General features: G+C 39.1%; 3 protein-coding genes and 4 long non-coding RNA genes across 9 annotated transcripts; 4 read left to right on the plus strand and 3 right to left on the minus strand.

Moving 5' to 3' along the window:
- Nucleotides 1–11,019: 11,019 nt before the first annotated feature.
- LOC5570802 (glutamate [NMDA] receptor subunit 1) lies at nucleotides 11,020–95,487 on the plus strand. 2 transcript variants are annotated; one of them, XM_021849822.1, is made up of 16 exons: nucleotides 11,020–11,257; nucleotides 11,337–11,404; nucleotides 11,595–11,779; nucleotides 11,843–11,965; nucleotides 18,235–18,328; nucleotides 30,234–30,361; nucleotides 49,311–49,513; nucleotides 49,577–49,742; nucleotides 69,591–69,699; nucleotides 69,759–69,814; nucleotides 74,118–74,454; nucleotides 74,513–74,835; nucleotides 75,009–75,255; nucleotides 80,207–80,480; nucleotides 80,534–80,960; nucleotides 95,135–95,487. In XM_021849822.1, exons 3-16 carry the CDS (start codon nucleotides 11,633–11,635, stop codon nucleotides 95,390–95,392), a joined length of 2,892 nt encoding a protein of 963 aa, XP_021705514.1. In that variant the 5' UTR covers nucleotides 11,020–11,257; nucleotides 11,337–11,404; nucleotides 11,595–11,632; the 3' UTR covers nucleotides 95,393–95,487. The 2 variants fall into 2 exon arrangements, with proteins under 2 accessions (XP_021705514.1, XP_021705513.1); XM_021849821.1 differs by lacking the exon at nucleotides 11,337–11,404 and having other exon boundaries at nucleotides 11,021–11,257.
- LOC110677903 lies at nucleotides 86,479–87,423 on the minus strand. The gene is made up of 2 exons (XR_002501274.1): nucleotides 87,123–87,423; nucleotides 86,479–87,062 (listed from the first exon to the last, which is right to left on the minus strand). It is a non-coding gene; the product is annotated as an uncharacterized LOC110677903 (long non-coding RNA).
- Nucleotides 95,488–104,164: 8,677 nt separating the features above from the next.
- On the minus strand, nucleotides 104,165–165,871 carry LOC5570801 (protein RCC2 homolog). Of its 2 annotated transcripts, none has more exons than XM_001653256.2 (7): nucleotides 165,707–165,871; nucleotides 140,064–140,395; nucleotides 139,910–139,985; nucleotides 126,091–126,593; nucleotides 125,935–126,029; nucleotides 104,679–104,943; nucleotides 104,165–104,499 (listed from the first exon to the last, which is right to left on the minus strand). In XM_001653256.2, exons 2-7 carry the CDS (start codon nucleotides 140,385–140,387, stop codon nucleotides 104,326–104,328), a joined length of 1,437 nt encoding a protein of 478 aa, XP_001653306.1. In that variant the 5' UTR covers nucleotides 140,388–140,395; nucleotides 165,707–165,871; the 3' UTR covers nucleotides 104,165–104,325. The 2 variants fall into 2 exon arrangements, with proteins under 2 accessions (XP_001653306.1, XP_021705515.1); XM_021849823.1 differs by lacking the exon at nucleotides 165,707–165,871 and adding an exon at nucleotides 142,147–142,226 and having other exon boundaries at nucleotides 104,176–104,499.
- A 3,894-nt stretch (nucleotides 165,872–169,765) lies between these two features.
- LOC5578744 lies at nucleotides 169,766–187,819 on the plus strand. Its single transcript, XR_002501275.1, has 2 exons — nucleotides 169,766–170,255; nucleotides 187,614–187,819. It is a non-coding gene; the product is annotated as an uncharacterized LOC5578744 (long non-coding RNA).
- An 11,224-nt stretch (nucleotides 187,820–199,043) lies between these two features.
- Nucleotides 199,044–199,399, minus strand: LOC110677904. Its single transcript, XR_002501276.1, has 2 exons — nucleotides 199,267–199,399; nucleotides 199,044–199,210 (listed from the first exon to the last, which is right to left on the minus strand). It is a non-coding gene; the product is annotated as an uncharacterized LOC110677904 (long non-coding RNA).
- A 197-nt stretch (nucleotides 199,400–199,596) lies between these two features.
- Nucleotides 199,597–244,387, plus strand: LOC5570800 (kinase suppressor of Ras 2). The gene is made up of 2 exons (XM_021849824.1): nucleotides 199,597–200,142; nucleotides 241,529–244,387. The coding sequence occupies exons 1-2, from the start codon at nucleotides 199,848–199,850 to the stop codon at nucleotides 244,051–244,053; spliced, it is 2,820 nt and encodes a 939-aa protein (XP_021705516.1). The 5' UTR covers nucleotides 199,597–199,847; the 3' UTR covers nucleotides 244,054–244,387.
- A 41,537-nt stretch (nucleotides 244,388–285,924) lies between these two features.
- LOC110677905 lies at nucleotides 285,925–286,295 on the plus strand. The gene is made up of 3 exons (XR_002501277.1): nucleotides 285,925–285,969; nucleotides 286,036–286,190; nucleotides 286,262–286,295. It is a non-coding gene; the product is annotated as an uncharacterized LOC110677905 (long non-coding RNA).
- The last annotated feature ends 2,063 nt before the right edge of the window (nucleotides 286,296–288,358 follow it).

Genomic DNA, 288,358 nt, shown 5'->3' on the forward strand with positions numbered 1-288,358 from the left:
CCTTGACTCGATGTGGCTAAATGCTTGGTAACACTAACCGCACGGCCACGAAGCCCACAAACACAGACAGATTACTTTGAATTATTCTGTATGTTGGAAAATTAAAGTTTTTTAATTTTACGATCAAACCTTTATGCCAAACACTGTCGAATGCTTTTTCTATGTCTAGAAGAGCAAGACCAGTAGAATAGCCTTCAGATTGGTTGGAACGGATCAATTTTGTTACACGTAAAAGTTGATGAGTGGTCGAATGTCCATGGCGGAATCCAAACTGTTCATTGGCAAAAATTGAATTTTCGTTGACGTGGGCCATCATTCTGTTCAAAATAACCTTTTAAAAGAGTTTATTGATGGAGGAAAGCAAACTGATTGGACGATAGCTAGAAGCTTCTGCAGGATTTTTGTCTGGTTTTAAAATTGGTACAACCTTAGCATTTTTCCATTTGTCAGGAAAATATGCTAATTGAAAACATTTGTTAAATATATCAACTAAGAATTATAAGCTACTTTCTGGAAGTTTCTTGATAAGAATGAAGAAAATTCCATCATCGCCAGAAGCTCTCATATTTTTTATTTAATAAAAATAGTTCTCAATTCTTCCAAATCAGTCTCCCAGGCATTTTCGAAAACGTTCTCTTGATTGAGAATATTCTCGAAGTCCTGAGTAACTTGATTTTCAATTGGACTGGTAAGTCCTAAATTAAAGTTGTGCGCGCTTTAAAACTGCTTAGTAAGTTTTTGAGCTTTTTCGCAATTAGTTAGTAATAATTGGTTTTCCTCTTTCAATGCCGGTATTAGCTTCTGAGGTTTTTTCAAAATTTTAGATAATTTCCAAAAGGGCTTAGAGCCGGGGTCCAATTGAGAAATTTTATTTTCAAAATTTTTGTTTCTCAATTGTGCAAAACGTTTCTTAATTTCTTTCTGCAAATCCTGCCATATAACTTTCATAACAGGATCACGAGTGCGTTGAAGTTGCCTTCTCCTCGCGTTTTTGAGACGGATCAAGAGTTTAAGATCATCGTCTATAATCACGGATTCAAATTTTGGAATTGCAATGCTGGCTTCAACAATGGAATTTGTTAAAGTATCAAGACCATTGTCAATATCAAGTTTTGTTTGTAAAGAAATGTTAATATCAAGATTAGAGTTATATGTTTCATATATATATTCCAGTCGGCTCAAAAATAATTGAAAGTGGAGCTGATAGGATAGAGATCGCTTCATGAGATATTTGAAATGTAACAGGGACATGATCAGAATCAAAATCAGCATGAGTGACCAGTTGGCTACAAAGGTGACTAGAGTCGGTTAAGGCCAAATCAATCGTAGATGGGTTTCTAGAAGAGGAAAAACATGTATAGGGCTATCAGGGTATTGAATTGATAAATTTCCTGAAGAGCACTCCTCAAATAAAATCCTGCCGTTGGAAATACTTTGAGATTTATTCCATGACCGATGTTTGGCATCAAAGACACCAATGACAAAAAAATGACTTATTGCGAGTCAATTTTCGCAAGTCAGTTTGGAGCAAATTTACTTGCTGTCCAGAGCATTGAAAAGGCAAATAGGTAGCTATGAAAGTATATTTACCAAGCTGTGTTTCAACTGAATCTCCTAAAGTTTCAAAAACGTTAGTTTCAAATGACGAAACAGTTGATTGCAACTCCCCCACATGCCCCATCAAGTCGATCATTACGATAAACAAAAAAGTTAGTATCTTTTTTAAGTTTGGATTCAGGTTTTAAATACGTTTCAGTAATAACTGCTATATGCACGTTATTAGCTGTAAGAAAATTAAACAGCTCGTCCTCTTTACCATTCAAAGAACGAGCATTCCAATTTAAAATATTTAAATTATTAGTTATTGGATCCATTAGAAAAACGTAATCCAATAACAATTTGATTAGTAAATTTTATACCGACTTGGATTGCTTCAGTGATAGTGGTGGCTTTGAATATTGCATCAATCATTAGTTTCAATTGTTCAGTAAGAAAATAAAAATCAGAGGCAGACATATCATTTGAAGTGGGTACATTATCTGATGATTTTCAGTTAGAATTTTCGGTAGACAGGGAGGCGGAGTAGAAGTTACCTGTGGTTATGTGCTTTTCCATTTGATTTGAAACAATTATAACGGGTACTCGTATTATGAAAAGGGGAGGAGTTCAAATTACCTGCTACGATATCGGCAAAGGATTTTCCTTGGGTAGATACATTCGAAATTCAAAGATTCGAACGGCTACCTGACGGATTAAAATTAGTTTGTAAATGAGCATGATTATAATCTTCCTTATGGGTATGATTCCTAATCAAGCGATCGTTAACTAAAAAATGAGCATTGTTAGAAACTCAACCAGGGATATTCCGGAAACGACCGTTATCGTAACGGACATTATCATTCATCTGCCTGGCACGAGTCTCGACGACTCGCCTACACGAAGGGCTTGCCCAAAAATTGACATATGATTGCCCCCGCAATTCACGCATATGAATTTATCGGTATCTTCCTTCACTGGATAGACGTCCTTAGCGTGAGAAGAACCTCCGCAAATCATGCATTTAGCATCCATGCGGCAATTTTTTGTACCATAACCCCACGTTTGGCACCGACGGCACTGGGTGGGCTTCTGGAAATTTCCTCCAGGTTTCTGGAAATGTTCCCTGTCACACGGACATCGAACATAAGTCTAGCTTTTTCTAAAGTTTTAATATTATTCAGATATTTTTGTTAACGTGAACTAAATAATATTCTTGAGAAAGCTCTTTCCAAATGATGCCATATTGGGTTCTCTTTATCATAATGATTATTTGGACTGGGGATAATCCAAGTAAATCATTTATTCCATTTTCGATCTCTTCAGGTGACTTATAGTCACTTGAGAGACCTTTCAAGACGACTTTGAACAAATCTTCAGTTTTGTCGTCATAAGAAAAAAAATGTGCTTCTTCTCTTCAAGATGTTTGAGAAGAAGCTCGCGATCTTTAAGAGTTTCCGGCAAACCGCGACAGTCTCCTTTCTTTGCGATTTGGAAGGAGTTCAAGATCTCCTGCCTAAATCCCCCAAATTCGGAACAACTGTCCACGATAGGTGGCACTCTTTGCTTCCTCACTTGAATCAAAGAGTCTGGGCTATAGACTGCTTCGGTTTGGTGTTCGGAAAATTTGTCTAGAGCATCGAACTGATTGCTCATTCTGATGCAATTATCAACATTATCAATTCCACCCTTGGAAGAAAGTTCGCATTCCGGGGAAACGTCCTTTCTTCCATTCTTGCCACGTTTAGTGACAGTTTTAAATCCCCCTTTTTTGGAAGGAAGTTGTGAATTCAGAGATTCACCCTTTCTTTTGTTTGTAGTTGCAACCATAATTAGTGAATTAACCGAAAGAAAGACGAGACCTCCTAAGAGGTTATTTCCCAAGACGGTGTTCAAGAAGGATTAACACCGCTAGCTTTCACCACCGGTCCAACGAAAAATCGAAGGCACGGGTCCAAACAAGGATCGTAAAGGGATCAATAGTAGAAAAATAGTACTGTTTTAATAGCACTGAAAAGTACCGTTTTCAATTTTAGCACTGAAAAGTACAATTTGTGTAGCACTGAAGAGTACTGTTTTATTGCTTTAGGTAGTTTTTAAAAAACTTCCAAGAGAGTGATTCCAAGCAACAGCACCAAAATTTTGTAAATTTTTTAATTCATTTTTTTTTCTATTGAGCTGAAACTTTGCACAGTTTTCCAGTTCCATCTAAATCGTCATTTTCCGATATCAAATCTTCAAGTTGAGTCACGACTAACTTTTCAAAAGGGTGTATGTGAAAATGGTTCAAAAATATTCAAAAAGCTGCACAGCAAAAACGGTTCAAACAGTTAGACAACTAAAGAAATAAAGTTAGACAACTAAATAAAGATTCCAAAAAAAATACACACAGTAAAATTTTTTTTTTTTTTTTTGCATTAAAAAACATAATTTTTGACACAAAAACTCAAATATCTCAAAACCCTATCGGAATACCAACGTAATTTTTTGAGGGAAAACGGTCCATTATATTAGCTATCTACCATAAAAATTTGGTAAACCAATAAACAAAACAGTTATGACATTTCAAATATTTCACAAATTTGACACTTAGTGAAAATTTTTTTTTTTTTATTGTTAATTTTTTTTAGGACCGCAGTTTGTTGCTGAATTTTTTGTTAAGGGTACCACATGAGGTTAACAGATTGTTTTCATGATATTTTATTTAATTATTCATAACTATTATAGCATCTATTAGAAAGTTTTTATGGTAGATAGCTAATATAATGGACCGTTTTCCCTCAAAAAATTACGTTGGTATTCCGATAGGGTTTTGAGATATTTGAGTTTTTGTGACATAAATGATGTTTTTTAATGCAAAAAAAATTTTTTTTTACTGTGTGTATTTATTTTGGAATCTTTATTTAGTTGTCTAACTTTGTTTCTTTAGTTGTCTAACAATCGAACGAACCGTTTTTGCTGTGCAGCTTTTTGAATATTTTTGAACCATTTTCACATACAACCTTTTGAATAGTTAGTCGTGACTCAACTTGAAGATTTGATATCGGAAAATGACGATTTAGATGGAACTGAAAAACTGTGCAAAGTTTCAGATATTTTTGAAATGGTCGATCAGAATCGACTTGCATGCCTCCGTGGAATCTCTCAAGAGCAGAAAGAATTCGTGTACGCACAGCACGAAGGTACGATGCGCACTGTCTGTCAAAGCAGAATTGCAGTCTTTTTTTCAAAGCCTTGACTAAACACTGCCGACTCAACTATCTTATGACTAATATTCAGCGTGCTGACTCATTTGTGTATGATAGCTGTGATTCCAATTATGGAACTTCGTATCACCTGGTATGTATGCGCATTTCTTTCAGCACTGGACGCAGAAGTTTTTACAAGTGCGGAAACGCTAATAAAAGTGCGCAATTGCATCAAATCGGGTAGGTGTCTTCGGGGGTTTATTCTTCGTAAATCAAAAAATAACCATCCCGCAGTTTTATTCACACTTTCGCATTTATGAGGCCGCACTTCGCAGTTCAGTAGTGAAAGGAACCCGACTAAGGGTACATAACAAAATTATATCAGCACACGTTATTAAGTTAAAAAGTTTTTTCGAACATAGGTTGTTATAATTTTGATGCAGGATGTTGTTAAAATAACTAAAATTATAACAAAAAGTGTATGAATACTAACATAAACATAACAAAATGTGTTTTAATTATATCAAAAACATATCAAACCAAGTTATAATGTTTGATACAAAGTATCAAAATTATTATACTGTTCGATATACGGTAATATTGTACATTACTGAAAAGCATAAGTATCTATTTAATTTTGTTATAAAGTTATTAAAAATGAACAAAAATGTATCTTGAAGGGAAATAAAACACACTATGTTATATTTTTGATTTAATATGTTCTGTGGATGACGGAGCCTAAAAAAATTATATCATAATATGATACTTAATTGATACTTGATGGGCTACAATCCGCTACGTTGAATCTACGCCGAATGGATAATGCTTCTCCACTGGGCTCGGTCCTGAGCCAATCGCTTCCAGTCGCCCTGAACGTTAAGTGCCCTTAAGTCCTCTTCAACTGCAAAAAGCCAACGTGTGCGCGGCCTACCACGAAGCCGACGGCCTCGTCCGGGTTCTCTACTGAATATTATTTTTGCTTGTCGTTCTTCCAGCATTCGTACCACGTGACCAGCCCAACGCAGCCTGCCGTGTTTTATGAGCTTGATAATATCCACTTCTTTATATACTTGGTACAACTCATGATTCATGCGACGCCGCCAGATGCCATTTTCTTGTTTACCGCCGAGTATTGTTCGCAGCACTTTACGTTCAAAAACTCCAAACGCTTTCCGGTCGACCTCTTTTAACGTCCAGGATTCATGGCCGTATAGGGCAACCGGAAGGATAAGAGTCTTATATAGCGCGAATTTTGTTTTTGTCTGCAGGCTACGGGACTTAAGCTGGTTACGGAGCCCGTAAAAAGCCCTGTTCGCAGCTGCAAGACGCCTTTTCACCTCGCGGGTAACATCATTATCGCAAGTCACTAAAGTACCAAGATACACAAATTCTTCTACTACTTCAAATTTTTCACCACCTAGCACCACTTCACTACCAACGTCACGATTGGAACCACGCTGTCTACCAGCGATCATGTACTTAGTTTTGCTGGTGTTGACGGTAAGTCCAATCCTCGCTGTCTCCCTTTGAAAAGGCACGAATGCCTCTTCTACGGCTCGACGATCAATTCCGATTATATCGATATCGTCCGCAAAACCCAGGAGCATATGCGACCGGGTGACGATGGTACCGCTTCTTTGCACGCCCGCTCTCCTTATAGCTCCTTCGAGAGCAATGTTGAACAAAAGATTCGAAAGCGCATCTCCTTGCTTCAATCCATCTAAGGTTACGAAGGAGGTTGAAGTCTAATCCGCAACCCGCACACTTGATTTCGATCCATCCAACGTTGCACGAATCAGTCTAATCAGTTTCGCCGGAAAACCGTGTTCTACCATTATCTGCCATAACTCATTTCTCTTTACTGAATCGTACGCCGCCTTGAAATCAATGAACAGATGATGTGTCTGCAAGTTGTATTCCCGGAACTTATCAAGGATTTGTCGCAAGGTAAACATTTGATCCGTCGTTGATCGGCCCTCACGAAAACCAGCTTGGTATTCGCCGACGAAGGACTCCTCCAGCGGTCTCAATCTGTTGAACAGAACACGTGACATTATTTTGTACGCCGAATTGAGGAGTGTTATTCCTCGGTAATTGGCGCACTCCAATCTGTGGCCCTTCTTATACAGTGGGCAGATGAGGCCCTCCAGCCAGCTAGCAGGCAATTCTTCTTCCTCCCATATCCTTAACAGAGTACGGTGCAGCATTTCGTACAGCTGCTCACTACCGTACTTGAAAAGTTCGGCCGGGAGCTCGTCTTTTCCAGCAGCCTTACAGTTCTTCAACTCCTTAATCGCTCTTCTAACCTCATCTAGCGTCGGGGGCTCCACAGCTTGTCCATCGTTGCTGATGATTAGTCTGTTCTCAGACGCGCTCGTGTCCTCTCCATTCAACAATTGCTCGAAGTGTTCTTTCCACCTGGCAGCCACCAAGATTTTGTCTGTCAGCAAGTTACCTTCGCGGTCATTGCACATGACGGGAGACGGCGCAGTTTTTCTCCGTACGCCATTGACAGTTTCGTAAAATCTCCGCATATCGTTTTGTTCGATGCTGTTTTGCGCCTCAGTAATGATGTCTTCTTCATACTGCCTTTTCTTTCTGCGGTGAATTCGTTTCTCGGCTGCTCTAGCTTCCTTGTACCGCTCTCTATTCTGCCGGGTACCAGACACTAACATCCGACTTCTGGCAACATTCTTCTCATCCGTCACATTCTGGCACTCCTCATCAAACCAACCGTTTCTGGGTCGTCTCTGAGCAGTACCTATCACCTCTCGCGCTGCTGTGCTCATCGCACCGTGGATAGACTCCCACAGATTGTTGAGGTTTTCGCCTACGTTGTATCCCCTTATCCACTCATCAAGCTTCCGGCGGTACTCGTCTGCTACACCTTCTGTTGATAAGCGCTGGATATTGAAACGCAACGGTCGCTGTGTTCTTGTGTTCGCCACGGTAGACAACCGTGCACGAATTTTACTAACAACGAGATAGTGATCAGAGTCGATGTTTGAGCCTCTAAAGGTCCTCACATCGATGACATCCGAGAAATGCCGACCGTCCACCAAAACGTGGTCTATTTGGTTGCAGAGCTCGCCATTTGGGTGCATCCAGGTGTGCTTTCGGATGTCTTTGCGTGCAAAGTAGGTGCTGCTGATGGCCATCCCTCTAGCTGCAGCAAAAGTTATTAGCCTTAGGCCGTTGTCATTGGTGGCGGAGTGAAGGCTCTCCGTACCAATTATAGGGCGAAAAAAATCCTCTCTTCCGACCTGAGCGTTGGCATCCCCGATAACAACTTTTACGTCATGTTTTGGGCACTCTCCGTAGGTCTTGTCGAGACAATCATAAAACGCATCCTTCGTGTCGTCGGGTTTATCGTTTGTCGGCGCATAGATGTTGATCAGACTGTAGTTGAAGAATTTGCCCCGTATCCTCAATACGCAGATTCGTTCATTAATCGGTTTCCACCGCATAACACGCTTCATCTGCTTCCCGATCACTATGAATCTCTGCCTTATCGCTGCCACTATGGTAGATGTTGTATTTGAAAGCTGTGTTGGCGACGGGATCCACCGCCCTGAATTCACGTTCTCCAGTTCTAGGCCATCTTACTTCCTGAATAGCAGCCACGCTCACTCCAACCTTCTGCAATTCACGAGCCAAAAGGCTCACTCGTCCGGGTTCATTTAACGTCCTGACATTCCAGGTACCGAGTTTCCAATCATAGTCCTTATTTCGTTGCCAGGTCGATTGCCGAAAATATCGTTCGTTATTTCTCCTTTCTCCATTTTTCGTGGTAGGTAAGAAATTCGATATGCTACCTTACCAGGGTCGCGATACCTACATCACGATGGTGGGGCTGCCACCTTAGGTGTAGCTGACGTGATACAGCATTTCATACTCAGCCGCTGGATGCCAGAACAGACGCTGTTTGAGCCGCACCTCCTTGGTGGACAGACGCTCGAGACGCACCTCCTCACTCTAGCTGATGTCAGAAGGACAACAGTGCCCAGGCTGCACTACCAGCTAAGTACGCAACCCTTAGCTGGCGGTCTTTGTCATCATTTGACCCGTGGAAGCGTGAGGTAGGGACTTGTGAGGACCAGAGCTATGTTGGACGCTCCTTCCTAGTTGTCGGCTCACCATTACACAGCCATGATGATATATATGATATGCATATCATATTCTGATAAAATTGTATTACATTTTTGTTACAAGCCTCTAGTCGGGAAAACACAATAACTATCCAATTGCAATTGCGATTCTGCTAGCTTAGTAAACACTCATTAAGTGAAACTGATTTTAGAAACCTGGATTTTCAGCATATTATGTTTTTATCTAACCCACTGTGGTAATGAGCTATGGGCTTTATTTACGCTCATGCGTTTTGCAGTGCCCTTTTAAGGACGCTATTTGAACCCATTGTGGTATGGAGCTACATGCTCTCATTTTACTTATGCGGTATTCCCTATTCAAGGGACCCTCTCCCCTATAGTCCATTTTACGAGACGTTTTTGAACAGCTGATCGCTTATTTTATGAATGAAATTTTGACAGTAGGCGGTGTCGTAGCGTGTGAAAGTAACAGCAATATCATCAGTGTTGCCGTTTCGTAAAATGGACTATTTCCTCCAATATTTCCCTTCCTTCTCTTCTCCCATCGGGTGGATGAAATAGGCTCAAATATGGCGATTACACAAATCTCCCTAATGGCGGAGAACGCGCCTCTGGAGCCGGGCTTCTGATACCTGATACCTGATAGCTCGTCTCGGGGACTCCTCCATCGATCTGGTGGCACGACTAGTCCTGAACCATGGGGCTGTTTTTGTCAATTTAGTAGAAGTTGTTTTCATTTGCAGCCATGCGAAAAAACACCTAAGTTCTTTTCACTCAACCGGCAAATCAAATAACTCCCAGTACTATACAACTTACTCAAATTTGAGGTAACGCACTAAGGATCGGTTTTGGGTTGTTTTACTCTTCGCTCTCTGACAATAATAAAATAAAATAAAATGAGCGAATAAAATAGGGAGAGAGCTCAAAATAAGTTAAAAAAATACGCAAATATGGGTTTCCCGTTTTCTTCGTGTAGGCCTTATAATGTGACAGGGGCGTCTATGCATTTGTTTACATCGGTGGAGGACCGGTGCAAACACGGGATTGTCATCTCCATAGAAGAACTGTCCAAATGCTTCAAAATCAGCTGATTTGAAATGTCTCGTGAATAGGCCTAGGGGTCATTCAAAAATGACGTCCATCATTTGGGGAAGGGGGCTTACGATAGTGGTACAGTGCATGTATTAGATATTGGAAAAAGCGTGACAGAGAGGAGAAAAACGATGGACGTCAAATATGAATCTTCCCCTATTCTGACAAATGGATGAAGTGCAGCATATCCAGGGGGGTGGCATGAGCCAATATTTACCAACCCAACATCAATTCAACATGGCGTCCAGTGTTCTTGTTTTGATTATTTTGGGAGGGACAAAATATATGTTTTATGGATAGGAGACATCAATGATACCTCGCTGATGCGTAAAACATGAAACAAAATGATGAACTAATGAATAGCGTCGTCAAATACGACGATTCAATGCAATATGTTTAATTGCCAGAATCTAGCACTAGCAGCGTATGAGCCGTGTATTCGAAAATCAGGAGCAATGTTAGGGCAAACCGGCCAGAAAGTGGGTACCAAAACGCGAAGTACCAAAACTATGTGAGGAAGAGCCTAAATGTATGCAGGATGACAGCCGTGTCGGTCCCCTGAGCATATCGCAATAAATAGAAGTAGAATCTGTATTGCGCATTGCACAAGCAACAAAAATAGTTCAGTATCCCCCTTTAAACTCGAAAACAATATGAAACAAATTAAATTTAAGTCAATTTGAGAATTCAAGAAATTGTTGCAATAAAAATTAACTACTATAAATTTCCAGAAAGCATAACATTATGTTTTGTAAACTGCTGCAAGAATAGTGGTGAATAAAAAAGGGAAACGTGTTAGTTCTACTGCATCGGAATATTAACAATACAGTCAACTTCCGTTCGTTGTATTAAAACTGTAGCCCACCTTTTGAAAGACTTGCATTCATTGGGCTAAGTTATCTATAGCAATAGAAAATGTATTGTTTTCAAAATGTGCACTCGATTTACCATCATTGACAAATTGAGCTTTAAGTCAAAGAATGGCGTTTGCCTTCGTTTTATGTGGGCTATAGCCAACCTAACGGGAGCCCAATTAAAACAAAGTGCACCTAAATATAGTGCAATGAACGAAATTCGATTGTACCTACCTAATTCTCGTTGTGCGCATGTCCAATATTTCCCATGTTTCATAATTATTCAGGATTTACAGTTTCGTTACTGATTACAAAGTGCCAAATAAAATCATTTTAAAAGTGTGTTAAAATGTACAAAACGTTTCAATTACAACAGAATTGTTTAGTTATGACGTATTATAATAGTTTGAGAATGGTTTTCTGAAAAGTTTAAGATTATAAGCATCTTATTTGTCATTATGAAAAACAAATGAAAAAGGTGTGGCATGCGTAGTTTTCAATTAGAGCACATACAGTAGAAAATTAAATATGAAAACTTATTATTGGAATTTTTACAGTATAAAACACTCCATTTTACAAAAAATAACAGTTTTATTATTCATTGAGGTCAATTGCTTAAAAATAGGTAAAATATAGGCATCATAATGCTCTGGTATAGCAAAAAAAACTGCTTTATCACACAGAACAGAATGACTTATTTTCGCTATAATTTGATGATTTGGATGTAATAACATGGTTTGAGTTGCATTTTCTGCACATTGTTTAGATACTCGGAATAATACCAGTGTGCCTCAATTTTCATACATAATTTTCAGGCTTGTCATATATATATATATATATATGAAATCTAGAAATGGAGCGCAAAGTGTTATCTTTGCTCTGCCTCTTTTTTATTAACGTCTCTGCACAACGGCCAGGGGGAGATTATCCATCGTTTTTCAACATTGGAGGAGTATTAAGCAACAATGACAGCGAAACCCATTTCTCGTTGGTTATTGCCGTAAGTAACAGAAGTATACATTCCGCCAAACGAGTAATTACAGACGTCTTATTGTACCGACAGCATCTGAACTTCGATCAAACATATGTACCAAGAGGCGTCACATATTACGATAAAACGATTAGAATCGATAAGAACCCAATAAAAACTGCTTTGGACGTATGCAAACATTTAATTTCACGAAGGGTAAGTTGTTTGCAATTATTTTTCGATCGAATAGAAATATATTCATAGATTATAGTAATGGTGACCCGTTTGTCAAGGTGATAAATCCCTGAAAGTTAGTCTGAGTTTTTATTTTGTCTTAAAATGATTTTTATTTTATAGGATTACTGAAGGATTAATGCGAATGAATGATGTTTTGACCAGCGGGTGAATACAATGAATAATGTTTAATTTAAAATTTGCAGACCCTAACAATTTTTTTTGCTCGATTGGAATCATTGGGAGTACCTGAGATTTCAAAATGACAGAGATGTTACGGCTATTTAAGAATAAGAACAGCATTTTTATCATCTTGTGTTTAAACTGTCGATTGTCGGCTGTTCGGCCTCAATGGAAGTTGATCCTCAATATCAGCTTCTGTACTCGAATAGCCTAGATAGCCGTGTAGTGTCGGTAGCCGATTGCAACAAAGCTAGAAATAACACTACGGATTGCCTGTTCCGGTGGTATAAGACCATCATACAGGTGGCCCCTAATTCATGGTGTCATGCGGCTAAAAGCAAACCGTGCCGAGGAATGAATGGTTAGGGGGGTCAAAAGAAACCTAACCGTGAACGGTGCCTGTGGAGTACCGGGGCACCCTCCACAGTATTATGCCCTTACTGTGCTACCCGGAGCAATGGCGCAGTTGACCTTGTACTTCTCCGAAATAATCGGCTACTCATATTTAGCCTCAAATCAGAGGTTTGATACGAGTGGGAGCATGTTAATGTAATATGAATCAAATAAAAATTATCCAGGTGAACCTTCATCATGCAAAGGGCGCATCAGCAGTGCTCAGCAGAAGGTTCAGCAAGGAAAATATCAATGTGGGACTAATTCAAGAGCCCTGGGTAAATAATGGTAGGGTACTTGGTTACTCTTCGAGGAATTGTAGAGTTTTGTACGACGAAACTCAGTCCAAACCACGAACAGCTATTCTTGTAAATAGGGACACAAAATTTGTCCTAATTACAGAATTTATCCGTAGGGACATTGTTGCGATCAAAGTATAGGTGCCAACTCTCCGTGGGCAAACGGAGGTATTTATTGCTTCTGCCTAATTTCCTGGAGATGTTGGAGATGTGCCTCCATGCTCTGTCGTTCATTTTGTCAACTACTGTAAGAAAATTAATGCCCAATTTATAATAGGGTGCGATGCAAATGCCCATCATACAATTTGGAACAGATATTAATAAAAGAGGAGAAGATCTTTTAAACTACATGTCGTCTAACAACATAGACATATGTAATAGAGGCGATTCTCCTACTTTTGTAAACTCTATCCGACAAGAGGTTCTTGATCTCACGATCTGTAGCGACTTGCTATCGGAGAAGATTGTGAACTGGCATGTTTCTGATGAAGAATCATTGTCAGATCATAAACAAATCCGGTTCGATTTTAAAGCTGGATCAGAAATAACAGAAATCTATAGAAACCCAAAGAAAACCAATTGGGATCTCTATCGTTTTCATTTAACGAATAAGAATTAGTATAACGGTGAGCAGTTCACGACTGTTTCACAACTGGAAAATGCCTCTAATGGGATCATTGACCAAATGGTCTCATCTTATCATGCTAGCTGTCCTATTCAACAAAGGTCATCTAACAGGGATGTGCCTTGGTGGGATGGCAAGCTGGCAGGATTGAGGAAGAAATGCAGGCGGTTGTTCAATAGAGCAAAGATCACTTTAGATTGGGTTGAATACAAAAAAGCCCTAACAGAATACAACAAAGAACTAAGGCACGCCAAACGAAAAGATTGGAGACGGGTATGTGAAAGCATCAACAACGCTCCTGCAGCTGCAAGGCTGCACAAAGTCCTTTCAAAAGACCATTCAAATGGTCTAGGTAGCCTTAAAAAAGAAGACGGCAGTTATTCTGTTGACTCTTCTGAAACACTGGAAGTAATGATGAGTACTCATTTCCCTGAATCGATCCCATATTCGGATGAAGAACAGGTCTCAGATGAGGCAAGACATGTATGGTCGATAAATGCCTATCAGAAAGCTAGTGGAATCTTCACGCCTTCGAGGGTCGAATGGGCATTGAGTTCTTTTCAGCCTTTCAAATCTTCCGGGAAAGATGATATTTTCTCAGGCCTACTGCAACAAGGAAAAGATACGCTTTGTCCGCTCTTAACCGAAATATTCAAAGCAAGTGTTACGCTTTCATATATTCCAAAAGCGTGGCAAAAGGTTCGAGTTGTTTTCATTCCAAAAGCTGGAAGAAAGGATAAAACAACTCCCAAAGCCTTTAGACCTATAAGCCTTTCCTCTGTTCTTTTAAAGACAATGGAAAAAATAATGATGACTTCATCAAGTCAACAAGTTTAATAGAAACGCCTCTTTGTAAACACCAATTTGCGTATCAATCAGGTAAATCTACCATCACGGCGCTGCAGTCGCTGGCAAATAAAATCGAGAAATCTCGATTACTTTTTCAAATCGACGTAAGTAACTTTCATACGCTTTTGAGAAAGTCAATTAAGAAGAATCACACCTTTCTTCTAAAACTGTTTTAAAATGAATCCCTTTTTAACATTTTTTTACCGTGTATATCGCTTAAATTTTGCATGCAATCAGCTCGCGTTAAAACACTAGGTAGTTCCTATCATTTCCCACAAAAATTGTATGATAAAATGATAAGCCGTTTCAATCAGTTACTTTCGACGATTTTGTACCAGTGTAAAATCGACTCAAGTACCTAGTGTTTTGTTTTGATTCGTGGTTAAGTCACTTTGTCTCCCATACAACGGAGCGGCGAAAGTAGCGGTTAGGTTGCAAAAGTGGAGAATCTTACTTTCGCCATTTTGTAAATCCGGAAATTAAACGATCTAAGAGTGAACAATCGAGTTGGTTTAGAGCGGAACGTGTAGAATTTGGTCTGCGAAACACGTAGGATTGATAAAGTAAGTTTGTTAACTTTTCTGATTTGAGTCTGTTTGAATAAGTCCTCGATAAATCTCTTGAAGCCAAAGAAATAGCCGTGGTTGCTTTTCTCGATATTGAAGGAGCATTCGATAATGCATCCTATAGCTCTATGAGTTCAGCCATGGAAGCAAGGGGCTTGGATAAAAGTGTTATCGAATGGGTTATGACTATGCTCAAGGATTGCACAATTTCTGCTGATCTAGGAGGTGCGCAAATATCTACAAGATCTACGAAGGGATGTCCTCAAGGAGGAGTGTTATCGCCCTTACTGTGGTCTTTTGTAGTAGACGAACTCCTTAGAAATTTAACAGATCAAGGTTTTGAGGTAATTGGATATGCCGATGATGTGGCCATCTTGGTCAAGCATGGGAAACATTCACTCGAATATTGGGTTTCTTTCGCTCACTTCCACAAGCGGTCAAGAGCGAGATTGCCGTTTCTCCAACCAAGCGGAGTTTTTCAATTTCCAATGCGCTATCATCTTGTTCGCCGAGCGACAAGTTAGACAAAAACAGGATCAAACAATGACAAAGACAGCCAGCTAAGGATTGCGTACCTAGCTGACAGTGCAGCCTGGGCACTGTTGTTCTTCTGACATCAGCTAGATTAAGCAGTATGTCTCGAGCGTCTGTTCACCGGGAGGTGCGGCTCAAACAGCGTATGTTCTAGTATCCAGCGGCTGAGCAAGAAATGCTGAATCGCGCACAGCTAAATCAAAGGTGGTAGATCCAGCAGTGCGATCGTCCGAGTGTTAGTTGGGACCTTAAACAGAGCTTTCACGATGGCGCTCCGGCGAGACAGGAGGGTTGGCGTAGGCCTAATAAGCCACCCGTAAAAAACCTTATTGCGAATAACATAGGAGATAATACGACCCGGAACAATCGGCAAAGACCCACGCGATGAAATAAAGGTTACGATTGGAAACTTGGAACATGGAACTGCAAGTCACTTGGTTTCGCAGGTTGCGACAGGTTAATCCATGACGAACTACATCCCCGTTACTTCGATATCCCCTTTGCACGAACTTTGTTGGACTGGGCAGAAGGTGTGGAAAAGCGGGCATCGAGCAGTACTCTCCCAAATTTTATGCTGCAGTATATCACCAATTGCTAGAGAATTCGTTGGGCAATATCAGGCAGGATTTATGGGCGAACGAGCAACAACGGACCAGATATTCGCCATCCTCCAGGTGTTGCAGAAATGCCGCGAATACAATTTACCCACACATTATTTATTCGTCGATTTTGAATCGGCCTATGATATAATCGATTGAGAACAGCTATGGCAGATTATGCACGAATACGGTTTCCCGGATAAACTTGTAAGATTGATCAAGGCGTCGATGGAGCGAGTGATGTGTGTAGTCCGAGTATCAGGAACGCTCTCGAGTCCCTTAGAATCTCGCAGAGGGTTACGGCAAGGCGATGGCCTTTCGTGTTTAATATTCAACATGGTGTTAGAGGGTGTGATAAGAAGAACGGGGATAGACACGAGTGGCACGATCTTCAGGAAGTCCGTTCAGCTACTTGGTTTCGCCGACAACATTGATATTGTTGCACGCAACTTTGAGACGATGGCGAATACGTACATCCGACTAAGGGAGGCTAATCGGACTGAACATCAATGTGTCGAAGACGAAAAACATGGCAGCGAGGGGCTCAAGAGACACGGCACGCCCCATCTCGAGTTCACATTGATGGTGATGAAATCGAGGTTGTCGAAGAATTCGTGTACACTTAAAAATAAAAATAGTCGCGGAATTACTAAAGTTTATGCATTAATGACTATTTTCTATCTGCCTCTCTTTCTCTGCTGTGAATCTCTACACTAAACGTCATTTCGCCTGGGTTGAAGCTTAGCGATGCTTCAACCCAGGCGAATTGACTAGTAGGAATAAAATTCCCTGCAGAATGAAAGAGAGGCAGATAGAAAATAGTCATAGATTACTAAACTTTAGTAATTCTGTGACTACCCGTGTTTCTGAGTGTACTTGGGCTCACAGGTGACCGCCGACAAAAATACCAGCAAAGAAAGCAGAATGAACCATGAATAGCACCAGCTGCTGGGCGAACCAACCACCTTCCCCCTCGCAAAAATTGGGAGGTTGCGGTGGGCCGGGCATGTCACCAGAATGTCGGATAACAACCCAGTGAAAATGATTCTTGAAAACAATCCAATAAGTGCTACTCAACTATCAACATCACTAAGACTTTCATTCTCTATACCCGCTTTCATTTACTTTGTTTTAGTAGAATTCATCGTCAATCTTTTTATTGATTTCTCGGATCCGTTCGAGTCAGTAAAGAAAAAATAGCTGTGACAAGTAATATCCTGGACTTGAAAAGAAGATGGTAATATTTTAACATGGACTGGGAGAGGTGATTAAGCTAATAAATCAATCAAATGTATGAATTGTAGACGAGTTGCCAAATGTGTTTTTTTTAAATAACATGGAATGAAAAGAAGATGTATTTCCGAATTTACTGTTCAATATTGCGTTTTGTCACATACACTAAGGTTTTTTTTTACACGGTCCCCCGTGCCGTGCAAAAAAAATCCGTGCAAAAAAAAAAGTGCTAATTCTGGAATTTGTGTTAAAATAAACCGTGGTAATTCTAGAATCCGTGGAAAAAGTACCGTGTTAATTCTGAAATCCGTGTGAATAGGAAAAAAAGCCGTGTTAATTCCGAAATCCGTGTAAATAAGTAAAAAAACCGTGTTATTTCCGAATTTTGCGCAAAAAAAGTACCGTGTTAATTCCGTAAAAAAAGCCGTGTAAAAATAAAGAGTGCAAAAAAAACGTGTAAAAAAAGACTTTAGTGTATATTCTTTGATTTTGCAGACGATGACTTTATTGGAATCGATCGCAGTGCAGTAGAGCAGGGTTTTACAATTTTAGAAAGGGGCAACTAGGATAAGCTTTAAATGCAATTTAGTCTACCTAAACGTATCTGGTTGCACGCAAAGAAAGAAGCAGGTTCAGTTGTGTTGGTGCTGAAGCAGTGCTTGATGGGTACCCGACAAGAGGCTTGTAACAAAAAATGTAATACAATTTTATCAGCATATGATATGCATATCATATTATGATATATTTGAAACTGTTATAACCAAAAATGGGTAAATATTTTATTCTGCAAAATTATAGCCAATATGTTGAAAATTCACTGTGTGGTATTTATTTCTTTTCAACTGCTATTGTTTTTATTGAAATTTTGATTATACCACTAAGGTCGAACTTTTATCTCACCTTACCCTATGTTCAACTTGAATTTAATTGAGAGGATAAGAAAGCAATACGAATTTGGTTTTCATTTCAGGTATACGCTGTTGTAGTATCACATGAACCAACCGGGGATCTTTCGCCTGCTGCCGTTAGTTATACTAATGGGTTTTATCAAATACCAATCATTGGTAAGTATCGTGACTGCCCTTATTCTGCGCAGCTCCTGAATCTGCACACTATCACAAAAATCTAGTAAGATCCTTAAATTTTCATACGAAATTTGTTTTTCTAATTTTTCTTTCGATCAGCCTACTGAAATTTGTGAGATTATTCTAGAAAATTTGAAAAATGTACCAAGTTGTTTTGTCACATTGCTAATTCCAACCGTATAACAGTAACATTGAGATTATTATGAAACTACATGAAACTCGTAATGTAATGGCAATGAAATTTCTCGCAAAATTAAGTTATGTTTATTATTTTAATAATAAATAATATATTACTGAATATGGAAAACGTCGGAAATTATTGTCTGTTAGCAAAAAATGATAAGGAAATACCCCATCGACTTAGTCATTTTAAGCAAAATGAAAATGATAATAAATCTTCGACCTGTTTAGTGGAATACCTATAAGTAGATGAAAAGCCGAATTTAGTACTATACCATTTGATTCCACTAGGGTTTGTATCATTTGACAGATACTCGTATTTCTACCACAACTGTTTATCGCATATGTCTTCAGTGTCGTGTACAAGTCGAGTCTAGTACACGACACAGAAGACGGCCATACAGTTGAGGTCGAAATACGATTATCTGTTAAAGGATACGAACAGTAGTGGAATTAAATGGTATAGTACTAAATTCGGTTTTTCATCTACTTTCAAAAAAAAAACAAGTTGGAGGGATTGCGTGCAAGATACGACCGCAGTGTTGACTTCTCCGGAATCCGGAATCAAAAATTCCACAATTCTTATTCTTCTTCTTCTTTCTGGCGTTACGTCTCCACTGGGACGGAGCCTGCTTCTCAGCTTAGTGTTCTTATGAGCACTTCCACAGTTATTAACTGAGAGCTTACTATGCCAATGACCATTTTTGCATGTGTATATCGTGTGGCAGGTACGAAGATACTCTATTCCCTGGGAAGTCGAGAAAATGTCCAACCCGAAAAGATCCTCGACCGGTGGGATTCGAACCCACGACCCTCAGCTTGGTCATGCTGAATAGCTGCGCGTTTACCGCTACGGCTATCTGGGCCCTTGATTTCTAAAATTTGTTTTTATTATTATGATAAAATTTCATACAAAATTCGTTTGTATAATTCGATGACAGGTTTAAAAATATGTGGATGATAATACATGAATCCTACTAGGGATTATATAACAGAATCGCTCCAAAGTGATCAACTTCACCCGATTTTAAGGTACCATCAGTAAACTTTTTGAGAAGGTCATTTTGAACAGAATGATGGTCAGCGAAAATTCAATTTATGCCAATTAACAGTTCGGATTCCGCCATGGACATTCGACCACTCATCAACTTTTACATGTAACAAATTTGATCCATTCCAACAAATCTGAAGGCTATTCTACTGGTCTTGCTCTTCTATACATAGAAAAAGCATTCGACAGTGTTTGGTATGAAGGTTTGATCGTAAAATTTATAAACTTTAATTTTCCAACATACATTGTTAGAATAATTCAAAGTAATCTGTCAAATTGTACACTTCAGGTTAATTTTCAGAACTCCAAGTCTGAAAGACTTCCTGTAAGAACTGGTGTTCCTCAAGGCAGCATTTTGGGACCAATATTATACAATATTTTCACATCTGGCTTACCTGAGTTACCTCAGGGATGTCAAAAATCTCTGTTTGCGGATGACACAGGCCTCTCCGCTCCGCCAAAGAACGAAGCCTGCGTGTCATTTGTAGTAGACTGCAAAAAAGTTTGGATAATGTTTCTTCATACTTGCAAAAATGGAAGATTTCTCCGAATGCTTCCAAAACTCAACTAATAATATTCCCACATAAACCAAAAGCTCTTTATTTGAAACCTTCAAGTAGACATGTTGAAGTAGATGAAGTTAAGTATCTAGGGCTCATGCTAAATAAGAATTTAACTTTCACAAATCACATTGAGGGCATTCAAGCCAAATGTAACAAATATGTAAAATGTTTCTATCCACTTTATAATAGAAAATCAAAGCTTTGTCATAAAAACAAGCTTTCGATATTCAAACAAACTTTCAGGCCAGCCATGTTGTATGCTGTACCAATATGGACTAGTTGTTGTAATACCAGGAAGAAAGCTCTGCAGAGAAATAAAAATAAAATTTTGAAAATGATTCTGAAGCTTCCTCCTTGGTATAGTACCAATGAGTTACATAGAATATCCAATGTTGAAACATTGGAACAAATGCCAAATAAAATAATCAATAATTTCAGGCAACAACCGTTACAATCTTCTATTGCCACGATTAATGCGTTGTATATTTAGGTTAAGTTAGGTTAAATAAATTGAATGCGTTTTTTTTTCTCTTATAAGCAGGTGAAATCAACTCACCTGTAAAAAATCTGAACTGCTCATCAAAATAAACGTAGTATCTTGTTAAGGTGAAGATGAATCGAAGCCAAGCCTTAATTTTTCAAGAGCACAGATCTGGAGAACCAAACATCCATCACTAGCTGCTGGTGACCAATCGATTAGGTTTTCAGCTCAAACGAATGTTTGGTTCTCCAGCTCCGTGCTCTTGAAAATTTGAACTTTGGCTTCGATTCATCTTCACCTTACTTCTTCTTCTTTCTGGCGTTACGGCCCAACTGGGACAGAGCCTGCTTCTCAGCTTAGTGTTCTTATGAGCACTTCCACAGTTATTAACTGAGAGCTTACTATGCCAATGACCATTTTTGCATGCGTATATCGTGTGGCAGGTACGAAGATACTCTATGCCCTGGGAAGTCGAGAAAATTTCCAACCCGAAAAGATCCTCGACCGATGAGATTCGGACCCACGACCCTCAGCTTGGTCTTGCTGAATAGCTGCGCGTTTACCGCTACGGCTATCTGGGCCCATCTTCACTTTAACAAAATGTTAATAAAATCTTAAATTTGTTGTACCAAATTAGGATGCAAGTGTTTTCTTATACACAGAACACCTAGATATAAGAAATGAATGTAATGTTTGGAATGATACTAATAAATAAATTAAAAAAAAAAAATGCAAATCTTATATCTTTTTAAAAGCTTATTTCACACAAATCTTCATTATGTCATCATGTATTGAAGCACTTAGAAAAATGGAATATTATGCAGTCCTAATATGAATACAACAAGGTTTACAAAGCAAAGCAAATAAAATCTTGCACAAAATTACATTTTTGAAGTGTGTGAAGATTCTATGATTTGTATGGAACAAAATTTATATCAAACAAAATAGGATGAAAAGCTTGTTCTATCGGAAAATATGTTTACTTCTTACAGCACGTAAAACGGATTACAACATGATAAACTATTGCTCTAAGAAAGCTCAATTATTAGAATAAAGTTGGTTTTAGAAAGTCACTTTTGTATAATCAACTTTTGAAGCTCTGTCATATACAGCGGTAATTATCATGTTTTGCTTACGTTACTTCATAAATATGGAAAGAAACTTTTCCAATCAAAAATAAATTATTCGTTCCAAACTTATTACCATTAACGTGTAGATAGAAAAAATAAAAAAAACAAGGTCCTTAAAAATAGACTTTTTTCGATTTTTGTATTTGCTCTCAAATGCTTTTTAATGTATTTTTCAATATATTTTTACACTATGTCACGAGAGTTGTGGCACAGAATATATTAGCATAAACAGAAACCATTTTTTCTTAAAATTCAACACATTTTATAACATATCAATTTTTTCAAAGGTGTCCAAGATTTTCATCGTCATCTGTTAGTAATTTGAAAAATTATCTTACAAAATACCACCTTATTGAAGCAAGATCACCGCATCATATTTTTTAAATACATTGTAAATTATTTCTGATCAAAAAATTGTTTGTGGGTTCAACCCAATATTTTTGAGACTGTTTTGATTGTTTGCGACTACTTTTACCCAAGTGAATCATGGAAGTGCACAAGTGGTTCTATACTCTAATATTTGGATGTTTAGTGAAATCCTTGAACAAACCATTTTCTTTGACAAAAATAAACTTAAATAGATAAAATACCGAATTTAGTACTGTACCATGTAATTCCACTACACGAAGAAATCAGATTACCCAAAAAATAAGTTCTTCATACTCAAAATTGGGTAAACTGCATTTAGTTTTTACCCACGGTATGGTTGTTTTGCCTCTCTCGCAACAGCAATGTTGTCAAAAACAGAGAGAGATGCACCGACCCATCGTCGAAGTTCAATGGAATAAGCCAAATTTGGGTTCTTTCAAGTTTACCTAACGTTACACACTTAAATTATTTTACGGATTCCTGTGAAATCTCAACAGCTGAACGGTTCGGTAATATAAATTAACGGAGTACGGTAAATTTTCACAGTATTCCGTAAAAATTCACCGGAATCCATAAAATTCCGACGAAATTACGGTGTTTTATTTCACCGAACTGTTCAGCTGTTGAGATTACGGTGAAATTCACCGTAAGAGCTTAGTCTGTAAGTTGTTTTTACCCACTACGAAGACTTCGAAAGCTAACGCTGGGTAGATTTTTTTTTGCACTGAGTTGTTTGTTTTGCTGTTGTCAAACAGAGTTTCCTACTGATATGTCAGTTAACCCAAATCTGGGTTATCCCACGGAAGAGCCGAATTGCGTCAAAAGACGTCAAAGTTGGGTTGATTTGTGGCTCCGTGTAGAGTTTGTATCCTTTGACAGGTACGCGTATTTAGACCTCAACTGTAAGGCCGTCTTCAGTGTCGTGTACTAGACTCGACTTCCAGTCTAGTACCAGAGATGCATTTTGAACGCTCATGTTCTGTGAGCGTTCGTAAATGATCCTTTGATTGCTCTCGTGTTCATGTTCAGTTTTTTGAACAAACACGCGACTACTAGATTGCTCATGGTGTCGTGATCTTCAAAATGTTTGACGAAATATGCTCTTCGACCTTAGAGTTCCACCATAAATTCCTTGAAGATTTTAGTGCTCCGCAGATGCTTTGTGGGTCACGACAGCGCCCCGACAAACGAATAATGTACGCTAGTATGGGCAACTAACAACTAGAATAATACTCCTGGATCATGCATGTGGAATGAAGATTATCGCGGAACACGCACAAAAACTGATTTCATTCCTTTTGAAGAAACGTTTTGAAAATCGGATGACAGCCATTCGATCAGATCCGAGATACAGTTTTTTAAACTTTATTCAATAGTCAGTTCCCTCCAATAGACATCAATCCATAACGTTGATTTGTTGATTATTTCTATTGCTAAATGATTTTCGAATAAAATTCATTGAAAATTTTAATGGCCGGTGGAAAATGCAATGTTTAAACTTATATAGGACATTTTTATTGATTAAATTATTAAAATTGTGCGATTTTACGTCATGTGCTGACCAGCAATTTATAGAGCCAATAAAAATCCAGAATGTGGGGCTGTGAATGGCACACTCAGGCATAGAAACACCGTGTCGAACCGCGTCCCTGTTTTACCACTATATTCGTCTAGTTCCGGGCGCTCTTTAATAAAAAAAAGTATGATCCTGAAGCGTTTTAGTATTCGCTCCCAAAACGACAATTCGTCCGCTGGGGTGTGCTGCTGTCGATGATGATGGTTTACGAAAGCAATGTCAAACTCATTCATGGTTTCAAAACATTCGGAACAAAATGTTTATTTTCACCGCTTAAGTGAAGTAATGTATGAAATTGAATGAGATCCGATGGTAGAGAATTAATTTATCTACCCAATGGTATTTTTAGAGGCAGCGGAGAATGTCCTGAAACGTGTTTTATTCAGACGTATAGGCCTCCAAGCGCAAAACGCAACATACTATTAGCCATCTATACTTTGGTAGCGCAGCTATTTAGTGGATGATAGATTTGATATTTTACGCATTCATCACATGTCTCTGTAGGGGAAAATATTTTATTTTCCTGATAAAATACTGTTGACAGTGAAACAGCTGGGTGGAAAAGGTAGAAATATCCATTTTCTATATTCTACATTCGTTTGTTTTTCATATTATTCTACTACTTCCATATAAATTGAGATCCGGCTGGTAAAAGCACTAGTTTGAGGTTGGAAAAACCAGGCTATGTGAGGTTAGTTTCATTAGCACCATTAGCCTGAGCGATTTTTGCGCTCAAATAGAACACGTTTCGGAATATTTTTCGCTATCTTCAAAAATACTGTCGTGTGTAGAAATGAAATCTCTACCTGTGGATCTCAATAAATTCCATACATTACATTTCGAGTGGTTTGAAATCGCGAATGGGTTTGACATTGCTTTCGGAAACCATCATCATGACGACAGCAGCACATCCCAGCGGTCGAATTGAGGTTTTGGGAGCGAATAGCTTTAAATACAACGAATTTTGACTTGCCAGTCATATTCCAAAGATAAATCCCAATGTTTTTCAGAGCTCGCAGAGTACCACAATAAAGCAATGAAATAACGGTTGCCACGAGATGAACAGTGCACTGTGATCAAACAACACAAATTGTTTGAACTTGAGCTCGTGCGCACAAGCTTTGAACAGAACATGAACAGAACACTTTCAAATGCATCTCTGTCTAGGACACGACACTAAAGACGGCCTTACAGTTGAGGTCGAAATACGCGTATCTGTCAAAGGATACAAACTCTAGTGGAATTGAATGGTATAGTACTAAATTCGGTTTTTCATCTAGTTGTAGGTATTCCACTAAACAGCTCGAAGATTTATTATCAAGAATAAACTTATTTAAAACAAATAATTGGATGGCAACCATAGATTTTATGTTCAAGAATTGAAAATTCAATCTTTTAGAATTTTCCGTAGAAGCTTGAAAATTTTTCAACCACGTTGAATAAGTTGTGCTTTGGATGTTGATAGAAATCTATTTTTCTTGCTGCACAAAGAATAAGAGCCCCAAAGACATAAACAAATTGACGTAACGTTGTCAGTGCGCATCGTACCTTCGTGCTGTGCGTACACGAATTCTCTCTGCTCTTGGAAGTTTTCTTAAAAACTACCTAAAGCAATAAAACAGTACTTTTCAGTGCTACAAAACAGTACTTTTCAGTGCTAAAATTTAAAACGGTACTTTTCAGTGCTACTAAAACAGTACTTTTCAGTACTACTTTTTCTACTATTGATCCCTTTACGATCCTTGTTTGGACCCGTGCCTTCGATTTTTCGTTGGACCCGTTGGCGAAAGCTAGCGGTGGTAATCCTTCTTGGACACCGTCTTGGGAAAAAACCTTTCAAAGGTCACGTCTTCTTTCGTTTATTAATTAAACATGGTATCAACAACAAACAAAAGGAAGGGTGAATCTCTGAATTCACTACTTCCTTCCAAAAAAGTGGGATTTAAAACTGTCACTACACGTGGCAAGAATGGAAGAAAGGACGCTTCCCCGGAATGCAAACTTTCTTCCAAGGGTGAAATTAATAATTGTATCGAAATGAGCAATCAGTTCGATGCTCTAGACAAATTTTCCGAACACCAAATCGAAGCAGCCTCTAGCCCAGGCTCTTTGATTCAAGTGAGGAAGCAAAGAGTGCCGCCTATCGTGGTCAGTTGTTCCGAATTTGGGGGATTTAGGCAGGAGATCTTGAACTCCATTAGGGGAATCAAGGTTTCCTTCCAAATCGCAAAGAAAGGAGACTGTCGCGTTTTGCCGGAAACTCTTAAAGATCGTGAGCTTCTTCTCAAACATCTTGAAGAGAAGAAGCACAAATTTTTCACTTATGACGACAAAACTGAACGTTTGTTCAAAGTTGTCTTGAAAGTGACTATAAATCACCTGAAGAGATCAAAAATGGAATAAATGATTTACTTGGATTTTCCCCAGTCCAAGTAATCATTATGAAATCTGGCATTGTTCGGAAAGGGCTTTCTCAAGAATTTTATTTAGTTCACTTTAACAAAAAAGAACTAAATAATATTAAAGCTTTAGAAAAAGCAAAACTTTTGTTTGATGTCCGTGTGACATGGGAACATTTCCAGAAACCTGGAGGAAATTACCAGAACCCCACTCAGTGCCGTCGGTGCCAAAAGTGGGGTCATGGTACAAAAAATTGTCGCATGGATGCTAAATGCATGATTTGCGGAGGTTCTTCTCACGCCAAAGACGTCTGTCCAGTGAAGGAAGATACCACCAAATTCATATGTTGTAATTGTGGGGCTAACCATAAGTCCAATTTTTGGAATTGTCCTTCACGCAAAAAGGTCATTGAGGCTCGTGCCAGGCAGATGAAAGATAATATCCGTTACGATAACGGTCGTTTCCGGAATTTGCCTGGTAGAGTATCGAACAATGCTCATTTTTCAGTTAACGATCGCTTGATCATGAATCATACCCATCAGGAAGATCATAATCATGCTCATTCACAAACTAATTTTAATCCGTCGGGTAGCCGTTCGAATCTTTCTATTTCGAATGTATCTACCCACGGTAAATCCTTTGCCGATATCGTAGCAGGAAATTCGAACTCCTCCCCTGTTCGATCCATGGGTACCAATTCTACTTGTTTCAAATCAAATGGAAAAAACCCTACCGCCACAGGTAACTCCGCTTCTTCGTCTACCGGAAATTCCAATGGGAAATCACATGACATGTCTGCCTCTGATTTTAATTTTCTAACTGAACAATTGAATCTAATGATTGATGCAATGTTCAAAGCCACCACTATGACTGAAGCAGTCCAAGTAGGTGTAAAATTTACAAATCAAATTGTTATTGGATTACGTTTTTCTAATGGATCCAAATAATAATTTAAATATTTTAAATTGGAATGCTCGTTCTCTGAATGGTAAAGAGGACGAGCTGTTTAATTTTCTTACGGTTAATAACGTGCATATAGCAGTTATTACCGAAACGTATTTAAAACCTGGATCTAAACTCAAAAGAGATCCTAACTTTTTTGTTTATCGTAATGATCGACTTGATGGGGCATGTGGGGGAGTTGCAATCATCATTCATAGGCGTATAAAACATCAACTGTTTTCATCATTTGAACCTAAAGTTTTTGAAACTTTAGGTATTTCTGTTGAAACACAGTTTGGTAAATATACTTTCATAGCTGCCTATTTGCCTTTTCAATGCTCTGGGCAGCAAGTTAATTTGCTCTAAACTGACTTGCGAAAATTGACTCGCAATAAGTCAAAATTTTTTGTCATTGGTGACTTTAATGCCAAACATCGGTCATGGAATAATTCTCAAAGTAATTCCAACGGCAAAATCTTATTTGATGAGTGCTCTTCAGGATATTTCTCAATTCAATACCCTGATAGCCCCACATGTTTTTCCTCTTCTAGAAATCCATCTACGATTGATTTGGTCTTAACCGACTCTAGTCATCTTTGTAGCCAACTGATTACTCATGCTGATTTTGATTCTGATCATGTCCCTGTTACATTTCAAATATCCCAAGAAGCGATTCTCAATCCTATCAGCTCCACTTTCAATTATTTACGAGCCGACTGGAATATATATAAAACGTATGTTGACTCCAATCTTGATGTTAACATTTCTTTAGAAACTAAACTTGATATTGACAATGCTCTTGAAACTTTAACAAATTCCATTGTTGAAGCCCGGAGCATTGCAATTCCAAAATGTGAAGTAAAATTTGAATCCGTGATTATAGACGATGATCTTAAACTCTTGATCCGTCTTAAAAACGTGAGGAGAAGGCAATTTCAACGCACTCGCGATCCTGCTATGAAAATTATATGGCAGGATTTGCAGAAAGAAATCAAGAAACGTTTTGCTCAATTAAGAAACAAAAATTTTGAAAATAAAATTTCTCAATTAGACCCTGGCTCTAAGCCCTTTTGGAAATTATCGAAAATCTTGAAAAAACCTCAGAAGCCAATACCGGCATTGAAAGAGGAAAACAAATTATTACTAACTAATTTCGAAAAAGCTCAAAAACTTGCTATGCAGTTTGAAAGTGCGCACAATTTTAATTTAGGACTTACTAGTCCAATTGAAAATGAAGTTACTCAGGAGTTCGAAAATATTCTCAATCAAGAGAACGTTTTCGAAAATGCCTGGGAGACTGATTTGGAAGAAGTGAGAACTATTATTAAAAAATTCAAAAACATGAAAGCTCCTGGTGATGATGGAATTTTCTACATCCTCATCAAGAAACTTCCAGAAAGTAGCTTATCATTTTTAGTTGATATATTCAACAAATGTTTTCAATTAGCATATTTTCCTGACAAATGGAAAAATGCTAAGGTTGTTCCAATTTTAAAACCAGACAAAAATCCTGCAGAAGCTTCTAGCTATCGTCCAATCAGTTTGCTTTCCTCCATCAGTAAACTTTTTGAAAAGGTTATTTTGAACAGAATGATGGCCCACATCAACGAAAATTCAATTTTTGCCAATGAACAGTTCGGATTCCGCCATGGACATTCGACCACTCATCAACTTTTACGTGTAACAAATTTGATCCGTTCCAACAAATCTGAAGGCTATTCTACTGGTCTTGCTCTTCTAGACATAGAAAAAGCATTCGACAGTGTTTGGCATGAAGGTTTGATTGTAAAATTGAAAAACTTTAATTTTCCAACATACATTGTTAGAATAATTCAAAGTTATCTGTCAAATCGTACACTTCAGGTTAATTATCAGAACTCCAGATCTGAAAGACTTCCTGTAAGAGCTGGTGTTCCTCAAGGCAGCATTTTGGGACCAATATTATACAATATTTTCACATCTGACTTACCTAAGCTACCTCAGGGATGTCAAAAATCTTTGTTTGCGGATGACACAGGCCTCTCCGCCAAAGGACGAAGCCTGCGTGTCATCTGTAGTCGATTGCAAAAAAGTTTGGATATTTTTTCTTCATACTTGCAAAAATGGAAGATTTCTCCTAATGCTTCCAAAACTCAACTAATAATATTCCCACATAAACCAAAAGCTCTTTATTTGAAACCTTTAAGTAGACATGTTGTCACGATGAGAGGGGTTCCAATAAATTGGTCAGATGAAGTTAAGTATCTAGGGCTCATGCTAGATAAGAATTTAACTTTCAAAAATCACATTGAGGGCATTCAAGCCAAATGTAATAAATATGTAAAATGTCTCTATCCCCTTATTAATAGAAAATCAAAACTTTGTCTTAAGAACAAGCTGTTGATATTCAAACAAATTTTCAGGCCAGCCATGTTGTATGCTGTACCAATATGGACTAGCTGTTGTAATACCAGGAAGAAAGCTCTGCAGAGAATTCAAAATAAAATTTTGAAAATGATTCTGAGGCTTCCTCCCTGGTATAGTACCAATGAGTTACATAGAATATCCAATGTTGAAACATTGGAACAAATGTCAAATACAATCATTAACAATTTCAGGCAAAAATCGTTACAATCTTCTATTGCCACGATTAATGCGTTATATGTTTAGGTTAAGTTAGGTTAAGTATATTAAAAACCTTTTTTATTCTCTTATAAGCAGGTGAAATCAACTCACCTGTAAAAAAAACTGAACTGCTACGGCAAATGAAATGTAATATGTTGTTAACAAAATGTTAATTACATCTTAAATTTGTTTTACCAAATTAGGATGATAGTGTTGTCAAATAACACAGAACACCTAGATATAAGAAATGAATGTAATGTTTGGAATGATACTAATAAAGAAATTAAAAAAAAAAAAGGACTACACTCCTTGTCAAGTCGTCGCACTTTTCTGCAAAGGCTATTTATTTTTGACATTGTCAGCAATCACATTGACTGTAGCTTTAGAAGATTTATAAGGACTAATTTTAGCAGCTTTCAAAAATCACTATTTCTATGAAAACTGATTATACATTTCTGGGAACTTAATGATCAAAGCAGTAGGGGGGGGTACGTAACGTTGAGATGCAATCACTCATCGAGAAAATTTGCACATATTTCTGATCCAGGTGTAAAAGGTAGTAATTCATTCATTTGTTATATTTTACAGGAATTTCATCTCGGGATGCAGCATTTTCGGATAAAAACATACACGTTTCATTTTTGCGAACAGTGCCGCCTTTCTACCATCAAGCTGATGTGTGGCTTGAAATGTTAAGCCATTTCGGATATACGAAGGTTTGTACAAATGCAAATACATCTTTATTAATATTTTACAATTCTTTTCAAAATCGTGAATCTTGACGCTAAATGTACATCTCAGAAGTGTCTACCTGTATTAAGATAGCTTAAGTAGTTTTATTTATTCTACCTACCTGAGTTCGGTGCCTTTTACTTGTTAGTACCCAAAGAATTTCTGTGCTATCCAGCTTTTTACGCTAGCATGCCATAAAATTTGAATCACCCTCTTCTGACATTTCTTGTCGACACTATAATTTGTTTATGGCATGATCAAAGTAAGCTTCGTGATATTGAAAATTTGTTAAACGTCAGAGGTTTTCACTGTTGGTTTTTTAAAATTGAAAATCAACATTTCATTATTTACAATTATATTATATCTGTAATTTGAGGTTAATGAAAAGCGTTTAACAACAGCAACTTGGAGAATAAGATTCTAATTAACATGAAGCTTATAACATGACTATACGAACCGGGATAAAAACATGATGCTGAAATGGTTTCTTCAGCGAGTCCTTCAACTGGGAAACAGATTTTTCATCATTACTGAACGTTATGTTGTCTTTCTAATGAGCCCAGAGGACATTATCAATTTTATAAGGTGTCTAGTGATTTTCCACCTGAATATAGACGACGAACAAGACCCTTAGGACGCAGCGTATCCATGGCTGGTTTACATGTGATAGCTTCCATTTTACCGCGGTATTCTGCCAATATTCAAATTAAGCAGTGCTGTGTAGAATCCGCACCTTTCCCTCTCTCTCTTTTTTTGCATTAATCTTATAATTAACCTTTTTCATTTCCATTGACTTCCTCTTCTAAATGATACAGTAAACGTTTGAATAAGCCTTCAATAATATTTCGATCAATCATAATTTCTTTAATTAAAACTCATCGTAACAAAACCAGCCATGTACGGCATAAGGAGTTCGTACAACTCGACGTTTATCCATTATCGAACATTTCAGTTTTTATCCCTTTTATCTTAAAGTCCATGAAAAGATTACGAACGGCTTCCTGGAAATAAAGACGAGCGGACCTATTGATGGACCAGAATTGAACATCAAGTAGTGTCGATATTCCGAAAATATCGAACAAAACAACGTCTTTGTTGGCATATTCTTTCATTGTACAGTTTCGTGATTGCTCTCTTTGTATTCCTTAAAAATAAACGTAGAGAAAGTTAATGTTTTTAAATTCAGAAATTGATTCTCCTGTACTTACGAAGAAACGTACAAACAAATGTAAATATTGAAAATTCTTGACAGCTCAATCAACAATCTTAAAACAGCCTACTAAGATCAAGCTATAAAATTTGAAGGCAAGAAATGTCAAATTCAATTCACCCCTCGTAAATTTATGACTAGCGTAAAAAGCTGGATATATAATGATTATGAAGTTCGCTTTAAATTGTACGGGAGTATCACTTTTTCGATTTGTTTTTAAGTAATTGCGTAAACATGTAGCATAACATAACTATATTGAAATTACATTATTTGTTCCGTCGTCTACACCATAAACTGGTAGAAAATTCACGTGAACTACAATTAACTTCAAACTAATTCTAAACGCAAAATTGATTGAATAAATTTATATGTAAAAAAATTGAACTGAGCAAATTGTGCTAAAATATCGGACTAAGAATAAAATAAAAAAAACACATTGCTTACGCGGGTCACATTCGAGTTTTTTATTGTTTTTAATGTTTAAGAACTATTTTATAAATTGATTTTAAATTCGAAAACAAACGACCACATAATATCCTAAAATACACGTAGTGTGTTCAATTTTCCACAAGTAAAGATATCTATGTGAATTCTGCCCAAAACGAACTCTCATGGTGTAAACCGGACATCAACGAGTGATTTTAATTATTTGCGCGCTATCCAGACGCGTAAAAAATCGGGGAGATATCACGAGTGCTCAGAATACGTTGCGCTAGTATTTAGAATATAAATTAGATGATTTTTTTTTTTGAAAAAAAAAAAACATTTTCCTGGAATCCGGTACCTGTGTCATTAGATACTTTGGGATAAAAAAACGATCAACTGTTGAAACGTACACTTCGTAGTAGCTACGACGTGATCAATCAGGGATGTGTTGTTGTACAGAAATCCCTTAAGGTTTAAACAAGTAAAAGGTACCAAACTTATGAGGTAGAATAGAGAACACTGCTTAAGACAGGTAGACGCAACAATGATAACACATTTGTGAATACGAAAACAGCACATACCCGTAGCAAATGTTATTTCTGCTGATTGATTCCAAAACAGTACCTTAAGGCAATAATCACAACGTTTGGAGTAGTGCGGTTCAAAATTCAAAAAAGTTTGTAAATCCAATCTCTCATATCTTCCTTACCATCCGTATCATTAAAATTATGTTCTATGAAATTTTTAGCTTTTTCGGTGGCCATTTGAAGGTGCCCAAAGACAATGTAGGTTGATACGGAAATTACTATGGAGAAATATTGAAAAATTTTCACAACACGTTGGTACAAACTTATCATCTCATAGTGAAAACTCGTTCTTCAAACCATAATAAAGAAAGTTGCTCATGAAAGCATTTCAATCCGACGGATTGGAGAAGAGGTGTTCATAAATTTGTTTGCTATTACTTTTGGTTGAATAAAATTGGTGGCCATCTTTGATTTTGACGCCATCTTGATTTTAAGTAGTAGATGAGTTTTTCACCTTATTAGCACTCAATATGTTAAATTAGGGGCCCAGATAGCCGTAGCGGTAAACGCGCAGCTATTCAGCAAGACCAAGCTGAGGGTCGTGGGTTCGAATCCCACCGGTCGAGGATCTTTTCGGGTTGGAAATTTTCTCGACTTCCCAGGGCATAAAGTATCATCGTACCTGCCACACGATATACGCATGCAAAAATGGTCATTGGCATAGTAAGCTCTCAGTTAATAACTGTGGAAGTGCTCATAAGAACACTAAGCTGAGAAGCAGGCTCTGTCCCAGTGGGGACGTAACGCCAGAAAGAAGAAGAAGATGTTAAATTTCCAGGCTACCAGTAAAATCAGGTTACGTATACTCGTCATCTTATTCTTCTTTTTCCTGGCTTTACGTCACTACTGGGACCCAGCCTGCTTCTCAGCTTAATCTATATAAATAAAAATGGAGTGGTGTTTGTATGTCACGAAATGGCTTGAGAACGAGATATCGGATTCTAAAAATTCTTCCATAGTTATGTTCCTGAAGTGTTCCGACGTGTTTGTGTATATAAAAAGAACAGGATATTGAACAAGAAAGTTGAAAAAACAGGAGTGAACGGAGCTTCCGTTTTGTGCACGATGTTTCATGACGTGTTTCAACAGCCTACTTGATGGCAAGACAAAGTTTGCCGGGACCACTAGTCTATATTAATAAAAATGGAATGGTGTTTGTATGTCACGAAATGGCTTACGAACGGGTCCACGGATTTAAATGATTTTTTCTCAGTTTTGTTCATCAAGGGTTCCGACGTGTTTGTATGTATAAAAATCCCATGATATTCACCGGGAAAGTTGAAAAAACGAGCGCAAACGAAGCTGTCATTTTATATGGGACGATCAAAAGCGTTTTTCAACAGCCTACTTGATGGCAAGACGAAGTTTGCCGGGACCACTAGTTAGTCTATATAAATAAAAATGAAATGGTGTTTGTATGTCACGAAATGGCTTACGAGCGGGTCTATTGATCTTAATGATTATTTCTCCGTTTTGTTCGTCAAGGGTTCCGACGTGTTTGTGTGTATAAAAATCCCAATATATTCACCGGGAAAGTCGGAAAAAAGAGAATGGAAGGAACTGTCATTTTGAATGGGACGATCCATAGCGTTTATCAACAGCCTACTTGATGGCAACTTGCCATTGGCAAGACGAAGTTTGCCGGGACCACTAGTTAGTTATAAAAACAGGTTATTGAATAGGAATTTTCTTTTATTATGCTTCTTTGATAACAGAATGATTCTTCGACATATCTTTGAATTCAAGAACACAGGGCGGACTCCATTATCCGGAATATCGTTTTCTTTTCCACTCCGGATAATTGAATCCTCCGGATAATCGAATCACTAAAAGAAAAAATCAAATATGCGATTGAAGAACTTTCATATTACCTTTATTCGTTATTTTATTTACATGATGTAGTGGCGTAGCCAGAAATTATTTCAAGGAACATTAGGGGTCTTGAGAAGAAAAACATTTTTGACCGGCATACACAAAAAAAACTTTCTGACCAGTCCTTGATTTTCTGAGCCATAAATATCGTTTTAACTGTCGCCCAACATACACAGGGCAAAAATAGCAAAATTAAACAGCTGAGAAGCAGGCATTGTCTAAATTTGGACGTAATGCCAATACGTCAGGACTATCATTTTAAGATAGAAAAATCTGACTACCATCTTGAAATTCGACGCCATCTTGGTTTTAAACAGTTGAATGATTATTTACCATCTTGGCGCTCATCATGTTGAATTATTAGGCCTCCGTTGAAAAAAAAACAATTAGATTCTTTCATTCTTATCTTATCTCAGCTGTTTAAATGATTGTTCATTTCAATAAACAGTTAGACCAAATAAATGAAAGTACGAATGCTATTCATAAACTCTATGAAATGCCGAAGATTTATTTATATACCTAATATGCATTATAACAAAAATGCTATGTCATAACTTGTTTTTATAACGAATTAAGCTGAGAAGCAGCCTCTGTTTAAGTAAGGACTTAACACTAGGAAAAGAAGAACAATAAGAGTAAGCGTTATGGTAGCCTTAAAATTCAAAAAGTGCTAACAAGGTTAAAAACTCTTTCTACTACTTAAAGATACAAAATGGCGTCAAAATCCCAGATGGCCGCCAGATTTTTTCACTTTAATTGATATTTGTATTCTTCACTTGACTTAAAGAAAACACCAACGATTGAAAACTTGTTTCTTTGTTGTAGAACCAATGATGTTTATATTGATTGCACTCGTCATATATTTAAAAATCGTAAAACATGATTTACAAAATGTTCATTTCATAGGGTAAATACCATTGCTCGAGGGGCCCAGATAGCCGTAGCGGTAAACGCGCAGCTATTCAGCAAGACCAAGCTGAGGGTCGTGCGTTTGAATCCCACTGGTCGAGGATCTTTTCGGGTTGGAAATTTTCTCGACTTTCCTTGGCATAGTGTATCATCGTACCTGCCACACGATATATACGTATGCAAAAATGGTCAATCGGCATAGAAAGCTCTCAGTTAATAACAGTGGAAGTGCTCATAAGAACACTAAGCTGATGAGCAGGCTCTGTCCCAGTTGGGATGTAACGCCAGAAAGAAGAAGAAGAAATACCATTGCTCACCTACTTTTTACAGCCTGTCCTACTCAGTTTTTCCAGGTTTCTGAATTCAAAACGAGCGGTGCGCAAATGGTGAAAAAGGGGTTTTCTGACGAAATTTAAGATGGCGGTTAAATTCAAAATGACCGCCAAATTATTTTTAGCTGCAAATGAAAGCTAAATCAAAGACGAAATAAAAACCTCCATGTCCCTTGCAGTTGCCCAAAATTTTATGGCTTAGTAATAGAGTAAAATCTTGAATGTCGTGAAAAGTACACTGCGATCTGTCAAACTTGGGTTCCTTTTGCAGTACCAAGGGACCAAATGCAGTACTAGAAGTGGAACCCAATCTGAACTGGAGTGGAACGAACCTGGCTAATTTCTTGCTCTATACGATGCCACTAAGTTTGCCATGTGTTTCAAGGCAAACGTGAGACATATCACGCGAAAGAATACCTAATATTTATCAAAATATGGACTTTTTCGTAAACTGTTTAGCTAGCATACGATGGGCCCGCCAATTTGAGAGAACCAAATGGACCATCCTTTAGTTTTAGCATTTACTACTAATTCTAACGATGTGTGCCGATGGTGGCCTGATTTCAGCGAGAATTGCTCATAGTAATTTTCATATAAACCTACAATTTATTTGGGCCACCGAAATAGCTGAAAACTTTACAGAGCACTATTTTTATAACATAGATGGTAAGAAAAATATGGGAGTATGGGTTTTCAAACATTTTGAACTGCCCTAGTGTGGATGCATTGAATGAGTTTGTCACATATTTTATAATGCCAAAAATGACCATGTTTTACACATTTTTGAAATAATCTTTCACAAAACATTTTTAGAATGTCAGTGAGCGAAATGAAAAGCGCGCGTGAAACATGGGTATACCCTTATACTATATACTGCTTCGCGTTGAAAAATGATTCTCAAGAGTGCACATAATGCACACGGCGAAGGGAATAGATGTGAACTATAACGAAGCGAGTCGCGACAATAGAGATAGAAAACTACAGAGGACGAATGTCGCTGCTGTTCCCTTTGTTCTCGCTCAGAAACATGTCGGGTACATAAGTGTCAAGCTGCATACTTTTTCGCGTTGACATTTATAGCCCCGCCTATCTCCGCCAGCAAAAGATGTTCCTGCAGCAACGCCAGCGACATTCTTCCTCTATAGTTTATTACCTCTATTGTCGCGACGCAGTAAAGTAGGTCAAAAGTCGAACTTCGCACGTTGGTTAGGGCCCATTCAGGTGATTTGGACATGACCTCGAAAAAATCTACCCCCTCGTAACGCTTTTTGTATAAATATTTTACAAATTTTGTATGAGCCGTAACATCAAGACGACACCCACCCACCCCCTTAAGCGTCATGAAATTTGTGAATGAGCCCAAGGGCAAAAAGCCACTCGAATGGAGCAAACAGGGCTGAAGATCGTGGGTAAAATAATCGCCATCTATGGACTATCGAAATACATGAAAATTCGTCACAAGAAATCGGGTTGAAATTCATAAATTTGCCTTATAGAACCATGATTTGAAAACAAAAATATTTTCGGGGCAACCTGAAATCGAACCAAGAATCTATCCCAAGTAACCATGAAGCTATATATGAATACTTTAATTTTGCTTTTTAGAGCACTATACAATTTTATTATAAAGTGACAAAACTCTATAGAGCCTTATAAAGCAGAGTTAAAGTCGAAAAGGGCCCCACTATAATCAAATTAAAGCAATACGAGCTGGCATGACTGTTGCCATTTCTAATGCAATATTAGTGTATATGCTTCATAACAGCATTTAAGAATGTACATTTAGGGTGTACATTATATATGCTTTAGTTCTTGGTTATTTAGGGCATGCGTGCAAAAATAAACAAAAACAATTTCTCCATACATCAATTCTGTTTTTCGCATCTGGTTTCGTTTTTTTTTGCGTTGAAGCGGGGTTTGAACCTGGATTGCTGAAGTTGTTGGTGATCCGTGAATTGCAGACGTCTTCATCCTCTGTACCGTAGAAGCTTCCAATATTTCAAGATATAAGAGCATAATAAAAAGGAAGCATTATGAGGCGATATCGAAATTATCGCATTGGGTATTTTATTCTCATCTTTTCCAGCTTCTGCGGGACACACAAAAGAATCCAGAATGAAAATATATAACTTGCGGAAGTTTCATCTAGGAAAGCTTTGCGAGAAACAGAATAGAATTCGAAAGGCTAAGTGTTCGTTGAACATTGATAAGTTTTGGGGGATATTTTGTGCGCTCCGGTATAAGCAAAAATATCCATTTAAAAAAAATCTATCTTCAGCAGTGGCTGAAGAAACAGTTCTTACATGAAACAATGCATTCGAGTAAATAAAAGAATATGTTATACATCCTGTTATTCTACAGTTTTTAGGTTTGTAGAGCATCGAATTTCAAACAAACTATCCAATATTTGTTTCGTTTCGTTTAATTATCGCTGCTCGTAAACAAGACCTAGGCTTAGCTTAAGGTGTTGCTTCTATAGTGCTATAAATGCTTGCCCTTTAGTGTGCCATGAAACATTTATCGAGGCAATGCAATCAGGCAAGGTTAAAGCAATTATAAAATATGCAGTAATTTGAAGCTTTCATAATGTCATTGTAATGCGTCATGCCTTAACAGTTGTTACTTAAGGGCTAATTTGCATTAGCAATGTTGATTCTCTATTGAATTAGTGCAATGATTTAATGCTTGTGGTTACTTGGGATAGTAATCGAAAAGCGTACACCACGCGCCTATCGACGCCTTAGTTAAGAGTGATGCTTAAACGATACATAAAGCGTTCGTATTGCAATAATCGTTCCATCCTTCATAAGGCAAAATGTATGAATTTCGATAGTCCAATTCACTGCGTGTATAATAGCTCTAGCAGGTCGTCGTCTCGTCATCGACGAAAGAATCCATGACTAGCTTCAATCCAAAAAAGTCAACGAACAACATTTTCCACCAACAACGAAAGCCATCGCAGAATCGCTGTTATTATGGGTCCGGTAGAAATCAAGACCAACACTTTTTTTATTCATTTTTCGGGCCGCGAGCGTCGCAACTAGTATGTGAATAGTAAAAATCCTAAGAATGCAGCGCCACACTAAAAAACTGATTTTATAATGCGGCGAGTAGAGGCGCGTCTTGAATCACACTGGAGCGATCCAGTTTGATGGCGGAGCGACAATATTGGCAATTGAACTTGCTCATCTCATGGTTCTGAAATAGCTCTGTTGATAATTATGTGCAAGCATGGGAAACATTCACTCGAATATTGCATTTCTCTCGCTCACATCCACAAGCGGTCAAGAGCAAGATTGCCGTTTCTCCGACCAAGCTGAGTGTTTCAATTTCCAATGCGCTTTCTTCTTGTTCGCCGAGCGACAAGTTAGACAAAAACGGCTAAATAATGATTCACTACCGACTCCTTGTGCCGAAGGCATCCGATTGCTGTAGCGAATGATTCTTTACATTCCGATTCCGCACGAGTGGCATTCGTATTTGAGAGCTGAAGAGTGTTCACTGACTGGTAATACACAAGGCGAAATATTTCAGTGAACGCAAAATCTGTACATTTCGCAGGAAGCTTTCAGTGATTGAATGGCGAACGCGTTCTTTCGTGTCTCCAATTTAAGAGAGGATAGGTGCTCTCTCCGCTCCGTATATCTTTTCATTTACGTTTATCTCAATCGTTTACGATTCGTCGAGATTGCGCTCACCCTAGTAGCGTTCGGCAGTCATTGAACATTCGGTGGCAGCAGTACTTTGCAGATCAGTGCGCATCGTACCTTCGTGCTGTGCGTACACGAATTCTCTCTGCTCTTGGAAGTTTTCTTAAAAACTACCTAAAGCAATAAAACAGTACTTTTCAGTGCTACAAAAACAGTACTTTTCAGTGCTAAAATTAAAAACGGTACTTTTCAGTGCTACTAAAACAGTACTTTTCAGTACTATTTTTCTACTATTGATCCCTTTACGATCCTTGTTTGGACCCGTGCCTTCGATTTTTCGTTGGACCCGTTGGCGAAAGCTAGCGGTGGTAATCCTTCTTGGACACCGTCTAGGGAAAAAACCTCTCGAAGGTCACGTCTTCTTTCGTTTATTAATTAAACATGGTATCAACAACAAACAAAAGGAAGGGTGAATCTCTGAATTCACTACTTCCTTCCAAAAAAGTGGGTTTTAAAACTGTCACTACACGTGGCAAGAATGGAAGAAAGGACGCTTCCCCGGAATGCGAACTTTCTTCCAAGGGTGAAATGAATAATTGTATCGAAATGAGCAATCAGTTCGATGCTCTAGACAAATTTTCCGAACACCAAATCGAAGCAGCCTCTAGCTCAGGCTCTTTGATTCAAGTGAGGAAGCAAAGAGTGCCGCCTATCGTGGTCAGTTGTTCCGAATTTGGGGGATTTAGGCAGGAGATCTTGAACTCCATTAGGGGAATCAAGGTTTCCTTCCAAATCGCAAAGAAAGGAGACTGTCGCGTTTTGCCGGAAACTCTTAAAGATCGTGAGCTTCTTCTCAAACATCTTGAAGAGAAGAAGCACAAATTTTTTACTTATGACGACAAAACTGAACGTTTGTTCAAAGTTGTCTTGAAAGGTCTCTCAAGTGACTATAAATCACCTGAAGAGATCAAAAATGGAATAAATGATTTACTTGGATTTTCCCCAGTCCAAGTAATCATTATGAAAAAGAGAACCCAATCTGGCATTGTTCGGAAAGGGCTTTCTCAAGAATTTTATTTAGTTCACTTTAACAAAAAAGAACTAAATAATATAAAAGCTTTAGAAAAAGCAAAACTTTTGTTTGATGTCCGTGTGACATGGGAACATTTCCAGAAACCTGGAGGAAATTACCAGAACCCCACTCAGTGCCGTCGGTGCCAAAAGTGGGGTCATGGTACACAAAATTGTCGCATGGATGCTAAATGCATGATTTGCGGAGGTTCTTCTCACGCCAAAGACGTCTGTCCAGTGAAGGAAGATACCACCAAATTCATATGTTGTAATTGCGGGGCTAACCATAAGTCCAATTTTTGGAATTGTCCTTCACGCAAAAAGGTCATTGAGGCTCGTGCCAGGCAGATGAAAGATAATATCCGTTACGATAACGGTCGTTTCCGGAATTTGCCTGGTAGAGTATCGAACAATGCTCATTTTTCAGTTAACGATCGCTTGATCATGAATCATACCCATCAGGAAGATCATAATCATTCACAAACTAATTTTAATCCGTCGGGTAGCCGTTTGAATCTTTCTATTTCGAATGTATCTACCCACGGTAAATCCTTTGCCGATATCGTAGCAGGAAATTCGAACTCCTCCCCTGTTCGGTCCATGGGTACCCATTCTACTTGTTTCAAATCAAATGAAAAAAACCGTACCGCCACAGGTAACTCCGCTTCTTCGTCTACCGGAAATTCTAATGGGAAATCACATGACATGTCTGCCTCTGATTTTAATTTTCTAACTGAACAATTGAATCTAATGATTGATGCAATGTTCAAAGCCACCACTATGACTGAAGCAGTCCAAGTAGGTGTAAAATTTACAAATCAAATTGTTATTGGATTACGTTTTTCTAATGGATCCAAATAATAATTTAAATATTTTAAATTGGAATGCTCGTTCTCTGAATGGTAAAGAGGACGAGCTGTTTAATTTTCTTACGGTTAATAACGTGCATATAGCAGTTATTACCGAAACGTATTTAAAACCTGGATCTAAACTCAAAAGAGATCCTAACTTTTTTGTTTATCGTAATGATCGACTTGATGGGGCATGTGGGGGAGTTGCAATCATCATTCATAGGCGTATAAAACATCAACTGTTTTCATCATTTGAAACTAAAGTTTTTGAAACTTTAGGTGTTTCTGTTGAAACACAGTTTGGTAAATATACTTTCATAGCTGCCTATTTGCCTTTTCAATGCTCTGGGCAGCAAGTTAATTTGCTCCAAACTGACTTGCGTAAATTGACTCGCAATAAGTCAAAATTTTTTGTCATTGGTGACTTTAATGCCAAACATCGGTCATGGAATAATTCTCAAAGTAATTCCAACGGCAGAATTTTATTTGATGAGTGCTCTTCAGGATATTTCTCAATTCAATACCCTGATAGCCCTACATGTTTTTCCTCTTCTAGAAATCCATCTACGATTGACTTGGTCTTAACCGACTCTAGTCATCTTTGTAGCCAATTAGTTACTCATGCTGATTTTGATTCTGATCATGTCCCTGTTACATTTCAAATATCCCAAGAAGCGATTCTCAATCCTATCAGCTCCTCTTTCAATTATTTACGAGCCGACTGGAATATATATAAAACGTATGTTGACTCTAATCTTGATGTTAACATTTCTTTAGAAACTAAACTTGATATTGACAATGCTCTTGAAACTTTAACAAATTCCATTGTTGAAGCCCGGAGCATTGCAATTCCAAAATGTGAAGTAAAATTTGAATCCATGATTATAGACGATGATCTTAAACTCTTGATCCGTCTTAAAAACGTGAGGAGAAGGCAATTTCAACGCACTCGCGATCCTGCTATGAAAATTATATGGCAGGATTTGCAGAAAGAAATCAAGAAACGTTTTGCTCAATTAAGAAACAAAAATTTTGAAAATAAAATTTCTCAATTGGACCCTGGCTCTAAGCCCTTTTGGAAATTATCGAAAATCTTGAAAAAACCTCAGAAGCCAATACCGGCATTGAAAGAGGAAAACAAATTATTACTAACTAATTGCGAAAAAGCTCAAAAACTTGCTATGCAGTTTGAAAGTGCGCACAATTTTAATTTAGGACTTACTAGTCCAATTGAAAATGAAGTTACTCAGGAGTTCGAAAATATTCTCAATCAAGAGAACGTTTTCGAAAATGCCTGGGAGACTGATTTGGAAGAAGTGAGAACTATTATTAAAAAAATCAAAAACATGAAAGCTCCTGGCGATGATGGAATTTTCTACATCCTCATCAAGAAACTTCCAGAAAGTAGCTTATCATTTTTAGTTGATATATTTAACAAATGTTTTCAATTAGCATATTTTCCTGACAAATGGAAAAATGCTAAGGTTGTTCCAATTTTAAAACCAGACAAAAATCCTGCAGAAGCTTCTAGCTATCGTCCAATCAGTTTGCTTTCCTCCATCAGTAAACTTTTTGAAAAGGTTATTTTGAACAGAATGATGGCCCACATCAACGAAAATTCAATTTTTGCCAATGAACAGTTCGGATTCCGCCATGGACATTCGACCACTCATCAACTTTTACGTGTAACAAATTTGATCCGTTCCAACAAATCTGAAGGCTATTCTACTGGTCTTGCTCTTCTAGACATAGAAAAAGCATTCGACAGTGTTTGGCATGAAGGTTTGATTGTAAAATTAAAAAACTTTAATTTTCCAACATACATTGTTAGAATAATTCAAAGTTATCTGTTAAATCGTACACTTCAGGTTAATTATCAGAACTCCAGATCTGAAAGACTTCCTGTAAGAGCTGGTGTTCCTCAAGGCAGCATTTTGGGACCAATATTATACAATATTTTCACATCTGACTTACCTGAGCTACCTCAGGGATGTCAAAAATCTTTGTTTGCGGATGACACAGGCCTCTCCGCCAAAGGACGAAGCCTGCGTGTCATCTGTAGTCGATTGCAAAAAAGTTTGGATATTTTTTCTTCATACTTGCAAAAATGGAAGATTTCTCCTAATGCTTCCAAAACTCAACTAATAATATTCCCACATAAACCAAAAGCTCTTTATTTGAAACCTTCAAGTAGACATGTTGTCACGATGAGAGGGGTTCCAATAAATTGGTCAGATGAAGTTAAGTATCTAGGGCTCATGCTAGATAAGAATTTAACTTTCAAAAATCACATTGAGGGCATTCAAGCCAAATGTAATAAATATGTAAAATGTCTCTATCCCCTTATTAATAGAAAATCAAAACTTTGTCTTAAGAACAAGCTGTTGATATTCAAACAAATTTTCAGGCCAGCCATGTTGTATGCTGTACCAATATGGACTAGCTGTTGTAATACCAGGAAGAAAGCTCTGCAGAGAATTCAAAATAAAATTTTGAAAATGATTCTGAGGCTTCCTCCCTGGTATAGTACCAATGAGTTACATAGAATATCCAATGTTGAAACATTGGAACAAATGTCAAATACAATCATTAATAATTTCAGGCAAAAATCGTTACAATCTTCTATTGCCACGATTAATGCGTTATATGTTTAGGTTAAGTTAGGTTAAGTATATTAAAAACATTTTTTTTCTCTTATAAGCAGGTGACATCAACTCACCTGTAAAAAAAAAACTGAACTGCTACGGCAAATGAAATGTAATATGTTGTTAACAAAATGTTAATTACATCTTAAATTTGTTTTACCAAATTAGGATGATAGTGTTGTCAAATAACACAGAACACCTAGATATAAGAAATGAATGTAATGTTTGGAATAATACTAATAAAATAAAATAAAAAAAAAAAAGTACTTTGCAGATATTTTATCGGTAGCGTTCGGGTGAGTGAGTGAATTTTCCCATGCTTGATTATGTGACGAATCACGCAAAGCCTATGTGTCGAATCACTGCAGCAAATAGTCATCCAACGCTGGTTTAGTGACGAGGACGATTTTTTTTCTCAGTTTCGTCGCTGAGTTTTTTCCATTTCACACGAAGATTGTCTACCTTGGAAGCAAATATTGTAAATTTGTGGAGTGTGGGTTCGATTCCCGCTATATTCCGTTAGGGACGATTTTTGACTATGTTACTGCCCAAGTAACCACAAGCATTAAATCATTGCACTAATTCAATAGAGAATCAACATTGCTAATGCAAATTAGCCCTTAAGTAACAACTGTTAAGGCATGACGCATTACAATGGCATTATGAAAGCTTCAAATTACTGCATATTTTATAATTGCTTTAACCTTGCCTGATTGCATTGCCTTGACAAATGTTTCATGGCACACTAAAGGGCAAGCATTTATAGCACTATAGAAGCAACACCTTAAGCTAAGCCTAGGTCTTGTTTACGAGCAGCGATAATTAAACGAAATGAAACAAATATTGGATAGTTTGTTTGAAATTCGATGCTCTACAAACCTAAAAACTGTAGAATAACAGGATGTATAACATATTCTTTTATTTACTCGAATGCATTGTTTCATATAAGAACTGTTTCTTCAGCCACTGCTGAAGATAGATTTTTTTTAAATGGATATTTTTGCTTATACCGGAGCGCACAGAATATCCCCCAAAACTTATTAATGTTCAACGAACACTTAGCCTTTCGAATTCTATTCTGTTTCTCGCAAAGCTTTCCTAGATGAAACTTCCGCAAGTTATATATTTTCATTCTGGATTCTTTTGTGTGTCCCGCAGAAGCTGGAAAAGATGAGAATAAAATACCCAATGCGATAATTTCGATGTCGCCTCATAATGCTTCCTTTTTATTATGCTCTTATATCTTGAAATATTGGAAGCTTCTACGGTACAGAGGATGAAGACGTCTGCAATTCACGGATCACCAACAACTTCAGCAATCCAGGTTCAAACCCCGCTTCAACGCAAAAAAAAACGAAACCAGATGCGAAAAACAGAATTGATGTATGGAGAAATTGTTTTTGTTTATTTTTGCACGCATGCCCTAAATAACCAAGAACTAAAGCATATATAATGTACACCCTAAATGTACATTCTTAAATGCTGTTATGAAGCATATACACTAATATTGCATTAGAAATGGCAATAGTCATGCCAGCTCATATTGCTTTAATTTGATTATAGTGGGGCCCTTTTCGACTTTAACTCTGCTTTATAAGGCTCTATAGAGTTTTGTCACTTTATAATAAAATTGTATGGTGCTCAGGCGTTGCAGAATTCGCTCTCATTTGAGAATGAAGCACGATCAAAGCAAGCAAAGAAAAACATCCCATCTGTTGCGGTCCACGATCGTCATTGTATCGCAAGGTGTAACAAGTTTGATAAATGGAAGCAGCGAGCGAGAGCCCCAACGAGAGAGCGATGATAAAATCCATTTTTCTCGCTTGTTTACCGTTGGGGATAGGTGTTTTTCTTTACTGGCACGATAAACAATCCACGAACTTCCAATAACAACAGTGTCCCCCAGGCTTGGAGCATGTTTAGAGGGGTTTTATCATGCACTACTATCCCCCCAATCTGATCAAACTTGTAGCAGTATACGATAAACAGTCTCTCATAATGTGCAGCATGTTATGATAGTTACAGAGAGCGATACGTGAGAGATTCTCTCAATTTTCTCAGGATTCAATCCCTGATGGTGCTCCATAAAGCAAAATTAAAGTATTCATATATAGCTTCATGGTTACTTGGGTGGGCATTGCAAGGTAATCCATTGTCTAGTGTGGTGCTACTTTTAAAGGGCAAATCGTCCACTGGAAGCAATAAGGCGTTGTTGGTGTCTTTTTTTAAATTAGGTCATTGATTGGGGGCCTTCCTTAGCCGAGTGGTTAGAGTCAGCGGCTACAAAGCAAAGCCATGCTGAAGATGTCTGGGTTCGATCCCCGGCCGGTCCAGGATCTTTTCGTAATGGATATTTCCTTGACTTCCCTGGGTATCATCGTACCTGCCACACGATATACGAATGCAGAAAATGGCAATTTTGGCAAAGAAAGCTCTCAGTTAATAACTGTGGAAGTGCTCATAAGAGCACTAAGCTGAGGAGCAGGTTTTGTCCCAGTGAGGACGTAATGTCAAAAAGAAGAAGAGGAAGTCATTGATTAGAAAATGCAATTCGCTGAAATTGGATTTTTTCCGGAATCTGCGAGATACCCTACTTCGGAAGTTTCACTAGAGCGAACCGAATGCAGCACTTCCAAAACTACAGGGGATAGGCAATTTTGGTAAAGCAAGCTCTCGTTTAATAACTGTGGAAGTGCTCATAAGAGCACTAAGCTGAGAAGCAGATTTTTTGTCCCAGTGAGGACGTAATGTCAAAAAGAAGAAGAGGAAGTCATTGATTAGAAAATGTAATTCGCCGAAATTGGATTTTTTTCCGGAATCTGCGAGATACCCTACTTCGGAAGTCGCACTAGAGCGAACCGAATGCAGCACTTCCGAAACTACAGGGGATAGGCAATATTATTGATCCGGAAGCATTTGACGGTAAATTTGGTCTAGTTTCAGTAACTTGCTTGGCCATGCATATTTTTCCACCGGACAACGAAGACGTTCCGGATTTTCCGAGGTAATGTCAAAATCACATTTTTTTTCTGCCGCTTATATTTTTGTGCGGTGTGCAATTGTATAGATTAATGTAAAGACGACCGGGATATGTGCTTTGATCACTATTGGATGCCATGATAGTGTTCGGTGAAGTGGCAAGAAATATAATTCAATCTACACCCTCATTACCTACACCCAATTAGCCAACGCAAGCTCCAATATACCAAACCCCAAATCCCAGCCGAGCACGTGATTTTTTATCCGAAATTTCACTCATAATATAGGGAGCTGGATCCTATTCTTCGCACTTTTGATTCACTTCGGCAATGGGGTTTTTTGAAAGCTACTAAGCTCATATCTGGCCACAATATGCGACGTATTGAAGTGCATTTGGCATGGGGTTTTTTCTCGGTCGAATTGTTTGAAACTTTGCAATAAGAAGCGCTTCAGTACAACGCATATTGTGGCGTGAAATTAGCTCTGTAACTTTCAAAAAAAACCACTGCCGAAGTGAATCAAAAGTGCCAAGAATAAGATCAGGATCCCTAGATGTTTTTTATTTATTTTTCTATGAAATTAGAACCAATTGCCGGAACTTGAATGCCGGTGGACGCATCAAAATTCGTTGGAAATCTTTCGATATATGTCCATTTCCGTAAAACATCCGAAAATATGGTAAGTCACGTTTTAATTTCCAATCATCATTTCCATTCATTATTCGAAGGAATGTCCAAGTGGGCACCAAACATATTCAGAACCATTATTTGATTTCCAATCATTCCGGATAGTAATTGGAAATTTAAACGTGGCTGGCCATGTTTTTCGGAACCAGTTTTACGAAAAAGGCCATGTTACGGAAGATTTCTGACGAATTTTAATGCATCCGCCGTCATTCATTTCTAAACTAGTTCTAATTTCATATATCAATTAATCTATACAACTTCACACAGCGCAAAAATAGAAACGACAAAAACAAGTGATTTTGACATGACAGTGATCAATATGCAAGGTCAAGCAAATTACTGAAAATAGACTAAATTTGTCGTCGAATGCTTTCAGTTGAATACCATTTGATCAATTTTGGAAAATGTTAGATGCATTTGAATTTTGGCAACATTTTGCCTATCCCCTGTAAAAGATCCAACTTTGGTGAGAAACTGTTTTTATTTTTTTCCGCGCCGACAATAACAGTCATAATAATGTAGCTAGCATATGACAAAGAGAACCAATTACGTACAGAGAATACGCAAAATTATTGAGATAGGCAAAATTGTATCCACTTTCATCGTGCACCTAGAACCTACTATAAAATGGCATGGCAGCCGATGGTTCTGAAAATGCTTCCGGGAGTATCACTTTATTCATATAATTACTATATCACATATTGATATAGTACCGAAAATGTGCACACGGGGCACTGGTATCTCGAACGTATCATAGAGTGGTCATGGCAGCCGGTGGTTATAGAAGTCTGTTCGGAAACATCAGCTTAAAAAATCTTGGAATCTGATACCCATATTTATATGGTTTCGCATATGTTCTTAATTTGCCTTTTCCCCATGGGTCCCTAGAACCTGATATAGAGTAAACAGTGCATCTAATGATTGTGAATAATTTCCCGGAAGTATCATTTAGACTTTTGATGCCCACTTGTATATAGTTCCGGATGATAATACAGTAAGATAATGCGTTCGCCTTATTCTAGTTCAATTTATTCTAGTTTCTTGGAAAATTATTAACATCTACCATGATGCTATCATATTTCGCACACGCTCCTGATATGGGTAATAATATTATTGATACATATTGGACTATTTAATTGCATGTTATGTAACCAGGGCTGAAGTAGAATTATTCAAAATACTAACCAATAAAAACAACTTTCACAAAACATGTTGAAAATGTCAGTGAGCGAAATTAGAAGCGCGCGCGAAATCTGGGTACTTTACGGTATACAACTTCACACCACACAAAAATACAAGCGACAGTAAAAAAATGTGATTTGGACATGACCTCGGGAAATCTGGAACATCTCTGGTGTCCAGTGGCCAATATACACTGTCAAGCAAATTGTTGGAACTAGATCAAATTTTCCGTCGAGTGTTTTCGGATGCATTAGGTTTATCGTTTTTTAAAGTTATAAACATTTGAATTTAGGTAGAATTTTGCCTATCTCAATAATTTTGCCTATCCTTTGTAGACCAAATCCCATATAAGCTACGGATCCTCATCTACATGTTCATTATCCTACATAGGAAGCACTGAAACCGTCCTATGTGGAAACCACGTAAATTAACTACTACATCAAGGCCTAGTTTAGTATTGTACAAACAAGTTTTTTTCAGGTTGTTTTTGTAACTACAGAAATGTATTTTTTTTATTTAAATACAATTTTCAGGTGATCGTTATTCATAGCTCCGACACAGATGGAAGGGCAATACTTGGACGATTTCAGACCACATCACAAACTAACTATGATGACATAGACGTTCGTGCTACTGTCGAGAGCATAATAGAATTCGAACCCAAGCTTGAAACGTTTACAGAAAATTTGATGGAGATGAAAACAGCGCAATCAAGAGTGTATTTGCTGTATGCCAGGTATATACCAGCTAGAAAATTTAGAAACCTCATCATTTTTAACTTGGCTACATTTACTTTTAGTACTGAGGATTCATATGTTATCTTTCGTGATGCAGCGCAGAACAATATGACGGAAACCGGACATATTTGGATTGTCACAGAACAGGCACTTCAAGCAAATAATACACCGATTGGTGTACTTGGACTAAAACTAAACAACTCAAATAGTGAAAATGAACATATAAAGGTATGTATGTTATGAAAACGTCCCAAATAACCACAAGCATTAAATCATTGCACTAATTCAATAGAGAATCAACATTGCTAATGCAAATTAGCCCTTAAGTAACAACTGTTAAGGCATGACGCATTACAATGGCATTATGAAAGCTTCAAATTACTGCATATTTTATAATTGCTTTAACCTTGCCTGATTGCATTGCCTCGATAAATGTTTCATGGCACACTAAATGGCAAGCATTTATAGCACTATAGAAGCAACACCTTAAGCTAAGCCTAGGTCTTGTTTACGAGCAGCGATAATTAAACGAAACGAAACAAATATTGGATAGTTTGTTTGAAATTCGATGCTCTACAAACCTAAAAACTGTAGAATAACAGGATGTATAACATATTCTTTTATTTACTCGAATGCATTGTTTCATGTAAGAACTGTTTCTTCAGCCACTGCTGAAGATAGATTTTTTTTAAATGGATATTTTTGCTTATACCGGAGCGCACAGAATATCCCCCAAAACTTATTAATGTTCAACGAACACTTAGCCTTTCGAATTCTATTCTGTTTCTCGCAAAGCTTTCCTAGATGAAACTTCCGCAAGTTATATATTTTCATTCTGGATTCTTTTGTGTGTCCCGCAAAAGCTGGAAAAGATGAGAATAAAATACCCAATGCGATAATTTCGATATCGCCTCATAATGCTTCCTTTTTATTATGCTCTTATATCTTGAAATATTGGAAGCTTCTACGGTACAGAGGATGAAAACGTCTGCAATTCACGGATCACCAACAACTTTAGCAATCCAGGTTCAAACCCCGCTTCAACGCAAAAAAAACGAAACCAGATGCGAAAAACAGAATTGATGTATGGAGAAATTGTTTTTGTTTATTTTTGCACGCATGCCCTAAATAACCAAGAACTAAAGCATATATAATGTACACCCTAAATGTACATTCTTAAATGCTGTTATGAAGCATATACACTAATATTGCATTAGAAATGGCAACAGTCATGCCAGCTCGTATTGCTTTAATTTGATTATAGTGGGGCCCTTTTCGACTTTAACTCTGCTTTATAAGGCTCTATAGAGTTTTGTCACTTTATAATAAAATTGTATAGTGCTCTATAAAGCAAAATTAAAGTATTCATATATAGCTTCATGAATACTTGGGGTTATTAATCGTATCTGATTCATCATTGAACCGTATCCGCCCACCAAATGATTTGAACAAACTTTTTTGCAATCGACTACAGATAAAACGCAGGCTTCGTCCTTTTGGCGGAGAGGCCTATGTCCAAACAAGGATTTTTGACATCCCTGAGATAACTCAGGTAAATCAGATGTGTAGATATTGTATAATATTGGTCCCAAAATGTTGCCTTGGGGAACACCAGCTCTTACAGAAAGTCTTTCAGATCTTGAGTTCAGATAATTAACCTGAAGTGTACGATTTGACAGATAACTTTGAATTATTCTAACAATGTATGTTGGAAAATTAAAGTTTTTTAATTTTACAATCAAACCTTCATGCCACACACTGTCGAATGCTTTTTCTATGTCTAGAAGAGCAAGACCATTAGAATAGCCTTCAGATTTGTTGGAACGGATCAAATTTGTTACACGTAAAAGTTGATGAGTTGTCGAATGCCCATGGCGGAATCCGAACTGTTCATTGGCAAAAATTGAATTTTCGTTGATGTGGGCCATCATTCTGTTCAAAATAACCTTTTCAAAAAGTTTACTGATGGAGGAAAGCAAATTGATTGGACGATAGCTAGAAGCTTCTGCAGGATTTTTGTCTGGTTTTAAAATTGGTACAACCTTAGCATTTATCCATTTGTCAGGAAAATATGCTAATTGGAAACATTTGTTAAATATATCAACTAAAAATGATAAGCTACTTTCTGGAAGTTTCTTGATGAGGATGTAGAAAATTCCAGGAGCTTTTATATTTTTGAATTTTTTTATAATAGTTCTCACTTCTTCCAAATCAGTCTCACAGGCATTTTCGAAAACGTTCTCTTGATTGAGAATATTTTCGAAGTCCTGAGTAACTTGATTTTCAATTGGACTAGTAAATCCTAAATTAAAATTGTGCACGCTTCCAAACTGCATAGCAAGTTTTTGAGCTTTTTCGCAATTAGTTAGTAACAATTTGTTTTCCTCTTTCAATGCTGGTATTAGCTTCTGAGGATTTTTCAAGATTTTAGTTAATTTCCAAAAGGGCTTAGAGCCGGGGTCCAATTGAGAAATTTTATTTTCAAAATTTTTGTTTCATATCAATTAAAATTAATTATCTGACCGCTCGGCTGTGCGGATCTCGTTAAAAGAATGAACATTTGTTGAATACAACTCCTTCACTGTACGAATAAGTGTCCTATGGCATATTAAATCCACAAGATCACATAAGAGCAATTCTCGCTGAAACCAGGCCGCCATCGGCACCCATCGTTAGAATTCCAGTTTTATGTCACTGATCGCTAGTTTTCGATAAAACTTAAGCGTGGTCCTTTCTGTTTTTTTCAAATTGGTGGACCCCTCGTACGCCAGCTAGCTAAACAGTTTGCGAAAAAGCCCATTTTTCGATGAATATAGGGTATTTCTTCACGTGATATGTCTCCTATTTCGCTTGGAACACATAACAAACTTAGTGGCATCGTATAGAGAAAGGATATAGCTTTCATTTAAAGTTAAAAAAAATCTTGAATTTTGTTACAAAAATCGTTTTTTCACCATTAGCGCACCCCTCGTTTTGAATTCTGAGATCACCATCAGAAAGCTGAGGAAAAATTGCGTAAGATAGGCTACAGAAACTAGGTGAGCAATGGTATTTACCCTATGAAATGACCGATTTTCTAAATCATGTTCTACGATTTTGACGTATATGGCGAGTGCAATCAATGAAAACATTATGTTTTGAACAACAAAGAAACAAGTTTTCAATCGTTGGTGTTTTATTCGAGTCTAGTGAAGAATAAGAGTACACTAAAGTCTTTTTTTACACGGTTTTTTTTTGCACGCTCTATTTTTACACGGCTTTTTTTACACGCCTTTCGGAATTAACACGGTACTTTTTTTGCGCAAAATTCGGAAATAACACGGTTTTTTTTACTTATTTACACGGATTTCGGAATTAACACGGCTTTTTTTCCTATTCACACGGATTTCAGAATTAACACGGTACTTTTTCCACGGATTCTAGAATTACCACGGTTTATTTTAACACAAATTCCAGAATTAGCACGGTTTTTTGGATTTTTTGCACGGCACGGGGGACCGTGTAAAAAAAAACCTTAGTGTATTATTTTGAGTGAAAAAATCTGGCGGCCATCTTGGTTTTAAGTAGTAGAATGAATATTCACGTTGTTAACACTCATAATGTTGAATTTTAATGCTACCGTTACACTTACTCTTCTTCTTGTTCTTCTTTTTCCTGACATTACGTCCCTACTGGAACACAGCCAGCCCCTCAGTTTACCTAGCTTCAAAAACAAATTATCAAGTAGGATTTTTAACGCTTATTTGCTATCTGAATGATTATTCTGCATATCTTCGATTTGAAGAACAGCAATAATTCTTTCATTTATTTGGTCTAAAACCTATGATAGAAATGAACAATCAGTTGAACAGCTGAGATTAGATAAGAAATAAAGAATCTGGTGTTTTTTTTACCAGAGGCCTTTGACGAATTCCATCCAGAATGAGTCGAAAATAATAAAAATCGTGCTCGATAGTCTTCGATTTGGATTAAATTTTGCACATGTTTTTGGTATGGTAGAATAAGTGTTTTCCATAGAAAAATTGATCATTTTAACTCAAGTGTAACTTTTGAAAATGGCCTATGAATTTTGGCATGCAACTTATATGAAAAATTGTAACTCCGAAACTGTTGATTTTAGAGAAAAATGTTCTATTAAGAAGTTGTAGTGAACCGTTTGGACTATGAGAAAAAAAAAATATACACTGAAAAAATATTTTGTTTATTTTCATAAAAAATCAAAAATAAAACTTGATTTTTAAATTACAGAAAAACCCCATTTTTAATATTTTTTAAATTTTCACCATATAATCTTGATAGTAAACAGATGTTTGGGACAAAGTTTCATGATGGAGAAATTTTTAATAAAAAAGTTTTTCTAAGAACAACTTTTGGTCGATTTTCAAAATTTTGATTTTTTGCCAAAATAAATATGTTTTGATGATACAATAAGCATCTTGAAACGATTCTAAGCCAAAATGATTATATGAATAATTTCTCTAGAAGTAGCCATTTTCGAATTATATCGAGTTTAATGCAAAAAATATTATTTAAATATTAAAATAGGCCATTTTCGTTGATAATTCGTGATTCTCCATCAAGTAAAATAAGTAAACGGAAAGAAATATGGTCTTTACTGTCGAAAACGTATTATTATTAATGAAGAAACGCGAATATCTTATGAAAATGGCCTATTTTAATATTTAAACAATATTTTTTGCATTAAACTCGATATATTTCGAAAATGGCTACTTCTAGAGAAATTATTCATATAATCATTTTGGCTTAGAATCATTTCAAGATGCTTATTGCACAGACAAACAGACGTAACACTTAGGACACATCTTAATCGAAATCATAGTCACGAAGACATGTACGCCCAATGCTATAATCGGTGTGTTTGGCCGACGGGCCAACAGATGGCGGTAGTGTGTAAACGTCAAACACGAACAAAAACGATACGAGCGCTGCGGGTGGCGGATCGGCCACCTACCATATTTTTGAATCGACCGTTAAAAAGGTGGTCGATGGACAACGATGAGAGTGTGACGTCTGTTTGTCTGTGCTTATTGTATCATCAGAACGTATTTATTTTGACAAAAAATCAAAATTTTAAAAATCGACCAAAAGTTGTTCTTAGAAAAACTTTTTTATTAAAAATTTCTCCATCATGAAACTTTGTTTCAAACCTCTTTTTACTATCAAGATTCTATGATGAAAATTTAAAAAATAATCAAAATGGGGTTTTTGTGTAATTTAAAATTCAAGTTTTATTTTTGAATTTTTTAAGAAAATAAATAAAATATTTTTTCAGTGTTTTTTTTTTCTTTTAGTCCAAACGTTTCACTACAACTTCTTCATTGAACATTTTTCTCTAAAATCAACAGTTTCGGAGTTAGAATTTTTCAAATAAGTTGCATGCCAAAATTCATAGGCCATTTTCAAAAGTTACACTTGAGTCAAAATGATCATTTTTTCTATGGAAAACGCTTATTCTACCATACCAAAAACATGTGCAAAATTTAATCCAAATCGAAGATGGTCGAGTTCTGTGACTGACCGATTTGACATGGAATCAGTCCAAATAAAATTATAAAAAAATAAAAAAAATTATAAGTATAATTTAATTAATTGAGATGGTAAAAATCATTCAACTGCTAAAAACTAAGATGGCGTCTAAATCCAAGATGGCCACCATATTTCCCAACCTCATGATGATACACCTGCGTTTCGGCATTACGTCCACATTAGAACAAAGCCTGATTGAAAATTCAAAATGGCCGCCAAAATTTTTTTAACTTTAAATGAAAGCTATATCCTTTCTCTATACGATGCCACTAAGTTTGTTATGTGTTCGAAGCGAAATAGGAGACATATCACGTGAAGAAATACCCTATATTTATGAAAAAATGGGCTTTTTCGCAAACTGTTTAGCTAGCTGGCGTACGAGGGGTCCACCAATTTGAGAAAACAGAAAGGACCACGCTTAAGTTTTATCGAAAACTAGCGATCAGTGACATAAAATTGGAATTTTAACGATGGGTGCCGATGGCGGCCTGGTTTCAGCGAGAATTGCTCATAAGATAGTTTCACCCATTACAATATGTAACCTTATAATATAAGATATATCATATCTTTATTATATCAACTTTCATTTAAAATTAGGCTACCATCGAGAAAAAAACCTACCTTTTATCATGATTACATTTGAAAATAATAAAAAAAATGTTCGGGATTCCTCGGTGGATTTTTTTGGGGAACACAACGAAAGCTTAAAACCTATATTTTCGAATGGTGAATCCATCATCGACAGGATACGGATTCAAGATTTCGCCTCTCTGAAATTTGATCCCACGCTGCTTATCTGGAGGCTTTGCTTGCGAGTGACTCCTTTTCCGGAGGAAGAAAATTAGGAACCGCTCCGTTGCTTCTGCGCTTCATGTTGCTGTCGTTGTAGATGAACCATTTTTGTGAGGTTTTTTTTTCATAAGATAGTCACAGAACTACTAAAGTTTAAGCATTAATGACTATTTTCTATCTGTCTCTCTTTCATACTGCTGTGACTTTTTACACTAACTATCATCTCGATTGGAATGAAACTTAGCGATGTTTCAACCCAGGCGAATTGACAAATAGGATTAAAAATCAATACGGAACGAAAGAGAGGCTGAATATACCATGAGATATGAACGTGGGCTGCAGTTACGCATCGCCTCCCTCAGTAAAGAATATGATCAATATCGACACAGATTCTTAAACTACTTGTGGAAAAATAGTGCTAAAATATCGAAAAACAAAAACAGCGAATTCAATATATTTCGATACCAACCCCCCAAATGAGAGTTGGAAAAACACGTTTTTGGCTGTAACTTTTTTGTGTTTCGATATTTTTTAACCCAATTTTGACACGGATATCTATCTAGTTTGGGGGCTTGATCAGAATTTTAAAATTGGCCACCTGGTTTTTGAGTTATTCCGGAATCAAAATGGGTGTTTCAAAATAATAAAAAGTGGATTTGCAATGTGAAATCAGCTAAATCTTCACAATTATTAGCAAAATTAGGAGACGGAAGTCTAGAAATCCATCATAGTAACTATATGGCACGGATCACAATTTCTGGATTTTTGAGCGCGAAAAAATATCATGCGACATTCATTTTTTTTTTTCAAATGATTACATTCTTTGACTGAGCTGCACAGCACAGAATCTATTTGGTCACTTTGGAACCGGTATCCGGGTTTCCGAGGAACCGGTTTTAGGATCAAATATTGAACATCAGTAAACATTGTCATGCGGCCCATTAAACTTCGTGATTTTGAAAGTTATTACTTTCTATGAGTGAGCTACAACCCATGGGACCTATTTGGACGCTTTGCAATCGATATCCGGGAAGCGGTTCCGTGGTAAACCTTCGAAGGTGACTAAGCACAATCATGCGACACATCAAACTTCAAGATTTTTTAAATGATTGCATTCTATAGCTGAGCAGCACAGTACAGAGCCCATTGCGCCACTTTGGAACCGGTATCCGGGTTTCCGAGAAACCAGTTCCGGGATCAATTATTGAAAATTAGTATACTACGTCATGCGACATATCAAACTACATATTTTTAAAAGATATTATAATCCATCTAGCACTAAACCAAATCTCGAAGACTTATTCAAACAGACTCAAGTCAGAAAAGTTAACAAACTTACTTTATCAATCCTACGTGTTTTGCCGACGAAATTCTACACGTTCCGCTCTAAACCAACTCGATTTTTCACTTTTAGAATGTTTAATTTCCGAATTTATAAAACGACGAAAGTAAGATTCTCCACTTTCGCAACCTAACCGCTAATTTCGTCGCTCCGTTGTATGGAGAGACAAAGTGACTTAACCACGAATCAAAACAAAACACTACTTGAGTCGACTTTACACTGGCACAAAAACATCGTAAGTAACTGATTGAAACGGCTTATCATTTTATCAAACAATTAATGTGGGAAATGATAGGAACTACCTAGTGTTTTAACGCGAGCTGATTGCATGCAAAATTTAAGCGATGTACACGGTAAAAGAATGTTAAAAATGGGATTAATTTTAAAACAGTTTTTAAAGAATGGTTGTGATTCTTCTTAATTAACTTTCTCAAAACCGTATGAAAGTTACTTACGTCGAATTGAAAAAGTAATCGAGAAATAACTATTCTTGGCACTTTTGATTCACTTCGGCAGTGGGGTTTTTTGAAAACTACAGAGCTCATATTTGGCTACAGTATGCGTCGTACTGAAGCGCTTCTTATTGCAAAGTTTCAAACAAATCGGTCGAGAAAAACCCCCCATGCCAAAATGAATCATGGAAGTGCCCAAGGGCCTATTCACAAATTTCATAACGGTGAAGGGGGTGGGTGGGTGTCTTCATGATGTTACAGCTCATACAAAATTTGTAGTATCCATACAAAATGCGTTACGAAGGGGTGGGTGGGTGTCAAATATGGTCATTTTCGGCATTATGAAATTTTTGAATAAACCCCAAGTGGTTCTGCACCCTGCATACACTAAAAAAAATCCACACCTCAAGGTCGTGCGTTTTAGTTTTACTTACAGATTAGCGCAATAAGAAAACCACATGACTCGAGTGTGGTAGCCATATGAATTTCGTCATTGACTTCACGGCATTCCCGGTATCAACATTAGACTGTCGTGTGAATCAAAACATAAATGTCTAAAGTTTAAACGATGAAAACTGACTGCTTTACTTATTGAATACTTTTGTGTTCTTAATTTACTTTAATAAAAGCTGTTTGTTTAAAATAATAATTGTACATGACTAGGATAATTCTTTAGTTACTCGGATAAATAAGATAGTTCCTTTCAGGTTCAGGTTTCTGAGTAGATTGTCAGTCTGGTTTATTTAATCCTGTTTCGAGCCTAAGCCTTTCGGCTGTGTCCAACACATATAAAACTATTGTCATTTTGTGAAGGCGCAAAGTGATTCGATTATGTAGGTAGAATATTCTACATATACTACAGTTCTTTCCCCTAACGAAAAGTTTGTTCATATATAATTTTCAGAAATGACCTTTGCCATCTATGTTCAAAACTTTTGTTGCTCAACGTGTAACTTATATGATTGCAGTTTAATACTAAAATGGTTATTTTATACAATTCCGGTTGAGAATTCTCTCTGCTATTTTTTGCATCAAGCATAAGTTTCTTCTGTCCATTTAGAGCACTATTACACTGAAAAACTGCACTAGCCAGTCGGCATCTCCAGTCGATAATGCTGTCGACTTGACCTTGCGTTCTAACCATTACCGTATTCGACCTTCGCCGCGGCAAACTGCTCTGATCGTCCATATTTGTTGGCTAAAATATCTCTACGTCTGAAATTTCCCAATGAACCTGAAAGATGGATTGATAGTTATAGATATTATTATTATTAGATATTATAAACTTGTCTTGCATGTAGATACTCAAGCATTCTGATAAGCATTTTGTTACTCCAAATTATATTGGTAACGAATCTCTCATACAATCTCATATATAGTCTACCCCCAAAACATGATATTTCATAAGTAGGATCTTTACCCATTTCATCAGCCTTTGCCGTCACAAAACTTCCAGTAAATTCACATTCGTATTGTAGTTGTTCTAAAATAATCACCTTGAATCCTGTGTGGGTTATTTTAAAAAATGTCTTAATTATTAGAGCACCAAACTGTCGTTGAAATGCAATAATGAAGGCTGCGTTTCCAAAACAACCAATACTCACAACAATAAAATTATCGACATAATTTAATGACCAATTAGTCGATATAGTTTTATGCACATAAGCCTTTGCTTTACTCCAATCATCTATGTAATTAAAACAAAACATAGTTTCTTTTGTAGAACAGTACACTAAACATATTACCAAAACGGTAGCCAAAACGTGATTGTCTAAATCAGCTTCATTCACAGCATTTGCCAGCTTCATTGAATTCAATTTTATGCCTTTGCTCATTTCATAAATTCTTCCAACTTCCAACACAATGTCTAGTAACACAATGTCTAGTAACATTCATTGCATATATTGGCAAATAATAAGTGTTCGCAACAGCGAAAGATCGTAAGCGACGCATACCGATGTTTCCGTGCTTCGCCCAGAATACAATCGGAGGATGCCAACCCGAACGCAAGAGAACGCCGTGATGAGTGGAAGAAAGTACAGTCGACCGTTTTCGTGCCGTAAACCTCGTGGCCAATCAAAGGCAAGGATGCTCCGACCAATCAGAACATTTGCAACATTCAATCCAGACTATAAAAGTAGATGTAAGAAAAGCTGTAGGCTCATAAGTTTTTTGTAATTCAACCAGTGCACAAGTAAAAAGTGAAGTTTGTAAACCAGTGTTTTTATTCAGAAGAAGAAAGTTTCTTCCCGTTCAAGTGCCAATCCAGTTCCAGTGACGCATCGAGGCTTGAGTGTCCGATTAATTGCAGTGTTTGCTCTCATCACCCAGTGTCGCAGCTCGCTACCAAAACTTATATTCACTAGCTCTTTTCAGAGCTAACTCAAGAGTTGTTTAGGCGACGCTCTCCACTGGGTGAATCGTAATTTGTTCTTTGCATCGGCACCAAGCGTTGCGTTCCATCGTTGCATGTTGGCAGTGAGCCAACGGAGTTTCATCGTCATCGTTGTGTGTGTGTGCGCTGGCAGTGGGCCAGCACGAACGTTGTCGGCCATTCAGCGTCGGCAATCCTCTTTCGCGTGTGTGTGCGCGTGGTAGTAGTGTATTACCACAGTCGCATCGTCGTCGACCTTCCAGCGTCGTTTTCCAACAGCGGCAAGAGCCGCCATTGAGTGTGTGTGAGTGTGTTTGGCAGTGAGCCAACACGTCTTCGTCAACGTTATCGTCGGCAGTGAGCCGACTGCATCGAAGCCTCTCGAGTGTGCTCGGGTTTCCAGTAGTTGGCAGTGGGCCGACTGACTGCTAGCTCGGCTACCTTGAATTCGTCGTGATACATGTTGGCAGTGTGCCATCATATTGTGGTCCATCGGATCCGGATAAGTGAGTGAAAAAGTAATACAGTCCACTGAAGAACGAACTACTAGTGTGAGAAGTGAACTTTTCTCTGAAGATCGGAAGTGATAGTAAGTGAACTGATAGTGAAACTAACAATCTGATGATCGAAAAACTGAAACTAAAGCCGATCTAAATAACTGTGATGATTGAAGGAAACGTTACGAACAAAAAGTGAAAAGTGAAAACGAAAAGAAAACTCGAAACAAATCAAGTGATTGAATTGCCACTACTCGTGGCGATAATTCCAAATGTCATTGAGACATACACCGCTGAAGAGCAACCAGCAGCCGATCATGGAGGACGAGAAGAGCGTGATACATCAGCGTGGGCAGGTAAAGGGTAAGGTCACCGCAATTTCCAATTCGCTGGAGAGAGCGGAGGATGACCCTTCTCAGGTGAGTCTCCCGTTACTAAAAGTTTTTTCGAAGAAGTTGGAAACTCACTATGCTGAATATATCGCTTTGCACAAAGAAGTGCTGCGGCTTGTTCCTCCGAACAAAGTTGATGAACAAGACGAAAAATTAAATGAGTTTGATCATCTTCATACTGAAGCTCTTGTCCGCTTGGAAAATTTGATGGAATCTTTGCAAAAGGATCATCGTGTTTCTAACGTTGCGTCACAACATGATAACTCTTCCAGAATTATCATCCAACAAGCACCACTTAAAGCTCCCATCCCAACATTCGATGGGAAATACGAAAACTGGCCACGTTTTAAGGCGATGTTTGAAGACATCGTCGGGAAAGGTTCTGATCCCGATTCCATCAAATTACATCATTTGGAAAAGTCTTTAATTGGTGCTGCAGCCGGAATCATTGATTCCAAGACATTGGCCGATAATAACTACAAACATGCTTGGACAATTTTGACTGAAAGATACGAGAACCCTCGCATCATCATTGATACACATATTTCTGAGCTTTTGAGTATGAAGAAGATGAACAGGGAATCCTACCGGGAACTAAGGGAGTTGGTTGATACGTGTTCTCGGAACATTGAGGGTCTCAAATTCATGGAACAACCAGTGGAAGACACTGCTGGGTTGATAATCAACAAAATTTTGGTGTCTTGTCTAGACCCTACTACGCGTAAACAGTGGGAACGCACTATTAACCATGGGGATTTGCCTAAGCTGGATGCAACTCTGTCGTTCTTGAAGGATCAATGCCGCATTTTGGAGCGGTGTGAAGTGGATAATCCATCTACTGCTGCTAAGTCCCAACCAAGGAAATCCGTTTCGTCGAATGTTAAACCCACTAGCGTCAAGGTTCACACTGCAACATCTGATGCTAGCAACGAGTCGTGCAGTTTTTGTGGCAAATCCCATTTTTGTTATCAATGTCCTGAGTTCCGGAAATTGTCTGTGGCCGCACGTGTCAGCAAGGTAAAAGAATCTCGTTCTTGTTTTAATTGTCTCCGTCGCGGACACAATTCCGTAGATTGTTTGTCCAAAAACCGTTGTTCAAAATGTGGCAAACGACATCATTCCTTGCTACATGAAGATGGGAAGAAGTCCGATGAAAGTGTAAGCTTTACTCCTGCTTCTGCTCAGAAGCCAACCGATGTTGGTCAGAAGCCAGTTATTGATTCTCCTCAGTCTTCGAGTACTGATTCTGTTCAGTCTACTACTGTTTCCTCCTCGTGTTCTCAGAACGTCGAACTCCCAAACGTGTTATTGTTGACTGCTATGGTTCATCTGCTCGACAAATCTGGTCATCCCGTGCCATGCCGAGCCTTCCTAGATTGTGGAGCTCAAACAAACCTACTTTCCAGCTCTATGTTTGAGAAATTAGGTTTTGACGGATTTCCTGTAAATGTCGATATTGTTGGCGTCAGTTCTACTCGCAGTAAGTCTTATTGTCTGGTCAACGTGAAACTTCGCTCTCTGTGCAGTGACTATGGAACGACTCTCAAGTGCTTGGTCACCACCAAAATTACGAATCCCTTACCGTCCAAATCCATCAACATTGCTCAATGGAATATTCCCTCCAATGTCAAGCTGGCTGACCCTAACTTTCATGTCCCTGCTACTGTAGATTTACTGATCGGGATGGGTCATTTCTTCGAGTTGTTGAAAATTGGACACATCGTGCTTGCTGAAGGTCTTCCCGAATTACGAGAGACAGAGTTAGGATGAGTGATTGCCGGAGAAATCCGTGATGAATTGCCAACAGTTGTGAATGTTCAGCAGGTAAATTGTGTAGCTGTCGAGTCGCTCAATGAGACAGTTAAGCGTTTTTGGGAAATTGAAGAGATTGAATGCAATCCTGCGCCCACCGGCGAAGAGGATGAGTGTGAAGAGTTGTTCCGTAACACTTGTCGGCGCGACTCGAGTGGTAGATACATTGTGAAACTACCAACCCGTGAAAACATCAACCAACTGTCTGATAATCGAACCTTGGCCCTTCGTCGTTTTTTCTTTCTGGAAAGACGGTTGCTCAAGGATCCCGTGCTCCACAAGCTGTACTCTAATTTCATTGAAGAGTACAAATCACTTGGTCACTGTAAAGATGTTGTTGAAGCAAACGATCCCCCTGAAATGCTTAAATACTACATGCCACATCACGCCGTCCTAAGGCCGTCGAGCACAAGCACTAAATTAAGAGTAGTGTTTGATGCGTCGGCAAAGCCTCCATCAGGTGTATCGCTCAATGAGGTGTTGAAAATAGGTCCAGTGGTTCAGAGTGATTTGCTATCGATACTCTTGAGCTTCCGTAAACATCCCTTCGTTTTCACAGCCGATATTCAAAAGATATATCGGCAAATACTTGTCGATAAGGAGCAAACTGCTCTGCAAAGAATATTCTGGCGCTCCAATCCCACTGAGTCTATTAAGGTTCTCGAGTTGTTAACAGTTACTTACGGTACATCAGCTGCCCCTTATCTAGCAACCAGATCGTTGGTTCAGCTATGCATCGATGAAGGAGCCGATTTTCCTCTTGCAGCACGCATAATACAGGAAGACTGTTATGTGGATGATGTACTGTCTGGTGCAAGGACCATTCAAGAAGCAGTTGAATGTCGTCAACAGCTTCAAGCTCTATTAGCAAAGGGTGGTTTCCCCGTTCATAAATGGTGTGCCAACGATGAAGCAATTCTACAGGATGTCCCTGAGTCAGAGCATGAAAAACTAGTACTCCTTGATGATCTGTCCGCAAATGAAGTGATGAAGACTCTCGGATTAACATGGAACCCGAGAAGCGACGAGTTTTTATGTTGTCAGTCCATCTCTTCTGAAGATACAGTCGTAACAAAACGTCAGCTGTTTTCCGAAGTCGCAAAAATGTTTGATCCGTTAGGTCTACTCGCACCTATTACCGTTCTTGCTAAGCGTCTGATGCAACAAACGTGGGCTTTCAAAATTGGTTGGGATGAGTCTCTGACTGAGGATCTCTTAGCTGATTGGTTGCACCTTCGAAATTCCCTCGAAACCGTCCGTGACATCAAAATTCCAAGACCGATCATTGGCTTGGGCTACGAGTCTGTTGAGCTACATGGCTTCGCGGACGCTTCTGGCATAGCTTGCCTATATGTTCGCAGCATTCTTCCAAACGGTTGTTGTGTCGTTAGACTGTTGTGTAGCAAATCTAAAATCACCCGACTCCAAGAGTTAACAATTCCTCGAAAAGAATTATGCGCAGCCGTACTGCTGTCTAGGTTGGTAAAAAAGGTCAATTCGACTTTGCAAAGCCAGTTCTCCGCCATATGCCTTTGGTCGGACAGTCAGATTGTCCTCTCGTGGTTGCAAAAAGCACCAGCTAAATTGCAGCCTTTCGTTCGAAACCGTGTCGCCGAAATATCAAACGATACTGGTTCTTATAAATGGTGTTACGTTCGGTCCAAAGACAATCCGGCAGATATCGTCTCCCGTGGCCAACTGCCAGGTGGTTTGAAGAACAACTCGTTGTGGTGGGAAGGATCACCATTGCTCCAATCAAGGGCTTACGAATCACCTGTTCTTGAAGAGATTCCTGATGCTTTGATGCTTGAAATGAAACCCACGTCTATCACGGCGATGCCGGTGGTGAATAATGATGATCTTCCACTTTTCAAGAAATTCGGTTCTCTTCGTAAACTGCAGAGAGTTCTCGCCTATGTGCAGCGGTTTATCAAAAATTGCCGTATCAAGAATCCAGAACATCGTGTCAAAGGTGATTGTCTTTCTATTCCCGAGCTTCGATCTGCACTCCATACAATTGTGTTGGTGATACAGCGAGAATCTTTGTCGGATGAAATCGAAAGAGTCGAAAATGGGGAACCGTCTAAAAGGTTAAAAACACTTGGACCGTTTTTGCTCGATGGAGCTTTGCGAGTGGGTGGTCGTATCCAAAGATCTAAGTTATCGTTCGATGCCAAACATCAATATATCTTGCCAAGACATCCACTCACTGATTTGATTGTACGAGATTACCATCTGGAGCACTTGCACATTGGGCCATCTGGCCTTCTGTCTGCCCTTCGTCAACGGTTTTGGCTATTGGGTTCTCGTTCCGCTGTGAGGAAAATTACAAGGGGGTGTGTAGAGTGCTTTCGGGTAAAACCACGAAGTGCAACGCAGTACATGGGCAACTTGCCGCATACCCGCGTAACGCCTTCCGCTCCATTTAAGGTAACGGGCGTTGACTACGCGGGCCCTTTCCTAATAAAACAGGCTGGCCGAAAGTCAGTTGCGCTTAAGGCATATCTATGTGTGTTCGTTTGCCTGGTGACCAAATGTCTTCATTTGGAGCTTGTCTCAGATATGTCTACGGCTGCCTTTATCGCAGCTTTGCAGAGATTTGTTAGTCGTCGAGGGCTAGTCCGTGAACTTCATTCCGACAATGGCAGCAATTTTCGTGGGGCCAAAGCTGAGCTTCATGAGTTGTATTCTATGTTTTGTGAGAATGCCGCGTAAATCAAATCGCATCTTTTTGTCATACAAAGGAAATTGACTGGCATTTCATACCTCCTGACGCCCCTGAATTTGGTGGTATTTGGGAGGCTTCAGTTAAAAGCACAAAATATCACTTGAAGCGCATTCTCAAAGGAACGCCGCTAACCTTTGAAGAACTATACACCTTGTTAACACAGGTAGAGGCGATTCTGAATTCGCGTCCGCTATTTTCGCATTCGGATGACCCTTCCGATGGTGAGGTTATCACTCCCGCTCATTTTCTTATTGGCCGTCCAATGACGGCCGTTCCTGAGCCCTCTTACGAGGGTTTGAATGAGAATAGTCTGTCTAAATGGCAACACTTACAACAAATGCGGGAACATTTTTGGAGGTCATGGGTACATGATTATCTGGTTAGTCTTCAGCCGAGAGGAAAGAATTTTGTTCGCTCTCCAAACCTTCGTCCTGGAATTGTAGTTCTTCTGGAGGATAAGACTCTTCCACCCCAACAATGGAAATTGGGAAAAAATACTCATGTCTATCCCGGGGAAGACGATCTTGTGAGAGTGGTTGATGTTAAAGTGGGGAATTCTGTATACAGACGACCGATAACTAAGCTTTCAATTCTTCCAATTGAAGATAACAATCCAAATGGGGGGACTCTGGGTGCTGGTAACGATCGCCCGGGGGATGATGTTCGCAACAGCGAAAGATCGTAAGCGACGCACACCGATGTTTCCGTGCTTCGTCCAGAACACAATCGGAGGATGCCAACCCGAACGCAAGAGAACGCCGTGATGAGTGGGAGAAAGTACAGTCGACCGTTTTCGTGCCGTAAACCTCGTGGCCAATCAGTGGCAAGGATGCTCCGACCAATCAGAACATTTGCAACATTCAATCCAGACTATAAAAGTAGATGTAAGAAAAGCTGTAGGCTCATAAGTTTTTGGTAATTCAACCAGTGCACAAGTAAAAAGTGAAGTTTGTAAACCAGTGTTTTTATTCAGAAGAAGAATGTTTCTTCCCGTTCAAATGCCAATCCAGTTCCAGTGACGCATCGAGGCTTGAGTGTCCGATTAATTGCAGTGTTTGCTCCCATCACCCAGTGTCGCAGCTCGCTACCAAAACTAATATTCACTAGCTCTTTTCAGAGCTAACTCAAGAGTTGTTTAGGCGACGCTCTCCACTGGGTGAATCGTAATTTGTTCTTTGCATCGGCACCAAGCGTTGCGTTCCATCGTTGCATGTTGGCAGTGAGCCAACGGAGTTTCATCGTCATCGTTGTGTGTGTGTGTGTGTGCGCTGGCAGTGGGCCAGCACGAACGTTGTCGGCCATTCAGCGTCGGCAATCCTCTTTCGCGTGTGTGTGCGCGTGGTAGTAGTGTATTACCACAGTCGCATCGTCGTCGACCTTCCAGCGTCGTTTTCCAACAGCGGCAAGAGCCGCCATTGAGTGTGTGTGTGAGTGTGTTTGGCAGTGAGCCAACACGTCTTCGTCAACGTTATCGTCGGCAGTGAGCCGACTGCATCGAAGCCTCTCGAGTGTGCTCGGGTTTCCAGTAGTTGGCAGTGGGCCGACTGACTGCTAGCTCGGCTACCTTGAATTCGTCGTGATACATGTTGGCAGTATGCCATCAATAAGAAAAGTTCAATAAAAGCACGTCGAAATTTTCTTCGTCCAAGATTTCCAGCTATTCGACTGGGCATATATTTTTAACTAGAATTATAAACGAATACGGTTTGTCACTATCCACTTATCCGCGAACGGGAATGGCGGCTTGTGGGTGCTGCTTGATGGTGGGTGGGATTCAAAATTTGTTGAACGTTTGTTTAAGGTCGTCAAAGCAAGTGCACCTACCGGAGACAGCAGTCACAGTCTTGCCACCCAGAGGAGAAAAAGAAGCATCTACCGGAGAAAATGGCAGTAAATTTGGCAATGAGGAAATGCATGCTATAAAACGTTTGACTTTTACTGTGCGCCCTGTTTTCAAGTTGCCCGTGAGAGAGAGCGAGACAGCACCAAAACACGGCGCACAGTTAAAGTCATGAGAACAAAAGAATTTATGGCACGTACAGAGGCTCATTGTCTTAAAACATAATTTTGGAAAAAAGTGTAAATCTAAATGTGTACATATAATTTAAAAGGTATCCCGAACGCAGTGTCGTTCCACAGATTCCCATCCTACCCCAATTCTAAGCGACGCCGATGGTACAAACAAGCCAGGATTACCCAAGAACATGAATGAACTTCTCGAGCTATCCCGATGCTACGATCCTGGATTTCTGAAGAACAGGATGATAAGGTAGTGTAGGTTCCGGATATGCTATAAGAAGAGTGTTTTGTTTTACGAGTGGAGCTTGGTGAGGAAGTTGTTTTGAAAGCTTGAATTCTTACGAAATTGATGTTGCCATGGCTGGGCGAATTCCTGATTATAAAAATAAACTTTCTTCGGACAGCGTGCTCACTCTAGCAGATGGTATTACAACAACTTTTCTACGATGGAATTCAAATTGATCAAGTTAAACTTTTATCAAAACGTACCGCTCTTTCACATTGATATTTTGCAAACGTTAAACCCAGCGTCGACAAAATTTTCACTGGTGGGTGCCCTTGCTTTGACGACCTTCAACAAACGTCAAATTTTGAATCCCACCCACCATCAAGCAGCACCCACAAGCCGCCATTCCCGTTCGCGGATAAGTGGATGTATTACATTTGTTCTATTGTAAATTGTCACTTGCCAAGGATTCACAAATGTATCAAAACCAATTGTAATAAAATTACACTGGCTTAATGTATATTTCCACACAGCTTTCGTCATGCTCTCCGTATATGATAATATTGTTGTACTAATTTTGTAAATTTTACAAATGTCTACAAAGATGCATGCAAATCTTCTGGTTTTGTACCGTAATTGTTTTAAAGCGTGGTATTCTTCTTTATAAGTTGTTTGCAACTGGTTACAGTTGTAGAGTGTATTGAATGAGCTCGTTCAAACACATTTTTATGTCGCGAAACTATAGCAATCTTTCTTTAGACCAGCATTTCAATGAGAACAATACCAATCACCACTAAAAACTTCTGTCTCTCTACCGAGATATCATAGTCAAAATGATACTACATGCAGCATTATGGCGATTGCAAATTAAAACATGTTTGTTCTTCACAATCCACTTATTCACGACTCTGGAAAAAAAACACTGGAATATTTTACAATTTCTGCTACAATTACACCGAATGTTTTCACGCGAAACCGTATTTTATACTCGTCGCCACTTTTGTGTTCTTAATTTACTTTAATAAAAGCTGTTTGTTTGAAATAATAATTGTACATGACTAGGATAATTCTTTAGTTACTCGGATAAATAAGGTTCAGGTTTCTGAGTAGACTGTCAGTCTGGTTTATTTAATCCTGTTTCGAGCCTAAGCCTTTCGGCTGTGTTCAACACATATAAAACTATTGTCATTTTGTGAAGGCGCAAAGTGATTCGATTAAGTAGATACAATATTCTACATATACTACAAATAGTAGAACCCTAAGCTAATCATGATCCGAAGTATGAGTTGTCAGGCACCTCTGGGAAAATTTGAGGTAGATTCAGCCGGATGAATGATGGGTACTTTTATTCCACAATATTAGGTTGCTACTGTTTAAGATGTTGATTTACATTTTTGTAAAAGCAGTAAAAGCAGCAAAAGCGATTAAAGACGAAATATAGTCAGCTAAGATTTGTAGCTGCAAAATGTTTGCGTTATGGCTGTATTAACGCTAATTGTTCTATTTTTGACAGGTTTTGATTTGCTGTTCTGTAAAACAAGACAACGGTGGTGTTATCTATGCTTTTCTTAGCGGTCATTTTGATTGTTGATCGCATTTGCCCAAAAGGACTCGCTGCGTTTCTCAGAGGAAAGGAACAACCGTGGATTTGCTCCCTTTTAACTTCATTCTTATGGGTGCTTCATCGAACGTTTTTCTTTATGGAACTGCTGTATAACCATTGCGATTATTAAAACAAAACAATAGATCCGCTGAAATCATAAAAAATACAATAACTTACAATCCCTGACACTAGAACAAACAAGGCCCCCTCCAGAAAAAAAATCCTTATTTTAGTAAATGAAATATAAACTGTTCTGTATTGTTTTTATATTAATTAAAGATATATTTTTCAGGACGCAATATATGTCTTAGCATCAGCGATTAAGGAAATGATAACCCATAACGAGACCATTACTGAAGCACCTAAAGATTGTGATGATACAGGTGCCGTTTGGGAATCCGGTAATATAGTATATTACACTGCTTAAGTTTATTTTTAACCATTATATTAACTTTTTTAGGGAAAAAGATGTTCAACTACTTAAAAACAAGACACATAAAAGGAGAAACGGGACATGTAAGACATTTTTCCCTAAAAACGGATTGTATATTTCTATTTATTGTTTTTATTTTATTCGAACGTGTTGTCTTCAAAGTTTCTTAAACCAAATTGATCTTCCATACATAGTCCACAAAAAAAGTACAACACATGGGGCAGTCCATTAATTACGTAAAACCATTTTCAGGATTTTTTATGGGAGGGGGGGGGGGTGCTTAAAGAATAATAAAATAAATTGCATGGCGCGTATGAAATAACCTCCTCCTCCCCTTACGTAATTAATCGACAGACCATCACCGATTTGAACCTAAATGTTAATTCACTTGCAGTGGGCTTCGTGGCCTTGCGGTTAGCGGCGTCAGTCGTCTAGGCGTGTTGTGCCACGAAGTGTGGGTTCGATACCCACTCCAGTCGGTGGAAACTTTTCTTCAAAACGAAAAATTCATCACTGGGCTACTGGGTGTTTCGTGTTGTCCGTTGACTAATGTTAGTGATCGTTCAGTCTGTGCAGCCTGTGTGCTGAAGACGGTGTAAATTGTCTTTAACATGCATAACCCAATTTTTATGCCTACCGGACCACACCCGTGATTGCAAATTTGTCAAAAAACAACATAACTTTGCTTCCATATTATATGTATACACGGAGAACAAAATATAGCGTTCGTAATATTTTTTCCGGTCAAGTGAACTATATTTTAAGATTAATTTAGAGATAACTATAAATATAGTTGATTAGACAGTATATTGTTAAAACAACTATACTGTATAGTTATTAACAACTATATTTTTTATTTAATTTACATACGTCAAACGTTAAAATTCAACTATAATTTAGTTGACTCAAAGTAATTTTAATTAGGTTTATAATATTTTGCAATGTTTACTCAGCATTTTGTTCTGCTTTAGCAACATATCTAAAAAGATTCGCTGCTACTTTATCGATCTAAAAAAAACATTGCAAATATCAAAATAAAGTGCACGTCGGTAAACTTGATACGTGGTATCCTGCGTGAGAAGTGGTTTTCTTATCACCTACCCTGTTCCTTGCAAGTTAAAAGTAAGTAGATTTGTGAGCACGACTTGAAGTATAAGGATGTGAATGTTTTCGGATAGTGGCAACTATCCAAATTATAATTGATATAGGTACAAGTGGATAGCTGAATCAATGAAGTGTGTGTATTTGATTTGACGTTAATTTAGTGTTGGCGTAAGTTAGTTTTACTGCGAAACTACTATTTGTGAGTAGGTAATAGTAGTTTACGGAACAAGTTGCAGAATAATGATTTTTATAGCACGAGTCGTAAATGCCGAGTAGGATAATTACGACGAGTGCTGTTAAAATTGAGTTCTGCAACGAGTCATTCAAATCGGTGTTGCCGTTTCTTGCGGTGATTGTATTAGGCTCCCCCAGAGTCTATGAATTTCAAAGAAGCCTCTTCGCGCAACTATCCATTCATAGACTCTGGGCTCCCCCAAATCTACGCGACTTTTTACGGCGACAGCGACAAATAATCGTCGCGATTTCGTTGTTGTGTCGCTGCAAGCACTCTTCGATGGAACCATCTTGACTGAAACGACGCGAATCGGAGCAAAATCGCGTCGCTGTGGCTAAGACGCGCTCGTCAAACAGTGTATGCAGCGAAACATCAGCGTAGTCGCTACGATTGTTTGTCGCTGTCGCCGTAAAAAGCCGCTTAGATCTGGGGGAGCCTTAAGGCTAAGTAGCCCGTCATTCGTTTTGGCAACAATGATGACTTTTCAGCTTGCAATTTCAAAGTGATAAAACTCAGTCTTGATAGTTTATATTGACTTGAAAAAAGGATCACTGTACGCGCTTACATGCATAAAGTAAGCTGATACTTTTTCAGCTGTGTCAGTGCAAAACCAACTGATTTTTTTTCTGATTCGAAATCGTGAAATGAATTTGAATGAAAAAAAAAATCAATGACGTCCTACTTCGCCTTAACTCTGAGCACTTTCACAAAAATCCATCAAAATATGGGCTCCCCCAGATCTAAGCGACTTTTTACGGCGACAGCGACAAACAATGGTAGCCCTCCCCTTGGTTATTCGACCTTGCCGCGATGGGAGGGCATAATCCATTAGCCCATATGATGGAAACCAAAGGCGTAACCTGTAGTGGTGGTATCACATTTTGGCAGCTTTTTGCTTAAAGCTGCGTCATAATTCATATGGCATAGACGCAATAATATCTCGAATGTGATCCAACGGACATTCTGCGTCATTGATAGAATTGATGCCCATTTCAAATAATTAATCTATTCGAAGTGGACATTAATACTATTGGTGACGTTCAGTTTGCCTTTTGCCAGAATGATCCGTAGCCACTCTTACTATTAGCTAGCTAGATACATCGTTATCATATACGACGTAGGGAATACATAGGAAGACTCTTAGGAAAATGACTAGTAGATTCACTGAGTAGAAATAAGTGGCGACAATCTTATTTTAATATGGTTTTTACATTGCCATAATAAGAAATACCTCTTTTGTAACAGCGGTACAAATAATCTAATTCCAGCTTCATTTTCGCAAAATTTACAAGTAGAAAGTAGGCGTTGTGAAGCATTGCATTTGCCACCGAAAAGTGAATCATGTAGGGGACTGTAATAGAAGCCTAAGGTAACTTTACTCTTCAATATTCACTATAAAATGACTATGGAAAGTAAGACGCTGAGATCGATCATTAGGGTACACTTGCTAGTTTCGAAAAATTGTTGAACAGACAAGGAAAGCGACTTTTTTCTTTAAGGATATATGAACGTAATGACCAATAAACACTTTTAACAACAAAAAATAAAATTAACTAGAACTACTACTAAACAGCCTAATTTGTTAAAACTTGACAGCCTAATTTTGTTAAAACTTGACGACAATTGACATTTAAGACTCTAATCTTACGTAAAAGACAGGAGTAATCAGAATAGCACTTGAATGACAAATTATTCAAAACCATTTCGACTAGACAGTATTAGTAATGACACACAACTACTACACTACTACACAACTATTTCAAACAAATTCTGATGGAGCTGCTGATTTTCACAATGCTTCCTTTTCTCAGAAGCAAGGGAATATGGGTACTTTTCAAAAACTACCACGTCACAATACTAATAAAAAAACAGTGTTCATGTGGGCGCCATTGCCTAGTCCGTCTGAGTATTGGTCCTGGTAGAGGGGAAACTTGGCAAAAGCCAGACCGAGGGTTCAGCCTTGACAAGTTAAGCTGTCAGGCAGCTCCAACTGAATACCATACAAAAAAAAAAAAAAAAAAAAAAAAAAAAAAAAAAAAAAAAAAAAAAAAAAAAAAACAGGGCAGCGACAAACAATCGTAGCGATTTCGCTGATGTACACCACAACTTAAATCGTACCAATATTTTTTTTAATTTCGTCACGATAACAATACCCCTCTCGCCCCAAAACGTGTTTGTTTATTTTGCTCGATAGGTAGACGATTTGACGGTTCAATAGGTAGACTTGGTTTCAGTCTTCGCGCAACTCTCCATTCATAGACTCTGAATAAATACTAAACAAACGATAGACGGACCTGGTGTAGTGGTTAGAACACTCGCCTCTCACGCCGAGGACCTGGGATCGAATCACTTATGTCACTTATGACGTAAAAAGTTATAGTGACGACTTCCTTCGGAAGGGAAGTAAAGCCGTTGGTCCCGAGATGAACTAGCCCAGGGCTAAAAATCTCGTTAATAAAGTCAAACCAACCAACCAACAAAAAATCACGACAAAGTTATTATCGATGTTTTTATAACGAAACCAGGGGCCCAGATAGCCTTAGCGGTTAACGCGCAGCTATTCTGCAAGACTGAGGGTCGTGGGTTTGAATCCCGTCGGTCGAGGATCTTTTCGTAAGGAAATTTTCTCGACTTTCCAGGGCATAGAGAATCTTCATACCTGCCACACGATATAAATGCAAAAATAGTTAATTGGCAAATAAAGCTCTCAGTTAATTTGAACTCATAAGAACACTAAACTGAGAAGCAGGCTCTGTCCCAGTTTGGACGTAATGCCAGAAAGAAGAAAAGGAAGAAGATTTACTATAACATGGACCTTCTCTAACCTAGTGGTAATGTTCACGAATACAAAGCAAATATATGCTGAAGGTGTTTGGGTTCGATTCCCTGTCGGTCCAGCGATTTTTCGTAATGGTAATTTTCTTGACTTTCCTGGGCCATCGCGCCTGTTACATGATATATGAATGCGAATGCTGAGAAGCATTCTCTGAAGAAGAAGAGTGTGAAATAAAACTAAGTAGAATTATTTTAATATATTTGTATTCTAGGTGGCATTCGATAGCAATGGAGATAGAATATATGCTGCATATGAAGTTATTAACGTTCAGCAACCAATGTTATCGTCTACGCGGAAGAATGTTAAGGTTGGAAGTTTCTTCTATGATGAAGAGAAAGGCCGAATGAGGCTGAAAATAAATGATACTATGCTGGTTTGGCCTGGAAACACCGAAAAAAAGCCGGAAGGAATAATGATTCCTACTCATTTGAAAGTTCTTACCATTGAAGAGAAACCATTTGTGTATGTACGAAAATTACTAGATGACGAAATTGATTGTGAAGATGATGAAATAGCATGTCCCCATTTTAATTCTACTGATGGAAACGGTAAATAATTTGGAAATATAAAAGTTACAAATAACTGTATATATATAAAATTTTACAGAAAAAGACTATTGCTGCAAGGGATACTGCATAGATTTGTTGAAAGCATTAGCGCAAAGGATAAACTTTACTTACGATTTAGCCCTATCGCCTGATGGGCAATTTGGTCACTATCAACTTAAAAATCATACTACGGGCATCGGCACAAGTGTCAAAAAGGAATGGAACGGGCTTATTGGTGAGCTCGTCGCCGAGAGAGCAGATCTTATAGTTGCTCCGTTGACTATCAATCCGGAAAGAGCGGAGTTTATTGAATTTTCAAAACCATTCAAATACCAGGGCATTACTATATTGGAAAAGAAGCCGTCAAGATCAAGCACACTGGTAAGTCGAAGGAAAATTTTTCATATCAGGTAAGGATACATCATTTAGGCTGTATTGTAAAAGATTTAAATATTTTACGTTATAATTAAAAAATGCAAATTTGACGACACTTAACATCATTGGCATAAATAAGTAGCGAACACGAAACTAATTAACGTTTGTCTATTTTTCAGGTATCATTTTTGCAACCATTCAGTAATACTCTGTGGATATTAGTAATGGTGTCGGTACACGTCGTAGCACTGGTTCTCTACCTTTTGGATAGATTTTCACCTTTTGGACGATTCAAACTGACTACCAATGATGGAACGGAAGAAGATGCGCTAAATCTGAGTTCTGCGATTTGGTTTGCTTGGGGAGTCTTGCTGAATAGCGGAATTGGCGAAGGAACTCCACGAAGCTTTTCAGCGCGAGTACTAGGTAAATTTATGGTGAATTCTCACTGAACTTTACTAAAGGACCTATAAACCGTAAAGTGCTCCAATCCAGCACATTTTATACAAAATTATTTATAAAATACACATTGATATTGCAGCAACATTTTATGCCATTATTTGATGCTACTAAGATTTCGAATAAGTTTGAATCACAAATAAAAGCAAATAAGACATTTTTTTCGCAGCATAAAAAAGTAATCAGCGGAAGGCCTTCGAAGTAGACGCCATTTTTTAATTTGCATAAGGCTATCGCACCCTTCTCTTTCCAGAAACAAGATCAAATGGGATTTTTTGTTTGTTGTTTTCATACGGAAACGGTTTCCGTATGAAAACAATCCATAAGCGTGCGTGTGCTGGAAAGAGAAAGGCGATTAAACGTCACATTGCCTTATAGCGTATGGGGCTCTGCACAAAAATATACCTCTCTTTTTCACTCTTTCATGAAATTTGTAAACAACAAGGCCAGTAAAAGTCAAAATCCCATACAAAATCAAAACAGTGCAGAGGCCTATTGCGCGGATTTAGGTGACGTCTTTTTCCACAATGACCAAATTCCGCACACTATTTTTCGCAGAACAACAAACAACCTCAACAACATTTATCGCGTAACTTTTCAAAACATCCTAAAAATATGACCAATGTTCAAATCTGCATCGCTTTGAATCAATAGACCATTTCCGTGAAAAATTTTTATTGGCTTATATGCTTTCTGTCAATTTACTGAACAAACTTTCCTAAGGAACCGATATGTTTTGGAGCCTTTAACTATTAGAAAACAATGAAAAACTTGCGGCACGTAAGTTCACCCCTCGGTCCCCTACAATTTGTTTCACCTCGAAAAAATGCAGACCCCTTTTTCCCCTATGGTTTTGCCACCACGTTGTGGTCAATTTAATGTCGAATTCGTTTTTGTTCAGTTCCAACCTAGGTTCGCACTAGTTCCAACCTAACTGCTGTCAAAACGTTTTTTTATTCGCACAGGTTGGACCTAGTTTCGCACTAGTTCCAACCCCAAATCCAATAGGTTCGCACTGTGATGAATCACGGTTTCATGACTGGGTTCACCAATACAACTGCAATCGAACTGTTATAATTGTACAAACAGTTTTCGCTTGCGGTTACTAAACAGGTTTCGCTGCTTCTGCGATTAGAAATCTGAATCAGATTCTGACTCGGATTTCGAAGATTTTTTTTATCAGTTATTTTGGAAAATAACGAGAATTAAACAACCGCCTGTGGGCAACGTTTTGAACGACATAAGAGAAAACTACATACACGGATGAAGAGGTAGTACCTATATGCATTTATTTATTAATCAGGGCTTCCCAACGTACGGCCGCGAGCCATATTTTGCCCATTTTATGTGGCCCGCGAAGAGTTTGAAGATTCTTCATATCAGCCCGTTGAGAATTATATGAAATTGGAGTTAGCACATATAAAGGCTAAACATTTAATTTGTGAATTATTCAAATCAACATTAAATTTCAGATTTTTTTCTTTGCAGATAAGTTTTAAGCACTTATTTTTAGACTACGAATAATGGCGAAAATTGTACTACACATAGATCTAACGTGAGAACATCGCGTTCATGATGTGAAAAGTTTTTATTCAATATTAACAATCTTACAAAGAGCAATTTATTCCCTTTTCTTCTCTATTTAGTAGACAAAACTTAATGCCGCTTGAGGCTGAACAAAAGTTTTTGCGAAATAGTGTAATTTTTATAAACAATCTAATTGAATCATGGCCAAATATTCTCGTAGATAACTTTGCAGGATTATGTCAACAATTTGGCAGAATCTTCACAAAAGCTTGTTCACAAATCTTAAATAAAGATGGAAACTTGGGCAAGATTTTGATGTTCGAAAGAATTTTTCAGACTCCTCGTCAGGTTTAACAATGAACTCGAGAAGTTATTTTCTAACCTCCTGGGCATAGTTTAAATATAATCCTAGGTAGGATTCTCACATAATCTTAGACTTAGACAGAACCAGACAGATACTGACGGAATCTCTCTAATAAAATTATGAGCAAAATTCTTTAATGATCCTGGAAAACATTATCGAAGATTTCAAGATAGGATTTCAAAATGATGAGATTTTGAAAGATTTGTAGGAACATTATTTATAGGATTTGTAGGAATTCTTGGAAAATTTTGAGCACATGATTCGATCGAAAGTTTGATTTGATATTATATTATTTAATTATATTATTTAGTGATGGAACTATGATGATATTTGCATTATAATTACGAAATCTAACTAGATGCTGAACGTTTTCCATATCCATGTGCAATATATGAGATACATGGAAGTTCGATGTTAACACCTTACGACTTTACGATGGAGATATTTTTCATAAAAATTGGGCTAGTTTAAAATAAAAAATCCTGGGCAAGGTTTTTAAATTATGTTGGAAGGCATTCTTACGACAGCCAGCAGGATGCTTATCAGCATTTTTTGCGATTTCTAGAAAAAAAATGCACCATTTACTAACTTTTGTTAGATTTTACGCAAATGTCTGTGCATCAAAATATTTTAAAGTGACCAGACGTCCCGGATTGTGCGGAACAGTCCCGGATTTGAGCAATCTGTCCCGCATCGCCAAGCGTCCCGGAAAACGTCCCGGATTGTAGAGGTAACCAGAAATAGAACTTATGTTTGAAATATGAGTAATGAAATGTTATTAAGGCTAAGTGGCCCGTAATTCATTTTGACAGTTATGCTGATTTTGAAGATTGCAATTTCAAAGTAATAAAGATGGCTAATATTGATTCAGAAAAGTATCACTACTTGCGCTTACATGCAAGAAGTATGCTGATACTTTTTAAGCAATGTCAAGGCAAATCAAGTGATTTTCTTCAATTTGCAATCGTGCGACAAATTAGCCATAATCATCGATATACAGAACAAATTTCAATGACGGCCTACTTCGCCTTTATGGAAATTCAAAATTACTGGCTGGTTTTCTCCATGGACCAACAGAAATGTAATCAAAATCTTAACAGAATCCATATAGGAAATTAATTTACGTTGAAATCTTTTCAAAATATTTGTAAAAATGTCAATTCAGATGGAGCTCACTGTAGGAAATTTCTTGACCATTTCTTGGGCAGAAATTTTTACTTTTCTTGAGCGGTACAGCATACCTAGCTTAATATAATTCTGATAGAAATAAGAATTTCCATTGTATTCACTGGTAAAAACTATGACAATATTTCAGCTCAAGTCTTATGAAAATACTTCCAGGATACGCAACAGGATTTATTATATTTTAAGCCCTTGGTTTAGTTAAGAAACTTCAAATGGCACTGTTAAGGAATTCATGATTTGTTCAGAATTTTATTCAGAATCTTCCAAAAATTTGTATTGGTTCTCTTCTCGGTATTTTTTTTAATTGCAAAGATTTTGTCCAAAATCAAGAATCAATTTGTGGATTTTGTTCAGCGAACCAACTCACTAAATTTAACTCAGAATCCTTCATGATCAAGATTCTTTCTTGGATTTTATTTAGTCCATAATATTATAAGGATTCAGTTCAAATTACTAAAAAATGTTGCTTCAGTATCTCAAAAATCAGTTTGAAAAGCATACAACATTCTGATTGGAATTCTGGTTTAAAAATATCACGTTATTAGGATCTAAATTTAAAAAAATATTTTGTTATTTTTATCTGTGCAACATTAAAAACTCTTTCACAACAGGTTATGGAAATCCTACTAGAATATTTAAAATTTTCTAAAGTTTACAAATTATGTCCCGCATTGAAGCCAAACATATCTGGTCACTTTAAAATATTTGGACCGCCGCACAAAATTGTTTCTGTGATTTGGCCGAGGTTCAAAAGGGTGGGATAAGCCTGATTTATATAAATTGAGTACAAAATCATTTTAATTCAGTTTCGACGAAAGTTCCGCCTGAAATAACCAACAGCTGAAATTATTGTTGAAAGATTTGTTTGACGACAAGGATTGACTGCTCGCAATACAACCCCGCGTGATGGCACGCACACCAACATACCGTTTGACAGATGAACCTGAAAACGTTTTTTTATTCTGGAGTCAGGTTAGCACTAACCCAGGTTCAAAAACGAAAACGACATAAATTGTGCGAAATCGAGCAAAAACGTGAAAAAAAGAACGAAGCAGCCTGTCACGCACTCGGCTTTCTGCGATCTCCTTATTTGAACTTAACCGTACATCCACCCTATATTCTGCACAGTTAAACTATTGGTACGGAATTCGAACATTTAAGAATTTTTGCGATCATTTCTCCTGACTATGTTGGGTTTTCAACGAAATTGTTCAAAATTCTCTCACGTCCTTCGCATTTCAACTTCGATAACTTTTGCAAATAAATATATGAATCTTCGTGGATTTTTTACTATTGCATAAACAATTCTTCTGGATCAAAAAGCTATGGCAACTAGAGGCACCACAGTAATTGAAAACAAGCGGCCAAATACTAAGTGAAACCAGTGAAACAGGGCCGATTTCTTCACCTTCGCTTAAGGAGATTATAGAACGAAGCCACACCTCAAATTTTCAAGAGCACAAGACATGAGAACCAAACAGCGCTCCACGTTGAAAATTTATCCCATTGGTCACCACCAGCACGCAAGTAATTTGATTGATTTTCAACGCGAACTGTTGTCAGATTCTCCAGTCTTGTGCACTTGAAAATTCGAAGTTTGGCTTCGTTTTATAATCACCTTAAGCCGTGAACCACGTTTACCCATATGGTTAAACTAGGTTTAATACCTATGCGGTGGTGAAGAAACCGTTTAAAAGACGCATATATCCAACGAACTAGGGGAGCAAAACTGCGCTTGTTCCTTTCCTTTGGGTAACGCCGCGTGTCCTTCTGAGCAAAATTTGCGCATTTAATGTGCTAATATTATTACATAATTACTAATTCCCTTATTAACCTTTTCAGGTATGGTATGGGCTGGATTTGCTATGATAATTGTGGCATCTTATACTGCTAATCTGGCTGCTTTTCTTGTGTTGGAGCGACCGAAAACAAAATTATCTGGCATAAATGATGCACGCCTTCGTAATACGATGGAAAATTTAACTTGTGCGACCGTTAAGGGATCTGCTGTGGACATGTATTTTCGAAGACAAGTTGAACTATCTAACATGTACCGTACAATGGAAGCAAACAATTATGACACCGCTGAACAAGCAATTCAAGACGTTAAAGACGGGTATTAGATTATGGTGGACATTAAAACCAAAAAACTAACAATATATATTTCAGGAAGCTTATGGCGTTTATTTGGGATTCATCTCGTTTAGAATACGAAGCTGCCAAAGATTGTGAACTGGTAACTGCTGGCGAGTTGTTTGGACGAAGTGGTTATGGTATTGGTTTACAAAAGGGTTCGCCATGGACGGATGCTGTTACGTTAGCAATATTGGATTTTCATGAAAGCGGATTTATGGAATCACTTGATAAAGAATGGATTTTCCACGGAAATATTCAACAGTGTGAGCAATTCGAAAAAACACCAAACACATTGGGTTTGAAAAATATGGCGGGTGTATTTATTCTGGTCGGCGCAGGCATTGTTGGTGGTATAGGGTTGATTATAATCGAAGTTATTTATAAAAAGCATCAAATAAAGAAACAAAAGAAACTGGAAATAGCTCGCCATGCAGCCGACAAGTGGAGAGGAACTATTGAGGTATGTATATGTATTCCAAAACAGTATCGTAAACATACGATTTAGGGATCATTAAAAAAGGACGTCCATCATTTGGGGGAGGGGGGTGGTAGCGATGTGGGGTATTTCGAGGTGTGGTCGAATCATCAAATTAGTATTTGTGATAACTTCAGTTTTTAAGAGGTAATTGTGCAATGCCAACTTCAGCGAGCCGAAAGTTCACGAAGTTTGCCGAAGATGACGTCATGTTGGCAAACTGCGAACAAATTTTTTGGCAGGCTTGTCGTCACCATCAGCTGATCGTTTTGTTTACATCTTTTTCGTGGTAGTGGGGTGGTAGTTGATTTTTACTACAGTGTGACAGTGCGTGACAAGCAAAAAAAAATTGTGCGGTGAAAACTACCATTTTAGAGGGTTGAATTAAGCACTCGCCCCGGCAATTTTCAGCAGACCAGAAATGCGCTTGATTTTACCATGTCTGTAGTCGAAATAAGATTGATGAAAATGATTTCTGTCAAATGTACCAAGTATTGTTGTGGGATGTACTACAAACATAGTAATTTGTTCTGAAAATCCATGATAGTTTTACACGCAAAAAAATTGTGCGGTAAGAACTACTATTTTAGGGGGTTAACTTAAGCGCTCGCACCGGCAATTTTCAGCAGACCAGAAACGCGCTTGATTTTACCATGTTTGTAGTCGAAATCAGATTGTTGTAAATTATTTCTGTCGAATGTACCAGTTATATGGTGGGATGTACCGTAAACATAGTAAATTGGTCTAAAATTCCATGGTAGTTTCAAGAATGGGCGTAGTCAGCTACAATAGTAATTATTACCACAGAATTTTTTCCCGTGTAAGAATGGGCGTAGTCAGCAAAAATAGTAACTTTTACCACAGATTTTTTTCCCGTGTATTAGAAAAAGCGGGACGGAGTGGGAGAGGAGGTCTAGAAATTCGGAAAAACGACGGACGTCATATTTGAAACATCCCTTATTTATTTGTTCCTACACGCAAACAAATTTTGTTGTATAATCTACCGAATCCATGATAGATTTAAGAACTGCACCAACGATTTTCAACCGACTACAAAAATCTGTTAAGTTTACTATAATATGGTGAAAATCACTGAGCAGTGCAGTAAATGTGACTATGTCCATAGTAACTTCGACTACACAGCATTGTATTTCGATCCGTGACACCCACCGTACAACACAGTGTGGTCAAAAGTATAATGCCAAACTTGTCAAATCTAGAATATTTCTAGTCATAAATACTACAACTGTGGTTAAATAAACAGAATATATTTTCTTGTGTAGTGATGTTGACTATGTTTCGGTAGAGTTAACAGATTAATGTAGTCGGTTGAAAATCGTTGGTGCAGTTCTTAATTTTACCATGGATTCAGTAGTTTCTACAATAAAATTCATTTCAGTGTAGATATGCAGATAGGCATTGCCCATTGCACGGTGACGTCATCAAAAAATCACTCTTTTTCTCTCCTTTGGGAAATCTGAAAACAACGGTGCCAGTATCTGTCAAAGTTGACAGGTACTGACACCATTGTTTTCAAGTTTTATTGAAGAGCGAAGGTGAGAGAATTTCGCCGTGAAATACCTAATAAAGTGGCTGTTCAAAAGCCATGTAAGGTTAGTTTTAGGCTATCTCAGACTTCAAACTGTACTGTACGTTGCCCGAAAAATTTTGCGCTGATTAATAAAACGCTCCAAATCTTTGCAGTTACTTCAAATCTTTCTGGTATTTTCTTTGGGCGGTATGAATAAAATGTAGTAAAGTTGAGTTTACTACCTTCTCGGTAGTAAATGCTACATATGGAACACGAGTGGAACATGTTTGTGTCATTTTACGTCACTACACCTTTCATACATACTACAGTCGCCTCTCCACATCTCGATATCGAAGGGACCATCGAGATAGGGAGAGATCGAGACATAGAACAATTTTTTAACGAATACTAGATTGAAAATCACTCCGTTAGGGCGTATTCACAAATTTCATAACGCTGAAGGGGGTGGGTGGGTGTTCTTACGATGTTACGGCTCATACAAAATTTGTAGAATAATCATACAAAAGGCGTTACGAAGGGGTGGGTGAATGTCAAAAATGGTCATTTTCAGCGTTATGAAATAAATGAATGAGCCCTTACCAGGAAAATCGAAAACAAACAGATGTCATTTCGTCTTCGCAAATTGTTTTGAATCTCTAAAATCTAGTCTAGTAGCCTTTGATAATGGGCATATCGACATACGGAGAGAAAATTGGAAACGAAAATCCAGGGAGGGTATACGCAACGAGGTTCGCCTACCGTACATGTTTTGTGGGTGTATTCGTTTGGCTCACAACGCTGCTAGGCATCCCGCTGTTTGAGTGTTGAAATGCATCAGCATTTGCTGTCTGACATGGCCCGCGTTCGACCTGTGCTGTTTGGGTCGCCCCGTGTGAGAGATGATGCTGTTTGGGACGGCCCGCCCGAGAGATGATTGTTAGGCGAGCTTTGTTTGTAGTTGACAGCCGTACACCCACCCTGCGAAAATCACATCGAGATAGGGAGATATCGAGATAAGGAGGAATCGAGATATGGAGAGAGAAAATGTATGCAGAATGAAGGGACCGAGAAAATCATCGACATAGGGAGAGATATCGAGATGTAGAACATCGAGATGTGTAGAGTCGACTGTACAAACAACGTGTTGGTATGAATAAAAGTAGCATTTACTACAAAGTTCCTGGTAGTTACTTTCAGAGGTTGGTACTCATGCTTTTTTGATTGTTGAATTGAATGAAATAACTAAAATTTTAGTAAAAATCATGGGAAAATAATGTCAGCTTTGATATTTCAAAAGATATTTTGAAATTTCTGTAATGTTGGCGTAGTAGGTGTAGCGGCTGAGAAAAAATGAAAATAAGGGGGGTATTCGATTCGTTTGTTATTGATTGTTTTTGCTTTATGTTTTTTCGGCAAGAAATGAATCGTCCTCATAATATTGTTGTCATACGTTCCAATGCAATTATAGTGATTTTATCGAAAGTAAAATGCCAAAAAATTTTCAGCATAAGATGCAAATAATTAAGCATTCATAAAAAAAAATACAGTAAATTGGATTATTATATCCTGATCACAGGTTTGATTTAGTTGTTCTGATTAATGTGTTCGTTTGAAGATTGCGAGAAATGTTACACAAAAGCAATAGTAGTTAAATATAAGTATATTGGGGATTCGATCAATGTGAAATAAAGTATTTTTTTGCAAATAAACAACGAATATTCTGCCGTACAGCGTTTTAATTGTTCAAGATTGAGTTATAATTGAAATAAAAGGATTAGTTTTCAGGTGTTCAAATTATGGAACATTGTTAAGATGGAAAATGATGACCTAAGAAAATGTTCTACATGTAGTGAATATGGCTATTTTTGTTACATTATTTAAAATCATGATGCAGTATTTTCTCGATTATATCACGGATTCAAAAATTTTTGGCGTGGTATAGCGAAGCGTGTTTTAATAAAAATATATCTTAGTGCCCTATAATTATAATTAAAATTTGAGCTTTATGATGCAGAAATAGAGCGAATGAAATAAAACGCACGCAAGGGATCGATCAAACAGATATATGTTAATTGTTTAGTGTAATTTTTCAATGTAAAATGTATGAATTTCATACAATTTTTGTGGCGTGATAAAATCAACAGAAAAGCGTTCTAAGATCATAGAGATATTATGAACCGATATTAAAACGAATAGTGATAAAATCGAGAAACTACTGTACAATGGAAGCTTGATGTATAAACTGACAACATGGATGGAAGATTAAAGATTTCACTCCGCTACCTATAACCGCAAATTGCAATTAAGGATCAAAATTAGGCTTAAACAATGACAACAAATACTTTTGTCTATAAATCGTTTTAACTAAGCAAAAACGATAAATTTTTAAAATATTTAACTGGGAATCAAATTTACTATCGCAAATTTTGTTAATGTCATGGTTTGTGAATTGAGAAAATATAATAAAAATTTACTTTCTAGCTAATACATCACATCAGTGGTTGGCACTTTTATCATGACTATTATAAAGTTGGCTTTTTTTTGCATCATTTGCTTTGTTTTCATCATATCTTGATATTGAGTTGAAACTTAAAGATATTTCACCTTATATTCTATTATTTAAAAAGGGCGTACAGTCAGTCAGTGTGGACAGTCTGTTTATTTCATTTGAAATAAATACATAATGGAAAGGTGGATCAGGTGGATTTAATTCCATATGATAGAAAGATAAATTCCATGGCAGTGTTAATGACTATACAAAAATCAATAAATTGGTGCATGACTTGTATAGATTTACTTGAAATTGCTATTAACGTATGCACAATACGTGGATGATGAATAACAATAGTTTAAATATAATGGAAACTATATGAACGCTAAATTGAAATCATGAAATGAGTAACGAATAACGCAAACACATTTTATTAGAAAAGTAATAAAGAAAGATATTAGCTATAGCTTCTTTGGGTTCGTGTCGTGGATATGAAGGAAAGTAAATTCGGTCCATTTCTGAAAAGAAATGAAGGAATATTACAAATAACTTACATGATAACTAATTAGTAGAGAGTAAAGGGAATACTTTAAGTAATTCCGGTCTGCTACTCCAAAAGAAACATAAAGGACAGTCATCCTGGTCTGTTTCTGAAAAAAGAACGTAGGGAGATTGTGGAAATTCGGGCCATGTCTAAAAAGATATGAAGGAATAACACAAATCATCCGGTCCGCTCTTGGTCAAACAGTAGAGAGTAAAGGGAACACCTGATTCCGGTCTGCTTCTCCATAAGAAACGTAGAGGATAAAATTCCTGGTCCGTTTCTGTAAAAAGAACGTAGGGAGTTTGTGGAGATTCGGCCCATTGGAAAAAATGAAGGAATAACACAAATTATCCGGTCCGCTCTTGGTTGATTAGTAGAGAGTAAAGGGAACAACTAATTCCGGTCTACTTCTCCATAAGGAACGAAGAGGGTAGAAACCCTGGTCCGTTTCTGTAAATAGAACGTAGGGAATTTGTGAAAATTCGGCCCATTTAAAAAAAAATAATTAAGGAATAACTCAAATCGTCCAGTCCGCTCTTGTTTGATTAGTAGAGATTAAAGGGAAACATTCCGGTCTACATCTCATATAACGAAGGAAATGGAAAAAAATTGGTCCATTTCAGATTTTTTTGAGAAATCTGGAAATCATTTATTGTTTGCGATATTCTCGAAAAAAAATGTGTTAGAAAACAACAAAGGTGACTTGAGAAACTCGTAACTAGTAATCGAGGCTGGTCTAATCCTTAAACTGAAAGATGAAAAAAGGGGCCACATCAAGTGTGGTGCTACTGGTGGTCGATATAATTGATCTTTTTAAAAAAGTTAGTGTACTCAGTGTATAAGCTTCCAGCTCAGCAACGGTTAAAAAAAGTGAAATGTTAGGATCATGCAATAATTTAAACCATATGTGTTATGATACATTAAATTACGCGAATAGTCCCAAGAAAATAATACATTTGTTTATTCTGTAGTTTGTTCTATAATGAAGTTTCTCATTAAATATGCAATATAACATTACGGTTGTTAAGAAAATTTTCCAGTTTGCGGTAGCTTTTCGTTGAACCGTAAAACGGAAAGTTTTCCCTAAAATTGCAATATATAATAAGAATATGTTAACATATTTGATATGTTAGATGCAACTTTAGTTACAATTTCAGAAAAAAAATTAAAGCAAAATGTCCACTAACATTGGAAAGGCGTTTTGAAGAATGAAATAATCATGAAGAATGAAACTGAAGAAAACGCGGATGCACGAGATTTCCACTGAAAAGCATAAGTATCAACACATTTTTTTTATGTAAATTATAAAAAAAAGGAAAAATACGGTAAAGTATATAGCTTTGAATGAATTATTATTAATAAGTTATTTACTAATACATATTTTCCATAAAATTTAGGCAAGCGCAACCGTCAACTTCGAAGTTTGTGACGTACAGGAATATGAAGATTGAACCAAAGAACATGGCAGGATACTTATAAGTTATACTGAAGCTCGATGCACAGCAAGAACGCTACATTGTTCTGGAATTGAAGAAACATATCAATTTATTTAAAACACATTACATAACAGCAAAGTCTTACCAAAATATTTCATGTTAGGATAAATATGTTTACATATTTTAGTAATTATCATGTTGTTTCATACCATTCGGGTTTAATTAGGTCAGCTAATTAATAATTAAATTTTATTAAAGACAAGGAGAGATGTAGTAGGCTAAGAAATATGGGTCACTAAGATGGATATAATAAACGTCACTGTTATTCTGTATACCACTAAATGGAGATGTGTTTTGGGCTCTCTACAGTAGGCAATCGGACGTCGCCTCCCTCTATTGAGTTGTTAGGGTTCCCTAGCAACAACCAGTTACCTGTTGGTGAAAATTAATAAACTGGTTTATTCCATCATCAAACTCCGTTCAGTCAACACCTTATAAATCTAAGCTTTTTGTTTCTGTTGAACTGTGCCTATTATTTGGAGTTTCCCTGCTATTCCCTTCAAGAGGTTATGGGCACAACCGCTAAGGACGTTACGTGCAACATCCCGTTGCTGCGTGGGAGTGGAGCAGACTTTCAAAACTGGAGCTACCGTGTTCGCCTGTTTCTCGAAGCAAAAGGCGTTGCGGATGTGTTGACCAGGACGGCACCGACAGGAGAAGCAGAAAAGGCGAAGTTTGAAGAAACGGACCGGATCTCCAAGGCATTGCTGGTGAGTTGTCTGTCGGACGAATGCCTTGAAATTGTTCGAGAGAAGACGACCACGAAAGAGATGTGGACTAGTCTAGAATCGGCTTATGCGAAGAAGTCCGTGGCTAGTCAAACGATCGTCAGGAAGCAGTTGGTCCGTTTGCGGATGAAGGAAGGAGTCTATATGCGGACGCATTCATTGGAATTCGACGGACTCGTGAGGAAGTTGAGGACGGCTGGAGCAACCTTGGTTGAAAGTGATCTGGATCGCAGCTCTTTTTGACGCTTCCAGATTCTTTCGATCCGCTTGTTACGGCCCTGGAGAATGTTGCTGAGCAAGATTTGAATCTGGATCTTGTCAAGCAGCGACTGTTGGCTGAAGAAAGGAAGCGATCGGATCTGCAAGGTGATTCACTTGAAGACAAGTCGGCAGCTTTCACGAGCGATTCGAAGAAGTTACAGAAATTCCTGGGTAAATGCCACAAATGTGGACGCCGTGGCCACATGAAGAAGAATTGTCGCCAGCGGGAAGCAAATTCAGCGAAGAAGGATGCTGTTAGTTTCAAGGCCGATGCATACCTTGCGGAGAAAAGGCCTGGACGAGTCATGTTCAAGCTTGATTCCGGGTGCAGTGACCACCTGGTTGGCGAGAAGAACGTTTTTGCCGTGCTGGAGAAGATGACCAATAGTGTGGAGATAAAGGTCGCTAAGGAAGGAGAAGCTATGCTTACTGAACAGAAAGGCGAAATTATCGCGACAAGCAACAAAGGGGTAAACTTCAACTTGATGAAAGTACTGTATGTCCCGGAGCTACGTGAAAATCTGATGTCCGTCAGAAAATTGGTCGGTGCTGGGATCGACGTTTTCTTCTCTGGAGCGTAGCTGTCTTGGAGAAGAACGGCAAGTTGTTTGCAACTGGACATTTTCGAGGCAACCTGTTCGAGCTCGAGCTATTGCTAGAAGAAGTGAAAGTTGGCAACCTTTGGCATCGTCGACTCGGGCATATCGGCCAACGCGGATTGGACACAATGGCCCGGAAAGGAATGCTGAAAGGTATGGATGAAAAGGCAAGTCAAATTGATTTTTGTGATGCATGTGTACAAGCAAAGCAATGCCGAGAACAGTTTAAAGGAACGCGTGTGAAGACCAGCTGGCCTTTGGAGCGGATACATTCTGATGTATGTGGGCCGATCGATCCGCCTACATGGGATGGTTCACGATACATAGTGAGCTTCATCGATGAACATACCCAATTTACGTGCTGAAGCGCAAATCTGGTGTGTTTGAGAAGTTTCAAGACTACGAAGCGAAAGTAACGGCGATGATGGGAAAATCCATTTCAAGAATTACGAGTGATCAAGGCAGGGAATACAGTTCGACGAATCAGTTGCAGTACTACAGAACGAAAGGAATCCAACTAGAGACAACGGTTGCGTACACTCCTCAGCAGAATGGTGTAGCGGAGAGGTTCAACCGGACCTTGGTAGAGAAAATTCGTTCCGTGCTCATTCAATCTAAAGTTCCGAAGCGTTTATGGTCCGAAGCTACCCTTGCGTGCGTTTACTTGATGAATCTAAGTCCAACAAGCGCAATTCCCTCTGGTGTTACCCCTGCAGAACTGTGGTTCGGTATCAGGCCGGATTTGGAGAAACTTCGAGTTTTCGGCTGAAAGAGTTTCGTTTGGATTCCGAAACAGCAAAGACATAAGTTAAATGCTAAAAGTAAAGAAATGATCATGGTTGGGTACGCACCCAACGGTTACCGCATGTGGGACCCGGTGGCACGACATGTAACAATTGCTCGAGACGTCAAGTTTGATGAGTCGTGTTTTCCGTACGCTGTAATGAGTCAAGAAGATGATGTTCCGTTGGTCGTCCACTTCCCGCACGAGCAAGAGGGGGAAAATAACCAGTTGGCCACCATAGATGAAATCGATCAAGCAAATGAAGAAGAGGATGTAAATGATGAAGACTCGATTGAAGCACCGGAAAACGCGCTCCCTTCGCCCACAGAAAAACGCGAAATTCCGAGAGAATTGTCGTCGAGGTCTAGCGGACGGGAGCGCAGGCTCCCCGGTAAGTTTTTTGACAATTTTACCGGTTATAGAGCTATTTCTGGGGAATCGATTTCCGCAGATATACCAGTGTCGTTTGATAAGCTGACATAGCATGCTGATCGAGCCATGTGGATGGCTGCTGTGCGAGACGAACTACGTTCCATGGAAGAGAACAATGTCTGGCGTTTGTCAAGCTCCTTGTGGGCAGTGACGCCCCTGAAATCGAAATGGGTGTTTCGGTTGAAAGATGATGCGACTGGCAACGCGTTCAAACATAAGGCGAGACTGGTGGTGAAAGGATTCCTGCAGAAGGCTGGAGTCGATTACGAGGAGACATTCGCTCCTGTAGCAAGTCTTGCCACTATCAGAACGGTTCTCGCTGCGGGTGTCCAACAAGGATTCCACTTCCATCAAATGGACGTCAAGACGGCGTTCTTGCACGGCGACCTGAAGGAAGAATTATATATGGCGATTCCTGATAGCGTAACAGCACCTCCCAATACAGTGTGCCGTTTGCTCAAGTCACTGTATGGACTCAAGCAATCCCCAAGGCGCTGGAACGAAAAATTCAACGATCGGTTGCTGAGCTTGGGCTTCCGACGATCGCTACATGACTACTTGAAGTCTAGGGATGTGAATGTTTTCGGATAGTGGTAATTATCCAAATTATAATGCATATAGGTATTAGTGGATAGCTGAAGCAATGAAGTGTGTGTGTGTATTTAATTTAACGTTAATTTAGTGTTATCGTAAATTGATTTTACTTCGAAACAACTAATAGGGTCCTAAAGTCCTGTTCCAATTTTAGTGCCAAACGCTCAAGTTTACCCAAGTAACCACAAGCATTAAATCATTGCACTAATTCAATAGAGAATCAACATTGCTAATGCAAATTAGCCCTTAAGTAACAACTGTTAAGGCATGACGCATTACAATGGCATTATGAAAGCTTCAAATTACTGCATATTTTATAATTGCTTTAACCTTGCCTGATTGCATTGCCTCGACAAATGTTTCATGGCACACTAAAGGGCAAGCATTTATAGCACTATAGAAGCAACACCTTAAGCTAAGCCTAGGTCTTGTTTACGAGCAGCGATAATTAAACGAAACGAAACAAATATTGGATAGTTTGTTTGAAATTCGATGCTCTGCAAACCTAAAAACTGTAGAATAACAGGATGTATAACATATTCTTTTATTTACTCGAATGCATTGTTTCATGTAAGAACTGTTTCTTCAGCCACTGCTGAAGATAGATTTTTTTTAAATGGATATTTTTGCTTATACCGGAGCGCACAGAATATCCCCCAAAACTTATTAATGTTCAACGAACACTTAGCCTTTCGAATTCTATTCTGTTTCTCGCAAAGCTTTCCTAGATGAAACTTCCGCAAGTTATATATTTTCATTCTGGATTCTTTTGTGTGTCCCGCAGAAGCTGGAAAAGATGAGAATACAATACCCAATGCGATAATTTCGATATCGCCTCATAATGCTTCCTTTTTATTATGCTCTTATATCTTGAAATATTGGAAGCTTCTACGGTACAGAGGACGAAGACGTCTGCAATTCACGGATCACCAACAACTTCAGCAATCCAAGTTCAAACCCCGCTTCAACGCAAAAAAAAAACGAAACCAGATGCGAAAAACAGAATTGATGTATGGAGAAATTGTTTTTGTTTATTTTTGCACGCATGCCCAAAATAACCAAGAACTAAAGCATATATAATGTACACCCTAAATGTACATTCTTAAGTGCTGTTATGAAGCATATACACTAATATTGCATTAGAAATGGCAACAGTCATGCCAGCTCGTATTGCTTTAATTTGATTATAGTGGGGCCCTTTTCGACTTTAACTCTGCTTTATAAGGCTCTATAGATTTTTGTCACTTTATAATAAAATTGTATAGTGCTCTATAAAGCAAAATTAAAGTATTCATATATAGCTTCATGGTTACTTGGGTAGGCCAATACACATGTTTACTCAATTTTCTAATGTTTTCCGTCCAAAAAACATTTTTTATGGTTTTTTAGATGTTGTCCCACCTTTTGGCTTAAATTCAAATTTTGGGTGTATTTTGTTTTCCGTGTCCCTTCCGAAATTTCAGATAGGAACCAGAGTGGATCTAGATAAGAGTGGCGTCAATGTCAAAATTGGAACAGCGGCGAACTGTCATTTCCATACAAATCCGCGTTCCAATTGAGCAGGAGACCTGTCAAAACTGGAACATGACGTCACTCTTATTTACAGGCACTCTAATAGGAACAACCCCAGTGTTCAAACTAAAACCCCTGTGTTGTTTTTGTCGACGTCAAACATGATCAAAAGAGTCAAACATGATCAAAAGAGTCAAGGTTCATTTATGAACCCAATTTTTAAATTAAAGTTTAAACATGATATAGCCGTTATTTGAGCGGAAAAAATTGCTTAAGTAATTGCAGTAACATGCTCTTTCGTGTTATTAAATAAAACAAGATTTCATTCAAAATGTTAGGACCCAAATTGGGTGCGTAAGTAAAAGTAATTAACGAGATAGTAATCTCAACATATAGAAATTCTTCTGCGTGTATACATTACGCATTAGAGCGAATTGCCTTTCTTCCCTCCGATAAATATTTCATTTTTATGGATGGCGTTAGCTCCATAGAGGCTATTCGTTCAATGAGGCCGGTAAAGCGCTCCCCGTATTTCCTTAGCGAAATACGATCTACTCTGAGTACTCTAGCGAATCAATCATATACTTTCACCTTGGTGTGAGTCCCTTCACATTGCTCGATTCCAGGCAAAGAGAAAGCGAACTCGCTCGCCATTTATGACAGACAAATCGCCTTCAACGATTTTTTACAATTGCTAGTCAGCACATTCTGACTAGCAAATCGGAAATGGGATGCAGGAGACATGGGCAGGTGGTTACATTATATATCGAAGAAACCATGGTTTATGGGTTTGGACGTAAGTCGAGATTTTATTATTTTATTTATTGTGTGGTACTGTCCCGAATACGGTATTGCCAGATCCGATTTATGTGCATAGGAACCACAAAAGGAAGACGCTCACAAGAATATTGTTTAATCCCTTCGTTCATAGACATGTTTGTCTTCCCCATTGGTCGATTGTCCACCTCGTCCCTGCTCGAAAAATCGTTTTGTTATATCGTTACAGTTGATCATCATGTTCATCATTTGATGCTAGCAGTTTCATCCACCTCAACAGAGTGCTGCCGAATAATTCATCAGTGAAAGATACCTTTAAGCCTACCCCCTCCATTTTTTGTATGTAATCCTTAACTTCGACCAAATCGCGAGCACTTCGGTTCCCCAAACTAACATGGATTGCTGATGAAAATGATATCATTGTAAACAAATACAAAACGAAACCGGCTCCGTAATGCCTAATGGCGCATGAGCCTTAAATAACCAGCTGATTTTGTTTTGTACACAAGACCAGCTAGTGAGTCGAGAACAAAGAGAAAATGGAAAACACTGAGCTGGTCGGATAAAACTGTCATGAACATCAGGATAGTTACATGGGCGGCGGTGATCGAAAAGGGGCGGCGAAACCGAAGGCGAAATTTGAGAAAGACAAAATAGGCCATGGGAAGTGGTTACCCTGGAGTAAATTTATAGCAGAGAAAAAGTAGATTTTTGTATGAAAATTTACAGGAAAATGCATGACAGATTCATTTACTTCTTCTGGCCTATTCAGATCACGATTTTGTCACTTTTTAAAATCTAAGTGGTGAAAAAATCGCAAAAGACTGTTCAAAAGAAAACAATGGTTAAAATATAGAGGTCTGTCATTTGTTATAATAAAATCCGACATTTTCACATTTTATATTGATTAACCTATATTTTCTAGTTTTTTACCCCCTCTAAAACCCAAATTTTTGTTTTCGATCTAAATATAACTTTTCGTTATTCAAAATCGTTCTAAACACGTTATGGGCAATTTTTTTTTAATCGCAAATTAATGAGTTTCGGTTTTCTAATTTTTATTTTTGAACATCCCTATGCTTTTTTATTTTTTCTTCAAACCTCTCCTGCTTACCGAATTTTGACAATAATTAAAAAAATGAGTTTTGCTCTTTTTCTTTGGTAGGTTGATTATAGAAAAATGTTTCAAAAGAACAACCACTTTTAACAGTCATGAATCACTTTCCATATCAATTTTTTAAAACATTTTTTAAAAACACAAAAATGTTTCAAAAGTCATGAAACACTTTCTATATATGCGTGTTATGATCCAATAAAAATGTTCTGATTTCCGAGCTACGAAAAAATACACAAAATTTCAGAGCGGGGTTGGGGATATTAGAGGGTTAACATCTGAGATTATCTGAGATAATTTCACAATCAAATCGGTAAAAAATCGACTTCAAAAACGACATTTTTTTTTAAATTATTCTTTTTTTCGTGAACTTTATAAATTATGCAGATCTGGTGAATTGATCTAAGAATCATGCAAAAATCCAAAGATGTCATAATAATTTCAGCACTTTTATCGAAAAGTCGATTCGGTGCCCAAATTGCCCCACTTTCTCCTACACAAACTTTTCAACAGAAGCAGACATATCCATGAATTTATATTGAGCGGCTAATCACTGCTATTGCTACTCCAGTATCGCCAGATCAACTGCACTTACACAAGGAACCAACCAGATGACTGCTTGGGGCTAACAGACACCCTGCTGGTGCTGGTGATCTTTGACCGCGAGTGACGTGAGACGACTAATGTTAATCAAATGGGAGCGAGTCGACAATTGTCACCTCATTCGACTCGTGTCACCTCACACGCCGCGCAGAATAGGCACGCTTCTGTATTTTAGGCAACAATGGCGCCTGCCACGTCAGAATGCAGACCAATAAGAAAGGGGGAAGAGTTTATGTTGCACTTATTCTGGCCCACTGAAGACCATGGAGTCCAACTGCATCTACGGCAGTTCATGCGGTTCGATTTCGGTTGGGGAATGGTATGGCAAAAAGGTTTGCTTTTGGTTAGCAGACTGCCTAGTGCCTATGTATCAGGCGTAAGGAAAGGCGTGATATAGTTATGGAAGAATAGAAGCGTAGGAAAACGGTTTATTGCCCGTCTCTGGTTCTAGTGTTTGCTATGAACGAATAGTTTGAGTGTGATAGATCAAGAGTGGAAGATAGAAGCATGTAAAAAATACAACTAAAAAGTACGAGGAAATGGACGGGCCTGGGATTGAACCCATGATCTTCTGCTTATGAAGCAGAAACGGTAGTCATTAGAAACCTACCCCGTCTTATATCCATGAACTTGTAGTGGAGTGTTACTAATATGATTTTTTGTTTCCATTTCTATGCATTTGTATATTTACAGAAACGAAAAACCTTGAGAGCATCTCTAGCAATGCAACGACAGTACAATGTAGGATTAAATTCGGTTTCCAAATCCATCAGTCAGGCAGTAGACAAAAATCGAAATCCAAAACTCAATCCCTTATCGAGAGCTCCAGAAAGAGCATGGCCTGGAGATCACGAAATTGCGCGCAATCGTAGAAATAATGATCAAACATACAAACCACCTCCTAGATACATGCCCACATATGCTACAGATGTATCACATTTAGTGGTATAAATAAAATAATTAACGAATACTATATTACTAAACATATTAATGTATTTTACCTCCTTAAATATATAAATGTTAATACTGTGTTTAGATTCACATAATCCAAATATATTATCGGTAATTTTTAATCATATCACCTTACCCCAAGTATAACAGCCAACTACAATCACTGACAAACAGACCTTGTGAGGTGTAAAATCCATGACGAAGATGATTCCGAGCCATGGGAACTTAGCGATGACAGCGCCACCACGATGTTGCTACTTGTGTTGCCATTTAAAATGACCGTTAATTTTTTCACACAGTTTTACAACCGGACTTCAACGTCTGTTATCTGTGGATAAAACAATTCTGTATATTGAAAACACTAGACCTTGTGAGCGGTTATCGGATCACTAGGTATTTTTTATGTATGAGCGGTTAAATGCAAAAAATTAAACAAAATTTTAAAGAAATGTCGATTTTAGTATATTTAGTATTTTTATTGCAGTAGTAGCTATGGTTTGATGAGTGAAGAACTAGCCATATGTGTTAAAATTCACGTAAATAAAGAAAAAAAAGCTATGGTTTGACCATACAAAATATCAGGATAAATAACGGAATTCGAAATAATGCATTTTTTTTTAGTAAGTCGGTCACGAAATCTGTTTACCGTGAGCGGAAATAGGAACACAGTGCACTGACAAATGAAATTAAATATTTATTTATTAAAATTTTTCAAATTCTTTTTATTCTGCCGCCAATTAGGGGTGATCGGGGCAATATGGGCCGCCTAAGGAAAACGTCATAAAATGCATAGCAAAACAGCAAAATCTATCGTTTAAATGCAAGTGACTTGTACTACAACATGTATTCTTCCATGTTACGTCGATAATTAATGTTAACATTGACTAGAATTTTTTATTAGGAACGTTTTTGAAAACCTTGTTTATATGCGTGTTCACCAACGATATGGGGCATTATGAGCCACCCAACGGGGTAGTATGAGCCACCGCATTCAATTGTATGATTTTCATTTAAAACAATATAGATAACAGCTGATCCTAAACTGTACTATATTAGAAAGTAAATTTTATTAAATTTGCTTGAAATTATTTAATCTAGCGCCTATTTTTTGATAGATATGTACATAGCACACAGTAGACAGACCATGTAATTCTAGTATTCAATTGTGACACTTGGTTCAACTTATTTTCTAACGAAATGTTCCATTTGTAATGGTGCACCAAGATGACCATGCAGTAAAAGAATATCTAGTAAACTTTGGCAATGCATTTTTATGTTCAAAACACCGTTATTATGGCTCAAATCTTGGGGGCTCATTTTGCCCCACCCCTTCACTTTTCAAATAATATTCAGTGTTATAAAAAAAATATTCAATAGAAAATCTAATTTCGCGCACGAATTATTCAGAATTATCAGAAGTTACAATGGATTGGTAAAATTTACCAGAATAATAGATAGAATTGTCTTAAAGCCTTAATTAAAAACTGCCAAAGTTATAAGCTTTTCATGACAAAGGAAAAATTTGTACATTTTTGTGAATAATTCGAGTGTTGAAACGAATATTTTTACGGTTTTTATTCTGGTGGCTATTTGAAGCATCCTCTAGCAGATCATAATGACACTAGACATTAAAACACTGTTTTTGAGGTCAAATTCGGGGTGGCTCATATTGCCCCGTATGTTCATATTGCCCCCATTGCCCCTGCCTATATTTGAAGCTACATTGTGACATAAAGTAATATTGATCGGCGCAATAGTTATTTTATATTAAACGATTGAACACATAACATCCCTTAAATGTGCGGAATCTGGTGCATTGATAGACTTTTGATGGACTACTTTATAGGCATATTATTTTGAGTTTTATATTTTTTTTATAAAATCGGAGCTTCACGCATAGGGTCTACTGTGGTAATTATTTTCGTAGAAGCGAATTAGCATTTAGCATAGTATCGATCACAGCAAACAGTTTCATACGTTTGTCCGTCATACACACTGTAATTATCCATGTTGGCATTCCTGAGTGAAGCGCTACTGTCATTCGCACATTTGACGCATTCATGGTGGCTCATTTGCGAACCGACACTTGCGTGAATAAGTTCAGAGTGCATCGCGTGGAGGGTGATTTCTTTTACTCGGATAAGCTAAGTTCAACAGACCTAACACTCTACTTATTTTCCATCCACACCCTCTACCAGAAGCTTCATTTTTTTTACTGCAAACAAAAAATTGAAATCGTTATAACTTTTTTTTTGTTTCTCAATATTTTTGCACCAGTTTTTCACAAGTTCTCAAAAAACTCTTCTAGTTTAAGGATCCGTGGCGATAATCATCATTGGTGATCTACTTATTTTCCATCCACACCCTTCTAAACCCCTCTACCAGAAGCTTCATTTTTTTACCGCAAAAAAATATTGAAATCATTAAAACTTTTTTGTTTCTCAATATTTTTGCACCATTTTTTCACAAGTTCTCAAAAAACATCGTCGATTTCGAATATCAAGTCGCAGATTTTTAAACCTTAAAAAAAAAATATTTGAAATCGTTATTGGTGGCCATTTGTGATTATGCCCCCCGTAAATGCTACCCTGGTTCTATATTAGGTAGGAATGTCTACGTACTTTTTTAATCTTTCTCCAATATATTTTCACCGCTATAAAAAAGTACAAAGCTATTTTTAAGGTGAAACAGTTTGGAATCAACTTCTAAGATTGCACTAAAACTTCAAAGGCACAAATCTCGCGAAGAAAGTATCTCACAGCAGTGCACTTTTTATTTTGGCTTTGTGCACTAGCAGAAAGCTTAAAATAAGAAGATCAGTAACGTTTGCCAACTGTTTATCCAGTTTTGTGCCTTTGAAAACGTGAGTAGGGGGAGAAGTCGGCCATTGTGCCGGACATCTTTGGATTCCGAGATGTTTCACTTTAAGTAAGAATTTATTTTCCCTCCTTATCCATAGATTCTAGGTTGATGTGTGTCGCCATCCCTATATGCCATTCACATGATGCGCGAGTACACCCCTGTTCGTCGTTGGGTCGTCGATGAACGACGAAGAGAGAGAAAAAGTAAACAACAAAAGTGACAGTTAATTTTCTATAGTCTGTAACAGTTCCCAAATAAAACACGTTGTAAAAAGTACGTTTCCGAGTTCGGTATTATTTTCGCGAGATTTCCCTGCGGTTTTTCGTTGTTTGTGCCTCCTGTCCGCCAACAGGTTATAGGCCCAGGTCGCGCCCGTCGCGGAAGGTGAAAATCGAACGAAAATCGCGTGTTTGAAAAAGTGCTCCGGTCGAAGCACAGTGCTTTCCGTGGGTGGACGAATAGTGAGGTTATGATGGCTGATCAGCAACGATTCTCACTCACGAAGTTGAACAACCACAACTACCAGTCGTGGAAGTTCAAAATGGAAATGATGCTTATACGCGATGAGCTGTGGCATGTCATTTCCGATGATGCTCCGACTCCCGTGACGTGGACGAAGGCTCGTGCAACCATCGGTCTCTGCATCGATGACAACCAGACGAGTTTGGTTCGGAACTGTGCCAACGCGAAGGCTGCTTGGACGGCGCTCAAGGAATACCACGATAAGGGATCAGAAGTTTACCTCCTGAAAAAGCTCACCCGGCTGGAGCTGCCGGAGCACGGTGATATGGAGCAACACCTACAACAGCTCACCGATTTGTTGCAGCGAATTGCAGATACCGGAGAGCCAATACCGGACAAATGGCAGGTGGCGATGTTGTTGTGCTCATTGCCTGATTCGTTTGATCCCCTTGCAACAGCGCTGGAGCAACGACCTCGTGATGAACTCACTTTGGATTTAATTAAATCAAAGCTGCTTGCTGAGGCAGAAAAGCGACGAGAGAGAGCAGGTACTGGTTCATCTTCAGGTGAGAAGGCGCTACGCACGGATTTCCGACGAAGGGGAGGTGGCTCTGGAAATGGTACTAGTGGTGAACAAAAAGAACCTAAAAAGAAAAGTGAAGTGAAAGCAAAACAAGCAAGCGTAACAGAGGGCCCACTGGCCTGGATGGTCGGCCACGGAGAGCCGGCGAGTTGGTTCGTGGATAGCGATGCATCACGGCACATGACCGGCGACGAGAAGTTCTTTACGACGCTGGAAGAATCCACAGTAATGAGTGTTTTGCTGGCTGATGGAGAGAAGGCGGAAGTTGCTGGAATCGGCCGAGGAAAGCTTGTCGTACTGAACGGCGCAGGTAAACCAGTCGACATCGTGCTAGGTGAGGTTCTGTTCGTCCCCCGGCTCACTAGCGGATTGATTTCGGTGAGTACGCTTACGACCAAAAGTTTCCATGTTGTTTTCAACGACAATCGCTGCTAGATCCGGAATCGTTCCGGTGAAGTTTCGGCGACAACGATTCGTTACGGTAGTTTGTATAGGTTGTGCACGCCCGACCAAGCTATGGTATCCGTTCAACCTACTCATTCGCCCAACTGCCAACATACTTGGCATCGGCGATTGGGTCACCGTGACCTGGAAATAGTTAAATCGATTCACGTAAACGGTCACGCAGAGGGGATGAAGCTAGTTGACTGCGGTGTGAAGACTGTTTGCCGTTGTTGCCTCGAAGGGAAAATGTCTCGAACACCGTTTCCCAAAAAGGTTGACCGTGGATCGCAAGAGAAGCTGGACATTGTTCATTCGGATTTGAGTGGTCCGATGACTGCTACACCTAGTGGAAATTTGTACTTTCTGACTATGGTCGACGATTTCACTCGGATGACATTTACGTACCTTTTGCGAAATAAGTCCGAGGCAGCAGAAAAGATACGAGATTTTGTGAGTTTCTGCAAGACACAGTTTGGCAAAACACCTCGTATTCTTCAGTCGGACGGTGGCGGAGAATATATTGGCAAGGAATTGCAACAGTTTCTTCGGAGTGAAGGTATCCTAAGCCAATTTACAGCGCCATACTCTCCCCAACAAAATGGGCTGGCGGAGAGGAAAAATCGATACCTTAAAAAGATGGCGCTGTGCATGTTGCTGGAAGCAGGTTTTGAGCAAAAGTACTGGGGTGAAGCGGTACTGACGGCAACCCATATACAGAACCGTGTCCCGTCCAGATCGATCGGTGTTAGTCCGTACGAGAAGTGGTTCGGCAGGAAGCCTTCATATGAGCACTTCAAAATATTTGGATGTGAGGCGTGGGTGCAAATTCCTGCAAAACGGCGTAAGAAGATGGAGGTGAAAGCCCGTAAGCTAGTGTTTGTGGGTTATTCAAGCCAACAGAAAGCGTTCCGTTTTCTCGACACTAGTACCGATCGAATCACAGTCAGTCGAGACGTGAAGTTTGTAGAAAATCTGCAGTTTGGAGCGAATAACGGCGATGTGAAGCGTGAGCCGAATTCGGCTGAAGATATGGTGGGATTGCTTCCTCCGGTGGAACCGAAGGCAAGAGTGATTGGACAAGAACATTCGGAGCATAACGGAGAAGAACCAGTGCGTGAAGAAGAACAAATGTTTGAAGAAGTTGAGCGAGAAGAAGAACAAGTGCGACGAGAATTACCCCGTAGGGAAACGCGAGGTATCCTACCGGCCAGATTAAATGATTATGAAGTTGGATTGATTGCGATGGACCAAGAAGAGCCAATGACCTACCATGAGGCTGTGAAGTGCTCCCGAAAGGCAGAGTGGATACTAGCGATGGAAGAAGAATACAGTTCCTTGATGTCGAATAATACATGGAAGCTTGTGGATCCGCCAGGTAACCGTAATATCGTTGGATGCAAGTGGGTTTTCCGTACCAAGTTGGACTCAGACGGAAACGTGGAACGGTTCAAGGCTAGACTCGTAGCACAGGGTTTTACCCAGCGTGCCGGCTCTGATTATGAAGAGACCTTTGCACCGGTCGCTATGCAGTCTACACTGCGATCACTTCTAGCTGTAGCTGGGCACAACGGTATGATGGTAAAACATTTAGATGTTAAGACCGCATATTTATACGGTACGCTCAACGAAGAGATTTACATGCGGCAACCGGTGGGCTTTGTTGAGAAGGGACGAGAACAGCAAGTCTGCAAGCTACAAAAGAGCATTTACGGCCTAAAACAGGCGGCCAGGGTTTGGCACCAAACCATAACTGATATCTTGTCGGATCTTGGTTTCACTCAATGCAAATCTGATACTTGTCTATACAAGAAGCAGATCGGAGAGGGCAAATGGATCTACCTTCTCATTTACGTAGATGACATCTTAGTAGTTTGTGAGCAAGAAGAAGCCATCGATAACGTGGAAGCGGCACTACAGAAGCGTCTGAAGATCACGAAATTGGGCAGCATCCGTTGTTTCCTAGGCATTCGAGTCCGTCGTGATGTTTCTGGTGTCTACTGCCTTAGCCAGGACGCTTTCATCATGAAGATTGCTAAGCGGTTCGGATTGGACGGGTCAAAAGGATCGAAATACCCCGTTGATCCAGGTTACTTCAAGCTCGCAGTAGACAGTAAGAAACTGAGTGACAATGCGGAGTACCATAGTCTAATTGGTTCTCTGCTCTACCTAGCAACGAACAGTCGTCCTGACATAGCAGCGTGTGTCGGAATACTAAGTCGAAAGGTCAGCAACCCGTCGGAGGTCGACTGGGCAGAGGCGAAGAGAATTGTGCGCTACCTGGTTTATACCAAAGACTACGTGTTGAAACTGGGGGATGCGACACAGGAGTTTGAACTGACTGGATATTGCGACGCCGATTGGGCAGGGGATACAACGGACCGAAAATCTTGCAGTGGTTACTTGTTCCGCATAGGAGGAGCTACCATAAGCTGGACCAGCAGAAAGCAGTGCTGTGTGACCACATCAACTATGGAGGTGGAATACGTGGCCCTTTCAGAAGCTATGCAGGAGGTTGTGTGGTTGCGCGGTTTACTGGAGGAGCTAGGTGTGAAGCAGGACAAGCCGACAGTGATATTTGAAGATAACAAAAACTGTCTTGATTTTGTAGTTTTGGACCAGCTCAAGCGGAGATCTAAGCATATTGCTACTAGGTATCATTATACCAGAGAGCTGTGTGCAGCTGGCGTCATCAAGCTACAGTATTGCACATCGGAGGAGATGATAGCGGATGCCTTGACCAAACCGCTCGGATCGGTCAAGCCGAAGAGGTTCGCAACCGCGATGGGATTAGGAGAAGTCCAGGGCTGATTCGCGAGGAGGAGTGTTGGCATCCCTATATGCCATTCACATGATGCGCGAGTACACCCCTGTTAGTCTTTGGGTCGTCGATGAACGACGAAGAGAGAGAAAAAGTAAACAACAAAAGTGACAGTTAATTTTCTATAGTCTGTAACAGTTCCCAAATAAAACACGTTGTAAAAAGTACGTTTCCGAGTTCGGTATTATTTTCGCGAGATTTCCCTGCGGTTTTTCGTTGTTTGTGCCTCCTGTCCGCCAACAATGTGGTCTTATTTTCAATGGTTTCCAGCCATTTGACCGAATGTCGTCTGGCCGAACGCCATTTGATCGATTGTCATCTGGATGGAAGGGTGGTTTGGCCGAATGCCGTTTAGAAGAATTGCGAACCTAAAATTAATCAGACAGCTATAACGCTGATATGTAGGATTCATAGGGGCCCAGATAGCCGTAGCGGTAAACGCGCAGCTATTCAGCAAGACCATGCTGAGGGTCGTGGGTTCGAATCCCACCGGTCCAGGATCTTTTCGGGTTGGAAATTTTTTCGACTTCCCAGGGCATATAGTATGTTCGTACCTGCCACACGATATACGCATGCAAAAATGGTCATTGGCACAGTAAACTCTCAGTTAATAACTGTGGAAGTGCTCATAAGAACACTAAGCTGAGAAGCAGGCTCTGTCCCAGTAGGGACGTAATGCCAGAAAGAAGAAGAAGAAGATGTAGGATTCATAAGTGGCTGACTAACACTTAATAATGTTACCGGTCGTTATACTTATCAGTATATAGAGCACCAAGAGAAAGATAAATACGACTTGCTAATTTAGGAAGAAGCTTTGTATTCCGCACATCACGTTAAGACTCTTGGCTGATGAGGGATTTGTTTTTGGGTTACCGACGATATGTTAAAGTTGATTTTTATAATTTCATAAGTAATTTCTCCTTCTTTTAAATATAGGCTATTCTTTCGAGTTTTGCTAGTGTGATTACTATTTACAAATATTCGCTTTAAGAAATATACTGCTTTAACGAATATTTTTATTACACTTGCTTACAAATTCATAAAAGATTTTTTTTTTGTTTGATCATAGGCTTCCAACTTTGATAATTCTTCCAACTTCTATCTCTAAAGTGAATACTGCCGTAATATTTAATAACATTTTAATTAGAGATTTTGCTTTCTTTAAAAAAAACAGCTAGTTTTTCAATTATGCATTATTAGCACTGGTTATTTTTAAAGGTCATCCGTCAACGTAATCATCGTCATCATTGAAAGCTTAACAGCAGTTTTTCTATTCAAAACTAAAATTTATTCGACGAAAACAAGTTTACTTTGTTTCGGTTAGTGAACACATTTTCATGAAAATTTTAAACCAAAAAACTGCTCCTAAAAATTCATAAATTGATGACGGATTCTGCCCCCTTAAACTTTTTGATTGAATTGTAACTACTAACATTTCATTCGTGATCATTCGCGTTGGCATGAAAACATTTTATCACATGAGGTTAATTCTTTTTTTCCAAATTATGCAAAACGACCATTATGCCAAACAACTGCTATGTCAAATTTCTACTGAAACGACTGTATGCCAAACGAGATAGACCCTAATAAAACACATTACGGGTTTTCGGTATCTTGATTTTTATTGGAAGTTGTTATAAGCTAGCGTACAATGATGTTTGAAATATTCGTATATATGGTTGATTCTTAGATTTACACTATCATTTAAAAAAATATAGTAAAATTATGAAAAATGAATGAATGGATGAAACGAAATAGAACTTATTAATCTATGATGAACTCTGGGAATGTATCATATTTTTGTTTTGTAAACTCGTGTTCTACATTCACAAGCAACAGAGTGTGCGAGTATCCCATTGACACCTGCGGTATTTTCATACCCTCACAGCGCGATACGGTTTTTGGAGTAGACGAAGATTTTATCAAATCGCCTAGGCCCTGAAAAAAAATCGAATGGATGTGAATATTCATGAATTTCGAAAAACAAAATAATACAAGTTGTATTTCAATCTAGACCAATAAGATTTTTCAAGTATTTAAAACTCCAATATTGAATCTAAATGAATTGTGCATTTAGTAAGACCATGTGATGGTAGATTACAAGAAATTTTACTTACCAATTCACCATAAGTTGGGGAGGCTCCCCACGATATAAGCGAATCATCGGCTGATATTACAATCGAAGTGTTTGCCACACCAATGCTAGTTATATTCCAGCCCGCTAAATCTTGCACCGGTTTGGGATACATATTGGCTTCTCCAGTTTTCTTGTTCTGCCCGAACAAATATAAAGCGCCAATATCGGTAATCGCAAGGCTGAACGATGATCCGCAAAACACACGCAAAACTTTTCTGTTTTGAATGTCGAAAAACTTGATAAGCCTGAAATTGAAAAAACAAATTGATTTTTTTTACGTTTTGTTATGTTACACAATGTGTTCTAACACGTGATTTCGCTCGTTGGGGTTATTTGTTGAACTATTCTGAACTTTGGCAAAAAGAAAACAATTAGATTGTTTTTTTTTTCTATAATTTGAATCCCAATAGATGGGGTCGAAGAGCCCGTCCTCAATTCACGAAATGTTAACAACAGGGAGGAGGCAGCCCCAAGCTCCCTGTCCAAATCGCTTCATTCGGGTGCCCTGGTAGTTCCAGCCAAACCCAAAATACATACAATAATAGAAATATGATCACGTTGTTTGAAACTTTAACACAAATTTTGTGATATACGTTTTTCATCGCTGAAGCTATACAGAAATGACAGCAAGTAGATTCTATCTACACCATTTCTCGGCCGCGTTTGATAAAATCAATTGTCAGATAGTAGCGGTTGTAAAATTCAATCGTCTCGGTTTCTCTGGATATTTTCTTAGTTGGCTTAATTCCTACTTGAACGACGGGCGACCATTCACCCCTCTACCGGCCCGGTAGTTTCATATTTTACCGCAATAACAATACAGGTCGGACTCGATTATCCGGAGTATCGATTTTTTTTCACTCCGGATAATCGAATCCTGCGGATAATCGAATAACTAAGAAAAAAATTCAAATCTTCGATAAAAGAACTTAAATATTATCTTTTTGTTGTTGTTTTATTTATATGATGCGGTGGCGTAGCCAGAAATTAATTCTAGGAACAGTAGGGGTCTTTACAAGAAAAAAATTTTTTTTTGATAAGCATACACAAAAAAAACACTTTTTCAAACCCCCCTTAGTACGTTCAAAACTGCAAAACCATTCATATTGTATATTGCAATACCAAATTATTTCAGATTTATGCATAAAAATTGAAAAACAAGAATATCGAAAAACAAATTCCGGATAAGTCTGAAATTCCGGATAATCGAATCCCGGATAATCGAGTCCCCGGATAATCGAGTCTCCGGATAATCGAGTCCGATCTGTATTCAAACCTCAAAAACTTTATTGTTTCTCGATATTTTTGCACCATTATTTCACAAGTTCTCAAAAACCTCTTTTAGTTTTAGAATCTGTGTTAATATTCATTGGTCAACTGGATCCTGAGATATTCCGAAATTCTTTGGGGGACCGACGCGTAGCTATAACCCACGTAAATATTTCAGGCTACAGAATTTTTATCGTATCAGGATGTTCACTCTTCGGAACAATACATTTATGAGAGTATGTTGTGAAAAAATGAAGCAATTCGGTGCTTCCATATTAGAGTAACGAGCATTCATGTGTCTGGACCACACTGGCTAAATAAAGATCTTAAAAACTTCAAAAAACATAGTAGGGGGACACGGGGCAGTATGGACACCCTAAGGAATTTTCCTATTTTGACTGTAAATACATGAATATTATACTGTTTTTCATGTGCAGTATGCTTTTTAGAGTTCTTAAGCATTTGTTAAACATTGTTGCAAAATTTTGAAAAAAATATTTCATTTCCAAAAGAAGGTTTAAAAAAAGCTTATATTTGGTAGTCATCATCAAGCTAGCGGGGCAAAGTTGACACCCCCATGGGGCAGTATGGACACCTTAACGTTTATAGGAAAATTGTCCCGCGATCATTCCCAGAACCTCGGAAAATGAAATACACATTCAAGAAACCATAATGATAGTTCACTGTGCCACTGGATACATGATTAAAACCAATATAATAACTTTATCTAGTTTAATGAACAAGAAATATTAAAGATATATTTTGGCGAAGTTATCAACGAAAAAGAGAATCGATGACGAGAAAGCGCTCATATCAATTGAGCTTTTATGAAGGAACAGTAAATTGTTGTTCCTCTATGAAGCTTAATAAAAAATGACATAAATCTATAACAGCATCTTTCAAGCAATCCATCTACCCAAGAATACTTAACCAAGCCGTAATCAAGAATAAGAATCTCCAAAAATCCACCAAACATAAAAAAAATAATAAAACGACCAAGACGTTTAGCAATAAATTACCTAGATCTCCCAAGAAAATATACCGAAAATCTTTTTAGATTAGCTTGCCACCAACCGCTTAGAACCTGCTAAGAAATAAAAAAATCCGCCAAGATTCTTATATAAAACCTACTTGAAGTTTGATTAGTTATCCACTACTTAACTTTTAAGTGGTTTTTCAAAGCACTTTCATTTGCCTGGCAAATTATCGTCTGGATTCCCATTATGATTACTGAAATAATCTCATCAAGAATTTGCCATGAGTCTTAATAGGAATCTATCAAGCTTAGAACCTTGTCGGGAATCCTCAAGTGCCCTTTAAGATTTTTTAATATCAATAATATTTCATAAGATCTCCTTTGAATTTGCTAAATATCATGCCGCCAGAAATCTTTAAAACATCTCACAAGAAATCAATATCATTTGCTAGAAAAAAAAAATGCCAAAAATCTCTCCAACGATTTTTGAATGTTAGGAATACTAGAAATGGTTAACTATTCCTTTAGCATCTTACCAAAAGTTATTCATAATGCGAAGTTTGAGTTGTCAAACAGTCGTGTATCTTTTGTCAACATTTTTCTGTTTTGTCCAAGGAACAAATATTTTTCCCGGTGTGTTCTACAATTTCTCGGGTATTTCCCGTATTTTTCCCGGCCAAATGGAATTCCCGTGTTTTTCCCGCTTTTCCCGGATTTGCCGGATGGATGGACACCCTGGAAATATTGTTTGTATCTGAAGCGTAAAATTATTCGCATATGCAAAGATACAGGGGGTGTCCTTTCTGCCCCGGGTGTTCATACTGCCCCCGGGCCCCCTATTGTAATTTTCAGATATCTCTCAGAATACTTTACCAATTTGTATGATTTTTTTCAAAGTAGCTCCTTATTACATGACATTGAATAGCCCACATTTTATTTTTTCGATAAGTTGACGTGAAACAAAATGGCTGCCGAAGACATTTTATATGGAAAATGTCGGTCCCCCAAGGAACATTGCAATATCTGAAAAACCAGAATCGGGAACACGCGCATACTCGCCGACGTGCTGAAGGACCGCAGCATCGTAGCGTTGCAGGAAGTGTGTTAGAAGGCATCAATGGAGCGAACGTTTAGAGGTAATCATACCATCTACCAGAGCTGCGGCAACACACACGAGCTCCGAACAGCTTTTATAGTGATGGGTGATATGCAGAGACGCGTGGGTGGTGGCTGATCAATGAGAGAATGTGTAAGTGCCCAAGCCACTACGTCACGAGATCTAAACGCTCAGGTTGGGTATTGGAAAGTTCAGCGCCCACCGGCTGACGAACGAAAACGGCATACGACTAATTGATTTCACAGGAAGAAGGTGAGCTGATTGACAGGAAGAGGGTGAGCTGGATGAAGCCCCTCTTGAGGGCTGCTGGAGATCAGTGAAAGCAGACTCCAACAATGCAGCTGAGAGCAACGTCGGGTAAATCCTTCAAAAATTCCGTGAATACCAGGTCCCAACGATCACCTTTTCATCGATTCCAAGGTGGCATACGATAGTATCGACCGCATAGAGCTATGGAAAACCATGGACGAGAACAGCTTTCCCGGGAAGCTCACGAGACTGATAAGAGCGACGATGGAAGGTGTGCAAAATTGTGTGAAAGTTTCAGGCGAAAATTCCAGTTCGTTTGGATCCAGTGCCTGTTGTTCAATATTGAACTAGAAGGTGTTATGCGGAAAGCCGGGCTTAACAGCCGGGGTACGATTTTTACGAGATCCAGTCAATTTGTTTGCTTCGCTGATGATATCGACATTGTCGGCCGAACATTTGAAAAGGTGGCAGACCTGGACACTCACCTGAAACGCGAGGCAGTAAGATTTGTGTTGAATGCGAACAAGACAAAGTATATGCTAGCTGGTGGGGCCGAGCGCGACAGGACTCGCCTAGGTAGCAGTGTTACGATAGACGTGGATACGTTTAAAGTAGTTGAAGAGTTCGTGTACCTTGGATCATTGCTGAAGGCTGGCAATAACGTTAGCCGTGAAATACGGAGGCACATCATCAGTGGAAGTCGGGCCTACAATGGCATCCACAAGAAGCTGCGGTCAAAAAAGATTCACGCCCGCACCCAATGTACCATGTACAAAATGCTCATAAGGCCGGTAGTCCTCTACGGGAATGACACGTGGACGATGCTCAAAGAGGACTTGCAAGCACTTGGAGTCTTCGAACGTAGGGTGCTTAGGACGATCTTGCAGGAAAACGGTGTGTGGCGGCGAAGGATGAACCACGAGCTCGCCGAACTCTACGGCGAACCAAGTATCCAGAAGGTGGCCAAAGCTGGAAGGGTACAATGGGCAGGGCATGTTGCAAGAATGCCGGACAGCAACCCTGCAAAGAGATGCGGCCACGAACCGAGTATTGTGGCCTGAAATTGTTGATTCTGATTAGCTTAATTAGTTAACTAAATAAAGGCAATGAGGGGTAGTACTGGGACTTCTAATCTGCCCCATCAAACACACGTTCCAAAGCTATATGTCGCTAAAATGATCACTGTGTACTCAGAGGCTTCGCTTGACCTAATTATCCACCTGTGCACTACTTACTCTACTTCATCTCCTTTTTCGCAATTTATATGTTCCACAGAGGACAGTTTGGTTTCGTCCGATAGATTTTGCTCCCGGGTTCGCGCGTGTTTTCGTCGCCGGAAACTATTATATTTTTTTTTTCCTGTTTTGGAGCGTCTTGCTGGGTAGTGCTTCGTGAAGCCCAAGCAGGACAGTTCAGTTTTGCGTCGTCCGATAGATTTTGCTCACGGTTTCGCGCGTGTTTTCGTCGCCGGAGAATTTTTTTTTGTTTTTCCTCTTTTGGAGCGTCTTGCTGGGTAGTGCTTCGTGAAGCCCAAGCAGGACAGTTCGGTTTTGCGTCGTCCGATAGATTTTGCTCACGGTTTCGCGCGTGTTTTCGTCGCCGGAGATTTTTTTTTCCTGTTTTGGAGCGTCTTGCTGGGTAGGTATTTGGGAAGGCCCAAGCAAGACGGTTTGTTTTCGGGACGCCAAGAAGTTTTGCTGTCAGTGTCAGTTTTGTGTTCAGTCGAGGATGGATTACCAACTGGTGAGTTCGTTTCATGCTTATGATAACACATTTTTTCTTGAAAGCGTAACTTTTATGTAATATTAAAACAAACTTTGTATGGTTCGTCACTATAAGTGTCGGCATTATGCTTTTTCTTATACAATTTCAATATACATATATTTTTCTCTTTTTGACATTATTAAAAATTATCTTTTGAATTGTTCGACATTGTGAATGTTGACGTATTTTTTAAAACTTCTACCATATCGAGACAAAATGCACAGTAATACTCATATGTAATTTTCAAACAAACTATGTATGGTTCGTCACTACAAGTGTCGGCATTATTCCTGTTTCATATAATTTAAAATATATACATGTAATTTTCAGTTTTCGTCATTGATAAAAAAGTCTTTTGAATTGTTCGACATTGTGGATGTTGACGTATTTTTTAAATCTTATTCCAAAAACTTCTCGAGACAAAAATACAAAACTAGCATTAAATATAAGTCGTATATTTCCCCCTTGTCCATGGATCGCATCACCGACCAGAGGTGACTCCCAGATCTTTTCCTCCCTCACTAATAAACACCCTTCCCGTGGTGATTGTGTAGATGCAGAGGTATTCTCGGTCTCTAGAAGCAACAATCATTACACCCTAACATTCCTTCCCCATCCCAACTGACTGTAAGGACTTGGCCGGCGCCGTTATTGATCAATAATATTAGATCTGCTAAAATTGCACTTCGAGAGTAAGCGGAAACTCCCATCCCTTATTCATTTGGATCCCAGTGCAATTCTTACCAGTTCGGATCAATCACGGAGTAGCAACCATTGACATGTACAGTCAGTCTAAGCTATGCTATGCTATGCTTTTTCGCAATTTATATGTTCCACAGTCACGTTAAACATGGTTGGAAATACTCCTCAACATCATCAGAGTTCGATGGCATACTCAAGAGCAGCGTGCTGCCTTTGCCTCTTTGCGAGGGAGCGAAAAATGTTAAGCAGAGAGTCAACAAAAGATGAGCGAGGAAGATGCAGCACAAAACACAAAAGAGTAAAGAACCGTAAAAAAATAATGCTCTCACAACTCTCCGAGGACTGTCTTGTTCGGGTGGAACACTGAAGAGTTCTTTTGAAGCGTGAATAGAGGTTAGAGAGAGAGAGAGAGAGAGAGAGAGAGAAAGAGAGAGAGAAAGAGAGAAAGAGAGAGGAGAGAGAGAGAGAGAGAGAGAGAGAGAGAGAGAGAGAGAGAGAGAGAGAGAGAGAGAGAGAGAGAGAGAGAGAGAGAGAGAGAGAGAGAGAGAGAGAGAGAGAGAGAGAGAGAGAGAGAGAGAGAGAGAGAGAGAGAGAGAGAGAGAGAGAGAGAGAGAGAGAGAGAGAGAGAGAGAGAGAGAGAGAGAGAGAGAGAGAGAGAGAGAGAGAGAGAGAGAGAGAGAGAGAGAGAGAGAGAGAGAGAGAGAGAGAGAGAGAGAGAGAGAGAGAGAGAGAGAGAGAGAGAGAGAGAGAGAGAGAGAGAGAGAGAGAGAGAGAGAGAGAGAGAGAGAGAGAGAGAGAGAGAGAGAGAGAGAGAGAGAGAGTACCCGAAAAAAACCTCGCATTTTTTGCACTCTCACTCGAATCGCTTGAAGATCTGTGTTGAAAATTGTGAGTTCGGTTTTCACTCCTCACAAAAACGGCAAAATCGCCTCATCTTTGCATCGCAGAGGAGATTCTATCAAATATATGTTTTTTCTCAGTATTTCAATAGAATCAAAACGTTTTATATTTACTTACTGATTGAGTTGTTAAGTTGAATTTATCAATAGTGTTCTACATGGATATTCAGTTTTGTACATATTCTGAATCTACCGTTTACGCACCTAACTTTGCGCAGCTCCAAACTTTGCGCATTTTTAAGAAGCATCACAAAATGATAATTAATCATTGATTTTTTTCAACAATTCTGTTTCAGTATTCGTTTATGTGAAATAAGTATTTGACATACATTTGTTTTCGAAGAAACCTTCGTAATGTTAGTAAATAAACGAAAACTTCATCGTCACACGTATAAACGGTAACTTTTACACCGTCTTAGCACAAGCGCTAAGGAGTGGCTCTGCCAAAAATCAACATTTTTCTTAACAAAAAAATTGTGTTGCGATATATTTGCAATAAAAGGTAATATTCTATAGTAATTCCATGAATTTTCCATTTTTATTTCAAAAAAGCGATGCACAATGTTAGGACCCATTGTTTACATGAGGGTCTTATTTTTTGCGCATTTCCAGCAATTCGTAATGGCACGTAAATACATGTACGTCCTTGCAAATGACTAAAGCTGTCGATCTTATCAGGAATGGCCACTTAATTCATAAGGCAGTGGCTACATGTAATATTCCAGAAAGTACCTTTTGTATGAAGCTGAAGGCAAGGTGTGCATCGAAAAATCTCGAAAAACCCACTGTATTGACGCAGGAGGAGACTTTTACTGTAAACTTGGATAATTGATAGCGGTTGGCTTCCCAGTTGATGGACAATGGTTCAAGTTCCAGTTGTCTAGCAAAAATGGAATTATGGAATATCCGGTACGTATGGCAATAAAAAATAAATAGTGATCGACGATACATCTCCCGAACTAATTGATGCTTTCCATGGGTTCGATGAAGCTTTAGTGGAAAGTAAGGGTCCGTCCATTGAGGGACATCCGCTAAGCAACCTGCAGCTTGAAATACTAATGGACAGTACTGCAAACGAGAAAACTCTCGAGCCCTACCATCAGTTGAAGCACATCACTGCTAAAGACTCTACAAGTTCATCTGGAAATCCTCCACTTCCAGCTGACGACATGTACAACAGAGAAGCTTAAAAAGCTTCCAAATTGTGCGAAATTGAATCGTTCACGACCATCAGCAGTGGATACGAATGTCGAATGTCGATAGTTATTCAAAGAGATGGAATAAAATAAGAAAAACGTTAAACAAAAAAAAAACAACAACATAAAAAAGTTTAGGAATTAGAAAAAAAAACAAGAGAATAAATTATTTAAAGCAACGTACGAAAACAAATAAGCATAAGCTACGTCTGTAAACTACATTGCTCATATTGTAGTCTTGTGAATATATAATAAAAAAATTAAGAGCATAGTAAATCACTATTCGTGGCCACTCTATGTTTGGGGTGGATAAACAAATAAATTAAATTGAAATTCACGGAGAAAAACTCCTGATGAAACTCATATTAGTTGTACCCTTTTTATTTAATACAAAACCAGTAAAAAAGTCATATTATTTGGAGCAAACGTACATTTTAAGGCATGCTAAAGTTAGGAACAATTAATATTTTGCACAAAATATTGTATCACCCTTTGCATTTTTTTATTTTTTTTATGAATAATTTTTATTCTTTTTAAATGATGTGTTCTACTGAAGGGTTAAAAGTCTATCGTTGGCAGAAGTTTGAATAAAAAAATACAATATAAATGAAGCAAAAATAGGATGATAATTTCTTAACTGCGCAAAGTTTGGTGCGTACACGGTACGTTGAAAATTGAACCAGAACCCAAAGTTTCAACATTTTCCGTGCCCTGGAACTATTTGAAACTACAGTCGAATTTCGGTCGTTGCACTATCTTTAGGTGTGCTACCTTTTAATTGGGCTCCCGTTAGTTTTTTCTGTTGACTGTTTAACGAGAAACTTGCAACAACCGAAGCACCTCCATCTTTCATATAACGGAGGTTATTAGAACTAAGTTGGAGGTGATGATTTCGCATTTTGAAAGAAAACATCACCTCCAATCACTAGCGATTTTGCGGTTTGATGTTGACGTTTGATCACGAATAGCCCACCTAAAACGAAGGCAAACGTCATTTTCTGACATAAGACGCAATTTATCAATGTTGGTAGCTCTGGTTTTCTTTTGTTCCATGTTATTTGACAGCTCGAAACTCAGCCCGATTAGTCACAATTAGAAAATCTGTTACTAAGTGGGCTACAGGTTTAGTGCAACGAGTTGACTTGTAGTATGATAATCATTTTTGAATGCCCCTCTGAAAATTTTACTTTATAAGCCGAAACATATCAACAAATCCGCTGCCTGAAAGAGGTGTGCCAAAGTATTGGGAATGTGATAGAGTTTCAATGCTAGTAATGGACCTCTTAGTAGCTAATATTCATTCTCGACGCTTTTCCGCAATGATATCTCAGACGGATATACCGTTTTGTGGAGTCTAACAACAAATTCAATGTCTTTACTTCTGTAATCTAAGTAGCTAAACAAACAAGATATCCCTGGCTACGCCCCGACCATAGTAACTAAGAGTTTGTTATTTTTCATAACTGTTCACTTGCTAATGAACCTCCGTTGAAGTCAGACGCTTTCCAGGCTTATTCAATTCCTATGAAACTGTACCCCATTCTAAGAGGTTATGGGCTTGTCCGGCAAGGATTCGGTGCACGGTATCCCTCAATACCAAGGAGGTCCTGGATTCCATAACTGGAGTTTTCGTGTACTTGCGTACCTGTACGCTATGGGAGTGGGACATACCCTGACGAAGGATGCCCGGAAGAAGCTGCTGAAAAAGCGAAGTTCGACGAGGCGGACAAGAAGGCAAAGTCGTGGTTGATTGGGTTCCTGGGAGATGAGTGCCTGGAGGCGGTACGCGAAGCAAAAACGGCTAAGCATATGTGGCAAGCATTGCAAAAGAGCCATGCCACGAAATCGTTAGCGACGCAGAATCTGGTCCGGAAGCAACTCATGCGCTTGAAGCTACAGGAAGGCGAAACCATGCGGAACCATTTGGTGCGGTTCGACGATCTGATCCGGCAACTACGGAACTGAAGGAACCGGATATGGTGTTAACGCTGTTCGGTACGCTCCCGGAAAGGTATAACCCGTTGATAACTGCTCTGGAGAACCTCGGTGACGATAACACTGCGGAACACGATTTTGTCTCCAGCATCAAAATACCTCTATTTACTCAATTAAGGGTTGCTGAATCCTTTGCCGTTTACAGAAATATCATAGCACGTCTAGTTTTTGAGATATTGATAATTGAAAATGCAAAAATTGGCTATTTCAGCCAACTTGCATGCAAGTTTGCCAGCTTGTAAGGTAATTTATTTGCTTAATTTGCCACAGAATTCAAACTTTATGTTTATAACAATACTTATCATTCCCAGCTTATCATCAACGTTTATAATACTTTTGATGCGGAAAAGTTATTTTTTGATGGTTTAGAAAAGTATTGTATTTTGCCATATAAGATTAACGAAGCATTTTGTATGGAGACTGCAAGCATGTTAAAAAAAATCGGTTTAATCTAAATTTAATCGTAAAATTTCACCCAAAATATATCTAAAATGAAAGTTTAGGTCTGCTTTTGCATGCTCGGTGGATGAGATCAGAAAAAATGTTGATAAAATATACTTAAAATTTCAGGTAAACATCAATGAAACCAATGTTTTATACAACTTTGGTGACGTGTATATATAAGTATTTAGTTTATATTCTGACCATATTGCAATTAAAAAAAAAAAAAAAAAAAACAATTTTTTTGTGTTGATAAAAACGGAATAATTTGTTGACGAAATCGGAACGTGACGAAATCGGAGCGTGACAAAAACGGAACGTGATAAAAACGGAACATACCTGTATTTTCAATTACGATGCATTACAGATTTTCATTTTAGATGAGGCTTATACAATTATTAATCTTCTTTTAGGTCCGTAGGTTATCATTTGGGTGGTACGAGAGAAATAAAAATAAATTAGCAACAACAAAAAATTAAGTTCATTTTAATTTTTTTTATTTAAATTTTGTAATGATTCTTTGCTGGTGCTCAGGAATATCGAACTAAAACTTATTTTTGCGTTTTTCGATAACTGGTAAAATTGACTTAAGGAGTACTTGCTTGTAAGTGTGCAAAATGAAAACTTGTCAACGCGAAAGCAAGATTTCCATATAAACACCATTAGCAATTATCGTCTTCTTCATCTGCTTATTGGGAAAATACAGAAAAACTTTGGCTCATCACATCCCACGAGCCACTGTATTTTAGATCTGCGGTCAAGGCTTACAGAAGTTGCCTAAAAAAATTGTTTCGTCATTCTGGATTTCCCATATAACAGATTAGCTAGATTCGTCCTGAATCAGGTTGTTCTGGAACATCTCGAATCATTTCCATCGGATTCCATTTTCGCATTATCCAAAAGATGATCATCTGGGTCTTTCATGACTGGGACTCATGACTGTAAGCGCATTCCACATCATGACGTGTGTTTTGAGAAAGCATTCAATCCGATACTTGTTTTAATTATGAATCGTGGTTTACGGCCAACCAGCCGAGTGGAAGTTTAACAACTACCGAAAAGCTAAACATTACATATAATTTGCAATTGGATTAGATGGACAAATTGATGTGAAGATTTGCGAAAAAGTTACACGTCTTCTCAGTGAGAATCGAACTCACGACTCCCCGATCTCTAGTTGGGGCGCGTTAACCACTACGCCATGAGAGGACTCATGAACGCAGAAGTTAACCTGAATTCGATTTCAGCTCAATAATCACGTGGTCCTCTTTCGCAAAGTGCACCTCTTTCGGAAGAATTAGATGCCCATCCAAACACAACGCTTTCTATATATATCCAATGCCTAGCCCGAGAGCGCATTGTTTTTTAGATATAGGAATAGCACACTACACTAGCCAGCAACTGCGCTGGCTGAGGTTTCTATTGTGTGGGCTTCCAATGGGTCGCGACGTTCTCAAACGACCGGTTACGGAACATGAGTCCGTTGCTCGATAAATACTTGTTTTAATTATGAATCGTGGTTTACGGCCAACCAGCCGAGTGGAAGTTTAACAACTACCGAAAAGCTAAACATTACATATAATTTGCAATTGGATTAGATGGACAAATTGATGTGAAGATTTGCGAAAAAGTTACACGTCTTCTCAGTGAGAATCGAACTCACGACTCCCCGATCTCTAGTTGGGGCGCGTTAACCACTACGCCATGAGAGGACTCATGAACGCAGAAGTTAACCTGAATTCGATTTCAGCTCAATAATCACGTGGTCCTCTTTCGCAAAGTGCACCTCTTTCGGAAGAATTAGATGCCCATCCAAACACAACGCTTTCTATATATATCCAATGCCTAGCCCGAGAGCGCATTGTTTTTTAGATATAGGAATAGCACACTACACTAGCCAGCAACTGCGCTGGCTGAGGTTTCTATTGTGTGGGCTTCCAATGGGTCGCGACGTTCTCAAACGACCGGTTACGGAACATGAGTCCGTTGCTCGATAAATACTTGTTTTAATTATGAATCGTGGTTTACGGCCAACCAGCCGAGTGGAAGTTTAACAACTACCGAAAAGCTAAACATTACATATAATTTGCAATTGGATTAGATGGACAAATTGATGTGAAGATTTGCGAAAAAGTTACACGTCTTCTCAGTGAGAATCGAACTCACGACTCCCCGATCTCTAGTTGGGGCGCGTTAACCACTACGCCATGAGAGGACTCATGAACGCAGAAGTTAACCTGAATTCGATTTCAGCTCAATAATCACGTGGTCCTCTTTCGCAAAGTGCACCTCTTTCGGAAGAATTAGATGCCCATCCAAACACAACGCTTTCTATATATATCCAATGCCTAGCCCGAGAGCGCATTGTTTTTTAGATATAGGAATAGCACACTACACTAGCCAGCAACTGCGCTGGCTGAGGTTTCTATTGTGTGGGCTTCCAATGGGTCGCGACGTTCTCAAACGACCGGTTACGGAACATGAGTCCGTTGCTCGATAAATACTTGTTTTAATTATGAATCGTGGTTTACGGCCAACCAGCCGAGTGGAAGTTTAACAACTACCGAAAAGCTAAACATTACATATAATTTGCAATTGGATTAGATGGACAAATTGATGTGAAGATTTGCGAAAAAGTTACACGTCTTCTCAGTGAGAATCGAACTCACGACTCCCCGATCTCTAGTTGGGGCGCGTTAACCACTACGCCATGAGAGGACTCATGAACGCAGAAGTTAACCTGAATTCGATTTCAGCTCAATAATCACGTGGTCCTCTTTCGCAAAGTGCACCTCTTTCGGAAGAATTAGATGCCCATCCAAACACAACGCTTTCTATATATATCCAATGCCTAGCCCGAGAGCGCATTGTTTTTTAGATATAGGAATAGCACACTACACTAGCCAGCAACTGCGCTGGCTGAGGTTTCTATTGTGTGGGCTTCCAATGGGTCGCGACGTTCTCAAACGACCGGTTACGGAACATGAGTCCGTTGCTCGATAAATACTTGTTTTAATTATGAATCGTGGTTTACGGCCAACCAGCCGAGTGGAAGTTTAACAACTACCGAAAAGCTAAACATTACATATAATTTGCAATTGGATTAGATGGACAAATTGATGTGAAGATTTGCGAAAAAGTTACACGTCTTCTCAGTGAGAATCGAACTCACGACTCCCCGATCTCTAGTTGGGGCGCGTTAACCACTACGCCATGAGAGGACTCATGAACGCAGAAGTTAACCTGAATTCGATTTCAGCTCAATAATCACGTGGTCCTCTTTCGCAAAGTGCACCTCTTTCGGAAGAATTAGATGCCCATCCAAACACAACGCTTTCTATATATATCCAATGCCTAGCCCGAGAGCGCATTGTTTTTTAGATATAGGAATAGCACACTACACTCAGCCAGCGCAGTTGCTGGCTAGTGTAGTGTGCTATTCCTATATCTAAAAAACAATGCGCTCTCGGGCTAGGCATTGGATATATATAGAAAGCGTTGTGTTTGGATGGGCATCTAATTCTTCCGAAAGAGGTGCACTTTGCGAAAGAGGACCACGTGATTATTGAGCTGAAATCGAATTCAGGTTAACTTCTGCGTTCATGAGTCCTCTCATGGCGTAGTGGTTAACGCGCCCCAACTAGAGATCGGGGAGTCGTGAGTTCGATTCTCACTGAGAAGACGTGTAACTTTTTCGCAAATCTTCACATCAATTTGTCCATCTAATCCAATTGCAAATTATATGTAATGTTTAGCTTTTCGGTAGTTGTTAAACTTCCACTCGGCTGGTTGGCCGTAAACCACGATTCATAATTAAAACAAGTATTTATCGAGCAACGGACTCATGTTCCGTAACCGGTCGTTTGAGAACGTCGCGACCCATTGGAAGCCCACACAATAGAAACCTCAGCCAGCGCAGTTGCTGGCTAGTGTAGTGTGCTATTCCTATATCTAAAAAACAATGCGCTCTCGGGCTAGGCATTGGATATATATAGAAAGCGTTGTGTTTGGATGGGCATCTAATTCTTCCGAAAGAGGTGCACTTTGCGAAAGAGGACCACGTGATTATTGAGCTGAAATCGAATTCAGGTTAACTTCTGCGTTCATGAGTCCTCTCATGGCGTAGTGGTTAACGCGCCCCAACTAGAGATCGGGGAGTCGTGAGTTCGATTCTCACTGAGAAGACGTGTAACTTTTTCGCAAATCTTCACATCAATTTGTCCATCTAATCCAATTGCAAATTATATGTAATGTTTAGCTTTTCGGTAGTTGTTAAACTTCCACTCGGCTGGTTGGCCGTAAACCACGATTCATAATTAAAACAAGTATTTATCGAGCAACGGACTCATGTTCCGTAACCGGTCGTTTGAGAACGTCGCGACCCATTGGAAGCCCACACAATAGAAACCTCAGCCAGCGCAGTTGCTGGCTAGTGTAGTGTGCTATTCCTATATCTAAAAAACAATGCGCTCTCGGGCTAGGCATTGGATATATATAGAAAGCGTTGTGTTTGGATGGGCATCTAATTCTTCCGAAAGAGGTGCACTTTGCGAAAGAGGACCACGTGATTATTGAGCTGAAATCGAATTCAGGTTAACTTCTGCGTTCATGAGTCCTCTCATGGCGTAGTGGTTAACGCGCCCCAACTAGAGATCGGGGAGTCGTGAGTTCGATTCTCACTGAGAAGACGTGTAACTTTTTCGCAAATCTTCACATCAATTTGTCCATCTAATCCAATTGCAAATTATATGTAATGTTTAGCTTTTCGGTAGTTGTTAAACTTCCACTCGGCTGGTTGGCCGTAAACCACGATTCATAATTAAAACAAGTATTTATCGAGCAACGGACTCATGTTCCGTAACCGGTCGTTTGAGAACGTCGCGACCCATTGGAAGCCCACACAATAGAAACCTCAGCCAGCGCAGTTGCTGGCTAGTGTAGTGTGCTATTCCTATATCTAAAAAACAATGCGCTCTCGGGCTAGGCATTGGATATATATAGAAAGCGTTGTGTTTGGATGGGCATCTAATTCTTCCGAAAGAGGTGCACTTTGCGAAAGAGGACCACGTGATTATTGAGCTGAAATCGAATTCAGGTTAACTTCTGCGTTCATGAGTCCTCTCATGGCGTAGTGGTTAACGCGCCCCAACTAGAGATCGGGGAGTCGTGAGTTCGATTCTCACTGAGAAGACGTGTAACTTTTTCGCAAATCTTCACATCAATTTGTCCATCTAATCCAATTGCAAATTATATGTAATGTTTAGCTTTTCGGTAGTTGTTAAACTTCCACTCGGCTGGTTGGCCGTAAACCACGATTCATAATTAAAACAAGTATTTATCGAGCAACGGACTCATGTTCCGTAACCGGTCGTTTGAGAACGTCGCGACCCATTGGAAGCCCACACAATAGAAACCTCAGCCAGCGCAGTTGCTGGCTAGTGTAGTGTGCTATTCCTATATCTAAAAAACAATGCGCTCTCGGGCTAGGCATTGGATATATATAGAAAGCGTTGTGTTTGGATGGGCATCTAATTCTTCCGAAAGAGGTGCACTTTGCGAAAGAGGACCACGTGATTATTGAGCTGAAATCGAATTCAGGTTAACTTCTGCGTTCATGAGTCCTCTCATGGCGTAGTGGTTAACGCGCCCCAACTAGAGATCGGGGAGTCGTGAGTTCGATTCTCACTGAGAAGACGTGTAACTTTTTCGCAAATCTTCACATCAATTTGTCCATCTAATCCAATTGCAAATTATATGTAATGTTTAGCTTTTCGGTAGTTGTTAAACTTCCACTCGGCTGGTTGGCCGTAAACCACGATTCATAATTAAAACAAGTATTTATCGAGCAACGGACTCATGTTCCGTAACCGGTCGTTTGAGAACGTCGCGACCCATTGGAAGCCCACACAATAGAAACCTCAGCCAGCGCAGTTGCTGGCTAGTGTAGTGTGCTATTCCTATATCTAAAAAACAATGCGCTCTCGGGCTAGGCATTGGATATATATAGAAAGCGTTGTGTTTGGATGGGCATCTAATTCTTCCGAAAGAGGTGCACTTTGCGAAAGAGGACCACGTGATTATTGAGCTGAAATCGAATTCAGGTTAACTTCTGCGTTCATGAGTCCTCTCATGGCGTAGTGGTTAACGCGCCCCAACTAGAGATCGGGGAGTCGTGAGTTCGATTCTCACTGAGAAGACGTGTAACTTTTTCGCAAATCTTCACATCAATTTGTCCATCTAATCCAATTGCAAATTATATGTAATGTTTAGCTTTTCGGTAGTTGTTAAACTTCCACTCGGCTGGTTGGCCGTAAACCACGATTCATAATTAAAACAAGTATTTATCGAGCAACGGACTCATGTTCCGTAACCGGTCGTTTGAGAACGTCGCGACCCATTGGAAGCCCACACAATAGAAACCTCAGCCAGCGCAGTTGCTGGCTAGTGTAGTGTGCTATTCCTATATCTAAAAAACAATGCGCTCTCGGGCTAGGCATTGGATATATATAGAAAGCGTTGTGTTTGGATGGGCATCTAATTCTTCCGAAAGAGGTGCACTTTGCGAAAGAGGACCACGTGATTATTGAGCTGAAATCGAATTCAGGTTAACTTCTGCGTTCATGAGTCCTCTCATGGCGTAGTGGTTAACGCGCCCCAACTAGAGATCGGGGAGTCGTGAGTTCGATTCTCACTGAGAAGACGTGTAACTTTTTCGCAAATCTTCACATCAATTTGTCCATCTAATCCAATTGCAAATTATATGTAATGTTTAGCTTTTCGGTAGTTGTTAAACTTCCACTCGGCTGGTTGGCCGTAAACCACGATTCATAATTAAAACAAGTATTTATCGAGCAACGGACTCATGTTCCGTAACCGGTCGTTTGAGAACGTCGCGACCCATTGGAAGCCCACACAATAGAAACCTCAGCCAGCGCAGTTGCTGGCTAGTGTAGTGTGCTATTCCTATATCTAAAAAACAATGCGCTCTCGGGCTAGGCATTGGATATATATAGAAAGCGTTGTGTTTGGATGGGCATCTAATTCTTCCGAAAGAGGTGCACTTTGCGAAAGAGGACCACGTGATTATTGAGCTGAAATCGAATTCAGGTTAACTTCTGCGTTCATGAGTCCTCTCATGGCGTAGTGGTTAACGCGCCCCAACTAGAGATCGGGGAGTCGTGAGTTCGATTCTCACTGAGAAGACGTGTAACTTTTTCGCAAATCTTCACATCAATTTGTCCATCTAATCCAATTGCAAATTATATGTAATGTTTAGCTTTTCGGTAGTTGTTAAACTTCCACTCGGCTGGTTGGCCGTAAACCACGATTCATAATTAAAACAAGTATTTATCGAGCAACGGACTCATGTTCCGTAACCGGTCGTTTGAGAACGTCGCGACCCATTGGAAGCCCACACAATAGAAACCTCAGCCAGCGCAGTTGCTGGCTAGTGTAGTGTGCTATTCCTATATCTAAAAAACAATGCGCTCTCGGGCTAGGCATTGGATATATATAGAAAGCGTTGTGTTTGGATGGGCATCTAATTCTTCCGAAAGAGGTGCACTTTGCGAAAGAGGACCACGTGATTATTGAGCTGAAATCGAATTCAGGTTAACTTCTGCGTTCATGAGTCCTCTCATGGCGTAGTGGTTAACGCGCCCCAACTAGAGATCGGGGAGTCGTGAGTTCGATTCTCACTGAGAAGACGTGTAACTTTTTCGCAAATCTTCACATCAATTTGTCCATCTAATCCAATTGCAAATTATATGTAATGTTTAGCTTTTCGGTAGTTGTTAAACTTCCACTCGGCTGGTTGGCCGTAAACCACGATTCATAATTAAAACAAGTATTTATCGAGCAACGGACTCATGTTCCGTAACCGGTCGTTTGAGAACGTCGCGACCCATTGGAAGCCCACACAATAGAAACCTCAGCCAGCGCAGTTGCTGGCTAGTGTAGTGTGCTATTCCTATATCTAAAAAACAATGCGCTCTCGGGCTAGGCATTGGATATATATAGAAAGCGTTGTGTTTGGATGGGCATCTAATTCTTCCGAAAGAGGTGCACTTTGCGAAAGAGGACCACGTGATTATTGAGCTGAAATCGAATTCAGGTTAACTTCTGCGTTCATGAGTCCTCTCATGGCGTAGTGGTTAACGCGCCCCAACTAGAGATCGGGGAGTCGTGAGTTCGATTCTCACTGAGAAGACGTGTAACTTTTTCGCAAATCTTCACATCAATTTGTCCATCTAATCCAATTGCAAATTATATGTAATGTTTAGCTTTTCGGTAGTTGTTATTCAATCCGATGTTTTTTTATCTGGTGATTCATCCATGGACATACAGTATACTATGCGTAACTCGCTCGATATCGAGTTATAGAATTTGTAGTAAATGTGGGTTTTCATGGATACCTCGATGGTCCCTTGACCCAAAATTACCCTGATTTTGTGTTTTTTAACACGATTTTATTTCCCTAACTCGATAGTCGCCTTAATATCGAGTTACGGAGAGTTGACTGTACTACAATAACTATTTTTTTACGTCCAAGGAACATAAATAGCAAATAAAACAACCAGTGCATTAATAACAATGAGTGTTTTAGTAGTTGTCGAACGAGCGGATGAACATGATGGGACTGGTATGCAAATACATTTGTATATTATATTGTATATAATCGCATAACAGTCTCGCTACGATTTTTGTGTACTTTAAAGCAAATTTTCAACTTAAATTCAAAAGAAATTTATTAGTTTTTTCCGTGTACTCAACAAACAGTGATATGTAGAAATTTAACACATTTTAGGCCAAATAGAGACTCAAAATGGAGCGAAATTGTTTCCACATTTCAATCGTCTTTTTCTCAGTTTGTCGTTTTCCAACATGGGACTGTTGTGCAAAGAGGGGCAGTCTCTGGTTTGGTTTCATTTACAAAACTGTTCGAATATCTGTATTTATGCACATTAAACCAAATATGTTGCCTGAAACTGCTGACTAACAATGCAACCAAAGTTCTCCCGGTGGATTTTTATAGAAATAAGGTTGCTTTGAGTGTTAATTTTATGTTTTTCTCTAGGGGGTCCATAATACGCAAAGGGTCCATAACTGGCATCGACTCCCTATATTTCACAAACGAATATTATTTTATGGTGCACCTTCACATTGACACCGTCAAACCCTATGATCCAGGGCAGGGGATAGAAACATAATACAGATTTTTTTTTTTTTTGTATGGTATTCAGTTGGAGCTGCTCAATACTCAGACGGACTAGGCAATGGCGCCCACATGAACACTGTTTTTTATTAGTATTGTGACGTGGTAGTTTTTGAAAAGTACCCATATTCCCTTGCTTCTGAGAAAAGGAAGCATTATGAAAATCAGCAGCTCCATTAGAATTTGTTTGAAATAGTAGTGCATTACTAATACTGTCTAGTGGAAATGGTTTTGAATAATTTTTCATTCAAGTGCTATTCTGATTACTATTGTCTTTTACGTAAGATTAGAGTCTTAAATGTCAAGTGTCGTCAAGTCTTAACAAAATTAGGCTGTTTAGTAGTAGTTCTAGTTAATTTCATTTTTTGTTGTTAAAAGTATTTATTGGTCATTACGTTCATATATCCTTAAAGAAAAAAGTCGCTTTCCTTGTCTGTTCAACAATTTTTCGAAACTAGCAAGTGTGCCCTAATGATCGATCTCAGCGTCTTACTTTCCATAGTCATTTTTATAGTGTATATTGAAGAGTAAAGTTACCTTAGGATTCTATTACAGTCTCCTACAAGATTCACTTTTCGGTGGAAAATGCAATGCTTCACAACGCCTACTTTCTACCTGTAAATTTTGCGAAAATGAAGCTGGAATTAGATTATTTATACCGCTGTTACAAAAGAGGTATTTCTTATTATGGCAATGTAAAAACCATATTAAAATAAGATTGTCGCCACTTATTTCTACTCAGTGAATCTACTAGTCATTTTCCTAAGAGTTCCTAAATATTCCCTACGTCGTATATGATAACGATGTATCTAGCTAGCTAATAGTAAGAGTGGCTACGGATCATTCTGGTTAGCAAAAGGCAAACTGAACGTCACCAATAGTATTAATGTCCACTTCGAATAGATTAATTATTTGAAATGGGCATCAACTCTATCAATGACGCAGAATGTCCGTTGGATCACATCCGAGATATTATTGCGTCTATGCCATATGAATTATGACGCGGCTTTAAGCAAAAAATGCCAAAATGTCATACCACTACTACAGGTTACGCCTTTGGTTTCCATCATATGGGCTAATGGATTATGCCCTCCCATCGCGGCAAGGTCGCATAACCAAGGGGAGGGTAGAAACATAATACAGATTTTGTAGTAAAATTCTTAAGGCTAAGTAGCCCGTCATTCGTTTTGGCAACAATCATGACTTTTCAGCTTGCATTTCAAAGTGATAAAACTCAGTCTTGATAGTTTATATTGACTTTAAAAAGTATGACTGTACGCGCTTACATGCATAAAGTATACTGATACTTTTTCAGCTGTGTCAGTGCAAAACAACTGAAAAACAAAATTTCAAACTGGTTTAAACTTATTCTATATTCCAGTCCAGAGCAATGTACGCATAGATTAGTATTTACCTGGGTACCATCTCGTCTTTTTGTTCAGCATGTCCAAGGCGACCAATTCCTCCAAATCCCCAACTGAACGCTCTATTCTTAGAATCAATTGCAACCTGAAAATACAAGTAATCTTAACATACATCATCATCATCATGAATCTATACCAGCAAATACCGTGTGATTGTTACCGCAACTGAAGTCTACAATTTTAACGTCATCTATCGGAGTTACATGTCCATCTTTAGTCTTTTCAACATACAATACAATTTTCTTCGGGGAAGTTTCAAAATGAAATGACATTTTTGTGGACGTGACGAAATACTTTCCCTCTGTATTATGTCCCAGCTGTCCATATTCAGGCAACCCAAAGGAGTACACGTTACCTTTTATGTCTAATATCATTGAAAATTCAGCACCGCAAGCGACTTTAATTATTGGGGGGCCAGCATAGTTTAATCGGGTCGCTTTCAATATTGTCGGTTGTGTATTACCAACACCACATTGACCGCTCTTATTGTCGCCACATGCGTACACGACTCCGGTGTCACTTAAAAATAATGTATGATTCCGTCCACAAGCTGCTTGAATGACATTTACTTCTTCCAGTCCAGTAACAGGTGTTGGCTTTTCGAATGTTCTCAACTCAGATTGGCCCAACTGACCAAACTGATTACGTCCTAAAATATGGATTAAACAAAAATAAAACAATAATTGAAGTAGTGCAAAATTGTGCAAACAAAAAATCGGATTTGAATTCAGTGAATTTGTAAACACAATAAAGGCAAGAGGTAGCGGCTAAGTATTTCTGAAACAGGATATTGAGGGACAAATTGCGATTTTTTGCATTGAGAAATTTAATTTTGATCAACTCAAATTCACAGCATTGATTGATGTAATGATTCGAAAAATATGACGGAAATTGTTAAGCCTCTAATACCCAAATTTTTATTTTCGTTTCAAATATCATTTTCGCTATCTAAAATCGATCTAAACACGTTTTGGACAATGATTTATTTTTGTTCGCAAATTTATGAATTTTAGTCTTAGATTTTTCTAATTTTTATTTTTGAACATTCCTATCCTTTTTCATTTCTTCTTGAAGCCTCTAATGCGTACCGATTATTGGTAAAAAATTTTTGCAGTCCTGGAAAATTAAAAATTCTTATTTTTTGCTGACACTTATATTATTTCCCGTGTAAGTAATGGAAAAATCGATTGGAAATTGTTTCAATTCTTCAGTGATTGTTGATTGTAGAAAAATATGAAATATACTAATTTTTGTATTACAAGTTAAATTAGATACATGTTAGAAAATAAAATAATTTTTTAAAATGTAGATGTGTCAAAAGTTGAGATGATGTGTCAAAAGTCGTATTATACATTACTAATATGCGTGTTATAGCCCATGGTTTAAACCAAAATCATTTTGTTTTACGAAATAAGAAAAAATACATAACACTTTAAAAGGTATCCCGGCTAAAGCCAACGGTATTAGAGGGTTAAGTCAAACAGTCTATTATACTACAGATGAAGTTCTATTCCACGCGATTTTTTCAAAACTGAGTGTTTAATCCTTTGCAGGCGGTCGCGCCTTCCTTAGCCAAGTGGTTAGAGTCCACGGCTACAAAGCAAAGCCATGCTGAAGGTGTCTGGATTCGATTCCCGATCGGTCCAGGATCTTAATGGAAATTTTCTTGACTTCCCTTGGTAAAGAGTACCTGCCACATGGTATACGAATGCGAAAACTGGCAACTTCAGCAAGGAAAGATCTCAGTTAACCCTTTGTCTGTATTTGGGGTCAATAAGGACTGTCCATTTTATAAAGTAGACAATTTGTTTATGCTATATCTTTTTTATTTATTGATAAAATCGTAATCGGTTTTCTGTGTATCGTTCAACTATATTATTCTACAATGCTATGAATATATAAGATCTTACAAAATGCTTTTGTTTGAAGAGCTAAATAGTTTTCCAAAAACTCCTAAGAAAAGCTGTTCGTCAAAGTTTAACATTATTTTTCGCAAAACAAAAATCCTAATTTTTATGAACAAATTGTATGTTTGTATCCTTTACTATTCTACTAAAGGTATAGCTTTAAAAAAATCAATTATATTCCACCATTCTCTGACATTAGGTAACTTTAGTGATTTACCCATTTATGGCCAAGTTTGCTGATACACAATCCTTTCACTACCAACTTGAGCTTGAGCTTGAGCTTGAGCTTGATTGGCCGCCCGTGGATGCACTCCAGTATCGCCAGATCAGCTGCACTTACACAAGGAACCAACCGAATGACTGCTTGGGACTAACAGGCATCCTCAGTGTATAAGTGCTGGTGATCTTCTATTTTTAAGCAACAATGGCACCTGCCACGTCAGAATGCAGACCAATGAGGGGAAGGGGGAGGAATTGATGATGCATTGAACTGACTCCCACGTAGACCGTATATTCCACTGCATCCACGTCAGTTCATGCGGGAGTGTATGGATTGGGGGAAAGGCATGGCAGAGAGGTTTGCTTTTGTGGTTAGCAGACTGCCTATGTATCAGGCGTAAGAAAGGCGTGCGCGTGGAAGTAGGAGGCGTTAGGGAAACGGTTTCTTGTCCGTCTCTGGTTCTAGCGTTTGCTATGAACGAATAGTTTGAGTGTGATATATTTAGAATGGAAGATAGAAGCAAGTGAGAGATATACAACTACAAAGTACGAGGAAAGGGACGGGCCTGGGATTGAACCCATGACCTTCTGAATATGAAGCAGAAGCGGTAGCCATCAGACCACCAACCCCGTCCACAATCCTTTCACTACCAACAAAAGAAAAAAGTAAAAAGCGTGTTCAAAACTAGGGAGTCGATGCCGGTTATGGACCCTTTGCGTATTATGGACCCCCTACATAAAAACATAAAAATAACACTAAAAGCAACCTTTTTCCTATGAAAATCCCCCGGGGGAACATCGCTTGCATTGTTAATCAACAGTTTCAGGCAAAATATTTGATTCGAGACGCATAGATACAGACATTGGAACAATTTTGTAAATGAAACCACACAAGGGGGTCCATAATACGCATTTCCAGGTGGGTCCATAATAGGCACGTCGGCAGCCAGCCAGATTACATGGGAATCAAATCATAGGCGTACTATGAAGTAAAAACATTGAACTTGTTGTTGGACTTCAAAACACGTATATCCGTCTGAGATATCATTGCAGAAAAGCGGCGAGATTGAATTTCAGCTCAGGTCCATTACTAGCATTGAAACCCTAGTTTGGATTACTAATGAAACTATATTTGTATAAACGAGAGCTAAATCGTGAGTTTAAACCACAGTCTTAAGTATAAATTTTACAGTCTTAAGTATAATTTTACTAAATTCCCTGTTTCTGATTGTCAATGTACTTTCATAGGTCTTCTAAGAATAAAGCAATTGTGTTTCTATTGTGCTTTAAATGTGACGTGGGGACTTAATAAGTAACTCTATGAAAGCGTAAGTTATTTTTCATATAAATACTATATTAGCACTTCCGTCAGGACGTACTTTTAACCAAAAAATTCTACTCATATCAATTCCCTTCAAATTTAAAATATTTTTCTTTAAAAACATACGGGAAAAACGATTTTATTATATCTGTAAAATTATTGCTCCATAAATAACATGATTTGTTCCATCAGGCTTGATTGATGATGCTTTCGAAGAACAAGCCTTTTTTGAAAATAAAAAATATAAATTATCGAATTTTCCAGCCAATTTTCAACAACCATTGATTTTGATAACCTCCAAAAATCGACCGTTCTAATCGTTGTTCCATATTCGTGTGAAATATCATTATTTTGGAGAATTTTTATTATCACAACATTGTACAATACTAGTCGAACGATGTGCAAAAAACCGATTGAAATTTCATTGATAAATAAAAAGATACAGCATGCACAAAGTGTCCACTTTATAAAATGAACAGTCCTTATGACCCCAGAGCACTGTGCTAGAGCGTGTGCTAGAATAAGGGCGTAAGTCGCATGATCGATTTCTCTTCATCGATCCTCTCTTCTGTGAATAAAGGTGACAAGATGCAAGTTGGTTAGAATTGTTTCACCTTAGGACGCGAGATTGCATCGCTGCCAAGCGGTCTGAGGTGAAAGAAATCTATCCAACTTGCATCTTGTTTTCACACATTCACAGAAGATGAAGAGAAATCGATCATGCGACTTACGCCCTTATTCTACCATACGCTTGAAATGTCTAGTTTCAGAAACCCTCCGGATTTGATCATTGTGGCCAACAAGCTACATCTCAAAAAAATCCCTTTACAGGCCCTTACTTTGACAACCTGTAGTTTCGTAACTAAACAAGAAATCTGAACCGTCCTCATATTGTTGAATAGGTAGGGGTAGTCGGGGCGGTTTGGCCAATGGGGTGAAATGAGCACCCCTTGAAAACTGCATAAATTCTTGAAATTTCATCTGAAATAACATGCAACCCCAAAGCTGATGAGGAAATGAAGCAGTAGCCATATTATAAGTCAGTGTTAAAAACTCAAAGAAAATTAAATAAATGATGTTCGAAAAAACTGCCCATATTGCCCCGAATGGCTCTTTTAAATTTCATCATTTCAGAATGATGATGTTTGACTATTAAAATGTTCTTAAAAAAGTATATCTTCTTGCACGGAGTATTTATAAATAGTAATAATTTTCAAGTGTAGTAACAACATAATTGAATTTTTAGATTATATGAGATTATTTTGCAATCAAAAATGGGGTGCTCATATCACCCCATCAGTAAAAAATCGACTCGAAAAATGACAAAATTTGAAAAATCAATCATTCATCCGTGAACTTTATAAGACAAAGGAAATCATGCGGATCTAGTGTATTCATCTAAAAATTGTTGGAAATCATGCAAACATTTGAAAAATTCATAATATTTTGCAGGCATCACTGGGTATATGCAGTAAAACATAGTAGCCATGATTTGTGCGTGCTATCTTTCGCGCCAGGTGCAGCAATGCTGCCTGTTCAGTAGTTAAATGAGCACTGCTGAAGAATTTGTGACTGGATATAAATCAATAACTAATTACTGAGGCGTCCGATTTGAAAACCGTCTTCGGCAAAGTTGTAGCGGATAAATGTATCTCACAGTATCAACGTAGCTCTAATCCCCAAGAGCACATGGGCAAACAATATGACCGATTGAACGAATTGGTTGCTTTTCTCATGGTAATTCCCACATAAACTTCAAAGGGGTTGTGCAGTCTCAGTTTCCATTCAAATGAGCTCAAACTTTGGGAGGACACTCAGAATCTGATCTAGAATCGAATGAGCGGTGTGGAGCAAAAACGATTTTTTGAACCACTCTAATACCCAGTTTATGATTATGAATAGCAATTTGTCCTGACGTCCAATCAAAATGTGGTGTTTAGCAAAGTTGTAGCTGAAAGGATTTGACATGAGAAGATTGTCTTCACTTTTCCATAAAACATTATGACGAAGAGATAGAGGCTGAACACAAAAGGATGGCGTATTCCATAGTAATCTCCATATAAACTTGAAATGGCCTGTGCACAGTCAAATTTCTTTCGATTCATTTCAAACTTTGGGAGGGTGCTATTTACCATAATATAAGTCGTTTAAGCATAGGGGAGCCAAATTTTAAAAATTTGCATCACTCTATTGTTTAAACCATTGTTACAAAAGAGGTATTCCTTGTTATGGTAATGTAAAAACCATATTAAAATAAGATTGTCACCACTTATTTCTACTCACTGAATCTACTAGTCAACACCGCTAGCGCATGACGGCTCACCATAGTAGCATGTCCGAAAGCCTCTTGCCCAGCACTTCTATCCCTACCTCCTCGCGGTACTGGCCGGGGTACGAGTAACCTTAGGGAAGATCGGGTAACCAACCCCCGGTGGGAACTTTGGTCATATGCTGACAAAGAAGGGGGAGTTTACTTTTGATTTTGCTTCTGCAATCCTTGAGCGTCTGTACTCCATGTTAGGAGCGGCTCACAACAGCGTCTGTTCCCCATGTCAGGGGCGGCTGATCATCGTCCCGAATGCCAGAGAAGGACTCTAAGCTAAACTGTGCACTATGGTCCTCCGAACATTTAGGGGGAATGGTCCTCCGGAAATCTAGGGGGTTGGTGTCAGGCCCTGCAAGCCAGCCGTAAAAAAATCAAGCAACGGAATAATCAACGAGAGAATACGAACCGGGACAATCGGCGAAGACCACAGCGACGTACAGGGACTAGCGATTGGAAGCTCGGTACGTGGAACTGTAAATCTCTCAACTTCATCGGGAGCACAAGCATACTCGCCGACGTGCTGAAGGATCGCGGATTCGGCATCGTAGCGTTGCAGGAAGTGTGTTGGAAGGGATCAATGGTGCGAACGTTTAGAGGTAATCATACCATCTACCAGAGCTGCGGCAATACACATGAGCTGGGAACAGCTTTTATAGTGATGGGTGATATGCAGAGGCGCGTGGTCGGGTGGTGGTCGATCAATGAGAGAATGTGCAAGTTAAGGATCAAAGGCCGGTTCTTCAACTTCAGCATAATAAACGTGCACAGCCCTCACTCCGGAAGCACTGATGATGATAAAGACGCTTTTTACGCGCAGCTCGAACGCGAGTACGACAGCTGCCCAAGCCACGACGTCAAGTTCATCATAGGAGATCTAAACGCTCAGGTTGGCTAGGAGGAGGAATTCAGACCGACGATTGGAAAGTTCAGCGCCCACCGGCTGACGAACGAAAACGGCCTACGACAAATTGATTTTGTCGCCTCCAAGAATATGGCCATTCGTAGCACCTACTTCCAGCACAGCCTTCCATACCGATACACCTGGAGATCACCACAGCAGACAGAATCGCAAATCGACCACGTTCTGATTGATGGTCGGCTCTTCTCCGACATTATCGACGTCAGGACCTATCGTGGCGCTAACATCGACTCCGACCACTATCTGGTGATGGTCAAACTGCGCCCGAAACTCTCCGTCGTTAACAACGTACAGTACCGACGGCCGTCCCGGTATGACCTAGAGCGGCTCAAGCAACCGGATGTCACAGCGGCATACGCGCAGCACCTCGAGGCTGCATTACCGGAAGAGGGTGAGCTGGACGAAGCCCCTCTTGAGGACTGCTGAAGAACAGTAAAAGCAGCCATCAACGATGCAGCTGAGAGCAACGTCGGTTACGTGGGACGGAGTCGACGGAACGATTGGTTCGACGAGGAGTGCCAGGAGGTTTTGGAGGAGAAGAATGCAGCGCGGGCGGTCATGCTGCAGCAAGGGACCATGCTGAACTTGGAACGCTATAAACGGAAACGGCAACTGCAGACCCGCCTCTTTCGGGAGAAAAAACGCCGCCTGGAGGAGACGGAGTGCGAGGATATGGAACAGCTATGCCGGTCTCAAGAAACGCATAAGTTCTATCAGAAGCTCAACGCATCCCGCAACGGCTTCGTGCCGCGAGCTGAGATGTGCAGGGATGAGGATGGGAGCATTCTGACGGACGAGCGTGAGGTGATCGAAAGGTGGAGGCAGCACTTCGACGAGCACCTGAATGGCGCTGAGAGCACAGGCAATGAAGGACGGGACAACGGAGGAAATGCCTTCGTCAGTACTACGGAAGATGGAAACCAACCAGCCCCCAGGTGAAAAATTAATTCTACTACTTAAAATCAAGATGGCGTCAAAATCCAAGATGGCCGCTAGATTTTATCACTCAAAATAATACTCTTATTATTCACTCGACTCGAATATAACACAAAGGATTGAAAACTTGTTTCTTTGTTGTACAAAAAATGATGTTTGCATTGATTGCACTCGCCATATACGTCAAAATCGTAGAACATGATTTAGAAAATCGTTCATTTCATAGGGTAAATACCATTGCTCACCTAGTTTCTGTAGCCTATCTTACGCAATTTTTCCTCAGCTTTTTGATGGTGATCTCAGAATTCAAAACGAGCGGTGCGCCAATGGTGAAAAATCGATTTTTCTAACAAAATTCAAGATGGCGGCCAAATTCAAAATGGCTGCCAAAATTTTTTTGACCTTAAATGAAAGCTATATCCTTTCTCTATACGATGCCACTAAGTTTGCTATGTGTTCCAAGCGAAATATGAGACATATCATGTCAAGAAATAGCCAAGATTTATCAAAAAATGGGCTTTTTCGCAAACTGTTTAGCTAGCTGGCGTACGAGGGGTCCACCAATTTGAGAAAACAAAAAGGACTACCCTTAAGTTTTATCGAAAACTAGCGATCAGTGACATAAAATTGGAATTCTAACGATGGGTGCCGATGGCGGACTGGTTTCAGCGAGAATTGCTCATTGCGCTAGAAGGTGTTATGCGGAGAGCCGGGCTTAACAGCCGGGGTACGATTTTTACGAGATCCAGTCAATTTGTTTGCTTCGCGGATGATATGGACATCGTCGGCCGAACATTTGAAAAGGTGGCAGACCTGTACACCCGCCTGAAACGCGAGGCAGCAAAAGTTGGACTGGTGGTGAATGCGGCCAAGACAAAGTACATGCTAGCTGGTGGGGCCGAGCGCGACAGGGCTCGCCTAGGTAACAGTGTTACGATACACGGGGATACTTTCGAGGTGGTCGACGAGTTCGTCTACCTTGGATCCTTGCTGACGGCTGACAATAACGTTAGCCGTGAAATACGGAGGCGCATCATCAGTGGAAGTCGGGCCTACTATGGCCTCCAGAAGAAGCTGCGGTCAAAAAAGATTCACGCTTGCACCAAATGCACCATGTACAAAACGCTCATAAGGCCGGTAGTCCTCTACGGGCATGAAACGTGGACGATGCTCGAGGAGGACCTGCAAGCACTTGGAGTCTTCGAACGTCGGGTGCTTAGGACGATCTTCGGCGGTGTGCAGGAGAACGGTGTGTGGCGGCGAAGGATGAACCACGAGCTCGCCCAACACTACGGCGAACCCAGTATTCAGAAGGTGGCCAAATCTGGAAGGATACGATGGGCAGGGCATGTTGCAAGAATGCCGGACAGCAACCCTGCAAAGATGGTGTTCGCTTCGGATCCGGTTAGTACAAGAAGGCGTGGAGCGCAGCGAGCTAGGTGGGCGGATCAAGTGCGTATCGATTTGGCGAGCGTGGGGCAAAACCGAGGATGGAGAGATGCGGCCACGAACCGAGTATTGTGGCGTGAATTGTTGATTCAGTGTTATCTGTGTAGATGTTAACTAAATAAATAAAATAAATAATGTCCAAAAGAACTAGAAACTATTGAGAACCAGAGCTACAGGTCCAAAGCCCTGATAAAGGTGGATGGTTGTGATTGCTATGACCGTGGTCATCATGTAAAGAACAAGCGGACGATGCTGTATCGTGTCAGCACCGAGGAGGCAGCCCCTCTAGCACGATGTAGGTAGCGCAACCCTGGTTAGGTGGCCTATCGAAGACTCTTCACCAACCAAGAAAGGCAAAAGTAGAGCAAACGGATTGATTTTACGGCAACAGACCCGGCAACGAATAAAGGACAACGATTGAAAGGTGGATCTTGGAACGTGAGAACTTTGAATGAACCCGCGCGTGTTGGGCTCCTGGCTCGTGAACTGCGGAATGTCGGCGTGAACGTGGCAGCTATCCAGGAAATACGCTGGCCGAGAACCGAAGAACGCGAATTCCGAGCGGTGGACCCCATCGCCAACACTTCATTCAAATACCACATCTACTACAGCGGTGGTGACAGAGCAGAACGTGGAGTTGGCTTCATAGTGATTGGGAAGCAGATGAAGCGAATTATTCGGTGGAAACCGGTAAGCGACCGAATCTGTGTGTTGAGAATGAAGGGCAAGTTCTTCAACTATAGCCTGATCAGCATATATGCGCCAACGAACGATAAGCCCGATGACATGAAGGATGAGTTCTATGAGAGCCTGGATAAGGCCTACGGAGAGTGCCCAAAACAAGACGTCAAGATAGTCATCGGCGACGCAAATGCGCAGATCGGGAAAGAAGATTTCTTCCGACCCGTCATTGGAACGGAAGCCTTCATTCCGTTACCAATGATAATGGCCTGCGGCTAGTAACCTTCGCTGCTGCTAGAGGGATGGCAATCAGCAGTACATACTTCGCACGAAAGAATATCCGCAAACACACCTGGCGACACCCGAGTGGCGATGCCTGCTCCCAAATAGACCACGTGCTGGTTGATGGGCGACATTTCTCAGATGTCATTGATGTCAGGACCTTCCGAGGCCCTAAAATCGACTCGGATCATTATCTCGTTGTAGCTAAAATTCGGGCGCGGTTATCCAGCGTCACGAGTTCCGCAACACACAGAATGCTGCGCTTCAATATACAACGCTTGTCGACTGATGGGGTAGCTGCGCAGTACCGTCAGCAACTAGACGAGCAGTTGGGAAGAATCAACGTTGCTGGAGACGTCGACAGCCAGTGGGACCCTATCCACGAAGCTGTGACAACAACGGCGCGGGAAGTGATCGGCACTAGTCAACGACGAAGACGAAACGACTGGTTCGATGAAGAGTGCCAGAGGGTGACAGACATGAAGAATGTCGCCAGAAGCCGTATGCTTGTGGCGGTACCCGACAGAACAGAGAGCGGGGTACAGGGCAGCGAGAGCCGAAGAAAAGCGAATCCACCGCAGAAAGAAAAGACAGTACGAAGAAAGTGTGGTAGCTGACGCTCAAGGAAGCATGAACCGGAATGATATGCGGAGATTTTATGCAACGGTCAATGGTGCGCGGCACAATACCGTACCAGTGCCCGGCATGTGCAATGACCGAGAAGGGAATTTGCTGACCGATAAAACGGCGGTGGCTGCCAGGTGGAAGGAGCACTTTCAGCAATTGTTGAACGGTGAGAATGGAAATGTAGCGAGGAACAGAATGAACATAGATGATGACGATCAAGCTGTGGACCCACCGACCATAGGAGAGGTTAAAAAGGCTATCAGCGAGCTGAAGAACTGTAAGGCTGCTGGGAAGGACGAGATCCCGATCGAGCTTCTCAAACACGGAAGCGAGCAGCTGTACCAGTCGATCCACCGAGTACTTCTGAAGGTATGGAAGGACGATGGCCTCATCCGCCCTATCTACAAGAAAGGGCACAGACTGGAGTGTGCCAATTACAGAGGAATTACCCTGCTGAATTCGGCGTACAAAATTCTGTCGCGCATCCTGTTTAACAGACTGAGACCGCTCGAGGAGTCCTTCGTCGGCGGATACCAAGCTGGTTTTCGACAACGGACCAGATGTTTAGCTTGCGAATGATCCTAGACAAATCCCGGGAGTATAACTTGCAGACTCACCATCTGTTTATTGATTTCAAGGCGGCGTACGACTCAGTGAAAAGAAATGAGCTTTGGCAGATAATGTCTGAAAATGGTTTTCCGGCGTAACTAATTAGGCTGATACGTGCTACGCTGGATGGTTCGAAATTAAGTGTTCGGATCGCAGACGAGGTGTCAACCTCGTTCGTGACGTTAGACGGATTGAAGCAGGGAGACGCACTTTCGAATTTACTGTTCAACATTGCACTCAAGGGTGCTATTAGGAGATCTGGCGTGCAGAGAAATGGCACTATTATCACAAGGTCGCACATGCTCCTAGGCTTTGCGGACGATATAGACCTAATTGGAATCGATCGCAGGTCAGTGGAAGAGGCCTTCGTGCCTCTGAAGAGGGAGACAGCGAGGATAGGCCTGACCATTAATTCTACCAAAACGAAGTACATGGTTGCAGGTAGATATAGAGTCAGGCAAGGTGGTGTAGGTGCTGAGGTAGTGTTTGATGGGGATGTGTTTGAACTTGTTGAAGAATTTGTTTACCTTGGAACACTTGTGACATGTGACAACGACGTTTCCCGCGAAGTGAAAAGACGTGTTGCGGCTGCGAATAGGGCCTTTTACGGACTACGTAACCAGCTTAGGTCCCGCAGCTTGCAAACGGAAACAAAATTCGCCCTGTATAAAACATTGATTCTTCCGGTGGCTCTCTACGGGCACGAAGCGTGGACGTTGAAAGAGTCAGACCGGAAAGCTCTCGGTGTTTTCGAGCGCAAAGTGCTGCGGACAATACTCGGTGGGAAACTCGAAAATGGTGTGTGGCGCAGACGCATGAATCACGAGTTATATCATGTGTACAAAGATGCGAATATTATCAAGCGTGTAAAATACGGCAGACTTCAGTGGGCTGGTCACTTAGTGCGAATGTCGGAAAAAAGAATTGCGAAAATAATATTCAGCAGGGAACCAGGTAGAGGTCGGCGGCTTCGGGGAATACCACGAATACCCACGAATACGCAGTGGAAGAGGACCTGGCGACCCTAAACGTTCGGGGCAACTGGAGAAGTTTCGCCCAAGACCGACGAAGATGGAGCTCTACAATACGCCCGGCAATGGAGTGTTGCTACGCTGTAGCCATCAAGGTATCAAGGTAGGAATCTACTAGTCATTTTCCTCATAGTTATATTCCTTACGTCGTATATGAAAACGATGTATCTAGCTAGCTAATAGTAAGAGTGGCTACGGATCATTCTGGTTAGCAAAAGGCAAACTGATCGTCACGAAAAGTATTAATGTCCACTTCGAATAGATTAATTATTTGAAATGAGCATCAATGCTATCAACGACGCAGAATGTCCGTTGGATCACATCCGAGATATTAGTGCGTCTATGCCATATAAATTATGACGCGGCTTTAAGCAAAAATGCCAAAATGTGATACCACCACTACAGGTTACGCCTTTGGTGTCCATCTAATGGGCTAAAGGATTGTGCCCTCCCATCGCGGCAAGGTCGCATAACCAAGGGGAGGGCTCAAACCAGATAAGGGTTTGAACACACGCTCTATCGTTATCAAAAGAAAACATAGTATTTGCAATATATACGCAAATCGGAGAAAAAAAAATATGGCTGATTTTTTCACTCAGAACCATTCATCGCATAAAGAATGATTAAGTGCATATTTCGGTTATTTGACAGTCTTCATTTCAGTAAATGAACATGTAACGGCTTATTTATGATAATAATTTTGTTAGGGAAGTCAAAATTAATAAAAGCGAAAATATTATTTAGGACTGCAAATCTAATATAGACAACCTCCTTCACTGCCCGTAAATGCATACCAGTCCCACTCACTAGCACAACAGCGCTCCTAAGAAAACGCGATAGAAGTCGCGTCACTTTTATGCTGTTTTTATTCTAATTAAATTGAAAATACGCACTCAAATTTACACACACATGGTGCAATGAACTATTGATTACAGTACTGAATACATTTTGTTTATTAATTTTCTCAAATATTTAGTTAATATACGGGAAAATGGACGCGTGATTGATATGTTTATTTGCTCTTGAATGTATGTATAAGAATAAACGCATAACAGTATCAGTTATACGGCCGTTGAGGAATTCGCCAAAAAATGCAAGAGAACAAAAACATAATTAAATGCGAGATACAACGCCAAGAAGCACCGTTTATCGCACTAAGTGAAGCTTGTCGATTTTAAGTGTATCTCGCAGAAAGACCATATTCATCTTAACACGGTGCTCTGGGCATTAGATTCAAGAGAGCAAACCAGCTGTATTCACCGGAGCGTGGAAAAAGTGGATGTTCAAAGATTGGCGTCGCTATAAGTACGAAGAAGACGATCCAAGGAAATCCAATAGCTTTGTATTGCATCTGGTTTACGGCAAAATTTGTGGATAAGTATATTTCGCTTACTTGACTTCCTTATCAACACAATTTGTCGCACAAGTCGCGAGACTGACATGCGTTGACGTGGGACAGAACAACATCGATGTTGTTTTTAACATTTCTAGAACAAACGTATTATTTTCTTATAATACCATAAAAGTGCGTGTAATTTAATGACGTTTCCCGTAATTAACTAAAAATTGACGAAAACTCACGTGGGACTGTTATGCATTTATGGGCAGTTCATGTCATACATAGTTTTACGCGTACCAACTCCTCAAAACACACTTACCAAATGCTAAGGCTTTTCTGTCCAATGTTATAAGCACAGAGTGTGCCGAACTGCATCCACTTACTGCTGAACGATACTGAAATCATTGTTTGAGAGAAAGACAATACAATGGAAATTCAAATTTGGTTAACTATGTTGAGCTGAGTTTACTTACCGTTTCGGAAGTAAACCGATGGAATGAATTGAGCGCTGGTCGTATTTTCGTCGTCCCCTTAGATGGCGCTTTTCGACCTGTCATGTCCCAAGTAACCATTCCAGCCATCAGTAACTTTCCTGGTTCTTTGTCATAAGTTTTCAACAAATCCTCGGGTAACTTTTCTTGATTGATAGAATCATCGGATGGGATAATAACTTCAGAAACGGGTAGATCCTCTCCTTTATAGTCGTCGCTTAAATCCGAATCAAAGTCATCATCGACTTTTTTCTTATTTCGTTTTGGGAGCGTTTTAACAGGTTCTGATTTACGCTTCGAGGACATTTCTACACCTGTGAAAGAAAACCATTGGAATCAATTTCTCTTAAATTATACAACATTCAATATAATACTGGAAAAAGTATATTTTAATGTTTTCAACTGTCTACATGTTGATCAATTTCTCAGCTGTTTTCAAACCCATTTAAGCTCTTTCTTCTTCGAATGAATGCTTTGAAATCCATTCACAACCATTGTAAACGTACTATATTTGACGCGATTAAACATATTCTGGATTCGAACACCAGTTAAAAAAAACTAAAACCTCAGCGATTTTGCCCAAAATTTAAGCACAGATAGCTAAAACGTTAAGTAATTGCCCATTGCACGGTGGCGTCATCAGAAAATCGCTCTCTTTCCCTCCTTCGGGAAATCTGAAAACAACGGTGCCAGTACCTGTCAACTTTGACAGGTCAACAAACAACAACGGCAACAATTATACGGAAATGGGAATTTCTTCCAAAATTATGAACTCAATCCGACACGTAGAGTCTGTGGGATACTGAGAGTTGACAGGTACTGGCACCATTGTTTTCAACTTTTATTGAAGAGCGAAAGAGAGAGAATTTCGCCGTGAAATGCCTAATTCGAGAAAAATCAGTACAAATATGTTACACGTTTATTTCTTCATGTTTTAGGTACAAAGATATTAATTGTTTTTTAAACCTTTTTTCTTACCCTTCGTAAGATCATAATCATAAGAAGGGTATAAAGATCCCTTGAAAATCTGACTTGATTCGAGGCCCGGATGGTGTCAGTTTATTTACCCACTTTTTGCGTTCACAGAAAACTTCAACATTGCCTTTAGAATGCTATTGAACTTCATTGCGATCGTAATTTTCGTTACAGAGCTACACACTCAAACAGACTGTGAGTGCTCGGTAAATAAAATTGCCATACTCAATCAGTAATTAACAGCATTAGGGTAAGTGTTCCCTTAGTTGTGGGTATTCATATAGTTCCTATAGTTGTTTTTTTATTGTGACGTGGTAGTTTTCAAAAAATACCCATATTACCTTGCTTCTAGGAAAAGGAAGCATTGTGAAAATCAGCAGCTCCATCAGAATTTGTTTGAAATAGTAGTGTCATTTCTAATACTGTCTAGTCGAAATGGTTTTTAATAATTTGTCATTTAAGTGCTATTCTGATTTATCCTGTGTTTTACGTAAGATTAGAGTCTTAAATGGCAATTGTCGTCAATCCTTAACAAAATTAGGCTGTTTAGTAGTAGTTCTAGTTAATTTCATTGTTTTGTTGTTAAAAGTATTTATTGACCATTACGTTCATATATCATTAAAGAAAAAGGTCACTTTCCTTGTCTATTCAACAATTTATCGAAACTAGCATGTGTTCCCTAATGATCGATCTCAGCGTCTTACTTTTCATAGTCATTTTTATAGTGAATATTTAAGGACATATCCCCATGAGTACCAAAATGGCCTCTAATATGGCACCTTACTTCCCCCTTCACTTCCCGCTCCCTCCTCCCACGCTTCTCACAGTGTTTTGGAGAGCGATCACAAAAAAAATGATTATTTGAAGGTACTAACCTTATTGTAGAGGGGTGGTTTCTTAACTGAAGGCATTCCATAATGTGTTTTTCTCAAATTACCACTTTTTGAATGCAAACACGTAGTTATTGCTGTGATTTGTGTTGTAAAATACCACGCACTACCGAATCACTTCTTCTTCACGCACCGAGATATTGTTTGCTGGCTTTTCGGTGCCCGTTCTTAAACTCACTTTAAATGGTATTTCTACTCACCGTAGCCATTCAAAAATTTGATGCGATACTTGAAACACTTTAACTTTTCACGCAACGTACTCCTGGGAGCAATCAAACACTTTTTTTTTTTTTTTTTTTTTTTATGTTTTTTTTTTTTTTTATTAAGGCACTCCGTGCTCGTGGCCACTACTGTGCCGGAATCAGTTTTATCTGTATCTTCCTTACCGATACAGTTCTATTTTTAACTAATCTATATTTACATTTGCTTTCACTCTCTTCTGCTCTTTTGCTCTCACACCGAGCAGGTAGGAGAGTGCTCTGCTGTTGGTCCAATCGATTTCCATAAGCCATAGTCCGTTGCTCTTTTGCGGTGGTTCGTTTTGCCGTTTTTCCTGAGTCGTTTGAGGCAGCTGCCTGCGAAGTGGGTCAATTTGTCTCAGTCACCATCTGATACTGACGGAGGATGGATGTGCTCCCCTATGCACGGTCCCCCGTGCGGCGTCTTCTGGTGACTGGACGGTTTTATTTTTTGGAGGGGCTGGGAATTGAATCCATGACCTTCCGCTTATGAAGCGACAGCGTAACCTCAAGGCTACGGACCCCCCTAAATCAAACACTTAAATTTATCAATTTGTGCTCGAAAAGCAGCACCGGAACGCAAATTCACTGAGCCAACATTGTTTATGAAACGAGAGCGCAATTCTAACTGATTGGAAGTGATGTCAGTTTTTATGTTTGGAATTGAAATTTTTTGGATATTCATACACTTGCTACAACTACGTATTTTACAATTTCATAACACTCAAAAGGTGTACAATGTCACAAGTGTTGCAAAACATTTTTATGCGTGAGAAAAAACAATGTACGACGCAATTTAGCAGCAAAAATGAATATTAGATATAATACAGTACAATTGACTGTAGAATGGGCTTCGTGGCCTTGCGGTTAGCGGCGTCAGTGGTCTAGGCGTAGTGTGCCACGAAGTGTGGGTTCGATTCCCGCTCCAGTCGGTGGAAACTTTTCGTCAAACGAAAAATTCATCGCCTTTTCACGACTCGACTCTTTCGTGACTACGTGTAGTAAATTGAACAGTTTCATAACATTTATATTTGATGTGTTGAATTTTATAGAAATACCCAAAAAGTTAGTAAAAAAGAAGTTTCCGGAATTCTAACCGGAAGTGTTCGGAGTTCGAAGCAAGATACTTTTCTTATTTTTTCCATATTTAGCGGTTTTTTGCATGTATGCAAATGTAAAAAAATAAACATTTAACTTCATAATAAATCACAGTGCTTTATGAAAACAGATATCATCAATTATAAAAATGATGTTTAACCTTCCTAAGGCGTTTAAAAAAAGTTACGTTTAAGATGTTCGGGTCATATTGACCCGGATGGGACAGATTGTACCCCGTTTGGCATAAAGTCGTTTGGCATAAGTTCGTTTGGCATAAAGCCGAATGGCATAAAGTCATTTGGCATAATGGTTGTTTGGCATAATGGCCATTTGGCATGATGGTCGTTTGGCATAGTGATTGACTAAGAATGAATATTGGCATTTTTTAAGCTTTAACCGAGATCAACACTACCGAGCTAACAGCAAAAAAATTTGATAGGTTTGCAATAAGCGTGGTGTTTGTTCAGAGATTTTCCAAGCTATGAATGTCAAAAATTGTTGTGACATTAGAGAACATTACTAAGCAAAACTCGTAACGGGTTTGGTGGAAGATCTTTTCGGAATAATATTTTTTTTCTACATCTCAGAACATAGAATATCTTTGAGCTTGTTGCGATCTACACGGCTAAAAAAAATGTTGTAAATTTAAGTTTATTTTCATGCACATATTTGGAACATCAAAATAAACCTAAGCCACCAAATCCATTATGTTTCAATCGAAATCACTTTAAATTTACACGGTCATGTAATATTCAACCATTTTTAGTTGAAAATTAAATGTACATTCATTTAAGTTTACATGATGCTGTAACAACACACGAATTTGATTTATTTTTACAGTAGACATCAGTTTTCATTTCATTGAAAATTAAATATTTTTTTCTGTGTACATATTTGAAAATATTAAATTGGCAAAGGAAGTTCGCAGTAGAATATTTCGCTCATATAATATTTCGCTGCAAATCAAGCTTTGTCCAAGTTTGGATGTGAACACTTGATAAAAGAAGGGAAAATTTATTTGCAAAATATTTAATGCTCTAATCCAAAGACCTATTATTACAGGATAATGCAAAAATGGCCTATATACGAGAGCAGATAATTTTTCGTTTAAAATGTTTGAGGCACTAACGCAAAAAAAGTTTTTCCACAGCATAACTCAAATGAACAACACATTTAAAAAATATGTGTGGCAAAACTTTTAAACGATTCAACATTAATTTTAATTTTAGAAGTGTACGTCAAAAACACCGTCTATCATCGAAAGAAGGGAAAAGAGATCAATAAAAAAATATGTTGAAAAAATACACCGTCTATCATCGAAAGAAGGGAAAAGAGATCAATAATAAAAATATGTTGATTATTGGCAGGTTCTAAAGTAATTATCGTTCTTACAGCACGTCTTGCAAGAATTGATAATACAGCAAAATATAAAAAAGGTTACCTTTTAGCTTTACCAAAAAATAAAAATTTTAAACAGTATAAATATAAAGAACAGCCTATTTTTCAGAGAAGGCAACATTTATGATTAAATATAGAAGAAGACGCCAAAAATAATCGCGGAATAATACAACGAAAAGACATAAAAAATTGCGTTCAGAATCATAGGTTCTCCGACTGCCAGTTCCCCGAATGACCGGTTTCCCCGAAAAGTGGTACAATTTGAATATAAGCTATAATAGTCTTCAGTGGCTGGATAGTGAACGAAAAAGAACGATAAGCAATCAATCGCTGACCGATATACGAGAATTCTACCTTTCTATAAGAAAACATTGATTATTATGTATAGTTTAGTAGAAAAATCGGATTCCACTAACAGATTTTCCTGGCTTTCAGTTTCGAAAAAAAATGGAATATGCTTATCCCTGGCTTCCCAAATTATGGATTTGTGGCGCCCCGCTTGTTGCTGGCTCACGGGTTTGAAAAAAAAATCAAGAGAGCTTGCGACAAGCAGAGGAGCCTCGGATCCATATTTTGGGGAGCAAAAGTTTTTCTACCAAATTTCTTCTTTCAGTCCCATGACATTTATGTTCTATCACACATGACTATCTAAAGCTACTACATTTCGAATTCAATAAGCAAATCAGTTGGTTTTCATGATTTAATATTTGGAAATTCATGTTTGTTTCACATGACAACCTAATGTTGATACACATGTTATTATACCGTGAAATCAATGATGAAATCCATATGGCTACCACACTCAAATCATGTGGTTTTCCTCATTGCGCAAATCTATAAGTAAAACACACGACCTTGACGTGTAGATTTTTCTCAGTGTGCCAAAAAAAGTAAACAACACACGCATGGTGTGAAAAATGCTTATAATTTTGGTCAAAAAACATGTTTCCACTACCAAATGAAATAAATTGTAATTTTGAGCTTTAAGGAAGTGGTTGAAGAATTCATATCGACAATAATACATTTGTATGAAACGTAAGCAAGTAATTATTACTATTATTATTATTATTATTATTATTATACTGCCTACATAATTCTGTAGGTGGAGGTGTACATGGAACATGATGATTTATTTTTGGCCGACGCACATAACATTGTGCTCCGCCGTGTTGGGTGGCTCGAGAGGGTGGTTCAGCGGGTGGTTCGAGTGGGTGGCAACATTATGTTTACGTGCTCAATGGACCTTCACCTTAAGAGTAAAGTTATCTAGGCTTCTATTACAGTCTCCTACAAGATTCACTTTTCGGTGGTAAATGCAATGCTTCACAACGCCTACTTGTGAAGTATGTAAATTTTGCGAAAATGAAGCTTGAATTAGATCGTTGGGAGCAGTTAGTTTCGGGTCTTCTTCCAGTACTGGAGATTGAAGTCAACGATTCAGAATGGAAGGCGCTCATCAATCAGCTGAAAACTCCAGAAACGACTAGTGGTATCCCAACAAACATTTTAGTGGGATAAGAGTTGAACAAACCACTCTAAAGATTATTTCAGCTGAATAAACTGTTGTTCAGCTGCTAATGTTACTTGGGATATTTTATAAACCACGATTTACTACATTAAGAAGGTGATATAATCCGAAAACTAAGGGGCGGTCCATTAATTACGTAAGACAATTTTCGGGGTTTTTCAACCCCACCCCCCTCCCCTCATGGGAAGATTTTTTGCATGAAAATTAAACATAAATTTTATGGCGCGTAAGAAATCTCATTTCTGTAATCTCTGATTACCGAACAATCTGCTGTTGAGATTTCGGCAAACCAATGACCAAATTCGGTGATTTGTTCTAAGTATGTATATGATTCAAACAGTATCGTGAAGTAGGGGGACACGGGGCAGTATGGACACCCCAAGGAATTTGCTTATTTTGACTGTAAAGACATGAATATTATACTATTTTTTATGTGCAGTATGCTTTTTAGAGTTCTTAAGCATTTGTTAAACATGGTTACATAATCAGTAAAAAAATATTTTGTTTTCAAAAAAAGGTTTAAAAAAAGCTTATATTTGGTAGTCGCCATCAAGCTAGCGGGGCAAAATGGACACCCCCATGGGGCAGTATGGACACCTTAATGTTTATAGGAAAATTGTCCCGCGATCGTTCCCAAAACCTCGAAAAATGAAGTACATATTCAGGAAACCATAGTGACAGGTCACTGTGCCACTGAAAACATGATTAAAACCAATTTTCGACATTTTTCGTAGAGATGCTTTTAATATTGCCTCCAGGTTAGTTTTAATCAAGAATTGACGATTTTCAACGGATTTGTGGTTCCTCTTCATTGCATTAAATACTAAATATTTTTTGGATAATTATGTGTTTGAAGTTATATTTCTTCCTCTTTGAAGTGTCAGCTCTACTTTGTCACTCGGTGTCCATATTGCCCCAACAGTATGAGAAATTTTCATATAAGTTTTTCAATGTCTTAAAGTACCAGAAAAAAATCTACTATATTTTCGAATATGGCATAAATAATTGAAGATTCAATCAAGAGATACATTATCAGTCAACTTGCAGTCATTTGCCTCTGAAACCTTATTTAATCGAACCAAATAAAATCATGCTCAATTTTTCGATTTAAAATCAATGTTTTGAACATTTTTTCTGAAATTTTAGTGGATAGTTTACTCTTCCGATAGGCAACTGAAATATTGTTTGCATTGAAAGTGTAGAAGTATTCGCTCATGCAAAGATACAGGGGGTGTCCATTCTGCCCCGGGTGTCCATACTGCCCCCGGTACCCCTACTAGAAGTGTATTCTAATATTTTCAACTGTCTGCATATTATTATTATTGGCCGCATTTTGATTAATTTCCCAGCTATTTTTAAAACCGATATAAGTTCTTTTTTAGACGAATAGGTTACCTTAGAAAGGTGCAGGTTGGCATGCTCGTTATTTATACCAACAGCCCTGTCGATGTTCCCGCCGAGATTTGAATGAACTGGAGTGTTCGCCCGAGATCTTCACGCAGTTTTGCACACCGTCCATCGTTGCTCTAATCAATCTTGTGAGCTTTTCGGGAAAGGTACTCTCGTCGGGAAATGGCCATGGGGTCCAAAAATGTGTTGGTTATCCTAGCCTCAATAAACTTGGCAAAAAGTCGAGAAAAAATTTCTACACTCAAGATAATCCAAACGTCATTGCTACGTGAAAAATCACGTTGAGTAGGTGTACCAACAGAATAGAAATATTAGTAATAGAATGCTAGTGGCGCTGTTGTCACAAAACGGATTTGACTAATAATTACCTTCAATTATTATTTTTCATTAATTGAACGATGCCACGCAATAAAGGATGATTTGTTTTGGCTTTTGACACTTTGAGGCCCGGTGCTCACGCTGTCACAACGCAGCAAACAAGATGTTGGTCACAAGAACAGCAGCGACATTAGCATTCTTAGGTTAATGATTCTACTACCAACAGTCGCATAGCAAGGAACAAATATTCATATAAAATCGTAAATTAAGCCAGCGCCATGGACCAATGCACGAGTTCACTTATTTGACGTTTGAGCGGTGCCGAACTCACTCGTTGCCATGGTCACATAAATAACACGGCACCGTTCAAACGTCAAATGGATCGATGCACGCGTTCACTCGTTGACGTTTGATCGGTGCCGTATTATTTATGTGGCCATGGAAACCAGTGAATTCGGCACCGCTCAAACGTCAAATTAGTGAACTCGTGCATTGGTCCATGGATCAGTGCACGAGTTCACTAATTTGACGTTTGAGCGGTGCCGAATTCACGGGTTGCCATGGTCACGTAAATAACACGGCACCCCTCAAACGTCAAATAGTGAACTCGTGCATTGCTCCATAGTGAACTTGTGCATCGGTCCATTGTTTTTACGTCATCTGAAAGCTTTTTATCTTGGTTTTGTGGAAAATAATAGGTAGGAAAATTACGAAAACTCATATGTTTGTATTTAATATCGCTTTTGCCACAATAGGAACACATGTGCCTATAGTAGCACTATTTCTTTTCTTAATTCTTTATTAGTATCATTCCAAACATTACAATCATTTTTTATACCATGCCCACACAGTTACGGATCACCCACAGTGACGGATCACTTTGGCGTTCAACATCGGATAACTCGCTCAAAACATAAACGTTGACGTAAAACATATTTTTCCCATGTTACACTATTTGTAATGTTAAGCACAATATTCAACCGCTAAATAACGGTGTATTTGACAAATGTTTAGTTGGTACCACACAGCTATCATTATACACACCAAATTTTCGTTTCACCTTCCAGCAAAATGAATTGCTGATGCGCCTTCAGCAAACCAAATTTGACTGTAAATTCAGCAACATCGATGTTGTTTGCTGGACCGTTCAGTAAGTGATAGAATTACTGAAGCAATCAGCAAAGCATGTGTCAAACACTTGTAATTATTCTGGATATTTTTCCTGCAAAATTCGCATTACTAAAGCTGTTTCCTTTCACATGAAATATCATTGATTATCCTAAATTTGGAAGTTCTTGACATCAGGTGAGCTATATAAATAACATAAGTTGGAAAATCAGACATAATGGTAGTGTCTTTGCTTTCAGATAACTAGTTGCATCCTGCATCCAGCAGAACTCCTGCGACATTGTTTACAATATGGATTCAATCTGCAGAAATGAGGTTATGGATAATAAACACAAATAAAGTCTTGTATGAAATGTTAGAAAGTTTACCTGGTGATTTAATTAAAGTACTTATTTGGAAAATAGTCTAAATGGAAGAGAAATATTCAGGCCTAAAAAAATGCTGATTAATCAGCAATAGCCAATTTTCGTGAGATGACGGAATTGCTGAAAGCCAGCAATCGAGCTGTCAAAATACATTGCTGAAAGTTCAGCAATGCTTCAGCAAATTTTCTCAGAAAATAATAGAAAAAAATCATTTTCCTTAAAATGTTTGCTCCTTAGCACCTTTTTTTTCGCCACCTGTTCCTGATTCGCCACCCTCCATAACAAATCAACGTAAGGGATCATGCACAAATTACGTCACGCTCCAAGGGGGAGGAGGGGGTCAGGCCAAGCGTGACAAGCCTTACAAAATTTTAGAAGGACTCATACAAAAAACGTGACAAAGGGGGGGGGGGCTGGTCAAAAAAGTCTAAATTTAGCGTGACATAATTTGTGTACCATCCCTAAAGCCTGATTCGCTGCTGACAAGTAATTTCTTGGCCTATGAGCCTCTGTACGTGCCATAAATTCCTTTGTTCGTTTGACTTTTACTGTGCGCCGTGTGTTGGTGCTGTCTCGCTCTTTCTCACGGGCAACTTGAAAACAGGACGCACAGTAAAAGTCAAACGTTTTATGGCATGCAAAGGCTCATTTTGATGCATGGAAAATTCCTGAAAGGAACCGATCAAGGAAGCACTTTTTTCTGATCGAAGTACGCAGTTGAAAAGAGATGTAAGTTCAAACGGGAGTCGCTGTAGAAAATTTCTGCAAGGCGTAAAGTAATTTCTCGCCGATTCCTAGCAGAAATTTTCTACAGCGACTCCCGTTTGAACTGACATCTCTTTTCAACTGCGTACTGCGATCAGAAAAAAGCGCTTCCTTGATCGATTCCTTGCAGAAATTTCCCATGCATCAAGATAAGCCGAGAAATTACTTGTCAGCAGCGAATCAGGCTTAAATGGCGAATTTAGGAACCGAAATTAAAATCGTGGCGAATACTGGTGCAAGTGGTCCAGTATTCGCCACCACCATTTTTAATACAAAAACAAAGTTTCTGATTAGTTTTTATATTTTTCCTGCTGAGTATAGGGCTCTGCACAAAAATCTATCTGTCTTTTTCACTCTACCTTGAAATGTGTAAACAACAAGGCCAGTAAACGTCAAAATCCCATACATTCTTTGTTGTGCGCTTGAACAAGCTAGTTCAGTTTTTTGCAGTCGGCACCTTTTTTGGTTTTTGTTTTCTTCCACCGCCAGTGAAGTTTTACCAATTGTGCCTCTATAGTGCTTAAGACCGCGCGCATCGAAGGAAGCGAACCAGATTGGCAAGGGTCGACTGGTATCGTTCCACCGGTGATTGTTCCCCCGCATACATCTGCTGCGAGGACGGCGATACGTATTTGCCTACCAACGACCTGGAAGGCTAGCTGCTGTGCCGTCATCAAACGGGAACGGATAAGTAGCAATTTTGCTATACCTATCCATACTCTATTGAATTGCCTTCGCATCTCCCGAACAAACAATTTTGAGTTCAAGGTTGTTTTTGCTTCTCCTCTGTCTCTCTCCCGGTGCAATAGGGGACTGCACGCCGCGGTTGCTAAGGTTAAAATTTCTAAGTGCTTGACGTTTCGTGGCCTTGTTGTTTACGGTTCGGACTTAGAAAATTTATGTCCGCGTTGGTGAAGCAACTTAGCTATGCAACGCTTCCTGAGATGAGATTTCAAGCACGTGGGCACATCCACGTGTTCAATGATGTTGATCGATCTCTATCAGGACAAATGAACATGATATTAATACGGATAAAGTGGCGGAAAATCATTCAAACCACTGGTTGGAATTGCCAAAATCTTGGAAGCATCCACGCATTGTGCGTGGATAATTATAGAGAAGTGAGGTGCCATTTACATGTTAAGTATCGACAGGGTCAAACACGGTGTAAACGGTAAACTATCCACTACGATATCTCAGTTGATAAGTGTTTTAAGAAGACCGATTGAAATTGTATGCAATCATGGCTGAGAACAGTCCACAAAATTTGCCCATCTCCCGCTAGTTCCGTGTAAGTTAGTTATTATTATTGGGGACGGATTCGACCATTAAGGTCATGGTAAAAGAAATCCACAATTACCTGGCACCTGATCATGTTGATGCAGACGAGATGTAGCCCATCTACGAGACAATGGGTGGTTTGAATAAAAAGCGTTGAACTTTACTACATGTTGAATCTACTCAAAATCGAAATCCACAAAGTTTACTACACTTTTGGTATGTAAAAAGCCTTCCGAACATGCAGTACTGATGCTGCATGTAAAGAAAAATCCATTCAGAGTGACGCTTTAAATTAATACAATCATACATATGAAGGGAATGCATGGAATCTAATCGATTACGCGACAATTTGCACAAATTCATGAAGGTGCTGTAATTTGACGAGATTTGTAGTGTAATTTTGCGATTAGTATTCGTATTCTCTTTATGTGTATGATTTTATGATGATGGTACATCAAAGAAGTTTCAGGGTGATTTTTGGTATTCGCCAACGCCAGAGTTTGATGAATTTTTGAATGTTAGCTTAAAATCTATGAAGAGATCTTGAGATTACAGTCATCAAACTAGGAACCACATATAACCTAGCATCAGTACTGAGATTCTGGTAAAATTGCAGTAGAATTTTGAGGCTCCCCGTGTTTTCTTACAGCATGTTGAATTCCGGAAAATCTAAGTGCTTCTGTGATACTCTCGTTATTTCTGTGGGGTTACTGATAGTATCCTTGGAATATATAGAATATAGAATATAGAGATTTTTATTGGGGCTTGTAGTGACTCCGATGGTAGTCGTTAGAATTCAATGAGGATCTCCCCTAAAACACAAGGGTTCCCTTTGAAATTGTTAAAGTTCTTCTCGATTTCACAAAATATTATTGAAATCTAGAAAATATTTACCGATGTTCAAAAGGTTTATATAAAAGCTTTGCTTTGGAGTTCCAACGGAACTGGAGATCAACGGAATCTTAAAGGCTTTTTTTACAATAATTCCAAAAATTTTCAGAATTCCAAATAAAAAACATAATAATTCGCATGCATCCCACCGAAATCTGATAGATTCTTACAGAAATACCTTTTCAAAGATGCCCACAGAATTCCAAGAGATTTATAACCGGAATCAAATCCCCATCCGAGTTCTATTGTTTCTTTGCTAGACTTCTAATATTTCCGCAAAATTCGTAGAATGGTTTTTAAAATTCCAGAATTATTATTAAAAATCCGACATCCCTATCGGAAACCCAAATGAATTCCGGAATTCCAAAGGAAATCTGAGATGTCAGAATTTACTCGTAAAATTCAGAATTACTTTATAAATATCTGAATTCCCACCGACATCCCAAAATTTCTAAAAGAAGCAACATAATTATCGTAATGCCAGAATTCACACAGATATTACAAATTGCTACGGCCGGTATTCTTACCAGAATCTCAAAAATGGCGGGGCGAATGTTTTCGTAACCATGATTTTACTCAAAAAATATTTCGTTCAATTCCGCAATCTCAAAGCATGTGTAGCAACCTCTGAAGCTAACTACCAGTAGCTTTGTAGTAAATACTACCATTATACACAGCAACGCGTTGTTTGTAGTATGTTCGAAAGGTGTAGAAAGAAAAATGACACAAACTACCAAGAATGTAGTAAACTCAACTTTACTACATTTTATTCATACTGCCCAATATCCAATCGATACGTGATTATAACTTTTTTTGTATTTTTGGCCGTGGAGGAAATTTCTGATTCAGACTTTAAAAAAAAATATGGCCAACCATATTTTTTTTAATTTCAAGTGCAAGAAGAATAGGGTCCTAAAGCCCTGTCTCAATTTTAGTACCAAACGCTTAAGTTTAGGGCAGAAACACATGTTTACTCAATTTTTAATTGATTTTCATTGGTTTAAGTACAAAAAACATTTTTTTATGATTTTGTCACACCTTTTGGTTTAAACTCAAATGTTGGGTATATTTTGTTTTCCGTGTCCCTTCCGAAATGTCAGATAGGAACAACCCCAGTGTTCAAACTATATGCCCTGTCGAAAAAGTGAATGTCAAACAAGATCACAAGTGTCAAGGTTCATATTCGAAACCATTTTTAAAATTGAAGTTTAAAAATGTTATAGCCGTTATTTGAGCTGGAAAACTTGCTAAAGTAGTTGCAATAACATGCTCTTTCGTATTATTAAATAAAAACAAGAATTCATTAAACATTTTATGACCCAATTGTTATTAGATCATGCATTCTAGTTATAATTTGCAAAAGGCAATGTCGTCGGTTTGTGGTCGCATCTCTCTGACCTCGGTTTTGTTCCACGCTCGCCAAATCGTTGTGCACTTGATTAGAAATTAGACCGATTAGAAATATTTTTATTGTTTTTCAAAAGTAAAAGCTTTTACATTCAAAAAATCTGTTTTAACTTAGTAATTTAACAAAAATGCTCAAAAACATGGATTTTTATTAAAAAAAATCATGTTTTTCAAATTATTGTCAGTTGAACGTTAAAATTTAAGCTGAAACTTGGTTTTCTCATTTATCAAACATCTCAAATGAACTGACCAACAATGTTTTATAAATTTTGTGGCCTAAATATAAGTGCCCTTTTAAAAAAAATATATCCACTATTCAATTCGTCGTTATAACAAAATGCATTATAAACTACAGTTGAATAGTTAAAATTGGATCTCCGTTAAAAAAAAACTTGAAAAATTCTCAAAAAATATTTTGTTAATTTATTTTCTTTTGTCTGTTTTTGTTGAATAACTAAGTCAAAATAATATTTTTATTAATGCGTTATACACACAGTTTGACAACAACTTAATTAGTTTCTAAGGCATACAAAAAGATGTAAAATCGGTTGAGTATTAATGATGTTATGGTCAAACCAAAATATTTTCTAGTAAAGTTAGGAAAAATTTAGAAGAGACGAACCAGCCAAGGGCTGAAAGTATCTTTAATAAAGAAAATTCATTCATTCAGGAAAAATTTCATAACTTGAAAATCCACCTTCAAGCCACTTGCTCCACTTCTAAATCGTAATATTTTTGGCTCAAATTTTGAGTTTTTTTTTATATGATTTGAATTCAGAAGAGCATACGATTTTTTTTGTTTTGAGAACATTCAAAAAATAAGCCGCACGTTAATATGCTTGTGACCATGATGATGAACACAAATTCACAGCTTGATGTTGTAATCATTTGATGCATAAGGCGATAATTGTTAAATTACACATTTAAAATAAACTTTCTTTCTAAAGTGGAAATTCTATTTTAAAATTCTTGATAGATTATAAATTTTTCAAGATGCAAATGGGATTCTAATACTTCTCAGAAAATGGTAAGAAGTGATCGACTTATATAATCTTACTCGTAACATGTTTTCTTTATACTTCTGTTCACTTTCAATTTATTCTGCTTTAGATGTTTTATTTATTCCACGGACCGCATCGATGGGCTTCGAGGGCTCCAGGCTCCAGGGGCGCAAGATGAGCACCATTGGCTTAAGGATTCCTTCACGGATTCCCTTAGGGATTCAGTCAAGAATATTCCAAAGGGAATAGTTTACTATTTTTTTCAGTGATTCATTCAATAATTTACGCTGGGATTACTTGAGGAATTCTACCCAGGGATTCCATCTAAATCTAAATTTTTCAGGATTCCATCTCCGAAGGATTCATACACAATTCCCTAAAACATTTTATGCAAAACCCCTTCGGAGATTTCTTCAGGAATCGCCCCAAGTTTTCCTCAAGGAATTTTCAATTGATCCCTTCAGAAATTCTTCACAGAATTAAAAAAAAAAAAGACAATTTACACCGTCTTCAGCCAAAGGCTACACAGACTGAACAATCACAAACATTAGGCAACGGACAACACGGAACACCAAGTAGTCCAGTGATGAATTTTTCGTTTGACGAAAAGTTTCCACCGACTGGAGCAGGAATCGAACCCACACTTCATGGCACAATACGCCTAAACGGCTGACGCCGCTAACCGCACCTACATTCTTCAAGGATTTTTGCAGATTTTCTCACTGGTATTCACTAAGAAAATTTTCAAGAAATACCTTCAGGAATTCTTCCAGCGATATATAACAATTCTTCAATGCAATCTTTCAGGAATTTGTTTCTGGAATAGCTTTAGAAATTGGAAGTCTTAGAGAATTTCTTTATGGATTTCTTTGCAAATACTTCCAAGGATTACTTTACGACTTTGTCCTGGGACTCATCTAGAATCTCATCTACAGAGAAAAAAAAATGATTTGATAAATTTGAAACTTTGCAAATACAATCAAAAAAGCTCTTCTTACTCTGAACAACTTTCTCTAACATAGAAATTTTCTATTTATATGAGATTATGAGATATTTTTCAGTTGCTTCATACCAGAAATACTAGCATACATCAGTGCCATGCAGGGGGGTCTGTAGCCTTGAGGTTACGCTTTCGCTTCATAAGCGGAAGGTCATGGGTTCGATTCCCAGCCCCTCCACAAAAAATCCGTCCAGTCACCAGAAGACGCCTCACGGAGGACCGTGCTTTGGGAGCACATCCATCCTCCGTCAGTATCAGATGGAGACAAACTGACCCTCTTCGCAGGCAGCTAGCCTCACTAACAGCAGAGCTCTCTCCTACCTGCTCGGCGTGAGAGTAAAAGAGTAGGAGAGAGTAAAAGTAAAATGTAAATATAGATAAGTTGAAAATAGATCTGTATCGGTAAAGAAGAAGCTACAGATCAACTGATTCCGGCACAGTAGTGGCCACGAGCACAGAGTGCCTTAAAAAAAAAAAAAAAATCAGTGCCATGTATTGAATGAATTTGGAAATTGGCATATTCCCTTGATTAAGCTCTTTTTTCTTTGAATAAATTTCTCTAAGTGAGAAATTTCCTATCTCGTTTAGATTCCTAGATATTTATTAACGACATCATATTGGAAGTGTTATCGTTCACTAACGTTACGGTGTGGATGAATTTGAAACTTTGCAGGGCCCCTCGAGAAAGCATTGCACACTCTACACAACTTTTCAAAGATTTTCTATTTCGCTTAAATTACGAAATATCCTCAATGATAACACACCGGAAGTGATATTGTACACTAGTGCACGAGTTAAGAATTTATTTTACCACGATATATTCTGAAAGGAAGCGAGCACTGTCTTGTACAACTCTCCCGAAGCAAGTACCCATCTTAATGGTCGAATCCGTCCCCAATAATAATAACTAACTTACACGAAACTAGCGGGAGATGGGCAAATTTTATGGACGGTTCTCAGCCATGATTGCATACAATTTCAATCGGTCTTCTTAAAACACTTATCAACTGAGATATCGTAGTGGATAGTTTACCGTTTACACCGTGTTTGACCCTGTCGATACTTAACATGTAAATGGCACCTCACTTCTCTATAATTATCCACACACAATGCGTGGATGCTTCCAAGATTTTGGCAATTCCAACCAGTGGTTTGAATGATTTTCCGCCACTTTATCCGTATTAACCCCTCTACCGGCAGCTTCATTTTTTACCGCAAAATAAATATTCAAAACGTTATAACGTTTTTGTTTTTCAATATTTTTGCACCATTTTTTCACAAGTTCTCAAACAACTCTTCTAGTTTTAGGGTCTGTGTCGATATTGATTATTGGTGATCTGATTTTAAAGATATTCCGATATTCCTTGGGGACCGACATTTTCCATATAAAATGCCTTTGGCGGCCATTTTGTTTTTGATCAATTTATCAAAAAAATAACATGTGGGCTATATAATGTCAGGTAATAAGGAGCTTCTCTGAAAAAATCATACAAATCGGTTCAGTATACTTGGAGATATATGAAAATTACGATATGATGTTTTTTGAAGTTTTTAAGATCTTTATTTGGCCAGCGTGGTTCCAGAAACCTTAACTTAAAGACGGCTGCACCAAATTACTTCATTTTTTCACAACATACTCTCATTAATGTATTGTTTCGAAGAGTGAATATCCGAATACGACTAAAATTCTGTAGCCTGAGAAATTAACGGGGAGTTGTAGTTACGGGTCGGTCCCCCAAGGAATTTTGGAATATCTTCAAAACCAGATGACCAATGATCAATATCGACACAGATCCTAAAACTAGAAGAGTTTTTTGAGAGCTTGTGAAAAAATGGTGCAAAAATATGGAAAAACAAAAGAGTTATAACGATTTGAATTTGAATTTTGCGGTGAAAAATGAAGCTGCCGGTAGAGGGGTTAATATCATGTTCATTTGTCCTGATAGAGATCGATCAACATCATTGAACACGTGGATGTGCCCACGTGCTTGAAATCTCATCTCAGGAAGCGTTGCATAGCTAAGTTGTTTCACCAACGCGGACAGAATTTTTTTAAGTCCGAACCGTAAACAACAAGGCCACGAAACGTCAAACACTTAGAAATTTTTACCTTAGCAACCGGAGCGTGCAGTCCCCTATTTTGTTTGCCCGGTTAGGGGAAGTGTGTACAAAATAGTCCACTGACTGATTTTTTTTTCTTTTAAAAAGTTTTTTTTTAATTTTTATATTTTTTTGCCTTTATAGGGGAGGTGTGTACAAAGTAGTCCACTGATTGATTAATTTTTTTTTCTGTTAATTTTTTTTTTCTGTTAATTTTTTTTTTTCTTCACATTTTTTTTTTGTCCATTTGGTTTCGGTTGAGCTTTTCCGCATGGATGAATCGGATGGAGGCGATACGCCTCCTAAAGATCTCGTTGCTCGAACGCGGTTTTATCAACCATCTTCGCCTGGGCCTTGGGTTGTCTACTTCCGGCGCAAAAATAAGATTTTGAATGTGCTCTCGATCTCTCGAGAGCTGACGCGTAAATATCCTGGGACCGTTATTCATCAAGTTAAACAATCCAAGCTGCGTGTAACTGCACCTAGTTACAAAGCAGCTAATGAGATTGCTCAGCATGAGGCTTTTGCTGTGGAATACTTTACCTATATTCCGGCACGAGAAGTCGAGGTGGAAGGGAAAATCATCGACGCGAGTCTGACATGTGAAGACATTAAGACTGGCAAAGGTGTTTTTGATAACCGGTCAATTCCTGATGTGGCTATACTGGATTGCAAACAATTGCAATCAGTTTCCATGGAAGGAAATAAGAAAGTTTTTTCGCCGTCAGCCTCGTTTCGAGTGACTTTTCCTGGTTCCGTCCTCCCGAAATTTGTTTGCATTGATAGTGTTTTTTACCCAGTGCGTCTTTACGTGCCGAAGGTATTCAATAGGGCGATATTCAAAACTAAAAAGGCAATAGATGGCTCTTTTTCAATGGTAGTAAAAACGAAATCCTGAAGCAAAGAAAGCACCACGGAAGATGAACTAAACACAAAAAGTTATGTATTCATTTTACACTTGATTTGTAATCACTACTTTTTTGATCCAGTTTCCTAATTACAAGTATTTTACGATTTTCATTATTTTCTATACGTTTTGACAGTTCTCCGACTACCATTCTTCCATGCGCTTGTGTTGAAAGTTTGAGAAATTTGAGAATCCAGCGCAGCGCGATCAGTGAGTGGCATACAAACATCAGTGTCGACGCTCGGCGGCCGGTAAGAGAAACTGAATGTTCGAAAGGTTATTGTCTGTACTTTTTGTTGCTGGCGCCAACTGTTAGCGGTTATGAACAAAATAAACAGTCGTTACCCTATTGTACCAACTGCAAGCAGCTTGGCCACAGTGCTAGCTTTTGCGACAACAAGCCCCGTTGTGGCAAATGCAACCAAGCTCATTCAGAAGATGCTTGCACACAGGAAGCTGAAAAATGCAGCTACTGTAGCAAGGATCTGTATGACTTGCAGAAATGCCCGGCATACAAAAAGCGCATTCGAAATGAGAGTCGCTCAATTGTGAAGCGCTCCAAGAAGACGTATGCGGAAATGGTGAAAGCTTTAAATCCGCCTGCAAAAGAGTCTTCATCAGCCATCCCAGTTGGCAACTCTTTTCAAGAGTTGTCTTCCGATGAAGCGAACGACGACGAAACCGATGGGGGAGATTCTTCGGAGGTACACGCACCCGGTAAAAGAAAGTCTCCATCTTCTCCGGGACTGCGCCGTAAGGTATTGAAATCTTCCCTCAGAAGTTTGCCTAATTCCAAAGGAGGTGGGGCAAATTTGAAAATTCCGAAGAAACAGGTCTTTGATGCTTCCGTGCCGTGTTGCAGCAAAGATCTGCCGCCCCCGCCTCCACAGATAAAATACACTTCGAAAAGAAGCTCTAGACAAGAAAGCAAAAGAAATGCTACTGAAGTCCCTCGCTCTTCCTCGAAAACGCCCCGGGCTAAGCGAGGACTGATAACTTTTACGGCCTTTGTGGATCGCATATGTAATGCTCTCGGAGTTTCAGACTCATTCAGAGGCATACTCGACCTTTTTCTTCCCGCAATAGAAGAATATCTCAGGGAATTGACTATCTCGTGGCCCCTCCTTGCTTCGATCATATCTTTCGATGGCTAATTCATCAAGTGAGGTACAAGATATGATCACTGTACTACAGTGGAACTGTCATAGTCTAAAACCTAAATTAGACACATTTAAGTTTTTGCTTCACAATTCCGATTGTGATATATTTGCACTCTGTGAAACATGGCTTTCTTCTGAAGATGATCTTAACTTCTACGACTTTAACATTATACGCCAGGATCGAGATGATAACTACGGGGGTGTGCTTTTAGGGATCAAAAAGTGCCATTCATTCTATAGAATCCCCATCCCGACTCATCCAGGCATAGAAATCGTTGCTTGCCAAATAAACGTAAAGGGTAAAGATCTTTGCGTAGCTTCTGTTTATATTCCTCCAAGAGTTTCAATAAACCGCCGTCATCTTTGGAATGCAGTCTCCATGCTCTCATCTCCAGTTTTAATACTGGGTTATATGAACTCACATGGTACTGGATGGGGCGAATCTTATGACGATTATAGAGCGGCTATTTTCTATGACTTATGCGACGATTTCAACTTGAACATTTTGAACACAGGTGAAGTGACACGTATTTCATCCGACGGCAAAGAAAGCCGCCTTGACCTGTCTTTGGGTTCAAGTTCACTATCATTCGATTGCATGTGGAAGGTTATCGATGATCCCCATGGTAGTGATCATTTGCCCATAATAACCTCTATCAAAAATAATTGTGAAAGGTCAGAACAGTCAATTCAGGTTCCTTTTGACCTCACTAGGAATATAGATTGGCAAAAATTTGCATCAGCGGTAACTTTCGGTATCGAATCATTCAACACTCTCCCACCGTTGGATGAGTATCGATTCCTATCAGAATTGATTTATAAAAGTGCATTAGAATCCCAAAAGCAACGAGTTCCAAGTGCATCCTTCAAAAGACGACCAGCAACACCTGGTTGGGATGATGAATGCACTCAGTTGTATCGAGAAAAATCTAATGCCTTTAAAGCTTTTCGTAGATATGGTACCTCAGAACTTTATTTAGAGTACTCGAAGCTCGAAAAAAGACTGAAGAATCTTATTAAAGCGAAGAAGCGTAGCTATTGGCGACGTTTCATCGATGGCCTCTCACGAGAAACTTCAATGACGACGCTTTGGAGAGTGGCTCGCAACATGCGAAACCGCTCATCATCAAATGAGAGTGACGAATACTCCAATCGTTGGATATTCAACTTCGCAAAAAAGGTCTGTCCAGACTCAGTTCCAGCTCAACCGCCATTCTGGGAAACCCAGAAGAGACGATGCGTTGGACAGACCATTCACTATGCTGGAATTTTCTATGGCTCTACTTTCATCAAACAACTCCTCTCCGGGACGCGATATGATTAAGTTCAATCTTCTTAAAAATCTCCCTGATATCGCTAAAAGACGGTTGCTTGACCTGTTCAACTCATTCATGGAGCATAACATTGTTCCACTTGAATGGAGACAGGTCAAAGTAATAGCTATTCAAAAGCCTGGGAAACCAGCGTCTGATCATAATTCGTACCGCCCGATCGCTATGTTATCATGTTTAAGGAAATTGTTAGAAAAAATGATCCTATCGCGACTCGATCACTGGGTCGAATCAAACAACATGCTTTCCAGTACACAATTTGGCTTTCGCAAGGGCAAAGGAACAAACGATTGTCTAGCGTTGCTTTCATCAGATATTCAACTAGCCTTTGCGGACAAGGAGCAATTGGCTTCAGTTTTCTTGGATATCAAGGGCGCTTTTGATTCAGTTTCCATAGAAATATTGTCAGAAAGCCTGCACAATAGTGGACTACCTGCAATGTTGAATAATTTCTTGTACAATTTGTTGTCAGAAAAACACATGAGCTTCACTCTCGGTCAACTGACAACTTCCAGAATTAGCTATATGGGTCTTCCCCAAGGCTCATGTCTAAGTCCCTTGCTTTATAATTTTTATGTTAAAGATATTGACAATTGTTTGGAAGAACCATGCACGCTTAGACAACTTGCAGATGATGCTGTGGTCTCTATGAAGGGGCCACAAGCGGAAATCTTGCAAAGACCATTGCAAAATTCCCTTGATAATCTATCCACTTGGGCTAGAAATTTAGGGATCGAGTTTGCTCCGCAAAAAACTCAACTGGTTGTATTTTCTAGGAAGCGGAATCCAGCCCAACTAAAGCTTATGCTATTGGGAACAGACATCGACCAGTCTTTGATTTCAAAATACCTTGGGGTCTGGTTTGATTCAAAAGGCACTTGGCGAACCCATATTAGGTATTTAACGGAAAAATGCCAACAAAGGATCAATTTTCTACGAACAATTACCGGAACATGGTAGGGTGCTCACCCGGAAGACCTCATAAAACTCTATACAACAACAATTCTCTCTGTTCTACAATATGGCTCTTTCTGTTTTCTCTCAGCAGCAAACAGCCACCTTATTAAATTGGAACGAATTCAATATCGTTGTTTGCGTATCGCCCTAGGTTGTATGCATTCGACTCACAATGCGAGCCTGGAAGTGCTGGCAGGGATTTTACCACTACAGAACCGATTCTGGGAGCTCTCGCTAAGAATACTTATTAAGTGTGGGGTGAGCAACACACTCGTTATCGAAAACTTCGAAGAAATGCTCAAACTGAATACTCAGTCAAAATTCATGAGAGTTTATCTCTACTACATGTCATCTGACATAAGTCTTCCATGTTATAACCCTCCACGTGTACACTTCACCAATGACAGTTCCTCTGTTGAATACGATCTGTCCATGAAATAAGCTATTCATGGAATCCCAGATCAACTTCGATGTTTAATGATTCCACGTATTTTTAACGCAAAGTATCAGAACGTCGATTCCTACAGGAGATATTTCACTGACGGGTCCCGCATCAATGGATCCACTGGCTTCGGTGTCTTCAATGAAAACTCTTCCGCCTTCCGAAAACTTCAGGAACCTTGCACGGTTTACGTTGCTGAGCTGGCAGCAATCAACTTCGCTTTGGGAATGATCTCAAACATGCCCGCAGACCACTTTTTCATCTTCTCGGATAGTCTCAGTTCAATCGAGGCACTCCGATCGATGAAACCTGTAAAGCATGCATCTTACTTTCTTACAAAAATAAGAGAGCAGATGTGTGCACTGGTCGAAAGATCATATAAGATTACCTTTGTATGGGTCCCCTCACATTGCTTAATTTATGGCAATGAGAAGGCGGACTCTCTCGCAAAGGTGGGCGCCGAGGAAGGTGAGATTTATGATAGACAAATTTCACACGATGATTTTTTTCATTTAGTACGTCAAAGTTCTCTTCACGGTTGGCAAAGCGATTGGCTAAATGGCCAACTGGGACGGTGGTTACATTCCATAATTCCTACACTGAGAACAGCGTTGCGGTTGAAAATACTATATCAGAGGGTTAAATTAAATACAGAACGCCACTTGATTTGTGCAGACTAAATTCGCATTTATTTAGAATATTTTGTGCATTCAATTTTACCATGGCACCATTTGTATAGTAAAAATTACTATATCGTGGTTAAAAACTTGCAGCAGACCAGAATCGAACCGAGGATCTGGCGATTGTCAAGCGCGAACGCTAGCCGCTCGGCTATCGACGCGGTTGGATTGAGAAGGAACAAAACGCAAATAAAAAGCGTTCATGATAGCTCAATCGTGGTTGGAATAGTAAATTTAAACACACGTTCATGGTTCTCATTACTGCAACGCTTGTTTCAGTGTAAAGTTTCCTTGCGAGCGTGGTGGAAAGGTTTGGATGTAGGTCGAGATTTCATTCGCGTGATGTCAAGACTTATGTCCAACCATTACTCGCTAGGTACACATTTGCACAGGATTAACCTCGCGCTGAGCAATGTTTGTAATAGGTGTGGTTATGGTTATGATGACATCGAGCACGTAGTTTGGAAATGCCCGGATATGGACGCCTCCAGAGCGCAACTTTTGGATACCCTTGCGGCCCGAGGTAGACAACCCTATGTTCCTGTTAGAGATGTGTTGGGCACCCGCGATCTCATTTATATGGTCGCAATCAATGCTGGAAAAGTTCGCATCACGAAGCAACTCACGAGTGTATACCAACGCCTAACAAACATCACAGACTCGGGAACTGGCTAGGTGTGAGTAAGTCCGCACCCGTCTGCTCGGGAGAACATTTCAAAAGAAGGAGCAACAAGCTCGGGAGCGTTTACTCGCGAGTAACCGAGCAAGGTGTGATTTATTATGGTTTTGACTGACAAATTAATTGTATAACCATCATATCGACAGTAAACTACTAGTTTGTAGTCAAAAGCCCTAGAAAATTATAAATCTCGGAGGGGAAGCAGCTTTTTTCTTAAAAGCAAAATATGACTCTGAACATCCCCGAACACGTTCGCGAATCATTTTTAGCTTCAGTTACTCGGGAGCCTGCAGATGCGAGTAAAACAGCGCTCTGACGCTCGGGAGCGTTTGGCTTTGTTTTTGTTCCAGTTCAGAAAAAGTGTTCGCCACTTTCCATCACTGGTCGCAATTTACGATTTTCTTCGCTTGTCCAGTATAAAAGTTTAATTCTCCTTTGTTCTCTTCTCCAGTTTTTTTTCTCTCTGTGTTTTGTCCCCTGTATGTTGGATTGAGGATCCTGGCCATCCGGCAGACGAATACCGGCAAGAAATTGGTACCAGCGCCACTACACGTTAATCGCGATACCACGATATACCTCCCGGATGTGCTGCAGAATACCCTAAACCCAATCCTCACCATGTCCTTCCTTCCAAAAATTGTGACCATTAACCTCGAGTTGCCACGAGTACTCTGGCTCCATCCCACACTAATCTTGATACAAAAAGTGAATGAATTGTAAAGCGTTGAACGCGATTGAGCCTCAAATAAACGAACTAGAAAAAAAAATCCCATACAAAATCAATATAGTGCAGAAGCCTATAGATTGAAAGCTTTCGTTTGATGTATTGACAGTAACCAAAGGTCTTTTGATTTATGTATTAACAATATTTTTCCTTAGGGTGGCCAAAACTGGTATACCTACCCTATTCAACATTGAAAGTTTGACCGTTTCACAAGGTGATGGATAATCACAGAGAATATGATTGAAACATAATCTTTGACTTTTTTTTTACTTTGAATTACACGTTTATGATCTGTGGATATCTGGCAGATTTAATTAGGATTTATGTTTCGACAAATTGAACTCTAAAAATTCTGAATTTCATGTTAGTTGTAGCATTAAGGGGACGAATTATGTGAGTAATTAACTGGTACAAAAACCAGAAATCATTTGCTCAGGAGGTCCAAGATACGACCGTTACCCTATTTGATGGCTGTTTAACTGCTGGACTTCATCTTACTTTTTCGGATGCCGGTCAGGTAGATAGAATCTAAAAACTATATCTCTTATAATCTGATACGTTTGATCGCATTACAAAAGAGAAAAGAAATTGGAATTTTTTTTTTCCTAAATTAAAACATTGTAGGAGTTGCCCAAAAACGTCCTCTACAGAAACGATTTCTTGTTATTTGACTTAGCTTTTTAATCCTTAATTTTCGAAATTAGAGAGGTAATCATAATACGTATATCCGTGAAAATCTTGCAGTGGTGATAGAAGCGAAGCTGAAAAATGAGAAAAACGACTTCCGAAATAACAAAGAAACTGTCAAATAAGTCTGCATAAGCGCTTATGCCTTTTTTGAATGTTTAATCAAACCGGAAATCTGCAGTGGTGTCGGCCATTCTAGTTTGAAATCCTTTTTTCAAGTCGATGTGCATCTCGTGTTACTATCTCAATCATTCGTTAACATACCTTTTTATTTACCGTAATATTCTAAAACACGCACTGATTCATAAAAGTTCCGTTTGATGCAAATAAAATTCTGTTTGCCGGAGAGCTTAACAATGCACAAAGATTCAAAATGTACGAAATAAAGCCGCGGACGCTACCAAACTGGATGGACTGAACGCCAGTGTTGCCACATTCCTATACCAATGAACATATATACTAAGGTATAGAAGAAGAAGCAATCGCTATGTATTAGTAAAGAGAAAAAACGTAAACAAAAATACTACGTCACTAATTTACACGCTAACTTTAAAGTACCCATTAAATGGGTATCATGTACCCTGAGACGAGACTCGCGGAGACGGTCTTCTTTTTCTGCGATTGCTGAGTTGTTTTCTTATTCCACACAGTGTGTACATCAGGGGGGGGGTGGCATGAGCCAATATTTACCAACCCAACATCAATTCAACATGGCGTCCAGTGTTCTTGTTTTGATTATTTTGGGAGGGACAAAATATATGTTTTTATGGATAGGAGACATCAATGATACCTCGCTGATGCGTAAAACATGAAACAAAATGATGAACTAATGAATAGCGTCGTCAAATACGACGATTCAATGCGATATGTTTAATTGCCAGAATCTAGCACTAGCAGCGTATGAGCCGTGTATTCGAAAATCAGGAGCAATGTTAGGGCAAACCGGCCAGAAAACGCGAAGTACCAAAACTATGTGAGGAAGAGCCTAAATGTATGCAGGATGACAGCCGTGTCGGTCCCCTGGTGTACATCAATCTTGCGCAAGCCGTTCAAGCTCTCATATGACCACCTCAGCAAAACCTCAGCAAAAAACTATTGCGTTCGCATCACACCGAAGCATAAACGGCATTTTGAGTGAAATTTCTTGCCAGCAAACATAGCAGACATTATAAATAACTAGTCTTATGTTTAGATTTATCAGCATCTTTGGAAAAACTGCTCCGCTGACTTAGGTTTTTAATAAATGTTTAATTTGAATACATTACTTTTCACTTTTTCTGCCATAAAAACGATGGGTTGCATTTGACGTTTCGTGACAGCGGAATCTGGGCTGCATATGACGTTGATATTTTTCCTCTTCGCGAGTCTCTCTCAGCATGTACCCATTTTCGTGGCGAATATGGAACTGTCAGAAAAGAGTATATTTTTCGATGACATTAAAAAGGGTATTTTAACCTCATTATGGAGAAGCCTTTCTTGTAACAATAATGGGTAAATATTACAGATGATAGTTGGACACAAGAAAAACCGCCATTTGTCCCGCTAGGAAAAATAATACACGCAAAAAAATGTGCGGTAAAAACTACCATTTTAGGGGGTTAACTTAAGGGTTCATTCAAATATTACGTAACGCAGAATTTTCCAATTTTAGAGCCCCTCCCCTACGTAACAGCTTTTGTATGGGAAATTTTAAATTTTTGTATAGACCGTCACACAATGTAAGACCCCCTCCCTCCCCCTGTTGCGTTACGTAATATTTGAACGATCCCTAAGCGCTCGCACCGGCAATTTTCAGCGGACCAGAAATGCGCTTGATTTTACCATGTCTGTAGTCGACATCAAATTGTTGTAATTTTGTTCTGTCAAATGTACCAGTAATGCGGTGGGGTGTACGGTAAACATAGTAAATTAGTCTGAATTTCGATGGTATACACAGCAAAAAATAATGTAATTTGCATCGACGTAATTCAGTCGATGTAATAAAAATTCGATGTAACAGCGAAAATCAGATGTATAATAGCATATTTTTGATGTTATATTACATCGCCCTGAAATTACACGGAAACAAGATTACCATTTCCCATTACATGATACTTTTGTAATATTCACATCTAAAATATAGAAATATTACACAGAAACTGCTGCAACCAAGTCACTCCGACGAACGTTGTCATATTACACAGATGCGAATGTTATTTTGCATCCCTAATAGGGTCCTAAAGCCCTGTCTCAATTTTAGTACCAAACGCTTAAGTTTATGGCAGGAACCAAGGGGTGGATCACTTCTGATGCATCTGATAAATTTCATACATTCAAATGCATTTAAATGCACACTCAGCAAATTTGCAGTTCATGGCTTGCTCAAATGTTTATTTGCTATCCTTGTCTTGGCATTTTGACATAAATAAACTCATTCTTCGAAGCGCTCGAGAAAAAAAGCTTCTGCACTCCCTAAACAAATCACTGCCAATGATACCTCGTGTTCTAACCGGTCTTGATAATCCTTCGTCCCAACTGATAGAGGGTAAGGCAACCCACTTATTCGGAACCAGTGCGAAGGTGCTATTTTTCGATGCTGATAGTAGTAAAGGAACTCCCAAAAACCTTACTGCAGACCGGCAGCTGTGTGGGCGTTTCAACGAAGCTTCAGACGAGCTCCAACTAATTCCTTTTCCATATCTGGAGCGCATCTGGATGCGAATTGATTGCACCACTTTCAAAATTGGGTACCTAGCATAGATTTCCAGAAAGAAACACAGTTTCTAATGCTTTTCCGCGACGACAGTGGTTTTGATATTTAGAGATGATTTTTGCAAAGTGGCATATCACTATCGAAAACCCTTATCTGTTCAGAAAGAGAACAGATCCGATGAGGATTTTATATTAATGTACACTGTTGAGATGAAGGAAGGTATCTAATTTACCAAAATATCCACAAAATTATGTTACGGTAGGCCCTTTTGTCACACTTCTTGCATGGAATCTTTAAATATTTTGTAGGAATGATCAGAATGAGCCAATTCCCCCTCCCTTGGAGCGTGATATTATTTATGCATGGCTCTTTCTTCGGATTTTGATTGTAGAGCTCGATACAGAGTTTTAGGTATGTATCAAACCAAATAATTTCACCTTGCAAAGTGTTGCTTATTTAGACTGCTGAATGCATATCAAAGGCCCCAGGCTCCCCGAGAAGAAGTTTTCTAGACTATTTATTTCTACCAAGCCATCATTCTCCTCTTCTCTCCGTTAAGCTGATTGTTCCTGTAACAAATATACCATCCATGAAATCATATATGAAGTGGTTGGAATACTGATATGCTCAATCAATTCAGTTGGTGCTGCTCAAAGCCTCGGAGGACCGCTCAGTGGCATCGATTAGACCTCGAATAATTAAATAAAAATTTGATCGTAAATGATCATCTTGATATGCTGAAAGGAATAAGGTTGATTAGTATAAAAATATTGGAAATGATTTATCGGAAACATAAGAATTATAAGATTTGGTTTATCGGAAACAAAGCATTTGAAACATGCACAACAAACAAGGTCTCGTTGCTATAGCACTATACGACTCGATAGTACACCAGGGCTAAGTTGATCTCAAAGTTGAAAAAATGCATTTGATGCAAATGAATGTACATTTGATGTGCATTGAACAAGTGATCCACCCCTTGGCAGGAACACATGTTTACTCAATTTTTAATTGATTTTCATTGGTTTAAGTACAAAAAACATTTTTTTATGATTTTGTCACACCTTTTGGTTTGAACTCAAATGTTGGGTATATTTTGTTTTCCGTGTCCCTTCCGAAATGTCAGATGGACTTATCCACGATCTTCTTTTATCCTCGACTTTCTTTTTCTTTTATGCTCTAAATGCGGGCAATGTTTACATAAAATGACATCCGGACCAACATCCGGACGACGAATGTTCACCGGATGAACATGAAGTGGATGAATGCACAACAAAATCGTTCATTTTTAGTAAACACGGCCCGCAGTAAAAGGTGTTCTTCCCGATGGAAGAAGCAGCGTGACGTCATTGTGAATTAGTTCATAGGAACAACCCCAGTGTTCAAACTATATGCCCTGTGGCATTTTTGTCGAAAAAGTGAATGTCAAACAAGATCACAAGTGTCAAGGTTCACATTCGAAACCATTTTTAAAATTGAAGTTTAAAAATGTTATAGCCGTTATTTGAGCTGGAAAACTTGCTAAAGTAGTTGCAATAACATGCTCTTTCGTATTATTAAATAAAAACAAGAATTCATTAAACATTTTATGACCCAATTGATGCGATAATAAATCTCGCAACACTGCCCATGATTTGTTTGGATTCAGTCAACGAAATTTCTGCAGTCCGCCATGACAGTCCGCGTTCTAATTTTCTTCTGGAGCCTTGCCGTCGCGGAAAATTGCCGGAAAGCGACTAAGTTTAGTGCGAAAGTGTACGCGAGTGATCACGATTCACGAAGCGCAGGACAGAAGCATTCTGAGCGACACGGTCGCTCCACCGGCTACAGATGATTCCTCTCCCGCACCTCCGGATGGTGCTAAGGAAGTGCAGAAGATGCACTCTTTCTATCAGGTGTTGCGTCAACGGATTTGCCCGTACGGAGGTAGTTTGTATGCTATTCAGAAGCTGGATTATGTGGCCCATGAAGACATCTTGCCGTATAGTTCCGGCGAACAGCAGCACTGCAGCTTGAGTTCGATTGGTTTGTAGGCTGCCGGCATAGCTGAAGAAGAAATCACCGAAGGCGGTCACCCGTATGCACACATGGGATATCACGAGAAGCCAGCTGGTGCATTGGGTAAGTAAGTGACGATTCTAAAGCATTCCCCCGAATTCCCACCCAGAAAGCATCATTTCTCGGAAAACTATCAGAGCTGATAGCGCCTGAGTATCTCAAAATTGGAAGCTTTAGAGACCACTTGCTGAAAAAAACAGGAGCAAAAAACAAGTCCAGAAAATACTACACACTTAGAATAAATCGCAGTATACTGTGAAATAAATTACCGAATATGAACTGTAAACAACAAAAATACAGATTTTCCTGTGAAATCTAGTGTTTTACCGACAAAATCTGTGAAATCTAGTATTTTATCGCCGAAATCCGTGAAAACAAACAAATGTACTGTAATTCTGTAAAATAGCAACGAACAGTTCGGCGAAAGCATTATTTTCACCGAACTTCTGTGAAATTATTTGACAGCCGCTCTGGCAGGCATGAGCTCCTTTTGTTCAACTTTTAGCACACCACTTATCAACAGTGAAAGCTGGTGTAGTGGTAACAAGCCTGCTTCCTGATCGGTAGGTCGAGAGTTCAAATCTCGATCGGACCATTTTCGTGTTTTTCTTTATGATTTTTTCAACGATTTCACAGATTGTTCGGTGAATTTTCACCGAATGTTCAGCTGTTGAGATTTCGGTGAAATTTCACAGGAATCCGTAAAAATAATCTAAGTGTGTATAAAGAGTAATTATATAAGGATTTTTATTGTAAATTCCTGGAGAATCGAATCAGACACTTCTCAGAGGGCGCTTCTAATATTTTCTTTAGGGATTCGTGACATTACCCCAGGCATTTTGTCATGATTTTGTCTAGGAATTTTATCATGAAAGAATTCCCTTAGCTTGTTGTATTTTGTAGAGAGCGATGATTCCAGTTATATGATCGCTGTTTTCTATAGTGTTGATTAAAAGTCGAATGAATTTTAAATGAATGACAAACATTTTACTATGACAATCAGTATTTTCATTTCCATCTAGTTTATCTGATCAAATAACTGCATAATATATAACGATCATTCATCTAAATCAAACTGAAGGTGCAGAGTCAGACCTCTAAATTTACCCTAGGGAATGTGATTGAAAGTTTGCAACATTCCGAGGTTCTTTGCCATCCAAGGAGAAGGAGCGGGTAGTAGTAAAGAGCAAATCAATATCATCTACTTCTAAAATAAGACGCTTATATATTCTACGATCAAATAATATAATCTCCTATGGTGTTTCAATAATATGAAATTTGTCTCTGGAAATTTTGGTTTCAAAAACACCTGTTGTATTTTCAGAAATTTTTCTTTTACAATGTCTAACTAACACTTCATAGTTTTACTGTGATAATTAATTAACTAATATCAATTATCTATAAGTACATACAGTTGATTTCGAAGAAAAACGATGTTTGAGAGAATTGCCTATACCTATAGTATACTACCGATGTCTTGAAATCTTATGGAGAATATTATATGAAACGTTTCATGTAGGTACATTTTCTTCTTCTTGTTGTTCTCGGCATTACGTCTCCACTGGGACAAAACCTGCTTCTCAGCTTAGTGTTCTTATGAGCACTTCCACAATTATTAACTGAGAGCTTTCTTTGCCAAAGTTGCCATTTTCGCATTTGTATATCGTATGGCAGGTACGATGATACTCTATGCCCAGGGAAGTCAAGGAATTATCATTACGAGAAGATTTTGGACCGACCGGGAATCGAACCCAGACACCTTCCCAAAAACATCATGAGCATTTATACAGTACATACTGTGAATTATTCAATGATTGATGATTTCTGAGAAATCAACGGAAAATGTCTGGGAATTTTTGATGAGATTTGAACAGAGGCCAGAGGCGCAATAAGTCAGTAGGTCATGTCCTATGCATAAACATGTTGAAAGATTTCTGAACCCTTGATTATATTTATATGACTAAAAAGCAAAGATCGATAAAATATTTGTTAAATATCTGCAACTCAGACAATTTTGGCGATTAATTTTTTTGTTTTATTGCGGCGCTTATATTAAATCCACATCCAGCGGCGGCCTTAACGCGCAGAAGATATGCGCGCAATTCAAACGCAACGTCAAAATTCAAGTAGGCTTGGATTTTTTCGTCCTTCAAGGACACATATGTTTCAAATTTGCTAAATCTGAAACATTTAATAATTTTTATTATCACTACGACAGTATATTGACATTTTCAGATAATCGCATTGCGTGGATTTATCTTGCAGAGCACAATATGAATGTTTTACTAAACGCAAATACAGTCGAGCTTACAAGATTCGATGATCTATGACTCGATATCGACTAAAAGAAGACAGCTGTGTGTTTTTACTTTCTTCAACTTCAACTTCGAGAAAATTGATTTTTCAGTATCGACATTTGCTCCTATTTTACTTGGGACTAAATAATCTTGAGATCCCCACAAACTCTTAAGGCCCAAACGCAATGATAGCGGAACGGCAACGAAATGCGGAACCGGTTCGCCAGCATGAACTATAATAAGCTTGTCGACTCAGTGTTGATCCAATTTCATTCGTTGTCAGCTCACTCGAGATGTGATTCATGCTGGCAAACCGGTTCCGCATTTCGTTGCCGTTCCGCTATCCTTGCGTTTGGGCCTTTACGTATTCATCCACAATATCTCCAGCAACTTTTCGAGAAATACTTTGATGAGTTTTTCCAGAATTCGTCCTAGAAAATCCAACGCTACTTTTCCGGGATTGTTCCTGGATTTTCTCTAGAGATTTCCCCATCAATTCTTTCAGAGATTATTGATTAATAAGTTTGAGAATTTTCCAGGAATCTCTACAAAATCTACCCTTGAAGAGAAAAGAACGCATAAGCGAAATGAGAGCATGTAGCTCCATACCACAATGGGTTCGAATAGCGCCCTAAAAAGAGCACTGCAAAACACATGAGCGTAAAGAGAGCCTATAGCTCATTACCACAGCGGGTTAAGAATAACAGAATGTCCTGAAGATTCAGGCTTCTGAATTCAGTTTCACTTAATAAGTGTTTACCAAGTAATTGGAATCGCATTTGCAATAAACTGGACAGTTAGTTTTTTTTTTCAAAGAAACCGAAAAAATACTATGGTTTTAATGTTTTTGCAACTAATGTAATTGAAATTATAAACATTCATACATTTTACAACTAATGACAAATTTTGGAAAAGGCTGTTTGTTTAAAAAGTTTTAAAATACTTTCAATAGTCATCGAAAAAACGTAACCTTCAAGCTGTCAGGTCCAGGAATTTCTTCAACATTCCAGTGCTAATACCTTTAGTTATTTATACAAGCATTACTTCTTAGCATTTTCCTACGGAATAAAAAAGGGACTACCGAAGAATTTTGTCTTATTACTAGTGGTCCCGGCAAACTTCGTCTTGCCATCAAGTAGGCTGTTGGAAAATGATTTGAATCACCCCATACAAAATGATAGGTCCGTTAATAGGGCGATATTCAAAACTGAAAAGGCAATAGATGGCTCTTTTTCAATGGTAGTAAAAACGAAATCCTGAAGCAAAGAAAGCACCTCGGAAGATGAACTAAACACAAAAAGTTATGTTTTCACTTTACACTTGATTTCTAATCACTACTTTTTTGATTCAGTTTCCTAATTGCGAGCAATTTACGATTTTGATTATTTTCCATACGTTTTGACAGCTCTCCGACTACCATTCTTCCATGCGCTTGTGTTGAAAGTTTGAGAAATTTGAGAATCCAGCGTAGCGCGATCAGTGAGAGGTATACAAACATCTGAGTCGCCGCTCGGCGGCCGGTAAGAGAAACTGAATGTTCGAAGGGTTGTTGTCTGCAATTTTTGCCGCTGGCGCCAACTGTTAGTGGTTATGAACGAAATAAACAGTCGTTACCCTATTCTTGTTTTTTCGACTTTTCTGGTGAATAGGGGAAGGCGGGGCAGTATGGTCATACGGGGTAAAATGGGCCACTTTTCATTTGAGCTTCAAACACAGATTTTGATCTTGATAAGCTTAGGACCTTATAAAGTATGCTTCAATTAGTCACCACCGTGAAAACTACGCAAAAATCTGATTTTGAACTTCATATATCGATAAAAATCTGAAACGTTGATGCTACTACGAAAATCTTATAAGATTTTGAATGTAAAAATAAGCTTTGCATAAAGTTTTGTTTATTGACTTCAATTTTTTTCACAGCAGTTCGTTCTTCTATTATTCATAGGCATTATGTGCACGAAATTGCACAGATTCTAAAATAAATTTTCAATAAAACATAATTTATATGAAACATCTAGGAACGGGGCAATATGGTCATAGCCGGTCAAAGCTATCTTATCACAAAAATAGATAACCAAAAATGACATGTCATTTTAGCAGTTTTTTGCAATATTGTTATCGCGCGTGATTTCAATTAAAACTAGAATTTTTAACTCGTTAAACTTATTTGAACGACTATGTTTGAAAACTGAAGCTCTTAGAACCATGATTTATTGAACTGTCAGCAAAACATACCTTTTCATGATTCAAATCCTTACCGACACGAATGCCAAACGAATGGTAAAGTGTCGCTAATAAATAATAATAATAATAATAATGATTCAAATCAGACTTCAATCCAGTTTTTGTACTAAACTCTATCATACATTATTGTCTTTTTCTAAATTAAGCCTTGCAAACGGTTTTCCAATTAAAATAATAATATTTAGTATGGTGGCTCATATTGCCCCGTAGGGGGGACCATTTCGCCCCGTATAGTGTAGAGTCACACTCAAAATAGTGTTTTTCAAAAAGGTTCCCAAAAAATTCTAAGTGACATACAAACACCATTCCATTTTTATTTATAGATAAGATAGATAGAAGAAGATAGATTTTGCAGTAATTCTTCCTCCCTGGGTTTGGGATTATACTTTCCAAAGAGCGACGATTTTAGATATTTAATCGCTGTATTTTGAAGTCTTGACTTGAGTCTTGATTAGGTTTGTAATATTCTACGAGGTTTTTCAAGACCCAACAGGGCGCGTGCGCCAGGTTGCGGGTATGAGCAAAGAGAGATCAATAGCATCCACTTAAATCACAGGACAAAATGCTGTTCTATGGCCAGCCAAGTAACCACGAAGCTATATATGAATACTATATGTTTGCTCTATAGTGTGCTATCAGATTTTGTTTTAAAGTGACATAACCTTTAAGAGCTTTATAAAGCATAATTAAAGTGGGAAAGGGCCCCACAACAATCAATTTAATGCAATACTTGGTAAAGCAGTTTTAATGCACAAGCCCTCCTAAAGCATTTATGTTTGTATATTTAGGGTTCATGATGTATATTAGCTTAAAATAATGTTTGTTTAGGGCTTGCGTTAAAAATAAACATAACAATGAATCCATTCAATGGTTTTCTTTACCAGCTTAATGATTTTACATTAAACAGATTTTAGGGGAGAGAAATTGATCGACATTTCCTCTCGCTCCTTATGAATAAAAGAGTCTCATAGATAAAATACAACAATTTTGAATGAATACATATATCCTTAGATCATGAAATGGGGGTCCGAGATGAAAGAAAGTCAACAAAACGTAATGAGCGAGTGCGAACGTTCTCGATCGTCTTACTTATTAATTACAGATTCGTGTGAGTTTAATGAGGTTATGTATCTTGTATGACAGCATAACTGTATATTCACTCTAAACGCTTATCATAATGCTATATTAAAATAATGCTACAAAGCATTTACAATATTAATAAAATGCATCAATGCTTGACAGTTATTGAATAAATGCATGATAACATTATGATTGCAAAAAATGTTGACTTTCGACCAAATTAATGCAATGGTATAATGCTTGTGGTTACTTGGGTAGGTGTTGTAGTACTGTAAAGTATCACACTCTAAGGGAATTCTGGGTTTGATATATTTGTTTTTCATTTAATAAATGGACTTGAATAAAAGCATCTAATAAATAAAATAAAATTCTGATGCTAAATACAGAGCAGTTTCACTGCTGTAATAAATTCAATACGTTTTCTTTATTTTACAAGGTTTTGAAGACAATCAATGAGTGAATATCTACCTATTAAATAAATCACATCAAATGTTGGTCATAAGGTCATGGGGAGCATTTGTTTTATAAGGTACTGCGGGGCAAGTGGGTAAATGGGGTAAGTGAAAACAATTGATATATTTTACTGAATATGTGAATTAACGTTTTAAACTCATGCGTAAACCTTTGAGGCCATTGAGAACATTACGATAGGTAAGGTATTTCTGAGATTTTTCAGTCATTATTGCATAATAAAGCGAAAAATTATTAACCTGTCAACTGTTACTCCGTAACGAGTTGGCGGCGTACAATTTTATTTTAATATTTTCAGTGGAAAAAAGTTGCGGAAAATAATTTTCTGTACCACTTCTTGGTTGTCCTCTGTGACAGTTTCAAACTGCGATAAAAAAAGTTTTAGAATTAATTCGACGTAGACCTAAAAATAACTCCCTCCCCTTGGTTATGCGACCTTGCCGCGATGGGAGGGCATAATCCATTAGCCCATATGATGGAAACCAAAGGCGTAACCTGTAGTGGTGGTATCACATTTTGGCATTTTTTGCTTAAAGCCGCGTCATAATTCATATGGCATAGACGCAATAATATCTCGGATGTGATCCAACGGACATTCTGCGTCATTGATAGAATTGATGCCCATTTCAAATAATTAATCTATTCGAAGTGGACATTAATACTATTGGTGACGTTCAGTTTGCCTTTTGCTAACCAGAATGATCCGTAGCCACTCTTACTATTAGCTAGCTAGATACATCGTTATCATATACGACGTAGGGAATACTTAGGAACTCTTAGGAAAATGACTAGTTGATTCACTGAGTAGAAATAAGTGGCGACAATCTTATTTTAATACGGTTTTTACATTGCCATAATAAGAAAAACCTCTTTTGTAACAGCGGTATAAATAATCTAATTCCAGCTTCATTTTCGCAAAATTTACAAGTAGAAAGTAGGCGTTGTGAAGCATTGCATTTGCCACCGAAAAGTGAATCTTGTAGGAGACTGTAATAGAAGCCTAAGGTAACTTTACTCTTCAATATTCACTATAAAAATGACTATGGAAAGTAAGACGCTGAGATCGATTATTAGGGTACACTTGCTAGTTTCGAAAAAATGTTGAACAGACAAGACCTTTTTTCTTTAAGGATATATGAACCAATAAATACTTTAAACAACAAAAAATGAAATTAACTAGAACTACTACTAATCAGCCTAATTTTGTTAAGACTTGACGACACTTGACATTTAAGACCCTAATCTTACGTAAAAGACAATAGTAATCAGAATAGCACTTGAATGACAAATTATTCAAAACCATTTCGACTAGGGGGCTGTCCATTAATTATGTAAGGGGTTATGGGGGGAGGGGGGGTTTGAGATTTCTTACGCGCCATATAATTTTTTTTTTTATTTTCATACCAAAAATCTTACTATGGGGGGAGGGGGGGTCTAAAAACTGCCAAAAATGTCTTACGTAATTAATGGACCGCCCCTAGACAGTATTAGTAATGCACTACTATTTCAAACAAATTCTACACTACTATTTCAAACAAATTCTAATGGAGCTGCTGATTTTCATAATGCTTCCTTTTCTCAGAAGCAAGGGAATATGGGTACTTTTCAAAAACTACCACGTCACAATACTAATAAAAAACAGTGTTCATGTGGGCGCCATTGCCTAGTCCGTCTGAGTATTGGTCCTGGTAGAGGGGAAACTTGGCAAAAGCCAGACCGAGGGTTCAGCCTTGACAAGTTAAGCTGTCAGGCAGCTCCAACTGAATACCATACAAAAATAAAAATTCGACGTAGACCTAAAAATAACTAAATTTAAACACCGTCAATTTTCTTAAAAGGTGGGGCAAGTGAAAAGTTTATCATTAGAAATAGAAATTGTGTTTTCTCTTTAAGTAGCCTTAAGTAAACATGATTCGCAATTATCATAGAAAAACATGACGTGCTGATAATTCAAGAAACACTATTCGTGATCAAACGTCAACATCCCACCGCAAAATCGCTAGTGTTTGGAGGTGATTTTAACCTCCAAATTGCCAAATAACCTCCAAAACATCACCTCCAAGTTAGTTCTAATAACCTCCGTTATATGAAAAATGGTGGCGCGTCGATCGTCGCAAGTTTATCGTTAAACAGTCAATACTCAAGCGTTAAAAGCGTTAAAATCATGGAACTTCTCTAAAAGATGTTGCCAAACATTACAATATTAATATGTCTACTTCGAGCAGCCAATTAAAAGGAAGACGTTGACTGAAAAGTTGCAATATTAGAGAACACACGGAAATCTCGTGAAATGTCTATGTAAAGCTAGTTCAAAACATAAAAATGGAGTATAGGTCTATCCACATAAAAAAAGATTCGAAGTACGTTATTGAAGGATTCCGTTCGATTTCTCCCGAAGAGTTATCCGACGTCATATCCGGCTTTCTCAAAAACAAATAACGAGCGGTGGAAATTCTACAGAGCAGAAATGCAATTGCTGTCCTATAATGTAAGAACTAACATTGGAAATGTTGCAGTTATAATGTTGTCGAATCATTTCAACTAACATAACTGAACAGAAGAAAATTCAAGTGAAAAGAATAACATTTTCTTTGTTTACATGTTACTTATGTTATTGTTCATTGGGAAGCCTTAACAAATGTTAAAGCTAATAGAAAAGTGAAAAGTAAAGAGACATATTTAAAAACTTTTTCTGTATTTTTTTCTTTAATTTTTCATAAAAATCAATTTCAGCATGCCGCTTATATTTGGTGGAAGTCAAGCTAAAAATATACACGACCTCATTTGTTTCAATTTAAAGTCTCTAGAATTTGAAGAATCTCAACTATGCGAATTCCATTACCCACTTGCCCCACGGTACCTTATAGTAAATGCTGATTCTCATCTAATGGGAGCATTCAAAGTCCACGCGGACAATTTCGAAGCAAATTATTGCTATAAATCAGTCTTATGAATCGAAAGGCTCAGCTATGCTGTAGAAACAATCCCTTGAAACTACTTATTATAATACTATAGTATTGTTACGAAATTCGCTAACTAAACACTCACGAAACTCTTAGCACCGGCTAAGTACCGAACGAAACTACCCCGCGCGTATAAAAGTAATGAGACTTTCGAATAATTACGAATAAATAGCGATAACGTTACATATATGTGTAATTCATGTGTTTTATTATCCACGTTCTACATGTGACTGAATTCTGTTCTGTGTAATTCTCACTTCTCCCCGTTATCCGTTGACGTTTCTATTGTCCTTACCATCTGCGGCAAATGCAAAGGGCGTATCCGTAACACTGCCTCCTTCTTGGGTCCTAGCCGTCCCGGCTACCTTTAAAGGAAGCCAATCGATCCACATGGATTATCTTCTTTCTACTACCAATGGCATCCTTCTTGATTTCGTAAACTAAATCACTGATTCGTCGCAGTATTTTGTATGGGCCCTCCCAATCGCATTGGAGTTTTGGTGATTTTCCTATACGACGTTGCGGATTGAATAACCACACAAGGTCCCCTACGTTGAATGTTGTAGCATTGGATTTGTAATCATAGCGCCTCTTCATTGACTCTGCGGCTACGCTCAAGTTGTTCCTTACTTCTTCATGAATACGCTGCATGTTTTCTCTAATCTTCTGAACATAGGATGGACCTGAATGAAGTGCGTCAGGAGATGAGCTTCTCCATAAGTCTATAGGCAGTACCAGTTTACGGCCCAAATTCAAGATAGCTGGTGAAAACTTCGTTGATTCGTGTGTTGATGCTCGGTAACTCAACAGTGGCAGTAATGTGTCCCATATCTTTTGATCCTTATCGATAAATTTGGACAGGTAATCAAGAAGAGTACGGTTGAATCTTTCGGTCTGTCCATCAGATTGAGGATGCAACGGCGTGGTGCGAGTTTTATTGACCCCAAGTAAATCCATTAAACATCCAAATACTTCACTTTCGAAATTCTTGCCTTGATCAGAATGAATCTGTTGAGGAACTCCAAATCTTGATACAACAGTTGAAAGCAGAGCATCTGCTACCACTTCTGCCGTTTGTGATGGTAGGGCAACGGCCTCTGGCCATTTTGTGAAGTAATCAGTAATCACGAGTATCCATCGATTTCCTCTCTCGGTTATTGGAAATGGTCCCAAGATATCGACTCCAATCATCCGAAATGGTTCCCCGACAAGTATAGGCTTTAACTCTCCTCGAGATCTAGTACTTGGTCCTTTTCGAGCACCACACACCGTACAATTCATACACCATAGCTTGACATCTCTTGAGAGTCCGACCCAGTAGAACCGTTCCTTGACCTTTATAAGAGTTTTTGCAACACCATAGTGACCACCAGTTAAACCTCCGTGAATTTGTTCCATCACATATTGCACCATCTTCTTAGGGACAATTACTTGCAAGAACTCGTTATGTGGGCCTACAAAATTACGACAAAGAACACCGTTATGCACCAACAAACTGTCGAACATTGTCCAATAACTTCGAGTTGTTGAATCAAGTTGAGATGTGTCTTCAAACGTTGGACGTTTCCCGCTCTGTACCCACTGGATAACTTGCTGCAACACTAAGTCACTTTGCTGGCCTAATTTAAACGCATCATCGACCGCACCTATTCGATTGCAAGGCTGTGCGTCACCTTTGGCTTTGTCGGTAACATCGCGTTCCAATCTACTACAATGTTTACATCCAAGGTCAAAACAAGGTCTCCTTGAAAGCCCATCTGCATTTCCATGTCGAGTTCCAGGGCGATGTTCACTAGTAAAATCATACTGAGACAATCTTTCAATCCATCGAGCAACTTGTCCTTCAGGATTACGGAAACTGCGAAGCCATGTGAGAGCTGTATGATCCGTTCGCAATTTAAAATGTCTTCCATACAGATAGTGGTGGAAATGTTGCACGGCTTTATTTACAGCGACCAATTCTTTTCTCGTGACACAGTAATTACGCTCTGCCTTGGATAGTGACTTACTGTAGTATGCTACAACCCGCTCGTTGCCTTCCTGGACTTGCGAAAGTACAGCCCCAATGCCGCAATAGCTGGCATCCGTATCTAACACGAACTCAGTATCATCCCAAGGATATGCTAAGACTGGCGCCTCCAACAGTTTTTGCTTTAATCTCTCGAATGCTTGTTCACATTCTTCGTCCCATATAAATGGTGTATGATGCTCCATCAGCTTATGCATCGGTCGGGCTATAGTTGAAAAGTCTCTTATGAATTTCCGGTAATAAGCGCACAGACCAATGAAGCTTCGTACTTGCGTCTTGTTGAGTGGTCTTTCCCATTCTAATACTGACTTTATTTTCTCTGGATCGGTGTGCACTCCGTCCGCTGATACTACGTGACCAAGGTAGGCTACTTCCCGTTGCAAAAACGCACATTTAGCTGGGTTAAGCTTCAAATTAGCAGCACGCAAGCGACTAAAAACTTCATTCAGGTGGACAACATGCTCTTCGAAGCTCTTGGAATGCACAATAATGTCGTCCATGTAAATTAAACAGAAGTGCCAGGATAACCCATGCAGAACGAGCTCTATCAATCTCTGGAATGTTGCAGGGCTGTTACACAGACCAAACGGCATAACTTTAAATTGCCAAAGATCGTTACCGGTCGAAAAAGCTGTTTTCTCTTTGTCGTGTTGGTCCATCTCCACCTGCCAGAAACCGCTTTGTAGATCAATGGTGGAAAACCAGCTCGAACCGCCAAGAGCTTCAAGTGTCAAATCGATTCTGGGGAGAGGGAAGGAATCTTTTTTAGTAATGTCGTTCAGTTTCCTGTAGTCAACACAAAACCTTTGACTTCCATCCTTTTTCTTAACCAGCACAATAGGTGAACACCATGGGCTTTGCGACGGTTCAATGATGCCCTCTTTCTGCATTTGGTGCACCAACTGTGTTGCACATTCTCTTTTAGCCAGCGGATTTTTTCGAGGTGGTATTTTTATCGGCGAATGATTCCCCGTGTCTATACGATGTTGCGTCAAACTCGTGCGTCCCATATCATGAGATCCTTTGCTGAAAACGTCATGGTTTTCCGTAATCAGCTTAACGAATCGCTCCTTTTGTTTTGCGTCAAGATGCTTTGTACTTTTCGTTATCACGGACTGTAAATGTAAACTGTCATTTTGTAAATCCACAACATGTTTAGTTTTATCAATTACCTGGACACTTGAGCAGTTGGCGATAACGGTTCCGAGCGATATATTCACAGGAAATTGTGAGGTGTTCATTATTCTTATTGGCACTTTTTCATTCTTCACGCAGACTAGAATTTTGGCAATGAATAAATCTGGATGATCCAAAGTACCTTCCAAGAGCATAGGCATTCTCGAACGATGTTCGCATTTTCCTTGGACAATGGTTTCACTCCAAGCAGGAATTTCTAATTCTGTTTCGGTCGTCACATGGAAAACCTTGGTTTCTTTACTTGAACCTGACGCTGGACGCAATTGGATGGATGTATTTTTAGAGATCTCTAGCTTGTTCCTCACAAAATCGATGATACATTGATGTTCTCTCAGGAAATCGTTTCCGATGATGCAGTCCTCCGATATATCAACAATCCATACCGGATGTGTTACTGCGTACCTTCCGAAGTTAAACACAACTGTGGTTTCCAGATTCACTGGAACGAGTTCTCCGGACACCGTCTTGATGAATTTTGATGATTGTTGCTGGGTAATATTCTTCTCAATTAGCTTCCAAAACTTCTGGCTTATGATTGTCACAGCAGCTCCACAATCCACGACAGCTTCACAAGGAACACCATCAATACGTAAATCGGCTAAATAACTACCACGTCGACGATTCAGTGAATGCACAAACAAGATGTTTGGGGGACCACTGTTCTCGGCCAGCTCATGCCCCCTTAGGCTGGCGACCGATCGTTTCCCGAATTCCTTTTGCTGCGATACTTGTTTCGTCGTCTACTGTAGGTTTGTGTGCCGGCGATCTGTAGGTTTGTGTGCCGGCCGATCGCAACCCGTAAACATTTTCTTCGCACAAAGACGTGGTTTCTGAATCCGAACTACTATTTTGTGCATCTGTGTCTCGTACGAGTCGAACAGGCTTATGGTTGGACCTAGTGGCACTACGTGAAAGGTGGAATTGTAGCGCAAGCTGCACTGCTTTATCCAATGTGTCTGGCAGCCCAAATCTGACGAGATCTTGCACAACTGGATCACCGAGGCCGTCGAGGAAGTGATTCATTGCAATTTTGTCTTGAGCGACTGCCGAGCAATCGTGGTAAGCGGAAGCTACAAGTCGACGAATTTCATCCGCGAATGTGATAAAATCTTCTCCTTTATGTTGCTGACGAGATCGCAGTTGAGCATGATGCAGAGCTCGATGAAACGTCTCGCCGAACCGTTTTTCTAGAGCTGCCTTTAAAAAGACATAACTCGCTCTTTGGACCGGCGTCAGTGACCGCAACACCTCCAAAGCAGGGCCACGAAGCATAGCTGCTAGATATTTTGCTTTCAGTGCTTCGTCCCAGTGGTTGATGTCGGCTGTTAGTTCGAAAGTCAATACGTAATCGGCCCACCGCTTCGTACCATCAAACACTTCCGGAGTTAACTTTACCTTGAGTCCGGTATTGACAATCGATAAGTCATTCATCGCTCTAGTTTCACCACTGTTTACGTTCCCTTGGTTTAACTGATTCCTATCTGCAAGCGACGTTAACCCCTGAGGCGATGCAACTCTCGAACTTGGCCCTCCAAATACTTCGTTGTTTGGAAAAGGTGTCGGTGCATCTGTCTTCGAGGCGTTCGGTGAGCTCTGATAGACAGGATTATCCGAAAACTGCAAGGCGTTTATCGCTGCACTAAAATCTCGCACATTCTTCAAGTGGCTAACATCATTTTTAACGCGTTCCAGTTCTACACTGAACTCCTTTACTTCGGACCGCATTTCATCCAAATTATTGCTGATTTTATCATTCAGCTGTTCGAATTTCACGGCAATCGATGAAGTGAGCTCAGCGAACAAAGCAGTAATGTCCTTCTGACCGGATTTGGACTGTGAGCCGGAGTCTGTAGGAATCGGTGTGGTAGACATGACGTAACCCCACTTCTGACACCAGTGTTACGAAATTCGCTAACTAAGCACTCACGAAACTCTTAGCACCGGCTAAGTACCGAACGAAACTACCCCGCGCGTATAAAAGTAATGAGACTTTCGAATAATTACGAATAAATAGCGATAACGTTACATATATGTGTAATTCATGTGTTTTATTATCCACGTTCTACATGTGACTGAATTCTGTTCTGTGTAATTCTCACTTCTCCCCGTTATCCGTTGACGTTTCTATTGTCCTTACCATCTGCGGCAAATGCAAAGGGCGTATCCGTAACAGTATTATCACGTAACCAACGTAACGCAAGAGTGGGTGTAATTTTAGGCTCTGCGTTATATTCATTGTAAGCTTCTAAGCTTATGACAATGGGGACATTAAGGTAAAGATGAACCAGGCTTTAATTTTTCAGGAACGCAGATCGGGAGAGCCGGATGACCATTCGGGCTGAAGACTTGATCGATTGGTTACTTGTCGGTGACCACTCGATCGTCGGATTATGGCATGAATATTTGCCTGGTTCTCTACACGGGAAAAAAATCTGTGGTAAAAATAACTATTTTAGCTGACTACGCCCATTCTTAAAACTACCATGGAAATTCAGACCAATTTACCATGTTTACGGTACACCCCACCACATTACTGATACATTTGACTGAAATAATTTACGACAATCTGATTCCAACTACAGACATGGTAAAATCGCGTAAAATCAAGCGCATTTCTGGTCTGCTGAAAATTGCCGGTGCAAGCGCTTAAGTTAACCCCCTATAATGGTAGTTTTTACCGCACAATTTTTTTGCGTGTAGGTTTGGACTCTGAGGTTTGGCTTCGGTCCATTCAAAGACGACCTCCATGTCCCTTGCAGTTGCCCAAAATTGTATGGCACGTAAGGTAATAGAGCAAAATCTAGAATAAAAATGCACTGCGATCTATCAAACATGGGTACCTTTTGCAGTACCAAGGGACCAAATGCAGTACTAGAAGTGGTACCCAATCTGAACCCGAGTGGGACGCAACTCAATTAGACTTCAAATACTTTAGATAGCAAATAAAATCATTTCAAGTTCAACAATTAGTTATACAGGAAGTTTACATGATTTTATAGAGATTTGTACGACAAGTAGGTGAATTCTGGCGCGTGTTTTCTTTGAAGAAAAGAAAATTTTGTTGCTGGTAAGTAATGGAAGAAAATTTCTTCTCTTCGAAGAAATTGTTCGCCGGAATTCACATAAAGGTTGATTCTAATTTCTTTAACGACAAATCACAATGAAGTTCAAATCTAACAGACAAATATTTAATTTGTAAATATAATACAAATGACATGACAAAGTACAACAACGATGTTCAACAAAGCAATACACTCAGTTTTAATCAATAGTTGCGAAATGAAAGATTAAATGCTTTACTACTTGTTTCATTACACAAATGGATTTTTTCATTTAACATATTTAATGATGTTATTCTAAGTTAATTTTTTTTCAAATTCATTAGATTTGATCAGTTGTTTTCATATTTTACTCGAAAAATAATGGTTTTCCCTTACATATTTCTTTGTATGTGTTCAAAATATTGTATCAACATCAAATTACTTTCTTTCTAGGTGATAAATAATCAATATAATTGTTTGACCTACACTGGGAATAATCTCCTACTAGTTGCCTTTTTAAACTGCGTACTGCAATAAAAAAGCGCTTTTTTGATCGATTCCTTGCAGGAATTTTCCATGCATCATGACAGGCCAAGAAATTTATTTTCAGCAGCAAATCAGCATTTATATAAGAAGAATTTCATTTACAAATCTTGAAATTCCAGTACTAGCTCCAGAAGAAATTCATTTAAAAAAAAAAAACCAAAAGTGATTTTGGAAAACATATTTAAATCCAGAAATAACTGAATCAATAACAGCAATGATGCATAAGTCAAATTTCAGAGGACATAATAAAAGTATATTTAGAAATATATGAAGTAAATATGTCCATGATTTACTCCTCGAAGAGAAGGAATTGATAAAATGCTCCCGATAGAACATCTGGAAAAGTTTCTGAAGGAATTGCGGGAAAAAATCAAGTGCAAGTTTTGGGTAAATATATTGAAGGAATTCTAAAATGTCAAGAAGAATTCCTTATGTAATTTATTCTATAAGAAGCTCCAAAAAAAAAAAAACGAATCGACCTCCAGAAGAAAGCATGAGGCAGACCAAGTTCACAAAGCAACTCTTTAAATAATTCTTATAAAAACTGGAGGATGGTTATTATTTGTATTTCGTTTATTTATAGAGGCATATATTTCAGGTTTATAGTAAATAACACTAGTTTTTTAGTTTTACGTGTAGATGATTTTAGAACACTTAAAAGTTAGTGAAGCCGAAAATTTGCACAAATGATGTAGAAATTATAAATGGATTTCAAAGTTTTTATGAACCATTTAAGAGACTGAACATTTCAACAATAATATTGATTTAGATTTTTAGATTATCAAGGAAACTATTCTTTAGAAAAACGTTGGTGATATGTATTAATATTTTATTTGTAATACACCGCTAAATGAGTTTCTGGAGAAGAAATCTTTGCAAAAATTGAAAAGGAATGTATAGTAGAATTCCCAAAGCGCTTTTCTAGTAAAAATAAACCTGAAACAGAATCCAACAAAATAACCAGAGACCAGATTCCTCCTTGAATTTTAGAAATTCTATAAACAGTTTCCTCGTCTAGAAATACTTACAGATATTTCGCAAGGAATTTTCCTTGCGAAATATCTGTAAGTATTTCTAGACGAGGAAACGCTTTCTAGAATTTCTAAAATTCAAGGAGGAATCTCAATATTTGCCGGATGATTTCCGGCTGGTTTATTGAATCTTTGCATCTAAGAATTCCTCGAAACAATGAAAAAATTGAAGATCTTAATTACTCATATTCCTGTTAAGGGGGCAGGATCCGTCATCAATTTGGGATTTTTTTAAAGTAGTTTTTCGTTCAAAATCATGAAAGTTCACATGAAACTGTGTTCACTGCATTCTACTTTCCAACCACACAGTGAACACATTTTTGTCAAAGAAATTTCAGTTTTGAACAGAAAACCTGCTGCTGAAGTTTCGATGATGACGACGATTACGATGACGGAGCGTTGAATGTTCGAATAGAACTTCCGTTCAATCTAAAATACTAACTCTTATATTTATTGTATATCGATCTATTGTAGAATACTCATAATTACTAATAATTCAACAATATATTCTTCTTTATTTAGATCGGCACGAGAAACTTGATCGAGCTCCGCGGTTTATTTCACTGTGTACTGAGGGATGCTTATCACTACCGGAAGTGCTTTCAGGCTTGTATTTTTTGGCTCTGCCCACTGAGAGTCCTTGGACTACACCACCTGAAGCGTCTCAGCCGTTATCCTGTATCATTTAGAATATTATTAATGCAATAAAAATTGTAATAAATAATTTATGTTTATTTTTTTTTTAGTTTCAAACATATCGTATCTTTCTACCATAAAATTTGGTTCAATGGTTGATTAAATTGCTTTTATCGATTCCAAAATTATAAGGCTTAATAACTTAATCTGTGGGTGATTTACTATCATACACATTATATAAAAACTAAAAAGATAAAAAAGCAATTTAATCAACCATTGAGCAGAATTTGTGATCCTTTTTCGTCGTTTAAATCGGTAAGATTGAATACCTTTTATACTACATCGCATCGATTACATCGTATTTTGTACGTTGAATGTATTACATCGGAAAAATTACATCGTTCACCTTTATTACACCAATAGCCCGCGAGTACGTCGGGCTGTGTAATATTCAACAACCGAGGGAACGACTTGGTTGCAGCAGTTTCGATGTAATATTCAACAACTTTTTTTGCTGTGTATAGTTTTGAGAATGGGCGTAGTCAGATAAAATAGTTATTATTACCACAGAATTTTTTCCCGTGTACGTTCAAGTGAGAAAATTACGCGATTTATCGTCACAATGTTCTAAATATAACTTTCTAATAACTTCAAAGATAAACTATCCTCAAATTTTGGACGGAAGAATAGTGCAAGCCCTATTATATTAACACGTAAGTAACACCGTCGGAAACTTTATGCTGAGATCACGATTTTCACTAATTTATGGGTTTTCATGATGCAGATATTTACAAAACCTGCGGATGATAACGACTGGATTATCAAAGGAAATTCTGTACGCTGCTGTCAAATTTATTTATTATTAGTCAACAGGTAAAATGGTCACCCCAATGACAAAATTCTTAAAACTAAGACATAAAGTGACGAAGTCAAATTTTTACTAACATAAGACACGTCTAAAGTTACACTCATTTCTTTCACGCGATACATTAAAGTCAAATACAAAATAACACTGATTGAACAAACGCGACATGCTTCGGACTGGTTCGTGAAGGCTATAATTAGTACGAGTGACAGAAAGGTTGAAAAACGAATGCGTTCGGAGATTGCGGCGCCGTGTATTGATGTCTAGCATGTTGAGCAACGCAGGGCAATCCGTGTTGCCTTGCAGAAGATCGCCAATAAAACAGGCCCTGGCGACGTTGCGCCTTGCTTCGAGAGAGTCGAGGTTAATCAATTGACAGCGGCTGCTATAACTAGGCAGGTTCAATGGGTCCCTCCATCTGAGATAACGTAGAGCGAAACGGATGAATTTTCGTTGAACAGTTTCGATGCGCTGAATTTCATTTTGATAATACGGTGACCAGACAACTGAAGAGTACTCTAATATAGGGCGTACTATTGAGCAATATAATGATTTCAGACAGTAGATGTCCTTGATTTTTTTGGCGAATCGAAACACGAAACCTAGCTGTGCAGAAGCCTTCGACTCAATGTATGAAACATGGTCCTTAAAAGTCAGCTTGGCATCTATCATAATTCCCAAATCCTTGATAGTCGATTCGCGTTGCAGTTGCTCTCCTGCCAAGGCGTAGGCAAACGGGATCATAGATTGTTTGCGATTTAAGCGGCACCATTCAGCAAATGTTTCGAGTTGTCGTTGCAGGAACACAGTATCTTGTGGCTGCTTTATCGTGTAGTAAAGTTTCACATCATCAGCATATGACAACTTCACACATTTGAGGACGAAATTGACATCGTTCATATACAAAAGGAACAAGAATGGGCCGAGGTGACTGCCTTGTGGAACGCCGGACCAAGCGGGAAAGGGCAACGAAACATGATCTGCAATTTTTACCGACATGCTACGACCAGTTAAATTGGATCGAAGCCAAGTGAGTAAAGTATTATTCATGCCAAGTTTGTCGAATTTAGCTAAGGCGATTTGGTGATTCATTTTATCAAATGCCGCGGAAAGGTCCGTATAAATGGCGTCAACTTGTTGGCCACTTTCAATTTGGCGAGTCACGAAAAAAATGAAACATGTCAGGTTGGTAGTCGTCGAACGTTTTGGCATGAACCCGTGCTGGTCTTCTGATATGTAGTGTGCGTAGCTCTGAACTAACTGACGTAGCACAATCACCTCAAATAGCTTAGAGATTGGGCTCAAAGCGGCTATACCTCGGTAATTTGAAACCGAACTTTTGCAGCCTTTTTTGAAAACTGGGAAAACGTAAGAATGTTTCCAGCAGTTTGGGAAGACACCGGTTGACAAGGAAAGATTGAATACTGCAGTTAACGGTTTTGCAAGCGTGTCCACACACCGTTTTATAATAAGTGATGGAATACCATCCGGTCCATATCCCGTAGACGATTTAATCTCCTTACTAGCTGCGATAACCATATCATCGTTTATGATGCACAGTTGCCCAGAACCTGGAAGACGTGGAACGTTCCTGATAGCAAGGGCAACATTATGTGAATCGAGGTGTTCGTTGGTGAAAACACGACTAAATTGTGAACGAAACATGTCGGCAATCCCACCGATGGAGTCGGCGACCGATGAACCGTCGTTCATTGTTGAAGGTAATCCGGATTCTTTCCGTTGGGATTAGTCCTAAGTTGACGTTGCATACAGTTTTGGTAGGCGTTGTACAAATGGTCGTTGAGTTGCTGATAGTCTTGGTTCGCCTTCATATAGTTAGCTCTCGTGGAGTCCGTACGAAACTTGCTGTGTCGTCGAAGTGCAGCCCTCTTCACTCTTTTCAGGTTCTTGAGATGAGCATTTGACCAGGGTGGTTTTGCAAGTTCAGGTCTGGATTTTACGGGAACGAACTGGTCGATAGCATACAGCAAAATTCCAGACACTGTCGATGCTGCAAGGTTGGCATCGTAGTCCCGAAGAATCTCGTCCCAATCAACGTGCGCAAGAAAAGCATTCATACCGTTGAAATAGGGTCCTAAAGGCCTGTCCCAATTTTAGTGCCAAACGCTTAAGTTTAGGCTTAAAACACATATTTACTCAATTTTGTAATGTTTTTTCTTTTGTTTCAGTCCAAAAAACATTATTTTTAGATTTTGTCACACTACTTGGCTTAAACTCAAATTTTGGGTGTATTTTGCTTTCCGTGTCCCTTCCAAAATGTCAGATAGGAACAACCCCAGTGTTAAAACTAAAAGTCCTGTGGTGTTTTTGTCGATTGAGCGAACGTCAAACATGATCAAAACTGTCAAGGTTCATTTATGGACCCAATTTTAAAATTAAAGTTACAATATGATGTAGCCGTTTTATTCGAGCGGGAAAAATGGCTAAAATAGTTGCAGTAACATGCTCTTTCGTGTCATTAAATAAAAACAAGATTTCATTGAACATTTTAGGACCCAATTGGGTCCATAAATGAACCTTGACACTTTTGGTCATGTTTGACGTTCGCCTAATCGACAAAAACACCACAGGGCTTTTAGTTTTAACACTGGGGTTGTTCCTACACGGAGAAAATGGAAAATACTTAATTAGATTACGATTTATTGCTTGCACTTCATTTGAGGTGTTTAATATTTACAAATGATATAAATTTATACTAAGCCAAGCTTATTCAGGAATTATTATTTCCTGTGCATTTGTGCAGCTCAGTGCTGGGACTTGGCAATTTTTGCTAGTTTCATGATGGCCGCGGATCCGAAAGTGGGAAACAACTGCTTATATCTGAAAAATAGTATTCTAAATTCCATGATCGTGCGAGAAAACGTACCGGATATAACATCTGTTTAACAAACAAAGCTAGCGGACATAAGGTAAGTTCGATATTATATTTGCACAGCACCCGATTCAACCCCGTCCGAAAAATCTGCATTCGGACACCAAACGAGACTCCAACATTACACACCGGAACAACTTATGGCTTTGGAAAAGTACCGGAAGCTCTGCCGGAAGAATGGGAAGTGACCAAGCAGGAGCATGTACTGTGAGCGATCAAGTGAGGCATTGTGGTTCGACATTGCGTTCGAATATCACAGACTTGATGATGATTTTGATTGTGCTGCAATTGCATAAAATGTTGTTTTTTATGGTGGACATGTTGATGAAATAAACGGAATAAAGATTTGTTACTCAATCAATTCATATTAGATTTTGATTGTATTTTTCTAAAAATTCTGGTTCCGATTTCGAGGTAAACAAAAATATACCGGCTGCATAAAAATATGACCGTATTAAGCATTCTAATTATTAAAAGCCGTTTATACTTTGAAGGCATATTGCAAATATATGCACTCCAATGAGTGAATAGACCGAATATGGTTTTAGTATGACATTTAATCATTCCAGTATAATATTTTTTAACCGTTAAAAAAAAAAATAAAACGTTTTATTAGATATATCTGACAGAGTCTATGCATGGAGAGTTGCGCGAAGAGGCTTCTTTGAATGGTTGTTCTTCTTCGTCTTCGAAAACAGCCCCTATCTGTTTTGCTGGTCTGCTCGATAGGTAGACGGTTTGACGGTTCGATAGGTAGATTTCAACCCGGTGCTAAGCAGCCATGTTTTCGTGGTCAACATCAAACTCAAGAGCAACAACGTACATTGGCCTAATCATATTAGGGAAATTTTCCTCAAATACTAAAATGTGTTTCTAGCTAATCACATCAACACAAATTACTTGCTGTACTGCAATCCAATAGTTTACAACCGTTTGTTTGTTCGAATAGCTATTGTTTTGCGGGAAAAGAAATTTTCCGGAGAAATAAATTTCGCCATCATCGATTGTTAGTCCTCAAACTGTTATTTGTTTACAAAAATTGAGCTGTCAGTGGGAACCACTTCCTACACGGTAGTTTGCGAATACCCTTTAATGGGTAAAAATTCACCCATTTCCGCTAGAAGTGCCTCTCCACATTTAAAGAGTAAACACGGTTTACTCTTTAACGGGTAAAAGCGGTTTCTGTCAATGAATGGGTATTTTTTACCCTTTTTGTAAATCTCGCTCACGGCATAAAAAGGGTAAAAATTTACCCTTTTTGGCATAAATAGGGTAAAAAATTACCCTTTTTGCGATTAATAGATATAAATAATTATAACCTCAAATTATAACTTATGAAATAAATGAATATTTGGATTAAAATAATAGTTTTTATTAATACAATTAATCGTTTTATACGCTTGATAAATGTATAAAGATATTTATACTGTTTCTGCACCAACAGTTACTTCCTTTCGATGGTCGCTGGTAGTAGATCATGTCAGCTACAGGCACGGTGGCAGGAACAACGAGACAACCTGAAAATTATACGTATTTCAAGATTATTATCAGTTAATATGTATAAAGGTGTTTAAGTTCACAACTTACCACTTCATTGTTTCCTTTCATCGGTAAACGTTGTATAAAAAAAGTAAAACCTACAAACAATTAACTACAATTTCATTAATTTTGCATGCGTAGACTGCTTCGCACAGCTGCTTCAAATTACTATAAATGTTTCCCAACTATTTTTCACCCTTAAATGGGTTTTTAAACATCCATTTTTAAACTACAGTTGCTTTACTGTAATGGGTATTTATTTACCCTTTTTACATTTCTGAATTTACCCGCTTTCTGACAGATATTGATGCTATTCCAAAATGAGTATTTTTTTACCCATTAAAGGGTATTTGCAAACAACCGTGTAGTAGGAACCAGAGATGTTTTCTCGTTATTATACAATGGGGTTGTATGGGAAGTGTCAGGAGGCTGGTAGATTTGGTTTCACTCTTCGCGCAACTCTCCATTCATAAACTCTGATATCTGACATTTTAGAAGGTACACGGAAAGCAAAATACACGAAAAATTTGAGTTTATGCCACGGAATGTGACAACATCTAAAAAAATGTTTTTTGAACTTAAACAAAAGAAAAACATTTAAAAAATGAGTAAACATGTGTTTTTAGGCTAAACTTAAGCGTTTGGCATTAAAATTGGGACAGGCCTTTAGGACCCTATCCAGCTTTTTACGAGCGCTAATGGCTGCCGCAAATAGGTCTGCTTTCTGTTAGGGATCATACGATTTGACGTTTGGCTTGGGTGCGTTCAATAGAAAACGACCCAAGCCAAACGTCAAATCGACTTGTCCCTACCAGAAAGTGAGCATATTTGCCGCAGCCATTAGCGCTTTCAAAAACCTGGATTGTTAATTTTTGACACCCACTCATCCCCTTGTAACAAATTTTTTGCAATTCCGTTGCAAATCAGCCTATTTTTTATCAAGAGAATGGAAAACATAACGGCCTACTTTTCCTACCGAAAGAAACAGTGCTACTTTTCAGCACTAATATCAGTATCGAAAAAAAGCACTTTTCAGTACTGTTTTGGGAGTTATCAAAATGACGTCGGATTGCATCCATACGCCATTTATTCAATTGTTCTGATTTTTACAATTACTTAGTCAACTAGGTTCTGATTCTAAATCTCATTCAGAACCGAATTGAGCCGGATTCGAATTGTAGATTCGGATTAAGAATCAGAGGCTAGTTTATTGTGAGGGATTCTGAGTGGAAATAGGATGTACCAATAGGAGGCAGTAGGGTGATCAAAGTTATTTGGACAGACCGTTACGCGTATATAATTTGGTCATTTACGGCAAAATCAAATGGAGGTGGCCAAATTATATACGCGTAATGCTCTGTCCAAAACGCATAAAACACCCTACAATGCGGAAGTTCACAAAAAAGAGACGGGAGCTTTATAGGGCGATTCGTCCAGTGAACGTAGGGCAGTAGTTGAATTGCTTCCAAAATGATCGGCACTTCATGTTCCTACACGTTTATTGTAAAAAGATTGGCACATGAGAAATAACTCAAAACAAAAGAATATTTCAAGCGACATCATACCTTGTCCGTTCACGAATTTAGAATGTACGTTAATCAGTTCGATTTCGGGCGATGCGTGAAAATTTGTGACTGTCATGTCGATGATCATACTATTGCATCACAGCCTACCTGATTGAAAAATATTGAGTCGCATTGACGCATGGATGCCATGTGGATTCTCTTGAAATATGATTGTGTTTCTTAAAATGGTCTAACTCCAACGGCATTTTTGTAATTGCAAAAAATGTTGTATGCAACGCGTTCCAAAACTCGATTTTTTCAGCACTCGTCGTATTTATCCAACTCGCCAAGCCTCGTCGGATAATTTTTTTTTTCTATCTTTATTAACGAGATTTTTAGCCCTGGGCTAGTTCATCTCGGGACCAACGGCTTTACTTCCCTTCCGAAGGAAGTAGTCACTGAAGAATTTTCAGTGACTATCTCGGGGATGGGATTCGATCCCAGGTCCTCGGCGTGTGTTCTAACCACTACACCAGGTCCGTCCCCTGTCGTCGGATAAATGTACGACTCGTGCTGAAAAAATCATCATTTTGGAACTTGTTGCATAAATAACTATTATATGAATGTTTTTAGAAATTTGTATGAGCTGTGACATCTCAAGAACACCCACGCACCTCCTTCAGCGTTATGAAATTTGTGAATGGGACCTTAAGTTAACCCCCTAAAAATGATAGTGCATACCGCACAATTTTTTTGCGTCAATCTTTCTGATAGTAGTGTTTGTTTGCGTAGGCGGGCTAAAAGCAAGGGTGGAGGGCAACTGTCAACTGGGAGTAAAATTGAACAGCCGCCAACCTAAATCCAGAACCAGTTTTAAGGCTTAACGCGGAAAAGTAAAAATAATTATTCGCAAAATTACAGGTAATCAATGCGCTTGAAAGATATTGTTTGCATGCAGTTATTTGCTACGTGCTACTGCAGTGCGCTGTTGGCAATTTAATCAGCAAATTCCCAAAATTGATGTTTTTGAGAAAATTGATATGGTTGTTTACTTTTTAGAACCAGCGACACGTTGGGAGCAGCCAACCCCCCCGCGAAGTGACAGATAACGCAATTTTCACGTACCTACTTTCAACGTAAACAATGGGGCCATCCACCACTGCCGGCACGATTTTTCATTATGGCAGATCGGGATTTTGTTTCGTTGTTGACGGAAGCAAAACAACGAATGGAATGATATTGAATAAGGGCGAGTCCGATATTGCCTTCTTCCAACGAAAATAAATTTAATAAAATCATCAAGTTTTAGCACCAAAGAACTAAACAGTGCATCAATTCGTTCGGTAAGGAGTGAATGACTTATTGGTATTATGTTTTTCTGGAAATAATTTCATGAGGAGTATTGTTCTATAAAGTGATAATAAGTAGTAAATTGTTTTTGACGAACATGTTTCATGGCTTGACGGAGTAAAATTAGCGCAACTAGATGATTAGTTTTTTTCTTGGTTCTGCGTTATACTTACAATACAGCCTAACTGATTTTGTGGATACTCTTGATGTGCTAAAAAAGGCGTGGTACACAAATTGTGTCACGCTAAATTGGGACTTAAACGACCACCTGTCATAATTTATGCATGAGATCTCACCTTGTGAGGCTTGTCACGCTATGTCTGACCCCTCCCCCCCTTTGGAGCGTGTCGTAATTTGTGCATGACTTGTATTGTATAAAAATCTCGGGAACTTATTCAAACAGACAAGTTAGAAAAGTGAACAAACTTATTCTAACGATCCTACGTGTTTCTCAGTCGAAATTCGCTTTAGGTCAACTCGATTTTTCACTTTTAGATCGTTGAATTCCAGGATTCACAACATAACACAACGACACCGTTCCGTTATATGGATGAAAGACAAATTAGTGACTTAACCACGAGTCGATTCTACACTGGTACAAAAACGTCTTGAGTACTTAATTCAATGAAACGGTGTATCATTTTTTCCATTTTTTTCTTGTGGAAAATAATAAAAGCTACCTAGTTTTTGAACGCAATTTGATTGCATACAAAATTGAAGGGATGTACATTGTACACAGCGAAAAATTGTTAAAAAGGGGATTTATTTTAAAACAGTTTGTGACTAATTTACTCAAAACCGTATAAAAACTGCTCACATCGATTGTTTCTATGAACAGATAAATGAGTTCTTTAAAACTCTTCTATTAAAAAGACCATTTAGATTAACATTAATTTAAATTGAATTTCCATTAATTTAAATTTAAATTTCGGAGGGTTCCAGGAATTTTTACAAGACTACCCAGACAACCAAAATGTACGTATAACGAAATCACCTGGATGTTTTTTATGTGCAAAATTTCACTTATAAGATGTCGCGAAAAGGCATTCTACGTACAAAAGTGGAGGCGATATACGTGCAAATATTATGTGATGAATAATAGCATACAGTGCGAGTGAACAAATTTTCTACCGAACTAACCTGTGATCTTATGCGACTTAACTTATGGTAACAAATGTTGAATTGACAGCTGCTAGCTGGATTAGTTCGACTTACCTTGTACGAGTGTACGGGATGTAACAAAATGTACAAAAGAACTCAGAAAAAGCGTTTTATGCGAGGAAACTCATTAATCTGACGATTTTATCCAACGTGTTTTGCGGGTTTGATGTAATTTATATGAATAAACGAGTTATTACGTGAACTTTTATGCGACTTCTGGTTATCTGAGTAGGATACCTCCTTTAATTTTAAGGTCCATAAAACATAGGAAAGCCAACAAAATGCGTAGCCAAGCAATCTGGAAATTAGATTTGATGTTAAAACCTTTTGGCATGCTGAAATTTCGATTTCAGATTTAATAAACATCATTATAGACTTATTTGAAAACGATCGTCCGTATTGCGGCGCTAGGTAGGATAAGCAGAAACGTCATCAATATAGTTTGTATTATGCACATTTTCATTTTTCTTCTCAAAATTAACACTTTTTTCGTTCATTGATATTTTCTATTCGAAATTTTGCATGTAATTTTGTGCTTGTAGCACTTTTATTCAATCAAATAAGCCGGAATGAACTATCCAGCTTTTTACGAGCGGTGATGGCCACGAAAAGTTAGCTCACTTTCTGGTAGGGTTTGACGTTTGGCTTGGGTCCGTTCAATATCAAACGACTCATAAAAAGCTGGAAATGATCTCAGACTGATTTTGAGCTGATAACTAGAGTCAATTTCCCATAAAAGACTAATAATAATAAATATCGAACATAGAAAAACGCGGACAAATTTGTTTTGGTTTGAATGACTAGGTATTCAAAAATAATTTCAAAAACATAGGATCGGTTACTATAAGGAACAGCATGCGGACCACTTCACATCACTATTCATAACTCTCTCGCAGACCGTACAAAATCTTCCCGATGGTCGCAATTTGGTGACCACTTGTTTATAATGATAATATAATGCGGGGCCCAGATAGCCGTAGCGGTAAACGCGCAGCGATTCAGCATGACCATGCTGAGGGTCGTGGGTTCGAATCCCACTGGTCGAGGATCTTTTCGGGTTGGAAATTTTCTCGATTCCCAGGGCATACAAGTATCTTCATACCTGCCACACGATATACACATGCAAAAATGGCCAATCGGCAAAGAAAGCTCTCAGTTAATAACTGTGGAAGTAGTCATAAGAACACTAATCTGAGAAGCAGGCTATGTCCCAGTTGGGACGTAACGCCAGAAAGAAGAAGATGGTTTTTTAATGATATTACACATGCCAAACAAAAATTGAAAATTTTTTTTTGTTTTCATCAAGTGTAATTCTAATCTACGCCCTATTTTGAGCGCACTCCATGATTTCATTGAGTTTGACAGTACCACGGACCAAAATTTTTCGGTACATTGACGTTGTACTGCAGCTGTCATGATGCTCCCGGGTTGGGAGCAGCAAAGAGTCGCCAGCTCCACCCTTTGCTAAAAGGGCTCAACAGCAACGTTTCTGGAAAAAAAGCTCAAGACCTCTTGGGCCCTTTTCAAATGTTTGTCCAGATTTGGGTTACACTGTAAGATCAAAGTACCCTTTAAAGGGAAAAAAGTACCCTCTTTGAGAGAAACTAGTTTAACTCATAAAAAGAGTAAAGCACGAGCCTGGGGACGGACCTGGTGTAGTGGTTAGAACACACGCCACTCACGCCGAGGACCTGGGATCGAATCCCATCCCCGAGATAGTCACTAAAAATTTCAGTGACGACTTCCTTCGGAAGGGAAGTAAAGCCGTTGGACCCGAGATGAACTAGCCCAAGGCTAAAAATACAAATAAAAAAAAAAAAAAAAGTAAAGCACGAGTACTCTTTAAAGGGTAAACGGCCTGTACGTCAAATCAACGAGTGATTTTTACCCTTTATTGCAATAAAAATTTTACCAATAATGGGTAAAATTCACTCTTTATATCAATCATGTTTATTTGATTTACAACATTAGATATTTTGACATCATTTCTGTAGAAAAGCATATTTGAATTAGTTTACACATAGAAGACGATTTATTTCAACAATTAAAATGTACGGTATAATCAATTATTCAAGAATTCTATGAACAGCAATGTTTGATGATGTAAAATGATGGCGATAGTCTCTTCGATGACGTTTATGAACTGCTGTTAAACTTCTCATCTTGAAACCTGGAAATAGCATCAAATCAAATAAATGTGCTTCACAACATATTTTCATTCACTACCTCTGCTGATAATTGTTGAAATACTGTTTTAAACACAAGTTTAACTATTAAATTGACCTCGACTTGTCCGGAACTAATCGCACAGCGGTCAACATTCCTAATACATTTTTCACTCTTCAATGGGTAAACAGTTTGAATTTAAAAATGGGCAAAAATCACCCTTTATGAAAAATTGACAAGTACCCTTTATTTTGACAGCTGCATATATCCGCAAATAATGGGCATTTTTTATACATTAAAGGGTAATGATGAGTTTACAGTGTATCCCACGCCGGGAAGAGCCAAATTGAGCCAAAAGAAGTCAAAGTTGGATTGATTTGTGGCTCCGTGTACAACAGTTTGACATAAATATTATATCTGTCATGGCTGGCAATCACAATACAGCTATGGCTATACTAGTCCGAGAGATAAAAATATTGATTTTTACTATTTCGTGTACTGAAATTAGTATTAGCAAAACATAAGTGATCAGGCTACATAATTACTAATTGTAGAAGCAAATTTAAAGTGATGAATCTTTGGGCGAAACCTTAACAGCGAAACATTGATGTTATAAAACACTTGCATACCCATAAATAACAATGGCCGCATTGAATATTGATCAACCATCCAACAGTGATACGGAAGTGAACATACGAAGGGGACTTGATGTAATTCAAAGCATGATAGATATTTCGGCCGATCGCTTGGAGGGCCTTAGAACCCAATGTGCAACCAGTGCAGAACTTACACAACAGGAAATACGGACACTGGAAGCTAAGCTCGTCAAAATGTTTTCGGAGCTCCTTTTAACGAAGGCAAAATTGTCGGAACGTTTACCAAGTCGCGGATTACCGGCCACAGGCAATGAACTTAGACAATGGTTACGCGTTGTAGGTAAGTATTTCTGCTAGATATTTTGTTACTGATATTATTTTCCTCGGATAGATGGATTCTTAATCAGGCTCTTAGGAAAGAGGAGTGTCTTAATCAGTGTTTCCCAAATTTTTCGCCCCCGAACAAATGAACATCGTTATTTGTGACCTAACGCAAAGCTAAAATGCATAGCTATAATGGTGCTTAGTAAATCCTAAACGAAGTTATTAGCGATGTTTTTGAAAGAAAAATCACCACGCTCATTTCACTGATAAGATTTTGGCAATTTCAAGCTCAGGGCATCGTAAAAATTTATTTGAATTTGCTCTTCGCCTATTCGGGATCTTTTTCTAAACCATCAAACGGAGCTTCTATTGACATTATTTCCACATTCTTCAACTTTCAGGATTTTATCTCTAAGAATTAAGGATAGATTTCGATAATTCTTGTATGTGGGGATTTTTTTTATTATCGGACAATTTGTGCCGGAGGTTTTCCAATATGTATGAAATTTTCACCAGAGGTAGAGCTCGTGAACACATGATCAAAAAAGAAATTCAAAAAAATTATAGTGGTCTATTTTCCCGGAAAACTCTAGATGAATTTTCATGACTTCCCTATAAGGTACCGTGGGGCAAGTGGGTAATGGATTTCAAATTCTAGAGACTTTAAATTAAAACAAATGACATCATGCATATTTTTTTAGCATGACTTATATTTGGTGGGAATATAAGCAGTATGATGAAATTGATTTTTCTGTAAAATTGAAGAAAAAAAAATTTGGGGTGGGTAATGTCTATTACATTACCGCGGGGTTGACGTAGCACTACGATGATTAATAATTTGATTTGTCATGTGTATGAATTTGTAAGTGTACTAGTTTTGTGTTGGTATTGATCGGATGAAGTTTTCAGAAGTATACTCTTTTTGGACTAATTTTGGTAGTCCTGAAAAGAACCATTTGTCGTTCTGTGGTTCCGAGAACCATTGTTTGGTGTTCCAGGAATAATGCCAGATGATTGAATTTGTTTATTGGTCGTTGCTTCCTTGTGTTGCTTGGTTGGGTGATCGGTTTCTGGCTCCAGCTGTAGTTCGCCAAACTCCTCCAGTAGATGTTTGATAGCTCGGGTGCTTCGATCGTTAGAATCGATAGAATTGGTCCAGTGCTTTGGTCTGTAGCAATATCCATTGCATGAGCATTTAGGAATTGCTGCCTTTGGCGTGATGGGACTTCAAAAAATTGGTAGAGTTTGTCAAAAATAGTCCTTGCAGTGAAGTAACCCGCGACAAACCAACATATACCAATTGCTGATCCTGGCTTTTGTCATAGTCGTACACGACCTCGGGGAAAGTTCCACCTTGCGACTTATGAACAGTAAAAGCACAGGCACTAACTATCGGGAACTGAATGCGTTTGCATTTGATTATGCCGCACAGTTTGAAAGTAAAAGAAAAATTCTCTATACAGGAGTGAAATTGGAATTTCAAAACCAAGAGCCTTACGTTGGCATGAAATATTTTGAACTCTTATAACTGTTTGTTGGCTTAACGTTATTCCTTGAAGGCACCTCAATTGAAAGACAAGACATCAAAGGGTCATGTCGTTTACTTACTGAATCCCACATACCTGTCCAAATAGTCAAGCAAATTTATAAATAGGGGTGCTAGAGAAAATTTGACGTCATTTGCTTTCCATTCTCCGCTTGGCTCGCATCTCAGCAGGCAATAGATCGTCTGGCTCTGACCGGGCGTGCTTCTCAGGCACAGACATCGATAGCGAAGGACTTCCCCGTTTGTCTTGCTTCGCTCAAATCAAACTGTCAAGCAAGCGAGAGAAGATGCCGTCCGAAGCCAAAGTCATCATCGCTGCCGCCGCCAAGAAAAAGAGGAAGAAGAAGGAGAAGCAGTCCACAGGAAAATTTGCGGTCGAACTGTGAACACGATCGGGCAAGTCATTCTCGCTTTGTGCTTCACCGCTTGTTTGCGTTCACCCAGCCATCGTCATCGCCGCCATCTTCAGGATTCGACTTGAGCCCGGTGATCCACTACCTGTTACTGTTGTGCGCCATCCACGCCACGAAACTTTCGGTTCGTCGTATTAGCAAATAACTTGCTCAAATTTATACATTTGAGTTGAGGATTCCCCGTTTGACCATGGCAATCAACTGATAACATCCCGCAGTGTTATTTATCTGTAAGAGCATCAAAGCTAACAAAGCCATCGGCCCTTTTCAGGGCCATCAAATTAGTGGAAAAGAGTTAAAAGAGAAATATTTCCGCCTTTATATATTCCTAAATCAATTTCACAGCTTCATACAAAATTTCATTTGTCATGAATAATTTATGACTCAACAATTTGAGATTGTACTCACGGACGCTGCCGCAGTGCCGTCGGGGTGCTCAACATTTCACAACGACTGTAAAATAGAGTGGCATTTCCAACAGCGTCTTTGATGTTCCATATTTTATGGGAACACTTTGATTAGCAAAATTATCACATGTAACAAAATTGCGAAATATTTAGAATGCTTTGGAAAGACATTCTCATTGAATAATTGTAATAATTTTGGCACCCATGGATCAGAAATTTACCTTCATAGTAAAGAAAACTATTGATTATCAATAGCTCGTATTGAATATTTAGTTAATGTCAACCCTGCCAGCAATTCATGTTCGACCAATTTCTCACGCATTAGTATTCTCCACAATTTTCAAGTAATTCCAAGCCCAACACATTATTGGCACATACCCATTTCCCAGATTGGTTGATCAGAAAGCGAAGAGCATAAAAGGGAGGAGCATCATCTGCTATTCTGAAATTATAAAACCAGCATCTGGTTTGTGAAATCGCTCAAGATTTCTAGGTTGACCGATCCGCGCTTCTAGATTTCAACTCGTGGTCACAGCATCCAAGCTCAATCGCCCCTTTTCAGGGCCAACATACGTTCATAAAAGGGTTTATTGGATGATATTTACTGATTTATCTATAATGATCTAAATATCGCGGCATACTACAATTTCGTTCACATAATTTACCCCACATAATTACATGAGTTTGAGAATTTACCGCTGCAGCGCCGTCGGACCGTTATAACATCATACTACTCAGCATTGTATGGTATTTCTAACAGCATCGTTGATTTATCATATAATGGGGGAACACTTCCTAAATTCTCGAGTATGGAAATAGGAAAATGTATTAAAATTGCGACAGATTTTAAATACTGTTCAATAAACTGTTTCCTGACCAATCGAAATGAGCAACTATTGATCTTTTCTATATGTTAGTATATTGCAAATGTCATAGTATATAAATCAGAACACATTAAACATTGATCAGAAATATTTAAAATGTGCACGAAACCAAAACATGCGTGATTTTAATTTATTGTAAGCTATTAAAATAATGTTGATATTTTTACTGTCAATACGAACGCGCATGTGAATTTTCCAAGATATGTAAATCCCTAACCAAGACATCAACTTCATGTATCTTATCCTAGATTGGTCAATCAGAAGAAGGCGAAGAATACGAAAGGGAGGAGCATCGTCTGCAATTCAAATTATGTAAAACATACTATCTTCGACAGATTTGGTTCATTTAAGGTGAAACAGTTTTGAATCAACTTTTAAGATTGCACTAAAACTTCAAAGGCACAAATCTCGCAAAGAAAGCATCGAACAACCGTGCACTTTTTATTTTGGCTTTGTGCACTAGCAGAAAGCTTAAAATAAGAAGATCAGAAACGTTTGCCAACTATTTCTCCAGTTTTGTGCTTTTGAAATCGTGAGTAGGGGCACAAGTCGGCCATTGTGCCGGCCATCTTTGGATTCTGAGATGTTTCACCTTAAGGGACGAATTACCTTCGGATTAAAATCCCTCTGTAACAAAAACAGGATTCGGTTCATTTCATTTACACTTTCGAGCTAGTAAGAACTTCTCGTGATAAACACAGTATAGCTAGTAATATTTCTTAATGTGCTTACCACATACTTGCTATAATCTCTTAATTCGTCTCGTAGCATCATACAATATCTGATTTATCACGAATAATCGACAATACGACAATTTGAGGATGGTCCGAGAATGCTGCTGCAGTGCCGTCGGGATGCAATAACAGTATAATGCTCATCTTGTACATCCCTTGCCAAGACATCGATTTCATATAGCTTATTTCTCAGATTAACGCAATAGACAACATGTAGAAAAATCAATTCAGATCAATAGTTGCTCATTACAATTGGTCAAGAAACAGTTTATTGAACAGTATTTAAAATCTGTCGCAATTTTAATACATTTTCCAATTTCCGTACTCGAGAATTTTGGAAGCTTGGGTCGTGATGCTCGGGATGGATTGTCCTCCATGACTGGTCCTGGCTGGAAATATTCGTGGGGAGAAACTCGACCCTTTGCTGCAGGAATTTCATTAACAACTCTTTGGTGAAGCAGAAATTTTCCTAGGAAAATTCTGCTAAAAGTGAACTTTTCAAAGCAACTCTTTTTGATTGGAATATTTATCAACAACTCTTTGTCAAGTAAAATCATCCTAAATAACTCTTTGCTCCATCGCCAAACCAAACCATTTCATTGAATTCATCAAGTACAAGAATATGAATGGTAAGGAGAGGCAGATGGTATATATTTCGCTGGCGTTGCTTTCCAACAGGTCGCCGGTTGGCGCTGACTACTAATCCGTCCACTGAATGATTTTCAGTTGTTGCTTTCGCTTCGTTGATCTCTGGTTCCGTTCGCTACTCGCACACTGCTGTGGCTTTCACGCGCTCTTCTTTGCTGCTCCGCTGCTTGATCCGTTTGTTATGCCTTTCCATTTGTGAATGAGCTGGGAGCAGAACAACCAGTGGTTTTATTTGTTCGAGCTCCGTTCACCGATGGCGAGTGGTGGGGTTCTCGCTTGGTTGTTTCGTCACTCCGTTCGCTACTCGCACGCGATTGGTTATTGCTTTCGCGCTATTTTCGTTGATGGTGTGATTCTTCGCTGAGAAAAAAAAACTGCAACTCTTTTGATTTTTCATGCAAAATGACCAATTTTGATAAACTATATCTCAGTTATTTATGGACCGATTTGAATGAAATTTTCACAGAATATCAGACATAACTTAAATTTTAACATATATTATTGAGTGGTTTTTCCAATCACACGTTGAAAAGCAGTAACGGTTTGACTAAAGTAAATTTTTTGACGATTTTTTTTATAATTGATATAACTAAACATATTGAAGGAATACCTTCATGGTATCTATCAGATTTTAAGATAAAAAGTTTTGAATTTTTCGTCGAAAATTACAGTTTAGTCAAACCGTTATTACTTATAAACTTGTGATTGGAAAAATTATTCAAAAATATATGTTAAATCTCAAGTTACATCTGATGTTCTGTGAAAGTTTCATTCGAAAATATTTCCATAAATAACTGAGATCTAACTTACCAAAGTTGGTCATTTTGTATGGAAAATCGAAAAAGTTACAAATGCATATGAATAAGTTGGGGCCTTCCTTAGCCGAGTGGTTAGAGTCCGCGGCTACAAAGCAAAGCCATGCTGAAGGTGTCTGGGTTCGATTCTCGGTCGGTCCAGGATCTCTTCGTAATGGAAATTTTCAATTTTACCTGCCACACGATATACGAATGCAAAAATGGAAACTTTGGCAAAGAAAGCTCTCAGTTAATAACTGTGAATGTGATCCGAACACTAAGCTGAGAAGCAGGCTCTGTCCCAGTGAGGACGTTAATGCCAAGAAGAAGAAGAATAAGAAGAAGTGAATAAGTTCTCAGTTTATTCGACAAACCAGCTAAATATTTCAAGGGTGCACAACAGCAACAGGGTAGCGGATCACAGCGATTTAGTTGAAATCTGAAAACGTAGCTCATTCTTGAAATCTTGAGCGATTTCACAAACCAGATTCTGGATTAACAGCTCAGCAGGCTTCTAGCAGCGAGGTACTTCTCGCTAAGTAAGTCCGGAGGAGCTCTTACCAGCTCGAAAGCGGAAATGGAATGAAACTGAATTCAACGAAGGCAGCATGTTTTATAACCTTGGAATAGCAGATGATGCTCCTCCCTTTTGTGCTCTTCGCTTTCTGATCGACCAATCTGGGAAATGGGTATGTGCTAATAATGTGTTGGGCTTGGAATTACTTGAAAATTGTGGAGAATACTAATACGCGAGAAATTGGTCGAACATGAATCGTTGGAATGATTGGCATTCCCTAAATATTCAATACGAGCTATTGATAACCAATAGTTTTCTTTATTATGACGGTAAATTTCTGATCCATGGGTGCCAAAATTATTACAATTGTTCAATGAGAATGTCTTTTCAAAAGCATTCTTAATATGTCGCAATTCTGTTACATGTGATAATTTTCCTAATCAAAGTGTTCCCATAAAATATGGAACATAAAAGGCGCTGTTGGAAAAGCCACTCTATTTTACAATCGTTGTGAAATGTTGAGCACCCCGACGGCACTGCAGCAGCGTCCGCGAGTAAAATCTCAAATGGTTGAGTCATAAATTATTCATGACAAATGAAATTTTGTATGAAGCCGTGAAATTGATTTAGGAATATATAAAGGCGGAAATATTTCTCTTTACACTCTTTTCCACAAATTTGATGGCTCTGAAAAGAACCGATGGCTTTGTTAGCTTCGATGTTGTTACGGATAAATAACACTGCTCAGACCAGCAAAACTCAGGGGGCTTCTGGTATTTGTTCCTAACGGGATTGCTTCTTGACCACCAATGATGATTTAATCACGAGTCGAAATTTTGAAGCGCGGGTCAACAGCTCCTCGGCCGATGAAATTTGCGGCGGCGATGACGATGGCTGGGTGAACGCAAACAAGCGGTGAACCACAAAGCAAGAATGACTCGCCCGACCGTGTTCACAGTTCGACCGCAAATTCACCTGTGGACTGCTTCCTCTTCTTCTCCTAGGCGGCGGCAGCGGTGATGGCGTTGGCTTCGGACGGCATCTTCTCTCGCTCGCTCGACAGTTTGATTTGAGTGAAGCAAGACAAACGGGGGCGTCCTTCGCTATCGATGTCTGTGCCTGAGAAGCACGCCCGGTCAGAGCAAGCCGATCTGTCGCCTGCTGAGATGCGAGCCAATCGGAGAGTGAAAAGCAAATGACGTCAAATTTTCTCTAGCCACCCCTATTTATAGATTTGCTTGAAATCAACGTTCTATTTTAAAACAGTTATTAAACTATTTGGACAGGTATGTGGGATTCAGTAAGTAAACGATATGAAGCTTTGATGTCTTATCTTTCGATTGAGGTGCTAATCAAGAAATTTCGTTAAGCCAGCGAAAAGTTATAAACGTTTAAAATATTTCATGCTAGCGTAACGCTCTTGGTTTTGAAATTCCAATTTCACTCCTGTATAGAGAAGAAAGACGTACTTCTACGTCAAAAGCACAGAAAAAGTTTTTGAAAAACGACTCTTTACTTTTCACTTGCCCCACAAGTGGGGCAAGTGAAAAGTTTATCGTTTTGAGCATCAAATTCAAAAACTAACAGTTATATTCACGATTCCTATTACCCTTAACATTTGTTAAGCCGTCCCAATGAACAATAACATAACTAACATGTAAAAAAAGAATATTTTATTCTTATTACTTGAAGTTTCTTCTGTTCAGTTATGCCCTCCCCTTGGTTATGCGACCTTGCCGCGATGGGAGGGCATAATCCATTAGCCCATATGATGGAAACCAAAGGCGTAACCTGTAGTGGTGGTATCACATTTTGGCATTTTTTGCTTAAAGCCGCGTCATAATTCATATGGCATAGACGCAATAATATCTCGGATGTGATCCAACGGACATTCTGCGTCATTGATAGAATTGATGCCCATTTCAAATAATTAATCTATTCGAAGTGGACATTAATACTATTGGTGACGTTCAGTTTGCCTTTTGCTAACCAGAATGATCCGTAGCCACTCTTACTATTAGCTAGCTAGACACATCGTTATCATGTACGACGTAGGGAATATTACACTGAGGAAAATGATTAGTAGATTCACTGAGTAGAAATAAGTGGCGACAATCTTATTTTAATATGGTTTTTACATTACCATAACATACCTCTTTTGTAACAATGGTATAAATCTGGGAGGGAGGCATCGATACTACACACGAAATATAGAACAACGTTTGTTTGAACTGCAAGATATCACACTCAATCATGATTTGCTTGTTCGGTAATTTTTTATACTGGGTACGAATTGTAAATCATAAAAAATACCGAACTTTCAGCTTTTTAATTGAAAACTTCTGAGGTTCAGTAATAAATTTTACTTTTTACTGAACTATGGTAGCTGTCAGACCCAATTTTGCAACATTACCGAACAGGCCGAAAAGTCAGTAAAAACAATTACCGACTATTCAGTAGTTGATGTTTTTTACTGACTTGTCGTCAAAATCAAATCAAAACAAACTGATGCGCATGCGGGAAAGTGTCAAATGAGAATCTCCTGCTGTAAAATCGTCCGGCGCCGGGAATCACGGCTTTGGCAACCAAGCTTTTCCTGCACCTATTTTGCGCTTTCTCGTGGTAAGTAATCGAAATTTAGTGAGAAACTCAACCATTTAAGCAACCAAAAAGGCTCAGGACTGCTTACGTTGGTAAATTCGGATGGTTTCCATACAAGAGGTGAAGTCATCTGCATCATTGAGTTTGCCTCTTGTATGCAAACCATCCAAATAATGATTTTGTAACACATTTTTCGATTACTTCCACTGAGATATGAGCATACCGTAGATGTTTATTCGTACGAAAAATGCATGTCGATGTCCATGTTCATGTCGATTGGGTGTTAATTTGTATTGATTTCTGAAAAAAAACAGTATCCGGAAAAGCAAATCGGAGCATGGGAAACTGGAAAGCCAGTAAAAACGCTTTACAATTTTACTGACTAAGTCAGTAATTTCCATCAATCAAAACATATATTTTGATTTACTGGTTTTTTTCGGTAATCGTAAAAATTACCGAAAAAACCGTAGTTCCAAAACCCAGTAAAATTTTACTGGGGTCGGTAATCTGAATTGGCTGTGTAACTCCAGCTTGCCAACAACAATCAAGGCAGGCTTGGGGAAAACCGCTAGTTTTCTTTTGTTGTGTACTTTCGATCTTTCCTGACAAACATGGAAAAAGGGCCACAGTTTTCTATGCACTAAATATTAATTTTCATTGGAAAAGGTAAAACGATGCGTTTTTCAATGCTTTATATTCAATCAGATTGAAAGGTGCACACGTGACATTACTTGCATTATGTGCATGAAATGATTTTCATTCGATTTTTGTCACTTTTGATGAAATGCGAAAATGTGATTTAATCAGTTATGCGCTTTTTCCATGTTAATCCAATGTTTGAGATCTGGGCTCACAGTGACAGTTCGTGACAGCGGAATCCCGGCTCACTATGACGTACATAAATTTTGTATTGGTTTCTCCCTCCCAGGTATAAATAATCTAATTCCAGCTTCATTTTCGCATAATTTACAAGTAGAAAGTAGGCGTTGTGAAGCATTGCATTTGCCACCGAAAAGTGAATCTTGTACGAGACTGTAATAATAGAAGCCTAAGATAACTTTACTCTTCAATATTCACTATAAACATGACTATGGAAAGTAAGACGCTGAGATCGATCATTAGGATACACTTGCTAGTTTCGAAAAATTGACAAGACAAGAAAAGCGACTTTTTTCTTCAAGGATATATGAACGTAATGACCAATAAATACTTTCAACAACAAAAAATGAAATTAACTAGAACTACTACTAAACAGCCTAATTTTGTTAAGACTTGACGACAATTGACATTTAAGACTCTAATCTTACGTAAAAGACAGGAGTAATCAGAATAGCACTTGAATGACAAATTATTCAAAACCATTTCGACTAGACAGTATTAGTAATGTCACTACTACAATACTATTTCAAACAAATTCTGATGGAGCTGCTGATTTTCACAATGCTTCCTTTTCTCAGAAGCAAGGGAATATGGGTACTTTTCAAAAACTACCACGTCACAATACTAATAAAAAAAACAGTGTTCATGTGGGCGCCATTGCCTAGTCCGTCTGAGTATTGGTCCTGGTAGAGGGGAAACTTGGTAAAAGCCAGACCGAGGGTTCAGCCTTGACAAGTTAAGCTGTCAGGCAGCTCCAACTGAATACCACACAAAAAAAAAAAAAGTTTCTTCTGTTCAGTTATGTTTGTTGAAATGATTCGACAACATTATAACTGCATTTCCAATGGTAGTTCTTACAACATGGGACAGCAATTGCATTTCTGCTCTGTAGAACTTTCAACGCTCGTTATTTGTTTTTATGAAAATCGGATTTGACGTCGGATAACTCTTCGGGAGAAATCAAACGGAATCCTCCAATAAAGTATTTCGAAACTTATGTGAGTAGATCTATACCACATTTTTTTATGTTTTGAATTAGCTTTACATCGACATTCCACGAGATTTCCGTGCATTCTCTTATATTGGAAGTTTTCAATCAACGTCTTCCTTTTAATCGGCTGTCCTAAGTACACATATTGATATCGTAATATTTAGCAACCCTTTTTTAGAGAAATGCCATGATAATAGCTTTTTTTTTTGAGTATAGTGTTCCTTGAATTATCAGCACGTTCTGTTATTCTATGATAATTGCGCACCTTATATACTTATAGCTACCTAAAGAGAAAACACAAATTCAATCTCTAATGAGAAACTTTTCACTTGCCCCACGTGATTAGAAAATTGACGGTGTTTCAATGTATTTATTTTTAGGTCTATGTCGAATGAATTTTAAAACTTTTTTCATTGCAGTTTAAAACTGGCAGAGGGGACAACTTAGAAATGGTACAGAAAATTATTTTCCGCAACTTTTTTCCACTGAAATTTTTAAAATAAGGTTGCACGCCGCCAACTTGTTACGGAGTTATATTTAACAGGTTAACAATCTTTCGCTCTATTATGCAATAATGGTTGAAAAATCTCAGGAATCTCTTACCCATCGTAATATTCTCAATGGCCTCGAAGGTTTATGCATGAGTTTAAAACGTTAATTCACATATTTAGTAAAATATGCAAATTATTTTCACTTACCCCATTTACCCACTTGCCCCGCGGTACCTTATATCTCAAACTTTAAAAATTATCTCCTGATGCATAGTTCCTGAACTATGCATCGTAGAACAAAAGTCTTAAAGTAAAATCGAAAGGATATTTTCTCAGCAATCTATTAAAAGTATAAAAAGAAAAACATTTCCCGGAAAATTTTTCACCATGGAGAAAATTGTCGGAAAAATAGCGGAAAAACTATCGTCTGTATCATGAAAAATTTTCGAAAAAATATATTTTGTTTCATAAATCTATACTCTAACTTTCGTTCATAGACGCCAAAGTGGTATCTTTTACCGTTTAGGCGGCATAACTGAAAAACCGATGACCACCCGCACGCTTCCCATAGGAAAATGTGTTCTATTGTGTGCCTCCTAACCGTGCGCTAACGGAGGCATTAATTTACTCGCATTGTAAGTGTAATGCAGTGAACCATCCTTTCCTTTCCAGTCAGAAGAAGCTTTTCGTCAATCGGAACACTCCATTGGGCCCAGATAGCCGTAGCGGTAAACGCGCAGCAATTCAGCAAGACCAAACTGAGGGTCGTGGGTTCGAATCCCACTGGTCGAGGATCTTTTCGGGTTGGAAATTTTCTCGACTTCTCATGGCATAGAGTATCTTCGTACCTGCTACACGAAATACGCATGCAAAAATGGTCATTGGCATAGTAAGTTTTCAGTTAATAACTGTGGAAGTGCTCATAAGAACAGTTGAGAAGTAGGCTCTGTCCCAGTGGAAACGTAATGCCAGAAAGAAGAAGAACACTCCATTGGTCTGTTGGGTGTTTTGTATGTCCTTTATTCGTAACCTTGAGACTAACAGTATTTAATTGAAACCGATGCTTACATTAAATAATATTGGTAATAATATAGGTAATAGTTACTGACCTTCAGTATCAAGTAGTTGCCAAGTAAAAAGGATGTTTATGCATACATAAAGTGTTTTTGTAATTTACTTGCTTTTTTCAATTTTTGTCAATTTATCAAATGATTAGATAATGAACAAAAAGCGCGCGCATAAATTTTCAGTTTTGTTTTTTATACAGAGTGATATGTTTGGATATAAGGTACCGTGGGGCAAGTGGTTAATGGAATTCGCACAGTTGAGATTCTTCAAATTCTAGAGACTTTAAATTGAAACAAATGAGGTCGTGTATATTTTTTATCTTGACTCCCACCAACTATAAGCAGTATGCTAAAATTGATTTTTATGAAAAATTGAAGAAAAAAAAACAGAAAAAGTTTTTGAAAAATGTATCCTTAAACTAGGTATGCTGTTCGGCTCAAGAAAAGTAAAAAATTCTGCCCAAGAAATGGTCAAGAAATTGTCTACAGTGTGCTCCATTTGAATTGACATTTCTTTTTAACAGCGTACTGCGATCAAAGAAAAATGATCTTCTTGAGCATTTCTTGCAAGAAATTTCCCACGCATCGAGATAGGCGATTACGTTTCTGTTGAAGTGCATACTTCGCTTGTTATTGCTGTTTGCATTTGAGATGCAAATCTTGACCAAACTTCCTCCAAATGCGGTAACACAAAACAATCAAAGGACACCTAGCAACGATTATATAAATCACCGCCGCCCTAGCAAGAAAAATCTATCTTTGACATCGCATTTCTTGTGAAAAATCTTACCGCGTTTGGTGTTCCCGCATTTGATATTTGCATTTCAAACGCACACAGCAATATATTCACGATTTCTGTTACCTTTAACATTTGTTAAAGCCTGATTCGCTGCTGACAAGTAATTTCTTGGCCTATCTTGATGCGTGAAAAATTTCTGCAAGAAATCGATCAAGAATGCACTTTTTTCTGATCGCAGTACGCAGTTGAAAATAAATGTCAGTTCAAATGGGAGTCGCTGTAGAAAATTTCTGCAAGAAATCGGCGAGCAATTTCTTTAGAGATTCCTTTTCAGTAGCAAATCAGGCTTGAGGCGTCCCAATGAACAATAACATAAGTAACATGTAAACAAGGAAAATTTTATTCTTTTCACTTGAATTTTCTTTTGTTCAGTTATGTTTGTTGAAATGATTCGACAACATTATAACTGCAACACTTCCAATGTTAATTCTTATATTATAGGACAGCAATTGCATTTATGCTCTGTAGAATTTCCACCGCTCGTTTTGTTTAAAAAAAAGTCGGACATGACGTCGGATAACTATTCGGGAGAAATCAAACGGAATCCTTCAATAATGTATTTAGAATCTTTTTATGTGGATAGACCTATACCCTAATTTTATGTTTTGAACTAGCTTTACATAGACATTTCACGAGATTTCCGTGCGTTCTCTAATATTGTAACTTTTCAGTCAACGTCTTCCTTTTAATCGGCTTCCCGAAGTAGACATATTAATCGTAATGTTTGGCAACCTCTTTTAGAGAAGTCCATGATTTCTAATAGCTTTTAACGCTTTAAGTATAGTGTTTCTTGAATTATCAGCACGTTATGTTTTTCTATGATAATTGCAAGCCATGTTTACTTATAGCTACTTAAAGAAAAAACACAAATTCAATCTCTAATGATAAACTTTTCACTTGCCCCACCTGATAAAAATTGACGGTTTTTCAATTTAGATAGTTTTAGGTCTACGCCGAATGAATTCTAAAACTTTTTTTATTGCAGTTTGAAACTGTCAGTGGGGACAACTAAGAAGTGGTACAGAAAATTATTTTCCGCAACTTTTTTCCACTGAAAATATTAAAATAAGATTGCACGCTGCCAACTTGTTACGGAGTGATAGTTGAGAGGTTAACAATCTTTCGCTCTATTATGCAATAATAGTTGGAAAATCGCAGGAATCTTTTATCTATCGTAATGTTCTGAATGGCCTCAAAGGTGTACGCATTTGTTAAAAACGTTAATTCACATATTCAGTAAAATATACCAATTATTTTCACTTACCCCATTTACCCACTTGCCCCGCGGTATCTTAAATTCTGATTATTGCTTGGAAGAATATAGTACAGTATTTGCATCTATATAATATCAACCAACTGTATAATACTCAGGGACGCTATCTTTTGCTTCATTGATGGCTGCTGTGAAATATTCCACTGCCAGTCAGCGTGCAGTTTCTACAGCGCGCCAAACTGTATTGAGAAGCGAACGCGCGTATAGAATAATTATTGTATGTTTTGTCTGTCCGTATTGTGCGCCTATTTAAGGCGCACCCATTTAACTTGTAAGAATGTAGTTTCTCTCGTTTCTCCACCGAGTAGGCATGCTGCCTCAAAGTGGTAATAAATCAGTTAAAGTGAAAGTCGTTCGTTTAATTTGTCGTCCGTTGAATCATAAAAGACACAATGTAGGAAAGACGTCCTGGCCGAAGCAACATATGTAGAATATATTGATAAGTTTTCAAAGAAAGTGGATCTTGATATTTGATCCTTCAAATGTTAGCATAATGATTGATTGTTACAAGAACTTCCCCTGCGGGTCCAATAGAGGCTGTTAAAACTATAATGCTAAATAACAATGCTTTCGAAAAAAAAATGATATAGACGATAGTTTTTCCGATTTCTCCATGGTGAAAAAATTTCCGAGAAATGTTTTTCTTTTTATATTTTTGATAGATTGCTGAGGAAATTTCCTTTCGATTTTACCTAAAGACTTTAGTTCTACGATGCATAGTTCAGGAGATGAATTTTTAAAGTTTGAGATATATTTGCAAAAAAATGTTCAACTGATTCTAAAGACATTATGATGTTTTTGAACGTTTTTCGTTGATAAACATAGTTAATTAAGCGGAAGGTCATGGATTCGATTCCCAGCCCCTCCACAAAAAACCCGTCCAGCCACCAGAAGACGCCTCACGGAGGACTGTGCTTTGGGGAGCACATCCATCCTCCGTCAGTATCAGATGGTGACTCAGACAAACTGACCCTCTTCGCAGGCAGCTAGCCTCACTAACAGCAGAGCTCTCTCCTACCTACTCGGTGTGAGAGTAAAAGAGTAGGAGAGAGTGAAAGAAGATGTAAATATAGATAAGTTAAAAATAGATCTGTATCGGTAAAAAAGCTACAGATCAACTGATTCCGGCACAGTAGTGGCCACGAGCACAGAGTGCATTAAAAAAAAAGTCAAGGAAATTGTAAAGCGCAAAAAAATACACATCCCTGGTAGAGGAGAATTGCAAAAGAATAACAAAACTAACCATTAAAATAGAATGTTTGAATAGCAAAATTTGTTCTTTGTTTGTTTGAAATAAGAGATAAAATAACAAAAATAATAACTAAGTTTGTTTGGCATAGAAACTAAATAATATCATATTCTGCCATTGTTATAACAAAACTGTTGCGGCGTGCAACTGGGACTTTGGCTCGGGTGAGCGGGAACGGAAAGATCTGTTGATCTTCCGTCCACCTGTTGCCGGGAGCAACAGGGCACAGGACCGATAGCTCGACTGGAGGGGGGTCTTGCAACTCTAGCCTTCAAAAAGGCTGATTGGCTTCCACTGGTGGAGGGAAAGGCGGTTTGGTAACTTGAACTTAAACTTCTATATTATTCCTCTTGATGTTTACAGAATGGTGGTTGAAAGAAAACTGAATAATCTCCTTGCGCATGCAAGCTCCCTTTATAGGTGGCAGGTAGTCAAAAGCGTTGCATGCACAACGTTGTGGAGACGAGGGTGGAAAATTCCACTGCCTGTTATTTACTACATACTGGATGCTGCAATCGGTCTGCTAACTGGTGTCTGTTGTGGTGGTGGTAGTGGAAACTCTTTTGGGTGCTGCTTCACGCTGTACATAGCTGGATGGTTGGTCGGCTTGACTGCGTACAGGTACATGTTTGATCATGTCGCTCGAATGGATGGGGTGCAAGGCAAAACTAACGACGTGGTGTGTGTGTGTTATTTGGGGTGGTTGTTAGTGGTCGGGATGAGAGGCCGAAATACTCGCGGCGGCTCGAGGTTACATGGGACAGGGGTGGGAAGGACTCACAGCTCAAAACTTCGCGTTGGCGCGAACATACTCCCCGGCCAAAATGGAAAAGGGAAGTTGCATTGATAGTAAGGACGAACATGATCGCAAAAAGTGAACTCAGGAACTCAACTCTAAAGGACTGTCAGGGTGGAAACAATAGCTTACTACGTATTAACAAATAAGCTCAAAGGGATGGAAGGAACTACGGACTGATTTGCGGAAGGAACTGCTTGTTTCACAGGAGATGACAAAAATGGAATCATCAACTGGTGACACACTTGAGGCAGAAGAAACTCTTCACAATTCGGGAATAGATCAACTTTGGTGGCTGTATGTCACAAAGGGAAATAATCGAGATAAAAAGGAATTCTACTTCAGGCACTGCAAGGAACTTTGAATTTCATTACACAAAGGGCACAGGTGTTACAGAAAACATTGGTGGGCAGTTTATGGTAGACTGCCATACTAACTCAAATGTTGGGGATTTACACGGATGTATCAATACTTGTGGACTGTATTTGGATAACTGGACAAACACTTCACAGGGATTCGAATACTACTAGTTGCAATATTAGGTACTCACATTAGGATAAGGAATCAACATTAGGGAAACAAACTTGGTAAGGCACAAAACATGAAAGATCGTTTGATGGAATTATCATTTCTTGTAGGACTCGTCAAGTGGACTGTATTGTGGGTGGAAATCTTACATGGAGACACATCTTAAACAATGGAACAAAACTTCAAGTTGGCAATGGAAACTCAACAACACTAATGTTTCTATGGGATTCTTCAAAGGTGGACTGGGGAAACCACTTTGAGCCAGGATAGGGAATAGGCACACACCACAAATCGAAAGCTTGCTTACCACTTGATGAACATCTTTGGGTGGATGCGCTCGGGACACGCACTCCAGGATGGCTTCGCTGGCTCGACGTCGCATGGGGGCTTCATCTGGTGGTTTCTCCGGCCTGGACTTGGTAAGGGGTTGCTTGGAATCACCAGTCGGGTTGACCGGCGGCATCATCTTCTTGGTCAATCTCTGGTTTCGGGCTTCGCTTAATACCGGACGTTTTCCGGTGGGCATCGGGGTTGACTCCTTTACCGGATGGATTCCGGCTGTTGTTAGGAATGGCATCGCTATCGGTGGAATCGTGGTTGAACACCGCAACCACTTGGATACCGGATGGATTCCGGTTGACACTGGACACGGGTGCTTTGCTGGACATATCTCGCTCATCTTCAGGATTGGCTTGCTGATCGGAGGGATGCCGGCTGACATCCGAATCGGCTTGAATCTCGCAGGCATTTCTGTAGACGGCATGGCTAGCTTGGATACCGGAGGGATACCGGTCACATCTGGAGGCTTCTCTGGTGCCGGATGGGATCTGACACTAGGCGGGAATTGTTTCAGAACCGAACGAGGTCCGGTCGCACAAGATGGCTGCTCACGAATCGGATGGATTCTGGCCACACACTGGAACTTCTTGGGCACCGAATGGAACACGCTTGCAGCTGGAAATCTCGGGGACACCGGCTGGTATCCCATCACACTGGACGGCTGCTTCATTACCGGAGGGAATCCGTCCACATCCGGGAACACACGCTGGAAAGGCTTCACTACCGAATTGGATTCGGTCAAGTTGGAGGAATGCTTCAATGCCGGAATGGATCCGGCCACACACGGGAATCGCTGCGGCGTTGGATGGAATCCGGCCAACCGGGATGAAATCGCTGGACGGAATCTGGTTCTACATGGGAATCGCTTTGCAACCGGACACAATCCGATCACACTCGGGAACTTGATGGGAATCGTGCGGAATCCACTCACACAAGGGAACCGCTGGAGCACCGGACGGGAACTGGTTGCGCAATGGAACGATTGGGAACTTGCTACTGGATTCTTGGGCACAAATCCGGTAGCACTTTGGAACGACGTCAGCTTCGGATGGGTTCGAACCAGGTTGATTGGAACTGGAATCGGGTTCATCACTTCACAGGATGGAATGTTGTTCACGTTGTTGACAAATTGGGTTGATGCATTGCCGACATGGAATTCCTCTGGGTTGGTCTTTGCTGGATTAGCAGAATACTCACTCTGCTTGCACGGAGGATTGGGCTCGTCTTCGTAGGCAACGGTTGTCACCTCTTCACACGTCGTTGGCATTTTTCCACTGTGGGTGGAATATTCTTCACGATGGCACTTCTGAGCTATTGGAGCAACAGAAGGCGGGACAATCGGCATTGGTGCCGACTTGCTCTTGATGACCTCGGCAAGATCACCCTCGGAACGGACCAGGGCTGCTCCACACACAGGATTTAACTTCATGGCTGAAGTTTCAGCGCTTGGTGGCTGCAAGGAGTGGATTGGGTTGATGGCAAACTGGCTCACCTTCAACTCGTTCGCTTGGGCTGGGAACAGCTGCTCTGGGGACAACTCTTTCGGTGGCGACGTGTTTGGCTTCTCCATCACGTCTGGAATCGGAACGGACTGTTCCGTCGGTGGATTCGGTGATCGGCTTCGTATGATCGGGGTGCGCCAGCGTGGCGCAGTGGTCGCAGCGAAATAGTTGTATGATAACGCTCGACTGTGCTGGTACTTGTTACCGGTGGTCGGAAAGGATAGCAACAACGTTTCCACCAGTAAGCAGGCATCAAAATGGAGGTCCTCGAAGCGCTCATAATTCTCGTCAAGATCTGCATACCGCTCGGCTGGAAATGCAGACAGCAACTCGCCATACACTCTCTGGTATTCTCGATACAGGAACTGGAGCTCACTTCCATAAAGCTTCACTCGTGCAAAGCTTGGTCGGTTGGTACCATCCCTGTCAACCAACTGTTCCTGGAGCCGCTTCACTTTTGCCTCGACGAGGCTACGTTGGGCGAACAGCCTTTTCACTTCGGCCATTCTGGAACCACTTCACACGCGCGCGACTTACTTTCGGGGTGGAAATGATTCGGACTTCGGGACTTTTTCACTGTCTCTGTTCACTTCACTTGGGGAATTTCGTCTCCTCTCCGCCAATGGAAACCAGGAATATTCTTTTCGCTCTTGTGTCGAGCTACCGGGCAGGAACAACAGCAATCCTTTGGTAGGAAAGCTGATTGCTATCGGCGATAGCAATTGGAATGGATTTGTCTCAATCTGTTGATTGACGACTGACTCTGCTGCTGTTGCAGCCTTCAAGAAACTGGCTCCTCTATCCGGCTCGAAGGACCATATGTTGCGGCGTGCAACTGGGACTTTGGCTCGGGTGAGCGGGAACGGAAAGATCTGTTGATCTTCCGTCCACCTGTTGCCGGGAGCAACAGGGCACAGGACCGATAGCTCGACTGGAGGGGGGTCTTGCAACTCTAGCCTTCAAAAAGGCTGATTGGCTTCCACTGGTGGAGGGAAAGGCGGTTTGGTAACTTGAACTTAAACTTCTATATTATTCCTCTTGATGTTTACAGAATGGTGGTTGAAAGAAAACTGAATAATCTCCTTGCGCATGCAAGCTCCCTTTATAGGTGGCAGGTAGTCAAAAGCGTTGCATGCACAACGTTGTGGAGACGAGGGTGGAAAATTCCACTGCCTGTTATTTACTACATACTGGATGCTGCAATCGGTCTGCTAACTGGTGTCTGTTGTGGTGGTGGTAGTGGAAACTCTTTTGGGTGCTGCTTCACGCTGTACATAGCTGGATGGTTGGTCGGCTTGACTGCGTACAGGTACATGTTTGATCATGTCGCTCGAATGGATGGGGTGCAAGGCAAAACTAACGACGTGGTGTGTGTGTGTTATTTGGGGTGGTTGTTAGTGGTCGGGATGAGAGGCCGAAATACTCGCGGCGGCTCGAGGTTACATGGGACAGGGGTGGGAAGGACTCACAGCTCAAAACTTCGCGTTGGCGCGAACAAAAACAGTAGCAAAAATATAGGCAACCGTAAATAACAAAATATGTTATTATTTAGATATTAATAACAACATAATAACTGAATAAGCTTTTCACGAGTAGATCACAATAATGGTTATTTTAGTTCTTTGACTTTAATATCTAAATTTATTATTAAATTATTATAAATTAATTTAAAAAAAATTGCTTTCCTGCAAAAAACATTTGCTTTTTAAATCTGTAACCGTTCGGCGGAAATGCTCGAGGTGTTGTGACAACCGGTGGCTTTAGCGCCACTCTCGAATCCGAGAGACCACCGGCTGATTTTTATTTGCCCGACTACTGATGACCTCTCCTATTTTCACTGTATCTTTCAAACTCTTTCCTCGCTGCCGAATTAACTGCATTGCTTACTCGTTTCTTAACTCTGTGGGCCTGATCCTCATCAGTTTCAACAGGCCGTATAAACCTTCCATCTTCACTTTCGTCAAAATTTTGCTCTTCATGCTCATATTCGGATCGTACTCCCTGTTCCTTTTCACTCTCTCTAAATTCTGGCTCCTTTTCCTTTCTGTCTTTCCTTCCTTTCTCATCCCTTTCAACCTCTTTCTGTCTGTATTCCTGTTCTTTTCTTTCGCGCTCTATCTTCTTCTTCTCTTTCTGCTCTCGTTCTTTCTTCTCGCTTTCTTTTTTCTCTCTAATCTTCAGTTCCTGTTCTTTCTTACTCTGCTCTTTTTCTCCTTTCCTATATAACCTTGCTCCTTATCTTCTCTTAACTTTTCTGGATCTTCTTCTGATTCACTATCTGGATTTTTGATTTCTATCTTATACCTTTTAAACATTTCTAGTATTCGAATGCAAAGATCTTCTTGAATCTTAACTTCTACCTCATCTGCTGTGGCAGCTCTCGCGGCCCTGGTCAAATAATGCCGTAGCCTTGAAACTGTCGCCAGTTCTATCTTCTTACTCAACATCTCCTCTAGTTCCAAAAATTTCTTTTCAATTCGTAAATTGTCCTCCATGATATTAACAATTGGAGCATAAGATGGCTTAAGCTTCCTATCTTCATTTACCAACCTTCTCAACAATCGCCGCTTGTCCTCCAAACTTTTTTTTTTATCTGGTCGCATATTCCGTAATCTCAATTCATAATCGACTTCATCTTCTAAGAGATGATCAGCCGTTGGCAAAGAGTAGTGCGGTTTCATTTTCGTAAATACCATTGCAAAATCTAGAACTGTAAATAAAGACTTAAACTTTCAACAAAAACTCTTTCTTCAATTCAATACCAATTAGTAAATTCAAACAAACTAAATTTTAAGTAAATTCACTGCAAACAATATCTTAAAGAAAAATTCTAAAATTTTAAATCCAAAATATAAACAAAAGATAAAATATGAAAAACTAAAATTCCTTATCCTAAATATTCAAATTCAAAATATAAACAAAAAATCAAATTCAAATCAATTAAAACTAGATCAAATTCAATCCATATACTAAATCTAATGAAATTCAAAATAAAGAGCAATTAAAATTCAATAAGATAATTCAAAACAACTAAAGCTTAATCAAATTCAATTCATATAACCTAATCCTAACAAAAAAAATTCAAAGAAAATAAAATAAAATTTCAAAATTTTCAAATTCAAATCTGCAATACAAGTGACGGTAGCGTTCTATTTTATGATCCAACTGAATGAAACGTAAACTTTTGACGTGGGGCGCCACTGGTAAACGAACAAGCTTAACGAATAAAAACATTACAAAGGTTTTCACATCACTACACGTATCCCATACTGGGTGACGTCAATTTAGTACATTTAGTCAAGACACAAACCTTATCGATACTTTACGTAACACTGAGCTTAATCAAATTCAAATTCAAGTGATTTTGCTTAAAAAGATAAAAACGTCAAAAGTTCACAAACTTTTCACTATATATTTTAAGAAAAAACGTAAAACGTTACAAATCTTCAATGAATATCATACGATCTTTAGATATTTAATATTTTTTAGTATTTTTGCACAAATAACAAATTTTACCATGATTTGTTATTGATTAGTTATTACATGACTTTCAAGTACCCTGTCCTTTGGTTCAGAAAGGGGTATGGGCGCGTTCTGCCAACTCGGTCGAGGCAGATTTCTTGTGTGAACAAGTTACAACATGGACGTTCTCAAGTGCCAGAATGAAGTGTTGTGCTTGTGGAGAGCACTTGAAGATGGGATGGAAGGTCATTACTTCGCGTTCGTGCTTTACTCCAGCTTATCTTAAAAGTTATATACAATAACCGACCCTAAGTTTAACTATAGAAATTAACAGTTGCAAATACAATAATCGTTCTGAGCTCACTAACATGTCGTCGCGTTAATTTTATCATAATGATCTTTTATCTACATCCGTCGAACCATTGTGAATGGCCGTTGTGAGAATATCACCAAGAACTTCTCACATGTATTAAAGCTGAATTGTCCTACATTGAAACATTGAGGTTTTCGCTCTTTTGGATTCATTTTTTGTTGTTCGTCCTCAGTATTGTTGAGATGTCCTGAATGCCGCACATGGCGTACAGTGATCATTGCCATGGAGTTTTTCGTAAGCTGCATGGGGATTGTTATCATGGGAATCCAAAGAGCGAATTTTCTATGATTTCATTATAGGCCAATGCAGCAATAAAGCATGTAACAATCACTAACATTTATTCTCTCTTTATCCTTGTTTTCATATCTAACCCGCCATTACAACGAGGAAACATCCATTGGAGAGTAAAGACATGGCAGCGTATTGACCGAGAAAAGATAAGTATCATATTTTTGTAAATATTCTTATTACTGATTGCAAGGTGAATCAGATTAACTAAATTTTTAACTAATAACAAACTTGTTCCACAGAGCTATTTACAAAACACGACCCAAAATCCCTCCTTTCCCATATCCTTAGGCAAAACACTTCACTACCGCTATATGTATGACTGATTCATGTTCTTTTGACCTTGCATCATTCATACGTGTATTGGAAGTCAAGAGTAGAAGCAAAACTTAAAGAACCTTCTGGTCAAAGATGTTGCGTTGCCTACTTCCCAAACTCTAAAACCCCCTCGGTGTATTATGGACGGTGTGAGTTTTCAAACTTATGCTGGAGACTTGGCCCCTGACCCCCTTGTACATCAATAAAATAAAATAAAATAAATTATTACATGACTTTCAACAGAGACGTTCCGATACTTCCGATATATCGGAATATCGATATTTTGCTTTCGATATTCGATATTTTGGTATCGATATTTTCTTCTCAATATATCGGTGGTATCGATATTCCCTTCCGATGTATCGTAAACCAATATTTGGATAACAATTGTAAGGTTTTCTCATAAAACAATTGATTTTTAAATATTTGAAAGCAGTTCACATACCAATTGTTACATGATGTATCGTAAAAGAAGGTATTCATGCTTATATCGTTCAAAGTTCCGATAATATTGAGGGTTCAAAGAATTGTTTGCGAATCGTAGGAAACTCAACGTCAGTAAACTAATCGATACAAGAAATTTGTGCCTTTTAAATATATCAAATGATATTGCGATATATCGATGTTTTGATTCAATATATCGGTGGTATCGATATTTCGATTCGATAATCGTATCGAATCAAATATCGATACTTCGCTATATCGGAACGTCCCTACTTTCAAGTATAACATACCAATGACAAATTTTGCTATGATTGTATGTTTTGCTATTGATGAGATATTTATGTCATATATTAATAATATAACAATGGTTAAACTAGATATGATTGTAAAATTTGTTTTTATTTTACCATTATTTTGTTATTCACCTCTACACGGGATGCCTATATTACACTTTTGAGCGAAACATGCTAGGGTAGGTGTACCAGTTTTGGCCACCCCAAGGAAAATATTGTTTATACATAAATCAAAAGACCTTTGGTTACTGTCAATACATCAAACGAAAGCTTTCAATCCATACTCAGCAGGGAAAATATAAAAACTAATCAGAAACTTTGTTTTTGTATTAAAAATGGTGGTGGCGAATACTGGACCACTTGCACCAGTTTACGCCACGATTTTAATTTCGGTTCCTAAATTCGCCACTTACGTTGATTTCTTATGGAGGGTGGCGAATCAGGAACAGGTGGCGAAAAAAAAGGTGCAAAGGAGCAAAAATTTAAAGGAAAATGATTTTTTTTCTATTATTTTCTGAGAAAATTTTCCGGTTTCCAAGAATGTTTCCGTATCATCCTAAAGCAATTTAGCGAACACTAAACAATTGGCAACCATATATGTCATAAAACGGTATATAATCTGGGGTGGCGAATAACTGGTACATGGCGAATACCGGTACACCTTCCCTATTCATATTTTTTAGTTTGCAGTATGAAAATCAAATTTCACTTCCTTTTAAATGAAACTGCGAATGATTAATTGTTTGAGTTGATTCAAACAAATGATGTACTTGGAAGTTATACTGCGGCGATTAATTAGTTCTGATTCTTAGTGTTATATGAATGATATGTAGCAGAATCTTATTAATTCCTGTAAGGTACCGCGGGGCAAGTGGGTAAATAGGGTAAGTGAAAATAATTGGTATGTTTTACTGAATATGTGAATTAACGTTTTAAACTCATGCGTAAACTTTTGAGGCCATTCAGAACATAACGATAGGTAAGAGATTCCTTACATTCTTCAGCCATTATTGCATAACACTGCGGAACACGTTTTTGTCTCAAGCACCCCAATACCGCTATTAACTTAATTAAGGGCTGCTGAATCCATTGTCATTTTCATAAATATCATAGCACGTCTAGTTTTCGAGATATTGGCTGTTGAAAATTCTGAATTTGACAATTTCAACCAACTTGCATGCAAGTTTGCCAGCTTGTATGGCAATTTGTTTGCTTAATTTGCCTCAGAACTCAAACTTTATGTATATAACAATATTTATCAACACAGTTCATAATACTTCCGAAGCTCAAAATTTATTTTTTTGTTGATTTAGAAAAGTATTGTATTTTACCACATAAGACAAACGAAGAATTTGGTATGGAGACTGCAAGCATGTTGAGAAAATCGATTTAACCTCAATTTAATCGTGCAATTTCAACCAAATTATATCTGAAATGAAAGTTGAAGTCCTATTTGGCATGTTTGGTAGATTAGATTACAATATTTTTTGATAAATCATTGTTTAAATTTGATGTAAACATCAATAAAACCAGTGTTTTATACAACTTTGGCGAACTGTAGCTAAAAATTGTGACGTGCTGGAACATTTCTGAGAACGGCATTAGGTTCAGCAGACCCAAATCTACTAGAGACACATAATTTGATTCTTGAGACACGCAAAAATGTCATTTTTGTTACGCTGTGTAATAGAGCGAAATATTGTTAACCTGTCAAGTATCACTCCGTAACAAGCTGAAGGCGAGCAATCATCTTATTTTAATATTTTCAGTGGAAAAAAGTTGCGAAAAATATTTTTTGCAATTTCTCATCGTATTAGGCTGTTTTTCATCACGCCTATCTGTCATGAAACGGCCTACTTTACTGCACTGAAGTATGCAGTGCGGAATAGTCATTACGCAACTGAAACCAGTGCTGTAATGATTTATTACGCAACGCTTTCTCATTACGCAACTGTTTTGAGTTGCGTAATGAATCATTACAAAACCATTTTTCAGAAATTGTAAAATGATGGTGAATGCATTCCGATATTATTTCTGATACCCTCAAGTGGTCTTCTACGAAATTGCAAAAAATGTTTTTTGCCATTTCTCATCGTAATAGGCTGTTTTTCATCACGCCAATCTGTCATGATACGGCCTACTTTCCTGCACTGAAGTATGCAGTGCGGGAATAGTCATTACCTAACTGAAACCAGTGCTGTAATGATTCAACGCAACGCTTTCTCATTACGCAACTGTTTTCAGTTGCGTAATGAATCATAACACAACCATTTCTCAGAAATTGTAAAATAATGGTGGATGCGTTCCGATATAATTTCTGATACCCTCAAGTGGTCTTCTACGAAATTGCAAAAAATGTTGTACGTAACTCGTTGCAGAACTCGATTTTTACAGCACTCGTCGTAATTATCCTACTCGGCAAGCCTCGTAGGATAATTTTACGACTCGTGCTGTAAAAATCATCATTCTGCAACTTGTTCCGTAAACTACTAGTACGTAACTCGTTGCAGAACTCGATTTTTACAGCACTCGTCGTAATTATCCTACTCGCCAAGCCTCGTAGGATAAATTTACGACTCGTGCTGTAAAAATCATCATTCTGCAACTTGTTCCGTAAACTACTATTTTGCAATTCCGTTTTATATCAGCCTACTTTTCAACAAGCAGTTGATCAACATGAAGGCCTACTTTTCCTACCAGAAGGAACAGCACTGAAAAGTGCTACTTTTCAGCACTAATAACGGTTTAGAAAAGTAGCACTTCTCAGCACTGTTTTGGGACTCTTCAAATTGATATCTGATTGCCTCTATACCAGGGTTTCTCAACCGGTGGTCCGCCGCGGACCCCAGGTGTCCGTGAAGAATCATCAGGGGTCCGCGAAGCCGTTGTAAATAGATGTCGTATTTTTGGTTTTGATGAATATAATTGAGGATTTTTTCAATTCGCTTGTTTTGCAAGAGAGTATCATTACCGAGTTGCAGTATGTATTTTTGAAATGTTGTTTTTTTTAACTACTGAAATACTGATTTTTCAATGACTTTCTGTCTATAAGAGATTGCAAATTAGATATATGTTTCTTATCGGTGTTGCTTAAGTATTTTCCAGGAAAAATTTTAAAATGCAATTAATAACGTTTCTATAAAAAAATCATAGCATATTTTCGGCTTTCTTCTTCTTCTTCTTTCTGGCGTTACGTCCCAACTGGGACAAAGCCTGCTTCTCAGATTCGTTTTCTTATGAGCACTTCCACAGTTATTAACTGAGAGCTTTCATTGCCAATTCACCATTTTTTGCATGTGTATATCGTGAGGCAGGTACGAAGATACTCTATACCCTGGGAATCGAGAAAATTTCCTTTACGAAAAGATCCTCGACCAGTGGGATTCGAACCCACGACCCTCAGCATGGTCATGCTGAATAGCTGCGCATTTACCGCTACGGCTATCTGGGCTTTAATCTTGTTAAATTTCATCAGGAATTTATGCTGTATTTATGTGTCAATTCCCGGTAGATTCCTAGTACTGACAGGATAAAAAATTCTAAATTTTAATTGTTTTGACTCAAACCATCAGCTGAATATTTTCGAATCTATCAGTACTGCTTTTGAAGAGATTATCAACTGTAGTAGTGATCTTTTACAGATTTCGGCGATGATTTTGGACGGATGTTTGACAAGGCATTCTAAGAGTTTCTGTCGTTTTTTTTTGTGGTAATTATTTCCCACTAGTAGATTTCTAAAAATATTCTTGGCAGTTTGATTTCAACGATTAACGGAACTACCGTTGATTTTTAAGAACCGTTGATTAACGATAACGTTAACGTCAAAGACAAAGCGTTATTTCTAACGTTAACTTTTTCGTCTTGTGACAAGATGACTTGTTGTATTTTCTTACACTTTGTTCTCTTTGTCTCGGGTAGTTTTTTTTCTAAAACCTATTAGGCTGTGGTTTCGAATCTCATTTGAGCAAGTCGATTTTTTTTCATAATTTTACTAATAAATTGTACATATTTACACGCGAGAAATTAGTTTTTTTTTTCTAATCGGGAAGATGGATCTTTGCAACATTTTTTTGGGTGCTGAACAAGATAGTTGGTGGATGTTTGACAGTTTAGTGTACCTACTCAGTCTAATTGTAATTTTAAGCAGCATTGATTTTATTTGACTCAATGCTTATGATCTATATCATATCTATATAAATTCTTGATTTTCATAAAATTTGATTCCAAGAATGTAAATTTTAAGGGGTCCGCCAGATGTTTCTATAATATTGAAGGGGGCCGCGGCTACAAAAAGGTTGGGATCCACTGCTCTATACGTAATTTATCGAATTGCTCTGAATATCTAAGTTACTTAGTCAACTAGATTCTGCTTCTACATCCGTTTGAAAATCTGAATTGAGTTGAAGTCACACATAGGCCCAGATTTTCAAATAGCTAGCGCGTAATGAATCATTCCAAACTTAGTTTTTAGGTTAAAAACAAAGTGAAACATTGATCTACTATATCAGATAATTAAATAATACGTACGACAATTTAAAAATAAAAATATATGTCTACATGTTCAGACGTTAAATAGCTGCGCATGTCCAAAAACTCAATTTTTGCACCAAAACTCGATTAATCCATTTTCACTGAAATCCGTGCAAATTTTGTTTTCAGTATATTTGTTTTCTGGTCGATAACTCAGTTGTTCTGAAACATTGAATCATTTCCATCGGATTCCATTCCCGCATTATCCAAAAGATGATCTTCTAGGTCTCTCATGACTGCGACTCATGACTGTAAGCGCATTCCACATCATGACGTGTGTTTTGAGAAATCATTAAATCCAAAGATTTTTTTTATCTGGTGGTATCCATGGACATACAGTAAACTATTCGTATCTTAATATCGAGTTAAGGTACCGCGGGGCAAGTGGGTAAATGGGGTAAGTGAAAACAATTGATATGTTTTACTGAATATGTGAATTAACGTTTTAAACTCACGCGTAAACCTTTGTGGCCATTGAGAACATTATGATAGGTAAGAGATTTCTGAGATTTTTCAGCCATTATTGCATAATAGAGCGAAAAATTGTGACCCTGTCAACTGTTACTCCGTAACAAGTTGGCGGCGTACAATCTTATTTTAATATTTTTAGTGGAAAAAAGTTGTGGAAAATAATTTTCTGTACCACTTCTTAGTTGTCCTCTGTGACAGTTTCAAACTGCAATAAAAAAGTTTTAGAATTAATTCGACGTAGACCTAAAAATAACTAAATTTAAACACCGTCAATTTTCTTATCAGGTGGGGCAAGTGAAAAGTTTATCATTAGAGATTGAATTTGTGTTTTCTCTTTAAGGTGAAGATGAATCGAAGCCAAATTTCAAATTTTCAAGAGCACGGATATGGAGAACCAAACATTCGTTTGAGCTGAAAACCTTATCGATTGGTCACCACCAGCTAGTGACCAATCGATTAAGTTTTCAGCTTAAACGGATGTTTGGTTCTCCAGATCCGTGCTCTTGAAAATTTGAACTTTGGATTCGATTCATCTTCACCTTAAGTAGCCATAAGTAAACATGGTTCGCAATTATCATAGAAAAACTTAACGTGCTGATAATTCAAGAAACACTATACTCAAGCGTTAAAAGCTATTAGAAATCATGGAACTTCTTTAAAAGATGTTGCCAAACATTACAATATTAATATGTCTACTTCTGGCAGCCAATTAAAAGGAAGACGTTGACTGAAAAGTTGCAATTTGCAATTGCTGTCTCATGATGTAAGAACTAACATTAGAAATGTTGCAGTTATAATGTTGCCAAATCATTTCAACAATCATCACTGAACATAAGAAAATTCAAGAACACAAGAATAACATTTTCTTTGTTTACATGTCATAACACAATACAATACTTACGTTCATTGGGAAGCCTTAACAAATGTTAAAGCTAATAGAAATCGTGAACATAACTGTTTGTTTTTGAATTTATTGTTCAAAACGGTAAACTTTTCACTTGCCCCACTTTTGGAGCAAGTGGAAAGTAAGGAGACATTTTTCAAAAACTTTTTCTGTATTTTTTTCTTCAATTTTTCATAAAAATCAATTTCAGCATGCTGCTTATATTTGGTGGGAGCCAAGCTAAAAAATATACACGACCTCATATGTTTCAATTTGAAGTCTCTAGAATTTGAAGAATCTCAACTATGCGAATTTCATTACCCACTTGCCCCACGGTACCTTATACAATATGTAGTAAATGTAGGTTTTCATGGATACTTCGATGGCCCTTTTAACCAAAGTTGCCCTGATTTTGTGTTCATTAACACGCTAGTTCCCTAACTTGATAGTCGCCTTAATATCGAGTTACGGAGAGTTGACTCTACTATGATAACTATTTTTTTACGGCCAAAGAACATAAATAGACTATGGAACAACCAGTGTTTTATTAGCTGTCGAACGAGCCGACGAACATAATGGGACTCGTATGCAAATATATTGGTATATTATGATTATGTTGTTTATATTCGCATAACAGTCTCGCTACAATTTTTGTGCATGTTTAGACAAATTTTCAACTTGAATTCAAAAGAAATGTATTAGGTTTGTTCGTGTACTCAACAAATAGTGATATGTAGAAATATAACACAGTTTAGGCCACATAGAGACTCAAAATTGAGCGAAATTGTTTACACATTTCAATCGTCTTTTTCTCAGTTTGTCGTTTTCCAACATGGGAGTGTTGTGCAAAGAGGGGCAGCTTAGTTTTGTCCCGAAAAACAATGTTTGTCAGGTAACTAGTGAAAAATAAACGCAAAATGTGTGACAAAACGATGACTTGTTCCATTAATAAGGAAAGCGAAAAAATCGATAGAAATGTAACGTCAAATCCAAATACTAACAAGGGAAGGTCACGATGGTGTTACACGGTGTTTCCAACCGGACTATTTTTGTTAGATCCTACATGTCGAAATATGAAAAACCCCAAAGCCTTTCGGGTGATGGACCAGTGGTGTAGCCAGGAGGGGCTCTGAAAGGGGTAATTTTTTGCGTATATAATATTACCGGGTACCCCCGTTGGTTTGACCACGTTTAATCTGAACACTTTTCAATCTGTACCCCGCTAATTTGCACATCGTTCAGATTAAAAATGGTTCAAACGTCATTTAGCTCATGGAACGGAGTGAAGTGATATGGAACGCTTTGGAACGAAACACAGAATCAAAACAAAACAGTGAAAGAGGTAACCAGAAACACGTTTCTAGGGTGACTAGATGTTCAAATTAAAAATGTACCCCGATGGTTTGCATGAGGTAGCGTTCAAATTAGCGGGGGTGTACGGTATTGATTTAAATAAAAAATGACGAAAAGATTTTTTCAGTATTTTTTGTGATAGTAAAGAAGAGAATTTATATTGATGTTTGTTTATAATGTATTTTTTCATGCCATAGGCGTAACCAGTATGGGTTTTTCTTGACATATTATTAAAATAAAACCAAATTTGTTTAGGTGTTGATATTGCGTACATTCCATGGTTTTCTTATTTCTTTCATAGAAAACATGCATTTTTTTCAATAGTGCAATTAGAAAGGGATTGTCAAGAATGGAGCAGTAGTGTAGCCAGTAAGGGTCCATGTGGAATCATTTTGCCACTTTACCTTTTAATTTTTTTTTTGTTTTTTTTGAGCCTGTTATGGAACTAATGGGGCCCAGATAGCCGTAGCGGTAAACGCGCAGCTATTCAGCATGACCATGCTGAGGGTCGTGGGTTCGAATCCCGCTGGTCGAGGATCTTTTCAGGTTGGAAATTTTCTCGATTCCCAGGGCATAGAGTATCTTCGTACCTGCCACACGATATACGCATGCAAAAATGGTTAACCGGCAAAGAAAGCTCTCAGTTAATAACTGTGGAAGTGCTCATAAGAACACTAATCTGAGAAGCAGGCTTAGTCCCAGTTGGGACGTAACGCCAGAAAGAAGAAGAAGATGGAACTAATGTGTACTGTTTGTATGCTTGTTAATTTCAGTTGTAACAAAATAATAAAATTTAAGGTGAAACTATATAAGAGACAGTTGTATTGCCTGTATTGTAACTTACGTCACTCACAGTGCCAAATAAACGTAAAATGGTTTACTCTATCTTTAAATTACGTAACGCTTTTGGAAGAAACTCGTGATATATTCGAGTGTTAAGGTCGGTAAAAATATATAATGCTGTTACAAAACATTAAAACAAACAAAATATTACAAATGTTTACTCTTTCGCATCAATTTGTATGTAGATTGTTTGTATCTTAACACTAGTCATTATCTCTCTCCAGAATACTTTGCATTTTCCCAAGTAGATTATTGGACAAACTAGGCTCGTCAAAACCTCGGAGCTCCTTCAATATATTCTGACCAGTGATTGAAAACAAGCCCTTTCTGATTATACGATTCTGATAAAAAGTCACACCATATGTAACACCATCGTGACCTTCTCTATTAAGAAAAAAATGTATCAAGAGAAAGAATATATTGAAGGCGATTTAGGGGATAGGTTGACAAGGGAAAAAAACGAAAGCAATCCCTGAAATTCTGAGGCTATTTTATTCTACTTGAGAAAATGTAGAATAGAAAGGACGCTGAATAGAAAGATATGGACCAGTGAAACGATGCAAACAAATTTACAAACAAAAATGTTGCGGAGGTGAGGGAATTGATGAAATATTAGTGAAATACTAGTATTAGAGTTATGTAAATGATAAAATGTATCAATTATTATACAGCTGTCTTTTATTCTGCTACAATTATTAATAATTCAAGCAAACTGTAATTATTAATATATTTGGAATATTAGAAAATAATCTGAAAAAAAATATCAAAATTTGCTTACATTGATGCTTTTACTGACTACACTACTGGTTTACGAACTGGATACGTTCCAACAAAGTTTGGAATTCTACACATATTTGCAATCTGGAAAACAGTCCCATTTATGACCTCGGAGGATTTTCTTGACAATATATCTTGTCAGTACTATTTGTATCTCCATGTCTTCTTCATTATTCAACTGGCCCTTTCTAAGCTCTTCTTACTACACTACAGAAAAAACATTAAGTTTATCTCGGGTTCTATGATAGATATTAGAAAACCATGAAGTGAACGGAATATTGACACCAAAATCAATTGGGTTTTATTGGAAAAGTATGACAAGAAGAACTTATTCTAGTTACGCCTATGGCATAAAGATACATTTTAAACATACGTTAATGTTAATTCTGTTCGTTACTTTCATAACAAATACTGAGAAAAATCTTTTTGTCAAATTTTCAATTAACTCAATAATATTATATTCGTACAAAATTGCCTCTTTCAGAGCCCCTCCTGGCTACACCACTGGCCCATCACCCGAAAGGCTTTGGGGTTTTTCATATTTCGACATGTCGACAATCTAACAAAAATATTCCGATTGAAAACCCCGTGTAACACCATCGGGGACCAGATAGCCGTAGCGGTAAACGCGCAGCTATTCAGCATGACCAAGCTGAGGGTCGTGGGTTCGAATCCCACCGGTCGAGGATCTTTTCGGGTTGGAAATTTTCTCGACTTCCCAGGGCATAGAGTATCTTCGTACCTGCCACACGATATACACATGCAAAAATGGTCATTGGCATAGTAAGCTCTCAGTTAATAACTGTGGAAGTGCTCATAAGAACACTAAGCTGAGAAGCAGGCTCTGCCCCAGTGGGGACGTAACGCCAGAAAGAAGAAGAACACCATCGTGACCTTCCCTTGTAAGCATTGTCTAGTATTTGGATTTGACGTTACAACTTGGGTGCCGGTGCCATTAGTTAGATTTCAACCTCTACTGTATGGGGAAAATAAAAAAAAGAGCGAAACAATTATTTTTTTAGTATAAAATCGCTTGAGTCACTATTGGTACACGTGTTCCAGTTGTTGTGCTAGTGCTCCTGTAGTAGACGTTAGGGAAAGATATAAGGAATTTTAAACAAATTATTTGATATTTACATAGGTTTAACATTTTCCCTCGTCTTCTTCTTCTTTTTCTTGGCATTACGTCCTCATTGGGACAGAGCCTGCTTCTCAGCTTAGTGTTCAATGAGCAGTTATTAACTGAGAGCTTACTTTACCAAAGTTGCCATTTTTCGCATTCGTATCTCGTGTGGCAGGTACGATGATACTCTATGCCCAAAAAGTCCTTGAAAATAAAACCCTTAGTCGCTGTTATGTAAGCAATTTGAATGAGTATAGTACGCTGATATGATGCCGCACCGCCAGTGTATCAGATTGAATCGAAATTAATCTTTTTGAAATCTCACACAAAGTAAATTACGTGTACGTTATATTATTAAGAGTTGGCGGTAAACAACCTCGTACGGTGTGTGAAATAAGTTGCATTTGTTGGATATTATTTATATTAACTTGTGAAATGATCTACTGACCCTGATTTTGTTGAACGGAAATATATGATCAAGAAATTCTGCCTGTACTGTTTAATAACTGTGTCTACATAAACGGCCCGAGTACCCGGCTATATTTGTTGCCATGGTCTGAATGGTGCCATCATATTGCCAGCAGCAACAAAACAGCGACAAAGGTAGTTTTGGCCAAGGCGGGTTCACTTTATGCCCATTTATGCTCACACACATTATTGCTCACTGCTCACCAGACAGGGTAGGTGAGGAAGGGCTGGCCGTTTTGTTTACAAACATCTGAGACAGGTAGTCGAGAGATTGACTCCTGATTGGTTGGAGAAACAGTGTTGTTAAGAATTATTCTAATCTGGTCGCACCTGCTGCTTGTGTGTTCTACTCTTTTCTTTCCTTTTTGACAATTTCGTCCACATTAATGGCATTAATGGTCGTCGACGAAACTAAAAAAAGAATCGTCATCGTCACTCAACCAGCGTTGGATGACGATTTGCTGCAGTGATCCGCCACAAAGGCTCCGCGTCATGACGAACAAATAAGCCTTCTTTGTTAGGGTCGAATCTTCGTTCGGGAGCACTGAGCCGACTAAAAATATGAACCGTGGCGTCGATAGGTTATGAGCCTTTTTGAAAAAATAAAACAAAAACAAAAAACAAAATGTGTCCGGAATTGAACAAACGATCTCTGAATCGTCAACGTCACGCGCTTACCAACAGAGCTATTGTTGAAGCTTGAGGAGTACGGGTTAAATCGCCAATACAAGCAATTCTGGGATGGCATTCGCCGTTTTGTACATAGCAAGCGAATATACAATAAACGCCTCCTTCGTTTGAGAAAGGGGAACGAACGGAATGAAGACAAAGTTGTTCGTTGACGATTTTGGATTGACGTTCGTCGTGCATTCTTTCGTCGATGACGAGACGACGACCTGCCTGAGTTATTATACTGGATGACGATGTCTTTTTTTATTTCGTCATCGCACTGTGGCGAATGTAACGATTGCCAGCCCTGGGCAGCACAGTTAGTTTCAGTTTCAGCATCATCCGAGCCAGCCAATAGGGTAACGACTGTTTATTTCGTTCTCCAACGCTAACAGTTGGCGCCAACGGCAAAAAGTACAGGCAACAACCTTTCGAACATTCAGTTTCTACCACCGGCCGCCGAGCGACGACACTGTTGTTTGTATTCCTCCCTCTGATCGCGCTACGCTGGATTCTCAAATTTCTCAAACTTTCAACACAAGCTCATGGAAGAATGGTAGTCGGAGAACTGTCAAAACGTATGGAAAATAATAAAAATCGTTTATTGCTTGCAATTAGGAAACTGGATCAAAAAAGTAGTGATTAGAAATCAACTGTAAAGTGAATACATAACTTTTTGTGTTTAGTTCATCTTCCGTGGTGCGTTCTTTGCTTCAGGATTTCGTTTTTACTACCATTGAAAAAGAGCCATCTATTGCCTTTTCAGTTTTGAATATCGCCCTATAATGACTTCTGATTGGTTGGAGAAAAAGTGTTGTCAAGTATTATTTTGAAACGGTGCGTAGTGTATTCTACTTTTATCTCTCTTTTTACAATTTTGTCCCCACTATTGGCAGCACGGTTAGCATCGGTTTCAGCATCATCCAGGCCAGGCAGCAATGTTTGTAAACAAAACGGCCAGCAAGTTAAAGATGGCCTCCTAGCCACTTTCGTCAAGTGATTACATCTTACTCTGGCTACAGAGTAAAATGCACACGCCTTGGTTTTGGCTAACTTGAATGTTCGGTGGCGTGGACGGCGATCGTAGGGCAATGGCAGCTCAGGTAAAATCTTGATCAATTTCACAAACCAGAAGCTGAATTGGAAGACTCATGGTAGGAAAGAATTTCACGCGCAAGTGGCTTTGGCGATCAACTCCTCAAGACGAACACTTTCCAGTATGAAAATATAAATGGAATGAAGCCAAATCAGGCGAAGGTAGTTTGTTTGATACCCCTAAAACAACAGATGGTGCTCCTCCTCGTGTTCATCGCTTGGACTTGTCAATACTCCACTGCACTGTGACGTCACGCATCAATTTTGACAGGTACTGGTCCTGTTGTTTACAGTTTGGACTTAGTACTTTTTTCGAATCATTCTTAATTTCGTGAAAGTTTGCTGCGAGGAGAGGTCAAATCCACTGCAGATACCCACGGATCGTATTATTCTTTCCTTCTACTGTGGAAAATCGTCACCATCAGCATGCTGGTGATAGAAATGCGAAGATGAAAAAATGATGGAAAAAACGATGAAAAGTCCGAAACGTAAACAACAGCTGTCAAATAAGTGAGGTTAGGCTCGTCATATGCAGCGCTCTATAAACAATGCCCCAGTTGTGTACACGGAGCCACAAATCAACCCAACTTTGACTTCTTTTGACGCAATTCGGCTCTTCCGTGGGATAGGCCTTTTCATGTGACAGATCCGTCTATGCATTTGTTTACATCGGTGGAGGACCGGTGCTAACACGGGCCTGTCATTTTCATAGAATAAATGTCAAAGTGCTTCCCGATCAGCTGATTTGAGACGTCATTTGAATAGGCCTATACCCAAAATTTTGGTAAACTGACATACACACTCAATCACGATTTGCTTGTTCGGTAATTTTTTATACTGGGTACGAATTGTAAACCATAAAAACTACCGAACTTTCAGCTTTTTGATTGAATTCTTCTGAGGTTCAGTAATAATTTTTACTGAACTTCGGTAGCTGTCAGACCCAATTTTGCAACATTACCGAACAGCCCGAAAAGTCAGTAAAAACAATTACCGACTATTCAGTAGTTGATGTTTTTTTACTGACTTGTCGTCAAAATTAAATCAAAACAAACTGATGCGCGTGCGGGAATGTGTTAAATGAGAATCTTCTGCTGTAAAATCATCCGGCCGGCGCCAGGAGATACGTCCACGGCAACCAAACTTTTCCTGCACCTATTTTGCGCTTTCTCGTGGTAAGTAGTCGACATTTAGTGACAAACTCAACTATTTTAAGCAACCAAAAAAGCTCAGCACGATTTTAACTGCTCTTGCGTTGGTAAATAAGGCAATCCATGAGACAGCTGCAATCAGCTGGTTTTTTGTTTATCATGAGGTTTTGACGTTTCGCGTTCGGAGTGACCGTTCGATTACAAAGGAAAATGTGAAGCTCCGACAACACTCTCGTGCTTTATTTACTCTGCCGTTTCGGTTTCATGTACACTTTTAGCTGTCAGTCCTATCGCGGAAAGTCCTCATGGATAGCCTTATTCGGTTGGTTTCCATACAAGAGGTAAATTCATCTGCATCATTGAGTTTGCCTCTTGCATGCAAACCAACCAAATAATAATGATTTTGTCACACATTTTTCGATTACTGCCACCGAGATACGAGCGTACCGTAGATGCTTATTCACATGAAAAATGCTTAATAAGGAACATGTCCATGTCCCTTGGGTTTTTATTTGTATTGTTTTTGGAGTAAAAAAAAAAGGTTCCGGAGAAGCAAAGCATGAAGCAGGGGAAACTGGAAAGCCAGTAACAACGCTCTATAATTTTACTGACTATGTCAGTAATTTCCATCAATCAAAACATGTTTTGGTTTACTGGGTTTTTTCGGTAATCGTAAAAATTACCGAAAAAACCGTAGTTCCAAAACCCAGTAAAATTTTACTGGGGTCGGTAATCTGGATTCGGATTGGCTGTGTATACCTATCATTAGGTTGTTTTCATTTGAGAACGGCAAAACAAACAACTCAGTGCAAAAAAAATCTACCCAGCGTTAGCTTTCGAAGTCTCCGTGATGGGTAAAAACAACTTAACGTTGAGTAAACTCGAAAGAACCCAAATTTGGCTTATTCCATTGAACTTCGACGATGGGTCGGTGCATCTCTCTCTGTTTTTGACAACATTGCTGTTGCGAGAGAGGCAAAACAACCAAACCGTGGGTAAAAACTAAATGCATTTTACACAAATTTGAGTAAAAAGAACTTAATTTTGGGTAGTCTGATTTCTCCGTGCATATGATTTTACATAGTCTCGTGTAAAATGCTTGGGCGCGTTCGGAAGGATAAGTGGTCGGCAATTTTGAAATAATTTGACATTAAAATGGTAAGTTCTTGATTAAATTGTATATTTCTTTCACTAATGGACTGCAAAGCGCGAACATGTGAATAAAGTGCAGAATAGCATTGAATCATGTTGGTGTCTTCAGAGCACTTATTCTTTGGATTGCGAAAAATAAGCCCGCTACCGACTCAATTTGATGCAATCGCGGACTATTATTAGCGTTTCCACACTGTGATAGTGGAGCGGTTTTTTTTTTATTTTAAGCAAAAATGTGTGGGTAAGCCGCGTATGACCGATCCTTAGCCGTGTAAACACACGCTGGTCGGCTGCGCAGCCGAGTTCCGTCCACCGAAGCGTATCTTGCTTCACTTCCCGAAGCTTCGAATCACGAGTGTTGAACCACTGGTCATTCCATTTGCACCGTATTAGCTGCTCAACGCGTCCTCTCCTGGTATGGGAGTATCGATGACCGGTTGCCTCCTAGCCTCATTGGCTAGTCGGTCGGCTTCACTGTTGCCGCTGATACCAGGGACGGGTTGACGGGTTAGTCGAGGTGGTGTGATTCACGCGGGCGCACAGTTACATTCCAATGTGCAAAGAAAATCTAGCGATGATCAGATAATAATTCCTCATCTAATACATGCCAATTCGTCAACTCATGACTGATTCTGTTCGAGCATCCAAGATATGTACTACTTAAGTATTCCATCAGACTGGAGCCCGCAAGGTTCCATCCTGGGTCCGGTGTTATGGAATGTCATGTACGACGAGGTGTTGAGATTAAAATTCCCGGCGGGTGTGGTCATCGTTGGCTTTGCCGACGATATTACGCTGGAGGTCTACGGTGAATCGATCGAAGAAGTGGAATTGACTGCAGCCCACTCGATCGCAATTGTGGAGGAGTGGATGAGCTCCAGGAAACTGGAATTGGCTCACCATAAAACTGAGGCGGTTGTTGTCAACAACCGAAAGTCGGTGCAGCAAGCGGTGATCAGTGTAGGCGACTGCACGATCACTTCGAAGCGCTCCGTCAAACACTTGGGGGTGATGATCGACGATAAGCTTACCTTCGGTAGCCACGTCGATTATGCCTGCAAGAGAGCCTCCACAGCTATTGTGGCACTGTCCCGGATGATGTCCAATAGCTCTGCGGTGTACGCCAGCAAGCGAAAGCTTCTGGCTAGTGTCGCCTCGTCCATACTGAGGTATGGTGGCCCGGCTTGGGGCACGGCTTTGAGTACCAATAGCTACCGTAGCAAGCTAGAGAGTACTTATAGGCTAATGTGCCTGAGAGTTGCGAGCGCGTACCGTACCGTGTCACACGATGCACTCTGTGTCATCACCGGTATGATGCCTATTGGTATTCTTATCATGGAAGATATAGAGTGCTTCGAAATGCGCGGCACAAGAGGCATACGCAGGACTGCCAGACTGACCTCCATGGTCAAATGGCAGCGTGCGTGGGACAGTTCCACCAAGGGAGTGTGGACTCACAGGTTGATTCCGAGGTTAGATATCTGGGTCAATAGGCGCCATGGGGAACTAACATTCCACCTAATACAGGTCCTTTCGGGCCATGGATGCTTTAGACAGTATCTACACCGTTTCGGTCATGCGGGTTCTCCCGAATGTCCAGTTTGTGCAGGTTTAGAGGAAACGGCGGAACACGTTTTGTTCGTGTGCCCGCGTTTCCGCACAATGCGTGACCGCATGTTTCCCACATGCGGTCGGGACACGACTCCGGACAATTTGGTCCAGAGGATGTGTGCAGAGTTTGGCTGGAATGCCGTTTCATCGGCTATCACCCACATTGTCTCGGAACTCCAGAGGAGGTGGCGTGTGGACTCGAGGAGTGACTAGTGCAGACGCTAATCAACAGGTGGTCCAAGGGTTCGCAGTCGGCTACGTAGGTCATACCGGTGCCCTACGGTCGAAATCGACCCTTACAGCGATTAAGTGGCCGCGGGGAGAACATCCTGGTAGCGCTGCTGTCGTGGCGCCGGCCTACTGGGTGGATACGAGCCTCTGGTTGTTCGGGGCAGGTGAAGGCCCCTTCGTCAGCAATCCCAGCTGGTGCTAGCTGATAGGGCCTGAGCCTTCAGTAGGTCAAATTGCGAAGCCCGCAGTATCAGTTCTTGATACCTGCGGTGCAGCTGGGCGCGGGCTTAGTGGTCGACCCTGCCCGCTTTCAGCGGACAACGGGAGGTGAGGACCACCCGGGAAGCTGGCAATGCGCCAGCATGCTACCTTGGTGGACCCCCATAAGCGTGTCAGCGATGTTCGTTGCTGCATGGCTACGCAGCTAACCTGGAGGATGCGATGTGCAATAGCCCCTCTCCGAAGCAATGCCTTCTTGGTGGTCCCGGAGAGACGAAGGGTTTGGCGGCAATGGAAATGGTTTAGTGGGTCGGGGGTGTAGTCCTGTTTACTGCTTGTACGTAGTAAATGGTCCCCAACCCCACACTCCCGGACCTCGGTCCGGAGTCTGTTGAGCAGATTATCCCCCCATTGCTTAGAAGGAAAAAAAAAAGACTGGAGCCTCTCAAATTAATATTTGAGCTGCCCCAGATGATGTGATGAGCATTTGCATCACTGCTCACAATCAGCCGGAAGGCATTTTGCTACACAGTTTACGACAACTCCTTTGATGTGGACTTTTACCACCGGTACAGGCAGTCCGTAGTGTTAATTCTAAGCCAATTGATACAATCGCTACTAACACTACGCGGCAATCGGGGCTAATCGGGAAAAGGAGGTTAATATTGATGATTAATTCCTGACCTGCCGATCAGCCGCAAAATATGAGCTGTGCAAACTTTAAGCTTCATATAATTATTGTTGAGCTCTCTGTTGTCCAGCTACTAATCTTACTAGGGTTTTGCAGGTATTGTAGCTAGAATCCAGTGCTGTATAAATCGTCAGTGATGATCCGCATTATTAGAATTCTTTTCATATTCAAATTTATACTTTACCCATAAAAATGACTAACCGTTAAAATTGAAAGTGTTGGTCGAATTGATAAATCGATCAAAACAACCCGAGCACCTCAAATTATTTTTTTTAATCAATTGGAAGACTAGATTTTTGAGAACGGAGTTTAGTAACCACTGGTTAAGTGATTACACATTTTTATCAACTTCAAAATATCGTTTGAATCTAAGATACACCTAACGTAGTCAAACATTAAATGACAACTAAATTAAAAGTGCACAGGTTGTAGATCACGCGACGCCTCTGTGCTAACTTAATAACAATAATATTAATACCTACTTTTTGTTTTCTTTCAGGATTGAGTTCTACATCGTTAAATGCTGTGATACAAAAAGTAGATTCACTTGAACGACTGTTAGAAAAAAACGATGTTGAACTGCGTGAAATATTACTTAACAACATCAACGCCCGTGATGAGGAATTACGGCGATTATTACACGCCATGAATAATCTCAGACGATGTCGAGATCATCTGCAATCTGATGAGCCAAAAGAACCGATCGATTTGTTTTGGGATTCGTGGGATCGCCACTCAACACATTACCGTGGCTCTCCTCGTATCAGTCGCTCTTTGCCGAGATCCGCTAAAAAATCCTCACAAATAGATCGACAATCTAACGGTGTAGTATACAGTCCAGTGGATATAACAAGGCCTGTCGGGTCAGCTGAGGGTGCACAAGAAATAACACTTCAACCGAACAAAACTGTATCTCCGGAAGAAGCATCTACTTGTACACTTACTCCTTCACCGTCACCACCAACATCTCCTTCAAACTCAGCTACATCGAAGCAAGTTAAGAAAAGCTTTCCTACCACTCCCCCTCCTAAGAAAAAGCATCAAACTCATATACGTCAAACGATCATCAATCAAACATCAGTTGCACATAACAATAATCTTATCAATCCTGTCCAGACCTCTGTTAATGCCAATACTGAACAGTCATTGTCACTAACAAAATCCAAATCCCATGAGTCACAGTTCTTGGCTAGCCAATCTGCACACACGGTGGAATGCGTCAATCAAAATATGGTGAATTCTAACGACATTACTACGTGCGCCCATACATTGTCAGCTGGTAACGGTAGTATACATTCTTCAGGAGCACGAACTCGTTTGTATACAGATCCAACACCCGAAAATCACACCAATGATGGAACTGATAGCATTATATCCAATCTGCATAGTGTATCTATACCACCTAAATCGCCGTGCACTCCAATCATAACACGTGTCATGGGTCATATGATACAACATCGCTTCACTAAAAAATTCAAAGTGACAAAAAGCACTTGTGACTTATGTAATAAGCAAATGTTTTTCGGATTCAAATGTACGGAATGTAAATATCGCTGCCATAAAGATTGTAAATCGAATGTACCTCCTTCTTGTGGATTACCTCAAGAGTTTGTAGATGAGTTCAAAAAAAGTTTGCAATCTGATACACTAATTCCTAATGTATCACCCAACCTATGTAATCGACTTATGTATGCAAAGGATCGGAACCGTGCCCAGTTACACGGAATACATGGAGGTCCAGATAGCAGCGGCTCGAGTTGCAACAGTTCATCTCCTTCAAGTCCAGCTCTATTGTCGTTGCTTCCTCCAACTCCTGCTGCTTCTAAACATTCACAATTCAACTTTCCAGAAGTATCAATTGGTGGTTCGTTCAGCATTGTTTTAGATACAGAAGATATAACATTGGAAACCCATCCCATAAATAACAACAATAGTCGACATCCCGGTGTAGACATTCCAAGAGTACAACTTTCGAAGTTGCCAGAATCACATGAAAGCAATGACAGTGACAAAACCGGTTCTACAAGCGCTGCAAGCACGGATTCTTCATCAGAGAGAACTCCGGTTCGACTAGATTCAACGGAAGAAAAAGATAATGACAACTGGCCTCGTCAAAACAGTATCTCTCTTAAGGAATGGGATATTCCTTACGACGATCTTAAATTGCTAGAAAAAATTGGTAATGGTCGATTCGGTACCGTTCATCGCGCTCTTTGGCATGGAGATGTGGCAGTAAAATTATTAAAAGAAGATTACGTTGCTGATGAGAGAACACTTGAAGCGTTCAAGTTAGAAGTTGCCACTTTCAAAAAAACTCGTCACGAGAACGTAGTTTTATTCATGGGAGCATGTATGAATCCTCCGAGGCTAGCTATCGTTACTTCGTTATGTAAAGGCAACACACTTCACACACATATTCATATTCGCAAAGATAAATTTAATTTGCATCGTACTACTATTGTTGCCCAACAAATATCACAAGGAATGGGTTATTTACATGCTAGAGGTATCGTTCACAAAGATCTTAAAACTAAAAACATCTTTCTAGAAAATGGCAAAGTGATAATAACCGATTTTGGCCTCTTCAGTGCTACTAAATTATTATATTGTGATTTAGGATTAGGTATACCAAGCGGTTGGTTGTGTTATTTAGCCCCTGAGTTAATGCGCAAACTCACTTCCTATCGTCCAATAGATGAAGACTTGCCATTTTCAAAATCGTCGGACATATTTGCTTTTGGAACTGTATGGTATGAACTGTTGTGTGGAGATTTCCCTTTCAAATCACAGCCTCCGGAAGCTATTATATGGCAAGTCGGCCGGGGTATGAAACAAACATTAGCAAATTTACAAGCTTCACGTGAGGTCAAAGACATTCTGATGATTTGTTGGGCATTTCAAGCTGATGATAGGCCGGATTTTGCAAAGTTACTGGTACAGCTTGAGCGGTTGCCTAAAAAACGCCTCGCACGTTCGCCATCACATCCGGTACAGTTGTCGCGCTCAGCTGAATCAGTTTTTTAATTGAATAATATGCAATCAATGAAGATGAAGCATTTGAAATAAATTGTAAAATAAGGTCTAATTGTTTTTATAGTCACTAAAGACATTATTAACATAGGAACAAACTCGTATTAGTGCATCATGTGGAAAATAAAATAAAAGCTTTCTATAATTCTTTCTACAAAATCAAACCAAATTCTAGTACGTAAAACACAATATCGAGCGGCAAATGCAAAATGCTGAAATGACACTGTACATAAATTGTTTTATCATATAGTGAACCGTAAATTATTGCGAAATGTAACTTTAAAATATTATATGGTTAAAAAATAAATATATTACGTAAATTATTTAAGAATTATTTTCATGAGTTTCATCGTCCGATTTTTCATTTATCCGAAAAGATGTCTCCTTCGGGAATTAGGGACGTACATTAGGTAAATACTTTTTGTTAAAATAAAATACTGCATACTTTTCGCTGCGTTATGCAGCGCATTTCGCTCCGTTATGCAGGTAGTTGTCACAATAACCATTTTATAATTTGATAAAAAACATAAGAAGCGAAAGGAAGGCAATCTTAAGAAATCTGGACATGTTAAATGGTTTTCTTCTTCTTTCCCATTTTTTTTATTATTTTCCTTTTTTTATTTACCACAGAAACAATACAACACCTTACAACACTATTCTTCATCTGAGTTAACTTCTCATCCACTAAATTTTCGTCAATTTCATCAACGACGTCCATCAGATCATCTTAGGTTTTACCAGATAAATCGCATTTAGAATCCTTGAATATCATCGTCGCACTGCGTCAGGGTAACTCACAGAAACTTTTTTTTGTTTTCGTTTTGTTACCCAAATGGAACTTAAAATGGATCTGACTCATGAAAAGCGCGAAGAAGTGCATGTTGGCCTTTCTGGATCGTTTTCTTGCATGGTGAGTCCCAACTTTTTTCAAAAGTTTATGCTGGCATTCGGCAGCTTCATCAGCCAGTGAAGCTAAAGGTGCAGGTGAGTGAATTATTATTTCACCAGCATAAGACACAACTTTATAAACAGTTGCAGAATTTTTGTACTAACTATACAAATTGAAATATTGTTAATAAGTAGCTTTACAATACTCATCAAATTTTTCTGGGTTTATTGGCTTTTGACAGTTGATTGATATCAGAATATTATGCAGCCTTTCAATAAAATTTTAAAATGATAAGCTTCCACTTTGTTACAAATTTACACTCCAAATTATATAACTTGTTTTTAAGTTATCGTAAACATCTTCTGCTATTCCATAATAGGCACATATATGATTGAAAGCATTTTCAACATTCTTCATATCTCGATTACTTTTTCAAATCGACGTAAGTAACTTTTATACGGTTTTGAGAAAATTAATTAGGAAAAATCACAATCTATCTTCTAAAACTGTTTTAAAATGAATCACCTTTTTAACATTTTTTTGCCGTGTACTTCGCTCAAATTTTGCATACACTCAGCTCACGTTCAAAAAACTAGGTAGTTTCTATTATTTCCCTCAAAAATAATTATAAGAAAATGATAAGCCGTTTCATTCAGTTACTTTCGACGTTTTTCTACCAGTGTAAAATAGGCTCAAGTAGTGTTTTGTTTTGATTCGTGGTTAAGTCACTTTGTCTCTCCATACAGCGGGGCGGCGAAAGTAGTGGATAAAGTTGAAAATCTCACTTTCGTCGTTTTGTAAATTCGGAAATTAAACGTTCTAAAAGTGAAAAATTGAGTTGGTACAGAGCGGTACGTGTAGAATTCCACCTGCCTAATACGTAGGATCGATAAAGTAAGTTTGTATACTCTTTTGACTTGAGTCTGTATGAATAAGTTTTCGAGATATGATTTATTTCACACCGAAAAGAGAAATAACAGCGCGATTGTCCATAGCTTCACTTATCACTGTTTTTGATGGTGCTCACACTGGTGCACTGACAGTGAAATACTCTACTCATAGGGGTGATCGGGACAATATGGGCCACCTAAGGAAAACGTCATAGAATGCAAAGAAAAGCAGCAAAAACTATCGTGTAAATGCAAGTGACTTGTACTATAACATGTTTTCTTCCATGTTATGTCGATAATTTATGTTGAAATCAACTTGAATTTACTTTAGAAACGTTTTTGACAAACCATGTTTTTCTGCGTGTTCACCATCCATATGGGGCATTATGAGCCACCCTACGGGGCAGTATGAGCCACCTCATTCAATCATTTGATTTTTATTTAAAACAATATTGATAAGAACTAATGATAAACAATACAATATCGGCAAGTAAATTTAATTAGCTTTGCTTGAAATTATTACTTCTAGCGGCTGATTTTTGATAGAACTGTTAAACATAGTAAACAGGCCACATAATTGTAGTGTTAAATTGCGATATTTGGTTCAACATATTCTCTAGCTAAATGTTCCACTTGTAATGGTGCACACAGATGACTATGCAGTGAAAAAGTAATCTAGTATGTTTAGGCAATTCATTTTTATATTTAAAACACCGTTTGTTTTGCTTAAATCTAGGTGGATCATTTTGCCCCGCCTTTACACTTTTTAAACAATATTCTGTTTTCCAATAGTTTTGTTTACGAACTAATTTAATTCCGCTCACGAATTGTTCAGCATTATTAGAAGTTTCAATGCAATGGTCAAATTTACCACAATAATAAATATAATTGTCTTATAGCCTTTATTGAAAACTACCAAAATTATAAGCTTTTCACAACGAAGGACAAATTTGTACATTTTTGTGAATATTTCGTGTTTTGAAAACTAATTCTTTACGGTTTTCATTGTGGTGGCTATTTGAAGCATCCTGTAGCAGGTCATAATGACACTAGATTTAAAACACTGTTTTTGAGGTCAAATCCGGGGTGGCTCATATTGCCCCGTATGTTCATATTGCCCCCATTGCCCCTATATAAAATTCAATTGCCTCTATTAGGTGCTAAGTGTTGTCGACGTTGTCCAAGAAATCAAACAAGCATATTTTTTTTTTAATTTCTTCATTAATATCATTCCAAACATTACATTAATTTCTTATATCTAGGTGTTCTGTGTTATTAGACAACACCATCATCCTAATTTGGTAAAACAAATTTAAGATTTTATTAACATTTTGTTAACAACATATTACATTTCATTTGCCGTAGTACAGATTTTTTACAGGTGAGTTGATTTCACCTGCTTATATTAATCGTGGCAAAAGAAGATTGTAAGGATTTTTGCCTGAAATTATTAATTATTTTATTTGACATTTGTTCCAATGTTTCAACATTGGATATTCTATGTAACTCATTGGTACTATACCAGGGAGGAAGCTTCAGAATCATTTTCAAAATTTTATTTTGAATTCTCTGTAGAGCTTTCTTCCTGGTATTACAACATCATTGGGGCTTACTGTCTGTTGGTGTACAAATAAATAAATAAACAGCTAGTCCATATTGGTACAGCATACAACATGGCTGGCCTGAAAATTTGTTTGAATGTCAAAGCATATTCTTAAGAAAAATTTTTGATTTTCTACTAATAAGGGGATAGAGACATTTTACATATATATTACATTTGGCTTGAAAGCCCTCAATGTGATTTTTGAAAGTTAAATTTTTATCTAGCATGAGCCCTAGCTACTTAACTTCATCTGACCAATTGTTTGGAACCCCTCTTATCGTGACAACATGTCTACTTGAAGGTTTCAAATAAAGAGCTTCTGGTTTATGTGGGAATATTATTACGTAGTTGAGTTTTGGAAGCATTTGGAGAAATCTTCCATTTTTGCAAGTATGAAGAAAAAATATCCAAACTTTTTTGCAATCGAATACAGTAGACACGCAGGCTTCGTCCTTTGGCGGAGAGGCCTGTGTCATCCGCAAACAAGGATTTTTTACATCCCTGAGGTAACTCAGGTAAGTCAGATGTGAAAATATTGTATAATATTAATCCCAAAATGCTGTCTTGAGTAACACCAGCTCTTACAGGAAGTCTTTCAGATCTGGAGTTCTAATAATTAATCTGAAGTGTACGATTTGACAGATAACTTTGAATTATTCTAACAATGTATGCTGGAAAATTAAAGTTTTTACCCTTCGTACAACCATAAGAAGGGTATAAAGATCGCTTGAAAAACCGACTTTTGATCCGAGGCCCGGAGGGCCATGTCTCATATACCAATCGATAGAGCTCGACGAACTGAGCACATGTCCGTGTGTGTGAGCGTGTGTGTTACAAAAATGTCACTCAATTATTATGGATCCGACTGAAATAAGGACAAACCATTTTTTTTAAATATATTTTTCTTAATCTCTAAGCGTCGCGACTGATATTTGAATGGTGCGCTGTGTTCATAAACATCGTAAGAATGCAGCGCCACACATGTCATTATGACAGTTATGTCGGGAACGAGTCACACGTCGCGTGTCCCACACGCGCGTTCCGATTTGGTGGGCGCGCGACAATATCTCAGCCGTTTGTCAACCGATTTAAACACTTTTAGCTCTAAATCACTGTTTCTCAACCTTCGTAACGGCGAAAAAAACGGCTCGTTGTGAGGTGTTAGTTTCAGCGTGCTTTTTACATGGTCGGGGATCCGCGGCCCCTGTTGAGAAACGTGGCTCTAAATGAAAGCTACAACATTCCCATAGAACGCTATTGAAATTTATTGCGATCAGACATTTCGTTACAGAGTTATGATTCAAACAGTATCGTGAAGTACTAGAAAAAGCATATTGCTTTCTCAAAACTTTTTAAATAGTCGTTCAGAAAATAAACATGGTCAGCCTCCAGAAATGTAGGATTATTTTGAAAAACAAAACAAACATTTGAGCTAAGTATTCCTAGTAGGAGCGAAGTACTGACAAACAAAGCGTGATATTGACTGGATTGACATAAAAGATCTAATGACAACATCAAAATTTTGTTTGTTTTTTTGTATGTAGTTAATTTTAGATATCGTTTCCAGATCTTTTATATATTATATCTATCAAGTTAATAGCTATCCATATTATAATTTACTATTGCTAAGCTTTTTTCGCCTGCTCGGGATGTTGTTCCGTACAAGAATAGTGGAAATTTCTTTTATTGATTAAATAAATTTCTATAGCGAGCTACATTTGAAATGACATTTCTTCACAACTGAATAGTGCGATCTAAGAAAAATGATTTACTTGGCCATTTCTGAAAAAAATCCACGCGTCAGGATATTCGAACATTTTTTTTCATTCAGGCGCTATCCTCAGAAAATTTCAAATGATTTAAATATATTCATACAGAGAACTATTTCTTTAATGCATAATAGGTTTATGAAAAATACAAATCAATAATATAATTAATTAATACAAATATACACCAGCGTGTGACCAATCGATTAGGTTTTCAGCTCGAACTGCTGCGCTGTCTGGTTCTCTAGATTTGTGCTCTTGAAAATTTGAGGTTTGGCTTCGATGCATATTCACCTTAATCATTTCAGACTGATTTCACTTTGTGTAAATAAACATTATTTTTGACCATCATTGACATAAATTTTCTCACTGTGCGCTAAAAATAGCCGACTGATCTCAGCTCGGATCAGCACTAAACAGCAGCTGAATAATATGCTTGTTTAGTTGTTGATTAGCGTACCATGTGTTGATTAGACGATGTCGAATAGAAGCTCAAACATGATTAAGGAAAAGAAACATCTCGGAATCCAAAAATGGCCGACACAATGGCCGATTTGTGCCCCTACTCACGTTTTCAAAGGCACTAAACTGGAGAAATAGTTGGCAAACGTTTCTGATCTTCTTATTTTAAACTTTCTGCTAGTGCACAAAGCCAAAATAAAAAGTGCACTGTTGTTGGAGGCTTTCATCGTGAGATTTGTGCCTTCGAAGTTTTAGTGCAATATTTGAAGATGATTAAAAACTGTTTCTCCTTAATATTCAGACATGAGAGGTTTATATTTTGCACTGGACGATTTGTTCATCAATTCAAGGATGGCGCAGATGGCAAGGCATACCGGTGACGATTGAAAGGTCTCGAGTTCGAATCCAGTATCCAGGCGATTTTTAAATATGGTTGTTATATCATGATAATTGTGCACACTACATTTGAAGCGCATAGAAAAATATTTTTTTGTTTTTTATTTGTTTTTAATTATTTTTGGACCAGTCTTATAAAAGCTGAACTAAATGCTTGTAAAACGTTTTAAAAGCTGAAAAATAAAGTTAGAATTCAACGACATGTTTTAAAGTTTCTCCAAATTTGTGTGAACAACGCCTGAACAAAGGTTGGCCATGAAAATTATTAAAATGTTATTAAACATGATGCTGAATAAAACTGCCATAATGGTGTTTGTTAAATGAGTGAATGTTAGTTGGGAATTGCCCCGAACAACCAGAGGCTCGTATCCAACCCAGTAGGCCGGCGCCACGACAGCAACGCTACCAGGATGTTCTCCCCGCGGCCACTTAATCGCTGTAAGGGTCGATTTCGACCGTAGGGCACCGGTATGACCTACGTAGCCGACTGTGAACCCTTGGACCACCTGTTGTTTAGCGTCTGCACTAGCCACTCCTCGAGTCCACTCGCCACCTCCTTTGTAGTTCCAAGACGATGTGGGTGATAGCCGATGAAACGGCATTCCAGCCAAATTCGTCTTCACACATCCTCTGAACCAGATTGTCCGGAGTCGTGTCCCCACCGCATGTGGCAAATATACGGTCACGCATTGTGCGGAAACGCGGGCACACGAACAAAACGTGTTCCGCAGTTTCCTCTAAACCTGCACAAACTGGACATTCGGGAGAACCCGCATGACCGAAACGGTGTAGATGTATGTGGTTTAGTTCATTAATAGTGCTTTCATGCATTTTAACCGTATACGGTTTTGTTCTGGTATATTGCTCCGTGCTGATTAAAGCAGATGTGGTAGGTAATTCGTGCTGTTTGACGATGTCTAATGCCATGTGCATTCCAGACCTGGCGCTTAATCTGTCGTATGTGAGCAAAATTTGCAACAACGGATATCGAATTGAATTCTCCAAGGGGCAAGGGTACCTGTGAGGTGCGATACCCAACTAATGAACTCGTTGCCGTTGGCAGGGAGGTAGGAGGCCTCTACAAGTTGTGCTTGGCCAACGCGCAATTTTCATGTGCGGCAAAGGAAGAGGATGATATGGTCCTGTGGCACAGGCGGATGGGCCATTTGCACGAGCAATGCCTGAAGCAGCTACGTGGTATGGCTACTGGTATGCAGTTCCGGGATGCGAATATTCCCACGTGTACCGTATGCTTACAAGGAAAGCAGCATCGTCAGCCGTTCAGTGCGCATCGTACCTTCGTGCTGTGCGTAAACGAATTCTCTTTTTTAATTACCTGAAGCAATAAAACAGTACTTCTCAGTGGCAAGAATGGAAGAAAGGACGTTTTTCCGGAATGCGAACTTTCTTCCAAGGGCGAAATAATAATAATAATAATAATAATAATAATAATACGGCGTACATCGACTACAAAAAGGCATACGACTCAGTACCGCACTCGTACCTTCTCAAGGTACTGCAGTTGTATAAGGTAGACGGGAACGTCATCAGGCTGATGCAACACGCGATGGGGATGTGGAGCACATCCCTACACATTACCGACGGTACAGCTGTGTTACGGTCCAGGACTCTCAGCATCAGGAGGGGGATTTTTCAAGGCGATACCTTTAGTCCGCTGTGGTTTTGCCTGGCCATGAACCCCCTCAGCAAAGCACTCAACCAATGCAACTATGGCTACCAACTGAAAAGTGGGGAAAGGAGCACAAGAGTTACCCACACCTTCTATATGGACGACCTGAAGCTATTTGCGGAATCAGTGCAGAGGCTGCATCAGCTGTTGCAGCTAGTTACGACATTCAGTAACGACATCCGGATGGAGTTTGGTATTGACAAATGCAGGTCAATTCATCTACGTCGGGGTCAAGTTATGGATGCCAGCTGTTTCCGCGTCAACGAGCAGGAGGAGATTCGGAATATGGTTGAAGGCGAAACGTATAAATACCTTGGATTCCTGCAACTTAGAGGTATTCGCCACACGATGATCAAGAAGGAGCTGCAGGAGAAGTTTTTGTCACGTGTCAACTGTATTCTGAAGAGCTTTCTGTCTGCCGGCAACAAGGTGAAGGCGATCAACACGTTTGCTGTGCCCCTGTTGACGTATAGCTTCGGGGTGGTAAAGTGGACCAAGACTGACTTGGAGGCGATAGAACGAGCAGTACGAGTGGCGTTCACCAAGCACCGAATGCGCCACCCAAAATCGTCCATTGAGAGAGTCACCCTGCCACGTGCAGCAGGAGGAAGAGGCGTCACCGATATCCAGGCACTATGTGTCTCCCAGATCCAGCAGCTGCGGGCATATTTCGTAGAAAGCCAGAACCGCCACGAAATTTACCGCACTGTATGCGAAGCTGACCACGGCTTCAGCGCCCTGCATCTGGCGCAGGAGGATTACCAGCTGAACTGCGACATCAAAACCGTCGATGAGATGATCGCAATGTGGAAGCAGAAGGAGTTGCATGGAACGCACCCCCATCAACTGGAGCTCGAGCACATCGATAAGGTGGCGTCAAACACGTGGCTGGTGCGGGGTGACCTCTTCTCAGAAACAGAAGGTTTCATGGTAGCCATCCAGGACCGGGTAATTGCGACGAAGAACTATCGGCACTACATATTGCACGAAGACGTGGAGGACCGCTGTAGGAAGTGCAATTCAGTAGGGGAGACTATCGAGCATGTCGTTGCCGGCTGTTCAGTACTAGCTGGATCAGCCTACCTCGATCGTCACAACGAAGTTGCCAAGATTGTGCATCAACAGCTTGCCCTTAAGCACAACTTGGTGGATCGATTTGTGCCCTACTACAAGTACCTGCCTGACCCGGTTCTGGAAAATAGTTGCATAAAGCTGTACTGGGATCGCGAGATCATAACGGACGTCCTCATCCGTGCCAACCGCCCCGACATTGTAGTCTACGACAAAAGGATGAAACGAGTTACACTCATCGACATCGCTGTACCGCTGGACCACAATGTCCAATCAACGTTCTCTAACAAGATAGCGAAGTACCACGACTTGGCGGAGGAGTTGAAGCAGATGTGGCACCTAGAGGACGTCCGTATAGTTCCGGTAGTCCTCTCAGCGACCGGAATTGTCCCGAAATCTCTCCTAAGGTCCCTAGACGAGCTGGAATTGAAGAAGGACCTACACAGCATCCTAAAAGCGGTGATTCTTGGAACCTGCAGCATAGTGAGACGGTTCCTGAACCACCACAACTGAGAAGCTCATCCAGCAGACTCATTAGGATAAGTTAAACCGACCAATGAGATCCACAGAGCCTAATCCCCTTTGGCATACAGATTGCCCGGGGTAGGTGAAAGTTTCCAGCATTTTTTGCTGAGAAGTGCCAAAACTCTATAATAATAATGATAATTGCATCGAAATGAGTAATCAGTTCGATGTTCTAGACAAATATTCCGAAACCCAATTCGAAGCAGTCTATAGCCCAGGCTCTTTGATTCAAGTGAGAAAGCAAAGAGTGCCGCCTATCGTGGTTAGTCGCTCCGAATTCGGAAGATTTAGGCAGGAGATCTTGAACTCCATTAGGAGAATCAAGGTCTTCAAAATCGCAAAGAAAGGAGACTGTCGCGTTTTGTCGGAAGCTCTTAAAGATCGCGAATAGACCTGCTCATATTTGAAAAAATGTCTGGAAATCTTCCGGTCAAGCAGTATTCTGAATTCTCATGTTAAAAACAATGTCTGGTCAAATTTTCAGCTCATTTGATAGAGATTCCACTATGCTTCAAGTTGAAAATGTGTTTTAGGCTTATTTTAAGGTTTGAAAAATCATAACTCAATACTCATAACTCAAAAACACTTGCTATTACCACCTATTGAAAGCTAATTCTATTCTGTTATAGTTTGTCGAACACGCCAATAAGATTAAATTAAGTTTAAACATTGTTTGATCGAAATTTGTTTTCCACAGTACCGTAAATTCGGGTGTAATTGATCAGTAGGGTGAAATTGATCACCGTGTCACGCGATTTTATTTCTTACTAATAGTGCACCAAGTTCATTACAACCTATAGTAAATGAACGTTGTTTGTCTTAAATAATGTCTAATTGTGTATAGTGAAGTTTTTTGTGCCACAGAATATTTATTTCTATGAAAATAATGTAAAATTCTAGAACCAAGTTTGGTGTGAAATTGATTATCATCTATAAACTTCTAGTTCTAAACAAGGATTTGGACATGGTGTAAACCCGAAAGCTTGTGAGGATGCTAAAAATATATCTCCAAAACAGATTTTACTATCAAAGCTCTTATTAATATGCTCGTTCTGTTCAAAAATTCAATTTTCTGCTACAAAGTAGGAAAATCCTTTGGAAATTGCCTACATTTAGGCGTTTTACGCGGTATTCTTGAAATTTAATTATTGATTATTTCCATAAATATTGTCTCGTTAAGAATATTGGATTCAGGAGGCCCAAATTAAGTATGTAAAGTTGATTTCAAAACTAACTTTAATAACATTGGAAAGTGATCAATTTCACCCCGGAATGGGATTCCATGATTTTTAATTTTAGAGCTGATTTTTGGCACTAATATCACATTTGTTAAAAAATTTCGGTACATGAGCCAATACTTGTTTTCCTGCATTTAGTTGTATGGTATTGATAATATTTTAGAAAGCATACCAAGAAAACAGTGAAAAATTATCAATTTCACCCTAAATTACGGTACCCGGAAATCACGGTTTTCTGAATATGTATGCTATAAAAACACCCATTGGTATTATTTTTCCAGGCCCTAGTCAACGGGAAACAAACATAATAAATCTAGGAAATCATTAACCATTAACAGCTTACATGTTGCTTTGGTTAATAAATTACAAAAAATGCCCAAAGATCGAACACCGCATCCCACATTGGTATTATTTTTCCAGGCCCTAGTCAACGGGAAACGAACATAATAAATCTAGGAAATCATTAACCATTAACAGCTTACATGTTGCTTTGGTTAATAAATTACAAAAAAATGCCCAAAGATCGAACACCGCATCCCAACCTGATGATAGTTAAATCGCGCATGACACATGTACCGTCGAATGAATGAATTGTAACTTGTTCTTTCATTGCTTTTTCTTTCCGAGTAATGATTGTTTTGATCGTATTTCACTAACTATTCAGAACGATTTGAAAACAATCATTATCATCAACTGAGAAAAAGCAGTGCTAACGTGTTCATTTTTTACATTCCTTGAAGCTCTTGGTGGTGTTCTTGGCTCACCCACAGCGTATTTATGAATGTGCTTCCTAATTACCTATTTTTTACAATTTATTTTCGTGAGATAAAAGGTATCTCTAAACGGGATTGAGTTTTAAAAATGCATAGTCAGCATGTTTTGGAAATTCAAAATCCGAAATTTTCATACAGGTATGTTTTTCAGGGAGAACACTCCTCAAAAATAGTGATTTTCAAGAACCTTGAAGCACAAACCTCAACCAAACTATGTTTAAACCTGCTCCAATCATTAAACCGTGTTCGACAAAAGTTCGTAGAATTGAATAAACTACTATGTAGAGGTATTTTCGATAAGTTTCAATGTTCCGTTCAGTAGTTATGAATTTTCAAAGCTTAAAAATAGTCTAAAAACACATAACTGATTTGAAGCACATCTAAATTTACTCCAAATTGACTGAAATGTTTTTATGATAGTTCATTTCGACATAAAAAAATCAAAATATTGGTTGACTGAGGAACTTCCAGACATATGAATAGGTCTAATCGCGAACTTCTTCTCAAACATCTTGAAGAGAAGAAGCACATTTTTTTACTTATGACGACAAAACTGAACGTTTGTTCAAAGTCGTCTTTAAAGGTCTCTCAAATGACTAATAGAGATCAAAAATGGAATAAATGATTTACTTGGATTTTCCCCAATCCAAGTAATCATTATGAAAAAGAGAACCCAATGTGGCATTGTACGGATATGGCTTTCTCATGAGTATTATTTAGTTCACTTTAATAAAAACGATCTAAATAATGTTTGAGCTTATTTGGCTTTACATCAATTATCTTGATAAAGCCTCGCCAACAATATTTCGCCAATTCACTCGGTTCATGGCCGCTTCTCTCCATCCTCGACTGTGACCCACGCTCTCCAGGGTCCTGGTGCACCTGGTCAATCCACCTAGCTCGCTGCGCCCCACGCCTTCTTGTTCCGACCGGATTTGTAGCGAACACCATCTTTACAGGGTTGTTGTCCGGCATTCTTGCAACATGCCCTGCCCAGCGAATCCTTCCAGCTTTAGCTCCCTTCATGATACTGGGTTCGCCGTAGAGTTGAGCAAGCTCGTGGTTCATTCTTCGCCGCCGCCGAAGATCGTCCTTAGCACTCGGCGTTCGAGAACCCCAAGAGCTTGCAAGTCCTCCTCGAGCATAGTCCACGTCTCATGCCAATAGAGGACTACCGGTCTTATGTGCGTTTTGTACATCGTGCATTTGGTGCGGGAGTGAATCTTTCGTGACCGCAGTTTCTTCTGGAGTCCATAGTAGGCACGACTTCCGCTGATGATGCGCCTTCGTATTTCCCGACTAACATTGTTGTCAGCCGTCAACAAGGATCCCCGTCTATCGTAACACTGCTTCCTAGGCGGGCCCTGTCGCGCTCAGTTCCGCCAACCAGCATGTACTTTGTTTTCGACGCATTCACCATTAGCCCGACTCTTGTTGCTTCGCGTTTTAGACGGGTGAACAAGTCTGCCACCGTTTCAAATTTTCTCCCAATAATCCATGTCGTCCGCGAAGCAAACAAATTGTCCGGATCTCGTGAAAATCGTGCCTCGACTGTTAACTCTAGTAGCCCACATGTTATAATAGATGCAGAATGACTATTATATGACTATATCTTATCATATAGCAGTTGATATGCCATAATTATAACATGTGTGTTACCCGGGAAGTCCGGCTCTCCGCATGACACCTTCAAGCGCAATATTGAACAACAGGCACGAAAGTCCGTCGCCCTGTCATAGTCCCCGCCGAGACTCGAACGAACTGGAGTGTTCGCCCGAGATCTTCACGCAGTTTTGCACACTGTCCATCGTTGCTCTGATCAATCTTGTGAGCTTCCCGGGAAAGCTGTTCTCGTCCATTTTTTTTTTAATTTCTTTATTAATATCATTCCAAACATTACATTCATTATTTCTTATATCTAGGTGTTCTGTGTTATTAGACAACACTATCATCCTAATTTGGTAAAACAAATCTAAGATTTTATTAACATTTTGATAACTACATATTACATTTCATTTGCCGTAGCAGCTCAGATTTTTTACAGGGGAGTTGATTTCACCTGCTTATAAGAGAAAAAAAAAAACGTTTTCAATATACTTAACCTAACTTAACCTAAACATATAACGCATTAATCGTAGCAATAGAAGATTGTAACGATTTTTGCCTGAAATTATTGATTATTTTATTTGACATTTGTTCCAATGTTTCAACATTGGATATTCTATGTAACTCATTGGTACTATACCAGGGAGGAAGCCTCAGAATCATTTTCAAAATTTTATTTTGAATTCGCTGCAGAGCTTTTTTCCTGGTATTACAACAGCTAGTCCATATTGGTACAGCATACAACATGGCTGGCCTGAAAATTTGTTTGAATATCAAAAGCTTGTTCTCAAGACAAATTTTTGATTTTCTATTAATAAGTGGATAGAGACATTTTACATATATATTACATTTGGCTTGAAAGCCCTCAATGTGATTTTTGAAAGTTTAATTCTTATCTAGCATGAGCCCTAGATACTTAATTTCATCTGACCAATTTATTGGAACCCCTCTCAGCGTGACAACATGTCTACTTGAAGGTTTCAAATAAAAAGCTTTTGGTTTATGTGGGAATATTATTAGTTGAGTTTCGGAAGCATTTGGAGAAATCTTCCATTTTTGCAAGTATGAAGAAAAAATATCCAAACTTTTTTGCAATCGACTACATATGACACGCAGGCTTCGTCCTTTGGCGGAGAAGCCTGTGTCATCCGCAAACAAAGATTTTTGACATCCCTGAGGTAACTCAGGTAAATCAGATGTGAAAATATTGTTTAATATTTTTTACGTTCGCGCGTTGGCGGTGGCCGAGTACATTTTCGTGAGCGAGTAAAACACGCGACGTAACAAACAACGAACTAAAAACTTTATTTAAAACAGTTACAAACTATTAACACGTTACACGCGATACTGTTGAAAACTTCACCACAGTGGAAACACAACAGCGGGACGAGAAAGGAACTTTACGGACCGGAGAAAGAGCAAAACACTTGTGTTCTCTTTAACGACACTCGAACGAATATTTATTCACATCATAATATAAACAATAACAACTCGACAACACACAACATAATCATGGTGTGTCCATAAAACATATAAGTTGTCTCGAGCGCGAGAGGTGTCGATTGAACATACACGGAAAGTAACATTCAACACCCCCTCTCAAGTCGACAACTCGAGTATCACAGTAAAACTTATCACAGATCCAATCATCAATAGTCCAAAGCGTAATTGTTATCGTCTCATTCTCAAACACTAAAAAAAAAACAACACTTCTCTCTTCGTCAGATCGCCAAATCTTGGCACATTACAAAATCTCGTACACGATCACAACGTCAATAACAGTAACTTTTAACAAAACAATTCTTGTCTAACTAACACATCTTTCAACAAATCGTCAACTACATTGTCTAAAAATGCTCCTTCCCACGGCGACTCCTCCTTCGCCTTCTTTTCGCTCCAGTCTTCGCATTAGCTCTTCTCTGCACTATCGGTTCTTCAAATTCTCCTAAATTCATCACATTCTTCTTATCATTTTCTTTTCCCTTCAATGGTAGCTCCGGACTCCTCGCCGCCATGTTGCACTTCTCCACATCTGCATTTCTTACGACCGGCATGGCCGCTACCACTTTTCGTCGGTTGCACTCACACCAAACCTCCAACTCGTACAGTCTTCCTGTGTAGTGCCCGACACCAATCACTGTCCCTTGCTTCACAATTTCAGCTTTATTACCGGTGAAGTTCACCTCCATTCCTGATCTCGCCACACGGTTGACCGAAAACAAATTGTGGCTCAAACCGGGGAGATACAGGACATTTCTCACTTCGCACTTTTTCATCTTCTCGCCGACGACAGCGTGCACCACTACATCGCCAAAGAATTCCGCCAACATCTTCTCACCGTTCGCCACGCTCACTTGCACCGGTTGCTCCAATCGTCGCATTTCCTTGAAGACACTGGGATCCTTCACCATGTGGTCCGTCGCACCAGAGTCTAGGAACCACTGTACCTTCACCAGCTCTTCTTCTTCTTCTTTCGACGCTACGAAGCAAACGCCGGCACGATCCGAGGAGCGATCTTCTTCAACCACTATGTCTGCTTTGTTTCTACGTTTCACAAACTCGCTCTCACTCGGAATCACTGGCAAACGCACACGGCAATCGGCTTGCTTGTGCCCAATTTTTCCACACCGAAAACAACGCAGTTTTCGCCGCACATGCCAACTGGCCATGGCGACATCTTCACTTTCGGCTTCGGGGGTCAAAAAGTTCTTCTTCTTCATGTCCACATCAAGCAACCGCTTCTTCACAAACGCCAGTGTCACGCCACCTGGAAGCGTTTCTATGGCGGTAACTACCGAATCAAACGACGACGGCATTGTCAACAACATGACAAATCGCGTCGGAATCTTCCACTGCCGCACCACTCTCCTTCAACTCGCGAATCAAACGATCAAACTTTAACAAGTGTTCCGGCAAACCACCAGCAGCCCCCTCTTCATATTTCAACCGGAGGAGCTGCTTCCGAATAAATAATTGCCCGGCAACACCGCAACGCTCAAACACTGCCTTTAGCGTGTCCCATATTTGCTTCGGATTCGCGCAGTCTTTCACAAGCTCCAGCTGACTATCCGCGATGGCCGAAATAATCATCGCCTTACACTTTTTCTCAGCGGCTCTTCGTTCCACCATTTGTCTTTTCTTCTCGATCTTCACTTCCGCGGAATCGGTGGCCATCTCACGCAACTCGTCGATCTCAGCTATCTCCCGGTGGACGCAATCGAGCAGATCGTACGTGTCGAGGACGGTCTCCATCCGGAACTTCCAGTTGTGGAAGCCGGCACCGTCGAACGCGGCAACTTTCACTTTCTCGTCCATCCCTGGGCCGATAACCTGTTGAAAACTTCACCACAGTGGAAACACAACAGCGGGACGAGAAAGGAACTTTACGGACCGGAGAAAGAGCAAAACACTTGTGTTCTCTTTAACGACACTCGAACGAATATTTATTCACATCATAATATAAACAATAACAACTCGACAACACACAACATAATCATGGTGTGTCCATAAAACATATAAGTTGTCTCGAGCGCGAGAGGTGTCGATTGAACATACACGGAAAGTAACATTCAACAGATACTTCATAATAAACCAAGGGGGTGGTCACTCTACACAGTGTGCCCTACACACATTGGGCGCACATCAGCACGCTCAGCGGCACAATTTTGCCATAGTAGCATCTGCTATAAAACTGAACTGAAAATTCTGAGAAAAAATCCCAGCTAGCCATGGTTTTCAAATGTTTTGTTTACTGTCACCCAGAGATTTTTTCGCATGGAACTAGAAAAAAAATTTCTTCCTAATTATTCATTTATTTTACATTTTAGGTTCACAAAACTGAATGATTTTCGGAAAGGATATGTGAATTTCATTGACTGTGACCATGACTCCATTTGTATGATCCACGGCGGCCGAGGGGATGGGCTCGAAAGCCTTTTTTAATGCTTGATTCCATACCGTGATAGATAAAAGGATGATGGTTTCTTCTCCCACGAATCAACTAATTGTTGGAGAAGAAAGGTGACATGCCTTTTCCATTACAGAATGTTAGAAGTTGCATCCAATTACCGTAAAATGGTGGTGGTGGTTGTGTAATTCAGCGTTAACGAAAAACAATCGTTTTTAGTCGAGTAGTGGTGATCGTGGAAATAATCATTGGCAGAAGCTTCATATGTTTTTCGTTCAAATGAAAAATTATTGTCAATAAATTACTCATAAAGTTTGTATTTTTTTTAAGCTATATGGTTCTTTCATTCCGCAAAAATCCCGTTGATATCTAGAAGAGAACCAGAGCAACTTGAATAAGTTGCATGTAATTTCAACTGATTTTCTTCATTAATCAAATAACTTGCGAGCTTTGGAATACAGATGCAAACCAAGGAGGGTTGATTTTAAATTTCTGAAAATGTTTAAAATTACATTAAAAGAACGCTGCGCTGCAATTAGTTTGACTTATAGCTAAATAATTAAATTTGCAAAATTACGTTTCTAGAGTAAATTTGTAGAACGAGAGGCAAAATAAAAGAAAAATTAAATGTCAATGTTTGCTGAGATCGTTTCTTCGTAATTTCAGTTCATTGATATTTTATAGCATGTGATCTTATAGCAAGCTTGGCACGCTCGGCACACCTTGGCACTCTGAAGGCACAACCAAAAATAAAGTGCGCCGACCAAGTGTGTAGAGTGACCACCCCCTTGTAATAAACATACTGAACATAAACATTCTTGCTGGTTTAGCATCGACAGGTGACAGATACAACTGCCACCAGTGAGCTCAGCGGTAGTATTGGTGGATCATTGGTAGGGATGTCCATTTGTCCCCAACATCTCCCTCCTCAATACAGCTGATAGGGGTCAAACCGAATCGGCGGTCTTCTAGAGCGAGAAGAGCGACGAGGTATCTGAACAGCTGTATGGTTTTCATTGGCTGATAAAAACTCCGATGACGAAGACATTACAGAGCTTGGATTGGAGGATGATGTTAACCCAGACGAGGACGATGACGACGTAGACGCTTCTGGTGACACCCACACTCGGGCAGGTGCTTCGGGCTGCAACGGCGTGGATTGCTCAGACGGTTGCCCAAGCATTGATGATAGAGGCTTGGAGGTTGTAGCAAGGTGGTGTTGAGACTGGCGATGTGGCGATAGCGCTTGATGTGGAACGGTAGCTTTGGCGATGGTTTGATATTGGTGGCTTGTCGTCTGTCACACGAGTTCGGAGCTGATTGATATGAGACCGAACCATGCGCTTATCTTCCACCCACACGTTGAACATGACACGTCCAATTGGCTCCAAAACCACTCCAGGCACCCATCTCCACTGGTTGTTTGAGTAGACCTTCGCATACACACAATCGCCTTTCTTGAATGATCTTTGGAGATGTTCATCCCTCGACTCAAGAGTAGGAGTTGTTGGCGGACGGAGCAGGTCAAGACCGATACGAATCCTGCGACCGAACATTGCTTCTGATGGTGATTTTCCTTCGGGTGTGGCTGGATTCGGTGAAGCTCGGTAAGTCATTAGGAAAATGTCCAAAGCTTCCTGAATGGCTCCTTTCCCCTCGCGTATTTTCTTTACCGATCGCTTAAAGGTGTCCACAAATCTTTCTGCTTGCCCGTTGGATTGTGGGTGATACGGTGCAGTAGTGATGTGGTTGACACCATTCTCCAAGCAGAATTTATCGAACTTAGCGCATGCGAACTGTGGACCGTTGTCGCTTACCAGAGTCTCCGGCATTCCAAGACGGGCGAACAAACTGCGGAGGATGCTGACTGTAGTGGTAGCTGTGGTTGACTTGGTTTTGACTATTTCGACCCACTTTGAATAGGAGTCAACGCTCAGCAAGAAGTATTCACCTTCTATCGGCCCGGCGTAGTCCACGTGAACGCGCTGCCAGGGATACGTTGACTTTGGCCAGGACAGTGGTGCGGACTTTGGAGGACTCTTGGCTACAGCTGCGCAATGATGGCAGGAACCAACGTAAACAACGATGTCCTCATCTAACGATGGCCAGTAGACATAGCTTCGAGCTATCGCCTTCATGCGCTGCATTCCCGGATGTCCTCGGTGGAGGTGATGCAGACACCGCTTCCGGTAGCTCGATGGAATTACCAAACGTTCGCCGAACATGATGCAGCCTTGTATTGTTGATAAGGACTCTCGACGATCGTAGAAACGCTTGATCTCACGGCTTGTTATGGCGGACTTTGACTGTGGCCAACCTTCTTGGACAAAGCGGTAGAGTTTTCCGAGATCTGGATCAGAACGTGTCGCTTCCTGGACCATTTTGAAGTTGAGTGGAAGCGCGTCGATTGAATTTGTAGCTAACGCCTTCACATCCTTCTTCAGCACAATGCTAGCCACCACGAAATCCTCTTCCGGCTTCACGTGATGTTCAATTAACCTTGACAAGACATCTGCGTTGCCGAACTTGTCCGTGTTGACGTAGACGATCTTGAAATCGTACATCAGCAACTGTAGCGCCCAGCGTTGCAAACGATTGGCCGTGTAGACGGGAATGCCCTTTTTCGACCCAAAGATCCGAAGAAGTGGGGCGTGATCCGTCTGTAAGGTGAATTTTCGGCCGAAAACCATCTTATGGAATTTGGTTACGGCGAAAATTATCGCGAGCCCTTCGCGATCTGGCTGACTGTATGCTTGCTCAGCTGAGGTTAACGCTCTGGACGCATGCTGGACCACTTTGATAGAGCCGTCGGGGAACTTGTGGCTTATTGTGGCCCCGACTCCGATGGAAGACGCATCTGCCGACACGATGATGTCCAACTCCGGGTTGTAGTGTGTGAGGAGCAAGTCGGAAGACAGGATTTTCTTGAAATTCTCGAACGTTTGCTGACATTCGGACGACCAGACGAACTTCTTTCCTTGCTTGAGGAGCTCGTCAAGAGGGTACCTTAGCGTTCGCATACTAGGGACAAATTTCCCGTAATAGTTAATTGCCCCTAGGAAGGAACGCACTCCCGAGACGTCGGTGGGTGCTGGCATGTTGCGAATCGCTTCAATTTTGGCCGGATCCGGGCGTAATCCGTGCTCATCAATAAGGTGACCAACGTATTTGATTTGCTGTTGGCCAAACGAACACTTCTCCGCTTTGATGGTGAACCCGTACTCTTGAAGTCGACGGAGGACATTTTCGAGATTCCGTTGATGGTCTTCTTCGTCCACACCGCCTACTAACACATCGTCGAGATAGCCCGACGTGCACTTCAGCCCAGCTAGCATGGTGTCTACTAACTGCTGAAACGCTCCTGGTGCTGCCTTGACCCCCGGAGGAAGTCGGTTGTAGCGGTAGAGTCCCCGGTGCGTATTGATTGTCAGCATTTCGCGGGATTCTTCCTCTACCTCGACCTGTAGGAATGCATCGGAAAGATCGATTTGGCTAAATACCTTGCAGTTGGCCAGTTTCACGAAGATGTCCTGTGGCAGCGGAAGAGGATACTGGTGCGGCTGTAGGGCGTCGTTCAAGCCAGTTGAATAATCACCGCAGATCCTCACTGCTCCACTCGCCTTCCTCACGACAACTATCGGAGCTGCCCACTCCGAGTGCTCGACTGGTGTTATGATTCCAGCCTTTTCCAAACGGTCCAACTCTTCATCAACGGTCTTGTACATTGCGTACGCTACTGGTCTCTTCCGGCGGAACACAGGCTGTGCTCCTTCTTTCAGCGTGAGGTGTACCTTTGCTTTTGTACAAAGTCCCGGAGCATCGTTGAACACTGTCGGGAAAGCTTGCTTTAAGGTGCCGACTGCTGTGGGCGAGCTGCTGACATGATTGCAGAAGCGATCCATCGGCATAGGCCAGAAATTGAATTGATCGATGAGATCTAAGCCGAGCAAATTGAGTTGCTGTTTTACGACGTAGAAGCGGACTTGACGTTTTACCCCATTGATGGAAATCGCACATTTACACTCGAACTCCAACTTCAGTGGCTTTCCTGATGCTGTCGAAGCTTCGACCGTCACTGGACTGGACGTGGGACGACCGATCCTACGCCAAGTCTTCTCGGAGATTATGCTGATGTCCGATGCCGTATCTAGTTGAAGACTAATCTGACGATCGTTCACCAGCGCACTCACAAATCTTCTTCTCTTCTTCACGTTCTTCACCACGACACTCTTGGTTTCCGTCTTCCTCGGAGAAAATCGCTTGTTCGGAGATCGTGGACTTCTTGCCTTCCTTGCGCTAGAGCAGTATCCGTCTTTGTGACCGACTTGTCTGCACTCCCGACATTGATGCTTCTTGAAGGGACAATCCTTGGAGTAGTGCATGGAACCACAGTTCCAACATGGCGAACCTGGTCCTGTTCCGGTGGCTTTACTTGACCCGGACGAAAATCCCGAAACTGGAGAACGCCGTTCGTATCGAGATGCACGCTTCCCGACGTGATGCTTGCTCTTGACTGCTTGCACTGCTGCTGAATGTTGCCCTGCCTCAATCATTGCTGTGTCGTGTTTGATGCTGAGGAGACGTTGGCACTCATCCGATATATGCTCCAAGGTGATGTCGGTTCTTTCTTCGATCCTGCTCAGCAATCTAGTCCGAACTTCCGCATCGCTCTCCGCTTTTAAACCACACACGAATACTAGGCACTTAAACTGTTCCTCGGTAAGTTTCCCGAGTTCAAACTCAACACACAGTTTGTTGACTCTGCATGCGTACGTTTTGAAATCCTCGGTAGCTTGCTTGGCGACTTGCAAGCACCGATAGCGCCTACTCAGTACGGATTCCGAAGTGCCAAACAAGCTTTTTAGCTTGATCACGGTATCGGAAAAGCTGATGTCCTTCGGAAGCTTGGGAAGGATGTAACTGGTGTAGCGTTCGTGTTCCATTGGTCCAATTTTACGGAGGAGTAACCGCACCTTCGCCTCATCATCCAAACGAACAGCATCCTTGGCAAACAAATCCTCGTAGCGCACAAACCAACCTGCAAATGTGACGTTTGCATCCGGCTCGTATCGAAACTCCTGTATATTACTTGCAAGCGAGTCCAATATCTGCTCCGGATTTGGCGCTGTTTGGTGGTGCATCGAAGACAACATCGTTTGAAAGAATGCTTGCTGTTGCTGTTGGAGCTGTTGGAAAAATTGAAAACATTGTCCAACGAATTCGTTCGATGATGGGTTTTACTGCTGCTGCTGTTGCGGGGTTGGAGGCTGCGGAAACTGCTGGAATCGAGGCGGTACTTGTTGATGAAACGGAGGGCGGAGAATCGAATTCGACGGCTGCTGCTGCGGTGGTGCAAATGCTGGTGGGTGTTGATGTTGTCCTGCCTGATCTTGTTGCAGTCCATTCGTCGCAATTGATGGTGGATGCGAACGATCACCCCCGGACGGCGTATTGTTGTCGTCCATTCTTCTCCTCTTCCTCGCGGGAGACACTTTTACCGCTGTTTCTCACTATTTTCGCTCAATTTTCGTCGCCACTTTTACGTTCGCGCGTTGGCGGTGGCCGAGTACATTCTCGTGAGCGAGTAAAACACGCGACGTAACAAACAACGAACTAAAAACTTTATTTAAAACGGTTACAAACTATTAACACGTTACACGCGATACTGCATAATAAACATACTGAACATAAACCTTCTTGCTGGTTTAGCATCGACAGGCGACAGATACAACTGCCACCAGTGAGCTCAGCGGTAGTATTGGTGGATCATTGGTAGGGATGTCCATTTGTCCCCAACAATATTGGTCCCAAAATGCTACCTTGGGGAACACCAGCTCTTACAGGAAGTCTTTCAGATCTGGAGTTCTGATAATTAACCTGAAGTGTACGATTTGACAGATAACTTTGAATTATTCTAACAATGTATGTTGGAAAATTAAAGTTTTTCAATTTTACGATCAAACCTTCATGCCAAACACTGTCGAATGCTTTTTCTATGTCTAGAAGAGCAAGACCAGTAGAGTAGCCTTCAGTTTTGTTGGAACGGATCAAATTTGTTACACGTAAAAGTTGATAAGTGGTCGAATGTCCATGGCGGAATCCGAACTGTTCACTGGCAAAAATTGAATTTTCGTTGATTTGGGCCATCATTCTGTTCAAAATAACCTTTTCAAAAAGTTTACTGATGGAGGAGAGCAAACTGATTGGACGATAGCTAGAAGCTTCTGCTGGATTTTTGTCTGGTTTTAAAATTGGAACAACCTTAGCATTTTTCCATTTGTCAGGAAAATATGCTAATTGAAAACATTTGTTAAATATATCAACTAAAAATGATAAGCTACTTTCTGGAAGTTTCTTGATGAGGATGTAGAAAATTCCATCATCGCCAGGAGCTTTCATATTTTTGATATTTTTAATAATAGATCTCACTTCTTCCAAATCAGTCGCCCAGGAGTTTTCGAAAACGTTCTCTTAATTGAGAATATTTTCGAAGTCCTGAGTAACTTGATTTTCAATTGGACTAGTAAGTCCTAAATTAAAATTGTGCGCACTTTCAAACTGCATAGCAAGTTTTTGAGCTTTTTCGCAATTAGTTAGTAATAATTTGTTTTCCTCTTTCAATGCCGGTATTGGCTTCTGAGGTTTTTTCAAGATTTTAGATAATTTCCAAAAGGGCTTAGAGCCAGGGTTCAATTGAGAAATTTTATTTTCAAAATTTTTGTTTCTTGAATCTGCAAAAGATTTCTTAATTTCTTTCTGCAAATCCTGCCATATAATTTTCATAGCAGGATCACGAGTGCGTTGAAATTGCCTTCTCCTCACGTTTTTAAGACGGATCAAGAGTTTATGATCATCGTCTATAATCACGGATTCAAATTTTACTTCACATTTTGGAATTGCAATGCTCCTGGCTTCAACAATGGAATTTGTTAAAGTTTCAAGAGCATTGTCAATATCAAGTTTAGTTTCTAAAGAAATGTTAACATCAAGATTAGAGTCAACATACGTTTCATATATATTCCAGTCGGCTCGTAAATAATTAAAAGTGGAGCTGATAGGATTGAGAATCGCTTCATGCGATATTTGAAATGTAACAGGCTGATAGTTTAATTTATTTGATTTTGGGGAAATAATTAGTTATTCTAGAGATTTTAAATTGGTTATTCTATTACTTTGCCACTTGCTCCTCAGGGTCTATCCGGGAGAAATTGAAGTTTAAGCGGACTCACTTCCCAAGCTTTTTGCACCAGTCGAAAACTCAATCAAGATGGTGGAAAAGGGAGAATGTGGTCATAAAAAAAATATATAATATTCTAATTCAATAAAGTCTTTCAATTTAATTATTCGAATTCAATAGATATGTACAAAGGAATGATTAAAGGGGGAATTTGGAATGGACACACCTTTTTCTGCTCGGGTATCCACGATAATTCGGTGCCGCTGATGATGCGACGCTGGCTGGGGTTGGCGCAATTTCTGCCGTCTCTAGGCTCCGACGCACTCTACAGGTGGCCGTCGGGATGCTCGCTCGATGCCTTCTCTTCGGTAGTTGCACCCACTAACGTTTAGTCGACTCTCCCTAACACGTGGATGCTTCACTAACGGGCAGTCACACAGAAGCTTCAATGCCGGGTAGATTTGACCAACTAACGCTCACGTGGTCACTGGTTTCACTATTTCGTTACACTGTGTGATAAAATTAAACGTTGGGAAGAAAATCACGGACTACTTGATCTTTGAAATTTTGTTACCGAATAAGAGAGCGATCCATCGATGCATGGGGTTTTTATTCCAGATGATGTTCTGGATCTGGGATTCATATTGTGGTGACGTGTAACCAACGTTCAATATGGTTGGTGCACACGGTCTTTGGTGTCAGGGGGATATTGGAGAGGGTTTTTAAATTCAAATTAAAATAGGGTTGTAAAGGGCATCTGACACCAAGGAAAAAGGAGTAGGAAAGGATAGGGATTAAATTCATTTATTTCATATTCTAATTCATTTTATTTATTTTATTTCATGACCACAAATTCAATATATTTTAAGAAAAAAAGATTTTAACGACTAACAAATTAAATTAAGTATATACAAAAACTATTTACAAAAAGCTATTTACAAGAGTAGTTAATTCAATAGGTTGATTGCTATAGTACAAAATATTGTAACTTTTTTTGAATGGTTACAATTATCCCGGGGTCCGGATAAAAAAAATGAATGAAATTAATTTTTTTCACGTTTCTGTGACACGAAAGACAATTATAAACATTTACTGATTCTGAATGACAAACTTATCCAGTGCCTTCTTCTCTTCGTAATACATTTTAAATTGGTGGAATGATTACTTCCCGAGGGAATCTTTTCCACAAATTTACTTGAATTAGGGAGAGTGAACCTGGCCCCTGGTTTGTTTAGCTTTCTAGAGCCAGTAAATAGGTATATTGACTTTCCGCAGGATGGGTATAAATCTTTCTACACAAATATGTTTGAAAACGACCTAATTGACTGATGAGAGCATTCTTCTCTTTCAAATTCAATTTGATATAATGGAATGATTACTTCCCGAGGGAATCTTTCCCACCAAATCACGTGAATTTTAAAGAGTGAACCTGGAACTTACTGGTCTACGTTGATCGTCTCCAACCATTCTTCATGGAAGATTTTAGGATTGGGAAGGACTTGGAATTTATAAGTTTAGAAGGATCAACTAGTTAAGAACTTTCTTCTCTGTTAAATTCAATCTAATTTGATGAAATGATTACTTCCCGAGGGAATCTTTCTCATCAAATTATGTGAATTTACAAGAGTGAACCTAGGATCCCCTAACTGTCGAATCTTCTTCAACCTATAATTCAATCTAAGTTGGTTTGCTTTGGAAGTTGAGGTACAAAGTAAGTAGGAAGTAATAATCAGTAAAACCACTCTGCTTTTCGAAACTCAGTTTTGATTTTGAGAGATGATTACTTCCCGAGGGAATCTTTCTCGCAAGATCACTTGAGTTTGGAAAAGTGAGCCTGGGTTTTAGTGATCACGGTATTCTTAACTACCTTGTCTCGAAGGTCATAAGATCGTCGTATTAACATTTTACCGCGAGTGAGAGGCGTATCGGAAAGATCACTCTTCTTATCAAAATCCTGATAAATTTAATGGAATGATCACTTCCCAAGGGAATCTTTTCCGGTAAATTACATGGATTTGGATAAGTGAGCCTGGATCTTTTTGATTCACTCAATCATAATATGGTAAATGTTAATAGAGGATGCTTGAAAGGATTAAGTACTAGTCGAGATTGTTTTCTGAATCTAATAGGTTGATCATAGAAACCACTCTTCTCTTCGAAATCCAATTTGATTTAGTGGAATGATTACTTCCCGAGGGAATCTTTTCCACCAAATCACGTGGATTTGGGAGAGTGAGCCTGGGAATCCATGATCTTCGGTTTCCGATCCAGCCAATCTGAACAGCATTTAGAGTCTAAATTATTCAAATTTACACGCTCTGTGATAGTTGAAGGGATAATTACGTATTTGATGGTAGGGTGCTATTGGTGTAATATCATTTTTCGTCAGAATAAGTCGCATTTTGTCCTTTTTACATTTTGTCTTCCTCACGTTTACCAAGACAAACTAGAATTTAATTGATTATTCTAACGTCAACTTTGGTTGACCAAATGTATAATTTGAAAATTTACCTAAACTTGAGAATAAGAAAGACTAGAATTTCTACATCTTTATCTCAACCGCTTTCATTAAATTAAATTGTATATCCTAATTTGCAACACGTTGGTTTTCCAACACAGATCCATTTGATTTATTATGCTAGGGCGCCCTATTACTAAAGTTGTTTCATCGAACACCTAGACAGCTCTAATCCAGAGAGCGGCTGGGTTCGATTGATTGAAACATTTTGAATCAAAAACGATTTCTCTGAAGCATATTCAACCGAATAGCAGCGAGAGGATCTTTTGAAAAGTTATTCTAAATTTGTTAAATACCTAGTAAATCAACCACCTGGGCTGTCGGTTCACGACCGACATCACCGCAGGGCTGAATGTCGACTGTCAACTCGCGAGAAAAGTCAACATTGTTTACCTTTACGCTTAGTGTGAGGACGACGAGCTAGTGATCGGATGGACGAAATTTGCTAAAAATAGTTTTCGAGGTCACATTATCGATCAAGGACAAGGCCAAATAACATTAACCAGAATGGACTGGAGCAAAATAATACCGGCGTCGGCTGAAAAGGTGGGTGAATGTGTCTATTTTTAGGTGTTTTTTTTCTGCTGTTTGTTTTAGTTTTTTTTTCAGGTTGGCGCAAATTGTAGTGTTTTTGGGAGGCTTCGTGTGCTTTGGAGAGGTTTTCCTGTACGATTTCGTAAATTTTATCGAACCTTTGCTTACGTCGTTCCACTTGCTCAGCTTCGGACAGAGATTCATCATGCCGATAGAGATGGTGATCGGAACCCTTCTCTGACAATTCTTGGCCATGTGTGATGTAGTAAGGTGTAAACCCGGTGGATGAATGGATGGTGGTGTTAAGTATGACCTCGATGTCGGGGATTTTGAGGTCCCAAGATCGCTGATCATCTTTCGCATATGTGCGTATGGCCGCATTAATGGTACGGTTCACGCGTTCGACCGGATTGGCCTGTGAGTGGTACCGGGAGTTTAGCCAATGTGTAACTCCGAATTGATCGAGTAGGTTCTTGAACTCCTTCGAAGTAAAAGTGCTACCGTTGTCGGAAATTACTACTTCGGGAACGGAGTTCCTGTAGAACCACTGATCTTTAAGGATCTTACACATTGCTGAGCTGTCCAGTTTTCTCACAGGGTGGATCATGACCCACTTTGAAAACAGATCGGCGATGACCAGTATGTGTTGGTTGCCCTTTCGACTTCTTGGGAGGGGTCCCACGAAATCTATAGAGATTATCTGCCACGGTCGAGTAGCTATACGCATTTTTCCCATTTCTGGGGCCACCGGTACAAAAGGGGCTTTCACCTCTTTGCACGTTTGGCAGGATTGGACATATTTGCGTATGTCAGGTCCCATCTTAGGCCAATAAAAACGTTTGCGGATGCGGGCCAACGTTTTATCGTAGCCTAAATGGAAACAGTCGTCATGGTTCTCCTTAAAAATTTCGGGAATTTCTTCAGACTGAGGAACTCGTTTCCATTCGAAACGACTGTCGAAAGGATCGTTCCTTGCAGTCACGAATTTGAAGAGCTTGCCATCATCCACCTTAAAATCTACATATTCATCGGGTCTGTCCAACACTTTCTGCATCAGGGATGAGTGCCAGGTTGCAGTTGAAGTTTCTTGGACCATAGCAGTGCTTCGTGACAAGGCGTCGGGAACAACATTGTCCCGCCCCTTTCGGTGTACGACAGTCATGTCGTACTGCTGTAGGTCCAAGCTCCATCTGCTGCAACGTGAGCCTACCTTCCACTTTGTATGTAAAATGTGGGTCAGGGCAGATGAATCTGTAATTAAAGTAAAATGGTATCCCTCTATGTAACCACGGAATGCATCTATGGCCATAAGGGCTGCCAGGGCTTCTTTTTCGGCCGCGTGGTAATTTTTTTGAGGGGTGGTTAATTTGTGGCTGTAGTATGAAATGATCTTCTCTCCATCTTCTTGTTGCTGTGTTAAGATGCCAGCAACAGCCACATCACTGGCATCAGTTTGAATGGTGAATTCTTTGGAGAAGTCGGGACTTCCCAAAATTGGAGAAGATATTAGACGCTCCTTTATATCGCAGAAGGACTTCTCTGCTTCCTCGGTCCAACGAATCACTTTCGTTTTTGTTTTGAGGAGGTCTGTGAGGCCTGCAGTGATTCCACTGAAATTGGGGATGAACCGACGATAATAGTTGGCCATGCCCAAGAACCTCCTAAGTTTGGTAACAGTGTTTGGCCTTTCGTAGTCTATAATGGGCCGAATTTTCTCGGGGTTGGTACGAAGGCCATCCGTGTTCAACAGGTACCCTAAGAATGGAATCTCGGATACTCCCAACTTGGATTTCTCGAGATTGATACTCAAGTTGGCTTCGAGCAGTCGGCGCGCAATTTCGCGAAGCAACTGTACGTGCTGCTCGAATGTCTCCGTGACCACGACGATGTCGTCGAGGTACACGAAGACATAGGGTTCCAATACACCATGGCCAAGTACCTTATCCATCAGCCGGGCCAGTGTGGCCGGACTATTTACGAGGCCAAATGGCATTCGGGTGTATTGGAACAACCCCTTGCCTTGCACACAGAATGCAGTGTATTTCCTGGAAGAGGGGTCCAATGGAATTTGTAAAAATGCTTCCGAAAGGTCGATAGTGGACAAATATTTGGCTTTTGGAAGCTGACCGAGGATTCTGCAAGGGTGCGGCAAGGGGTATGCATCACGTACAGTGCGTTCATTTATCTTGCGCGCATCCAAGCATAATCTGACCTTGTTGGGCTTTATGACAGGGACACAATTTAGAGACCAGTCTGAATTGCTACGCTCAATGATTCCGGTGTCCAGCAACCGTTGTAATTCCACGGCAACCAATCCTTGGGTTTTTGGGGACATTACATATGGAAACTGTCTCACCGGGGCCTTGTGTTTCCATTCTTCTTGAATCTCAATTCTATGTACCGCGAGCGGAGTTAATGTTAATTGCCCTGGGCGAGCGGGAAGGAACAGCTGTTTGATCTGGTCAAGAATTTGTCGTTCCTCAGCTGAGATAGAGGGAGACGACGATGGTTGGCTACTAGACAATTCCATGTTAGAGTCTTCGATTGTAGCACATTGCTGGATTGTCGGTTGGATGTGGAATTTTCTCCAAAAATCCATACCGCATATGCAGTCAATTGCTAATTTTGGAACAACTAACGTGGGAATGATTTTCACCACACCATTAAAGGAGAAGGGTAAATATAATTGACCTAAAACATCTAACTGCTCCCCGCTGGCCGTACGCAATACAATTGAACTACGAACGGTAGAGAGTTTACGTGGTTTGATTTTAGCGTAAATTGAATCGCTAATTAAAGTTAAATTACTACCACTGTCTAATAAAGCCCTAAATTTATGTCCGTACAAACTCACTGTTGTGTACGGTCGATTATCATTTGGATATGGGTATGAGACTAAGCACGTGGTTGGTTCGGGTGTATAAATTTCATCACTGGCCGGTTCAAAGAATGTCGTGAAGTTTTGCTTTGAATTGTACGCGTTTAATGGTGCAGCGAGCCGCGGTTTTCGCTCGCTGACATCGCGTTTTTTATACAATATGGGCAATTGTTGGTAGGATACCCGCGGAAGCCACAGTTTTCGCAAAGTACGCCTCTGGGCAACCTGCATGCGTTCATACGATGCCCATGCATGCCACAATTGAAGCAATGGTTAGGTGGTGGCGGGCGATAGGAATCAATCAGAGCTGTTAGAGTAGGTATGCGATTCGTTTGGTTGTTGAATGAAGCTGCTGCTTGGTGTTGCGCGCGCGTTGCGTTAGGCGCAGATGGTGCAGAGCATTGCGTTTGGGTTTTGTTTCGTCCCCTATTGTTCGGTTGGGATAGTTGGGTTTGATTATTTTGCCGATCTGTTTTCTTGGCTTTGGAATTTGGTTCGCTAACAGTGACGGCGTTTGCTTGTTTCTCCGATCCGAAAACTTTATTGTATGCGGAGAAATTTAATGCGTCTACCTTTTGTCCCGCAGCCACGAGTGTAGCTAAATCGGTGATAGGCAGAAAAGTAAGCTGCTTTTTATAGTCGATGCGCATATTTTGCATCAATATTTGCATCTTTTCGTAATCGGGAATTTGATTACTCATGGTGCGAAATAAACGCTCCATTTCGTAATAAAATTCGTTAAACGATTCGTTTCGCTGTTGCCGTCGCTGGTAAATTTTCATTTTAATTAATGGATCCAAGTCAGGATGCATAAATGTGCATCTGAGTTCCATTACTAAATGTTGCCAATTTAGTAGGCGCCCCGTTGTACGCATAGTCATGTACCATTTGAGTGCATGGCCAGAAAAAAGATGAACGGCTGATTCAAAAAGTTCAGCTTCAGACACGTGTTCTGCTAAAGACAATGCTTGAACAACCTCTAAGAATTCGTTCAATTTTAGACCCTGATCTTCTCCATCATATTTTGTCAAAGTCCATCGGGACACTGGCAAAGTGCGATGTGAAGATTGGCCTGAATTGAAAGAAGTTCGAACAGGATTACTAGCAGGAACAGTGTTCGAATTGCCAGGATTAACAGATGGAGGAGCGGCATTCGGTAATGGGTAATTAATACCCAAAGGTGGAATGTTTTGTGTAGATTGAGTAGCATTTTGAAAAGGATTAAATACACCGCTAATGTGAGGGTGAGACAGGTTAAATGTACCGAATTGTGATGTATATGCTGGGCAAGGGTTACCTAAGTTTCGGACTTCACTGTTAAGCGCACCGTGCGGGTTCGAGCTAGTGGTTCGATCGTTGAAAATTTCATTTCCCCCCACCTGAGGTACAAATGCTACACTATTGCTTTGTACACCGTCGCCTACGGGAGCAGCTTGCGCAAAAATTTCTTTTTGGCTATCTCGCAAAGCCAACTCATCCTCAAGCCGTCGTATACGTGCATGCAAAGCGAGTATCATTTCTCGATCGCTTGCATTGTCATTTTGGGCATTGTTAAAATTATCACCTCGTTCGTTTTGCAAGCCATCGATTTGAAGCTGTGCGGGTTTGATCGCAAAAAGATCTCCCAATGAGGGGAAAGCTATTTCCTCGTCTCCCTCAGCAGGTGCACTAGACTGGGTGTAAAACCAATCTTGCAATAAAACGACACATTTCACCATTAGGGTACGCAATTTTTCAGCCAGCTCAACAGTTTTGTCACAATTTTTCTCCATTTGGAATAATCTGTGACTAAGATGCAATAACCTAGCCTTACATTTGTCCTTCGAACTAATTTCACCTCGCCTTAAAATTTCACAAATCTGCTCATATTTCCGGTCGCATAACTCAATCTCCTCAACTTTTTCGGCATCCAATGGAACATCTAAAACTTTCTTTTCATCTCTTTCTACTTTCAAATGTTCTCTCAAGCTTCTTCGCCTTCGAGAAAACGTTGGATCGTCACGAATGACAATTGATCGCATTTCCAATTCAAAAAGAAACTCATCTTCCGATAAGTGATCCACGCGCATGTGGTGGTACCACCCTAGCATCATTCCGACGGCTTGATCGAAGTTGATTTTCGATTGCGCCATCGTCAAAGGAATCCACGCGGTCACAAAATTTATTATTCTAGTTGAAACAAAGCGTTGAGAAAACGACGAAGAAATTTGATAAAGAGCCTAAGTTTGATGTATTGTTTTAATTAACAAAAGATCCTAATTTACCTTAACACGCGGTTGACAAAAGCGTAAGAACTGCTTATCATCACCCGAAAAGAAATTACTTTGCACTATTAATTACCATCAAATTCACCATAATATAGCACTTCACTATCACTTCTTAATTTAAATAACTTAGAACCTAAAGAAAAGGAAATATATACAGGATAATGGAAAGCGGAAATTCAGAAATGTGATTGAAAAGAATTAATTTAATTGAATTTTTACAAATTTCAATTCCTCCCGGAGCACATTTAAAAATGGTTCTAATTTATTTTTTAAATTAGAAACATTTTTTCTACTTTTATCGTTGGGCGCCAATTGATAGTTTATTTTATTTGATTTTGGGGAAATAATTAGTTATTCTAGAGATTTTAAATTGGTTATTCTATTACTTTGCCACTTGCTCCTCAGGGTCTATCCGGGAGAAATTGAAGTTTAAGCGGACTCACTTCCCAAGCTTTTTGCACCAGTCGAAAACTCAATCAAGATGGTGGAAAAGGGAGAATGTGGTCATAAAAAAATATATAATATTCTAATTCAATAAAGTCTTTCAATTTAATTATTCGAATTCAATAGATATGTACAAAGGAATGATTAAAGGGGGAATTTGGAATGGACACACCTTTTTCTGCTCGGGTATCCACGATAATTCGGTGCCGCTGATGATGCGACGCTGGCTGGGGTTGGCGCAATTTCTGCCGTCTCTAGGCTCCGACGCACTCTACAGGTGGCCGTCGGGATGCTCGCTCGATGCCTTCTCTTCGGTAGTTGCACCCACTAACGTTTAGTCGACTCTCCCTAACACGTGGATGCTTCACTAACGGGCAGTCACACAGAAGCTTCAATGCCGGGTAGATTTGACCAACTAACGCTCACGTGGTCACTGGTTTCACTATTTCGTTACACTGTGTGATAAAATTAAACGTTGGGAAGAAAATCACGGACTACTTGATCTTTGAAATTTTGTTACCGAATAAGAGAGCGATCCATCGATGCATGGGGTTTTTATTCCAGATGATGTTCTGGATCTGGGATTCATATTGTGGTGACGTGTAACCAACGTTCAATATGGTTGGTGCACACGGTCTTTGGTGTCAGGGGGATATTGGAGAGGGTTTTTAAATTCAAATTAAAATAGGGTTGTAAAGGGCATCTGACACCAAGGAAAAAGGAGTAGGAAAGGATAGGGATTAAATTCATTTATTTCATATTCTAATTCATTTTATTTATTTTATTTCATGACCACAAATTCAATATATTTTAAGAAAAAAAGATTTTAACGACTAACAAATTAAATTAAGTATATACAAAAACTATTTACAAAAAGCTATTTACAAGAGTAGTTAATTCAATAGGTTGATTGCTATAGTACAAAATATTGTAACTTTTTTTGAATGGTTACAAGGCACGTGATCAGAATCAAAATCAGCATGAGTAACTAATTGGCTACAAAGATGACTAGAGTCGGTTAAGACCAAGTCAATCGTAGATGGATTTCTAGAAGAGGAAAACATGTAGGGCTATCAGGGTATTGAATTGAGAAATATCCTGAAGAGCACTCATCAAATAAAATTCTGCCGTTGGAATTACTTTGAGAATTATTCCATGACCGATGTTTGGCATTAAAGTCACCAATGACAAAAAAATTTGACTTATTGCGAGTCAACTTTCGCAAGTCAGTTTGGAGCAAATTAACTTGCTGCCCAGAGCATTGAAAAGGCAAATAGGCAGCTATGAAAGTATATTTACCAAGTTGTGTTTCAAAAGAAACACCTAAAGTTTCAAAATCTTTATTTTCAAATGACGAAAACAGTTGATGTTTTATACGCCTATGAATGATGATTGCAACTCCCCCACATGCCCCATCAAGTCGATCATTGCGATAAACAAAAAAGTTAGGATCTTTTTTTAGTTTGGATCCAGGTTTTAAATAAGTTTCGGTAATAACTGCTATATGCACGTTATTAGCTGTAAGAAAATTAAACAGCTCGTCCTCTTTACCATTCAGAGAAGGAGCATTCCAATTTAAAATATTTAAATTATTATTTGGATCCATTAGAAAAACGTAATCCAATAACAATTTGATTTGTAAATTTTACACCTACTTGGACTGCTGCAGTCATAGTGGTGGCTTTGAACATTGCATCAATCATTAGATTCAATTGTTCAGTTAGAAAATTAAAATCAGAGGCAGACATATCACTTGAAGTGGATACATCTGATGATTTCCCATTGGAATTTTCGGTAGACGAAGAAGCTGAGTAGGAATTACCTGTGGCGGTAGGGTTTTTACCATTTGATTTGAAACAAGTAGAATGGGTACTCATAGTACGAACAGGGGATGAGTTCAAATTACCTGCTACGATATCAGCAAAGGATTTTCCGTGGGTAGATACATTCGAAATTGAAAGATTCGAACGGCTACCCGACGGATTGAAATTTGTTTGTGAATGAGCATGATTATGATCTTCCTGATGGGTATGATTCCTAATCAAGCGATCGTTAACTGAAAAATGAGCAATGTTCGATACTCTACCAGGCAAATTCCGGAAACGACCGTTATCGTAATGGATATTATCCTTCATCTGCCTGGCACGAGCCTCAACGAGTCTCTTGCGTGAAGGGCATTCCCAAACGTTAGCTTTATGAGGGCCCTTGCAATTGGCGCATTCAAATATTTTCGTGAGAAGAACCTCCGCAAATCATGCATTTAGCATCCATGCGACAATTTTTTGTACCATGACCCCACTTTTGGCACCGACGGCACTGAGTGGGGTTCTAGTAATTTCCTCCAGGTTTCTGGAAATGTTCCCACGTCACACGGACATCGAACATAAGTTTTGCTTTTTCTAAAGCTTTAATATTATTTAGTTCTTTTTTGTTAAAGTGAACTAAATAATATTCTTGAGAAAGCCCTTTCCGAACAATGCCAGATTGGGTTCTCTTTTTCATAATGATTACTTGGACTGGGGAAAATCCAAGTAAATCATTAATTCCATTTTTGATCTCTTCAGGTGACTTATAGTCACTTGAGAGACCTTTCAAGACAACTTTGAACAAACGTTCAGTTTTGTCGTCATAAGTAAAAAATTTGTGCTTCTTCTCTTCAAGATGTCTGAGAAGAAGTTCACGATCTTTAAGAGTTTCCGGCAAAACGCGACAGTCTCCTTTCTTTGCGATTTGGAAGGAAACCTTGATTCCCCTAATGGAGTTTAAGATTTCCTGCCTAAATCCCCCAAATTCGGAACAACTAACCACGATAGGCGGCACTCTTTGCTTCCTCACTTGAATCAAAGAGCCTGGGCTAGAGGCTGCTTCGATTTGGTGTTCGGAAAATTTGTCTAGAGCATCGAACTGATTGCTCATTTCGATACAATTATTCATTTCACCCTTGGAAGAATCTTCGCATTCCGGGGAAGCGTCCTTTCTTCCATTCTTGCCACGTGTAGTGACAGTTTTAAAACCCACTTTTTTGGAAGGAAGTAGTGAATTCAGAGATTCACCCTTCCTTTTGTTAGTTGTTGATACCATGTTTAGTTAATAAACGAGAAAGACGTGACCTTCGAGAGGTATTTTCCCAAGACGGTGTCTAAGAAGGATTACCACCGCTAGCTTTCGCCAACGGGTCCAACGAAAAATCGAAGGCACGGGTCCAAACAAGGATCGTAAAGGGATCAATAGTAGAAAAAATAGTACTGAAAAGTACTGTTTTAGCAGCACTGAAAAGCACCGTTTTTAATTTTAGCACTGAAAAGTACTGTTTTTGTAGCACTGAAAAGTACTGTTTTATTGCTTTAGGTAGTTTTTAAGAAAACTTCCAAGAGCAGAGAGAATTCGTGTACGCACAGCACGAAGGTACGATGCGCACTGAGTTCTCATCCATGATTTTCCATAGCTCTACGCGGTCGATACTATCGTATGCCGCCTTGAAATCGATGAACAAATTGTGCGTAGGGACCTGGTACTCACGGCATTTCTGGAGGATTTGTCGCACGGAGTCGAGCGGCCGTCGATGAATCCTGCTTGATAACTTCCCACGAACTCGTTTGCTATAGGTGAATCTGGGATAGCACTTTGTAGGCGGCGTTTAGGATGGTGATTGCACGATAATTTTCACACTCCAGTTTGTCGCCCTTTTTGTGGATAGGGCATATAACGCTTTGCTTCCACTCCTCTGGTAGCTGTTCCGTTTCCCAGATTCTGACTATCAGCCGATACAGACAAGCGGCCAACCTGTCCGGGCCCATCTTGATGAGTTCGACTCCGATACCATCCTTGCCAGCGGCCTTGTTGTTCTTGAGCTGTTGAATGGCATCCTTAACTTCCCCCATCGTGGGAGCTGGTTGGTTTCCGCTGTCCGCTGTGCTGACGTAGCCATCGCCTTCGCTGTCCTGACCTTTTGTGCCTGTGTTCTCTGCGCCATTCAGGTGTTCATCGTAGTGCTGCTTCCACCTTTCGATCACCTCGCGTCCGTCCGTCAAGATGCTCCCATCCTTATCCCGACACATCTCAGCTCGCGGCACGAAGCCTTTGCGCGTGTTTTACCGTTAGGAACAAGATGATATCCTTAAGGTGTTCATTTTACCACCCCTTCCCCTAAATGCTACCTTTATTCATAGCAACGCGTTGTTTGTAGTATGTTCGAAAGGTGTAGAAAGAGAAATGACACAAACATGTTCCACATATAGCGTTTACTACCGATAACACTGCGGAACACGTTTTTGTCTCCAGCATCAAAATACCTCTATTTACTCAATTAAGGGTTGCTGAATCCATTGCCAAGGCAATTTATTTGCTTAATTCGCCACAGAATTCAAACTTTATGTGTATAACAATACTTTTCATCAAAGTTTATAATACTTTTAATGCGGAAAAGTTATTTTTTTATGATTTAGAAAAGTATTGTTTTTTGCCATATAAGAGAAACGAGGAATTTTGTATGGAGACTGCAAGCATGTTGAAAATATCGGTTTAATCTAAATTTAATCGCGAAATTTCAACCAAATTATATCTAAAACGAAAGTTTAAGTCCTCTTTTGCATGTTTGGTGGATAAGATCACAAAAAAGTTTGATAAACTATACTTCAAATTTCAGGTAAACATCAATAAAACCAATATTTTATACAACTTTGGCGACCTGTAGCCAAAAATTGTGACGTGCTGGGAAATTTCTGAGAATGACATTAGATTCAGCAATCCCAAATCTACTAGAGACACATAATTTAATCCTTGAGACACGCAAAAATGTCATTTTTGTTGCGCTGTGTAACACAGCGTAACAAAAATTACATTTTTACGTGTCTCAAGAATAAAATTATGTGTCTCTAGTAGATTTAGGGTTGCTGAACCTGATGCCGTTCTCAGAAATGTTCCAGCACGTCACAATTTTTAGCTACAGGTCACCAAAGTTGTATTAACGCTGGTTTAATTGATGTTTACGTAAAAATTAAACAATGATTTATCAAAAAATATTATGATCTAATCTACCAAGCATGCAAAATAGGACTTTAACTTTCATTTTAGATATAATTTGATCGAAATTGCACGATTAAATTGAGGGTAAATGGTTTTTTTCGACATGCTTGCAGTCTCCATACGAAATTATTGGTTTCTTTTATATGGCAAAATACAATACTTTTATAAACCAACAATAAATAAGTTTTTAGCATCGGAAATATTATGAACATTGATGATAAGTATTGTTATACATATGAAGTTTGAATTCTGAGGCAAATTAAGCAAATAAATTGCCATACAAGCTGGATAACTTGCATGCAAGTTGGCTGAAATAGTCAAATTTCGCATTTTCAACAGCCAATATCTCAAAAACTAGACGTGCTGTAAAACGGTGAAAAGAGTCTGTTAACGATCAACGCTCCGTCATCGTAATCATCGTAATCATCGAAACTTCAAAAGCAGTTTTTCTGTTTAAAACTGAAAATTATTCGATGAAAATGTGTTCACTGTGTTTCGGTTGGAAAATAGAATACAGTGAACACATTTTCCTGTAAATTTTCTTGATTTTGAACAAAAAAACTGCTTTTGAAAATTTCGAAATCAATGACGGATCCTGCCCCCTTAATGCACACCAGAAAAATGCTACCGCATCGGTGGTTCATTTTGTGCGATTGCGTTCTTGCTTTCTTTGCTCACGATCGCCCGAACACATATACTGTAAAGGGCATCGCATCATTTTATTTTGACGTGCAATCACGCGTCCGATTCCCTATGATATTTCTACAATAACACCACATATCGGTCAATTTTCTCAATACTGTCGTACATTACTTTGTAATCTATCTATTATAATCATAATCCATCCAATTATTCACAAAAATAGCTATGAACGGAAAAAAAGAACGACTGTGAGCAGACTCCGCTCATCCAGCAATCACGCTCTTTTCACATTTGTTTTGTTCTGGTTCTCCGATGCAAGAATCTGTGACCAAATTGGATGGATCCTGCTTAATATTGGGTGATATGAATAAAAAACTTTGAACTTTACTACATGTAGCATCTACTCAAAAACAAAATCCACAAAGTTTACTACAGTTTTGGTATGAATAAAAAACTTTTCGAACATGTAGTACTTACTACTTTCGAACATGAGCAGTGACTGAAGCTGCACGTGAGGAAATTTCCATTCAGAGTGCAGAGTGATTCTGCACGTAAAGAACAATCTATTCAGAGTGACGCTTAAAATTAATACAATCACGCATATGAAGGAAATGCATGGAATCTAATCGATTAAGCGACAATTTGCACACAATCATGAAGGTGCTGTAATTTGACAATATTTGTAGTGTAATTTTACGATTAGTCTGGTATTCTCTTTATGTCTATGATTTTATGATGATGGTACATCAAAGAATTTTCTGGGTGGTTTTCGGTCTTCGCCAACGCCAATGATTGATATTTTTTTAATATTAGCTTAACATCTATGAGGAGATCTTGAGATTACAGCTATCAAATTAGGAACCACATATTCTCTAGCACCAGTACTGAGATTCTGGTGAGATTGCGGTAGAATTTTGATGCTCCCCGTTTGTGTTCTTAACAGCATGTTGAATTTCGGAAGTTCTAAGTGTTTCTGTGATATTCTCGTTATTTTGGTGGGGTTTCTGATAGTATCCTTGGAATTTCTAGAACTTAGAATGTAGAGATTTTTATGGGAATTGTAGTGATTCCATTGGTAGTCGTTAGAATTCAATGAGGATCTCCCCTAAAACACCTGGGTTACCTTTGAAATAATTAAAATTCTTATCGATTTCACAAAAAATCCCATTGAAATCTTACAAATATTTACCGACATTCAAAGGTTTATATTAAAACTTTGCTTTGAAATTCCAACGGAACTGGAAATCCGACATCCCTATCGGAATCCCAAAGTTCTTACAGGAATTCCGGAATTCCAAAGGAAATCTGAGAATCTGAGATGTCAGTATTTACACGTAAAATTCAGAATTACATTACCTATAAATATATGAATTCCTACCAACATCCTAAAATTCCTAGAAAATAACATAATTATCGTAATGCCAGAATTCACACGGATATTACAAATTGCTACTGCCGGTAATCATACCGGAATCTCAGCATTGGCGGGGCGAATGTTTTCGTAACCTCAAAATTCCTAAGCAAAACTCAAAATACCTTCCGAAATATCAAAACTTATATCGTTTTCCCATGATTTTTACTCAAAAGTAAATTATTCCATTCAATTCCGCAATCTCAAAGCATGTGTAGCAACCTCTGAAGCTAACTACCAGTAGCTTTGTAGTAAATGCTACCTTTATTCATAGCAATGCGTTGTTTGTAGTATGTTCGAAAGGTGTAGAAAGGAAAATGACACAAACATGTTCCACTCGTGTTCCACATATAGCGTTTACTACCGAGAATGTAGTAAACTCAACTTTACTACATTTTATTCATACGGCCCATTGATTCATTTTGCGTAAACGGCATGATTCTTTCCACCACTGGCTGGGACATTTCTGTAAATGGTAATGGATTCAGCAACCGTTAATTAAGTAAATAGCGGTATTTTGGTGCTTGAGACAAAATCGTGTTCCGCAGTGTAATGTAGTAAACTCAACTTTACTACATTTTATTCATACGGCCCAGTATTTGAGATTTTAGTTTTTCGACAGTTTTCAACGTTTTGTGATATTATCTATACTTGAGCTTGAGCTTGATTGGCCGCCCGTGGTTGCTACTTTAGTATAGCCAGATCAACTGCACTTACACAAAGAACAAACCAAACGACCGCTAGGGACTAACATCCTCAGTGCGTAAGTACTGGTGATCTATTTTTTAGGTCACGATGGCGCCTGCCACATCAATATGCTGAAAGCGTAGGGAAACGGTTTCTTGTCCGTCTCTGGTTCTAGCGTGGCTATGAACGAATTCGTTTTTGAACCTAGGTTAGAACTGGTGAAACCCGTTCTGAATCACAGTTTCAATCCCAATCCGATTCAGGTTCGACCGAACTACAATTTGTTTGACGTTGGTTTGTTTATGTGTTGATCCCGACCCAGTTCCTAAAAACGGAAACGACATAAGTGTGATAGAAGCAAGTGATGGAACTATTATGTATCCGGTAGAAATCAAGACCAACATTTTTTTATAATTATTGTTTTCTCGGGCCCCGTGCGTCGCAGCTAATATGTCAATAGTGCGCTGTATTCATAAAAATCGTAAGAATGCAGCGCCACACTAAAAAACTGATTTCAAAATCGCGCGAGTTGAGGTGCGTCGCGAGTCTCACTGGCGCGATCCGGTTTGGTGGCGGTGCGACAATACAAAGTACGAGGATAGGGGCGGACCTGGGATTGAACCGACGACTTTCTGTTTATGAAGTTGAAGCGGTAACCATTAGACCACAAACACCATCCGTTTTGTCATCATATATACTTAACATAAACGCACAATTGTCTCATGTGAATATTAAAACTAGCAAACATGGGACTATCATGCAGGCAGTATTTATATGTTGTTCGGACGATCACCAATCTTTTTAGCAAAACACAACTGTTGTTTGTAGTGAAGCGCTTTAAGCTGAAATTTGTATTTGTGATTAGAGTTAAAGGTATAAATGATTTTATGTGGACTCACAATTTTGGTGTTCTACCACAGATACAGATTAGGTATCTTCCTCTCCTGTTATCTGACAATCCAGCTGTCAATGGGTTGGCCTATGGTTAATTATTAATTTCGTACACTGCATCTTAGAGAAATTCAATAACAAACTTACTTTGTAACCAGTGGTTACAATTATTACTTGTTGGCTCCACCACAAGTGGATATTCCCTTTTCCCGTGATTAACATTACGCCCTTTCCAAAAGTAGATCTCCCACTAACACTATTACATGGGACAGGGGCTGCACTCAGTGGCTTGATGAGTGTGAGAACTCTGCACCACTCTCAACTAGTACCTCGATCGAGTGAGTGCTTTTGAGCGGTGTAAACGACACGCTCAGGGTTAATGGTTAATCCCGCCCTGTGTGAGCTACTTGCCCATAGGTGGAGTATAAGTGTCGAAAATGGGGTAAGCAGCAATGTAGCGAGCATAGCTGTCAAAAATCGTTTTTATGATTTTTGATGGTATTAGGTTCCATCAGAGATGCCAGAATTAAATAAAAGGCCTTGTTCTTTCCTGAACAAGCCTCTGTTGCCTGAAAAATTCCAAAAGTGAAACAAGTGCGCGTCGTGATTAGTATTTAGAAGGTTAAAAAAATAATTATTTATGGTGGAAGCAGTTTTAATCAGTGTGTTTTGTCTCTTTGTTAATAGGTGGCCATTGTAGAACAATAAAGTCAGTGTTGTTAGAAGCATGCAGTGAAAGAAATTGTTAAAAGCTATTGTTAAAAGATAATGAATGCATGCAGTGTTAAAAGGACAATTATTAGTAGCTGTTAGTATAAAGAGTGTTGTTTTGTATTAGTACGGTTAGTTGTGAAATTGTGTTAAAATAATATGCTTAATTGTTAATAGTCATGCAAATTTAAAACCATTATAGATAGCACGAAAAGTTAGTTGAAGAACAACGAAGCATTGTTAATAAGCTTAAATCTACAAGAAAAAGGTAATTGTGCATACAAAAGTGTCTAATGTGGCAAAGTTCAATAGTTTGACGTCAATGGGAATTAATTTGGTGGGCAGGCCAACAAAGCGGGCCTTTTTCTAGTTCTTCAACCTTTTTATTAGGCAAGTGGACGTTCGAAAGCCAAAAGGAGTTCGAGTGAGTGGAAGTGGCCTCGTTCCGGAGTGTATCCAGGCCGGTCACAGCCGAATCGCCATCGCTGTTGGCCCCCGAGAGGTCGAAGCCGTCATTACCGACTACCCTCGCCACCGCCGCCATCTTCCTCGCCCCGAAGCCCCCTCACTGCCTCCCCGCTGATCCGTCCCTCGTCAAGAACCGCCATTTTGGAAAACTGGTACGTCGCCGGATAGTTTTGGCCCTGTGAACCCCTGCTGTCGATATCGGAAGCCCACCTGCGCCATCTACCGGTTGTCGTCGCCACCAAGCAATTGCCGAATCCAAGTCAACGGTCGGCCTACCATCAACTTGGGCCGAGTAGGCTGGCGTGCCCCAATAGCGCCCCGACCAGCAACCCCCACCGCCGAGGACCCACCGTAGAAGCCACCAATAGTCGATATGCCCAGACACGCAAGTACCCTTGACGTCACAATAAATTGTAATGTAGATTGAATTTGCCTTAGTTGCATAATTTCAAAGTGCAAAGCCCTAGTGATTGTTGTTTCCACCATCTCATTTCGTATTTCCGCTTTTTAAGTTCAAAAAGGAACCAATAAGTTTCCGCTTTTGGAATTTCCCCAAGCAAATAATTATTCTCCGCAATTTCGAGCATCTCTAGGTGTACACCATTGTTGTTGTATTCTGTTCATTCGACACGTGCAAGACCAGTGGGTAAGTGTTCAGCCGTTGCTGCTCACAGTGAGTGCCTCTCATCTTTGTACGGTTGGGAGAGCAAGCCGATAAGCGACCCTAAGATTCCTTAACCCTTAGCTAGCAGGTAACAACTTATAAATTTAATTTTCTTTCCAGAACTTTTCTAATTCTCCTAGTTCAACGTGGGTGGAAATGTGGATGCATAAACACCTAAACAATTCAATTTTATAATTATCAACGATAATCACGAATAAATGACTTGCTTACCAACTCGAATTCAATTACTTCACTCAATTAGCTAAACCTTTAATTCTGAAATCCGTAAACTTTATACTTTTAATCCAACAATAGCCATCGATCTACTTCAATTTTTGCCAATCATCATCATATGACAAACCTGCCATCGTTCTTCCAACACGCATAAACATTTCTCGCTGTCATAGATAGGTGCTGTCATTTCGACCTATTCACAAATGGATGTCCGTACGAGGGGCTTGCTGGTCGACATAACATCCCCCCACCCGTAAAGGATGGTGACGGTTCTAGGAGTCCTGACCACCTTTACCAGGTAGCCCAACGTCGAGTAATGCAAGCTTAACTGCTGGTCTTCTGTATAATCCGGTAGAGGTGCGTACAAGAGCTTGACGCACACGACCATCTCGTCCAAAGAATACCTTTTCTACACGTCCTCTTATGTATTGGTTTCTCATAGTAGTATCAACAATTAATACCAAGTCTCCTTCGTTGAAGTCTCGGACATTCTCGAACCATCGACACCGCCGGGTAATGACCGGAAGATATTCTTTGATCCATCGCTTCCAAAAGGCATCAGTGATGTTTTGAACTAATGTCCAACTGCTTCTCAAATTAGGTCTAAGGTTTGTCAGTTCCGAGGGTGGTTGCTTCACTCCAGAGGAATTCCCCAACAAAAAATGATTTGGGGTTAAGGACTCTTCATCTGCAGTCTCTAGTGGCACATAAGTAAGGGGACGCGAATTAATCATCGCTTCTGCATCAAATAAGATTGTTTGAAGTGCTTCTTCATTGGGGCGTCGTGGAGCATCGACGATTGTTCCAATAGCACTTTTAACGGAGCGCACTAAACGCTCCCATGCCCCGCCCATATGTGGAGCACCCGGTGGATTGAAATTCCATCGGGTATTGGTGTTAGTGAATGTACTGGCTAGCACTTGATCTCTAGCC

The sequence above is a fragment of the Aedes aegypti genome, chromosome 3 (genome assembly GCF_002204515.2).
Source record: "Aedes aegypti strain LVP_AGWG chromosome 3, AaegL5.0 Primary Assembly, whole genome shotgun sequence".
NCBI lineage: Eukaryota > Metazoa > Arthropoda > Insecta > Diptera > Culicidae > Aedes > Aedes aegypti.

What these genes read in the sequence shown, in the direction of transcription:
- LOC5570802 (XM_021849822.1), top strand. Translation starts at nt 11,633, where the DNA reads ATGGAGCGCAAAGTGTTATCTTTGCTCTGCCTCTTTTTTATTAACGTC. An exon ending in AGGTGCCGTTTGGGAATCCG is followed by an intron (nt 69,700 to 69,758) that starts GTAATATAGTAT and finishes TAACTTTTTTAG; the next exon opens with GGAAAAAGATGTTCAACTAC. An exon ending in CTTTTCAGCGCGAGTACTAG is followed by an intron (nt 75,256 to 80,206) that starts GTAAATTTATGG and finishes TAACCTTTTCAG; the next exon opens with GTATGGTATGGGCTGGATTT.
- LOC5570801 (XM_001653256.2), bottom strand. Translation starts at nt 140,387, where the DNA reads ATGTCCTCGAAGCGTAAATCAGAACCTGTTAAAACGCTCCCAAAACGA. An exon ending in AAAGACGAGATGGTACCCAG is followed by an intron (nt 104,944 to 125,934) that starts GTAAATACTAAT and finishes TTTCAATTTCAG; the next exon opens with GCTTATCAAGTTTTTCGACA. An exon ending in CCCCAACTTATGGTGAATTG is followed by an intron (nt 104,500 to 104,678) that starts GTAAGTAAAATT and finishes ATTTTTTTTCAG; the next exon opens with GGCCTAGGCGATTTGATAAA.
- LOC5570800 (XM_021849824.1), top strand. Translation starts at nt 199,848, where the DNA reads ATGGCCGCATTGAATATTGATCAACCATCCAACAGTGATACGGAAGTG. An exon ending in ACAATGGTTACGCGTTGTAG is followed by an intron (nt 200,143 to 241,528) that starts GTAAGTATTTCT and finishes GTTTTCTTTCAG; the next exon opens with GATTGAGTTCTACATCGTTA.